We start from the raw sequence: 288358 nt of genomic DNA on the forward strand, positions 1-288358 counted from the left end.
GCCTAGAGGCTAATGCGTGTTCCTGCCCCTCCTGGGGCTCGTCTCCCGGGCTGAGGCTTGCTTGGGTCTCAGTGCGAATTTTCTCTGCCCTGGGTCGTCTGTCCCTCCAGATAGCCTCCACCACGGTGGGAAGAATCCCCCTTTGCCACTTTTCCAGCCTGTGGTGTTATGAGACCACCCGCCCCCTTCTGCTGTTCCCACTGATCCAGGATTAATCTGGGGAAGAATTTTATGGTTCCCTCACGGTCATCGGGGGGGAGGGGAGAGCACTTACTGATCACTCCGGCATCCCAGCTCCTGGATGTTCAAGTAGTGACCCACTGAAGTCCCGTCTTTAGGCTGAAGATTTCAAAGGTTGTTGCGCTGATATCGTTGGCTCGGCCTGGCTTATCTCCTGCTCCGCTGGTCTCGCCCGCCACTCTCGGGCCCCTCGGGTCGCCTCCGCCCTGCCACGCCGACCGCGCTGCGCTGTGCGCCGGGGTCTTACCCCCGCGGAACAGATCCCTCCCGTGGACCTTCCAGTCCAGCCTGGGCTCTGAATCTGTTAAAGTACGTCTCCCACTGGATTCTACACCTCCAAAGTCTGGTCAGACTCTCCCCCCAGAGATATCCAAAGGAGTTTTTCCAGGAGCTTAGGTGAGTCGTTGATTTCACTCCACCATCTTGGCTCCGCCTCCATACTGAATTCTTAAATAGCTTTTCCTTTTTCTTTCAGGAGAGATCCAAAAATTGTTTCCAATCCACCCTTTTAGCCTTATTTCTCATTATTTCTCCATTTTTTGGATTTTATTTATTTATTTATAGTTTTCAACATTCATTTCCATAAAATTTTGGGTTTTAAATTTTCTCCCTATATCTCTCCTTCTCCCACCCCAAAATGTCATGCATTCTGCTTTTCTATTCCTCCAATCTGCCCTCCCTTCTATCACACCCCTCCCTTCCCTTATCCCCATCTTCTCTCTTTTCTTGCAGGGCAAGATAGATTTCTATACCCCATTACCTGTATTTCTTATTTCGCAGTTGTATGCAAAAATAATTCTCAACATTTGTTCCTAAAACTTTGAGTTCCAGCTTCTCTTCCTTCTTCACTCCACACCCATCCCCTCTAAGAAGGCAATCAATTTACTACAGGCTATATATGTGTGGTTTTGCAAAAGATTTCCATAATAGCCAGTTGTGTAAGACTATATTTCCCTACATCCTATCCTGCCCCCCATTTATTCTACTCTCTCTTTTGACCTTGTCCCTCCCCAAAAGTGATTACTTCTAATTACTCCCTCTTCCCATTTGCCCTCCCTTCTATTGTACCTCCACACTCCACTTATCCCCTTCTTCCCTACTTTCTTATATTGCAAGATAAATTTTCATACCAAATTGAATGAGCATGTTATTCCCTCCTTAAGCCAAATGTGATGAGAGTAAGCTTCATTATTTCTCTCTCACCTCCCCCCTTTTCTCCTCCATTGAAAAAGCTTTTTCTTGGGGGCGGAGCCAAGATGGCGGAGTGAAAGAAACGACTCACCTAAGCTCCTGGACAAACTCCTCTGGATATCTCTGAAAGGAGAATCTGACCAGACTTTGGAGGTGTAGAATCCAGTGGGTGACAGACTTTGACAGACTCGGAGCCCAGGTTGGACTGGAAGGTCCACGGGAAGGATCTGTTCTGCAGGGGTAAGCCCATAGCGCACAGCGCAGCATGGTCAGCGCAGCAGGGTGGAAGGGACCTTAGAAGCCCGAGAGTGGAGGCAAAACCAGTGGAGCAGGAGACAAGCCAAACAGAGCCGGTGAGAGCCGCTGAGTGCCAGATATCAGCGCAGCAGCTCTTGAAACCTTCAGCATGAAGACTAAACTTCGGTAAGTCACCTATGTGAACTTCCGGGAGCCAGGATGGCGGAGTGATCAGTAAATGCTCTCTCCTCCCCCCTGCTGACCATGAAAGAACCATAAAATTCTTCCCCAGATAAATCCTGGATCAGCGGTAACAGCAGAAGGGGGCAAATAGTCTCATAACACCAGAAGCTAGAAAAATAGCAAAGGGGGATTCTTCCTACTGTGGCGGAGGCAATCTGGAAGGACAGATGACCCAGGGCAGAGAAAATTCACACTGAGACCCAGGCAAGCCTCAGAGCCGGGAGACAAGCCCCAGGAGGGGTGGGAACACGCATTAACTTCTAGGCATGCCCCAACCCTCCAGGGGAAAAGGGAAGACAATAGGGAAGCTGGGATCACGACCCCCTGACCTTGCCTTTGCCTCAGGTCAGCTGAGGAGATCTCCTGTGACCAGACCACCCCTTCCACACACCTAACAAGCTAACCCCAGGGTTGATCTGGGAAACAAAAAACAAAAACCTGCTTTTAGCTTCTACACACATCAGCTCAACACAAAGTTCTGTACCTTCTGACTGAAAGAACCAGAAGCTACAACACTCAGCCAACATCATGAATAGGAAAAAGCAGATGAAAAGTGAAAAAACCATAGAATCTTTCTGTGGGGATAAGGACCAAAACACAAACACCAAAGAGGTTAGAGCTGAGACTGTACTTCCATCTGAAACCTCAGATAGGACTATGAATTTCTCACAAGCACAACTAGATTACCTGGAACAGCTGAAGAAAGAAATAGAAGAAAAACTGGCCAATGATTTTAAAATTATAAAAAAAGAATTCACTGATGAGAACATCACTTTGAAAAGGAAAATTGAACAAATGGAAAAGGAAGTTCAAAAATTAACTGGAGAAAATAATTCCCTAAAAGGAAGAGTTAATCAAACGGAAAAGGAAACCCAAAACCTAATTGGGAAAATTGATCAAATGGAAAAGGAAACACAAAACCTAACTGGGAAAATTGGTCGAATGGAAAAAGAAGTACAAAAATTAAATGGAGAAAATAGTTCCTTAAAGGGAAAAATTGGTCAGATGGAAAAGGAGATGCAAAAGTTAACTGAAGAAAACACTATGATGAAGATTAGAATTGGGCAAGTAGAAACTAATGACTCAATGAGGCAACAAGAATCAGTCAAACAAAATCTAAAGAATGAAAAGATAGAAGAAAATGTAAAATATTTAATTGAAAAAAAAACTGACCTGGAAAATAGATCCAGGAGAGAAAATTTAAGAATTATTGACCTGCCAGAAACCTATGATGAAGAAAAGAGTCTGGAAAATATCTTCCAGGAAATCATCAAGGAAAACTGCCCAGAAGTACTAGACTCAGAGGGAAAAATAGTCATTGAAAGAATCCGCTGTTCCCCTCCCGAAAGAGATCCCAAACTCAAAACCTCAAGAAATATCGTTGCCAAATTCCAGAGCCATCAGGTGAAGTAGAAAATACTACAAGCAGCCAGAAAGAAACAATTCAAATATCAAAGTCACACAGTCAGGATCACACAAGACCTTGCAGCTTCTACATTAAAAGATCGAAAGAATTGGAACCCAATATTCCGTAAGGCAAAGGAGTTGGTACTTCAACCAAGGATCAACTACCCAGCAAAGTTCAGCATAACATTTCAGGCAAGGAGAAAGTCATTCAATGAAATAAGGGATTTCCAGAGCTTCCTGACCAAAACGCCAGAACTCAATAGACAATTTGATCTTCAAATGCAGATCTCCAGAGAATCATAAAAAGGCAAACAGGGGGGAAAAAAACAAAAACAAAAACTTGCTACTCAATTAGGGTAAACTGTTTACCTCCCTATAAGGGAAGATGATGCCTGTTAATCTTGAGAACTGTGCAGCTATTATGATAAAAGGGATATATGTAGAGGGAACGGGTATAAAGTAAATGATGTCATGTCAAAAATATGATTTAAGTATGAGAAGGGATTGCAATAGGAGGTGTGAAAAGGGGGAAGCAGAAAATGGCAAATTACATCACAGGAAGAAGTACAAAACTATAGTAGAGGGAAGGAGGGGAGGGAGATGAGCACTGTTTGAGAGGTACTCTCATCTGATTTGTTTAAAGGAGGGAACAATAATCTTAAGTAGATAATCCTAAGTAGCTCTATAGGCAGTAGGAGGGGAAGGGGGAAGAAAGGGGAGGGTGGCTAAAAGGGAGGGAAGAAGCAATAAGAGTAAAGGGGAGTAAAAGGGAAGGGGGCTAAAAGAAGGAGGGGAAGGCTGCAGGAGGAGGGGGAGAAAAGTGCATACTATTGAGGAGGGGAAGGGAGACGGGAGAGCTTAAAGCACAAATGGTGGGAAAGAGGATGGAGGGAAATACACAGATTGTAATCATAACTGTGAATGTGAATGGGATGAACTCTCCCATAAAACGGAGACGGATAGCAGAATGGATTAAAAGCCATAATCCCACAATATGCTGCTTACAAGAAACACATTTGAAACAGGGGAATACACATAGGATAAAGGTGAAAGGATGGAGAAGAATATATTGTGCTTCAGCTCATGTAAGAAAGGCAGGAGTAGCAATCCTAATCTAGACAAAGCAAAAACAGAAATAGATCTAATCAAAAGGGATAAGGATGGAAACTATATCCTGCTAAAAGGCACCATAGACAATGAAGCAATATCATTACTAAACATGTATGCTCCAAGTGGTATAGCATCCAGATTCTTAGAGGAGAGGTTGGGGGAGTTGAAGGAAGAAATTGATAGCAAAACTATACTAGTGGGGGACCTCAACCTCCCCCTCTCTGAACTCGATAAATCCAACCTCAAAATAAACAAGAAAGAGGTTAAGGAGGTAAATAAAACTCTGGATAAGGTAGATATGATAGATCTTTGGAGAAAATTAAATGGGAAGAGAAAGGAATATACCTTTTTCTCAGCGGTACATGGAACATTTACAAAAATTGACCATGTACTAGGACATAAAAATCTCACAATCCAGTGCAGAAAGGTAGGGATAATCAATGCATCCTTTTCAGATCATAATGCATTAAAAATTACATGTAATAAAAGGCCATGGAAAGAGAAACCAAAATTCAATTGGAAACTAAATAATCTAATTCTAAAGAAGGGTTGGGTTAAAGAAGAAATCAAAGAAACAATCAACAATTTCATTTAAGAGAATGACAATAGTGAGACAACATACCAAAACTTATGGGATACTGCAAAAGCAGTTATTAGGGGAAGGTTTATATCTTTGAATGCTTACATAAATAAAATAGAGAAAGAGGAGATCAATGACTTAGGCTTGCAGTTGAAAAAGCTAGAAAAAGAACAAATTGAAAATCCCCAAGTAAATACCAAATTAGAAATACTGAAAACCAAAGGAGAGTTTAATAAAATTGAAATAAAGAAAACTATTGAATTAATAAATAAAACCAATAGTTGGTTTTATGAAAAAACTAATAAAATTGATAAACCTTTGGTCAATCTGATTAAAAAAAAGAAAGAAGAAAATCAAATTACTAATATTAAAAATGAAAGGGGTGAACTCACCTCCAATGAGGAGGAAATTAAAACAATAATTAGAAATTACTTTGCCCAACTTTATGCCCACAAATTCGATAATCTAAATGAGATGGATGAATATTTTAAAAATTACAAATTGCCCAGATTAACAGAAGAGGAAGTTGAATACTTCAACAACCCCATCTCAGAAAAAGAAATTGAACAAGCCATCAATGAACTCCCTAGGAAAAAATCTTCAGGGCCAGATGGATTCACAAGTGAATTCTATCAAACATTTAAAGAACAGTTAATTCCAATACTACATACACTATGTTTGAAAATTGGCGAAGAAGGAGTCCTCCAAATTCTTTCTATGATACAAATATGGTTTTGATACCCAAACCAGGAAGAGACAAAACAGAGAAAGAAAATTATAGACCAATTTCCCTAATGAATATAGATGCAAAAATTTTAAATAAGATTTTAGCAAAACGAATACAGCATCTAATCACGAGATTAATACATTATGATCAGGTAGGATTCATACCAGGACTACAGGGCTGGTTCAATATTAGGAAAACTATTAGCATTATCGATCACATCAACAACAAAGCTAACAAAAACCACATGATTATCTCAGTAGATGCAGAAAAAGCTTTTGACAAAATACAACACCCATTCCTACTAAAAACACTGGAGAATGTAGGAATAAAGGGAACTTTCCATAAAATAATAAGCAGTATCTATCTAAAACCTTCAGCAAGCATTATATGCAATGGGGATAAGCTAGATGCATTCCCAGTAAGATCAGGGGTGAAACAAGGTTGTCCATTATCACCACTATTATTCAATATGGTACTAGAAATGTTAGCTGTAGCAATTAGACAAGATAAAGATATTGAAGGAACAAGAATAGCCAAAGAAGAAACTAAGTTATCACTCTTTGCAGATGATATGATGATTTACCTAGAGAATCCCAGATATTCAAGTAAAAAATTACTTGAATTAATAAACAACTTTGGCAAACTTGCAGGTTACAAAATAAACCCACAGAAATCTTCTGCGTTCCTATATATTAGCAACAAAGTCCCACAGCAAGAGACAGAAAGAGAAATCCCATTTAAAGCTAGGGTAGACAGTATAAAATACCTAGGCGTCTACCTGCTAAAACAAACCCAGGGATTATATGAACACAATTACAAGACACTTTTTGCACAAATAAAGTCAGATTTAAGTAAGTGGAAAAACATTACTTGCTCATGGGTAGGCCGTGCTAATATAATAAAAATGACAATTCTACCTAAATTAATTTACTTATTTAGTGCCATACCAATTAAACTATCAGACAATTATTTTCTAGAGCTGGATAAAATAATATCAAAATTCATTTGGAAAAACAAAAGGTCCAGAATATCAAAGGGACTAATGAAAAAAAATGCTTGGGAAGGTGGCCTAGCGCCACCAGACCTCAAACTGTACTATAAAGCAGCAATTATCAAAACCACTTGGTATTGGCTAAGAAACAGAGAGGTAGACAAGTGGAATAGGCTTGGCACTCAAGATGCAGTAGGCAAAGAATATAGCAACCTTCTGTTTGATAAACCCAAGGACCCCAGCTTCTGGGATAAGAACTCATTGTTTGACAAAAATTGCTGGGAAAACTGGATAACAGTGTGGCGGAAATTAGGCATAGACCCATACCTGACACCGTACACAAGAATAAAATCCAAATGGGTACAGGATTTAGGTATAAAGACTGATACCATGAATAAACTGGAGAAGCAAGGAATAGTGTATTTATCAGATCTATGGAGAAGGAAAGAATTTTTTACTAAAGAAGAGATAGAAAGCATTATGAAATGCAAAATGGATAACTTTGATTACATTAAACTGACAAGTTTTTGCACAACCAACCCAAATGCAACCAAAATCCGGAGGGATGTAGTAAATTGGGAAAGAATTTTTACAGCTAAGCTTGGGGATAAAGGCCTCATTTCTAGAATATATAGAGAACTGAATCAAATGTATAATCATAGAAGTCATTCCCCAATTGATAAATGGTCAAAGGATATGAACAGGTAATTTTCAGAGGAAGAAATTAAAGCTATCTATAATCATATGAAAAAATACTCTAAATCGCTATTGATTAGAGAGATGCAAATCAAAACACCTCTGAGGTACCACATCACACCTATAAGATTGGTAAACATGACAGAACAAGAAAATGATAAATGCTGGAGAGGATGTGGGAGAGTTGGAACACTAATTCATTGTTGGTGGAGCTGCGAGCGCATCCAACCATTCTGGAGAGCAATTTGGAACTATGCCCAAAGGGCTACAAAAATGTGCATACCCTTTGACCCAGCAATATCGCTACTAGGACTATATCCCCAAGAGATCATAAAAATGGGAAAGGGTCCCACATGTACAAAAATATTTACAGCAGCACTCTATGTAGTTGCCAAAAACTGGAAGTCAAGGGGATGTCCATCAATTGGGGAATGGCTGAATACATTATGGTATATGAATGTAATGGAGTACTATTGTGCCATAAGAAATGATGAACAAGAAGACTTCAGAGAGGCCTGGAAGGACTTATATGACCTGATGCTGAGTGAAAGGAGCAGAACCAGGAGAACTTGTGCACAGCAACGACCACAGTGTGCGAGAGTTTTTTCTGGTAGACTTGGAATTTTGTAATAACACAAGAACTTCTTATAAAAAAAATAAAAATCACAATGGTGGTTCTCCAGGCAAAATGCCTTCCACACTCAGAGAAAGAAATATGGAAGTCATTCACAAAATGTAGCAGATTATATTTGTGTATGTGTATGTGTTTGCGTATCAGGTTTTGATTTGTTATATGATTTCTTTCATTTATTTTAGACTGACTACATAGCATGACTATAGTGAAAATATACTCAATAGGAAAGTATATGTAGAATCTATACAGAATTGTATGCAGTCGTGGGGAGGGAGGGGGGTGGTGGGTGGTAGGTGGGGAGGATAAAATCTCAATTGTATGGCAGTGATTGTTAAACATTAAAAAAATAAAAGCAAAAAAAAAGAAAAAGAAAAAGCTCTTTCTTGCCTCGTTTATGAAATAATTTGCTGCATTTCATTTCCCTCTTTCTCCTCCCAATATATTTCCCTCTTACCTCTTAATTTTATTTTATAGATATCATCTCTTCTTATTCAACTCGCTCTGTGCTCTCTGTGTCTGTCTTTCTTTCTGTCTGTCTCTGTCTCTGTCTCTGACTCTGTCTCTGTCTCTGTCCCTCTCTGTCTCTCTCTGTCTCTGTCTCTGTCTCTGTCTCTGTCTCTCCATATATATATATATATATATATATATATATATCTGTATATATGCACACATGCGTGTGTGTGTGTGTGTGTGTATGTAATCCCTCTACCTACCCAAATCCTGAGAAAAGTTTCAAGAGTTACAAATATTATCTTTCCATGTAAGAATGTAAACAGCTCAAGTTTATAAAGTTCCTTAAGTTTTCTCTTTTAGGTTTACCTTTTCATGCTTCTCTTGATTCTTCTGTTTGAAAGTCAAATTTTCTATTCAGCACAAACACAAAATCATTAAATTACTTTAGAATACTAAAGGCCTTTAGTCATATGTGGCAAACTAATCAATAATTTTGAAGTTTTAAATTCAATTTCATACTTTTCACACAGACCAAATCAGATCTAAGTAAGTGGAAAATCATCAGGTGCTCATGGGTGGGCCAAGCTAATATAATAAAAATGACAATTTTATCTAACTTAATTTACTTATTCAGTGCCCTCCCAACCAAACTACTACCTAATTATTTTCTAGAGCTAGAGAAAATAATACCAAAATCCATCTGGAAAAACAAAACGTCCAGAATATCAAGGGAAGTAATGAAAAGCAATGCTAGGGAAGGGGGCTTAGCCCTGCCAGATCTCAAATTATATTAAAAATCAGCAATCATAACAACCACTTGGTTCTGGCTAAGAAACAGAAGAGTAGACCAGTGGAATATATTAGGTACCCCATACACAGTAATCAATGAATATAGCAATCTACTGTTAGATAAACTGAACAACCCTAGCTTCTGGGATAAGACCTCATTTTTTGAAAAAAATTGCTAGGAAAACTGGATAGCAGCATAGTGAAAACTGGGCATAGATCAATGCCTAATGCTGTACACAAGAGTAAAGCCCAAAACAATGCAGATCTAGGTATAAAGACTGATACTATAAACAAATTAGGGGAGCAAGGAATAGTTTATTTGTCAGATTTATGGAGAATGAGAAATTTTTGACCAAACAAGAGATGGAGAGCATTATGAAGTAGAAAATGGATAATTTTGAGGACATTAAATTAAAAAGGTTTTACACAAGCAAACCCAATGCAACCAAGATTAGGAGGGAAGCAGAAAACTGGGAAAGAATTTTTGCAAGTAGTGTCTGTGATAAATGCCTCATTTCTAAAATATATAGAGGACTGAATCAAATGTGCTGGAATATAAGTCATTCCCCAACTAATAAATGATCATTGGATATGAATAGTTAGTTTTCAGAGGAAGAAATTAAAGTTATTTATATTCATATTAAATGTTCTAAATCATTATTGATTAGAGAGATGCAAATCAAAACATCTCTGAGGTACCACATCACACCTGTCAGATTGACTAACATAACCAAATAGGAAGATGAAAAATGTTGGAGAAGATGTGAGAGAGTTGGAACACTAATTCATTTTCTGTGGAGCTGTGAACTGATCCAACCATTGTGGAAAGCAATTTGGAATTATGACCAAAGTGTTACAAAAATGTTCATAACCAATGACACAGAAATATTCCTTCTAGAACTGCATCCTAAAGAGATCATAAAAATGGGAAAGTATCCTACATGTACAAAAATCTTTATAGAAGCTCTCTTTGTAGGGCCAAAAACTGGAAATCAATAGGATGTCCATCAGTTGGGAATTGGCTGAACAAGGTGTGATTTATGAATATAATGAACTCCTATTGTGCTATAAGAAATGATGAACAGGGACCCTTCAGAGAGGCCTGGAAGGACTTATATGAGCTGATGCTGATTGAAAGGAGCAGAACTAGGAGAACTTTGTGCACACCAACAACCACAGCGTGAGAGGAATTTTTCTGGTAGACTTAACCTTTCACAGCAATGGAAGGACCCGAAAAATTCTCAATGGACTCTTAAGGCACAATGCCTTCCACATTCAGAGACAGAAGTAGGAATTGAATTGCAGGATGAAGCAGACCAGTTTCTCTTGTGCTATGTTTTGTTTTGTTTTCTTGGTTCCACCCATTGATTTTAATTCTTTACAACATGACTAAGGTGAAAATGTATTTAATAAGAATGTATGTGTAGAACCTATATAAGACTGCATGCTGTCTCAGGGAGGGAGGTAGAAGGGAGGGGATAAATTTCTAAGATATATGGAAGTGATTGCAGAAAACTGAAAACAAATTAATTAATTAAAAACTTAAAAATTAATTAAATTTCAAAAAACAACTTAATATTTTTATGAAAAATAAAATTTTAAATGTAAATTCTGAGGTTTGAAATGTAAGGTTTCACAGGGCAAAAAGAACTTATTAATATTGCTTCTTTCCTACTCCTCTATCTCACTGCCTATCTCTTTCCCCCTTTTTCACCTTTAGATTTTAGTTTTTATCTTATATCTCCAACTGTCTCATTGTATGGAGTTTAATTTTTTTTTTAATATGTATATGGGTATTAATAAAGAGATAGGGAGAAAAAAATTGTAATAATAGTAGCTCATATCTTCATGATACTTTGCTTTTTTATCAGGTAATACTTGTCCAGAAACCCATTGTTATGGGATTTTCTCCACATTGGTAGAAATAAAGGCCTACTCCTGGATAAAGGGCTGAGTTGGTGAAAGGACAAAAATCTCCAGCCTTCATGAATTCTTTTCTGGTATTCTTCATGAAGAATGTTGCTGCTCACCATTGTTTTGGCATTTCGGGCTTCCATTTTGAGATGGAACCAAGAAATGGTCAACCTCATTTGAAGTTGCTGAAGGAATAACATCTGACTTGAATATCACATGGATTTGGTGCCAGATAAGTCCCAAAAAGGAGACTGGAGCTCTCTTTCTCCTCTCATCAAATCTACACCTCAGAAAGGACAGGTCCTACTTTACCAACAAGAAGAAGATTGTTCTCTAACAATGGGCTTTGGGGTGAGGGTTACAATAACAAAAGGCAAGAATACATAGAGGGTAGAAGAGTAGGCTCTGTGGTCAAGAATACATAAATTGAAGTTCTAGTTCAAATTTATAATTAGTGTCACCATCCCCCCACACACACAGGATGCAGAACTGCCTTCTCATCTCCACCTCTTAGGATCAGTATTTTCTCTCAAAGCTCATTACAAACACTACCTGCTACATGAAATCTTTCCTGATCATTACAACTGCTACTGCTGGCATAATCACCTTGAATGTATTTTATACGGATGAGTTTCTATTTATACCTATATATGTTAGCTTTGTGTATTGAATGTATATTTCTTGAGAACATAATATCAATCTCTCTGTCTCTGTCTGTCTCTCTGTCTATCTCTGTCTATCTCTGTCTCTGTCTCTGTCTCTGTCTGTCTGTCTCTCTGTCTCTCCCTTGGTCTCTCTTCAGCAACATACGTAACAAAGAGTAGGTCCTTAAGAAATATTTGTTGATTGCATGGAAACTCCAGGTAGGCAACCAACTTATTTATCCTCTCAAGTCTATGAAATCTGCCTGAGGCATAAGTCCAAAGCAGAACTTGAGCCTAAGATCTTTTGGCTCCAGCCCTGACCCCTCTATCCATTGTATCAGGCTTAATCACAGAGAATAATACTACTTCAATTTCAATAAAGTGTGAGTCATTCAAAACTTAATTAATTGCACCTTTCAGAGAAAGTATGAAACAAGATATTCATTTGGATGTCTTCTTAATTTACTTATTGAATAGCTTGACCCTTGACAAATCTATTACCATCAATTATTGCAATAGTTTTGTTTGCAGATAGGAAAAGCCTCTAGAAAAACTGCTTGGTGCTGAACAAAGGTTTGTCTCCAGAAAGGTAAGAATAATTCACACAGAATATGACTAATTGCTTGAATATGGACAGTCATACCCACTAAAACATAGTAATGAGGCTTGAGATAAGCTGACAAAAATCTAGCTTTTCGAGCAAGATTGGAAGATCCTCTAATGTGACCAGCTTTATCTCTGAATCAGTGATATGGAGAGTCAAAAATGCTTAGCAAAAGAGAACAATAAACCAGAGTGAGTTTCTCTGACCATAAGACTTTATATTACAATTCTCTCAGTTTTGGTTGAATGGGATTTGTGTTGAAAGTTAAGTTCAGTTCAGGAATCAAATGACAGTTGGAAATGCAAGAGATGATCACTTTCTCTGTGTTGTTCTGACAGGCACAGACTGATGTAAAGTACTGGTAAAGTGAACCAAAAGTTACATTTAAAAATACTTTACATCCAAGTTAAGCATCACTAGAAGTTGTACTTAAAATGTCTCTGTGTGGGCAATTGCTACTCTATTAGTTTTGTTTACTACATAGACTTCATGTTACTCATTGTTGATTAGAGAAAACCAAGACTGGTTACAACTTCAAGAGAAGTGTGTGTGTATATGCTCACACATGTAGATTAACACTGTACTAACTGTCAGTAATACATGTGTTAAAACCTAGCCTCTGAAATTTACTAATTATATTATCCACAGTGAGTAAATTCACTTCAAAAATTACTGAGCCACTATGGCAAGCCAAAAACTCGATTAGGTACTGATGCTAAAAAAAATGAAAATAATATTTACACTCAAGGAATTTATATTATGGTGGAAGTTGTGGAGAACACACTCTTTGTGCCTTAAAGAATTTCCTAAAGCTGATCTACTTAATAAACAGATTGCTCTCTGTTCCTCTATGTTGTTGGAAGGAGTACACAAGATCATAAATTTATAGCTAAAAAAGACTTTAGAAGTCAGCAAATTCAATTCTATCATTTTATAAATGAAGAAATTGAAACCTAGAGAAACAAAGCACAAACACAAATTTGAGGGTGGAATAATGACACCATTAGTATGTAAATACACATATAAGCATATGCAGAGATAGATTGATAGAGATATATAAATGATAGAGAGATATAGATAGACAGATAAATGATACATGTAAAAGAGATAGTTGAACAAATCAGAAAATCATTTAAGCTGCTCATATAATAAGTGTGCTCATCACCCCTGTGTTATATTGTTATCTTCATCTTCTCAAGAGAAGAAGATGCCTGTTATGGTAAATTTGTAAGCAGTCTGTAATTTTTTGCTGTTTTTGTTTTGCTAAAAGTGCCTCTGATTGAATAGTGTGACTAAAGATCTTTCCAACCCATTGATGGGCCTGCCCACTGTGGGAAGCTTGATTAAGGGAGTTGTTTTGTAGGAGGGCCTCAAGTGCTTTTTGTTTGTTTGTTTGTGTGTTTGTTTTTCTGTTGAGACACTGAGTAAGAGGGCAATGCTCTCTGGCTCTAAAAAGTGTATAAATACTCTGAAGGTGAGGTTTTATTTTGGGGCTTAGTTTTTGTAAGAAAGTTTGAGTACCAGAAGAGGATTCTGGGAAGCCACTTAAAGAGCCCCACCAGTTTTGAAAAGCCAGATGTCACTTGCCTCTTTGGCAACTATGGTCACAGAATTGGACTTGATTGCTGAGTTATGGTCAGTCAGAGGAAGCCATAGCTGTTGTCCTTTGGATTTCTCTGTATTGTCTTTTTAGTTCAGGGTGCTGATTCCCATGAACTAGGTGAATGATATCTGTGCTTGGTTAAAGGAGTGATACATGTGATTGAGTAAAGTGACAATTGCTTTCCTTTCATGAATTCAGATCTAATAACCTGTGATATCAGGCCTCCCTCTGTATGTTGGGGTGCTTACTGTTACATAGTTATGACAAAAATAACGCAACATAAGAAGATATGGAGAGAGTTGGACTTACATTGTTAAGAGAATGCATGCATGAAGTCAGTGCTCTATTTTGTTGTTGTGTCCGTCCTCTGCTGCTGAAGAAGAACGTGCCATCAGAGAAAGGATGATAAGGTTTGCACTTGACTTTGTTTTGAGTGATGGAAGGCTATGCAAGGTCACCAGTCTCACTTCACCTCCAGATCCACCTGGATCCAGTGACTAAATATTCATCAGGATGACTGGAGATGGCCCAGAATGCAATGGGATACCTTGACCCCTTTAGGCCAATGCCTATTCAGTACTCATTTATGGTGATGTAATGCCCATTAAGTGAATAGGCCTATTTTAGAAGTCCTTAGGGGGATGGTCCCTTTAATGAGACAAAGAAAAATAATTAAATCAAGCTGGGAGGGAAACAGCAATAGTTACTATTGATAATCACTCTTAAGCTAGAAGGGTCTAGAAAATACTCCTTAAGTGGAGCCTGTGCTGGTGTCTAGTGTGGCACAATGTATGGGTTTCAGAGTACAGTAGGTTTTAAGGGAAAGGAAGGGAAGAAAAGGGAGGGGAAGGGAAGGGAAGGAAAAATGGAAGGATCTAGCCATTATACTCCAAGTTAACTGAGCATCTTCTGGTCATCCAAATTTACTTTCCTTTGAATAGAAGAAGGAAGGCAGGGGGAGATAGATAGGAGAGGGGGAGATGAGTTACCTAGCTAGCCAGGTCCCCATTCAGGCAGCGGGGTCTACTCACAGGTTGTTGTGTTCATCCTGAATAGTCCTTGGCCTAAAGGGGCCAAGGTCTCCCATTGCATCCTGGGTCATATCCAGTCATTGTGATGAATATATGGTCACTGGATGCAGATGGCTCAGGAGGAGAAACTGAAAGCGTAGCCCTCCCTCTCAAAACAAAGTAAAGTGCAAGTCTTGTCATAATTTCTCTGAAGGCATGGCCTTCTTTGGGAATGAAGGACGAAAACAACAACCTGTGAGCAGACCCAGCTGCCTGAATGCGGACCCAGCTAGCTAGATAACTCAGCTTCTCCTCATCTCTGTCTCCCCCTGTCCTCCTTCTCCTATCCAAAGGAAGGTAAATTTGGATGATCAGAGGATGCCCAATTAACTTGGGCTTTACTGACTCTATTTTAGTCCTCATTGCAATGCTCTATTTTTTCCAGGCCTCAGTTTTCCTCAGTGTCTAAGCTGAAATGTGCTATAAAATGAGCTGCTCACACCTGTTATGCTTTTAAGATAAACTTCCCTTTTTTAACTAATTCCTATATCCAAAGCAGCTCATCAGGTGTATATCCACTTCTGACAGTACTGGAATGTAAAAGGGGCTGTTATTTTCCATTTTTCTATATTGCTTCAAGACATGAGGGTGTTTTTTTTTTCATTTTAACATGAAAATTTCCAGCAGAAAGTTATGCATAATGTATTATGCAAAAGCTGAAGAAATCTTCAGTGATTTCAAGCAACAAAGGTCACTTATTCTTCTGAGATCCTAGTGACCTTTAAGTTAATTTTCTATTTTATGGATTTTTATAAATTATTTAGTAGACTGGATCATGTGTATGTACAGCAGACCACAGAATTTTCAGTTTTTATTAAATTAACTTTTATGAATCGTTGGATAGGCATCAACTTAAGCAATCATTTTGTTTGCAGTGTATATTTATGCTGTAAGTAGTAGAGCGGGAAAGCGTTCTTTTATACCATATGAATAAAAAATTATTCTAACAGATGTCCTATAAAACAAATAATTTAAAAGCATATAAAATGGTGTTCTGTGAAATTTGAAGTTTCTGTCAAGGAAAGAAAGGAATTTTAATTTCTCAGTGGTAAATGTGAACTCAGATTAAATCAAGGATTAAGCATGTACATGGGGATAGTTTATTTATCACATCCCTTGTTATTATTACTATTTTTGCTGCTAATAACTCGACCTCAAATCAATGCTCTGCAGCGTATTAAGCATCTAAATATTTTAAGTTGTGTCAAGCACAAAGGATACTAGGAAAAGGCAAAAGACAATGCTCTAAAGTAACTCATAGTCCAAGGGAAATTAAATATCTACTATATTAGAATTATAGTCCTAAATTTCATGGTTTAATGACTACCCTCTGGAAAATTTGGTAGTAAAGGCATTGGACTTCCCTCTGTCTTCATACATATTTAATGAAGCCCAGTTGATTTAAAAACAGAATTTCTTGATTTTAAAATATAGGTGTGTATGTATGTGCATGTATACACATATGTATATACATACACATATATACACACACATATATATTCACACATATACATTCATATAGATATAGAAATATGATTAATGCTTGAGAGGTAGAAATGACCTTATGTATCAGTAAGCACCCAGACATACACAGGGGGGCCTGCTATCACAGATTCCTTGATTTGCTTCTCTAAAAGCAAACTTTTTTGACTGTAAAATTTTAAATCTTTAATGTCTTTGCTTTTGCTTCCAACATTAATACAGGTATATTTCTGTATATCTGTAAATCAGTACATGTTGGAGATCATGGGGGAGGGGAATTTGGGTGTCCGAAATCATGAAGGGCCCTGCTGGGAAGGAGTCACTTTGGGGCTTGGCATGAGGTAGGACTATCCGTCCCTGACTGACAGATTGCTGTGCGGGGAGGGAGAGCAGGTGTTTGTCAGGCAGTCACTGCCTTCCCAGAAATTTGGGGTTTGGGGGAAAGGATGTGGGGAAGAATGAAATCCACTGATGTCCTCCCCTACCACACATGACTGATGAATTATTGTTATTGTCCTGGCAGAGGGAAGGGAAACAGAAGAGGATGGAGTTTGAATTGCCCAGCCCCTCCTAAGTGTCGGGGGCAGCCCCCGTGTTAGCAGCAGTTTGGGGTCACCACTATGGACTTTGTGGGGAGAAAGCCTGGGGTCGTTCTGTCCCTGTCCTATACTGGAATTGGAGTGGATGTCGGAGGAGACCATGGGCTCTGGATCCAGAGGGGCAAGCCAACAGGTGGGGAATCCTCCAGCATGCTGACCCTGTTGAGTTGTCACTCTTCAGTAGTGACTCCAAGCTCCCGTGGGTTCCCTGGGCCTGTGTGCCTGGTGGTGTTCATCTTGCCCAAAGGGGCTCTCCGGGGATGTCAGTCGGGCTGGTTGGTCAGTTCCTCAACTTTCGAAGGCGCTCCAAGTATTGGCTATAGACTTCATTTCACTGTGCCCGGCACCCTCCACCCAAAGTGGCTCCACAGCTTTCGGGCAGAGCTCAAATAGCTCCAGTCAGTGTGAGAAGTCAGTCACCTCGTCCTCAGTGCCATGGATTAGAAGCACAGGCTATGTGATCTTAGAAACCTTCTTAATGTTGGGGAAGGCGTCAAAGCAATAGGTCTTCTTAGTATCAGGGAAGGCGATTCTCATTCGCGAGGTGAGGGGGAAATGCAGCAGCACACTCATAGCGCGAGGCCAGGTCCACGGTGGGCACCGCCCTGATGCTCTGCCTGTACCAGATGATGTTCTCTGACTTGATGCCATACCTGGTCAGACTCGATGTCAGCACAGAGGTTCTTTCCGAGAGTTTTCCTGAGTTCACCCCTACCCTCAATTAGTCATAAGAGAAGATGTTACAGTTGATAGGGGTGCCCTGGGTAATGTAGAAGCTGCTTAGCTGGCCGAGGTCCACAGCATTGCCATGGGAGAACAGAACTGTGAACCTGGCCCCAGCACACAATGGATGTCCATACAGGAAATGCAGGAAAACTCCAGTTGCTCTTGGTAAAGACGACTTCAGTGGTGTCCAGATCACGCTGTGTAAACTGGACGTGGTCTTGCTCCATCGAGTGCAATTTCCAGAGCGGCATCCTTGGGTGGAGCCCCTCCACTGAACCTGGCTCAGGCTTGACCACAGGGGAGTAGTTATGCTCTGAAGACAGGAAGACCAATTTGGCTGAGATTCAGCCAGGATAGAGTGGGCAGCAGAAGAGGCAGCAGAGTTCACTGATGGATAGGCCGTTCATGGCGAAGGGGGAGTCACGTTTTTGTGAGGAAGGACCCCACATCCAAGGCTGCGGTGCCTAAAGTTCTGGGGATACGTCTCCAAAGCAGAATTTGCTTTTATTTATTTTTTTTTTTTCAAAAACACAAGTGGGAAAGAGCACGCTGTGCTTCCCCTCAGGCTCCACCCTGTACAAAGTACCTGATAAGACAGCTGGACAGGGAACCATTGTGGTCCGAGCTCAGTCATAAGGGGCACCCAGGCCATTCTCTGTGGTACCCCATGACTCTGCGCTCCATGCCAGGCCTGGCCCAGATCCTGTCCTGGCCTGTTCTGCTGGGCTTCCTCAGTGCTCCTGCAGATGTGGAGGTGAGAAGGAGAGACTGTTCCCCTGCCTGCCCTCCCTACCCACCGCCTGGCCTCCCCACAAGAAATGAAGAAAGGCAACTTTTGAGGGGTTAACAATCACTTTAATCAAGCACTTCTATCAGTCAGTTAGTTCAGGGGAAAAAATCAGCACCCTGAACTTAAATACTCTCAGAGTATTTATATACTTTTCAGAACCAGAGAGAATGACCCTCTGACCCAGCGCCTCAAGAGAAAAAAAAAAAAAAAAAAAAGCAAAACTTACTTGGGACCTTCCTACAAAACAACTCCTCTAATCAAGTTTCCCTCAATGGCATGTCCACCAATGTGTGGGGAAGGTCTTCTTTAATCAGAGTATTCCATGAGGCACTTTTAGTAAAACAAAAACAGCAAAACATTCTACTTTGCTTGGCTTGAGACACCCAGTTCAACTTGTTGATTTTACAAGTGAGGTAAATTGTCTACAGAGGTGATATTGCTTGCCCAAGATCACTCTGGAAGAGTTGGAATGTGAACTCAGGTCTAGTGTTCCTTCCAAATACTGCATTCTTTTCTTCCACCAAGAAGTATCATCAACATGCAAAATCAGTGTTTCTATCTAGAACTATGAACAATCCCTAATGTTTCTGGAAAAAATGAATACAAGAATGAATAAATTAGAAGAAATTTTTGATCATTTGAAAAAAAAAGCATTCATCCCCATCTAGCTACTTCTGGGGAATTTGCTTCCTAATACATACAGGGGAGACTATAGCTGAATGATATTGTATCATCCCTACAAAATCATCTTTAAAAACTAACAAAATGACAAATGAATTCACTTAAGATATGACAAAAATATTTTTCCAACATGATGATTAAGTCCTACTGTAGTGCTTTATCATGATGTGGATCAATGTCTCTTTGATCTCAAAGGCTACATGTCAGAAGAACATAAACTTTGGCAGAACCTACCAAATTGGTTTTTAGGTATGGTACTGGATTTAAATAATAATAACTGTAAGAGATGCAATTTGTAAATTTGTTTAAAAGTTTGTAATACATTTTGGTAAATATTATCTCATTTTATCCCTATAACAATGCCCGAAGGCAGATATTATTATCATCACCATTTTACCACTGTGGGAAATGAGGCAAATATATTGATAAATAATTTGCCCAGCATTTATCACAGCAAATAAATAATTGAGGTGACTCAATGACTCAACATCCAGGTTTGTATCCACTGTGCTATCAGGCTACTCATAGGCTAGACAAGTAGGACGACTCTGTGTATGTTTGTTTGTTTTTTGTGGGGCTTATAGGAAAGTATTTTAGCCTATTTGTTCGTTAACTGACATTCAAATACAGTCTCATTTTTTCACTATTTCACTATTTCAGTGAAAAAGAAAGGAAGGAAACAGAGAAATTACAGCTAGTATGAAAGAGATCCTTTGAAGTTCTGGGTTGCTTCTGCTTTAAGTCCTTTACCTGTCTTTTCTTCCAAAAGAGGACAGATACATTTTGGAACCCTAGAGCAAAGTAGACCTAAATAACGAAAGTGACAGCAAAGAAAAGACATTAAATTTCCAAGATGAATATCAGATAAACACAAGGGAGAGTGAAAAAGACCTTCCTAAATTTAGTGCACAGCACCTATTTTGAATTTACTTTGTCACCTACTGCTCACAGAAAACCACATAGAAATATTGAGCTCTGATACTCCTTGGTACTTATTACATGTCTTTCCAGGGACAGTATAAATTGATGAAGAGATTCTAGATTCAGGAAGATCTAAATTCAAATCTTGTCCTTGAATTTGACTAGCTGTGTCACCATGAGTAGGCTACTTAATCTCTCTAATCTTTAATTTTTGCATCTGTAAAAAAATGATTATACCAACTGGATTACTCACCTCATAAAGTATTGAGAAAATGCATGCAAAGATTTTTGTAAACTTGAAAGAATGGTTTAAATGTCACACTCCTTGCTTTTTTTTTTTTTGCTTGTCTTTTATTTTGTTTTGAGAATCAGCCTGACAAAGGACAATGGTTTACAATATGAAGACAAGTCACTGTGATTTTTTTTCTCCTCTTCCATGGTCACCCTTGATGACCACCTAATATAAAACAAAGTGGTTGAAGTCTCTATGTATGGGAGAAATGCTGAAGCTCTTGAAATCATAGATTCTCAAATGATGAGATTTAAGATTAAATAACTATAAGGCATTTAAGTAGAACTGCAAATTTATTTACATGGAAACTCTTTTCATTTATATAGATTATGATCAATCTAAACCTTTTCATCCATTATAATTCATGTGCATAGCTAGAAATTGTCCTTAGACATTTAACCTAATACACCATACTGCTTCTTCCATTTCATTTAATATTTTATGAATATCAGTGTTACACTTGGATTTATCCTTTCTTTGCTGTACAGGTTTCACATCTGATTTTCAGTTCAATTCAAAGGAAAAAACTGAGCTCATACTCTTTGAAAGACTTTGTGCTTGATATTGGGGGCCAAAGTATAAACAATAAAACCACTTTCACCCTTGAGTAACTTTTCTTCCTCCTGAGAAGTAGCATCATCAGAGATAAAGTAACCAAGGGTATGTAGGAAATAAAAGAAAACTTGGTGTAGTGCATATGCCTACAGCACCCGAAACTGAAGTGATTAAGGATGGACTTTGAGAGGAGCAAAACTGATTGGGCATCCTTAAATCTGGCACCAATATGATAACGTCTCAAAAATTGGAGAATAGGATGATTCAGGTTACCTAAAGAGGGATTAAATGACTGAAGCTGGAAATGAAACAGGTCAAAGTTTTTTGGTGATTAGTAGTGGGATAAGGCGTATAAGGGGTAACTGTTCAATGTTTGGATGAGATAAGGAGACCCAGAAATTACCATCATCATCAATCATCATCATCATCATCATCATCATGAATTTAAAGAGGGAGAAATTATTAACAACTACTAGATTAAAAAAAAAAAAGCTTTGTGGAAAAAGCACCATCTGAGCTGTGCTATGAGGGGAGAAAGAAATCCTCGATGTAATTGAGGAGAAAGCAGGTGTATGTTGGTAAATGTTTAACCACCAATTCTACAGGGGGTGAAATTTACTTTTATATAATTTTAAGTGCAATCTGCATTATTAACATTTCTTTTGTTGCTTTTTAAATTTGGTAATACCAATAAAACCCTAAATGAAGTCCTAATTTTGCATCATGTTAAAAACAATTCTGAGGTATAAAAGTTGATACTGCAAATGTGTCAGTTCTCATGAGTATTTTCCTCTATACCACTGGGACAAAATATATTGTGGGTCTGGAATACATGTTGTATAAAGCCACGGAGGCTGGAGACAAGAAGGCATCACAGAGAATAAGCAGGCCAGCTTGACTAAAATGGAGTTAGCATTAAGATGGATAAAATCAAATGACTGAAAAAATAAATTGGAAATCTATTTTGGAAGCCTTTAAGAATCAGACTAAAGATTTTGTATTATGTCCTTGAAATAATAAGGAATAATTGAATATTTTGAATAAAAGAGTGACAAATTAATATTTTCATAACATTATATGTTTGTTCATCATATATGTTCTTGATGATGTCTCCTGTACCTGTACTTATGCAAAAGACATTATTATCCTAAAGGTAGCTTTCAATTATCATGGGTCCTTTAATTATGACTAGTGGAGAGAGAGATTCATTAAAGCATAGGTTCTTAACCTAAAGTCTACAGAAGCCATAGCACTCCTTGAACTTGGATGGGAAAAATGCATATCTATTTCCACTAAACATTAGTTTCTATTTTTAATCAAATTTGATATTTTTAATTCACTTGAAAACTTAATTCTGATAAGTGATCCATAGGTTTCACCAAGCTGCCAAACAGTTCCATGATGAATAAAAGCAAATAAAACATTTTATAATATTTTTGGAGGGTTAAGTGTTGCTGAGTTCGATCATTTCTCACATGAGGCAAGTTTAATTTTTTGGTCATTTATAATACTTGTAAGATTAAATGTAATTGTTCTATAAATCAAAACAGTCACGTAATAATCAAAACAGTAATATAATTGGCTTCAAATAAATTCTATTGATGATTATGAATGTACTTTCTAAGGATCTTACCTCTATTAAATGAAGATAGAGTATCCTCTTTTCATTTCACAAAGTAGAGAAATCAGGACAAAAATTCATGGTACACATCACATTTAAAATTTTCAGTCTTTTCTTGTGAATTTGTGTATTTTGAATGTGTAATAACACTTTTACAATGTGACCCACAAAATCATCATTATAAAGTAAAGCTCTTAACTTTAAATTACAAACAAAAGAAAATAGAAGCATACTGAGGGCGTGACATTATATGTGTATATAAAGAATGAAATATGAATTATGTCATGTGGAAGAGAGCATAAAATTTCAATGAATATATGGAAATATACCCTCGCGCGTGCGTGAGTGCGTGTGTGTGTGTGTGTGTGTGTGTGTGTGTGTGTGTGTAGGCAGAGAGAGAAATAAAAATAAAGAGAGTATTACAGGAATATAAAGGCAATATTATTTGAAAATAGGGAAAAACATGGGCATGAGGACATTTTTACTTTTCCTGTTAAAATACTTAGATTTGTTTAGACCTCCAATAATATTGCAGGTCTAAATTATTATTTTTAGTAGTTTAAACAGATAATTTTGAGGGGGGTCTTTCAATGTGCTTGATTTTCCATAGGAAATATTGTACCCACAAAATCTCAAGTTTTAATCTATCTTGATTCTTAATGAATTATGCCTTTCCTTCAAATGTGTCCCATCAATTTCAGTGTCATATATCTAAAGAAAAATCAATATCTCCAGTCATTGCATTGATCTGATCACTTCCTACTTCCTCAACAAAATATTTAAACAAAGATCTAAAAATTATATCACATAGTGAATAACTCATTTTGCCATTATTTCCATCTTCAAGGACAGATCAGTCAGGTGTCCAATATAGGAGAGTTTATGTGTATTCTACCTGAGAAATATTTTTCACATCAAGAGTTATATGTCATATCTCTCTCAAATATCCTTTGCTCCAAGGTTCAATCTGTCTTCTATTTCCTCACTGAAAAATGAATTACGACCTTGATTATTCTCCTTATCATGGTCTTCTTGCCAGGACTTTAAGATTTTTTTATTGGAGTATTATGCTTATTCTTCAGTTAAACTAGAATATTTTTGCCACAGGAAATCACTATCTCTACTTCTTTTTTCATGTCATCCTTTATACTTCAAATGCTATACTCCCCTACCACTAACTTTTGCCAACAGAATTTTTACTTATTCATTAAAACCCAGTTCAAATGTCACATTTTCCATGAAGTCATTCCAAATTCCATCATTTCGATTTTCTGCCTTGGATCTTATATATAATTTTATTTGAAGCCATTTAATAAAACCATTATCTGATATAATTTTATAGTACTTTAAATTGATAATTTTTATAGAAGAAGACAACACTCAAATGGTCAGATTCAAAGAGATCCTAATGGATTAATGGTGACATATTAGGAAGTACTCAGTGGAATGCCCCAGGGACCTGTATTTGATTATGCTGAACAGCATTTTGAACGGAGTATAGTGTATGTAGGTATCGGTGACATGGTGATTATATTTTCAGATGACAAAAAGGAGTTACGAAGAATAGCTAGCACACTGAAACAAAAAACAAGAATATAGATAGGTATAGATGAAGACATACAGCTATAGATATATTGATATCATGGGATGATTGAAAATTTTGCTAAATCTAAGGAGGCAAAATACAATAGAGACAGATGGCTCCTTTCTGGGTACCAAAAAAGACTGAAAAATGTACAAGATGGAGGTGGCATTTGGACAGATTCTCTAGAAAAAATCTGGAGATAGGCAGTTGATGGGCTAAAATTTTAATAGAACCCAACAATATAGCAGGTGGCCATATTAAAAAAATAAAGTAGTGCAATTTTGGCGTACATTAAGACAGTCACAACTTCTAAGAAAAAGATAATATCTCTTTACATTGTACAAAGCAGATAAAATCTGAATAATGGCAAATAATTTTAGGTACCATGTTTTAGAAAGGACATTGATAAGTTTGAAAATATCAATTTCATCTCTACTGGGACTACTTTCACTCTTTTTATTTTTTATAGTCAGTAATTTGCTTTTCTTATTTATTTCTTTTAATCAAATTAACCAATCATTTATCTATATTATTGCATTTCATTTTTTTATACAATAGCTCTTAGTTTTATTTATTAGTTCAGTGGTTTATTTTGCTTTCAATTTTAATAATACACTCCTTCATTTTTCAGGTTTTCATTTCAGTATTTAATAGGAGACTTCTAAACTATTCTTTTCCTAGTTGTTTTTTCTTTAGTTGCATACTCGTTTCATTAATTCACTCTTTCTCTCATTGCTGTATGCATTTAGAGATATAAACCATTCCTTAGTTACTACTTTGGCTGCACTCACAAATTTTTTATGTTGTCTCATTTGTCATTCTCTTCAGTGAGATCATTGATCATTTCTATGGTTTCTTCTTTGACACCCTCATTATAATGATTAGATTATTTACTTGCCAATTATTTTTTCATCTGTGTTTCTGATGCTTTATTGAATATACTTTTTATTGCATTATAGTCTGAAAAGGATGTGATTGCTATTTCTATTTTCATGGAATTGGTTGTGAGTGTTTTATACCATAAATACATAACTAATTTTTGTAAAGATTCCATGGACAGTTGAGAAAAAGTCATGATGTTTTCAATTACTATTTATTTTTTCCCAAAAGGTCTACAATGCATTCTATTTATGTCCTTTTTGTCTTTCTTATTTATTTTCTTGTTAGAGTTGTTTAGTTTTGAGTAGGGAAGATTGAGGTTTCTCAGTAGTATCATTTTTACTCTACATTTTTTTAAATTCTTTGACTTTTGCTTTAAGCATATAGATGCTATGCCATTGGTACATATATGTAGAATATTTTTATTACTTCATTGTTTGTGTTGCTTTTTAAAAAGATGCAGTTTCCCTGCTAATATCTTTTAATTAGGTTAATTTTTGTTTTTTATTTTCGGAGGTCATGATAGCTACCCCGCAACTTTTTTTTTTTTTTAACTTCAGCAAAATTGTAAATCTCTTCCAGCCTCCTATTTTAACTGTGGGTGTCTTTCTGTTTCAAGTGTACTTTTTCTCAACAACATGTTATTGTATTCCACGTTATAATCAATTCTGCTATCTGCCTCTGTTTCATGGGTGAATTCATCCCATTCACACTCAAAATTATTATTACTATTTTCTTCCATGCTATTTTCCCCTGTTAATCCTTCTCATTCTCTATCCTGTTCCTCCTATGAAGTCTGTTTTCTTCTAATCACTGCCTTTCTTTTCCCACTCTCTTTGCTCTTACCCCCTTCCCTTCCTCCTTCACTGATTAGTAAGTTTTCGTTCTTCTCTACTCAGTTGAATATGTATATGTGTGTATTTTTCTCTCTTGTAACCAACCATTTCCTGCCCTCTCCCTTTTCCTCTCCACTTTAGAAGCTCTTCCTTGAGCATCTTTATGTGAGATGATATTTTTCCACTGCAGCTTTTGTAAAAACTTTGTGTTCTAATTTTGTTTGTTGATCTTCCCTGAACCATAGTAGATTTTTTAGGTCAAGTTATTTTTCTATTATGTTTTATTTTTCTAGTCTATTTCACATCTTTGAACTTATGCGAAATTTTTATATTTATACTGTCAAAGCAGTATTTAGGGAGAAAATTATATCTCTAACTGCACACAGCAATAAGAGAAAAAGTTAATGAATTGGGCATGCAACTAAAAAAAGTAGAAAAATGTAAGTAAGTCTCCAATTAAATGATAAAATTGAAATCCTAACAGAGTAGAAATTACCAAAATAAAAGTAAAATGGGTCATTAAAATAATAAAAGTGAAGTTGATTTATTTAAAATAATAAGATAGACAATCCAGTGATTAATTAAAAGAAAGAGAGCCAAATTACCAGTGTACAAAGTTCACTCTTCCAGTGTGCAGGGCAGGGAGGCAAGGAGAACTGATACAAGTTTCAGGCTCCCTTGTGCTCCTGTTTTAAAAGATTTTTCTGAGAGGTTGGGAGTTATGGTTGCTTTAAAGGTAGTGTGATTTGTTTAGATATGTAGTCACTGCTTCCTTGGTTTGCACTCTGTTTCTTACCCAAGAAGGACCCTGATCCCTTCTGATTACAACTGATAATGGTGTTGCATCCACATGAGCTCTAGATGGATGGATAGATGGATTTTCATTAATAACATTATATTTATTTACAATTACAGTAATTAGCATATTAATTGTTTTTACTAATTAATATTCTTGGCTTAATCTAAACCCTTATTGATCTGATAAACTGATTGATTGATCTGTGTACCTGTTTACTGTGCTGCATCATAGTCTTCAACCTAACCAAGAATGGATTTCTAGGTAAGACTCCGTATCCTAGGCTAGGGTCTCCAGTCTCTTTACCCTGTCTATCTGTGTCTCCTTGACAAGTGATACAGTGATGTCTTCTTTGTGTTTATCATAGTGGCAAAGGGATTTTAGTCACCTTTGGCAAAAGAGCAGTACCTAATTCAGTATGACCTAAATTATGACAAAAAGATACCTCCTAATGTACCACCAGTGGATAGGAAATGCCCAATCTTGCCTGATGCCCAAATGGTGTAACAACCTCCTTATAAATGAACCATTCTAGTTGGGAAAGTGGGAAATAAGAGTTCAACTATAAACTGAAAATTTTATATGAATTAAAATGTCATTCCCCTGTGATTGGTCCTTCTTTTGAAACAAAATTAATGAGATTGAGAGATGAAATGGCTACTTTTATATGGCTAAATACTTTTGTTCTTCATTCTACTGATTAGTGTTTTTATTATTATTCAAAAACTTGGGAATGAAAGAAACATATCTATCTTTCCATTGACCTGACAAATTATCAAAAATTTCTGCCATTATGGGTTTTTTTTTTTGTTGTTGTAAGGTACATCCTCATTATATCATTCAAGTGTTAAAATCTTAACTAGAGATCAAATTTATCAGAATATATTATGTGGATTGATTTGTTGCAAGTGTCTTTATGAAGAAATTTAAAGCATATCTTATCCGGTCTCCCATCTGTTAACTTCCAGTTCTTTTCCTCTACTTCTCTGGTTCTCTTGAGTCAGTTTCACTTTTAATCTCAATCCCAAATAAGGGAGAAGAGATGAAGCAGTGCAGTGGGATGTTATACCACTATCCTGAAATATACAGGCAACATTTGGGGAAGATATTTAATGAGAAACAAACTGTATGATAAATGGCAAGGTTGTTCTATGTGCTGTAAATCTTTTGCCACATGTAAGGCTATATTCTCAGAGATTACAGTATTGATATACTCTTAAAAAAGAATAATAATTCCCTTGTAAGTTACAATGAAATTTCCAGGCTATTTTTCTCAGCCAAATACCCACACTCTCACTATAGTTGTCTTGTAACTGGCAGCATATTTAATCTGTGGGTATCTGGAATAGAAACTTAAGAAATATAATGGTTAATCCCTTAAATTTCAGTATGTTGGGAATACTTGAGAGTTCCTATTTCATAGTATCTTGATTGGAATCATCATTTTTAATCTTCTATTATCCATTCCTTAGCAAATCTTTTCTAACCTCCTTTTATTGCCAAAATGTTCAAAGGTCTTCAATAGACAAACAACTTCCTAATTTAGCTATCCTTTTTCTTAAGAGTTATTTCTACTCCCTCCTTTCATTAAGTTCTCATAATTTCAAAAGTAAAATTTCATAATAAAATGGGATGAAGAACCTTAAATTCTATGCATTCATGTATGGTGCATGACTCATATATAGAACTAAGAACCAAGTGTTTTTAGGAAGAATACTTTATTAATCAGAATATTCCATTATTGACCATAACAGTTAAGACAGCATGCCCAAAGATACAAAAAGAGAATCATATAATTACCCAATGAAATCCATTTTCATTGAATAAGAAAAGGTATCTTGTTGATTATACTGTTAACTTGCCATTATATTATATTGGAAGGCAAATTTATTCACAGAAAATTAACCATAGTTGATGTTTGTATGGGGAAACCTTTCAGTAACATGATGACTTTTTGATCACCCAGTGTTTGATAGGCAGCATAGCACAAAAGATAGGAGCTATAGAAAGACTGGGATTTGAATCCCATCTCAGACACTTTACAGATGGATGAACTATGATAAGTCATTTAATACCTTAGACATAATTTCTGTATCTTTAGTAATAGAGGTTAGACCTGAAATTTAACTAGTATAGGGAATTATTAGGTAAGGAATCTCCATCTACAAATGTTAGTTGACACTTTTTCTGCAATTTATAGAGTTAACAGGTGCTGACAGGTTGCAAAGAAAAATAAACATCAAGTACTCATTATGACATTGGACTAAATTATGGGAGTACAGTTAGAAGCCAAAGGAAAGACAGTCTTTGCTCTCAAGGAGTTTAACTCTAAATGGGATGAAAAAGTATGTAAAAGGAAACTAGAAAGAAAGGAATGATAGTGGAGAAAGAAGACTGGAGAGTCAGGAGCTGGGTGGAGTACATTACCCTGTAACATATTTAGCCTAGACACTTTCTTAAAATGAGGTTAAGGGGAAAATGAAGAAGGAATTTTATGGGTAGAGTTTCAAGGAAGGCAACAGAACAAGAAGAATCTTCCAGGGAGACAAGGTTGTTAAACTGTGTTAGAGAAAGATTTTTAGACAGTCAATAATGGAGCTTGGAATGAAGGAGTTATTATTTTTTACAGGGTCACATAGCCAGTACAGCAATAGCTCATTTTATTGCACTTTGCTTTATTGGACTTCACAGTTTTTATTTGTTGTTGTTATTTTAACAAATCGAATGTTTATGATAACCTTGAATCACGCAAGTCTATCAATATCACAAACTACACCCATATAAGAAGGCAACTTAATCAATGAATGTGTATGTTCTGACTTCTCTACTGACATGCCTTACCTGTCTCTTTCCCTCTCCTCAGACTGTTCTATTCCTTGAGATAGAATAATAATGAAATTAGGTCAATTAATATCCCTACAATGGACTGTAAGTGCTCAAATGAAAGGGAGAGTTCCACTTTTCTCACTTTAAATCAAAAGTTAGAAATAATAAGCTTAATGAGGAAGGTGTGTCGAAAGCTAAGAAAGATCAAAACGTGGACCTGATCAGTCAGCAGCAGTCAACATGGAGGCAAGACCCACACCAGCAAAAAAAAAAAAGAAAAAGAAAAAAGAAAAGATTATGACTTGCTAAAGATTCAGATGATAGCAAATATTTTTATTCTTGAAAAATATTTTTAATTACAGTATGTACAATTTTTATACTTAATACTACTATACACTTAAATAGACTACAGTATAGTGGAAACATAACCACTACATGCACTGGAAAAGCAAAAAAATCATTTGACTCACTTTACTGTGGGGTTCTAGAACTGAACCCTAAAATATTTTTGAGGTGTGTGTGTATATACTAGAGACATACTTGAACTCAGGCCCTCCTGACTTTGAGAATAGCTCTCTGTTTCTTACAATAGAAGTTTTAACTTGTGGCCTCCCCATGTGACCCATCAAAATACTCATAATACTCTGCTTCATACTAGAACCAGATTACAATGAAATTGGGAAATGTTTAGCAAAATACATTAAACTATGATACAATACCGATAATTTTCATTTGTGGTATGCTGTTAGAAGGGATCTGTCTAGTTTGACATCACTGCCCTATTCCATGCTGCCTTTACATTTATACAACAGAAATAATAATAGCACCTACTTCATATGTTTTTGTGAAGTTCAAATGTGGCAAAATTCTATATAAGCATCAGATATTAAAAAGAAACCAATGGAAGACAGTGAACTGGGTTCTAAGTTGTTTGCCTAAATAAACATTTCATTCCATTATTGCCTTGCTTCAGCTATTTAAGCACATATGCTTTAAAACTGTGATTTTCAATTTTGTACAGAAGTAAACATAAATAGAGTTTTAGTCAAATTGTTGTTTCATGTATTTGTCTATGGAAACATGAATGTAATTCTTGAACTGCTCCTTCATTCTCTAGTTGTTGAGAAAGACCAAATAGTTTCAAGAGTCTTTTGAGATTTTCATCCATAACATTCTGACTGTGGCATATAACCAGATTAAAATATTTAATTGTCATCCAAATTACATGTGAAAAGTGAAGACCAAAGGTTTATATGAGATATTATCATCACTGGACAAGGTTTTAGGAAAGTAGTTCAGATTCTCCTAAATAGCATAGTTGCTCAATCAATGTACTTTGGCCCTAATGCCTGCAAAAGAAAAAAAAAAAGCAAGTAGATTAAAAATCACTATTGTCTCCATCCTCTTAATTATTTTAGGCAATTTCAGTGGAAACATGCAAGGTTGGTTCAAAAGAACAATCACCTGGACCCAGAATTGAAGAGGAACATGAAATTCTGAAATCTTTTTAATAAAATTGCCACAATCACCAAAAAATATAGTTGAGGACTCAAAGGGCAATGGAAAGGTAAAAAATTGGTGTGAGTGGCTGCAAACCATTACAAAGGAAATTCTATATAAAAGAAGCAGCATAAAAATGTCATCAGAGATGTATAATTGGAAAAAAAGAGATGATTAAGTGTTAAGGAAAATCAATGGGTTTCCCATTTGCTTCATTGATACGCAGATAATGACAAGAAATCTTGATCTATCTTAAATGCAGGGCAGCAGAGAACTTGATCTAAAGAACGTTCTCAGTCTCTTGTGAGTTACATTAAATCTCATGTGCCTAAAGGCCTTGTTTCCTTGGACTTAGACTGGTATTTGAATATTGGTGCTGTGTATAATATACCCATTGTGTATATCTCATCTTATCCTATAAGGAGAAACAATTCTTGAATCAAGCAAAAAATTAGTTCAGTTCACTCCAAAGTTTACTGATTAACATTTTATTCTGTTTTATCCACTCTTGTCTCTTAACTAAAGATCAGACTTTCTCTGTGTCAGAAGAGATCAGAGTCTAAACTTACAAGGAGGTATGGTCAAGTTGGCTGAGTTAAGGCATAAAATCACCTGAGTTTTCCCCCAAATCTATCCAATTACTTTTGAAAAGAGCTTTAAACAAATTCTAGAACAGCAGAACCTACAAGAAGATGGGGTGAAACAAATTTCCAGCTCAGGGTAACTTAGAAGGTCAGAAGGAGAGATCTATTGCACTGGGGTGAGAAAGGAGAACAGTACAGTGCAATTCATGCCAGCACAGACCAGGTACTAGCAAACCCAAAACAGGCCTAAGGGCAATTGAAACACTTCCAGCAGTGACAGTTTCCAGACTTCTTAGCCAACAGACACCAAAAAGAATATAAAAGGTGAACAGGAAAGGTCCATTACCCTTGGGTGAGAGTGGAGCACACTCCAGCACAGGTTCTGTCAGCACAGGCCCAGTCACAGCAAACCAGGAGCATGCCTTTGGAGTGACTGAATTAGCAGCAGCAGCACCTGTCTTCAGACTTCTTAAACCACAGACCATAAACAGGGTTGAACTGATCAGATGGAGATTATAGGGGTCTTTTTGCTAGCACTCAAGCAGGACTCTGTTGCTTTACCCATACTTGGATCAATGTTATGGGTGGCAGTTCCAGGATGAGGAGGAGAACTAGCACAGTAGACTTTGTGGCAACATCTGTGACCATCTTCACAGTTCCAGGGCAGAAAATGAAACTTTGGTCACTTACAAACCATAACACAGGCCAGAAAGAATAGTAAATAACTCTCCTTAGATCATACCATATTGGAAGAACTGAAAAACTTATAGGTCCCTAGAAATATCTTTGAAAGTATCTGCACAAAACCACTGAAGCTTTGAACAGTGTGTATTCCACCCTGAAAGCAGAGCCCTACTTTAACAGATTTATAAGTCAATCAATAAGCTAGGAAAATGATCAAACAATAGAAAAAAAAATTCTTACTATAAAGAGTAATGTTGGTGACAAAGACCAAAACATAGTCAGAAAATAAAAAGTCAAACTTTCTCCATCCAAAACATCCAAGAAAAAATATCAATTGATCTGAGGGCATGGAAGAGCTCAAAAATAGTTTTGAAAATCAAGTAAGAAAAGCAGGGAAAAATTAGGAAGAGAAATGAGAGTGATCCAAGAGAATCATGAAAAATGATTCAACAGCTTGCTAAAGGAGACCCACAATATGCTGAAGAAAACATCATAAAAATGGACTACACCAAATGACAAAAGAGGTTCAAAAAGCCAAGGATTAGAAAAGTGTCTTGAAAAGCAGAATTGAACAAATGGAAAATAAGGTCCAAAAGCTCAATGAAGAAAATAATTCCTTAAAAATTAGAATGGGGGCAAATGGAAACAAACGACTTTATGAGAAATCAATAAATTATAAAACAAAATCAAAAGAATGAAACAATACAAGACAATGTGAAATGTCTCATTAAAAAAAAAAATGACCTGGCAAATAGATGCAAGAGAGATCATTTAAAAATTATTGGACCACGTGAAAGCCATGATAAAAAAGTAATATATACATCATTTTTAAAGAAATTTTAAAGGAAAACTGCCCTAATATTTTAAAAAGCAGGAGAATATAGAAAATAGAAATTGAAAGAAACCACATATAACTTTTAAAAAGAAATACTAGAACGGAAACTGCCAGGAGTAGGGTAGCCAAATTCCAGAGCTCTAAGGTCAAGGAGAAAATATTGCAAGCAGCCACAAAGAAACAATTCAAGTATGATGGAGCCATCATCAAGATAACACAAGATTTAGCAGTTCCTACATTAAAAGAGCAGAGGACTTGGAATATGACATTCCAGAAGGGCAAAGGAGCTAGAATTAGAACCAAGAGTCTCCTATCCAATAAAACTGAGTGCAATCCTTCAGAGGGAAAATGGATATTCAATGTAATACAGGATTTTAAACATTCTTGATGAAAAGACCAGAACGGAATAGAAAATTGGCTTTCAAATACAAAACTCAAGAGAAGCATAAAAAGATAAACAGAAAAGGAAGTCCCAAAGAACTTCAGTTAAACTATTCACATACTATGTGGGAAGATGCCACTGGTAATTCATAAGAATGTTTTATTTTTCCTCATTATTAGGGCAGTCAGGAGTATATATAGTCAGAGGGCACAGTTGTGAATTGAATATTAAGGAATAATATCTAAAAAAATTAAATGAAGGAATGAGAAAGAGGAATGTCCTGGCAGGAAGAGAAAGGAAGAAGTAGAATGGAATAAATGTTTTCACTTGAAAGAGACAAGAGAAAGTTTTACAGTGGAGGGGACGTGGGGGGAGGTGAAGGGAAATGAGTGAACCATTTTCTCCTCAGAATTGGCTCAAAGAGGGAATAACATTTACACACTCAATTGGATATAGATATATATCTTACTCTGCAAAAAAGCAAGAGGGGAAGGGGATGAGAGAAGAGAGGACAGATTTGGGAAGGGGTAATCAGAAGCAAAATATTTTTGGGGAGGGACATGGCAAAAGGAGAGAGAAAAGAATAAATGGTAGTGAGGGAAATATGACTGAGGGAAATATAGTTAACAATAGTAACTGTGAAAAATAATTTGAAGCAAGCTTCTCTGACAAAGACCTCATTTCTCAAAAGTAGAGTTTTAAGTCAAATTTGCAAAATAAGAACCATTCCCCAATTTATATGCTATCAAAATATACAGACAATTTTCAGTTGAAGTAATCAATGCCATCTAAAACATTATGAAAAATCTAAGTCACTGTTGATTGGAGAAAGACAAATTAAAACAATTGTGAGGTACTACATTATACCCATTGGACTGGCTATTAAGATAGAAAAAGTAAGTGACAAATGTTGGAGGTGATATGGGAAAAATGAGATAGTAATGCTCTGTGGGTAGAGTTGTAAACTGATACAGTCACTCTGGAGCATAATTCAGAATTATTCCAGATGGGCTATAAAACCATGCATACCCTTTAACTTAGCAATGTCACTATTAGCTCAGTGTCCCAAACGAGATTAAAAAAAAGGAAAATGACTCATGTACAAAAAAATTTTATTGCAACTCTTTTCTCGTGACAAAGAATAGTAATTTGAGGAAATGTCCGTTAATTGAGAAATGACTGAACAAATTTTGTTTTGTGAATGGGGTTGGGCTATAAGAAATGATGAGCAGCATGCTCTCAGGAAAACCTGATTAAATGAGTTAATGAAAAGTGAAATGTACTGCTTGCAAAGTTTTAGCAATAATGTGTGATGATCAGCTGTGAGTAATTTAGTTATTCTCAGCAATACAATGACATAAGATAACTGAAAAACTTATATTGAAAAATGCTATCCATCTACAGAGATGGAAATCCATCTCAGGATGGATGGAGATCCATTTTGTATCCATATACAAAACTGATTGTATCTGAATACAAATTTAAACACACTTTTATTTGCTTTCTTTATTTTTCTTGAAGGTTTCTTTTGGGGATCTAAGTCTCTTTCACAAAATGACTATTATGGAAATGTTTTTCATAACTATCTGTGCATAGCCTATATAATATTTCTTGCCTTCTCCATAAGGAGGAGTGGGGAGAAAGAAAAAGAGAGAACTTGGAACTCAAAGTTTTAAAACTGATTGTTAAAATTGCTTTTTACATGTAACCTGGGGAAAATAAAATATTAAGTTAAACAAACAAACAAACAAAAATAAAACAAAAATGCAGCAGACCAGAAAGGAAAATAGGCAAAATTCCTCTTTTCCTACCCCCATTCCTTTTAGTGCCATTATTTAAGAAACTGAGCTCATTCCATCTATCTTTATCTCTCAGTCAAACTCTACTTATATATTGGCCTCCAGATCCTTACCCTTTCTTTCTTTCTTTCTTAAAGACTTAGGTACTTGACTTGAAATTTTTATCTCCATTAAAATCCCTGAATTAAAATTTGAGATATTCAAATCCCTGTTGAAAATCCTATTCTCTGTGATCATCAAGCCTCTAAACTCTTGTGATCTCCACTATCACACACTGGAATATTCATATTGTAATTTAATCGCAATTATTCTGCCTCCTTGATTAAACTCTTTGAAATTCCTTTCTCTAACAACAAGCACAGGCATAACCTTCTATCCTATAGTTATTGCTTCTGTTTCACCTATCCTAAGCCTAGCATTCATCCTGAATACAGTGTCCAGCCCCTCTAATCCTCCCTATTTTCCTAGTTAATTATTTCTATTCTGGTTTCATGATCCCTCCATTGTAGCCTGGACAGGAAACACAAACACAGTGTGGTGTGGTGGTTAGGTCATTGGGCTTAGAATGAGCAAGATCTCTATTCCAAACCTCCTTCATCAACACACTTGATATCTGGACATGGTTTATATCAGTACACTTTCAGTTCATAAATTTTAATATAAAAATGTTAGGTTAGATTCTCTTTTCATCTTTATAGCTTTCATTTCATGATCCTTTGATGATATTGAACATGTCACTTAATTACACTAATTTTCAATATTCTGATTTGTAGAAATAAATATTGATATATAGTATATGTTCTTCCCAGCGTCCCTGTGAAGGACAAATTAAATAATGTATGTAGAGTATTGTATGAACTACTGTTTATCATGCTGGGTCTCTTCATTGATATTCTTAGTATAGAATCCCTCTCTATTGATGAAAAAAGCTAGCTATTACTTAGCAATTTAGAGCATTGAATTTTATGAAGTAAAGTAAATTAGAACATGGAGATAGCTAGGTGGTGCTGTGGATAGAGTGCTAGACCCAGAGAAAGACTCATTTTCCTGAGTTCACATTGGGCTTCAGACACTTACTGCAAGTCACTTAATTCTGTTTGCCTCAGTTCCTCAAGTGTTAAATGAGGTGAAGAAGGAAAAAAAAAACAAAACTCCAGTATCTTTTATTATTTGTTTCTTTTTCTCAAACCCCAAAGGGATTACAAAGATTCAAACATGACTGAAAAAAAAAATTAAAAAAAGAGAGTATTAGTCTGTATCACCGAGTTGATAAGTTCCACTGAATTCAATTAAAAAATTTTTTTAAAAGCTTCATATATGTGTCAGATTTGAGAATACAAAGGAAAGCAGAACTAATTATCCCTTTTGATTCAATTAGGATTGGGTACCATAGTTCACAGGTACATAAGAAGGTAGATCCAAAATAGACACAGAGCATCAACTTCTGAGAAAATTATGAAAATCTTATTATAGGATATAAAATATGAGTGTTTGGCCATGGCTATATAGCTAACAAGTGTAAATGGCAGGATTTAAGTCAAGTTCTTCCTGACACAAACATTAGATCTCTGTTATGCTACTATCTATCCTCTCATAGCTAGTATAGACAATCAAATATCACTGCTTACACAAGCATGATGATTAATAAATATTTGTTGAATGTAATTGAAATGTTTCTTCTGTGCTTGCTTTCAACAACTAGGTTAACCAGACTTCTATGCCACATACAAAACAAATATATATTATATATATATATATATATACGAATATGAATGACAAGAGCTAAAAATCTTTTCTGTTTTATGGATAAATGTTCATTTAAATAATGATGAAACTCAAAGGGTAAGAATTTGGGTAAAATCATCTCATTTAATAATGAAAATACTGCAGTACTTAGGAATTGGTACATGAAAGAGAACTCAAATATAAAAGCACAGGTAGATGAGTCTTTAAAAATTTAAGATAGGATCAATAAAAATGTACCTTCATTAATAAAATATGCAAAAAAGTGGTAAATTATGCATCTTGATTTTTAACTTATGCAAATTGATCTTCAACAGGAATAGTCAATTTGAATAGAAAAAATATGTACATAAATGAATGGGGCCATAGCAAACTAAGCAAAATGATGACTGCATTGTGTACTTGTCACCAAGGTAAATGAAATATTAATTAGCAAATGGTCCTGCTGTTTCAGTAAAGGACCAGTAATAAGGTAGGATGGGAACTATGCCTGCTCTCATACTCCTACTTTGTGAGAGTTTATGTACTATATAGTTACCATTATCACTTAATTGTGAAATTAAGTGGCCAGCTGCACATAGAACTGTGCCAAATGGTGCCCAGATGCAATTTAATGGACATTGCCACTATCTTGGAGGAGCCTGGGGCATGACTGTACCTGCACACATCCAAACTCATGAGTGAAAAATCTGAGTGATGAATCTCTTGCATTAGGATCTGGTCAGATTGCATCTGCATAAATTGGTATTTGCATGTTCTTGGTTTTACCTAACTCAAGCCAGTCCCATGGCAGTTTAGGTGTTATGTCTGACTGAAATGAGATACTTGTGGATCATTTCAGAATTAAGAGAAGGAGATTTACTTAGCCATATCAGGAAAGTATATTTCACAAAGATGTGCATTGAAAATATTGCTTTACAATTCGTCTTAACAAAGATTTGCCTAATTTACTGATTGTGTTCCTTGAACCACGTATCAGGGGCAGACTATAGTTCCCCATGTCTTTTTTAGTACCCAGTCAATTAGGAAGATATTTCAAAAACCTAAGACTTTAGTCCAATGACTCAATCACATTCCAATTCATTTTTAATGGAAAAAATATTCTAACTTGAACTGAAGTGGAAATAAGGTATTGTTCCTGCCACTTGGCATATGGAAATGAGCACGAGAATCTCCATCACTTTCATGTGCATATTCAGTTCCCTGAGTGAATGAAGACAGCAACAACAGGTAATTTCCAAAATAATGAGGGAGATATATACACCACATTCCTGAACTGGAGAGGCCAAACTTTGGGCAATGGAGTAATGATTTCCTAGCCTGGAGGGGTCATAAGTTTCCTGGAGCAGTGAGCAGCCTAGAGGAAGTTGAGGGATAGGAAGCTGCCATATTACATTCCTTTTTCCAACATAAATGACAATACGCTTAGAGCATTTGAAAATGTGACCAGTTCATTAGAATTGTACTCTCTAGGGTACAGTTTGAATGTTTGATAGTTTGGTTTGATATACTGCCTCAATTTCATTGACATGCAACAATGAAGTCAGCACAATGGCTCTATAGATCTTCAGTGGGGTTGGCAGTCTACTACCTCTTCTCTTCATACTTTCCTTTGCAGCCTCCCAAAAACTGAGATAGGAAAATAGCCATATGGTTTCAATGCCAAAAGTACATGTACTGAAAGAAAAATTTCACAGAGTACTCACACAAAGCAGGTGCTCACATGATGGTCAGAATGGGCTATTCAAGGAAACTCTCAAGGTCTTTCTGAAGAACTTTGGAATTGATAGTGTGACGCAGGAGATACTAGCAAAGGACTGTTCAGCCTGGCATGCTCACATAAAAGATGATGTGCCTGTGACTGAAGCAAAATTGAAGTAGCTCAAAAGAAACAAATGATGTGCAAATTAAGAGACATCTCTGCTCTAAATGTTGATACAGAGCATCTGTGTCCTATATGTTATAGAACTTTCAAAGCTCAAATTGGTCTGACCAGCCACAGTCAGACATAGCGTACTTTGATTCCAACACAGTAATGTCACTTTGGTCCTCTTCGAAAATGAAGGACAATAAGCAAAAGATGATCTATTTAATAACAAAAGCAATAGCCCCTAGGCCATGTGTAACTAAAAGACAAAAAGAGTTAACTGATTAGAAATAGCAATTAGAGACTACAAAGGAACTAATACATCAGTAGTACATAAGCCCACTGAGTGCTTCCAAATGAGAATAGGACTGACACCATCCTGTTCAGGCCCCTAATTCTGAATATTGGGTTAACATCTCCAAATTTGGACTAGAAAGCAGCAGGAAAAGGATAATATTAGAAATAATATCAGAGATCCTCAGTCATGATGGTTTCAGGACATCACAGAAAAAAAGGAGGGAAAGAAAGGAAGAAAGGAAAAAAGGAAGGAAGCAAAGAAGAAAAAACACAACAAAAAGACAAAAGAAAGAATGAAAGGAAGGAAGGAAGCAAGGAAGGAAGGAAAGATGAAAGAAAGAAAGAAAGAAAGAAAGAAAGAAAGAAAGAAAGAAAGAAAGAAAGAAAGAAAGAAAGAAAGAAAGAAAGAAAGAAAGAAAGAAAGAGAAAGAAAGAAAGAAAGAAAGAAAGAAAGAGGAAGGAAGGAAGGAAGGAAGGAAGGAAGGAAGGAAGGAAGGAAGGAAGGAAGGAAGGAAGGAAGGAAGGAAGAAAGAAAGGAGGGAAGGAAGGAAAGAGGAAGGGAAGGGAGGAAAGAAAGAAGGAAAGGAGGAAGGAAAGAAGGAAAGAAGGAAGGGAGGGAGGAAGTGAAAGCAAAGAAAGAAAGGGAGAAAGAAGGAACAGGGAGAAAAGGAGGGAAAAAACATAGGATGTAAGAAAGGAAGGAAGGAGGAAGGATAGATGGAAAAAGGAAGAAAAAAGTAATTAATAAATGAGTTAGTGATGAAACTGAGACCAAAGTTCCATCCAATTATCCCATGTTGTATTGATGAAAAGAAATAAGAAGGAAATGTCAGCTTTAAAATAGACAGATTTTATTTAAAGTGTATCAAAATAACAACATAATTTAATGAAAAAATACACCTGGGAAAATAGCACACGTCTATGTGACAATCTCAGAACTCATATACTCTCTGAACAAAGTTCAATGACACTGAGAAAGTTGAGACATGAATGAATATGAATAAACATGGAAGAATTTTGTCCTGGTGTTTACACAATTTTAAGGGCATTTAGGAATTCATTTCCAAACTTATCTCTAAGAGAGAAAGATTGTAAAGGAATGGAGAAGATCATGGATCAAGGAAAACTACTCATGATTCTACCATCCATTTGCTTGATTGTTTGTCTTTCTTTAAAACCACCTTTAAAACTCCTTCCGCCATCAAATCCAATCTAATCAGTAAGCTGGCATGCCTGCCAAAAGGAGTGAATGACAGGCTCAGGATGATGCGATTGCCACTCACAGGAAAACGTCATGCCACCATCATCAGTGCCTATGTTCCCACCATGACAAACCCTGATGAAGTTAAAGATAAATTTTATGAAGACCTCGAGACCCTTATCATCAATGTGCCAAAAAAGGACAAGCTCATAATTCTGGATGACTTTAATGCTAGAGTAGACTCAGACTACCAGACTTGGCAGGGAGTCCTAGGGAGGAATGGAGTTGGAAATAGCAACAGCAATGGTTACTTACTACTGAACACTTGTGCATCACATGACCTTCTCATCACCAACACTGTTTTTCTTTTACCTAAACACAATAAAACTTCATAGATGCACCCTCGCAGCAAACACTGGCATGTAATAAATTTTATGATTGTAAGGAGAAGACACAGATAAGACGTGAGAGTGACAAAGCAATGTGTGGTGCAGAGTTCTGAAATGATCATACACTTGTCCTTTTTAAGCTAAATATTCACATTCATCAAAAGCGCCAACCCCAAGGCAAAATGAATACCAGAAGAATTAATGTCAACAGATTAGAGCTCTTCTCTGAGCATGAACAGTTTGTTGCTGACTTGGAGGGAAAGTTGAGCCAACAGATAATTGACAACAATGGAGCAGAAAAGGAGTGGGCAGCTCTCAGAGACTTGGTGTACAACACTGCATTTGCTCATCTGGGTCAGAATACTAGCAAATACTAAGACTGGTTTGATGAAAAGGATGAGGACATTCAGAAGCTGCTAAATGAAAAATGAGAACTCCTCAGGATTTACCAGCAGGATAGTTCATCCACCTCTAAGAAGGCAGCATTTAATCCAAAATAAAGTACAAGCAAAGCTTAGAGAGATGCAGGATTCCTGGCTCAGTAAGAAGGCAGTGCCATGCCAGGAAACTGAATCTTTTCCATTTGAACTGTCTTAGGAAGATTCGGAGGAGCACCTGGCAGGATAAGGTACCAGGCACTGAAGTCCTTGCTCAAGCTGAACTGCCAAGTATTCAAACTATGCTTCAGAGAGGGCGACTCCAATGGGCTGGCCACATTGTTCGAATGCAAAGTGTACACTTGCCAGAAGAACTATTTTACGGAGAACTTTCATGGGGCAGGTGATCACATGGTGATCAGAAGAAGCGGTACAAAGACACTCTCAAGGTCTCTCTCAAGAACTTTGGATTTGACTATGCAACATGGGAGACACTGGCACAGGACTGCTCAGCATGGAGTGCCCACATAAGAAAAGGTGCTGTGCTCTTTGAGCAAAGCACAATTGAGACAGAACAAAGTAAACACAGGATGCACAAATTTGAGATATTCACCCCAAATATTCACATGGACTATCTGTGCCCAACCTATGGTAGAACATTCCAAGCTCATATTGGTCTGATCAGCCATAGTCAGACTCACTGAAATTTCACTTTTCCATGGTGATTTCATTTTTGTTCTCTTCAAAGAAGAAGGACAACAACCAACCAACCAACCAACCAACCAAAACTTTTTCACACCAAGGGTTTCTTAATTGAAAACACAGCAATGAAACAGACAGTCTTTCATTGACTTTCCATTCAGAATACTATCTTGACAGTGACACAATATACTAAGAAAGATAGATAATATATCACTGCATTTATTGATCTATTTTCATTTTTTAAAAATGACTAGGGAGAATGAAATGTAGCCTTGAAGGCTTTCAACAACATATTTCCAACAAATACATTAGAGTCATATAAAACTCTCAAAGATTCATCTATAAAAATAGCTGTGTTCTGGGATTTCAATCACTGGTCTGGCATCAAGCAAACCCTAAAACTAGAAGACATGGACTTAAACATGTTGCAAATGACAGGGAAAATGTTCTAGGCAAAGAGGAACCTTCTCTCAATAATCTCCAACAGTCTATTACCTCTACAATCATAACTAAACTTTCATTTGGCATTTGAACTCTTAACAACCTTTCTATCTTTCCAGTCTCTTAACACATCACTATTCTCCATGCATTACAATATGAAGGCATTCGACTCTATTTTCTGTTCCTAATACATTCATTCACTATCTTCTTCCTTTTAATCTCCCATTCCCAGAATATTCTCCCTCCTAACCTCTAATTTTTATAACATGTGGTTTAAGTCTCAGATTAAGTGCCATCTTCTTCAGAAAGACTTTCCCAGTACCCCTGCTACTAATATATTTTCCTGGAGCCTTTGCCAACTTTCCATCTACTCTGTATTTATCTTGGATATGTCAATTACAGCTAATCTTCATTCAATCTCAGTGCATCCCAGAATACTTAAAGGAAGCTTCAGTTACACATAAAACTCTTTAGATAGATAGATAGATAGATAGATACATAGATAGATAGATAGATACATAGATAGATAGATAGATAGATAGATATAGAGATATACATATACATTATGCATATTAATGTGTGTGTATATATATACGTATATGTATTTATGCATAATATGACAACCATTCATACAGGGAAAAATAGTGCTTTTTAATGTATACTGTGCACATGCAACTAGTGATGCAGCCTATATAAACAATTCTTCAACAGAAATCTTGTAGTTGCTATATCTTTTTTGAGAAGTAAGAGAGCAAGATACAGCACTTGAAAACCTTTCTATTTCTTTGACCCCACAAAGCTCACTGGTACCAAAGCCCATTCTCCACTTTAACAATGGCATCCTCTTATAGAGATTTTACACATGCACACACACTCATACACACATATATGTATGTATGTGTTTATATGTTTATGTGTTTATATGCGTATATGTGTGTATGCATATCTTTATATAAATATAAAATCCCATATATTCAGAATTGATATTTAAATCATCCCCAAAGGGTTTCTTACCAATGTTAACTTCTATAGAGAGTGTTACGAAAAACATTTTTGAGGATATGTGATCGCAAAAAGGAATAAACTTATTAAGTATCAAGAATGAGAAGCACGAAGACAAAAGTACATCAGTACTACCAAAGATTTAAGAGAATTACAGCATACATATATAGACAAACCAAAACTATCTATTTATTCATCTCTCTATCATCTATCTATCATTACAGTACAAAATCCACATGAGAAAAAACTGCCAATATTCTGATATGTAGTATTGGCAGGATCCATGCAAAGTATGAAGTGTAGATAATTTCTGGTATGGAAACTCCTTACATAAATTCAGATTGACTTGTCTTTAACCTAATCTTCGAAATTTGTCTTCATCTCTTAAATGTTAAATAAATTGCCCATTGGATAGCAACTAAGTGGCTATAATTATACAGAACTTTAAAATCTGTGATGCAATTTAATGTGTTGTTTCCATGTCTTTCTTAAAACAACCTGGTAAGATATGTGCTACTATTATTCTCATTTTACAGTTGAGGAAAAAGCACAGAGTTTAAGTGACTTGGTTACTGTCACACAGCTTGTAAGTGTCTGAAACAAAATTAATACTTTGCTCTTCCTGACTCTAATTACAACAATTGATATATACTGCTCCATATAGTTACTACATAGGCAGAAATTAAAGTCAAATCTCCCTTACTCCAAGATTAGCCATCTATGTATTCTGCCATACTGCCTCTTTGACTCTAGGGAATTTCAATGTAGTTCATTTTTCCCTTAAATCTTGGAGCAAGATTAAAATCCTATCCATAAATTTGCCAAATGAGAAATTATTTAATATTTAATAAATAGACTCTTAAAGGCAACTGAAGCTTTTGAAACAGAGGAAAGGACCAAATTAGCTTTAACTATGTGATGTTTAAAGTGATTACTTTTCCAACTAAGTCATCCTCTAGTATTATATAAGTGGTCTTCTAAATATCACAACTTTGCATGGTTGAACTGTTCTTTTTAAACTTGACTTTTTGGTACATATGAAATGTTTGGGATCAGAAAAAATTATATGCTTCACATCACTAGGAGACAGACTTCATGACATTTGCAAAGTCATTCCATAGGTAACAGAACTTGAGAAATATTGTGTCATTTTAAAATGTTCTGAATCTCAAACATGAAAAAAAAAAACTTTTCACTTTATCCATTTGTGATATTTACATTAGAGGTCAAACCTAATGATATCTTTGGGTAGAAGCTGTAGATAACTGAAAATTAATTGGGTAGAGTGAGCACAATTTAAAGATTACATTTGCCATTACAGTTTGGGATTTATACTTATAGGCTGTTGAAATTTTCCACTCACCCTCCTTTGGCCCCAAAGTGTGTGTTGGAACACTTAAATTGAAAATCAGATTTACCTGTATAGACATGGGAAAGTTAAGCTTACTTAAATTATTAAATATAAACTGAAAGTGACGGCATAATATTTTTCCCAAAAGCACACATAAAATATCCTGTTGTTACTTTTGAAGAATATTCTTTTCCTCAGCTCACTATTCCTTAAGCTAAGGTACAGTCACTCCTGTAGAGGAACAGTGTTATGAGCTGATTTGGTTGGTGGCTGTCTAATATGTGTTGTGATTGTGTTTGGTCCTTCATACTCTAAGAAGACGGTGACATCAGGAAGATGATTACATGACTTACCGTTGACTTTGAAATGAGTGAGGGGAGGTCATCTGGATCCAGTGGGCTGATATCTATCAGGATTACTGACAATGACCCAGGATGTCTTGCCCCTTTTAAGCTATTTTCAAGTTCTCACTTTGAGTGATAAAACACGCATTCAATGAATAGGGATGACTTCTTTAACAAAAGTAAACAAAACAAAACAAAACAAAAAACAAAAACAACAACAAAAAAATAAAGCCAGGAGGGGAAGACCCTTGTGGTTGCTGGCCAAGGGCAAAATAGTTATTATTTACCTTCACTCTAAGCCAGGAGGGCCCCCAAAATAACTATTAAGTAGTGCTTGGGCAGTTGTCCAATCCATGAGATGTAGAGTGATTTGGGTTTAAGACTTGGTCTTTGAGAAAGAAATCTAGCCAGTAAAACTCAAGTTAACTAGATAGGTTTCAACCATCAAAATTTCCTTTCCTTTGTACAGAACACCCTCTAGTAATTTGAAGATCACTAGGTAGATCTCCTCCTCTAAAAATAATAACGATAATAATTATATTAACATTTAGCATCATCTCTGTCGTGCTCTATCTATCTATAAATTCATTCCTTTCAATCATTTTTTGTGTATTAAGCAGTGCTGTGGGTTCAATCGTTTTGAGTTTCTTTTAACAGTGTGTGACTGGAATTTGCACCATCTTGTGCCATACTTCTTTCTGGTACGTGGTTAGCTTGGAGCAACTTTGCAGAAATTAAGTACTCCCATTTAAAGCCTTTCTTATTCATTGCATAACTTTCCTGATCCTAATACAACTATTTCAGGCCTTGAATTATTTTCTGTGTTTAGGAATCCCCTATTAAAATGCAAATATTGCTGAGGAAAGATGGATCTTAAAGTCACTTAGCTGAGACAAAGTCAAGTAAGAGGGAAGTAGAAGGCCCAAGACAACATGATAAGCATATTGGGGCTGCAGCACATGAAAGGGATATGTAAGTGTTCCCTAATGAAAATTTTACCAACTTCTCAATTTTGCATAAGGCTGCTCCTATACTTGGAATGAATGATATAATAAACTTCTGCCAGAAAATATCACAAAAATTGGAAGATATCACAAAAATCACAAAAAGTGATATATAAAATATATCACAAAATATATAAACACCTAGTTCTTCCTCCGCTTAGCAAATTAGATGTAAAAATGAAAAATTATTGAAGGTGATTGATTTGGGATTTTTTTGTCTGACCATGATCATTTTCTTTCAGATACTCACTTGTCACTGAAAAAGGCAAAGAGAGGAAGAGTATAGACTGAATTATCCCCAAAAAGAATAATCAGCTTTTCAGTAACTGAAAATCAAAACCAAACAATATTAGAGTATTAGAGTTTTAAATTGAGCATCTCAAAAAAACAAAATGTTATTAAATTCAACTTAATCAACTTTAATTCAATTATCTTCCATTATCCCTTACTATGTACCAGGCACCATGAGAGATTCTGGGTATACAAAGTCAAAACTAAAGTAATCAAATCATATTTTCAAGGACCTTACATTTTATTATGTGATAACAAACATTGAAAATGAATGATTGAGATATTTTTTTGCAAGACAGAAAAGATGTTATAGTGGGTAAAATGTTGAGTCCTGGAGTCAGGAACATGTTAATCTTACCTCTAACTTTTTTGTGTCATCATTAGCTTATCATTAAACATTTCTGAGTTTCTGGTAACTTCACCAACACTTAGTTATTAGGTTCAGATTGATTATAAACTAGGCTGGTGGAGGGAATTGCATTGTTAATGAAATTATTTATCCGTTGGTATGTTAGCTACCATGTACAATAGAAAAATAGGCAAATTTTGAGCAATTTCATTTAGCAGATAATGTTTATCCTTCTGTGTCCTAAAATGATTCATCTGATACTTTTATAATTGCTTATGCTTTAATTTGCTTCATTACCCTGACACCTTAGCTCCCTCTATCTTTGCAAAACTCAGTCAGACCTCCTAGCAATGACACTAGCTTTTCAGCTTTGTCATTCTTTCTTGTTTTGGGATACTACCCAAACTGTCCATGAAGCTTTTCGAACTGGCCCTCAATAATGATTTGAAGACTCTGCTCAGTGGAGGCTTACTTCCCCCTCTAGGTTTCCCCAACAGGTAGTTTATAGCTAAGGACTCTTGGTTTCTCATTATCTTTGACTAAGCTTCTGACCATTTCCTTTCTAAGTCAGATAAAGATGCAAATGAAATAAAAACAAATCATCACCAATACATAAAGTTTGGTACATGAACAATCAGAGCAAGTTAAAATCTACTCGGCAGGCATATTATTAGCAAAAATGCTATATGAAAAAATGTATTTAATAAGGTCTGGTATGTTAGATACAGTTTTTTCTTGTTAGGGTTACTAACATTCATTCAAGTTGAAAAAATTTCCAGCACGACAAAATTTTCACATAACCATCACATTATTTTCCCCCTTTCTGTTAAGTAGGTCATAAAAGAATATGAGAGAATTAAAAGTAAAGCAATGCATTAAAAATCAATGTCTCTTCTAAAAAGGTGGATTTTGCTTGTGTTTCATTTTGTTCCTGAATCATTCAAAAAGACAGCTTTCAATGCAATGTGGAAAATAGATGGGGTTTTAGTTATAGGGCCACAACTAATTTATAAACAGACTGTACTTTCTTTCTGTATGAGCCTAATCAAGATTCTATTTATTTTTTTCAGTTTTCCCAGCATCTCTCCTTACCCTTACATCTTCCATGGAACTGCTAAAATAATATTCCTATCAGATTGGTCATAGGAATTTAGATTTAGAACTGGTGAACTATTCAAACATTCTCATTTAGCAGACGTGCAAAGTCAAGCTCAGAGCCCTTTTTCCTCTGTACTTGAGCTTAAAAGGCTAGTAAATGAGAGCCTCAAGTTGAACACAGGTCCGTTGGCTCTTAAGTCAGTTTCCTTTGTGCTTAGCTTTAGCCATTTCTCAATCCAAGTTGAGACCTTTAGAGGCTCATTACTGTTTCTAAATAAAGCACAGTTTCCTCAGTGTAACATTTTTATCAGTTGCCTCCTATCTTTGGACTAGTTATAGGAACCCTAGGCAAGTGACTTTCACCAGTTTTCCTCAGTTTCCTCATGTGTAAAGTAAACTGAAGAAGAAAATGGTGAATCACTCCAGTTGTTTTGTCAAGAAAACCCCAAAGTAGGTCATGAAGAGTCACATATAAATGAAAATGACAAACAACAAATATAGGGACCATTCTGAGACAGTAACTAAAACTTAAGCAATAAATGAAACCAAGAAATAAAATTAGGCACTGAAAGCAACTCAAACTAAGCAGCAAAGTCTTCTTCTGATGTGAGAGAAAAAAAGGAAACCCTAATGAACAGCCTTTCATCTCTCATATATTTGCTTCAATTGAGTAAAATAATAGGGTCATGGAACTTGAGGGTAGTGCATTACTACATCTGGGTGAGCTTTTTCTCTTCAGTTGTCAACTCACACTAGTAATTACTTTCAGTATCCAAAAGAACAGGAGATCTGCCATGGGATTTTGCTTCATCTCCTATCCTCATTTGCTATTTGGGCCTAATTCCTCATCTATCTAATTTTGATCTTTGCTGCATGTCTTTTCTTCCTCCTATGCCTCTTAATCATAACTTTTGACTCTGAGTTGAGTCCCTAAGTGGCCCCCTGTCATCTAGAGCATTTTGATCTAAGATGTGGCAGGAAGTCCAGTGCCAGTGTGACAATTTGGGAGTACAAAAGTAAACCCAAGGAAAAAACAACTCCACTGATTGTTACTGCCCTTCCTAATGTGAATGACAATATGGCTTTCAACCACTCTCAAAGCTGTAAATCTAAACTCTGTGATCCAAGTCTTGAATCCTAGAAAATTGTAAAATGTGTTGATAGTTTGAAACTAAATGTAGCAGTTGTTTGATGACAAGGATGACCTTCATAAACCTCACAATGAAATTTAATGTGTGTGTGTGTGTGTGTGTGTGTGCGCCATTCTAATGAGAGACAGTCACAGGGACTTTGTAGTCAGTGGACCTGCATTCAAATCTTGGCCCTGCTACTTTGATAAGTCACTTAACCTATTCAGTTATAAAATGAACAGATTGGACTAACTGACCTCAAATGTCCCTAATAACACTAAATCTATTTTCAAATATGCATTTCCATAATGATCAGTATGGCATTTCATTTTTGCACTTAATCCAAAAGTCTTTGCAGCTTAATAGGCCTTTTGGTAATTTCTAATTGCTAGCATGAAAAAAAAATTTTTTGTTTTGTCATTTGGTTTGTTTGTTGAAGGGGGTGAGGGTTTTTGGATCTGTGATGTCATTGACAAAGGAAGGTAATTCAGAGGCCCAAAACATCCTCCCTCAGTGCAGGTCAATATTTCATCTAATACTTAGAGTTTTAAAATAGTTTAGGGAATAATAGGTTAATTGACATGACTGTGGTGGCACAAATATCATTTATGAGAAAAATAAGTCAAATTCCTGTCTTTTTTTTCAATATGCCACTCTTCTTTTCCCCAATATGTATAGGAAGTCAACTGCCACATCTTAATTTGGGAAAGATTTAAGGTTCTGGAACATTTGGTTCAACACGTAAGAAATAAGAAATATGATAATGATTCATATTTAAAAATAGGGAAATTAAATTTTATGTAATAACTAGAATTTTGTAAAGAACCTTAATTTACATATATTATCTCATTTGATTCTCTCAAGAGCCCAAAGAGGTAGGTACAAGATCTAAAATAAAAACAATAATCCCTTGCCCATAAGGAGTTTACATCCAATAGCAAACAGACAAGTATATTCATACTGATTTGAAGAGGGATCAAGTTTTTACAAAATGCACCATATATTAATGAAGGGTCTACTCTATCAAGAGCCATTCACTTGAGACACATAAACTTTTTTTGTTGTTTTTTTATTTGTTTTTTCTTTTTATATTTTATAATTCCACAGAAATATCATGCTTCTTTGTAATCTCATGTATTTTATTTTATAACTTTAAAAGTTTTATTTTGAGGAGGGACTGGGACACAAAACAAGTTAAGACCCTGATATTATATAACATTTCTTGTTCATACGTCAACCTCTTAGATACTATATCATAAGATCCTGACACTTTACCTATTTTCTGTGACCCTGAAACTTGGAAAAATCTGTTAAGAACTTTTGAAGAATTGTCAGGATGTCTAACATTGGTTAGTACTATTGGTTTTCAAATCTTAATTTTCAATGATAGAAATTTAATTGAGAGCAGTGTGACATAGTAGGGGGAAAAAGCAAAGCAAAATATTTGCTTTGGATTAAGAGGACTAGGGCTAAAAACACTAGATTAAAAATTATCTGTGTGACTTCATACATTTAAATCTCCACGACAGGCTTCATTTTCCTCATCTGTAAAATGTAATAATTGGACTAGAGGGCCTCTGAGGTCCCAACTAGATTTAGACCTATAATTTATCTATTGTCCTAGGAACAAGGCTTCCTTCCACTCTTTGTGTTATCTTTTTATATGGGATGAAGGTGGAACCGTCTGTATGCATCTGGTGTGCTAGGCAGGCATAGGTGAATCATTCCACTGTTGGTCTCCTTGACTACACTAGTCTTGTGTAATGGTAATTTAGATGGAAAGATCTTTCCCATTAATTAATAGGTCCATGTGATCTGCTTAAATCACCTGGAAGCCTAAGTCACATGTAGTGGGAGGAACTTGTTGAAGAGGTAGAACAGGAAGGGTGGAGCAGAACCTGGAGGAAGTGAGTGGTGGGGTCATGTCAGAGGGGATAGAAGTCAGGCCAACTGACACAGCTCCACCTGACATATTGTGACAGCTGATAGTGAGAAGACCCTAGCTGAGGGAGAGGATGTTTGAGAGAATGGTTTTGAACTCTGCTGTGATCATGATTATTAACTTCTTGGTCACCATGATGGATTTTGCTTTCTGGTTCTGGGATTTGGCTTTCTGGTTTTTAAATAAAAGATTTTCTTTTGCCTTCTACATGGAGAGTCTTTTATATTTTGCAATTTAGCACTACGCTGGCATATTCATAGTCAGCACCAGTGCTGTGAATATTGTTTTGGCAATACACTTTGTCATTCCATACTAGTCATTTGTGCCCCTTCATATGATATTCATATCACAGTGTTGACTTATGTGAGGAACTGTCTTTCCTCAGGCTATATACCAAATGGTATTAATAGAGGTTTCTTTCTATGATACAAGTAAATATCTATTTAAACCCACATTTGCATTGTTCAAGTAATATCATCTGAAAGGGATTCCCAAAGACCCACTGTTCCTGAAAGGAGCTCAAAGTGAGTTATACTCTTTTATTTTTAACTGTGCAGGACAGAGGGAAGACAAATCAAAAGACAAGGGAGCAAAAAGAGAAGGAAAGGAAGGAGAGAGAGAGAGAGACAGAGAGAGAGGAGGTAGGGTAGAAAAGAGGGAGGGAGAATTTTACAGGCTAGGTACCTTGTAATTTGAATTACATTAAAATAAATCTAAATACCAGGCAACAAAGTCACCAGAATTTATAATCATGGGATGTGTTAGATTGGGGAATGGGTCCAAAGCCAGTACAGATTGTGTTTCCCTTATCTGTTTGTTTATGTGTGTGTGTGTGTGTGTGTGTGTGTGTGTGTGTGTGTGTGTGTGTGTGTATAATGTTAATGCTAGCCCAGAAAGGGGAGGGTGTAAGGAGAAGGGAGTGACCAGGAGATGGGGAGATATAAAAAGGGACTGAGGATTTCTTTGTTGCTATACATGTCTATTAATCCAAAAATTATTGATTTGGAGATTATAAAAGATTATAAATATACATATATCATCTAAATATGTGGGAAAGGACTGCTTTTCCATTTTTCTTCCCAAAGTGTTCTTTGTCTACAGACAATAGCTTGCAAGCTCCTCTGCTTACCAAAAAGGGTGATTATCTACTTGCGGATAGAGAATAGGCACTCATGTCTATTTATGACAAGAAGTGGGTAATGTTCTGTCTAAAATGTTGATGAAATTAAAAATTGTTAAAAAAAAATGTTGCCTTAATACCAGATGTGGTTTATCATTCAATCTTACCAGAATCACTGCTCCTGCATAAGGGAAAATGATAAATGCATTTAGTTAAACAACAACTCTGAATTTTAGAAAATGGATATGTTTATTGTTCTTCTTGAATCCTTATTCTAACCTTACATAACTCTCCCCCTTTGAATGGGATACTAGATTAAATCTGCAGTGATCCTTAGATCTGCTTGCAGCCACACTCTGAATGGGCTGCCCCACCTTCCTGCAAAATTCATAGGTGAATTTTTGGCATCTTAACTTCCTTGTTTCACATTATTTTCACCCTTCTCTCTCAATGATACATTCTCAGACCCTTAGTATTCATATTCTCTCTCTCTCTGTCTCTCTCTGTGTCTCCCTGTCTCTACCTCTCCTTGTCTCTTTTCTTTTCTTTCCTCTCCTGCTTCCCCTCCCGCATCTCTCTTTGTCTATCTATTATTTGTCACAATGGAACTTCCTATCAAGAAATTGAAGTGCATTTCATGTTGATAGAGATGATTAATCCCATCTGAAGTGTTGACACATTTAGGGCTAGATGCCTTTAGGCAGATAGAGAAAACTCTAAAGATAATGAATAAAAATAAAAGGAAACATAGCAAGATTAAAGTTGAGAACCACTGACGTGGGGTGTGTGAGTGTCAGGGTACTCCAAGTAACCTGGAAATCACACAAAATATGCAGTGTAGAGTAGGGTAGAGTGCTGGATCTGGAATTAGGAAGATCTGAGTTCAAACACAGACTCTTAAACACTTCCCAGCTCTGTGACCCTGCCCAAGTCATTTAACTATGTCTGTCTCAGTTTTGTCTAATGGGAAAAAAAAATAGAAAAGAATAATAGTAGTACCTATCTCCCAGGGAGATGGACAGGTAATATAATATTTATGAAACATTTTGCAAACTGTAAAGTGCTGTATTAATACTATTATCATTACTCCTCCAACTTGTTCTCCAACTTAGCTTGTTTCCTGAATTCCCAATAAAATATTGTAAAATGGTCATTCAGAATATCATATTCCCTAATAATATAAATTTCATAATATCATTTAGAATGAAATTTAGAAAAATCTAACATCACTGTGCATATAAAAAGATGTAACATAAATATTTATTGAATGAAAACTTTATATATGTATGTATTTATATATATATGTATATATACACACATACCCATATCTATTACTTTTTCAATATTATAACATAATGACAATGTTAAATTTCAATAAATAAATCATATTTCTATGAAAAGGTTTTTTTTATATACAAAATGCATTAATGATTAACATTACTTTCCCATTACATGTGCCTTATATATGTGTATATATATATATATATGCTTATATGCATTTCATTTTTTAATTTAGTCCAAATTATACTGTTATTTTTTCCTTTCTTTAATTTTGTACTTATGTGGAATTATATGTGTATGAAGTAGATGAAGGCTGATATTGTCTTAGATTTATAATACAGGTCATAGGAAATGTGGGTAGATTTTTCACCAGTTGCTACTGAGGTTGTGTTTCAGCAGGCAACCTGGAAAATGGTTTCCTAAATACTTACTTGCTACTCAATGATGTTATAGACTCAAGATGACATTTAATTGATGCTTAGTGTTTATTAAATAGCTGTGTGTTTCATTGAAGAACTTGGCTAATCTGTTTCTTCATCTCAGCTAAAAGATAAATCAAAAGGCATTTAATAATAATTAACACAATCTCCCTCCCCCCCCCACTCCCCCACATAATATTACTTCAAGAAAAATGCTTTTAAAAATGCAAGGGGACATGTTAATGTGAGTCACAGAGAGGCAATGTGACCTAGTGGAAAGAGAGCTAACCTCAGAGCTAGGAACACATAGTTTCTAGTCCTACTTCTTTAATTTACTGCTTATCTTGCACTGAGCAAGTCACCTAAGTGTTCAACGATCTAGACAAATTTCCAAAACTCTAAGTCATAGAGAAGACTATGTCGGGAAAGTCACTTAAACTCTGTGTGCTTCAAGTTTCTCAGCTATAGAATGGACATAATAGCAGCACCTACCTTACTGATTTGTTGTGAGGTCCAAAAGAAATAACATATGCAAAGATTTTGATTAGCTTTATTGTTATTATTATTTCTAGAGATACCCCATCTAACTTCTTAATCAGTTTTAGTTCGTCTGGATATGAGCCCTAGAGAACATCAAATTAAGCCTAAGGTCACTGGGGCCAGAGCCAATCCTGCTAGAAATGAAGCAATGCTTATTTCCTTCTACATCTGTTGGGCTCATCTTATGAATAGAATGAATGATGACAATATACCCAAACGTCTGCTACATGAAGCACAAAAGTGGGGAAATTAAAATTGGGGATCATAGAAGAAGCACTTCAAACATTCACTGAAGTGATGGGATATAAACAGAGATGAGGGTAAACCACATCAGCTGAGAGACCAGCTGGGCTTTCAACAATAAGGAATAGAAATATTTTTTGTAAAGTCAAATTGTGGAGCAACTCTAAGTTTAATAGACAGAATTGTAAATGGTATAAGAGTTTTCAGCTACCAGCTACATATGCTTAGCCAAAGCATGCTCTCCCTGATTAACAACCCTCAAGTTCAGATACTTGTTACTATTCATTTAACCAAATATACTATTCTTTTGACTAGTCTTCCTACTTCTAGCCTTACCCTTGTTTTGCTGTCCCTGACTGATTAAATTTGTTTTCTAATACATTGGTAAGATCAGGAAGAGTGAAAGAAAGAAAGAAAGAAAGAAAGAAAGAAAGAAAGAAAGAAAGAAAGAAAGAAAGAAAGAAAGAAAGAAAGAAAGAAAGAAGAAGGAAGGAAGGAAGGAAGGAAGGAAGGAAGGAAGGAAGGAAGGAAGGAAGGAAGGAAGGAAGGAAGGAAGGAAGGAAGAGAGAGGAAGAAGGAAAGAAAGAAAAAGTTTCTGTCTCTCCAATACCTATAAAATTCAGAATTACTTAGCTTGTTATTGTTCATAGAACAATAAACTTATGATTGAAAGGGACCTAAAATTAGTCTAGTCCAATCTCCTTATTTTATAGATGCCAGGGGAAATAAAGTGGTTTGCCAAAGGGCACACTGGTAGCAATTGCAGTGCCAGACAACAAACTCAGGTGCTCTGATTCCAAATCCATCTAATTCCTACCACATAAGACCACTTCCCTTGTCTTCCTTGAACTAATTTTATAGCCTTATCTCACCCTTTACATCTGGACATATTGAAAATTTGTATATTAAATCTAGTGTTTACAAACACTTCTCACTCTTTCACTTTTACCCACAGAGTTCTCCTTTTCTACATTGCTTTCTAACCTTACAACCTTGATGAATTTACAAGGTTTCTTTACAAATATAACTTTCTTCTTGAATAATTTCATGATTTTTCAGGAATAAATGGCCTTATCCTCAGCAATATGTTAATACTTTGTGTGTAGAAACTTTAAGTGCTTTTCAGACTAATATGAATTAGATTTTTTAAATAATTGTGCTATTTTGTCAGATAGGTGGTTAAAACTGGTTGAATGCAGGGTCTCTGATTTATTTTTGCACTTAACATAATGCCCAGTTTAAAAAAAAAAGCAATGACTATTTGTTAGATTGAATTGATAGATTACCCTGACCTTTTCACCCCCTATGTCCTACAACAGATTAAATGCATATTAACATCAATAGAATCATTTTGCAGAATGATGGTTGCATGACCAATTTACAAAATATTGACTGAGTTCCTTTTTTGAATATCTATTCCTTATCTTCTTGACTGAATAGACTGTTAAGTAATTTTTAAATGTATAAAGCAAACTAAAAGGAGAAGAGAAGGAGGCTATATTGCCCTTAAGAAAATGCACAGCTCTTTTAGTGACCACATGTCAAATAAAGACTCTCTTTTTTAAAGGTATTTTTCCTCCAGTAATGTCATGTTGAGTAATGGAAAATTACAGTTACTTAAGAACTAAAGCTGAAGATTACCCAAAGGGCAATGATAAAGCACATTGTGACTGTGAACAGCCTGAAACATGTTAACATATACATTTTTTCAGAACCTGTATGAAGGATGTCACAGAATAAATATATCACCAATGGTAAAGACATATGGAAAGATCAAGGGACATTTTTTTTTCTTTCTTTGAACCAGTACATTGGCAGTTTTTGATTGGAAAGGCTTGAATGGTATTCATTCTGAATCACTGAAGGAGTACCTATGTTGATGAAATAATTGATGCATGAGAATATTGCATCATTTTGGAGATGGAATTAAAAATATTTTTAAAATAGCATATATTAGAATAGGTCCTTATAGCCTTGGCAAAGTAAAATTGCTACAATTGAATAATGATCCTTGATTACAACTAATTATAATTGAAAAACCACAATGAAGGAAGAAGTCATATTCATGTTGACTCTAGGGAGTGACCCAAGAAGGAAACTATAAATAAAATCATGTTGGTGAATGCAATTAGGGAAATTGAATTTGTCTATTAATTATCCACTTTTAACCACATCTTGTGTAAGCGTTCAAGAAATACCAAGAATTTGTGAAGGAGTGTGCTGTATAGAGAAGAGTTTTCCTTCAAACTACAGAAGGGAAACTGTCACATAAACTTCCAAGGTAATCAAAATGTATTTTTAGAGTACAGCAGTATATGTGTGATTCATTAACAATGATCACAGCCCCAGGACTTATTACCAGATTGACCTTCTATAACTCACTTCACCTATCTTACCCTCAGGTTACTCATCTATAAAATAAAATGGTTGAAATAGATACTAACTAAAGACTTTATTTTGAAATGAGTTTGATAGATACAAAATGAAGTGCTTTGATCTGACCATTGCCTCTATCAAAAGCTTTTTTAGTGCTTTATTAGCTTGAATCTTAATTACTTTAAATCAGAACAGACATTAGGATAATTTAATCTGCTCTTATTTTGTATTTATGCAAAATATACGGAAAAATGAAATAGAGTTGTAGAATTGCATTATTATGTTGGGTGCAACATTCAAAATCACCACAAAGGAAAAAAAGAAAGCATAACCACACATTATGTGTGTATCTTTGGAAATTATGTACTACTTTTTGTTCAACTTGCCATTACCTAATTTAAATGATATTGTTTTTAGTTTCTTGAATACTATGCCCATTAAACTTCATGAAATAATTGTTAATTTCCTTACTTGCTAGTTTCTCATAATGCTGAATAACTACAATTGATTAAAGAACTGTAACCCATGATCAACCAGTACAGGTACACACATGAACATGCACACTCATGCATATGCACACAATTATTTCAATAAAATGCCATAATCAAAGACTGACAAAGGATCAATGATTTTGTTAGATTAGAAAATTCAATGCAACAAAAGCTGAAATCATCAGTAATTTTAGGTCTTTTAATTTATAAAGGAAAGATAGAATTTTTTTTTGATTCACTGAACATTTAATTAGATACTTACCTATTTGACAATGTCTAGAAATATCCAAATTGTTGCTAATTTTTAACGATGGAAACTACTTTAACCTAAAAAAAGTGAAGATACTCTGATTACAGTTTCTCTGTTATGTACATGTTATCTACTTTAATAAAGTGAAATAAATCTCTCCTTTGATAAATAAAAACCCCAGTAAAGAAAAGTAAGCCCAAAGAAAAGAAGATGCACCCAATATAACGCAGAAGATTTTGTTGTTGTTGTTGGCAGATTAAAGATAAATAATTTTAAATGGACTAATTTTAAAATACTTTGGAATATTACAACTGTTAATAAAATTTCCCTTTCAAGCTAGTATCAAGGCATCAAAAACTCGGAGCCCTCCTGACCTTTTCCCGAAGTGTGAATTAGCATCCTATTGGCAATATTCAGATGGCAAGAGATGTGTAAGTTTCTTCTGATGAAGACAATGTCAGAAAGTGCTTCCCTACTGAGAATCTTCTTCACTTGTGAAATAGTGTTTTGGAACAGGGCTTTTCGTAAAGGGCATGACAAAGCTAGGGAATGTGGGGGAAATACATACATACATACATACATACATACATACATACATACATACATATATATATATACGTACATATATATATGTACGTATATATATATAATCTACAAGTATTTTCTTTTGGAACATCTCTACATTTTCACATTACTTTTTGTGTAATGTAGTTTTTAATGTTCACATTTATTTTAAATAGGTTATTTCATAGGCAGATCAGATATGAGTCTCTGATAACAAGATTGTTCTCAATTCAGTCTGCTCCCCTTCCTCCAGTTTTTTGTTCCAAACAATGTCTGTCTTCATTAAATCTCAGTGGGATCAGGGAATGACAATATTTATACAAAACAGTACATTCTTGCTTTCAGGACATTAAAATATGAAATGGTGATCATGTCACTTTATAAAGTAATATTGCAGTCCAATTAGAGCATGAAGCCAATTAGTGCACAAACATACACACACACAGGCATGCGCACACACACACACACACACAGACCAGTCAATAAACAAATTTTTACTAAATAAACTATGTGGAAGGCACGCCTAGAAAAAGAAAGAAAAAGGTCTTTGTCTCAAGGAACTGACAATCTATTTGGACATTATTGGAAGTATATGAGGAATTTTCTTTTTTTACAGTTTTTTTTTCTTTTTTTCTGCGTTTTTGGTTGTTACTCTGTAACATTTCTAAGAAATGTAATAGTTTTGTTTACACACACGTGTGTGTTTGCATATACATACATACCTACCTATATACATGCATACCTCACATATATGTATGTGTGTATATATGTATATGTACACACACACACACTGTGTGTGTATGTATGTATCTATTTTCCATTGCTTTGGAGACAGAAATGTGTTCAAATCCCAGTTCTTCTACCTAGAACTTAGGTGATCTTAGGCACATAATACTTCAAGAGCTGGAAGGTACATTGGTAACTAAGTAGTCCAACATTCTCAAGAATTTGCATATATGTGAGTGAGGTCAAGGTTCTTAGTTAGGGTAACATATGCAAAAATCATCAGAGGCAACATTTGAACCCAAGCAATTTTTATCATGTAACATGATGTATCTGTCTCTAGACTTCATTTTCCTCAAAAACGAAATGAGAAGATCAGATTGCATGTCTTTGTTCTCTAGATATCATCAACTCATTATTTTTAATATTTAACTTCTACCTGAAAGTCTCCGCTCTTCTGAACCCCGCTTTAATCTAGACTGGATGGTACCACCATTGTTCTAGTCTCCCAGGCTCACAATCTTGCAGTCATTCTTACATCCTCACTTTCTCCCCATATTTAACACTTTACAAGTCTGACCATTTCTCGCTCCATAGCATGCCCTTTTCTCTCTTCTGACATTGTACCTGTTTTGGTATAGTCCTTCATCACTTCATGCCCAGAATCTTTCTAAGGTCTTCTGCTAAGGCCCTGTTTCATCTCTTCCCTCTCTAATCCATCTTCTACTTAGCTGTCAAATTGATCTTGCTAAAGTTCAGGGTTGATTTATAATTCCCCAATCTATTCAATACACTCCTGTAACTCCCTTTAACTCACAAGAATCTAAAATAAAATTGTCCAATTGACTTCCAAAGACTTAAACAACTTGCCCTCCCCTTGTAATCTTCATACCCTTTACTCCATGAATATTGTAATCCAGGGACATTGGTCTCCTTACTGTTGTTTTTGAACTTGGAGATCCTTCCTTTGATAGATTTTTCACTGGCTGTTTCCATGATCTGGAATTTTTTCTCCTTTTCTCCACTTTCTAGATGTTTTTTTATTTCCTTCACATTTTAGATAAAGTCTCACCTTCTGTAAGAAGCCTTGCCTAATCATTAAACTTCACATACCTGTCTGAGATCCACCCCAATGCATCCTGTAAAAACAAATGCTATTTAACTGATTGTCTGGCCTTTAAGATCTGTTTGGCCTCTAAATCATAAGTTCCTTAGTGTTGTTTTCTGAGGTGTTATTTTTCTGATTTTCAACTTCTAATGTTTTATTCAAAACTGAAAGTAGAATTTCATGGAAAAAAATAATTTAGGTAAGATAAAGGGATATAGTTTGATAGAGAACTTGAAAACTTTAAGCAATTAAATCCATTCATGTGTCCTGAGGTTTAAAAAAATAACTTTCCTTTATTTTTTCATAAAATTAAAATAACATGGACAAAGATGAAATAAAATGGAGGCAACTAGGTGGTACAGGGGATAGAGCATTAGGCCTGGAGTCAGGAAGACATGAGTTCCAGCTTGACCACAAATGCTACTTGTGGAATCATGAGCAAAATACTTAATCTTTTCCCTTCACTTTCTTCATTTATAAAGTGAGTACAATAGCAATTTCAACAGGATTATTGTGAGGATCAAAATGAGAAAAAAATTGAAAAGCCCTTAGCACTATGCCTGACACATAGTTACAACTATATAAATGTTGACTATTATTAGTAGCATTATTAGAATTAGGATAGACAACATTTTATTTGACTTCTTATTTATTAAATATGGGATATATGTAAATAGCTAAATAAAACACTACAGCTACAAGGACATTAGAATTCCTCTAGTTCAGCTTCATTTAGAACAAAAAGAAAACTGAGATCCATACAAGATAAGTTTTTCACCATGTTCACTTAGTAAATAATGAAGTCAGAGCCAGGACTTGAACCCGAAGGCTCTGACTCAGATGGCAAACCCACTCAATATTCTTTGTATGTCTATTACATGGAAATATATACATATTTGTGTTGTTATATAAAAATATGTATGTTTATGTATTTATGCATACATATGTTGTAACACATATTACATATATGCATGTGTATATATGTGTGCATGTGTGAATATGGTTTGCCATTTTTTCTTGAGCTTATTTTACAGATGAGAAAACTGAGACAAATAGCATTAAATGAATTGACCAAGGTAACACAGCTAGCAATTTCTGAGGCCAGATTTAAATTCCTGATTGCAGACCAGGCTTTCTATCCACAATACAAGATAGTTGCATCGTGTGTATATGTTTGTGTGTGTGTGTGTATGTCTGTGATCACAAAATATAATAAAATCTTGTTCTAAGTGTTCAGGCAGGTAGTTGAAGTCTAGAGCTATCAAATATAAGCACTTTTGTTTGTTTTAAATATTTGTTTTGCTTTCATTGGGATTTCTCTTCCTTTGTAACCTAGAGCAGAATTGAGATTTCATTCTTCTAAAAACTCTTCCTTAAACTATCTTCTTTATAAAAGATTGGAGAGAGTTTTTTCAGGTCATGAAAATAGTATGGAGTTAAGGGACACTGCTTAAATACCAGTAATATCCATTTTCATCATGCATAACTAGATCACACTACTAAAAAGATATGAAGTGTCACATAGTACTTACTTCTTCATAACATGGTAGAATAATCTAGAAAAGCAGTGCATTGACTAGAAAAATAACAGCTTCCCCCCTTTTCCTAATTGCAGTTTGGTGACCTTTATGCTAATTTGATTATCTTTTTGAAGGGGGACCATATGATAATCTTCTGTAAATTATTTTCCTCTATTTCCACATTGTGCCTTTGTCCAGCTTCAAATTAAATTAGAAAATGGTTAATTATTCATGAGAATGAATAGTTTTTACACTTTTCTTCACAGGCATCTGAAAGCAAAATATCCATATAAACTTGAAAAAAGAACACTGGGAAAAAATCAGAAAAAATATAGAAATTTAGCTTAGAATGAATTCCACTTTAAAATTTATTTTCTGTCAAGACATTAAATCAAGAAATATGCAATGTTTACAGGTTTTTTCTTCTCCATGTAATATTTTGAGAAAGATAGGTTCTTCAGTAATTTGGGTTCTCTCAAATTACTTTAATTTAAGAGTAGTTAGGGGGAGGAGCCAAGATGGCGGAGTGAAAGCAATGACTCACCTAAGCTCCTGGACAAACTCCTCTGGATATCTCTGAAAGGAGAATCTGACCAAACTTTGGAGGTGTGGAATCCAGTGGGTGACAGACTTTGACAGATTCAGAGCCCAGGTTAGACTGGAAGGTCCACGGGAAGGATCTGTTCCACGGGGGTGAACCCCCAGCACACAGCGCAGCGCGGTCAGCGCAGCAGGGCGGAAGGGACCTGAGAAGCCCGAGAGTGACGGGCGAAACCAACGGAGCAGGAGACAAGCCAAACAGAGCCGGTGAGAGCCGCTGAGCACCAGATATCAGCGCAGCAGCCCTTGAAACCTTCAGCCTGAAGACTAAACTTCGGTAAGTCACCTATGTAAACTTCAGGGAGCCAGGATGGCAGAGTGATCAGTAAATGCTCTCTCCTCCCCCCTGATGACTGTGAAAGAACCATAAAATATTTCCCCAGAAAAATCCTGGATCAGCAGGAATAGCAGAAGGGGGCAAGTAGTCTCATAACACCAGAGGCTAGGAAAATAGCAAAGGGGGATTCTTCCTACTGTGTTAGAGGCAATCCAGAAGGACAGAGGACCCAGGACAGAGAAAATTCACACTGAGACCCAGGCAAGCCTCAGCGCCGGGAGATGAGCACCAGGAGGGGTGGGAACACGCATTAGCATCTAGGCGTGCCTCAGCCCAACAGGGGAAAAGGGAAGACAATAGGGAAGCTGGGATCACCATCCCCTGACCTTGCCTTTACCTCAGGTCAGCTGAGGAGATCTCCTGTGACCAGACCACCCCTTCCACACACCTAACAAGCTAACTCCAGGACTGATCTGGGAAACAAAAAACAAAAACCTGCTTTTAGCTTCTACACACATCAGCTCAACACAAAGTTCTGTACCTTCTGACTGAAAGAACCAGAAGCTACAACACTCAGCCAACATCATGAATAGGAAAAAGCAGATGAAAAGTGAAAAAACCATAAAATCTTTCTATGGGGATAAGGACCAAAACACAAACACCAAAGAGGTTAGAGCTGAGACTGTACTTCCATCTGAAACTTCAGAAGGGACTATGAATTTCTCGCAAGCACAACTAGATTACCTGGAACAGCTGAAGAAGGAAATAGAAGAAAAACTGGCCAATGATTTTAAAACTATAAAAAAGGAATTCAATGATGAGAACATCACTTTGAAAAGGAAAATTGAACAAATGGAAAAGGAAGTTCAAAAATTAACTGGAGAAAATAATTCCCTAAAAGGAAGAGTTAATCAAATGGAAAAGGAAACCCAAAACCTAATTGGGAAAATTGATCAAATGGAAAAGGAAACACAAAACCTAACTGGGAAAATCGATCGAATGGAAAAAGAAGTACAAAAATTAAATGGAGAAAATAGCTCCTTAAAGGGAAAAATTGGTCAGATGGAAAAGGAGATGGAAAAGCTAACTGAAGAAAACACTACGATGAAGATTAGAATTGGGCAAGTAGAAACTAATGACTCAATGAGGCAACAAGAATCAGTCAAACAAAATCTAAAGAATGAAAAGATAGAAGAAAATGTAAAATATTTAATTGGAAAAACAACTGACCTGGAAAATAGATCCAGGAGAGAAAATTTAAGAATTATTGGCCTGCCAGAAACCCATGATGAAGAAAAGAGTCTGGACAATATCTTCCAGGAAATCATTAAGGAAAACCGCCCAGAAGTACTAGACTCAGAGGGCAAAATAGTCATCGAAAGAATCCACTGTTCCCTTCCCGAAAGAGATCCCAAACTCAAAACCCCAAGAAATATCGTTGCCAAATTCCAGAGCTTTCAAGTGAAGTAGAAAATACTACAAGCAGCCAGAAAGAAACAATTAAAATATCAACGACATACAGTCAGAATCACACAGGACCTTGCAGCTTCTACATTAAAAGATCGAAAGAATTGGAACCCAATATTCCATAAGGCAAAGGAGTTGGGACTTCAACCAAGGATCAACTACCCAGCAAAGTTCAGCATAACATTTCAGGGAAGGAGAAAGTCATTCAACGAAATAAGGGATTTCCAGAGCTTCCTGACCAAAACGCCAAAACTCAATAGACAATTTGATCTTCAAATGCAGATCTCCAGAGAATCATAAAAAGGTAAACAGGGGGGAAAAAACAAAAACAAAAACTTGCTACTCAATTAGGGTAAATTGTTTACCTCCCTATAAGGGAAAATGATGCCTGTTTATCTTGAGAACTGTGCAGCTATTATGATAAAAGGGATATATGTAGAGGGAACGGGTATAAAGTAAATGATGTCATGTCAAAAATATGATATAAGTATGAGAAGGGATTGCAATAGGAGGTATGAAAAGGGGGAAGCAGAAAATGGAAAATTACATCACAGGAAGAAGTACAAAACTATAGTAGAGGGAAGGAGTGGAAGGAGATGAGCATTGTTTGAGAGGTACTCTCATCTGATTTGTTTAAAGGAGGGAACAATAATCTTAAGTAGATAATCCTAAGTAGCTCTATAGGCAGTAGGAGAGGAAGGGGGAAGAAAGGGGAGGTTGGCTAAAAGGGAGGGAAGAAGAAATAAGAGTAAAGGGGAGTAAAAGGGAGGGGGGCTAAAAGAAAGAGGGGAAGGCTGCAGGAGGAGGGGGAGAAAAGTGAATACTATTGAGGAGGGGAAGGGAGAAGGGAGAGCTAAAAGTACAAATGGTGGGAAAGAGGATGGAGGGAAATACACAGATTGTAATCATAACTGTGAATGTGAATAGAATGAACTCTCCCATAAAACGGAGACGGATAGCAGACTGGATTAAAAGCCATAATCCTACAATATGCTTCTTACAAGAAACACATTTGAAACGGGGGAATACACATAGGATAAAGGTCAAAGGATGGAGCAGAATATATTGTGCTTCAGCTCATGTAAGAAAGGCAGGAGTAGCAATCCTAATCTCAGACAAAGCAACAGCAGAAATAGATCTAATCAAAAGGGATAAGGATGGAAAATATATCCTGCTAAAAGGCACCATAGACAATGAAGCAATATCATTACTAAACAGGTATGCTCCAAGTGGTATAGCATCCAAATTCTTAGAGGAGAGGGTGGGGGAGTTGAAGGAAGAAATTGATAGCAAACTATACTAGTGGGGGACCTCAACCTCCCCCTCTCTGAACTCAATAAATCTAACCTCAAAATAAACAAGAAAGAGGTTAAGGATGTAAATAAAACTCTGGATAAGGTAGATATGATAGATCTTTGGAGAAAATTAAATGGGAATAGAAAGGAATATACCTTTTTCTCAGTGGTACATGGAACATTTACAAAAATTGACCATGTACTAGGACATAAAAATCTCACAATCCAGTGCAGAAAGGTAGAGATAATGAATGCATCCTTTTCAGATCATAATGCATTAAAAATTACATGTAATAAAAGGCCATGGAAAGAGAAACCAAAAATCAATTGGAAACTAAATAATCTAATTCTAAAGAAGGGTTGGATTAAAGAAGAAATCATAGAAACAATCAACAATTTCATTCAAGAGAATGACAATAGTAAGACAAAATACCAAATCTTATGGGATACTGCAAAAGCAGTTATCAGGGGAAGTTTTATATCTTTGAATGCTTACATAAATAAAATAGAGAAAGAGGAGATCAATGACTTAGGCTTGCAGTTGAAAAAGCTAGAAAAAGAACAAATTGAAAATCCCCAAGTAAATACCAAATTAGAAATAATGAAAACCAAAGGAGAGATTAATAAAATTGAAATTAAGAAAAATATTGAATTAATAAATAAAACCAATAGTTGGTTTTATGAAAAAACTAATAAAATTGATAAACCTTTGGTCAATCTGATTTAAAAAAAGAAAGAAGAAAATCAAATTACTAATATTAAAAATGAAAAGGGTGAACTCACCTCCAATGAGGAGGAAATTAAAACAATAATTATAAACTATTTTGCCCAACTTTATGCCCACAAATTCCATAATCTAAACGAGATGGATGAATATTTTAAAAAATACAAATTGCCCAGATTAACAGAAGAGGAATTTGAATACTTAAACAACCCCATCTCAGAAAAAGAAGTTGAACAAGCCATCAATGAACTCCCTAGGAAAAAATCTCCAGGGCCAGATGGATTCACAAGTGAATTCTATCAAACATTTAAAGAACAGTTCATTCCAATACTATATAGACCATTTTTGAAAATTGGGGAAGAAGGAGTCCTCCCAAATTCTTTCTATGATACAAATACGGTTTTGATATCCAAACCAGGAAGAGACAAAACAGAGAAAGAAAATTATAGACCAATTTCCCTAATGAATATAGATACAAAAATTTTAAATAAGATTCTAGCAAAACGAATACAGCATCTTATCACGAGATTAATACATTATGATCAGGTAGGATTCATACCAGGACTACAGGGCTGGTTCAATATTAGGAAAACTATTAGCATTATCGATCACATCAACAACAAAGCTAACAAAAACCCCATGATTATCTCAATAGATGTAGAAAAAGCTTTTGACAAAATACAACACCCATTCCTACTAAAAACAATGGAGAACGTAGGAATAAAGGGAACTTTCCACAAAATAATAAGCAGTATCTATCTAAAACCTTCAGTAAGCATTATATGCAATGGGGATAAGCTAAATGCATTCCCAATAAGATCAGGGGTGAAACAAGGATGTCCATTATCACCACTATTATTCAATATGGTACTAGAAATGTTAGCTGTAGCAATTAAACAAGATAAAGATATTGAATCAATAAGAATAGCCAAAGAAGAAACTAAGTTATCACTCTTTGCAGATGATATGATGATTTGCTTAGAGAATCCCAGAGATTCAAGTAAAAAATTACTTGAAATAATAAACAACTTTGGCAAAGTTGCAGGTTACAAAATAAACCCACAGAAATCTTCTGCATTCCTATATATTAGCAACAAAGTCCCACAGCAAGAGATAGAAAGAGAAATCCCATTTAAAGCTAGAGTAGACAGTCTAAGATACTTAGGAGTTTACCTGCCAAAACAAACCCAGGGATTACATGAACACAATTACAAGACACTTTTTGCACAAATAAAGTCAGATTTAAGTAAGTGGAAAAACATTAGTTGCTCATGGGTAGGCCATGCTAATATAATAAAAATGACAATGACCTTAATTAATATACTTATTTAGTGCCATAGCAATTAAACTATCAGACAATTATTTTCTAGAGCTGGATAAAATAATATCAAAATTCATTTGGAAAAACAAAAGGTACAGAATATCAAAGGGACTAATGAAAAGAAATGCTTGGGAAGGTGGCCTAGCGCTACCAGACCTCAAACTGTACTATAAAGCAGCAATTATCAAAACCACTTGGTATTGGCTAAGAAACAGAGAGGTAGACAAGTGGAATAGACTTGGCACTCAATATGCAGTAGGCAAGGAATATAGCAACCTTCTGTTTGATAAACCCAAGGACCCCAGCTTCTGGGATAAGAACTCATTGTTTGAAAAAAAATTGCTGGGAAAACTGGATAACAGTGTGGCGGAAATTAGGCATAGACCCATACCTGACACCGTACACAAGAATAAAGTCCAAATGGGTACAGGATTTAGGTATAAAGATTGATACCATGAATAAACTGGAGAAGCAAGGAATAGTGTATTTATCAGATCTATGGAGAAGGGAAGAATTTTTTACTAAAGGACAGATAGAATGCATTATGAAATGCAAAATGGATAACTTTGATTACATTAAACTGAGAAGTTTTTGCACAACCAACTCCAATGCAACCAAAATCCGGAGGGATGTAGTAAATTGGGAAAGAATTTTTACAGCTAAGCTCGGGGATAAAGGCCTCATTTCTAGAATATATAGAGAACTGACCCAAATGTATAATCATACAAGTCATTCCCCAATTGATAAATGGTCAAAGGATATGAACAGGCAATTTTCAGAGGAAGAGGTTAAGGCTATCTATAATCATATGAAAAAATGCTCTAAATCACTATTGATTAGAGAGATGCAAATCAAAACAACTCTGAGGTACCACATCACACCTATAAGATTGGCAAACATGACAGAACAAGAAAATGATAAATGCTGGAGAGGATGTGGGAGAGTTGGAACACTAATTCATTGTTGGTGGAGCTGCGAGCGCATCCAACCATTCTGGAGAGCAATTTGGAACTATGCCCAAAGGGCTACAAAAATGTGCATACCCTTTGACCCAGCAATATCGCTACTAGGACTATATCCCCAAGAGATCATACAAATGGGAAAGGGTCCCACATGTACAAAAATATTTATAGCAGCACTCTATGTAGTTGCCAAAAACTGGAAGTCAAGGGGATGTCCATCAATTGGGGAATGGCTGAATAAATTATGGTATATGAATGTAATGGAGTACTATTGTGCCATAAGAAATGATGAACAAGAAGACTTCAGAGAGGCCTGGAAGGACTTATATGACCTAATGCTGAGTGAAAGGAGCAGAACCAGGAGGACTTTGTGCACAGCAACGACCACAGTGTGCGAGAGTTTTTTCTGGTAGACTTGGAATTTTGTAATAACACAAGAACTTCTTATAAAAAAAATAAAAATCCCAACGGTGGTTCTCAAAGCAAAATGCCTTCCACACTCAGAGAAAGAAATATGGAAGTCATTCGCAAAATGTAGCAGATCATATCTGTGTATGTGTATGTGTTTGTGTATCAGGTTTTGATTTGTTACATGATTTCTTTCATTTATTTTAGTCTGACTACATAGCATGACTCTAGTGAAAATATACTCAATAGGAAAGTATATGTAGAACCAATACAGAATTGTATGCAGTCGTGGGGAGGGAGGGGTTAGTGGGGAGTAGGTGTGGGGGGGATAAAATCTCAATTGTATGGCAGTGATAGTTAAACATTAAAAAATAATAATAAAAAAAGAAGTTAATATGAAAAAAAAGAGTAGTTAGCATGTAGGTTTGTGGTTGGGTGAGTTAGGTGATACTGTTGGATAAGTCCCACCTTTGGGTGTGGACACACATGGATAGGGATATAAAGAAAAAGAATCAAGAGAAAATGGGACCGTGGAAAAGATACAATGTGATCTCAATATCTAGAGCTATTAAATATCTGAGACAGGATTTAGACTCAAATACTTCCTGACTCCATGTATAGCACTTTTATTTCCTTTGGTTACAAATCATTTAAAAATATGGTTCCACAATAATTTGTACTTCTTTCAAACGTGAACGCAAACAAAATTATTATTAAAATGTGCTGGAATATAATATTGATCCCTGAAAACTTGCAGTTAATGTTTTAATTGATGTTGGCTTACTAAACACTTATAATATTCAAATTCCATGTAATGAAATCTCTTAAAATAAAGACATCTAATCGAAGAAATCAAATCCATATAGAAATAAAAATTTTTCATTTAATTTTCATGTCTTACAGAAGGAACATTGAATTGTATAGATAGCATAGAACTTGGACTTAAGAAAAACATCATTGAAATCTAGTCTCACCAAGTATATCTCTCTGGGAATGTTGTTACAACTGTTTGAAATTCAATTTCTTTATCTATAAAATGAGGGTGTTGTACTTGATCACATATAATATTCCTTGCAGCCCTACATCTATGATCATTAGTGAATTGTCCTGAAAGTGTTTTCAGTGAGTCTATGGATGAGTCTACACCCAATATTTTTCATCCGAATAAAACAAACCAGAAAGCAATTCATTTACCTATTGAGCAATAGTGGGTGAGGGCTATCTCGTAGGATGATTCTAAATTGAATTACTTTGAATATAAATATGAGAAGTGAGAAAGAAAAGCAAGAGCAGCAATAAAATGATGACAATAATTGTCATTTTTTGTGAAAATACATCTTGCAAAGCTTCTCAGCTCAAATCACAGGAAGTCCAATAGCTTTTTGCATGCATTCTTTCAATGATGCTTCATGAATAAGAGTCATGGAATAGCATAATCTTATGAAAATTAATGTGGTAGAGGACTGAAAACACAGTTAAGTTAGGTTTGGTTGACTATATAGGACAATAATTGAAAGGTGTCATCAAACAAATGTAGGACTAGAATAATTGATCAGTGGTGTCGCAAGAGTAAGAGTTGACTTTTGGACAAGTCACAATCTTCATCAGATGTCACTCAATAGAAAGAGATCTATACGAAAACCTATGGGATATTAAATAGAGTCTAAGTGAGTTGTTTCCATTTAAAGTTGAATAAGTCTGTTTTACATTTCAATTTAGGAAAAAATGACAAAAAAGAAAGATACTGTATATTTATATATCCACACAAATGCGCTTTTCATTACCTAACTCCTAGAAATCAAATTCCTTTCTAAGAAGACATCGACTTGATCAAAGTGACTGAAATGGATTGCATGAAAACAGTATTTAAGTTTCCAGTTTCTATCTGTCATTGAGGAAAATAAGTTCTTGATTAAAAAAACATAATAAGACATTGTATAACTATGTATTTTTAGAAAAAAAAAACTGTCTATAAATTGTAGTTCAAAGTCCTTATGCTTTTAGGAAGGGGAAAATAGGGAGAAATTTTACACTAAATAAAATCAACTTGGAAATGCCTGGCTAAAGAGGAATTTTAGCCACAAATAATCCATATTTCATATAAACCATGAAGCTGACTTTTTATCTGACCTCAATATATTTTTTTTTCTGAGTGCTCAGAACATTTTGAAGGCATCATCTAAATTGTCCTCCAAATTTATTGGAATAGAGAGCAATTGGTGATGTTCTGATTTCACAGATATGAAAGTGGCAAAGTGAGACTGAGTTTGTCTCTCTTGTGTATCTAGAAAACTACACTGAAATACTCCCAATTTGTTCATTTAGGTGTCATTCAGAATTGATATTACAAATTTATAGAAATTATTGCTGTGGACAATATGAGTTAATCCATTATGTTTTGGCCTATTCATAGAATCAAAATGAATTAATGTCTGAAGACATTTTCAAGTCAATGGTAAAAGAGATAGAAAGCTCTAGTTGTTGTTTTTTTGTCTTTTCACATGTCCATATAATCATACTCTTTGAGGTGTTTTCCTTTTCCATAAACAGTATTCATTAATTCTCTTGCCCAGTTATAAGATCAGTATTCAAGAAACAGACTTGTATTTTGTGTTAAGGAAAGCATAAACCATAACCATTTTGTCAACTGCATGTCTGCTAGCGACATCTCCTATGTCTTTGGAGTGTAGTCTTTCAGATACTAAGAGTTGGAAAGGGTCTTTGCTATTTTCTAGCCCAAATATCTGGTTTTATAGATCAGAAAAAATGAACCCCCAATTGTTAACTGATTTACAAGTAGTAGAGCCAAAATTTGAATGAAAATATTTTATTTCCAAATTATTATTTGTTCTATGGCACCCTGCCTCCATATAATTAATTTGAATAATGGAATATATTAAAGAAATAAGTAGATTGACTAAAAGATTAAAACCCTTGCAAAGTTATTGCTATATAAAAATCATTTCATATATCATTAATATGGGTATAATATACTTCTATGTACCATATTACCCATCCATGACTAATCAATAATTGTCATCCATTTTCTTTTATAAGATCATGAAAGTAGGTGGAACCAATTTTTAAGAAATGAATATAGCATATGTCTATGCATCAATTAGCTAAAAAGCCTAAACTCTACTATATTTCTTATGACAATTTTATTTTGCTCAGTAACTTTCAGTTATGCTTGATTCTGCACCACCCCACTTGGGGTTTTCTTTGAAAAATTACTGGAGTGGTTTGCCATTTCCTCTTCCAGCTCATTTTACAGATAGGGAAACTGAGGTAAACAACGTTAAGTATCTTGCCCAGGTCACACAGCTAATAAGTGTCTGAGGCAGGATTTGAACTCAGATATTCTTGAATCCAGGTCTTGAAATATTTCCACTGTGCCACTCCCCTGTCACTACAAATTTTATACTTTTCCTATAATAGCATGGTCATAAAATATTGTCACCTGCTCATACCTATTATGTCCCTCTCGATTTTATTTTTATCGCCATTTTCAATTCTTTTAAAAAATATTGCACCACCAAAAGTGAGACATTGCTAAAATATTTGCTTTTTGCTTAAAAAATAGGCATTTGTTTCAAGTATAAGTGTTTCATTAAAAGAAATTTTTGACATTCTAAAGGCAATTCAGATCATTCTCTTTGATCAATTTTGGGCCTAGTTTGCTATCACTTTTCAGTGGTGGTCCAAGATAAATACATACACATAGATGTATGTTGTATACTAATAATGTAGTTGAATATCACAATCTGGGCATTAGGTGTTAATTGGTTTGGTTTCTTCTATGTGGATAATCAATCCATTTTTTTTTTGTCCCTTACAAATAGAGATTCTGGGGCATGAAGTAATCACCTGTGTGCTAACTACAAAAAGTAATGTGGACAACTATATCACCTAAAAAATCCCTCAAACTTTGATTCTGTGTTGGGTCTCTTCTAGGACAATGGACTATCATTTTGAGAAAATCTACATATGTCTAATTAATGTTAAACATCTCAGAATAGAAAAGCGTTGTTTCATTTAAATTTTGGTAAAACACTAATAAGTCACTTATATTGATCATCTCAGTGAAGAAAAAGATAATGAACATATGCTAGGGATGGAATATAGTGATGTGTATCTAGCATAAGATGAATAATGAGGTCCAGGATCTTTTAAATCTGAACCACATTTTGTGACTACAAACTGGATAATTGGAATTCTTTACTATCCAAATTCCCAATTCTAATTGGTAGAAGAAGGTAATAATAGAAGGGGGTAATAGAATGGAGGACAGATTGGGAAGGTGGTAGTCAGAAGCAAAACACTTTTGAAGAGAGACAAGGTGAAAGAGAGAAAATAAAATAAATGGGGAGGTAGAAATAGGGCAGAAATAATTGAATTTATTAATCATAACTGTGGAAAAATTGTGAAGCAAGTTTCTCTGATAAAGGCCTCATTTCAAAAATATATAGAAAATTGAGTCCAATTTATAAAAAAAAAATATCATTCCCCAAGTGATAAATGATCAACAGATATGATGAGTTATCAGACAAAGTAGTCAAAGGTGTATGAGAACACCATATGAGAAGGTGTTCTAAACAGCTATTGATTGGAGGAATGTGAATTGAAACAATTCTGAGGAACTACCTCATGCCTTTGCAACTGGCTAATAGGACCCCTAGGGAAAATGACAAATGGTTGAAAGGAAGTGGGAAAATGCATTGTTGATGGAGTAGTGAACTGATTAAACATTCTTTAGAGCAATTTGGAACTATCCCCAAAGGGATATGAAGCCCTTTGACCTAGTAGTTCCACTACGAGATCTGTATACTAAAAGTTATTTTAAAAAATATAGGGAAAGCAATCTATAAGTACAGTAATACTTAGAGCAGCCCTTTTACGGTGGCAGGGGGAAATTGGGAGGATGCCTACGAATTGGGGAATGATTGAACAAATTGTGCTATGTGATTGTGATGGAATACTATCGGGTTATAAGAAATGATGAGCAGGATGCTCTCAGGAAAACCTGAAAAGACTTACATTAGCTGACACACAGAGAAATACATTGTGTACAATGTAACAAAAATATTGTAAAATCATCAACTTAGCACTGCTTAGCTATTATCAGCAATGGAATGGTCCAAGACAACTCTGAAGGACACATCATGAAAAATATAACCCAACTTCAAAGAAGTGATAGTGTCTGAATATGAACTGAGGTATACTTCTTGTTTTAACTTTTTTGTTTTTCTTGAATTTCTTTTTTGGTATGCTTGCTTGCACAATATGACTAATATGGAAATACATTTTGCATGACTACACATGTTTAACCCATATCAATTTGCTTGCCTTCTCAATGAGGGTGGTAGGGAGCGAGAAAAAGTGAGAAATTATAACTCTATATTTTAAAATGAATTTTAAGAATTAACTTTACATGGAATTCAGGGAAAGTAAAATACTAAATAAATTATACACATATGTATGTATGTATGTATGTATGTTTGTATGTATATACATGAATTCCCAATTCTCTTTAGAGAGGTTTCCAGCTGTAAAGCTTTTAGGTGATTGCTAGTAAATCAAGTCAGCAGTTTGTTTTCAAGAAACTGGCAGATGTTGTCATACAATTTTAATGAAGTAGGCCAGTTTGTATTTTTGAAATATTTTCTCTTTCATGTAGACTCTTCAAAAGAGGATTCCTCCATTTTATTATTCAAGTATTTATTAAGTATTCACTATATGTCAGGCGCTGTGAAAGCAATTGATATAAAGACACAAAGGAATAGTGTTATCAAGGAGCTTACATTCTTAGCAAAGCTCTTGTAGTTGTCTACAAGAGAGATAATGTGTATCTGCTTTTTAGTTCCCCTATAAAAGGAAATCTTTGGTGCATATCCAGTCAAACTCTCTTAGTGACTTGTCTAAGATAGGCAATCTGGGCTTGCTCCAAAGAAAACTCCATTTTTAAACATTTGAAGAAAATATTCCACTGTACAAACTAAATTGTTACTGTTAAATGGAACCATGCATAGGAAAAACGCCCTTGTACACTTGTGGAACACCATCAGTGAGTGGCCAGTGCTATTGGCAGAGAGCAGAGAATATATCTCCAAATCTCCTTGAGGATTCTGGAGAACTGTTGGGGAGGAACTAAAATGCAAAATACCTCTCCTATAGGCAGTAGGGGCTAGGTTTGGTAGTGTAACATTAAAAATTTATATACTACCTAGATGAGTGGGACTTAATTAACCTTCCCCTGTATGTTTTACACAACCTGAGTCTCTTCAGCATACAACTACAGTACCAAGTCCCAAATCTCTCTCAGCATCAAGTTCCAGATCCCACAGCTTCTTAGGTTTTCCTTGTTTGCTGGCTGTTCACAACATACACCTGGTGTGCTGACTCCATTTTCCACGTCTTGAATTCCTGGGTCAAGTGGGGTCACTTTGACACCTAAAACTGAGGACAAATTACACAGAACAGAAAGGAAGGAAGGAAGGAAGGAAGGAAGGAAGGAAGGAAGGAAGGAAGGAAGGAAGGAAGGAAGGAAGGAAGGAAGGGAGAAACAGAGAGGAAGGAAGGAAGGAAAGAAGGAAAGAAAAAAAGGAAAGTTAACTTCATACAAAAGAGGTTGGAGAAAGGCTTAATCCAAGCATACCTAAAATTAAGTTTTTGAAGGCTGTGTTTAAAAGGGAACCACTAATAACCACATTCTCTTCTCAGCTAGCTGTCATGATTAAAGTTCATCCTTGCCTTATATGTGATTATAAGGCACCTGCAGACTGGGAGGTACACATATTGCTCTGGCTCTGTACTCCAATCTGGTAAATTAAGGATGTCGCATCTAAAGATGTTAAAATGAGTACTAGTCAATGAAATAGCTTGGAAGCAGCTGCCAAATATTCTTTTTTGAACAAATGTGATTCATTGGTTTTTTTTTTTTTCTTCTTTCAGATTCCCTATTATTTTGCCCCCTACCATCAACAGAAGGAATTATCTTTTCCTTGTTTTTCACTAAACATCTCTGAAATACAATTGGAAAATTCAGCTGTGAAAACCTGTCCAAAGTGTTCTAGGTCAATTTTACCTCTTGGAAAAAAAGCATAAATGATATCTTTGAATAAATTCTCTAGAACTTAGGAAAAAGAACAGCTAAGTATAGTATGTTCATGGCCCTCTTTCTATATTATTAATATATTTGCTCCATTTGAAATAAATGCCATTTAATGGTATTTTTTTCCAATTACATGTAAAGATAGTTTTCAACTTTCACTTTTATAAGATTTTGATTTCCAAGTTTTCTCCTTTTCTTGCCCTCTCACTCTCCAAGACAGCAGGCAATCTTGTATAGGCTATATATGTACACTCATGTTAAACATGTGAAATAAATTTTAACATTTATAACTTTATGCATTCAGTGAGTCACAATTTTCCTCTTCAGGAAGCAATAGTGTTTCATTTTCCCCTTTAGACTACTATTGTGAGTGAGCAATGAACAATACAACTTAACTCTAAAAAAGGTAAATAACAAGTACTAAAGAAATATCAATAAATGATGTCCTGTATTAAATTAATTAGCTTTGCATGTTACATCACGGATATTTATCATTGCATATTTCCTTTCTGTCATAGAGTCTGTATGAGATTTCTTAATTCAAGAGAGAAGGGAGGAAAGAAGGAAGAGAAAAAAAAGAAGAGAAAATAAGTGAGAAAAAAGGTTAACTTCATACAAAAGTAGGAAAGTTGTGAAGGAGCCTGGAAAGAAGGATTTAAGTTTGTGCAAAGTTGCCAGAATGTCAGAAGGATTTCTGTATCAAAATGAATTTTCTTTTTCTCCCTATTTATTTTGTTTTAAGTTCATATTTAACTTTTTCATTCAGATAAATTTCATTATTTCCCAGTGTCTCCATGGAAAATAGGGAAGCCAGAGGCAATTTTCCAGATAGAGTAGTCTAAAGGAAAATAAATGAATTAATTCAACTGTTATTTTTGGGATAGTAGAAATAACAGAAGTTTTTAAGGTGGTATTGGGAGAAAAATGGAATCTTAGATGTTTGCTCCAAAAAGGCTCATGTGTTAATTTAATCTAAATAATTTTATCCTCTATATTGCAAGATGCCATACTGACTACAGTTTGAGCTGATGTTTGCAAAAAGAATTTTATTATTGTTAATTTCTTTTTAAAAATGATTTAATTAATTAGTATATTTTGGTTTTATGTTGCCTTCATTTCACCTTATGAATTTCCTACTCCCAGCATGACCTCCATGATAAAAAAAAAAATAAAGTTCAGTAAATCAAATGTGTAAACCAAGACCAAAAATATAAGTAGTTTTCTACGCCCATTCACCATCTTTTACCTCTCTAAAGAAAGGAGGGAGTTGCATTCTCACATTTTTGCATCAGTGTTACACAGTATTTGAAGTTGATTTTTGTGGCTTCCATTATTGCTGCTTACTTCATTCTGCACCCAATACACGATAATGAAGGTATTTCTTTTTTTCAAGCAATCTTTATGTAAGTTTTATAATGTAGCCAACAATGAAAAAATATTAAGGTAAATTCAGATCAATTTAATACACATTTATTTTAACACCTGCTCTGTTTAGAACACTGAGGCAAGGTGAAGTGAGGGGGTCATAAAAAAGTAAATAAGATGTACCTGTCCTAAAATAACTTTAAATCTAATAAAAAAGGATAAGAAATCATAACATCTATACAAGTAACAAATCAAATTAAAATATTAAATGAACAAGTACATAAGGTAATTAATCAAGTGCCATGCAAGATTCAACTTGGTAGCAGAAGGTGATCATCAACTAGATTTTCAGCAGACAACTTAATCACATCTGTGCTTCCTATAGTTTAATACAGCCTACGTAATATGGATTGCATTAAGCCTAATCCTGTAGGGTAATGAATAACTTAGAGATCTCTCACATACTCTATTGAAATTCACATAATTTTTGAGAAAACTCAATCAAGATCCTTAATATAGAGGTGGAGTCCTTGCAAAGAGTTTACAGGATACCATGAATACTAGTCACCCAGGATAAAAAGTCATCAATAGACTGCAATCATCCTGATTAGAAAGGGTACCCATTTTGATGATATCACAGATTCACCTGAGTGTCAAGACACTGACATTAGGGAGAAATTGTATAGATGAGAAGATCTTTTCAGAAACTACTAATAATCTAATTAGAAAATAGCAAAGTGATTTACAGTTATAGGAATAAAAACTACATAAATTCAAAACATATTAGACAATTCCATCCATCAATGATGAAAATCTTCCTGGTGAAATGTTATAGCCCTCATTTGTTAGAAGAAAATTTTATTTTCCGCAAGCATAACTCAGGAAGTAAATTTCCAGTATTTACATAATGTTTTAAGTTTTACGAAATCTCATATATCTTAACAGTGTGAAGTAGGTGATATTAATATCACCATTTTACAGGTGAGTAAATTGAAGTGATCAGAGCTTAGGGTACTTGTTCAGTATCAAACAGCTAGTGAAAATTGAGGCCTTCCTTACTCCAGGTTCAGAGCTCCATCATCTGAAAGACCTAGGTGCCCTTTTTTGTTGGGGATGAAAGAGAGTTTAGATTCTTCTTTGGTTTAATTTTCCTGGAAAAAAAAGTTATCGCCTAATAGAATAGATAGATTAGATATATAGATAGATAATTAGAGGTGTATATGTGTGTATATATATATATATAATGTAAATATATAGCTATAGATAGATCTATCTGTATCTCTGTATATATGTGTGTGTATATATATAAAATGTAAATATATATCTATAGATAGATCTATCTGTATCTGTGTATATATGTGTGTGTACATATATATATACATATACATATATATATATATATATATATATATATATATAGAGAGAGAGAGAGAGAGAGAGAGAGAGAGAGAGAGAGAGAGAGAGAGATGCAGAGAGAGAGAAACAGAGACAGAGAAAGAGAGAGGGAAGGATGCTTTTGGTGTAACTTAGGAAATGAGGACTGAGTAAAAGTCTTAGAGTGAACAGTTTTACCTCAGTTTTAGAAAGGATCTTAGGAAGCATCTAATCTTTGTGAGTTGCCTTTCAAACATTGGTAGTGCTGATTTTTATTCCTCCTCTTTTCATTTGGTTCATATTTTCATAATATCACATGCGTATGAAAAGTATTACGCCTCAATCCACTTTTAATGACATAAATACTTTTGAAAGTACAGATAATATAATTAAAGCCATGTGGGTGTGTTTTTATTCCTTCATTACATAACCCTTGGCCCCTTTGATTTTAATCAGTATTGTTTGATTTTAACGTAGGGCATTTTCTATATTAACAAAAAAAACCCAACAAGACTGCAGTACATGTTCTATACAACACAGGTCTTCCCTTATACTCAGAAGAAGACAATCATGCTTGAAATGAAATGATCTTCTTGATGAACACACACACACACACACACACATACACACACAAAAACATATTCATAGACGTGAGTGTTTGTGTGTGTGTGTGTGTGTTGGACTGAAGACAACAGGAAAAGTTCATTGCAGATGAGACTAAAATAAAATTAATGTGTGAATATTTGTTGGTTGAAACATTAAAAGGGAAGAATGAAATTGAAGAAAATGGGTGGAAATTATTCATTTTGCATATAAATGACATAATTACCCCTTCAGTTGCCCAGGTAGAAGTCGATAACCCTAATTAAAATAATTTTATGATCTTTTAGAACTCATTAAGAAGCTTTTAGATTTAAAAAATCACATCATTTCTTCTGTGTGATTGTTCCTTGAACTTGATTTGTAATGGATGCTAAGATAACATTGTGTAAAACAGACATATATGTGCAGATGCATAGATGCATATACGAATATATGATCTATTTTCTATTCCAAATTTAGATAAAATATTATTACAAAATAAAACTTTAAATCTGAAAACGATATTGTATTATGAGAAAAGGGATTTGAAAGCTTCTAGGAGTGAATTTCATTGTTTTTTTCTGATTGCAGTTAAAAATTCTAAATGGGTATGTTTAACCTGAACTTCTGCTACCTTCAGAAGATATAATTAAGATAGTATACTGCAGTAGTATTAGTTACTGAATATGAAATTATCCCCAAAACATCAATAAACTTAAACTAAAGATTTTATTAAGTAGATTTAATCTTAATACAGAAGATGATTTACAAACCTTTAATAAGCTATATAAATGCTACCTATTCTTATTGGTAAGCCAAAATTAGTTATTCATGTAAGCATATATTTTGATGAGGAAGTTCAGTGTACACATTTTCCAATGCTAGTTATAGTATCTAATGTTACAGAGAACTCAGGGATAATGAGATTTAAGAAAATAATTGGGGGCAGAGCCAAGATGGCAGAGTAAGAGCAACTATTCACCTAAGCTCTCAGACAAAGTCCATCAGATATCTCTGAAAAGATAATCTGATCAAATTTTGCCGGTGCAAAATCCAATAGGAGACAGACTATGGCAGTTTCACAGTCCAAGGAAGAATGGAAGATCAATAGCATACAGTGCACAGCACAGCATGTCCTTGCAGGCTGAGGCAGGGCAGAGCAGGAAAGCCCAAGGGTGGTCTGAGGAAGTGGCAGCACTGCAAGATAGCAGCTCAGAGTGATAGTCGAGCAAGTGAGAGCCACAAAAAGAGGCCTAGGTATTTGTAGCAGCTGCATGGAGATTTTCAGCCAACAGAATAAATGTCTGTTAGTCACCTACTTGAATTTCCTGGAGCCAAAATGGTGGAGTGATCAGTAAATGCTCTCTCCCCCTCCCCTTGTTGATCTCAAAAGAACCATAAAATATTTCCCCCAAAAAATCCTGAATCAGTGAGATCAGCAGAAGGGGCAAACAGTCTCACAGCATGTGAGGCTAGGAAAATTGCTGAGGAGGATTCTTCTTATTGTGGCTGAGGAACAGAGGCTGAGGAACAGAGATGTTCCAGACAGCCAGGGCTGGAGTCTTGCACCAGGACCCAAGTGTGACTCAGTGCTCCAGGGGAAATGGGAAAATAGCCTGGATCAATAAGCACCTAGCATGCCTCTGCTCTAGTTCAGCTGAGGAGATCTCCCTGAACAGACCACCCCTCCCCAACAGTTAACAAGCTATCTCCAGGGCTAATCTAGGGAAATATAAACAGATTTCACGTGCCTTTGCTTTCTGACACCAGCCAGTTCAGCTCCAAGTTTTTAGAGCCTCGCTGATTGAACCAGAGGCCATAACACACAAAACCTCACCATCGTGAGCAAGAAGCAAAAGAGGAAGGAAAAGACCATAGAATCTTTCTATGGGGGCAAAGACCAAAACAAGAATACCAAAGAGGTCATCATTAAGGCTTTACTCCCATCTGATACTTTAGAAGGGAATATGACCTACACATATACACACACACACACACACACACACACACACACACACACAGCACTCCTGGAACAGCTGAAGAAGGAAATAGAGGAAAAAATGGCCAGTGATTTTAAAAGTAAGAAAAAAGATTATTTCACTGAAGAGAATAGCTCTCTAAAAAAGAAAATTAAACAAATGGAAAAGGAAGCACAAAACCTAACTGGGAAAATTGGACAAATGGAAGAGGAAGCACAAAAACTAACTGGGAAAATTGGACAAATGGAAGAGGAAGCACAAAAACTAACTGGAGAAAATAATTCTTTAAAAGGAATAATGGGACAGATGGAAAAGGAAATGAAAACGTTTAGTGAAGAAAACAATTTGATGAATTTTAGATTTGGACAAGTAGAAGGTAATGACGTTTTAAGACATGAAGAATTGGTAAAACAAAATATAAAGGATGAAAAGATAGAAGAAAATGTAAAATATCAAATTGAAAAAACAACTGACCTGGAAAATAGATCCAGGAGAGAAAATTTAAGAATTATTGGCCTACTAGAAAACCATGATGAAAAAAGAGTCTGGACAATATCTTCCAAGAAATTGTCAAGGAAAACTCTGCAGAAGTGCTAGATACAGAGGACAAAATAGTCATCAAAAGAATCCACCTTTCACCTCCCGAAAGGGAGCCCAAACTAAAAACACCAAGAAATATTGTGCCAAATTCCAGAACTATCAAGTGAAGGGGAAAATACTACAGGCAGCTAGAAAGAAACCATTCAAATATCTAGGAGCTACAGTCAGGATCACACAGGACCTTTCAGCTTCTGCATTAAAAGACTGAAGGAATTGAAATATGACATTTCACAAGGCAAAATATTTGGGACTACAACCAAGTTGTACCAAGCAAAGTTCAGCATGATATTTCAGGCAAGGAGATGGACATTCAAAGAAATAAAGGTTCTCTAGACCTTCCTGATAAAAAGGCCAGAACTCAAAAGAAAATTCGATCTTCAAATGCAGGTCTCAGGAGAGGAATAAAAAGGTAAACAGAGGGAAAGAAAACTTATTACTCAATTCGGGCAAACTGTTTACCTCCATATAATGGAAGATGACACTCATTAATCTAGAGAATTACATATCTGACATGAAACATAGAAGGGATTTTCACAGATAGAGGGAATGGGAATAGAGTAAATTATGTGATGATAAAAATGTGATATAAACATATGAAGGGATTGTAACAGGAGAAGTGAAAAGGAGGAAGCAGAAAATGATAAATTACATCACAAAAAGAAGTACAAAATTATATTATAGTAGAGGGAAAGAGGGGAGGGAGATGAGCATTGTTTGAAAGGTACTCTCATCTGATTTGGTTGAAGGTTGGAAGAACAAACTTAATTACATATTTAAATCTAAGTAGCTCTACAGGCAGTAGGAGGGGAAGGGGAAAAGAAAGGGGAGGGGAGGCTAAAAGGCAGGGAAGAAGTAGTAAAGGTAAAGGACAGTAAAAGGGAGGGGTGCTGAAAGAAGGAATGGAAGGCTGCAGGAGGCAGTGGTAAAAAAAATTAAAACTATTGTGGCAGGGAAGGGAGAGGGGAGAACTAAAAGCACAAACAGTGGGAAAGAGGATGGAGGGAAAGACACTAATAGTAATTATAACTGTGAATGTGAATGGGATGAATTCTCCCATAAAACAGAGATGGAGAACAGAACAGATTAAAATCCACAGTCCAAGAATATGTTGTTTGCAGGGGAGGAGCCAAGATGGCGGAGTAGAAAGATACACATATGCTAGCTCCAAACTCACAGCCCATAAAATACCTATAAAGAACTCCCAACAAGTTTGGGAGCAGCAGGAGCCACACAACAATGGAGCAGAGGAGATTTCTGTTCCAGAGAGACCTGAAAAACTGGGCCAAAATGTCCCTCACACAAGGCCCGGAGAAGAGCCCAGCCCTGGTTTGGCTGCACTGCACAGAGAAGAGCAGATCCAAGCAGACTTCAGGGTCAGAATCTCCAGTGGCCCAGCAGCTCCCTCCACCCACAGGCAGCAAAGGTCAGTGAGAGAGCCTTTTCAGTTCTCGGAGAGGGGAGTGGGGTGGCCCCATAACTCAGGTCCCCTCGGGAAGCACCAGTTGAGGCAGCAGTGGACAGGGGCTCCCAGAGCAGGCAGGAGCTGGGATCCATTGTTGAAGGTCTCTGCATATATCCCCTGAGGGAACTGAGCCCATTTGTGGCGGCCCTGCCCACACCCTAGCACCTGAACTAAATCTCACACTGAAGAGCAGCGCCTCCCCCACCAAAGGCCCCTGACGCTGGGAAGCAGCATTTGAATCTAAGCCCCCAATTACTAGCTGGGCCGATCTGGACATGAGGTGGGTGTGGAGAGGAAACTCAGAAATCAAGTCACTAGCTGGGAAAATGCCCAGAAAAGGGGAAAAAAAATAAGACCATAGAAGGCTACTTTCTTGGTGAACATATATCTCCTCCCTTCATTTCTGATGATGAAGAGCAATGCTTACCATCAGGGAAATACATAGAAATCAAGGCTTCTGTATCCCAAACATCCAGACTAAATATTCTGTAGGCTCAGGCCATGGAAGAGATCAAAAAGGATTTTAAAAATCAAGTTAGAGAGGTGGAGGAAAAACTGGGAAGAGAAATGAGAGAGATGAAAGTAAAACATGAAAAGCAGGTCCTTGCTAAAGGACACGCAGAAACATGCTGAAGAAAATAACACCTTGAAAAATAGGATAACTCAATTGGCAAAGGAGGTTCAAAAAGCCAATGAGGAGAAGAATGCTTTCAAAAGCAGAATTAACCAAATGGAAAAGGAGGTTCAAAAGCTCACTGAAGAAAGCAGTTCTTTCAATATTAGAATGGAACACATGGAGGCTAATGACTTTATGAGAAACCAAGAAATCACAAAACAAAACCAAAAAAATGAAAAAATGGAAGATAATGTGAAATATCTCATTGGAAAAACAAATGACCTGGAAAATAGATCCAGGAGAGAAAATTTAAAAATGATGGGACTGCCTGAAAGCCATGATCAAAAACAGAGCCTAGACATCATCTTTCATGAAATTATCAAGGAAAACTACCCTGATATTCTAGAACCAGAGGGCAAAATAAGTTTTTAAGGAATCCACAGATCATCGCCTGAAAGAGATCCAAAAAGAGAAACTCCTAGGAACATTTTGGCCAAATTCCAGAGTTCCCTGGCCAAGGAGAAAATATTGCAAGCAGCTAGAAAGAAACAATTCAAGTATTTTGGAAATGCGATCAGGATAACACAATATCTAGCAGCTTCTACATTAAGGGATCAAAGGGCATGGAATGGGATATTCCAGAAGTAAAAGGAACTAGGACCAAAACCAAGAATCACCTACCAGCAAAACTGAGTATAATGCTTCAGGGGAAAATTGGTCTTTCAATGAAATAGAGGACTTTCAAGCAATCTTGAAGAATAGACCAGAGCTGAAAAGAAAATTTGACTTTCAAACATAAGAATGAAGAGTAGCATGAAAAGGTAAACAACAAAAAGAAATCGTAAGGGACTTACTAAAGTTGAACTGTTTACATTCCTACATGGAAAGACAATATTTGTAACTCTTGAAACTTTTCAGTATCTGGGTAGTTGGTGGGATTACACACACACACACACACACACACACACACACACACACACAGAGCACAGAGTGAATTGAATAGGATGGGATAATATCTTAAAAAAATGAAATTAAGTGGTGAGAGAGAAATAAATTGGGAGGAGAAAGGGAGAAATGGAATGGGGCAAATTATCTCTCATAAAAGAAGCAAGCAAAAGACTTCGTAGTGGAGGGAGAAAGAGGGGAGATGAGACAAAAATATGAAGTTTACTCTCATCACATTCCACTAAAGGAAGGAATAAAATGCACACTCATTTTGGTATGAAAACCTATCTTACAATACAGGAAAGTGGGGGAGAAAGGGATAAACAGGGTGCGGGGGGGGAAGACAGAAGGGAGGGCAATGGGAGGAGGGAGCAATTTGAAGTCAACACTGTTGGGGAGGGACAGGATCAAAAGACAGAATAGAAGCAATGGGGACAGGATAGGATGGAGGGAAATATAGTTAGTCTTACACAACACGACTATTATGGAAGTCATTTGCAAAACTACACAGATATGGCCTATATTGAATTGCTTGCCTTCTCAATGGGGATGGGTGGGGAGGGAGGGAGGAAGAGAAGTTGGAACTCAAAGTTTTAGGAACAGCTGTTGAGTATTGTTCTTGCCACTAGGAGATAAGAAATACAGGTAAAGGGGTACAGAAAGTTACTTGGCCCTACAGGACAAAAGAGAAGAAGGGGACAAGGGCAGAGAGGGATGATAGAAGAGAGAGCAGATTGGTGATAGGGGCAATTAGAATGCTTGGTGTTTTGGGGTGGTGGGAGGGGACAAGGGGGGAGAAAATTTGGAACCCAAAATTTCGTGAAAATGAATGTTAAAAGTTAAATAAATAAATTTTTAAAAAACGAATATGTTGTTTACAAGAAAGACATTTGAAATGAGAGATACACACAGGGTAAATGTAAAAGGCTGGAGCAGAATATATTGTGCTTCAGGTGATGTAAGAAAAGCAGAGGTCACAATCCTCATCTCAGACAAAGCAAAAGCAGAACTAGATCTAATCAATAGATATAAGCAAGGGAACCATGCCCTGCTAAAAGGCACCATAGACAATGAAACAATATCTTTACGAAACATAAACACTCCAAGTGGTATAGCATTCAAATACTCAGAGGAGAAGTTGGGGGAGTTGAAGGAAGAAATTGACAGTGAAATTATACTAATGGGGTACCTCAACCTCCCCCTCTTTGAATCTGAAAAATCTAATCTTAATATAAACAAGAAAGAAGTTACAGAGGTGAATAAAATTCTGGATGAGGTAGATATGATACGTATTTGGAGAAAACTGAATGGGGATAGAAAGGAATATACTTTTTTTCTCAGCAGTACATGGCACATATACAAAAACTGACCATATACCAGGACATAAAAACCTCACAATCCATTGCAGAAATATATAGATAGTCAATCCATCCTCCTCAGATCATAATGCAATAAAAATCATATGTAATAAAAGGATGTGGAAATATAGACTAAAAATTAATTGGAAACTAAATAACCCAATCGTAAAGAAGGAATGGGTTAAACAACACATCATAGAAACAATCAACAACTTCATTCAAGAGAATGACAATAATGAGACAACCTATCAAATCTTATGGTATACTGCAAAAGTAGTTCTTAGGGAAACGTTCATATCTTTGAATGCCTACATGAATAAACTAGAGAAAAAGGAGATAAATTAATTGGGTATGCAGCCAAAAAAGCTCACAAAAGTACAAATTGAAAATTCCCAGGTAAATACCAAATTAGAAATACTGAAAACGAAAGGAAACATTAAGAAAATTGAAATTAAGAAAACCATTGAATTAATAAAGAAAAGTAAAAGTTGGGTTTATGAAAAAAACTAATAAAATTGATAAAGCTTTGGTCAATTTGATTAAAGAAAATAAAGAAGAAAGACAAATTACCAACATTAAAAATGAAAGGGGTGAACTCACCTCCGATGAGGAGGAAATTAAAACAATAATTAGAAATTACTTTCCAAAACTTTATGCCCATAAATTCAACAATCTAAATGAGGATGATTATTCAAAAATACATATAAATTGCCCAGAATAACAGAAGAGAAATTTGAATACTTAAAGAACCCTATATCAGAAAAAGAAATTGAACAAGCCATCAGTGAACTCCCCTGGAAAAAATGTCCAGGGCCCAATGGATTTACAAGTGAATTCTATCAAACATTTAAAAAACAGTTAATTCCAATACTATATAGACTATTTCAGAAAATTGGTGGAGTCCTGGCAAATATTTTTTATGATACAAATATGGTTTTGATACTTAAACCAGAGAGAGACAAAACAGAGGAAGAAAATTATAGAACAATTTCTCTAAGTAATATAGATGCAAAAATTTTAATTAAGATTTTAGTAAAAAGAATACAGCAACTTGTCGAGAATAATACATTATGTTCAAGTAGAATTCAGACCAGGAATCCAGGGCTGGTTCAATATTAGGAAAACTATTAGCAGTATCGATCATATTAACAACAAAACTAACAGAAACCACATGATTATCTCAATAGATGCATAAAAAGTTGGGTTTTTGTTGTTTTTTTAATACAAAATACAACACCCATTCCTATTAAAAAGACTGTAGAACATAGGAATAAAGGAAACTTTCCATAACATAATAAGCAGTATCTATCTAAAACCATCAGTAAGCATTATATGCAATGGAGATAACCTAGACATATTTCCAATAAGATCAGGGATGAAACAAGGATGTCCGTCATGACCACTGTTATTCAATATGGTACTAGAAATGCTAGCTGTAGCAATTGCAGAAGATAAATAAACTGAAGAAATTGGAATAGGCAAACAATAAACTAAATTATGATTCTTTGCAAATGATATGATGATATACTTAGAGAATCCCAGAGATTCAAGTAAAAAACTACTTGAAATAATAAACAACTTTGGCAAAGTTGCAGGTTACAAAATAAACCCACACAAATCTTCTGCATTTCTGTATATTAGTAAGGAAACCAAACAGCAAGAGATAGAAAATGAAATCCCATTTAAATCCAGGGTAGATACTATAAAATATTTGGGAGTCTACCTGCCAAAACAAATTCAGGGATTTTATGAACACAATTACAAGACACTTTTCACACAAATAAAGTCAGATATAAATAAGTGGAAAAACATCATTTGGTCATGGGTAGGCCAAGTCAATACAATAAAAATGACAATTATACCTATATTAATTTATTTATTTAGTGCCATACTATTTGATAAATGTTTTTTAGAGCTAGAAAAAATAATATCAACATTCATGTGAATGAACAAATGGTCCAGAATATCAAGTGAACTAAGGAATAGAAATTCTAGGAAAGGTGGTCTAGCAGTGCCAGATCTCAAATTGTATTATAAAGCAGTAATTATCAAAACTGCTTGGTACTGGCTAAGAAACAGAAGGGTAGACAAGTGGAATACACCAGGTTCTCAAGACAGAGTAGTCAATGAATATAGCAATGTATTGTTTGATAAATGAAAGGACCCCAGCTTCTAGGATAAAAACTCACTGTTTGGAAAAAAATTTCTGGGAAAACTGAATAAATGTGTGACAGAAATTAGGCATAGACCAATGCCTGACACCATACACAAGAACAAAGTCCAAATGGTACATGATTTAAGTATAAAGGTTGATAATATAAACAAATTAGCGGAGCAAAGAATAGATCATTTATCAGATTTAAGGAGAAGTGAAGAATTTTTGACTAAAAAAGCGATAGAAAGCATTATGAAGTGCAAAATGGATAATTTTGATTACATTAAATTGAAAAATTATTTTTTTTTGTTTTTTTGTTTTTTTTGGAAAAGAAACCCTATGCAACCAAGATTAGGAAGGAAGCAGAAAACTGGGAAAGAATTTTTGCAACTAGTGTCTGTGATAAAGGCCTCATTTCTAAAATATATAGAGAATTGATTCAAATGTACAGGAATACAAGTCATTCCCCCATTGATAAGTCGTCAAAGGATATGAACAGGCAGTTTTCAGAGGAAGAAATTAAAGCTATAATCATATGAAAAAATCCTCTAAATCGTCATTAATTAGACAGATGCAAATCAAAACAACTCTGAGACAACACATCACACCTATCAGATTGGATAACGTGACAGAACAATTAGACAACAAATGTTGGGGATGTGGGAGCATTGTAACACTAATTCATTGTTTGTGGAGCTGTGAACTGATCCAAACATTCTGGAGAGCAATTTGGAACTGTGCCCAAAGGGCTTCAAAAATGTGCATACCCTTTGACTTGGCAATACCTCTCCTAGGACTCTATCCCCAAGAGATCATAAAAATGGGAAAGGGTCCCACATGTACAAAAGTATTTATAGCAGCCCTCTTTGTGGTGGTCAAAAACTGGAAATCAAGAAGATGCCCATCAATTGGGCAATTGCTGAATAAATTATATTATATGAATGTAATGGATACTATCGCACTATAAGAAATGATGAACAAGAAGACTTTGGAGGGGCTAGGAAAGACTTACATGATCTGATGCTGATCAAAAAGAGTAGAACTGGGAGAACTTTGTGCAAAACAACAAACCCAGTGTGTTACTTTTTTCTGGTAGACTTGGAACTTCTTTGAAATGTAAGGACTTAAAAAAATTCCCAATAGTCTTTTAAGGTAAAATGTCTTCCATATCCAGAGAAAGACCTTTGAAATTCAATTGCAGGTTATAGCAGATCATTTTCTTTTGTATTACATTTTGGTTTGTTGTATGATTTCTCCCATTCATTTCACTTCTTATACACAATCTGACTGCAGTGAAATTATATTTAATCAGAATGTATATATAGAACCTATGTAAAATTATATGCCATCCCGGAGAGGGAGGGGGGACATAGAAGGGAGGGAGGGGAAGAATAATCTAGATATATGGTAATGATTGTAGAACAGTGAAACAAATAAAATTAATATAAAAATATTTAAATCACACACAAAAAAAGAAAATAATTAGGTTATTATGAATTCAGTGAAAACGTTTACTGTACTACAGGGCCAAAAAAGGAAAACAATTTATAAGGGATTGAAAGACTGGATGAGGAGAAATTTTAGAAGTTTGGTTGAAAAAAGAGAAGTTGAGATGGTAGGTTTTTTTTTAGCTTACAGGGACAAATATGTCTAGAAAAAAGTTATTTTCCTTTTTAATTGATGATAAAAATGCAATGAGAAAGGACAGTATTATTTTGTAGACAGATTAGAAGTAGCCCAAGGAATGGGAAAATTTAAAGCCAGAGGAGTATAAGGTGTCTTTTTTTTTTTTTATAGGAGAGAATGTCCTGAAGGAGGTGAGAAGCCAAATCAGTTTAAAAACATATTAGAATGGATAGATCTTTCTTTGAGATTAAGATAGGGAAGAAGGAATAGAATATTTCAGAAGATGAACATCCTTGTATAGATGAAGAAAGGTGAAAGATTTATATTTGATTATTTAGATTATTTGCCAAAAAAGACTAATAGAAATCCTTCTATTATGATAATAATTTTTATGATGGGGTTGCAGGTTTCCAGGACAACAAGAAAGACTAGAAATAGGTATACTGAGGAATGTTGACAAGTCACCTTAGGAAAAATTTTAAAAAAATAAAAGATTGCCAGATGAATAGGTTTATCTATATGTGTCAACACTGCCTCAAGAGAGGTTCAGAATTTAAAATCTTGGAGGCAATACAGTTACAAACAAGTAGAACGTTCAAATTATGTTACTCCAATACATGAGTAGAGTAGAAAAGACTTTCAAGTCCCTAGATTTCTAAAGGCCAAGAAATGTTGAGGACAAGACAGTTGGTAGCTGTGCAATTTATTTATTTGATTAATTTATAAATTTACTTAATTTATCAAGGATGTTGACTGGACTCATCCATTTGTGGCTGGATTGTTATGAATACTTCTAAAAGAATATTCATCTTGATAAGATTATAGAGCTGATTGAGCTCTTAACAGTTAGGAATCAAAATCAAGAGTATGGGAGAAGAATCTGGGAAGATGGTGAGTTAGGTCAGAGAATTCTAAGCTCTCCAGATATCCCCCACAAGCAAGACAAAATAGTCTCTCAGGGTGAACAAAGAGCCCTAAAAATAAACAAGACTTGGGGCAGAGTAACGTTTTTCCTAGGATAATCAGAAGATCTGAAGAAAAATCTCAGGACCCAGGTTTGGTTCCCATGTAAACACCTCTAGGCTAGGTGCACAGTAACAACAAGCAGCATTGGAAGATGGCCTCTACCTCAGCCATAGGAACTTTCACCTTCTAGAAAGTGTGGGGAACTAGGAGTCTGAACCCAGGAAGATTGAAGGAAATTGCTGATAAAGAACATCATCTTCAATTATGCTACTGAGGTGAAGTCCTGGGCTTCAAGGACCTAGCATATACCCAGTGGGTGCAGAAGCAGTAAAGGCATGGATGTCACTGACTGCGGGAACTTGCAGATGGGGAGAATTCTATGTTTCAGCTTCAAGAATCTGAGGCTAAAGGCACCATCTCCCACCCCTCATAACTAGAAATGAATAGAAAAAAAGCTACTACAAAAAAAAAAATGATCAGGCAAAGGAGAAAGAATCCAAGCACAGAAAGTTATTATATGAATAGAAAATACTAGAATTGATCTTCAGAGGTAGATACCAAAGCAGAAATAAAGTCTCTCTTTCCCTAAATAATAATATCAAATGGTCACCTGCCCAAAAAGAATTCGTAAAAGAACCTAAAAGAGACTTTAAAATTCAAATGGGAGATTGAGGAAAAATTTTAAAAATAAGAACAATGCATGATAAAACAAGCAATTATTGAAAAACGTCAACCAACTTGATAAGGAGATCCAGAATCTTAAGGGATAAAAAGAAAACAATCCCTTGAAAATTAGAATTGGAGAAGGGGAAGGAAGAGAAGTTGTAAGAGACCAAGAAGTAATAAAGGAAAATGAAAAGAATAAAATAAAAGTAAATAAAGGAGAGAATATGAAACATAAGAGAAACAACTGATCTGGAGGACATAAGAGAAATCATAAGAATAATTATACTACTTAAAAGTTATGTTAAAAAAGAGCCTTGATGGAATAATATAAGAAATCATTAAAGAAAATTGTCCTGAAACATTAGAACAAGAGGGGAAAACAAAAATAGAAAAAAAAAATCCACCAATTGCCACAAAAAGAGATTATATGAGGAAAACCTACAGGAATATAATAGTCAAATTCCCCAAACCCCCAGGTCAATGATAAAATATTATGAACAATAAAAATGAAAAGAAAAAAACAATGTAAGTAGAGTGGCACCAAAATTATAATCAGATGAGAGCTTGCAGGGACTACATTAAAAGCCTTCAGGTCTTAGAACACTACATATTGAACAGCAAAAGAACTGGGGTAGTAGCTAAAAATATCATACCTGGCAAGATTGAGCATAATCCTGAAATTAAAAAGCGGGGCATTTAGTGAGTTGTCAGACTTTCAGGATTTGTTAAAAAAAAATAAGAACTGAGGTTAATGGAAGATTTGACATGTAAGATGCAAGTGAAATATAAGGTAAATAGCAAAGACCAATTACGAAGGATTCAATAAGAACAGACTGCTTACCTTTTATACAAGAAAATGCAAAAGATATGTTCAAGATACTTATCAGTATTTAGGTAGTATTTAAGAAATATTGGGATATACCTGAGTATGATATGATTCTAAAAGCTAAAACCATTAAGGAACAGGCAAATAAAGTGAGCATTTCATATAAATGTGGTCCAAGAGGAAGAGCTGACAGAAGCATTGGATGAGGGAGTAGGACTGGTAGCTTTGCAACCATTCTTTCATTGACAATGGATTTAAGAAGGTTGAAGGGTATAAAAGTCTTCTAAATTCACAAAGAAATAAAAAACAAAACTAATGTGATAAGGGAGGGATTTGTGTAAGGGAGGGTGAGTCATTAGGATAAGGTTGTGTAATTGAAAAGTACATGGATTGGTTGACTGTTGTCCTTCATCTTCAAAGAGGACCAAAAAGACATCACCATGATACAGTGAAATTTCAGCATGTCTGACTGTGGCTGATTAGACCAGTACAAGCTCGGATTACTCTATCACAGGTTGAGCACAGATAGTTCATGTGAATATTCGGGGTGCATACCCCAAATTTGCATATCCTATGTTTACATTGGGCTATCTCAATTCTGCTTTGCTCAAAGAGCACAGCACCCTTTATGATGTGGGCACATCATGATGAATGCTCCTGAGCCAGTGTCTCCCACATTGCAAAGTCAAATCTAAAGTTCTTGAAAGAGACCTTAAGAGTGTTCTTGTATTGCTTCTTCTCACCACCATGTGATCACCTGCCCCATGTGAGTTATTGTCTTTTTGACAGGCATATATTTTGCATTCAAGAAATGTGCACTCTCTGAAGTATGGTTTGAATGTCTAGCAGTTCAGCTATAGTAAGGACTTCAGTGTCTGATACCTTATCCTGCCAGGTAATCCTCAGAATTTTCCTAAGACAGTTCAAATGGAAGTAATTCAGTTTCTTGGCATGGCACTAGTAGACTGTTCATTTTTCACAAGCATATAACAATGACATCAGAACAACTGCTCTGTAGACCTTCAGTTTGGTAGTCTTTCTAATACCTCTTCTCTCCCAAACTTTTTTTCTGAGCCTCTGAAACACTAAGCTAGCTCTGGGAATGCATACATGAACCTCATTGTCAATGTGTACATACCTGGAAAGTACACTAGCAAGGTAAGTGAACTTTTCCACAGATTTCAAAATTTCTTCATTTGTTGTAACTGAAAATTCCATGTATGGACGGTGTGCTAGTGACTGATGGAGCACCTGTGTTTTCTTGATGTTAATTATTAGGCCAAAATTAGCACAGGTAGCAGAGAATTTATCCATACTTTCTTGCATCTCAGCTTCAGAGGCTGCATTGAGTGCACAATCATCTGTAAACAGAAAATCATGCACTGACACTCCCTCCTTTGGTCTTGGCTTGTAACCTTTTCAAATTGAAGAACTTATCATCAGTATTGTAGCTAACCTTCATGCCATGTTCATCCACTTTGAAAGTATTTGATGATTTCCGGTTCTGGGAGCTAAGGTGGCAGAGTGATTGACAATTGCTCTCTCCCTCCCTTTGTTGACCATGATGAACCCATAGAATATCTCCCTGGGAATAAACCTGGAACCGTGGGAGCAGCTGAAGGGGTAAACAGACTCTTAGCACATGAGGCTAAGAAGACCACTAAGGAAGGTCCCACTTGTTGTGACTGAAGGGGACCAATGCAGAATCAGAGCTATTCCAGAGAGCTCCACCTCAACAAACCTGGAGACGATGCTGAGCCCCAGGGTAATGAAGCCAGCAACTGCTAGCACCAGAAACCCAGGCCTACCTCAGCACCTCAGGAGAATTGGGAAGACACTAGCGCAGATGGGATCACCAACCACTGAGCTTGCCTATGCTCTAGTTCAGCGGAGGAGACCTCAAGTTTTAGGCACAAGAACTGGGGGACAGAACACCTTGTGCCCCAGATGCAGAGATCTATTTTAAAAGGCAGGAAAAGGGTGGCTAACATGAGTAAGAAGCAAAGCAGAAAAGAAAAGACCATAGAATATTTGTAGGGGGACAAGGACCAAAACACCAATAACAAGGAGTTCAGCACTGAGACTCTACTCCCATCTGAAACTTCAGAAGGGAACATGAACTGGTCTAAAGCATAAAGAGCCTTCTTGTAAGAGCTCAGGAAGGATTTAAAAAAAAAAAAAACATGGAATTGGATTACAGATAGAATCAGACCATGTTCTTGTTTATTATGTTTTGTTTTGTTTTATGGTTTCTCCCATTCATTTTTATTCTTCTATGGAACATGGATTTAATAGGATTGCATGTGCAGAAACTATGTAAGATTTTACACCATCTCAGGGAGCTAATGGGGAGATAGGGTGGAGTGAAGGGGAGGGAGTGGAAAAAAATCTAATATATATGTGGAAGTGATTGTTGAACATTGAAAACAAAATAATTCAATTAAAATAAAGAGCATGTGACCACAAGGTTGAAACATCATGAGCACAGGAGCAAGCACACAGCCCTGTTTCACTCCACTGATGACTGGGAAGGCGCAAGAACATTTTGCACTATCCAGAACCCGGGCAAACATGCCATCATGAAATTGACATACAATATTGATGAATTTCTACAGGCAACCAAATTTTGACATAATTTTTCATAAGCCTTCATGACTAACAGTGTCAAAAGCCTTGATCAGACCTACAAACGTTGTGTACAGATCTCTGTTCTGCTCCTGGCATTTCTACTGGAGCTGTTGGGCAGGAAATATCAAATTGACTATTCCTTGGTCCTTTCTGAAACCACACTGTCTCTCAGGCATATGACCATCTTCCAGGTGAAAGCTCAGCCTATGAAGGAGGACTCTAGCAAGAATTATCCCAGTAATGACTAAGAGAGGGACCCTCCTGTGATGGCCCCATGACAGTCTATTCCCTGTACCTTTATAGAGATAGACAATGGAGGTATCCTTGAACTCCCTAGGGATAACTTCCTCTTGCCATATAACCTGGAAAATTTCAGGCAGCTTTTGTATGAGTGATGCTTCCCCTTACCTTGTAAATCTTAGCTGAAATAGAACCAGGTATTTTGCCACATGAAAGGAGGCTAATGGTCCTTAAAACCTCTTCTTCAGTTGGAAGTTCAGCTAAGGAGGGATTGACTTCAACCTGAGCACTGATTGATGATGGTCTGTTGAGAACACTATGGAAGTGTTCAGCCCATCTCTGTCGGATCGTATCCTTATAACTAATCAACGTGGCTCTATCAGCACTGTGAAGTTATGATCCACCATAGGTTTTTGGTCCATATATATTTTTCAGGGAATCATAAAAGCACTTTGGATTGTTACTATCAGCATAAAACTGAATTTCATCAGCCTTCTTACTGAGCCAAGAATCCTGCATCTCTCTAAGCTTTTCTTTTACTTTGCTTTTGATGGAATTAAATGCTGCTTTTTAGAGATAGATTAAACATCCTGCTGGAATCCTGTGGAGTTCTTGTTTTTCATTTAGCAGCTTCTGACTGTCCCCATCATTTTTATCAAATCAGTCTTGGTGTTTGTGAGTGTTCTGACCCAGATGAGCAAATGCAGTGTTGTACACCAAATCTCTGAAAGCTGTCCACTCCTTTTTCTGTTCCACTGTTGCCAACTGTGTGTTGGCTCAAGTTTCCCTCCAAGTTGGCCACAAACTGTTCATGCTCAGAGAGGAGCTCTAATTTGTTAAAGTTAATTCTTCTTGTAGTCATTTTGCCTTGGGGGCAGGGATTTTGATGAGTGCAAATATTTAGCTTGGAAAGGATAACTCTATAATCAGTCCAGAACTCTGCACCATACATTGCATTTGTCACTCTCACATCTTGTCTGTCTCTTCTCCTTACAATCACATAGTCAATGTTTGCTGGGAAGGTACATGCATGAAGTTTTATTGCATTTAGGTAAACAGAAGACAGTGTTGGTGATGAGGTCATGCGATTTGATAAATGACCATTGCTGTTGCTGTTTCCAACTCCATTCCTCCCTAAGACTCCCTGCCAAGTCTTGTAGTTTGAGCCTACTGTAGCATTAAAGTCACCATAAATTATAAGCTTGTTCTCTTTTGGCACATTGATGATAAGGGTCTCTAAGTCTTCATAAAATTTCTCTTTGACTTCATCAAGGTTTTTCATGGTGGAAGCATAGGCAATGATGATGGTGGTATAGCATTTTCCTGTGAATGGAAATCGCCTCATCATGAGCCTGTCATTAGCTCCTTTTGGCAGGCATGTCAGCTGGCTGATTAAATTAATTTCGATTGCAAAACCCACAACAGCTTCATGGTGCTCCCCTTCACTGCGCCCATTCTAGAAAAATGCTTATCCAGCTCCAGCTTCAGTAAACTGGCTTTCATTTGCCAACATTGTTTCACTCAGGGCTACCATTTGGATGCGATGCCTGTTGAGTTCTTTTGCAAAAAGAGCAGTTGTCTTTCAGGTCTACTGGATTTTGTGTTGCCTATTAGTGCGTGCTCATTCTTTGTGCCGATGGTTAGTGGAATCATTTTTGCAGATGTTTTTGCACATTTTGTACATTTTTTTGTGTGCTTCAACTGCATATTTGGATTCCCCACCTGCTGGTAATCAGATCTGGTTTGGGTAAGCAGACAATGTTTAGGGCATCTTTTCTAACTCTCTTTCCAACCCCCTTTCCTTACATCAGATGGTGAGCAGTGCTATTTTAAAAAGGTTACTCAGACATCCAGGGAGCTACTGAGTCCCCCTGCTGTGTTTAGTGAGAAATGACCCCACGGTCTGGGCCTCTTGTGTACAAGATTATGACTACAACTCCCAGTCTATCCACACCTGCTGCTTCATCACTTGTCTGTTGCCACGGGACTTTGAGACATAATAGTAAAATGGTATAGGTGATGTCTTTTGATTCTTGTGTAAATTGCATTTAAGCGAGGCAGAGTTGCATGAAGTCGTCAGCCTCACTCTCTCCTCCAGAGTCATCATAGTCCAGTGGCAGGACAGAGTCAAGACAAGTGGGGATAGCTCAGGATGCAATAGATGACCTTGGCGACTTGGGTGTCTAACCAAGTTCTAAGTGCTCTATATTGCCTGATTTATCTGCCTTCATGGCCCTTGGAACAAATTGTTCTCATCTTCCCATTCCATCAGAGGAAGTCTCCATATGCTTGGGGTAGACACCTCCCTAACTCATCAATGAGTTTGAAATCCCTTGGTTACCCTCAACCTGGTTTGAACCATCTGCTGAAAGGGTTTACCTGGGCGTGGTCACTGCACATGCTGCAGTTTCTTGGAGACACAGGTGAGATTTGGGTGGAACAGATGTACACCAAAGGTAGAAAGAGCCCTGAAAAGGGCTCAGCAGGTATCACATTAAGGGTACTGGTCCTCCCTGAACACACCCTTACACCCAGGTATATAGATTAATAGGAATGGGAAGATAAAGAAGTGATTTTTGGAGAGGGGTAGATTAAGTAATAGGAGGGGAAGGTAAATAGAAGTAGAGTAGTCAGGAGTGAAAGAAAATAAGAGATACACACAAACATAAAGTAAAGATCAGGAGTAGAATGTGTTAGGGAAAAAAGTAGGGATGGTAAGCATGATCTCAAAGTTAAAGTTAAAATAAGTTTAATCATGAGAAAAAGTTGGAAAATACACTGTATGTCAGTCATATTTTCAATATTGTTTTAGATTATGTAAAATAATTACACAACATAAGGATGGAATATTGCTGTGCTGTAGGGAATGATTGATGGATTTAGAAAAAAATGTCGGAAGACTCAAACTTAGGAAGGAAGAGGTTTTTCATCTTCAAAGAACCAAGATAAATTAGTATGGTCTTACAACTATGGTCTTACATAAATGGATATGAATGGACATGTCTATATATGAGTATAATGATAGATATGCAAGCATATGTATCTGCATGAGTGTGCATATGTAACATATGCATCTATATATCTTTGCATGTATATGTGTATATGTACATATATTTGGATGTCTATGTGTATGTGTATTAGTATGCATATATGTATACATGTATATCCATATAATATATAGGGGGTGTGTGTTTGATAGATACACACACACATAAACAAGGGGTGCTGTGAGTGCCAAAATATCTGTTATTAAATATTGCATCTAACAGATTATAAAGATCACATTTAGAAAGTTCTAGGTTCCTCCTTTACAGTTATTTTCTTTATTTGCACTTTGTGCTACACCTCCTCTCTTAAAGTATCAAGTCTTCTATCTTTGTATGCCAATCATCCCTCACCCTGTTTTATGCATCACTTGACTAATCATCAGAGGGTTGTTTAAAAATTTGTGTTACATAATTCAAGGTATCTTCCATGAATTTTATGTGCTTATATTGAGACAGAAATCATGCTGGAGTTGAAACTTTGATGTGGCATTTTGTTCTAAAAATTAAATATTTTATATAGATAAGAAAGACTAAACAAAAGGAGATATAGCATTATTTTTCACCTTTCAGTAAGTGGTTTTATTTTTAAAAGGTGATCTACTGTAAAATACAGCTAAAGAAATTCTGCTTGTTCTTTTCTGATAACCTCAACCAGAATGCCCATGGTACAGGTTTTCACTATTCTCATACTATTTTTTGCAAAAAAAATGGGATATTAGGCAGATGGGTTCATAGCTAATATTCAGTCTCTTATAACAATTATTTCCAAGGTTCTTTTTATGCTTTGGTACACTTTACCCTTTAATTTCCAAAGAACATGCTGCCTCTTATAGTATTCATGTGTACTTAGTCTAGTCTAAGTACTTTTACCTTTTTCGTTGCTTCTGTGTCATTGCCATTTTCAAGGCAGTGATGGTCCATACAAATCAACAAAAAATAAATGACCTATCTTACTAATGATTAACTAATGATCCCCTTAATGGCAGTATAACCTATGGCTTAGTCCTCCACGCTCTGGGTGAGTATACGGACCAGCTTCATACTTAGAGTTACATCATAAGTTTTAACTCTGGTCTATATTGTCCCCAACCAGTCATCTTTAGGAAAAGTCCATTTTGTTCCTCTGTAGATACTCTATAAAGAGATGCTCAACTTTCATAGATTGTTTAATAATTCATTTCAGGCACAAAAGCACCATTGTCTCATGACACTGAAAATTCAAAGAACACAGAATGAATTTATAGCAGGTTTTTATGTCTTCGTGTTCAGAATTTAACTGATTTTCCATCTCTTTGACCAAACACAGAATCTCCTTCTAAAAGTCTATGTATTAATTCCTAATTTCTCTCTCTAGAAATACTGATACTGGGATCTTACTCTCTCTCTCTCTCTAAAAGACTTGTACTGTCTAAAAAGGACCCTCCTTTTTAGAATGGTAACTCACTGAAATCACAAAATGAGGGCTGCTAAACAGCAATCCTATAGTGAGCACTGGTCAGGAACTTTCTCATCTCACTTGAAGGCTGAATTCTCTGATACAGGGTCCAGAAATTTCTTTTTTTGGAACATGTAGGTGAAAGTTCATGTAATTTTCATGGGACTCTCGCTCAAGGCAGATTTCATCAACTCTTGAGGAAAGGAACTTCCAATACCCAATCCCATGCCCTAATTTCCACTATTGTACACTAATTTTTCCACTGTTGTACAAAGAGTCATATCTTTTTAGTCAATCAATTGATTCCCAATCTATAAGATATACTGAACATTCTATCCTCACACACATCAATGTTTAGCTTATGAAACTGATCAGAGAAGTTTACTGAGGAAGCTATTAACATATATAAGACATGCCTAGTTAGTCAAATTGACATCAAATGATGAAATATACCAGTAAAAAACCAACTGATCAAAGACACTTAAAGACACAAGAGACCTTCACAGCCCTCCCTCACTCAAAACAAAGTCAAGTGCAAGTCATGTCATCATTTCTGTGATGTCATGGTCTTCTTCAGCAACAAAGGACGAACATAGAAAAATTGATTATAATTTACCTGATATCCAATCTCTAGTTGATGAATTTCGAAGAGGAGGAATCTAGTATCTGCTTCATTTACTTTTTCTTTCTTTATTCCGTTGACGTCAAGCTCAAATATGTCTTATTGAAACTTTCGCCTATTGTTTTCATTTCTGCATTTTCATGAGATCAAATAAAGCAAGAGAAATTCTTCCACACAGCACTATAACCAGTTGAAAACAACCAATATGCTACTCTGAATCATATCTTTTACAAGCTTAATATCCCTAATTTCTTTTGACAATCATCATTTGGAATGAACTTCAAACCTTGAACTCTGGAGCATGTGACTCTATTGAACTCAATGTTTCTCCATTCTCTATCCACTCTGAGATTTTTTTGCCTCTGGTCCCTTTTGGGTCTCAATCTACTACTCAGTTATCATTCATATCAACATTTCCTTACTGTTGATAAACCTTTTGTTGTCATTGAGGGTTCCCTTCCTTCTCTACCTTCCCTTTTAACAGTGTCCACTCCACAACCAGGATTGTGGCCATCTAGAAAGTTTCAGTGAAATCGGAATCATCAATCCTATCACTTTCAATAGGTTGGAAGGACACACGACCTTACTATCTGTCATATCACCATGCTCCTATGAAAGATTTTAGAGGAAGAAAATGAATTTTCCTTATGTTTTGTAGTTTATTTTCTTCTTCTATTTTTGCCTTAGGCCATGTACCTTTCTTATCCAGTTATCTTAATTAATTCTCTTCATTATCAATATTATTTCCATTTCTTCAGTGATTTCTCACTTCACTTGTGTGTCTCTGGACTCTCAAATCAATTTTTTCTCATTTGTTATATCTTACATTAATAAACTGAAGGTTTGCATTTTTGTGAATCTAATGATCCCAAAGACTTTGAAGTTCCAGAAACTGAAAATAAGAGTCAACACTAAGTAATCCCAAATGGTAATATGAAAAGTTCTGTGTTTAAGATTTTTAAACTAAATTTAAATGATATTTTATCAATTCAAGATCTGATGCTTACATGCTAGATTATTGTACACATTTATGGTGTAAATTAAGAAGTAATATGAATTAAGGAATAGAAATCAGCCTTGAAATGTGGAAGACCCAGATTGAACTATACTCAATCATATTAACAATGTAGTCATTGTTTTTTCAACATCTCAGGCAACTTCAGAAGTCTCTAATTTATGGAGTAACTGCTGATTTACATGGGTGGAGGAAGTTTCAACTCCAGTAGCTTCCAACAGTCATAAAAATTAAAATGTCTCACTTTAGATATTTATAATTGCCTCTTTGTTAATAGAATGTAATTTTAATAGTATGTAAAGAGTCAGTACAAAAATTTTTAAAAGAGTCCTAGTTTTATAGCCAGAATTCTTCAGTTCACATTCCAGCTCTGTCATGTACTCCTACTTCCCATTTCTAGGCTTAAGTTTCATAATTACTAGAATGAGGAAGTTCAAGTTATTTTCCCTTTAAGATGTCTTTCAACTCTAAGTCCTCTGATTTATATTTTATATTCAGCAAAGCAGTTAGATACAGTTTCTCCTCACTAGTCATTTCCAGCTATGGGACAGTCTGCTTTAACTGCCAAGACACAAAAATGTTAATGAATCAAATTTCATTTCTTTCAGATGTTAACAAAGAAAAATAACTAGCTAATACATGCACAGGATAATTCCTCACTGTTACATATTGCTTTAAGACTGAAAAATAATTTTGGGCATGCATTATCTTATTTTATCCTCCAAACTACCTTGTGAGGTAAGTGCCATTATTAGTCCAATTTTGCCGTTGAGAAGAGTAAAGCTCAGATGAATTAAGAAAATTAAGCTAGTTAACCTAAGTGTTAAGTCTCTGAGTTGGAATTCAAATAAAGATCCTGTTTTGTTGCTGAGACCAGAACATTATCCATAATTCAAAATCTCTCTCTCTCTCTCTCTCTCTCTCTCTCTCTCTCTCTCTCTCCTCTTCTCTCCTTCTTCTTCTTCACAGTGAGGTACTTATGGTGGTACACCTGTTCTTCTAAATCATGCACATGGTTTCTACTCAGTTACTAATACTTTGTACACGTGCTTATAACCTATAAGATTAATTCACTTGTGAAGGTATTTAAATAATCCCCAAGAAATACAGTACATAATGTAAAATATTACTGAGAAACAGGAAGATAAGTGAATCAATATATACATTGTTTCTGAATAAAGAGCAAAACAAGGGGACACCTTATTTTCTCATATGTTGTTATTGTGAATTTCTATCCCTGGCCTCCACTGCCCTACATGTATTTGATTCTTTACTGACTTTTAAACTCTTTTTGATCAAGGACTAGCAGAGCTTAACACATACTAAGCACTTCAATGTTTTCATGCATTCATTTATTCATATATACACATGCATATATAAATATTATGTGTATATCATGTATAGACACAGATAGATAGATACAGATATGTGTATACAATGTATGCATCAGTATATATTAGGAAATAACAATTTTTATCTTCCTTCTTCTATTTTCTCAATCAATTTAGAACAGATTCTCTCCTGGGGTTATTTTCTAAAACTTAATTTTCCTTTGTAAAATTTGGCTGAGAAATAAAGGACAAACTATACTGTTATACAGGAAGCATGTTATCAGCTGTATGACACCTCAGAGCTTATGAAGAGAAAGATTAAAATTGCCAAGCTATAAAAACATTGAACTCAGTATGGATTTAGAACCCTTGACATCCATGGAAGCTGCAGGTGCTAATTGGGGGCAATACATAAGCCTAATTAAAAATGTAGAAATCTGGATTTTGCTATTCCAGAAATAAAATGAGCTTATCATAGTGGAATGAATGATTTAAGTGACTTAATTTCTCAATATTTATTACACATACTACAATTTTCAAGACTGTCTACTAAATCATGAAGGGATTGTAAACAAGTTCCTTTATTTGATGAAATCAGCATGCTCGTTATAAGTGTGATCTAACAGTCAATCTATGTTGAATGAACTGGAGATAGTGTAGGACTGTGCAGAGACAATAAAGCATAAAACAAGAGCATAGATATAGTGTTAAAATGAATGTTAGAAGATGTAATTCAACAGCTTTAATTTACTGATTAAGAAACTGAGGCTAAACGAAGATAAATATTTTGTCTAAGGTCACATGAGCAGTACTCAACACTTATTTTAAACCCACATCCCTCACTTCAAATCCAATATACTTTCTACTGCAATACCATGGATTGTGTGATAAGGCAGAAGACATTTAATAAATGACTGATCATAAAATTCTACTTTGAAATGAGCACTAAATTTCAATGTGTTTTCTTATGGCTAAAGAAATAATGAAAATGAGACCTTTTAAAACAGTGCTTATACACAGGGAAGATTAGCTAGCTAGCTGGCTAGACCTATAGATAGATGATAGATAGATATCTCAATACCAATATTATTAACTATTGAGATGTCTATGTGTCTATAACAATTGAGATTCAGATATCTATATTTCTGTCTATTGATCAATCTACTCAATCTACTTGAGATAGATGGTGGAGGAATGTTTCCTCTGTTATGATTGGTGATATGAGGGAAGAAATATATAACAAAATCAGTATTTTAGAAGTGTGTAATCCCTATATGGGAAGATAATACTTTTTAATCTTGAGAACTGTACCTTTGTTTAGATTTAGAAACATTTAGAAATTAGTATTTAGAAAGAGTATACATTTATAGAGAGTATTAGTTGACTAGTGTGGGTATTAGTTGACTTGGACGTGATAATAAAAGAAAATAATTAAGGGATAAAAAAAAGAATTGTACTGGGAAGAGTAAAGGGAGAGACAGAACGAGGCAAACTATATCACACGAAGAGCCACAAAGACTTATTGCAGTAGAGGAAAAAAAAGAAGGGTGACAAGCATTGAATGAACATTTCTAGCATTAAATTTGACTCAGGGGGAATAACATGCTTTGGGTATAGAAATCTATCTTACCCTACAGGAAGTAGGAGGGAAAGCAGGAAAGGAAAAGAGAGAGATTGGATAGAAGAGAGGGCAGAAGGGAGGGAAGAAATAGTAGAAGAAGAAACATAAGGAGGGGTTAATAGAAGAGAGGGCAGATTGAGGGAGAGGGTAGTCAGAATCAAAACACTAGTGAAGAGTGAAAGGGAAAAGGGAGAGAGAAAATCATAAACAAAGTGGGAAATAGGATTGAGAGAAAGACACAGTAATCATGACTGTGAATGTAAATGGAGTGAACTCTCCCACAAAATGTGGAGAGTAGAATTGATTAAAACCATAATCCTACAATATTTTGCTTGCCAGAAATCCATTTGAAGCAGAGAGATAAACACAGAGTAAAGATAAAAGGTTTGAATAGATTTTTCATGTGAAGTAAAAAAAAAGAAACAAAAGTTAGCAATCCAGATCTGATATAAAGTAAAAGCAAAAATGCGTTTAATTAAAAGACATAAGGAAGGAAACTGCATTCTGTTAAAAGGTACCATAGACAATGAAGTAATTAATATCTTTGCTAAACATATATCTACCAAGTTGTATAGCATCAAAATTCTTAGAGGAGATGCTAATGAAGTTACAGGAAGAAATAAGAAAGAGACAGCAAAACAACCTCAGTGGTGAAAGACCTCAATCTACTTATCTCCGAAATACATAAATCAAACCACAAAATAAACATGAAAAATTTAAGGAAGTGAATAGAATTTTAGAAATTGCAGATATGGCAGACTTCTAGAGAAAACTGAATGTGGATAGAAAGAAATATTCCTTTTTTTTTTCTCAGAGGTATAGGACACATACACCAAAACTGACCATGTGATAGAACATAAAAACCTCAAAATCCAATAAAGAATGGCAACAAATGTTAAATGCATCCTTTTTAGATTATGATGCAATAAAAAGTACATGCAATAAAGGGCCATGGAAGGATAGAAGAAAACTTAATTAGAAACTAAATAATCAAATCCTAAAGAATAAGTGGGTCAAACAACAACTCAGAGAAACAGTAAATTACTTCATCCAAGAGAATGACAATGATGAGGAAACATAGCAAAACTTGTGGGTTTCAACCGAAGAAGTTCTTAGGGGAAATTTTAAAACTCTACATGCTAACATGAATGAAAGAGAGAAAGAGGAAATCAATGGATTGGGCATGCTATTTAGAAACCTGGAAAAAGAACAAATTAAAAATTCCCAATTAAATACCAAATTAGTAATTTTGAAAATAAAAGTAGGGATTAAAAATTGAAATAAAGAAAATTGTTGAAGTAATAAATAAAACTAGAATCTGGTTCTATTTTACAAAAGCAATCAGACATAAACCTTTGGTTAATTTGACTTAAAAAGAAGAAAGTCTGATTACCAGCATAAAAAATGAAAAGGGTGAATTTAAGTCCAATGAAGAGGAAATTAAAACAATAATAAGGAGAAATTTTGCCCGACTGTATGGCAAAAAATCTAGCAATGTTAGTGAAATGGATGAATCCTTCCTAAAATATAAATTGCACAGATGAACAGAAGAGGAAATAAAATACTTAAGCCCATGTAAGAAAAAGGAATTGAACAATCCATTAATGAGCTCCCTGAGAAAAAATTTTGTGGGCCAGATGAATTACACATGAATTCTAACAAATATTTAAGGAACACTTAATTCCAAAATTATAAACTATTGGGATATATAGGTGAAGAAAGAGTCCTGCCAAATTATTTTTATGACACAAATATGGTGCTCATGTCTAAATTGGGAAGAGCCAAAAGACAGAAAGAAAATTATAGACCAATTTCTCTAATGAATATAGATGGGAAAAAATTAAGTAAAATATTAGCCAAGAGATTATAGCAACTTTCATGGATAACATAATGTGACCAGATGGTATTTGCATGAGGAATGCAAGGCTGGTTCAATATTATAAAAATCAATAACAACATTAACAGAAATCATATGGTTATCTCAACAGATGCAGAAAAAAGCTTGTCACAAATTACAGCATCCATCTTTCTAAAAAAAATCATTAGCAAATACCACAATAAATTAAGTTTTCCTTAAAATAATAAGTAGCATCTATGCAAAACATTTGGCAGACATTTTATATAAAGGGGATAAACTAGAAACATTTCTAATAAGCTTAGAGGGAATGTAAGGTTGTCCATTATCATCACTCTGATTTAGTATTTATTAGAAATGTTAGATTAATCAATAAGAGAAGAGAAAGAAAATAAAGAAATTTAATAGGCAATGAAGAAATAAAGCTATCACTTTTGACAGATGATAAAGATGGTATACTTAGAGAAACCTGAGGAATCAATTTAAAAAAACTACTTGAAATAATTAACCACTTTAACAAAGTTGCAGGATATAAAGTAAACCTACATAAATCATTAAAATTTCTTTATTTTGCCAACAAACCTCAAGAGGAAGAGATAGAGAAATGTCTTTTAAAGTTATTGGATATATTATAAAATATTTGGAAGTCTACCTGCCAAGATAAACACAGGAACTATATGAAAATAATTATAAAACCCTTTCACACAAGTAAAGTCTAGTTTAAATAATTGGAAAAATATCCATTGCTCATGAACAAGCCAAGCTACTATACCAAAAATGAAAATTCTATCCAAACTAATTTGCTGATTCAGTGACACAATCAAATGAAAAAAAATATTTTGTAGTGCTAGAAAACATAATAACAAAATTCATCTGCAATAGCAAAAGGTGAATAATACCAAGGGAAATAATGAAAAAAAATGCAAGGCAAGGTGGCCTAGCAGTATCAGATCTAAAATTGTATTATAAAGCAATAACCATCAAAATTACTTGATCCTGGCTAAGAAATAAAGTGGTGGATCAGTGGAATAGGTTAGGTACACAAGTCACAGTAGTCAATGCCTATAGTAATCTACTATTTGAGAAACCCAAAGAATCCAACTTAAGGAACAAAAATTTTTGGGAAAATGGAAAAAATAGTATGGCAAAAACTAAGCATAAATCAACATCTTACACTATATCCCAAGATAAGGTAAAAATGGGTACATGATTTAGACCAGACCTGCATGAGCTATGGCCTGTGGTCCACTTATGGCCCTTGGGCCACTTGCAGCATGCCACAGGATTTCTTACACATTCAAAGGATGTTTTCCTCTACGTTTTTCATGGACCATTCCAAATCCTTTGGTGTCCTGCAAGGGTCACAGGTTATACAGGCCTGGTTTAGAAATAAAAAGTGAGACTGTAAACAAATTAGATGAGCAAGGAATAGTTTGCCTGTCAGAACTATAGAGAATGGAAGAATTTATGACTAAACAAGGTACAGAGAACATTATGAAATGCAAAATGGATAATTTTGATTACATTAAATTAAGTGGGTTTTGCACAAACAAAACCAAAACACTCAAGATTAGAAAGGAAACAGAGAGCTGACAAACAATTTTTACCAGCAGGGTCTCTGATACAGGTGTGTTTTCTGATATATATGGAGAACTGAGTCAAATTTATAAGAATGCAAGTTATTCTCCAATTGATAAGTGGTCAAAGGACATGGACAGGCAGTTTTCAAATGAAGGACTTAAAGCTATCGAAAGTTATGGGGAAAATCCTCTGAATCACTCTTGATTAGAGAAATGTAAATCAAAAAACTTTGAGGTACCACATCACACCTATCAGGTTGGTTAACATGACAAAACAGGACTGTGACATATATTCTAGAAGATGTGGGAAAATCGAAACACTAATGAATTGTTGCTGGAGTTGTGAATTGATCCAACCATTCTAGTGAGCAATTTGAAACCAGGGCCAAACATCACTCAAACTGTACATCTCCTTGATGTAGCAATAGCACTACTAGGTCTGTATCCCAAAGAGACCATAAAAAAGGGAAACAGACACACATGTACAAAATATTTATAGCATCTCTTTCTGTGGTGCCAAAGAATTGGAAACTGAAAGGATATCCATCAGTTGGGGAATGGCTGTATAAGTTATGGTATGTCAATGCAATGGAATACTCTTATTCTATAAGAAATATTAGCAGGCAGATTTCAGAGGAAAAATCACCTAGAAAGACTTATATGAACTGATGCTGAGTGAAGTGAGAAAAACCAGAAGAACGTTATACACAGCTACAGGAACATTGAGAAATGGCCAAAGTTGATAAACTTGGCTCTTCTCAACAATGCAATGATCTAAGACAATTTCAAAAGACTCATAATGGAAAATGTTATCCTCACCCAGAGAAAGAACTACAGAGATTGAATGTAGATAGAAGCATACTTTTTCTCTCTGTGTTTGCTTTTTCTTTCTTGTGGTTTTTCCCTTTTTTTCTGATTTTTCTTTCACAACGTGACTAATGTGGAAATCAGTTTAATATGATTATATATGTATACCCTATATCAGATTACATGCCATATTGGGAAAGGGTGGGGGAATTTAGAACTCAAAATCTTATTAAAGTGAATATTGAAAACTAAAACTAAATTATTAAAATAACCTTTTTAAAGTGTCCAAGTAATTCCACTTTTCTATTTCACATATTTCATATAAATTGCATTCTCTCATAAATATATATATATACGTATATGTATATATACATATACATATACATATATATGCAGATATTACAAACTTGTTCTTGAATATCCATGTCAATAGACAGCTTAGTTATGGGATTGTACAAATAGCTCATATGATAGAAAATGTATCAAAATTACTTAAGATTTTAGCCCCTGTTAGGCTAAGTGCAACTGAGTTTACCTAGTGTCTCTATGTTGCTGCCCTCAGATGGTTGAATTATACTCATCCAGGGATTTGACAAAAAAAAAAAAAAATAATCACTGCCAGCTAAAAATCTAAATCTGTGGGATGAAAAATAATTACAACAGTTGTCTTGAGACATTGGAATGAGTGGAGAAATGTGTAATTTCAAAGTAGGATCCAGTCTCAAATTAGACTCTTACTAATTTCATCATTCTCACCATGTCACTTGACTTTTGGGCCTCATTTTCCTCATTTGCAAAATGGACTTACTAATTGCACTTCCCTCACAAAGATATTATGAGGACCAAATGTGATATCATGTAGACAGCATTTTTAAAATTTAGAGGTAAATGTAAACACAGTTTTGTCATAATTCGTATTATTATCACTATTATTATTATTATTTAATAAAAATAATATTGATTATTCCATAGCAGGCACCTCTTAGTTTTATCCTTTTCCAGTATTTCAATGGTGATGGATATTTCCTTTGTGATATAGATAACCTGAAACTAGAATCCATTCAACATTTACCATATGCCTACTTTTTGCTTGATGGTGAGGCATTAATTAAATTAATTAATTAAAAAAGAAATACAAAAGAATGAAAACATAGAAGAAAATATGAAATATCTCATTAGAAAAACAACTTTCATAGAAAATAGTTTGAGGAGAAATAATTTAAGAATTATTAAAATACCTGAAAGCTGTAATAAAAAAAATCTAGACATAAGGTTTTTCTTTCTTTTTTAAAATTAAATTATTTTATTTGTTTTCAATGTTCAACAATCATTTCCATATACCTTATATTTTTCCCCTTCCTCCACCTCATTCCCCCCTTCCTTCCCACTCCCTCCCAGAGATGGTGTGCAATCTTATGTAAGTTCTCCACATACATTCCTATTAAATACATGTTGCATAGAAGAATTCAAATGAATGGAAGAAACCATTAAACAAAACAAAACAAATCATAATACAAAAGAAAATGGTCTGTTTCTAACTGCGATCCAGTACCATAGTTCTTTCTCTGGATGTGGAAGGTTTTTTGGCTCAACAGTCCATTGGAAATTTTTTAAGTCCTTGCATTGCATTGAAGTACAAAATTTAAGAGAAAAATTCGTCCCACACTGTCGTTGTTGCTGTGTACTGAGTTCTCCTGGTTCTGCTCCTTTCACTAAGCATCAGTTCATATAAGTCTTTCGAGGTCTCTCTGAAGTCTTCCTGTTCATTCTTTCCCATAGTACAATAGCATTCCGTTATATTCATATATCATAACTTATTCAGCTATTCCCCAACTGATGGGCATCCCCTTGATTTCCAGTTTCTGGCCACCACAAAGAGAGCTACTACAAATATTTTTGTATATGTTGGACCCTTTCCCATTTCTATAATCTGTCTGGGATAGAGTCCCAGAAGCGATATTGCTCAGTCAAATGGTATGCACATTTTTGCAGCCCTTTGGGCATACTTCCAAATTGTTCTCCAGAATGGTTTGATCAGCTCACAACTCCATCAACAATGAATTAGTGCTCCAACTCTCCCACATCCTCTCCAGCGTTTATCATCTTCCTGATTTGTCGTATTAGCCAATCTGATAGATGAGATGTGGTACCTCAGAGTTTTTTTGATTTGCATCTCTCAAATCAATAGTGATTTAGAACATTTTTTCATATGATTATAGACAGCTATAATTTCTTCCTCTGAAAACTCCCTGTTCATATCCTTGGACCATTTATCAATTGGGGAATGACTTATATTCTTCTACATTTGACTCAGTTCTCTATATATTTTAGAAATAAGGCCTTTATCACAGACGCTAGTTGCAATAATTCTCTCCCAGTATTCTGCTTCCCTCCTAAATTTGGTTGCATTAGGTTTGTTTGTGCAATGTAATGTAATGAAAATTATCCATTTTTCACTTGGTAGCGTTCTCTAACTCTTGTCTGGTCATAAATTTCTCCATTCTCCGTAAGTCTGACAAATATGCTATTCCTTGCTCCCTTAATTTGTTTTAAGTATCAATCTCTATACCTAGATCATATATTCATTTGAATTTTTTTCTTGTGTATGGTGTCAGTCATTGGTCTATGCCCAGTTTCCACCACACTATTATCCAGTTTTCCAGGCAATTTTTCTCAAACAGTGAGTTATTATTCCAGAAGCTGGGGTCCTTGAGCTTATCAAAGAGTAGATTGCTATATTCATTGACTACAGTGTCTTGAACTCCTAACCAATTCCACAGCCAGTACCAAGTGGTTTTGATGATTGCTACTTTGTTATACAATTTGAGATCTGGTAGTGTTAGGTCAACTTCCCATTTTTTTTTTTCATCAGTTCCCTTGATACTCTGGATCTTCCATATGAATTTTGATATTATTTTTTTCTATCTCTAGAAAAGTATTATCTGGTAGTTTGACTGGTGTGGCATGGAATAAGTACATTAATTTAGGTAGATTTGTTACTTTTATTATATTAACTTGACTTACCCATGAGCAACTGATATATTTCCACTTACTTAGATCTGACTTTATTTGTGTGAAAAGTGTTTTGCAATTGTCTTCATATAGTCCCTGGATTTGCTTTGGCAGTTAGACCCCCAGATATTTTATAGTGTCTGTCATTGCTTTGAAGGGGATTTCTCTTTATATCTCTACTGTCTGGATTTCTTAGTAATATAGAGAAATTCAAATGATTATTGGGGTTTATTCTGCAACCTTTAACTTTGCTAAAGTTGTTTATTGTTTTAAGTAGATTTTTTACTTGATTTTCTGAGATTCTCTAAGTATATCATCATATCATCTGCAAAGAATGATAACTTAGTTTCTTTGCCAATTATAATTTCTTCAATTTTTTTCTCTTTCTATTGCTCAGCTAGCATTCTTAATACCATGCTGAATAACAGTGGTGATAATGGACATCTTTGTTTCTACCCTGATCTTATTGGAAATGTATCTAGCTTATCCCCATCGCGTATTGTGATTGCTGATGGTTTTAGGCAGATACTTATTATTGTATGGAAAGTTCCATTTATTCCTACTCTTTCCAGTATTTTCAATAGGATTGGGTGTTGTATTTTGTCAAAAGCTTTTTCTGCTTCTACTGAGAAAATCGTGTAGTTTCTTTTAATTTTGTTGTGGATATGATCACTAATGCTAATAGTTTTCCTAATACTGAACTAGCCCTGCATTCCTGGTATAAATCCTACCTAAAACATAATGTATTATTCTCATGATAATTTGCTGTATTCCTTTTGCTAATATCTTATTTAAAATTTTGCATCTATATTCGTTAGAGGAATTGGTCTATAATTTTCTCTCTCCGTTTTGACTCTTCCTGGTATGGGTATCAGAAACATATTTGCTTGATGAAAAGAATTTGTAGGACTCCTTCTTCCACAATTTTTCCAAATAGGCTATGTACTATTAATGGCTCTTTAAATATTTCACAGAATTCATTTGTAAATCCATCGAGCTCTGGGAATTTTTTTCCTAGGGAGTTCAACGACAGCACATCCAATTTCCTTCTCTGAGATGGTATTATTTAAGTATTCAACTTCCTCTTATGTTAATCTGGGCAATATATATTTAATAAAATAATTATCATAATCATCCTTCTCATGTAGAATGTCACGTTTATGGGCATACTATTGGGCAAAGTAATTTCTAATTATTATTTTAATTTTCTCGTCATTGGAAGTTAGTTCACCCTTTTTCATTTTTTTAAAATTTATTTATTTAAATTTTAACATTCATTTTCACAAAATTTTGGGTTCCAAATTTTCTCCCCATTTCTCTCCAACCCCCCTCCCCAAAATGCCGAGCATTCTAATTGCTCCTATCACCAATCTTCCCTCTCTTCTAACATCCCTCGCTTCCCTTGTCCCCATCTTCTCTTTTGTCTTGAAGGCCAGATAACATTCTATACCCCATTACCTGTATTTCTTATTTCCTAGTAGTAAGAACAATACTAGACAGTTGTTCCTAAAACTTTGACTTTCAACTTCTCTTCATCCCTCCCTCCCCACCCATTCCCTTTGAGAAGCAAGCAATTCAATATAGGCCATACCTGTGTGGTTTTGCAAATGACTTCCATAATAGTCATGTTGTGTAAGACTAACTATATTTCCCTCCATCCTATCCTGCCCCCCATTGCTTCTATTCTCTCTTTGGATCCTGTCCCTCCCCAAGAGTGTTGACCTCAAATTGCTCCCTCCTCCCACTGTCCTGCCCTCCATCATCCCCCCCCAACCCTCCTATTTCATTCTCCCCCACTTTCCTGTATTGTAAGATAGGTTTTCATACAAAAATGAGTCTGCATTTTATTCCTTCCTTTAGTGGAATGTGATGACAGTAAGCTTCATGTTTTTCTCTCACCTCCCCTCTTTTTCCCTCCACTGAAAAGTCTTTTGCTTGCCTCTTTTATGAGAGATAATTTGCCCCATTCCATTTCTCCCTTTCTCCTCCCAATTTATTTCTCTCTCACCACTTAATTTCATTTCTTTAAGATGTGATCCCATCCTATTCAGCTCACTCTGTGGTGTGTGTGTGTGTGTGTGTGTGTGTGTGTGTGTGTGTGTGTGTGTGTGTGTGTAATCCCACCCAGTACCCATATACTGAAAAGTTTCAAGAGTTACAAATATTGTCCTTCCATGTAGGAATGTAAACAGTTCAACTTTAGTAAGTCCCTTATGACTTCTCTTTGCTGTTCACCTTTACATGATTCTCTTCATTCTTGTGTTTGAAGGTCAATTTTCTTTTCAGCTCTTGTCTTTTCATCAAGAATGCTTGAAAGTCCTCTATTTCATTGAAAGACCAATTTTTCCCCTGAAGTATTATACTCAGTTTTGCTGGGTAGGTGATTCTTGGTTTTAGTCCTAGTTCCTTTGACTTCTGGAATATCCTATTCCATGCCCTTCAATCCCTTAATGTAGAGGCTGCTAGATCTTGTGTTATCCTGATTGTATTTCCACAATACTTGAATTGTTTCTTTCTAGCTGCTTGAATTATTTTCTCCTTGACCTGGGGACTCTGGAATTTAGCCACAATGTTCCTAGGAGTGTCTCTTTTTGGATCTCTTTCAGGAGGTGATCGTTGGATTCTTTCTATATTTATTTTGCCCCCTGGTTCTAGAATCTCAGGGCAGTTTTCCTTGATAATTTCATGAAAGATGATGTCTAGGGTCTTTTTTTGATCAAGGCTTTCAGGTAGTCCCATAATTTTTAAATTGTCTCTCCTGGATGTATTCTCCAGGTCAGTTGTTTTTCCAATGAGATATTTCACATTATCTTCCATTTTTTCATTCTTTTGGTTTTGTTTTGTGATCTCTTGGTTTCTCATAAAGTAATTAGCCTCCATGTGTTCCATTCTAATTTTGAAAGAACTATTTTCTTCAGTGAGCTTTTGAACCTCCTTTTCCATTTGGCTAATTCTGCTTTTTAAACATTCTTCTCCTCATTGGCTTTTTGATCCTCTTTTGCCAGTTGAGTTAGCCTATTTTTCAAAGAGTTATTTTCTTCAGCATTTTTTTTTTGGGTCTCCTTTAGCAGGGTGCTGACCTGCTGTTCATGCTTTACCTGCATGTCTCTCATTTCTCTTCCCATCTTTTCCTCCACCTCTCTAACTTGATTTTCAAAATCCTTTTTGAGCTCTCCCATGGCCTGAGCCCATTGAGTGGGCTGGGATACAGAAGCCTTGACTTCTGTGTCTTTTCCTGATGGTAAGCATTGTTCTTCCTCATCAGAAAGGAAGGGAGGAAATGCCTGTTCACCAAGAAAGTAACCGTCTATAGCCTTATTTCTTTTCCCTTTTCTGGGCATTTTCCCAGCCAGTGATTTGACTTCTGAATATTCTCTTCACACCCACTTTGCCTCTGGATCCTCCCAGCCAGTGCTTGGGGTCTGAGATTCAAATGCTGCTTCCCAGCCTCAGGGCTTTGGGCGGGGGCAGGGCTGCTAGTCAGTGTGAGATTAAGTTCAGCTGCTCAGGTGGGGGCAGGGCCCCCTCAAGGGCTCAGTTTCCTCAGGGCGTTTATGCAGAGATCTTCAACAATGGATCTGGGCTCCTGCCTGCTTGGGAAGCCCAGTCTGCTCCCGCCTCTGCTGTTGCCTCCCAAGGGTCCCTGAGTTATGGGGGCACCCCACTCCCCTCTCGACCCGCCAAAGAGACCCTCTCACTGACCCCCATCACCTGTGTGTGAAGGGACCCACAGGGCCGCTGGAAATTCCGTCCCCGAAGCCCGCCTGGATCTGCTCCTCTCAGTGCTGCGCTGCCACGGCAGGGCTGGGCTCTGCCCTGCTTCCACAGTGTGATGGACCTTTTGTGAGAGGTTTGCAGGGCTCTCTGGAACAGAAATCTCCTCAGCTCCACTGTTCTGTGGCCTCTGCTGCTCCAGAATTCGCCGGGAGTTCTTTTTTACAGATGATCTACGGGCTGTGGGTTCGGAGCTATGTGTATGTGCGTCTTTATACTCTGCCATCTTGGCTCCGCCCCTCTAACTTGATTTTCGAAATCCTTTTTGAGCTCTTCCATGGCCTGAGCCCACTGAATATTTATCTTGGGTGTTTGGGATACAGAAGCCTTGACTTTTGGGTAAGCATTGTTCTTCCTCATCAGAAAGAATGGGAGGAGATACCTGTTCACCAAGAAAGTAGCCTTCTATGATCTTACTTTTTTTTCCCTTTTTTGGGCATTTTCTCAACCACTTACTTGACTTTTGGGTCCTTTGTCAAGAATAGGGTATACTGTGGGAATCTGTGAGATCTCAGTTCCTCCAAGGCGGCACGATCCAGCGTGTACTCGTCTGGATGCAGAGAGGGATTTTTGTGCCCAGAATCTTAACAGATACCTCTACACAGCCACTTGGCCTCCAGTTCCCAAGTCAGCCCTGGGGACTGAAATTTCAGATAAGCTGGATAGGCAGGGCCGCCATTCAGTGTGAGACAAAAACCAGCTCTCCCAGGGCCTCCACCCAGGGCTGAGGTAAGACTCAGCTTTTCAATGTCTCCAGGGGTTTTTACGATCAAACAATGGAGCTTCTCACATGGGCTGCTGTGCACCCTCTGTGGCCACTGCCTGCTCCTGGAGCTATATGAAAGCCCTTCTCCCTTTCTGGCCTGCTGATTAAACCCTGTCTCTGACCTTTGTTGCCTGTGGGCTGAGGAATCTGAGGCCCTGCTGCTGGGACTGGAGATTCCACCCCCAAAGTGCCCTCCTCCCAGAGCCTCATTGCGCTTCACCAGTGCTCAGCCAAGGCCAGGCTGGGCTGCATGCTCAGCTCCGTGTCCGGTGCAACTGATGTTTCCATGGGCCTTTCAGGTCTCCGTGGGCTGGAAATCTCCTCCACTCTGTAGTTCTCCACTTCTGCCTCTCCTGAATTTGTTGAGAGTTCCTCTCTATAGGTATTTTATGGGCTGTGGGGAGGACCCTGCATAAGTGTGTCTTTCTAGTCCGCCATCTTGGCTCCGCCTGACCCTTTTCATTTTTGATATTGGTTTTCTTCTTTCTTTTTTTAAATCAGATTTATCAAAGGTATATCAATTTTACAGTTTTTTAAAAGAAAACTAATTCTTACTTTTATTTATTAGTTCAATGGTTTTCTTAATTTCAATTTTATTAATCTCTTCTTTGCTTTTCAGTATTTCTAATTTCCTATTTACTTGGGGATTTTCAATTTATTCTTTTTCTAACTTTTTCTTCTACATGCTCAATTCATTGAATTCCTTTTTCTCTATTTTATTCATATAGTCATTCAAAGATTTAAAGTTTCCCTAAAAAACTGTTTTTGGAGTATCCCATGAGATTTACTATGATTCTGTTATCTTCGTATTATATTGACATCATTACAACAGTGTCTTTCCTAGTAATTTGCCTCCAAGTACTATTAATTCTAATCCTTCTAGAACTAGAATGGTGATTAATTTTCCTAAAATATCATTTCTATCATGTAACTTTCTGTCTAACAATTTTATATTTTGTCCAATTATTTATTGAATCTTAAAATGACTCCATTCACCTTTTAAAGTTTCTCTTATGTTACAGTAAAACTGATATTACAAAATTCGCCTGTATCTGAAATTCTGGGTTCTATTCCCTTGTATTTGCATAATAATTCCCTCCATCCATTTCTGAGATGGATTACTCTCTTTTCTCAGATTCCTCTTACAGTACTCAGTACTGTAAGTACTTCAAGTACTGAGTACTTGAAGCCTCAGATCAAGTAACTCCTCTTGTTCTTGACCCCTTCTTCTCTCCTCAGTTCCTAGTGTTCTTTCATTTCCATATTACCTTTTTTGTAAGATCATAAGTTCATTAATTTAAAACTATAAGAGACCTAAGGAGATAGATTTTAGATTCATTTTATACATGAGGAAACTGAGTTTCAAAGAATTTAAATGACTAGTCTGTAGTCACATAGCTAGTAGGTGCCTGAGGAAGAATTTAAACCCAGGTCTTCCAACTTCATAGCCATCACTATAAGTATAAAAGAATGTGTTTATTTTGCAATTATAAGTCATTTTGTTCGGATCTGTTCTAATAGTGATCTTTTCATTGTATCAGCTTATGAAAATCCTTATTTTATTCTATAAGTTAAAAAGAACATTTAGAAAAAATAGTGACTCTCCCTTTTAGTAGAAAGCAATTATATTGAGGGCAAGGATTGTTTCATTTTGGACTTTGTATGAAAACAATATGATTGTGTCTAATAGTTAGAAAGCATTAAATAAATGCTTGCTGAATGAATGAATGAATGAATGACCAAGTTCAGGTTTTCAAAGTTATCCTTAATTTAATTAAACTTTATCAAAAACTGATATTCTGGTGTTCATGTACTTTTAAGTATACAAGACAAGCCACCTTGATTATTTTCAGGTATTACTCCACTCATAAGCTTTTCCTACAAATGTTCTCTAATATACCTCCCACCTATTCCAATCCTAACATACTTGAGGGCCAAACTCAGGTATCCTTTCCAGAAAAAAAAGGAAGCAAACAAACTTTTCCAAGAATTCTGACCCTTTCTAAATTCTGCTATATTACTGATTTTCATTTTCTCTTTATTTTTTTTAAATTTTTCATTTTCAGTATTTGTTCAGAGTAAGCCTCTGTAATTTTGCAAGTTAGTCATCATATTAGAATGTAGCTTCTCACTTCTATCTCAATATCACTTGCTTTCTGCAGGAAACAGCTTTTCTTTTCTCAATGGATAAGTATTAATAATCATTCCCTCTTGGAATTATTTTACATTACTTATTCTATTTTACATATAGTAAAATGTATGCTTCCTGAGTGCAGGGATGGCTTCACTCTTGTTTTTGTATTCTCAGTATCCAGCACAGTTCTTTGGACATGGTTACTGCTTCAGTAGAATGCACACTGGATATAATTGACCACTCAAGTTAGCACTTCGTTATATTCAGCATTAAGTATTATTTTACATGCTTTATCTTTCTCCCCCACAACTCCTCTCCATACTTGAAATTAGATCCCTTGATGGGGAAAGTATAGCTTATCATTCTTTTCTTTTCTTTGCAACTTTTAATTTAATGTTGGGTACATAACAAAGACCCTAAAGATCAACAAATAAATAGACTGGATTGATTAAAACTTTCTGCCTTTTGTGAATTTACAGTGTGGTCATTTGCGGGAACAGTCCATTTTTTTAGCTTTCTGTGGCAAAATAACCTAGAAGAATGCATAAACAGTTGATGTCTGTCTCATCAGAACCTATTAATAGTTAGTATTCAACACAAGTTGTATTTATATTTAATATTGATAAATATTTCAGGCCTGAAGAGTACTGAAGCCATTAAAACAATCCCACAGTTTTTATTGCTTTTACAATGTAATATATTTTATGATTACCAACAGCAATGCTTTCTCTACAGAACAATATATCATCCACCCAGTATTAAATTAATTTATATTCTATATTATCACATAGCATCTTTATTTTAATATGCAATAGGAAGTGCATTGCTTTTGGGTGTAACTTTTAGGAGCCATGAAACTTAATTCTAATAATAAAGATCCAATAAAAAAGTCGGTTTTCATCTCCTGAGGCTTTTAAAATGCAATAGCTAAAAATAGGGGGTGGTGAGATAACTGATATGCTATGCTGCTACCTAACAGGATTGATTTGGAGCACTTATCATGTGGAAATGTTCATTTAACATTACTTCTATTCTCTCTGTCTGACCACTGGCCGTTTTCCAAAAATATCTCCAATGCATCTCTCTCCTTCCTCCTCCAGATATGTCAGCCTTTTCCTTTCATTGCTTTGCAGTAAAGGCATAGTTATTGTGTGACCTTGAGCTATGAGGAGCCATGTCTACACTAGGGAAAAGAAAGAGGCAGGTGCTCTCATGACTTTTTATTCTTCATCTTCTTTGTTTTCCTTTTTGTTAAGGGGGGATGAGGAAGAGGCAATGTCCGGTCTTTGATTTCCTCATCAATTTAGTGATCTCCTGGTATGGAAACTCATCAAACATAGGAGATACTTTTAATAAAAAGTTTGTTGACTTGATTTCACCTATTGAGCATGGTGAGCACTGATTAGTTCATAAGGAGCAATGAAAGGGCAACATATTGTTCATGGTGACACAATATATCACAATAGTAGAATTTTACCGACTCCATAGACAGCTGCCAATTCTGCCATATTGTCCCTCTATGAAAATTATATTATCTTAGATTGCCTTTGGAAATCCAGGGAAGCTTTTGAATTAAAAATAAATTTGTGGTAGTCCCCTCCCACTTCTAACAAATATGAAAATTTTATATGAGAGAGAATTTTCCCACCTGACATTATTTTCCTATTAAATGTAAGAGTTCTACATGCATATTGTTTCACAGTCAGTCCTGTCTTTATACTACTGATGAAAAGCAAGTTTCCTTCTTCTCTTGCGTCAGAATTCTCTGACAAAAAAGAGGATGCAGGTCAATCAAAGAACGTTCATAGTCATTCATAGTTAATAGTATTAAAGCCCCCTTTCATTTAAGCAAATATTGAGACAGGAAATGCTGTAATGATTACATATACTTCTTTATTCTTGTGTTTGTCCTTCGTTGCTGAAGAAGATCATGTCATCAGAGAAATGATGACATAACTTGCACTTGACTTTGTTTTGAGTGAGGGAGGGCTGTGCAGGTCACCAGCCTCACTTCTCCTCCAAAGTCATCTGGATCCAGTGATCAGATATTCATCAAGATGACTAAAAGATGACCCAGAATGCACTGGGAGACCTTGGACCCTTTAGATCAAGGTCTTTGCAGGGCTCACTTAGGGTGAAGTATCGCCCATTTATCGAATAGGCCTGTTTAAGAAGTAGCCAGGGCATGGCCCCTTTAATGAGGACAAGAAAAGGAAAGACATCAGGTTGGTAGGAAAACAGCATCAGTTACTACCGATAATCACTCTAAAGCTAGGAGGGTCCAGAAGTGCCTTTAGGCAGGGGCCCATTGGCATCCCAGCTTCAGAGTGCAGTAGGTTTAAGGTATTGGGAAAGGAAAAGACAGGACATGAAAGGAAAAGAGAGGAGCTGAGAGGAGCCGACAGGAGAGGAAAGGAAAAGAAACTAGTCAGTAAAACCCAAGTCAACTGGACATCTTTTCATCCAAATTTACCTTACTTTGGAGAGGAGAAGGAAAGGGGGGGGGGGAAGGAGACAGGAAAGAAGGAGTTGAGTTACCCAGGTAGTGTGGTCCCCATTCAACCAGCTGCATCTACTCACAGGAGTTTGCTCATCCTTTGTTGCTGAAGAAGAGCATGCCATTAGAGAAATTATGACATGACTTGCACTTGACTTTGTTTTGAGAGAGGAAGGGCTGTGCAGGTCACCAGAGTCTTCTGAATGCATTGAACAGATATTCATTAGGATAAACTGTCTTATCCTGTCCTATCCTAGTAATCTCTTTACTCTAGAAATTTATGGAAGGAAGGGAAGGGAGGGAGGGAAGGAAGAAAGAAGGAAGGAAAATGAGGGAGGCAGAAAGGGAGTGAAAGAAGAGAGGAGGGAGGTAAGAAGAAAAGGAGGGGAAAGGAGGGAAGGAAGGAAGACATAAAGGAAGGGAGGGATGAAAAGAAGGGAAAGAAAAAGAAAAACAGGAGGGAAGATAAAAAGTAAAAGAAGAAAGGGAATGGAAGGGAAAGAGAGGAGGGTGAGGAGGAGGAAGAAAGAAAGATAGGGAAGAAATAAGATATGGAAAGAGGATGGAAGGGGAAGAAAGGGAAGGAAGGAAGGAAAGGAAGGAGGAACTAAAAATCATAGCAACTACATCTGAAACTTTGGTTTCTGTACAACATTTTGAATCCTAGAAATAAAAAAATATTTTGTGTTATCTCCGTATCTATAACGTGTATTTCATAATATCTCTATATCTGCAATAACAAATATAAATATTTTATCATTGAAACTATTCTCCCTCCTTTAATCAAGAGTTATTTTAATATATATTTTTTAAAAATACAATAATAAATATCTCTCTGTAGTTTTTTATTTGGCCATTTAGAATGCTGTATAAATACACTTTGTTTCTATTAAAATCTTTTGGATATTTATAGAATGCCTTTTGGATTGTCCTTCTAATTTCAGCAATTTAAAGTCTTCAGAATAGTTGTAGGGGTATAAAGTTAATTATTCTAAGGTTTCAAGGTAATCCATGGGATTATGTGACAACAATTTTGTTCTTGAGTTCCTGAAAATAATTTTATCTTTAATAGCCAGCTATAGTACACAATTATAATCTGTTAAAAGCAAAAGCATTTATTTAAGTGATGTAGTGAGGAGAATAGTTACAAAATGTTTCACTTATGAAACTGGGGCATGTTGTCATACAAATTCACACTGTGTCAGGCCTCAAATGAATTGGTTGTGAGCAACATACATGAGGAACATGTGGTCATGACAACTCAAGATACTTAGAGTACAGCTTCCCACTTTTAGTCCTCTCCTCATGGATTCATGATGCTGCCCCCACCCCATTCAGTAACTCTGCTGGGTGAGCTATTCAGTTGCACTCTCTGAAGCTTCTCTCCATCACTTAACTATACATGGCCAGGGCCATTCTCTTGAATTCATAGGTTTCTCTCTTCTCAGCTGCCAGAAGTCTTTCTCCTTAAAGCTGCTTCCTGCCTCTCTGTGTCTGTGTCCCTGGAGAGTGACTTTTTCTGATACCTCCTTTAAAATGTTTGACACTCCAAAATGTTCCCTGATATATACCATGTCTCTTGCAAGATAGTTCCTTTGCTAGACACCATGGCTGATGGGAGGGAGAGGGAACTTTACACTACTGCCACCTACTAAATGCAAGGAGGACATCTCCACAAGATTATTCCCTGCCTTGAACACAACCTCTTGAACTATCTACCAGTCTCCATGGATTAATAATATTAGCTTTTTAAAGTGGTATGGGCAGTTTTCTTCCGATCAATTGCCATGACCTTGCAATTCAATCAAGAATACCTTTACACTTAATAAAGAAATGACCTGTGGTAGACAGGTTTTGCATTTCGTTAGCATATTAATAATATCTGGTTATCTCAGATATCTGCTTCTTGCTTTCTGTGACTGTATCTACTATCTGACTTGAAGAAACCCAGTCATCTTCTCCTTAATATACATTAATGAAAATAATACGTCCAATATCACTCAAAGACAATCTCTGTGATTTTTCAAACAATCAAAGGTCAATTCATTAAAAATTTGCAATACACCTCCTATATACTAGGCAGCGTCCTCTATGTAACTGCAAAGAGAAAAACAGGAGGGCCCCCACCTTCAAGAAACATGTTGTGTTGAACAGCAAGAACCATATACAGTATAATTTTGAGTTGGATACATGTCTATTCTTTTTCACAGGCTCTGAGTTGGAAATGGATGTAGTATGAGTTCCACCCCAACAAACATTCACAGAAAACATTTTTTTTTATTTTCAGATAATGATTACTATTAGTGCATCATATTAAATCATGAAAGACAAATTTCCATGTATATGTTTTTACATGTTATATATCTCTAGCATTATGAGAGCTGTACACAAGTTTCCTTCTAAAATTCTGTGCATGAGATTATTTGCATAAGATTGTTTGGTGAACTGGACATTTTCCTAAGCATCAGAAAATCTGGATTCATATTCCAGCTGTGACACTGAGTAACCTCTGTCAAGCCTCTTAAACTCTTTGGATCTCTATTTCTCCAACATAAGAATGAAGATAACAGTAACTGAATTTTGTGCTTTATAGCATTGCTCTGAATAAAATATTTCACAAAAAAAATTCCCCAAATTTTTCACAAAAATTAAACACAAAAAAATTTCTATGTAAATGTTAGTTTTGAATACGAATAGAGGCAATGGGAAGTAGTGGAGGTTTGGGTTTGCAGTCAAGAATATATAGTCCCAAGCTCTGCCTCTAATACATATTGCTTTATAAGTAAGGGCAAGGCACTTGATTACTAAGTACCCCTATCAACTCAACTTCCTTAAATTATGAATACAGGACTGCGCTTCAGGAAAATGACTGGCAGCTGGGTACGATATAAACTGAGATAGGGATACAAAGCAGGGAGACCAACAAGAAGTCAATTTTAATAGTCTAAGTGTGAGGTGATGAAGATCTGAACCAGTGTGATAACTATGAAAAGAATGAGTATCAGATGTCATTAAGACAAAAAGGAAGAGGTCTAACACTGGATATGTGAAATGAATGTGAAGAGTCAAGGATGACACTGAGGTTTCCATTCCAGGGCTGAATCACAGGAAAAATGGGGGCCTTGACGGTGATTAAGAACTTAGTAAAAATATTTTATTTTTGTAAGAAAGAGGATGACTTTAGTTTTAAAATACAGGCATGGAAAATCTACAGGCATTTTATTTAAAATTAATTTCTGTTGAGTTTTCTTTTTTAATAAATTTGTTGATTTACTTTTAGTCTTCAGTATTCACTTCTTCAATATTCTGAGTTCGAAAAAGTTCCCCCTCTCCCCACTCCTCCCACCTCAGGATGGTGTGCATTCTTATTACCCCTTCCCCCAATCTGCATTCTCTCCTGTCTCCTCCCCACTTTCTGTTATTCTCTTCCCCTTCTATTTTTCTATAGGATAGATTTCTATACCCATTGCCTGTCTACAAGTTGCATGTAAAAACAATTTTTAACATTCTTATTTTTTAACTTTGAGTTCCACATTCTCTCACTTCTTCTGTCCCCATCCACCCTTAATGAGAAGACAAGCAATCATTTATAGGTTATACATGTGTAGTTATGAAAAACACTTTCATAATAGTCATGTTGTAAAAGATTAACTATATTTCCCACCATCCCGTCCCCCCATTTATTCTATTCTCTCTTTTGACCCTATCCGTCCTTAAAAGTGTTGGCTTCTGATTACTCCTCCCCACATCTGCCTTCTTTGCTATTACCCCTTTCTCCCCTCCCCTTAATTTCTTGTAGGATAAGAGATTTCTATACCCAACTGGGTATACATGTTACTCGCTCCTTAAGTCAGATCCAATGAGAGCAAGTTTCACTTGTGCTCTCTCCCCTCCCCCTGTCTTCTCAGCTCCAAAAGCTTTCTCTTGCCTTTTTCATGGCAGATAATATATCCCATTCTACCTCTCCCTTTCTCCTTCTCTCTGTGCATTGTTTATAGTCTCTCTCTCTCTCTCTCTCTCTCTCTCTCTCTCTCTCTGTATATATATATATATATATATATATATATATATATATATATATATATATATATATATATATATATGTATGTATATATATATATATGTGTGTGTGTGTGTGTGTGTGTGTGTGTGTATGTATGTATGTATATGTATATTCTTACTAAATACCCTAAGAATGACAAAGGTCTCATGAGTTACAAATACCATCTTTTCACATAGTAATATAAATAATTCAATTTTCAGAAGTCCTTATGATTTCTCTTTCCTGTTTACCTGCTTCTCTTGAGTCTTATATTTGAAAGTCATTTTTTTCTATTTAACTCTCTTTTGTGAGTCTCCTTTAGCAAGCTGTTTACTTATTTTTCCTGATTTCCTTGCATATCTGTTTAGCTTTAGAAATCATATGCACATCCACAAAATATGCTTCTTCAGGTCTATCCATATTATAACTCAGGTGTACTCTCTCTGCTTTTATTTATTTCTTTAAATTCTCTTTCTTGGAGAGTTTCTTTCTATGTGAGAGAATTGTTATAATTTTGTGAACCAAACTGACTCTGTCTTGTAACCCTGACTCCATTTTGATACCTATTTCATTTTCCTGTAAATTCTATCTGCTCAGTAATCATAAAGATTAAATGACATGTAGTTTCACATCTGGAAAAATCAACTTGCTCACGTTGATTCCAACTCCCAAAACTCACTTATCCTCTTTCGAATTTAGAAAACTTGTAAACTTTTCTCCAATTAGAGACGAGAGCATGTAATCTCAGACCTTCCATATTTCCTGTTGATTGTTTTCCTTTTAAGCATATATCTCATATTCCCCCTATATTCAGAGTTCAGTGCCAAGTTGAGGAGATCTTGTCCCAATATGTTATGGAATTGAAGGGTATTGTTTGATTAATTGATATGCCCAGAAGCTTGACCAGTTGTTACCTCAGCTATTTCAGATTTCACCCATCACATATGTCAATAACTCACAATTCAGAATCCTACCCCTTTTATTAAATATTTGTTTCATATTTCTAATTACCTACTGCACATTTCTGCCTGAATCTTTATCCTACTCAACTCAGATTTAACCTCTCATTTTTTTTCACCTTCAAAAACAGATCTTCCTCCCAAGAACATACTGACCTTTTTTACTGCTACATCATCTGTACAATCCCACAAATCTGATATCACATCTTCATGTTTGACTCACCTCAAATTCAGCCACTAAATCTGATTGATTTTTCCTTTTAATTGTACAATTCCAGTTTCAATAGTCTATCACAGAAAATGTCTTTGTTTATTGTTTCTCTAAGAAAAATTATTGGAGGGTCAGAATTTAAATACCTTTCTGGTGAAAGTTAATTGTCATAGTGAGAGAGACTGAAGCCCAAAAAATAATAAGAGAACTTCTTTCCTCAGAGACTGAAGGAAGCATAGTGAAAAGGTGTCTGAAGCAACACTTTAAGTCACCTGTCATTAACTGTTATTCTATACAGGAATATTATTTTAAAAATTCCTGAAAGACTTGAATTACCTTTTGAGGCAATTGTGTTTTCAGAATTGAGAAGGACTTAGTGGCAATATTAATAGTCTGTAAGCTCCTTTGAGTAGAATTTTTTCTTTCTCTTATTCCTTCCTTCCTTCCTTCCCTCCCTTACTCCCTCCCTACTCTCCTGCCCTCCCTTCCCCTCTCCTCTCCTTTCCTTTCCTCTCCTCTTCTCTCATCTTTTCTCTTCACCTTGCCTTGCCTTGCCTTGCTTTGCTTTGCCTTCCCTTGCCTTTCCATTTCCTCCTTCTCCCTTCTCCCTGTCTCTCTCTGTCTGCCTGTCTGGGCACATAATATATCCCATTCTACCTCTCCCTTTCTCCTTCTCTCTGTGCATTTTTTATAGTCTCTCTCTCTCTCTCTCTCTCTCTCTCTCTCTCTCTCTCTCTCTCTCTCTCTCTCTCTCTCTCAGAATCTGTTTCAAAGAGTGCAATGCTGACACAATATATGCTTTTTGATTAACTGAGATTATTTTGCCACGGCCCTTTCTCTTGATGACTCTGGGTATACAATTTACTTGTGGAAATACATTGAAAATAATGATTTATATCTTTGATTCATTATTTACTAATGTAATACATTGGAAATCCAATACTGGTGGAGGGGGTAAAATTTTATGAAAACGGCCTTTAATTTATACATGCACTGGGAAGAGCATGTGGAGCTAATTGATGTATAATGAGAGAGATTTCGCATTTCTATTAATTTATGTAGAAATATCAGAGCATACCTCTTGATTGCTTTAGAACCCAAGATGAGAATTAACTAAGCAATGACACAATTAGTATGCTCAAGAGATAAGTTACGAAGTGATTTTTTCCTTCTGAATCCATATGACACCCGTATTAGGTATCCTTCCCATCAACATCTTTTTTTAAAATTTTTATTCTTAACACAGTTTATAACAGATAAAGCAATTCAAACTTTTGTTCAGGTGATATTTCTTTTTAAACCATTTACAATATGGACCACAAGAGAATTTTTTTTAAACATTAACCAACTGATACACAAATAATGTTTATTTTGCTAACTTCGCAAGCTCTTGACCTAATTGTCTCCATAGCATTGCTAAGAATTAAACGATCCTAACTTATTTTGTTGGTCTAAAGTTCTATGCCTAACAGCTTAATTTTAGACTTTACCTCAGATGTTCCCCTACCAATAATCTATAATTGAATAGATCTGGTATTAAGCTTACAAACCTTTTGAGTATAGGAAATTGCCACCAAGAGTAGGGACATTGCAGGGATACAATATCTCCCCAACTTCATGTCAGTTCCAGGCAGAATCAGATTATGCACTTACATTCAGTCAGGCTTAAAGTCTGCCAGGTGTCAGTGCGGAAATTGAGTCAGGAGAATCCTACCTCAGCCCATGCTGAACAGCTGCTCTCTCACTCTTCCCATGAGTTCACCTTATGCAGTTCATACCAGCATCTCACTGGCTTGGTGGCATCATGGATTGGAGTATCAGATCACCTTTCTTGCTACCCATATCTGGAGTTAGACTCAGAAGAACAGTCACTGAATAGTTCCATAGCATCTCAAAATGGCAAGTCCCAATAACCACGTTTCAAATATGATTATAATTTCATTTTGGCTAAAGAACATCTTTTGAGGCAAGTCTTAAGTGGCTTACATGGCTTTCTATTCATGTTCTAGTTCCTGATTAGGTAGCAATCATAAAATCAAATTTACCATTAAAACCTTAACTTTTCCATCAATGCCAAATTTTACCCAAGGTTACCTTCCTCTAGGGAATTTAGACTGAAATTCTTTTCCCCAAACTAAAGAGGTCATTGATTTATTCTCAGTAATTAATTCAGTCAATTGTTTAAATAATAATTGCTTTTACCTCACTTTGTAACATGTCCAATTTTTCTCCCCATCACTCTCCTCCCCTGGCTTCCTAATACCTTCCATTCTGGTTATTCCTTCCCTCAATGTACCCTCCCTTCTATAACAACCCACCCTTCCCTTATCCTCATCTTCTCTCTTTTCTTGTAGGGCAAGACAAATTTCTATACCCCATTCCCTGTAGTTCCTATTAAAAATTCTCAGCCTTTGTTTCTAACACTTCTCTCCTTCCCCCACTCCTTCCCCAGCCCCACTGAGAAGGGAAGCAATTCAATACATACTAAATATGTGTTGTTTTGAAAAAGACTTCCCTAATAATCATGTTGTGTAATACTAATTGTATTGCCCTCTGTCCTACTCTTTCCCCCCTTATTTTATTCCCTACAATTGACCTTGTCCCTTCTCGAAAGTGTTTATTTCTAATGACTTCAATCTCCCATTTGCCCTCCCTTCTAACATTCCCCTCACTCCATTTGTCGCCTCCTCTCCTACTTTCCTGTGGTGTGATATTTATTCATATGAAATTTAGTGAGCATGTTACTTCCTCCTTCAGCCACATGTGGAGACAGAAGCTTTATTTTTCCCCTCTCCCCTTCTCCCTTATCTCCTCCATTGAATAAGATTTTTCTTCTCTTTTTTATGAGTTATAGCCAGCCCCATTTCATTATGCCCTTTCTCTTCCCGGAATTTTCCTCCTTCACTCCTTAATTTTTATTTTATTTTATTTTTATTTTTGCATGTGGATATCATCTCTTCTGATATAACACACCTTGTACTCTCTATCTATGTGTATGTGTGTGTGTGTATGTAAAATCTCTCCATCTACCCAAATATTGAGAAAAGATTCAAGAGTTAAAAATATTTTCTTTCCATGTAGTAATGTAAACAGTTCAGCGTTAGAGAGGATTTTATGATTTTTCTTTCCTATTTACCTTTACATGCTTCTCTTGATTCTTGTCTTGAGAAGTGAAATTTTTAAATACAAATCTGGTCTTTTCCTCAACATGAATGATTGAAAGTCGTCTATATCATTGAACGACCATTTTTTCCCTTGAAGTATTATACTCAGATTTGTTGGGTAGGTGATCCTTAGTTTCAGTCCCAGTTCCTTTGACCTCTGAAATATCCCATTCCAAGACCTTGATCCCTTAATGTTGAAGCTGCCAGATCCTGGGTTAACCTGATCGTATTTCCACAGTACTCAAATTGCTCATTTCTAGCTACTTGCAGTATTTTCTCCTTGATCTTGGAACTCTGAAATTTAGCCACAGTATTTCTAGGAGTTTCTCTGTTCGAGTCTCTTTCAGGAGGTGATCAGTGAATTCTTTCAATATTTATTTTGCCCTCTGATTCTATAACATCAGGGCAGTTTTCCTTGATAACTGCATGGAAGTTAATGTCTAGGCTCTTTTGTTGATCATGGCTTTCAGGTAGTCCAATAATTTTTAAATATTTTCTCCTGGATCTATTTTTCAGGTCAGTTGTTTTTCCAATGAGGTGTTTCACATTATCTACTATTTTTTTTTTCAAATTTTTGGTTTTGTTTACTAACTGCTTGGTTTAACTCAAAGTCATTCATTTCCCTGAACTCAATTCTCTCTTTCAACGAATTATTTTGTTCAGTAAGCTTTTGAACCTTCTCCTCCATTTTGCTAATTCTGCTTTTTAAGACCTCCTTCTCCTCCTTGGCTTTTTGGACTTCTTTTTCCAATTGAGTTAACCTTTTTTAAAGCTGTTATTTTCCTCAGCGTTTTTTGGTTTTCCTTTAATAAACTGCTAACTTGTTTTTTAAGGTCTTCTGTTGTCTGAGTCTAATTTGGAGGCAGAGGCCTTGACTTCCTCTGACAGTATGCCTTGTTCTTCCTCATCTGAAAGAATTGGAGGAGACACCTGTTCCCCAAGAAAGTAACCGTCTATGGTCTTATTTTTCTTCCCTTTTTTGGACATTTTCCCAGCCAGTTACTTGACTTCTGAGTTTCTTCTCCACAAGCACTTGGCCTCCAGTTCTGCCAAGCCAGCACTTGGGGGCTGAAATTCAAATGAGCTGCTCCCAAAGCTCAGGGGTTTTTTCCCAGGGCAGGGATGTTATTCAGTGTGAGGTAAAGATCAGCTGCTCAGGAAGGGGCAGAGCCTCCACGTAGGGCTCAATTCCCTCAGGGAGTTTAGGATGAGACCTTCAGCAATCGATGGGGGCTACTGCCTGCTTTGAAAGCCCCATCTGCTGTTGCCTCTACTGCTGCCTCTTGAGGGGGCTTGAGTTATGGGAACACTCTGCTCCCCTCTCAGCCAGCCGAAAAGACCCTCTCACTGACCTTTAGAGCCTGTGGGTTGAGGGATCTGTGCTGCTGCTGCTGGAGATTCTGTCCCTGAAGCCTGCTCAGATCTACTCCTTTTCGTGCTGTGTGGCCAAGGCAGGGCTGGCCTCTGCTCTCTGTCCAGTGCATGACAGACCTTTCCTCTAGGTTTTTCTGGTCTCTCTGGAATAGAAATCTCCTCTGCTCCTTTGTTCTGTGGCTTCTGTGGCTTCTGCTGCTCTAGAATTTGTTGAGAGTTCTGCCTTACAGGTATTTTATGGGCTGTGGGGTAAGAGCTAGCATGTACGTTTCTTTCTGCTCCTCTATCTTGGCTCCTCTCCGCTATTAACATCTTTTACAAATCTTTCTCCAGCCATTCTTTTATCCTTGTTTTGAACCTTTCTTCCCTCTAACCAAACACCCTACTTAGTGATGACATATTTATTCTCTTTTGATATTCATCTTAAGTTTGCCTTCATTATGAACCTAAATGACAGGCATAATATAAAATATTTCCATTGTTTCAAGGAAACTGGCTCAAATGAGTCTGGAAAAAAAGATGAATTAATTCAAATGTTCAGGTCAGTAATTAAATAACCTGCTCAAATCCCAATCATTTCCAATTGAGTTTCAGTTGTCTACTGGGAAAAGTGGTGACTGAATATAAAAGTTTCATATATATTTCAAGACCCTTATCCCTTTTGGAATACCATTCAGTGTAGTGATTGTTTAGTATCCACGTTTCTATAAAATGAAGTTTATTTTGTAGTAATCAATAACCAAGAGCAATGCTAAAATGAGGATTATTTAGTTAACTACTTCTTCCAGATTATCTGCAAACTGGTTTTGCCATCTTCTTTTTTCTCCATTGCTTTTTTTAAATCGTACATTCCTCTAAATTTCTTATTTCAAATTACATATGGTGAAAGAATGCTGAAAGGAGATTGTGAGGTATTGATCAAGTAATGATAGTGAAAGAGAGAATCTTATATGTTTCATGTATGAATCATTTCCTTATTTTTTCTTTGCAATTCTTTTGACATATGACTTTTGTCCTATAAAGTTCCTTTGAAGTAAAAGTCAAAGTGTTGAGCAAAAGCAAATATCTTTTGTTTTTTAAATTATGTGATGGAGGATTCCCTGAAGCACATTTTCTTCATGTAATTCCTATTGTTCAACATTAAATTTCGTGAGTTACTTATAAATGAGGCTGATCAATATCATTGAAAGTCTCACAAATAATAATACCATTCATGTGGGAATAGATCTATTAATTTGTCAGCATGATTATTTTCCTTTTTAATGTAAATAGCAAAAAGAACCTCTAAGAATCAAGGGCTTTTAAGATTTCATTATCTTAGTCATTCTCTTAGTGTTTTTATTGGATATCTGAAATTAAACTTACAAAGTCATTGGGTAATTTAGATGTTTCTTATTATTCACCTGAAAAGCAATTACCTACTAAATAGCAGTGGTCTGGTGCATGAAAGTAAAGTCAAGTTTTCAACTGGAAATTCCAGATTCTTATTCATATTCTAACATGAAGCCACCTATTTGTTCCTCAATAATTCATAACTCTTCTGTGGGTACTCAAACAACTTCCTAGAACTTTTGGGATGCATCATAGATGGGCTGCTATCTGAACCATAGAATGAGTTTCTACACAAGAAATTTCACCTGCTGCTGAAATCACCACCATTAGTTCAAACAAAATAACTAAACTTAACAATTAGACTCATCTGGAAGATAGTGATATTACATCTTTGCTCTGACCTAATTAATAAAGAAATCAGTTTGCTATTAGTATAGATATTTGCTGAATCAATCAGATTAATTAGTTTTATTTTATGTGTGGAATTTTTAGCACATATTTATAATAAGCACTAGACTCACCCTGGGAATTCAATGACCATGCTATGGAACCAAAAGATTAATAATACAGAAAAAGAAGGAATGATAATTTCCAAATGTCTGCTTCTTATATTGTTTGAACAATATAGAATATCCTTAGAGCAGTGGGGCAGGATGCTTTCAAGAGGAAATATATTCACCAGAAGAGTCCTCCAAAGTCAGGAGACTAATGGCCTCTGGAATTTTCATAACTATTTGGCATTAGTTGGTACTTACTCCATGATTTTTACTTAATTTCTCTATATATAAATTAAAAAATCACTATAATCCTGGGACCTATTTTCTTTCTTTTTTTTTTAATTTTGTAATGTTTAACAATCACTGCCATACAATTGTGATTTTATCCCCCCACTCCCCCCCTCCCTCCCCACCACTGCATACAATTCTGTATAGATTCTACATATACTTTCCTATTGAGTATATTTTCACTATAGTCATGCTATGTAGTCAGACTGACATAAATGAAAGAAATCGTATAACAAATCAGAACATGATACACAAACACATAAACATACACAAACATGATCTGCTACAATATGTGAGTGACTTCCATATTTCTCTCTCTAAGTGTGGCAGGCATTTTACCTTGAGATCCTCCATTGGGATTTTTTTTTTTTTTGGTAAGAAGTTCTTGTGTTATTACAAAAATCTAAGTCTACCAGAAAAAACTCTCACACACTGTGGTTGTTGCTGTGCATAAAGTTCTCCTGGTTCTGCTCCTTTCACTCAACATCAGGTCATATAAGTCCTTCCAGGCCTCTCTGAAGTCTTCTTGTTCATCATTTCTTATGGCACAATAGTACTCCATTACATTCATATACTATAATTTATTCAGCCATTCCCCAATTGATGGACATCCCCTTGACTTCCAGATTTTGGCAACTACATAGAGTGCTGCTATAAATATTTTTGTACATGTGGGACCCTTTCCCATTTGTATCATCTCTTGGGGATATAGTCCTAGTAGCAATATTGCTGGGTCAAAGGGTATGCACATTTTTGTAGCCCTTTGGGCATAGTTCCAAATTGCTCTGCAGAATGGTTGGATGCGCTCGCAGTTCCACCAACAATGAATTAGTGTTCCAACTTTCCCACATCCTCTCCAGCATTTATCATTTTCTTGTTCTGTCATGTTTGCCAATCTTATAGGTGTGATGTGGTACCTCAGAGGTGTTTTGATTTGCATCTCTCTAACCAATAGTGATTTAGAGCATTTTTTCATATGATTATAGATAGCCTTAACCTCTTCCTCTGAAAATTGCCTGTTCATATCCTTTGACCATTTATCAATTGGGGAATGACTTGTATGATTATACATTTGGATCAGTTCTCTATATATTCTAGAAATGAGGCCTTTATCCCCAAGCTTAGCTGTAAAAATTCTTTCCCAATTTACTACATCCCTCCGGATTTTGGTTGCATTGGAGTTGGTTGTGCAAAAACGTCTCAGTTTAATGTAATCAAAGTTATCCATTTTGCATTTCATAATGCATTCTATCTGTCCTTTAGTAAAGAATTCTTCCCTTCTCCATAGATCTGATAAATACACTATTCCTTGCTTCTCCAGTTTATTCATGGTATCAATCTTTATACCTAAATCCTGTACCCATTTGGACTTTATTCTTGTGTACGGTGTCAGGTATGGGTCTATGCCTAATTTCCGCCACACTGTTATCCAGTTTTCCCAGCAATTTTTTTTCAAACAATGAGTTCTTATCCCAGAAGCTGGGGTCCTTGGGTTTATCAAACAGAAGGTTGCTATATTCCTTGCCTACTGCATATTGAGTGCCAAGTCTATTCCACTTGTCTACCTCTCTGTTTCTTAGCCAATACCAAGTGGTTTTGATAATTGCTGCTTTATAGTACAGTTTGAGGTCTGGTAGTGCTAGGCCACCTTCCCAAGCATTTCTTTTCATTAGTCCCTTTGATATTCTGGACCTTTTGTTTTTCCAAATGAATTTTGATATTATTTTATCCAGCTCTAGAAAGTAATTGTCTGATAGTTTAATTGGTATGGCACTAAATAAGTATATTAATTTGGGTAGAATTATCATTTTTATTATATTAGCACTGCCTATCCATGAGCAACTAATGTTTTTCCACTTACTTAAATCTGACTTTATTTGTGCAAAAAGTGTCTTGTAATTGTGTTCATATAATCCCTGGATTTGTTTTGGCAGGTAGGGACCTATTTTCTTAAAAGGGTATAAAATTAGTCTATACCTCTATTAATGCTCAAATTACTAGGTGGTACAATGGATAGTGATCATAGACTTGCCAGAAGGAAGAATTGAAATTAAATTCAGCCTTGTCATATGTTAGCTCTGTGACTCTTGACAAGTCACTTAACCTCTTCCTGCCTCAGTTTCCTCATATGTCAAATGGGCAGTGTAAAACATCAAACTCTCAGTGTAGTTATGATAATCAAGTGAGATAATATTTGTATAGTACTTTACCAATCTTAAATTGCTATATAAATTCTAGGGATTATTACTATTTTCATTGTTGTTATTATTTTTACTACTACTATTATTGCTATTCCCATTGCCAGTACTATAATTGTGACTATAAATATGACAACATCTATGAATATCAGGTGCCATTCATATATTTTTTTTCCGGAATTTTTCTTTAGGAGAAATAAAGAGAGAGTTAGGAATACACATATACAGTACATATATAATACATGTAAACATATACACAGAGAGAGAAAGAAGGAAGGAAGGAAGGAAGGAAGGAAGGAAGGAAGGAAGGAAGGAAGGAAGGAAGGAAGGAAGGAAGGAAGGAAGGAAGGAAAAACCTGGAAATTTCAGGACTTTTCAAGCATACTGTCAGGATGGCTTTTTGAAATCTAAAGAGTGTACTGAACTAGACAATTTCTGTATGATTATTTTTCAAAAGATATTCTTAGACAGTTGCTTTAAAGCAAATCAAAAGGATATTCATTTAGCAAAAAGTCAAAGGAATACGAAATCCAACATCTGTCAGGGACTTTGAAAAATTCTGTTTAAATACTATTTAACACAGCATAGGGAGATGGCAATCTCTCTCTCAATGAGGATATTTCACAGTCTTTGATGTTCCAAGTCAGGGTTAACTTTAGGGATATATTTCCCCTGTTGACATACATTGTTTAGTAGATGATCTTAAAGAATTTTTATAAGGTATTAAAAAAAATATCACCAGCTGGCCAATTATTTGGCAAAGAGTCTCTCTCCAAATTTCACTAACCCTTAGGGTTAGTTAGTTTAGGGTTAGGGTTAGTCAGGTTAGTCAGACATTAGTTGCTAGGTCCAAAATAAAATCCTGGATTGATTGATTGGACTGAACAAAACCAGTGATCTGCAGCCATAGCCTCCGTATCCCAGATCACCAGCATATCATGACAAGGAGTATATAATGAACATACATTATCAAAACATATTAGTCTTTATTCCTCATGGTTAGTTCAGAAATGAGAGGATCTAGTTTATTATTCCTTCTCTGATGTGTACTGTCTGAGAATGGGCAAATAACAAGAGAAAAAAAAATAGGCATGTCTAGTGCATACGATGTTCCAAGAATGGTTGTGTGTTTTTTATTTCTTTTTGTCAAACTTTATGCCATTTGATCCTCATAGCAACTCTATGAGGCAATTAAATCTGAGGAAATTGAAGCAAATAAATTTAGGTGACTTCTGTAGGGTTGCCCTGCTGGTAAGAATCTGAGGCCAGATGTGAACTCTGATCTCCTTGACTTTAGGCCCAACACTCTATCCATGGCATCCCCAACAGTCTCTTTTATAAGACCTCAGGGTCTCAGCTTCCTTACATATAAGAATATGGGCATTAGACCAGATGGCCTCTGGAGTCCCTTCCACCTTCTTTTTTAGAATACTCTGGTGCATTTTATTATCTTTGCATTCTCTCAAACAGCTGGATCACATTTCTTGTATGGAAGCACTTTTTTGATTCTTCTGTAGTCTCAATAGCACAGACACTTTTATTCTTTTCAACCTTTGATTACTTAGTTGCCTATTAAATGATTTTAATTCTATGAGTAGCTCTTCTTTGCTCCCTTTTTGATTTTTCTGTCTCATTCTTTATTATTCATTCACTCAGCAGACATTTTGAGTAGCACCTGCTGTGTATCTAAGAATCTAATTTGACCAAATGAGAATTATAAAAGGACATGACCCATAAAAAGTCAACAGCTATTCTCACATTTAGTACAAATGCAGCTTTCTTACTCATCTCTTGGCTATATCAAAGTTTTTTCTAGTAGGAATTTTTAGTTCAATTTTTTTTTAATTTTTCTTCTGTTAGGCATTTCTCTACTTCCTTATCCATTTCCCCAACCAATTCTTTGGTGCTTTGAGTAGAGTTGCCTTATCATTTGTGCAGTTAAAAAATAGAACCTAAATAGCTATCTCCTGATCATTTTACTTTCCTGATCCTTGGGTTTAATTCTGATTATATTCCTGGAAGATTTGCTTTGAATGGTGCATTAGCCAATGCCTGTTAGATTTATATTTTGCCAAAATAACCAAAAAAGAGGAAAAGAGTTAAAAGAGTGAATACTGCTAAAAGACATTACGGTCTTAACTCTTGTTTTCATAAATAGAACCTGACAAATCCTATAAAAGCAAATGAATTATTACTCAGACATCCACTTATGTCTTCAGAATGAATTTTGACAGGTCATGTGAACAAATGCCTCTCAGGTTCTTCACTAGAGGAATAGAAATAATTATTTTGTATTTCTTAAAGCAATTTTTGAAACCAGAATGACAATTTTTAAAGATTTTATCAAAGTATAAAATTTTATATATTTGCTATTGTTGTTAGAAAGTTTTAAAATAGTGAGCCCCATTATTTGGAGGAGACTTCAAATGGGGCTCCTTACAAAAAAATATCTGTTTATTTTTTCAATAAACAGTTCAAGTTAAATATGGAAGGTATGTGGTAAAAATGTTGTTACTACTAACTTACCTGGAGGAAAAGCTACTTGACATCTGTCAGTCTTTTGTGTGTTTCATGTAACATGGAACACAGGCCAAAGATAATACTTGGTGATAATTGTGGTTCTGATTTCAGTAGCATAGCTAAGGATTACCAAATGCATGTGATTACTCAGTCTAAAACAGAGGAGTCATTTAATCTCACTTTTGGTGATGAGTTACATATGTTTATTTTTCCTTTTTTAATTCTGTGAAAGAACCAAAAGCTCATTCTCACATATCTAACTGCTCTGTAACAACCCCTTGAATTCATGGTAATTCTTTGCTCGAGTCAAATAGTCATGTGTTCCTGGGAAGCCATGATCTCCGGTATGAACTTGCTAATTGTTTTTAGAAGGTACTCTTGAAAGAGAAGGCATTATTTTTTGAAAGGGTTTTGTGTGTGTGTGGGGGGGGGAGAGAGTTGGCAGGGAGATAGGGTTGAGATGGATAAAGTGAGAGGAGAATATTTGACTCATCAAAGGGAAAATAAGTTCTGTATATTCCAAGATTAAAGGAAGAAATATGCTTGTGCTCTCTGTATTCGTTGTGCTCAGATTAAAACAAAGCCTTTGGCACAGAAGATGTTTATTCAGTTGTCTAGCAATGAGAAGTGTCTATAAGATCTGCTTCATAATTTGAGCTCCAGATTTAATAATTATATGACAAAGGATGAGTCAATTAGCACTCTTGATCCTCAGTTTTATCACACATAAAAAGAATTAGACAAATAATTGATTTACAACCTGTAGGTCATGTATCATGCTGGGAGGTTAAATTAGGATACCAAGTTATTGAAAGTGATCAATGAATCTATATACATATCAAGAGCTGTGGTTTGAAATTAATTGATCTCCAACTTTCATATGTTACTATTTGCTAAATGTATGCATATATTGCTGTAATAAATGAAATATAGCCTAATTGTTTAAAAAAAACTTACAAGGGTAATGTTTTGGGCTACTGTACATTTTCTACATCATTGAATACTAATTCTGCAACCACTATCATATGAATATATACATTGTCAAAACGTTAAAAATCAGTCTGTATAGAAACACAGAAGGTCAGAATTGAAAGACACCTCAGGGACCTTCCAGGTGTCTGTAGCTGAACAAGAATCTCTTCTACAAAATATTTAACAAATAGTCGCTCTACCTTTGCTTGAAGTTCTCTACTTAGAAATATCTCCTAAGCTCCCCAAAATTTTGGAAATATTTTACTTTTAGTATTTTGCAGCTCAAAATTCTATTGTCTTATTAACCTATATGATTCCATGATCTATAGGGTATATGCTTCATAATGCAACAACCAGTTAAATGTACAGAAGTTCCATATTTGTCTTCCTGCTAGAAGAGAAAGGTAAAAGAAAATCTGCACTCCAATTTATTAGAGAGATATTCTGGCAGAATGAAAAAAAAAACAAAAACAATCCAGCAAGGAAGTGGAGGGTGAGGTAACAAAGGATATAAAAGTCAGTGTTTCAAAAAGCTGGCAAGCAGGAAAATCTAACATAAAAGTTGAGGGGAGATAAGAAACTTAGATTATAACAATATAATGGGTATTCATGGTGGACATGTGGTGAAAGAGAACCTTCTGAAAAACTAACAATTTATTCTCAGTATCACAGATATACAGAAGTACATGGCATTCTGTTACCATCCCCAAGAGGAAGAGACGTATGACTGTATACCTAACTCTCTGTGGAAGGGCACAGACTAAGATGTGGGATGAGAGGAACTATATTGGCATTGCATGTTTTATTAGTTATTCTATATTTCTATATATCTCAGAAGTAAAGAAATTAGCTTATTGAATTCTTGGATCAAAACAACAGTGCCCAGGTCTTACGATTCAAAGAAGAAATAATATATTCTAAATAAATCTGGTGATAAACTCTAAAAATTTTGATGCCCAGAATAGAAAACTTATGAACGAGAACATGTGTGTTTATAAATGTGAATGCATGTAGGGATTTATATATACACACATATATGTACATGAAATTATCTATATATGTGAGTGTATATATGCAGATACATGCATAGGATATATGCATGTGTGTTGTGCATGTGTGTTTACACATATGTACCACATGTACATGTATTGTGTACACCTACATATGCATGCATATATGCACATATAAGCATGCATGTATATGTGTATAGACATCATTTATGTGCATGTATATGTGTATGGGTACATGTGTAGGTAGATGTATGTATGTGTATGTGCATGTATGCATATATCTATACATATACACATTTTCATATATACATACATGCATATATGCACAAGGACTCTGTATATACATATATGCATATAAACATATACTTTGCATACAACATATGGATATGTGCATATACTATGAATATATACATATGCATGTGCATACATACAAATGTGGGTGTATATGTGTGAATATATATTTATATATATATACACACATATGTACTTCAATTCATGTAAGCATACATACATAGAAACACACTTTATGTTGTTTTAAAAGTATTTTGAAGACCTCTTGTTGCAGTGCAAGGAACACTGGATTAGAAGCAAAGGAATTCTCAGTGAGGAAGAGTCAAGATGGTAGTATTTGACCAGTACTAGTTAGAGACCTTGGAGGAAAGCACAACAACAGAAGCAGAAGCATCTTTGAGAACTCTCAAGCCTGAAGAGTTGTCATGAAGAGATTACAGGGGATCCTTGGATGGCACAGTGCGCAGGTGCTGCCAAATAATAACCTTACTTCCTATAAGCAGTTCTGGTTTGCAGTTCCATGGCAGAGAGGAAAGCTTGTTATTCATTACTAGGAAGCAGGGGCCCTGGAAATATTTTCAGGAACAAAAGGAATGCTAGTGGCACTTGTGGCTGCAAGAGAGTACGGTATTTGATCACATATGTAGGATGTAATGGCAATTTAATTGGGAAAATATTTCCCATTCATCAATAGGCCCATGAGACCTGCTTAAATCACATGGAAGCCTGTCACATGTGGTGGTAGCACCTTGCTGAACAGATGGCACAGTAAGGGTGAAGCAGAATTGGGAGGAAACTAATCAGGTTAGTCAGAGATGGGAAGGACCCAGGCAAGCAGATAGTTAGGCTCATGAGCTTTTGTTAGTGGGAAGGACATAGCTGGGGGCAAGGCAGGGAGGCTTGGAAATGCCTTTTTCCTGTCCAGTGATAATATGTATTGACTTCTTGGCTACTACGACTGATTTGGATTTGGCTTTCTGGTACCTGGAGATTTTCTTTTTCTTCTGCCTTCTATTTGGAAAGTCTGTTACACTTAGTGAGTGAGAATTATGCCAGCATATTCATAGTCACCACCAGTGCTGTGAATACTGCCTTGATGATACACAGGGCCAAAGGGGGTGCTAATACTGCAGTGGCAAAGGAACAGGGGACATGATCACAGTTCCAGGGCCAAGAGGAGCACTACAATTTACTGCTGCAGGGGAGTAGAGGCTCTTACTGGGTAAAGACCAGAACACAAACTAGAAAAGCAGTGACCACCATTCTCTCAGGATCACACTACTATTGAAGCATCAAAACCTTGAAGAACTCCAAAACTAGCTCTAAATACAACAGTATACACACACACACACACACACACACACACACACACAGACTACAGATTGGCAGACCCCCAGATAAATAAAGAATAATTTTAACATAAACTTCAAAGTCAAGAAATAGACTTAGGAAATGAGAAATAATTTTAAAAGGTGCTGATATTTAAAAACTAATATGGTGCTAAGGAAGGACAAGACAAACTTAGAGGGGGGAAAATAACAGTGCTAAATGAAGCTAAACAAAAATCATGTTCCTGGATGAATAAAAGAAAGGAATTGGAGTAGCAGAGAAAAAAATATAAAATAAATGAGAATAATGCAAGAAAATTACGTTAAAATATTAATAGTTTGATAAGAGAGGCACAAGAAATGTTGAAGAAAATAACTTTTAAAAAATCAGCCTTGTAGTAAAACAAGAGTAAAAATTCTCTGAAGAAAAGAACTTCTTAAAAAGCAGAATTCACTAAAAGAAAAAAAAATGTGTTACAAAAGCTCACTGAAGAAAATCATTCCTTAAAAATAAGAAACAAGCAAGTGGAATTCACTATGTCCATGAGACACCAAGAAACTATAAAGCGAAGTCAAAAGAAAAAAACAATTTAAAAACCTGAAATATCTGTCTGAAAAAGCAACTGACAAAGAAAATAAATTGATCACAGATAATTTAATTATTACTGAACTACCTGAAAGCCAAGATAAAAACAAAAATGCCCAGAAATTATATTTAGAGAAAATTTAAAGGGAACCTATCCCAATATCTCAGATTTAAAGGATAAAATAGAAATTTAAGTGAAAAACTATTCACTTCCTGAAAGAGATCCCAAAAGGAAACTCCCAGGAATAGTATAACCAAATCCCCCAGCTCCTAATTAAAAGAGAAAATAATACAAGCATCCAAATAGAAATAACAAAAACATCTTAGAGTCACAGTAAGTATCATAAAAAGCTTGACAGCTTCCACATTAAAAACTTGGAGGTTTTGGAATAAAATTTTCTGGAGGGCAAAGGAGCTAGGATGACAGGCAAGAATATCCTACCCAGGAAAACTGATTATAACAGTGTAGGAAGAAAATGGATATTTAATTAAATAAAGTACTTCCATACATTTCTGATTAAAAGACCAGAGTGGCGTTGAAATTTGGTGTTCAAACACAAGACTCCAGAGAAACATAAAAAGGTAAAGATTAAAGAGTACTCATAAGGGACTCAATAGAATTAAAATATTTATATTTTTAAATGGGTAGATGATAACTCCTCAGAACTTTATCATTACTGGGACCATTGGAAGTATTCTACCTAGACAAAGGGAATAGGTATGACTCCACTATGTTCAGAAGATCACCAAAATAAGATTGTTGATGGAAGATTAATGTAAAGGGAAAGGAAATCAGGCAAGCTTTCTCACTTAAAAGAGGCATGTAAGGAAGGGCATTTATAGTGGACAGTGAAATGGAAGGGTGGCAGGCAATGCTTTAATCTCACTCTCTTCTGAATTGTTTCAAAGAGAGAATATTATTCACTCAACTGGGTATAGAAATATAACTTATGCAAAAGTGAGATGACAGAAGGGGATAAAGGATATGGGGAGGGCGAATAATAAAAGGGAGCTTAGATTAAGAGAAGTGGTGGTCAGAAGGAAGACGAACTTTTGAAGAGGTACAAGATAAAAAGAGATAAAGAAGGATAGATGAAACTGGGATGAATGGAAAGGCAATTAGTGATGCTAACTGTGAATGGGAATGGAATGAGTTAACTCATAGAATGGAAGTGATAGCACAATGAATTAGAAAATAGAATCCAAAAATATGTTGTGTGCAAGCAACACACTTTAGACAGAAGGACATACTCATTCTGCTCACTTTCTTAGAAATGAGTTCATATCAGTCTTACCATTTTTTAAAAGCATTCTGTTCATCTTGTTTTTTTTGTTTTTTTTTTTAATATCACAATACTATTCCAACAAAATCACGTACCAATCGTATAGCTTGCTCAGTTATTACTCTCGTTGGGCATTCCCTGAAACTCCAATTTGCTACCACAAGAAGAAGTGCTACAAATTATATTGCACTTATCAATCCTTTTCTTTGTATTTTAAACTCTTTGGTGTACAGAGTTAATACATGTTATTGGTGACTTCAAAGGGTATGCACAGCTTCCTAATTCTTAGGGAATAATTCCAAACAGCTCTCTAGAATGGTTAGATCAATTCACAATTCCAGCAAGAGTTGCATTAATGTCCTAATTTTTCCACATCCCCTCCAACATTTGCCATTTTCTTTTTCTTTCATATTAGCCAACTGAATAGATATGGGGTGGGAGCTCAGAGGATTTTTTTACTTTTAATTTGCATTTCTCTAATTAATAGTGATTTGAAGCATTATATTTTTACATGTGACTACAGAAAGCTTTGATTTCATCTTCTGAAAATAGCCTGTTAATTGTTTTTGACCATTTGTCAATCAAGGAATGACTCATATTGTTTTAAATTTAACACGATTTTCCATACATTTGTAAAATGAGATCTTTATCAGCAAAATCTGCTCTATTTTTTTCTTGCGGTTTCCCATTTTCCTTCTAATTTTGCTTCCATTTGTTTTGCTTGGGAAAAAATAATCAAGATGATTGATTCTACATGCCCTAATGCATTCTATCTTCTGCTTGGTGATAAATTCTTCCCATATCCATAGCTTTGACAGGAAAAACTTTCCATGCACCCTAATTGTCTTGTGACTTCACCTTCTATACCTAAATCATGAGGTTATCTTTTAATATATAAGTTCCAAATCTTCCTTGAACCTGACTAGCTCCATCATATTTGAATTGTTTCTTTTTGACTTATTGTAATATTTTTTCTTTGACTTGTGAACTATGAAATCTGTCTATAATATTTCTGGGACTTTTTATTTGAGGACCTCTTTCAGGAGGTTATCAGTAGATTCTTTTAATTTTAATTTTATACTTTAGTTCTAGGATATCATGACAGTTTTTTTTTAATATGTTGTCCAAGCAATTTTTTTTAAATCATAGATTTTTAGGTAGTCCAATAATTCTTAAATAATCTTGTTTTGATGTATATTATAGCACAGTTGCTTTTCTTATGAGATATTTCACATTTTCTTTTATTTTCATTATTTTAAATTATATTTTACTATTTCTTAATGTCTTATGGAGTTATTGGATTCCACTTATCCAATTAAAATTTTTATGTATTTGTTTTCTTCAGTAAGCTTTGTGAATCTTTTCCCACTTAGTTTTTGAAAGATTTATTCTCTTTAATGGATTTTTCAGCCTCTTTTACTATTTAGTCAATTCTTTTTATTAAGGTGATATTTTCTTTATATCTGTTGACTCTCTTTTTATACTTTCCTGGCATTATTATGATTACTTTTCCCAGTTTTTCACTCCAACTCTCTTGTTTCATTTTTGAAATCCATTTTGATCTTTTCCTGGAATTACTGTGTTCAATTCACCTTTTTTTTTGAGGCCTTGCTTATAACTCTTTTGACATCATTGTCGTCTTCTCAGTTATTTCTTGATCTTCCTTGCCACCATAGCTACTTTTTTAATAGTCAGGTTTTTTTTATTGTACGCTCAATTTTTTTCAGCCTATTTCTGAAATTTTAACTTTAATTTAGGTTCTGTTCAAGTGTCCCAAGCTTCAAGTTTTTCATGCTATTGATTTCAAAACTAGAACTGTGAACTATAAATTTTCAGTGCTTCCAAGGGGGTATGAATTAAGGAGAGGTATTATCATTACTCTTGCCTATACTCTGGTTCTTATTCAGGAAGTGGCCTTGCTCCTCTGTATCCACAGGTGGTAGCACTTTTCTTGACCCTGGAACTGTTACCAGGTCCACTATTCTGCTGTATTCACAACTACTCATGTTCCTTTCTTCATTGCAAATGAGACCAAGATTCCTACTTCTTTGTGTGCAACCACAAACACTCTTCTCTTTCCTAGAACTATCACCAGGGCCTTTTTTCACCTGCAGCCACCAGCACTAGTACTCCCCTTTGTCCTAGGACTGTGATCTGGAACTGCATATGAAAAATGGAATAGGAAGCTAAATCCAGAGCTAGTAAAGGGCATCCTGTAATCTCTTTCTGACCCATTGTCCAACCTTCTGAGAATTTGTGGACTGAGAAATCCTGAAGCTGATGCTGCTGCTTCTAAGGCCTACTACTGGCATTACCATAGCATGGCTTGTGCTCCAGGCTCAACCTCCACCTCAGAGTTATTAACCTTCTTGCAGACATTCTAAATTGCCTTGGGCTGCAAAATAGATTCACAGTGATCTTTTTTGGACTATTCCACTTCAGATTTATTTGAGACATAATTTTAAAGTTTTTTGCATGGTAATTTTGTGAGTATTCGTGTGAGATTGCTCTTCTGCTTCACCATCTTGGCTTTACTGCCTGTTATGTACTATTAGACTGCTTTTGTGAAGCATCTGTGTATCCTTGGTTTATGTTCCAGAAATTTAAGTCATGTAGTTTTTAAAATTTTATTAAATTTATTTCCCCTTGATTATGATGCAGAGTAAAGACCCACAATGGAATTGCTTTGGGTTACCAAGTAGCAATTAGTGCTCTCTAATCAGAGTTTATATTTCATTTGAATAATGACCTATGGAAAGATGATAACATCGAACAGTGCATATGATAGTCTCCTTGTACTTTTCTCAAAATAAGTTAGATGGGGATATGTTGTAATCTGAAAGAATTTCTATTATGAATAGCCCTAGGAAATGGAAAGGAAAAAGGGAACAGAAAAGACAAGAAGAATTCTTTTTCATTAAAAAGTCTGCTTTTTTGGCAATATAGCAAAAAGTTCACCAGATTTAGAGTCAAAAGTGTTGAGTTTAAATCTTTGCTGTCTACAAACAAGGTGACCTTATGCAAGTCATTTCCCACTTTTAGACTCACCTAACCTTTCCATCCCAAAATTCTATGTCTTTGACAATATTATACATTTTATATAGACAGAAAAATTCTGCCACTTTGATAATGTGACCTCATACACTTATTAGTTATGTGATGCTGGAGAAGTCACTCAATCCCTTCCTGAAACTGGAAAAGAAAATGACAAACTACTCCAATTTTTTTTGCTAAGAAAACCACATGAGTAGTTGTTCCACAGGATCATGAGTATTGGACGCAATTCAAAAGCATATATTAAAAATTTTATAGGTCACTTTTATTGGTGTTCACTTCATCTATTTAAAGAATTTCAGTTTCAGGGTCCTGATCTGTGAGCATCAGGGTATAAGAGGAGACAGTGGTCAAGGTGACAGTTTGCCCACTGAGTAAATTTGCTATTTTTTCACTGGCATCTAAGGACCTGGCTCACCATATAATATTACAACCTTATCCTGTGTCCCCTTATGGATGTCACATAACCTGAAAGAGAAGATTTTCTTTCAACCTTCCTCAACCTCCTTGACAGCTGGGTTACTACTCATCTTTCAAAGTGTAACTTGTTTGTCACATTCTCTTACAACTCTTCTTCATCCTCCATCTCTGGTTTACATCCTGGATTTTGAATCAGAGCTAACTATTTCTTGCAGATTTCTTCTGTGACTTATTTATACTTATGCATGTGGGTTTAAAATAATTACTATATATTTAGTATTTTAAAATTTTTCAAATTTTCACATACATTATTTTGTTTCTGCCTTATAATCACTGCATGCACAAGTATTATTATTCCAGTTTTATAGATGAGGACATTGAAACTCCAGGAAATTTTTGGACTTGACCCTAGTAATATAACTAAGAAGATGTAGGAATTGTTTGAAACAAACTGACTCCATCTTATAAAACTGACTTCATTTTGATATATAGGTTTCATTTTCCAGGTCTCTCCCTCCAATAGTGGGATTTGATTGATATTCTGTTTCACATTTGGGAAAGTCTCAAAACTTGCTTTTCCTCTCCCAGCTTAGAAAGTTCTTACCCTTTCCTCTAATAAGAAATCATATTGCCTTATCTTTTATCCTTGTTTATATCGTGCTTATTGTTTTTTATAAGTGTACACATTTATACAATATATTTGTTTTGGGTCCAGTATGCATGTGTGTGGTCGGGAAGTTTGGTCTCAATTTGTCATGCAACTACATCCTTAGCCAATGAATCAATATGCTCAGAAAATTGAGTCTTTTTTTCCAGTTATTGCAGATTTATGCTTGTCAGTTTTTGATCAAGTCAAGAAAGGGTCTTGAACCCCAGGATGATCTCTTAGAACAGTTCCCTAGAGTGTCCTTTGGTAGATTTTTGACCACGGTACTTCTTCATGAAAGTCTTCTATAGAGGTCTCAATCTCAAGTTTTTCTAAGCTAAGGCAACGCCCTCTCAATATTGCTGGAGAACTAGATATATCCAAGGAATCCCTGTAAGGGAATAAATTAAGGGAAGCCTCAGCATAATAGAAGTCTTTGTAGGGAAATAAATTCTGGTAAGCCTCTACATTGTCAGGGATTCTCTGGAGGAAATTATTAGTTCTGGTAGTAAGTATACTCACTGGAAACCACGGAGAGGGGAATGTCTTGGGACCAGGGTAAGAGTATGCTATATTAAATTGCATGAAAACTAGTTTTAATATTGTTTAAAACAGCAGGAGACTCAGTTGACAACTTATTTTGCTCTCAGTTTGTCACTTTTGATTATTGTACATCAAAGAAATTAAGATTGGTTTAAATATTTATAAAAACTCAAACATGTCTCAAATTTGATCTGACTTCCAATTACTGCCAATATGTTTTGAAATGGCATTTAGTAAATTCTATGTGTCTGTCTTATCAAGTTCTCTGAAATCTTGTCTTGTGACATATCTATTTTTGTTTATATGTTTGACTGTCCTGGAAGTTTTCTAAGGACAAAATGCAGCCAGATACAAAGACTGCTATTAAAAGTTCCACAAAAAAGTATAGAATGCTGGGTAGGATTAATGCACTTTCATATTTGAAATAATTCTTCCAGCTTTCTGTAATCTGATGCCAAACTCTGTCCCAGTAGGGTACTTTTTCTTTGTCATTTCAGTCCTGGAAAGGTTTGACTTAAAGAGATAAAGTCTGACAACCTAAGAAAGGAAAACTTTTCCTAGTTTTATAAATTTATGATGTAATAAACTAATTAGAGACCAAATTTGTAATTGGGATGTAATATCTTTGCTTTAAATTTCCAAATTATGTTAACTCTTAAAAACAGCTTAGTGGATTTTAAAATTTAAACTTCTCTCCCCTTTCCAGAGGGAAGGATTTGGAGGTATGAAAGAGGTTTGGGAAGAATTGATTCTATTGAGATAATCAGATTTGAGACAAATGATGAATAAGAAACTTATCCCCTTTCTTTTTGTGCTATTTGATAAGATACTTATATTAGTTAAGCAAAAGCTTAAGTAATGCTCAAATAGTTTAGTGAGTCTTGGGGCATCATTCTGTGGAATTTGTATGTGACTATGGAAGTTACAGGCAAAACAACACTTAGACCTCTTATCACTCTTTCCTTGGATGGTGAGAAATCTATTGTTCTGCTTCAAAGAAGGAAGGTGATTTAACTGATTAGAGGAAGGGAAAAAAAATTAATTTAAAAGTAATTCCAATGTAAAAAATAAGAAAAGGTAATGTGAGGTGTTAGAATTTGCAGCTTCTATTTTCCAGTACTTAAGAATGCTTTATTCAGAATCTTGTATCATTTCTATACTTCATAATGCTTCTTAAGAATTCTGCTATGACCAGGTGAACTGTAAAGGCACAGGGGGAGAGTGAGTGCTCTTTTTTCCTTCTTCTTGGAGGTGGATGTTGTATTAGAAGACTGCTATAATTCCTTCTCAACAGTAGAATTCTATTATTCTGTGATTCTCTATTTAACATACACATGATATTCCAAGACCATACTGCAAACATGTGCTATGTGTAGGATTTGAGCTCAGATTATTCTGAATCTCTGTTCAGCAGACTGCTCTGTGCCAAGCTGATGCTTGGTTTCATCAAATACTAATTTTAAAGTCACTCTTTTAGCCTCATTTACATTAAGTTTACCCTATCCAAATATTGTGCCTTCCCCAATATGCAGCACAGTGTTCTGCATCCAGTAGTTGTTTAATAAATATTTAAATAAAATTAAGTTGAGTTGAATTAAAATAAATGCCCTACACCCCTCATTCTACTAAATTTCCATGACCTTAAGTGCCTTGTTCTCATCTGTCAAGGAGGAAATCAATATGATAAATTAAGTCACACTGAAATGTGAAGACTACTTTAATGTACTAAGTTTCTCCAAGCATTTATATTTTAAAATAATGTTTTTACAGTCTACTAACAACACGTTGGTTCTGGAGAATGAATTGATGATTGAGTGAATTAGTCATTTATCCACTATTCTTCCAAACCTGATTTTTCTTCAAAAAAATCTGAGAAGATATCAGAGAGAAGGTGAACTATAAATGATCAAAGGCTCGAATGAATGTGGCAATTGTGATGAAATAATCTTCGTGAATCAATATGTGTCTGAAAATTTTTGAGAAATCTGAGCTTTCATTCCTCTAAAAATCTCTTCTTGAAAAAATAGAAGATTAAGAGAAACTAGTTTAAATCATAATAAAAGATAACTAAAGTACTTTGGTATAGGTACAGGTGTGCTAGATTTGGAGGAAGAAGAACCATGTTAGAATTCTGACCCTAAAACTTACCATTGACTGTAGTACTACTTGCAGTCTCTAGCATCAGTATTTCACTCATTGGACCAACCTAAATGTATGATGCTAAAATTCTATGATTTATGATCTCACTCTCTCTTTCAATAACTCTTATTAACAACAACAAAACATCAATAATAACAACAACAATAACAGCATTTTTATAGCTCTTTAACATTTACAAAGAATTTTACAAAGGCAATTTTTTTTATCCATATAGCAAGCCTGAGATATGAGTTCTTATCCCCATTTTATAAATGAGGGAACAGAGACAGAATGTAAGTCAGTGAACTAGCATTACACACCTAGTGAGTATATGATATTGAATTTGAATTTAGATATTTTTGCCCAATGTTTTATTTACTGCACCTTCTTTCTGTCTTTACTTAAATGTTTCCTTTCAGTTGAAGTTAATCATAAGTACTATTCTAAGTGAGTGTTGATAATAGTTTCATTTGGTTTAATTTAACAAATATCTCATAGATGCATGCACTATACTGTGAAAACAAAACAAGCAAATAAAAAAATCAGCCCCTGATTTACATAATTCCATAACATTACATAATTCCACAAGAAGAACAGAGTCACTAAAAAGGACAGTGACTTCTTCCAAGTTTAGAAGTCAAATGAAATCTAGGTGTTTGTATTCACCTAGTTCTGCATTCCAGTGATTAGAAAGCACCTTCTCCTTATTTACTGTTCAGTAATCTTAGGCCAATAACACCAATCTATGAAACCAGCCAGCAAATATAACAACAAAAGAAACATAAACAGACTGACATTATAGCATAAAACAGATAAAAACCCCTTATTAACATTTTTATATCACTCTCAACTGAAATAAACAGACCACACTCAATTTTAACATCTGGATCCCAGCAGTTCTTCTTGGAGTAATAACGTTTTCTCTTTTCTTTTGTTCCTTCCTTAACAAATGCTGGCCATTTTTTATCAACTATTCATCATGGAACAGCTGTTACTTTAGAACACGGTGTATTCATGTCAGAAGTGTGACTGATGCTCACTTCTGTTTATTTCTCCATGAAAAAGCTTTGCATTAGGTGCAGTTCAGAAAGACAAATGATCTTAGATGTTTTGAAAAGGTGTCATAGCGCTGGGTGTAAGGGCCTATCTTCTTAGTGTTTTCTTATTGTCTTCAGAAACAGACAAAAAAGTTCAATGCCACAGCAAAGAGGTTTCCATTCAATAATTTCACACCCTTAGCCACTGTCTTTACTTTAAAAATATTTTTTCATCATATCATAACAGCATAGGAGGCATGGATATAAGTATTAATTATTAAGCATAAGCAGAACAATTATTTGCTAAGGAAATCAATGTGATTTTGTTGGTTACAAATATACCTCCACCAGACACCTAGAAAATCATTATTTAGGTATCACTTATGTCAATAGGTTGTGATGTCTCTGTGTTTTCTTAGTTTGTATGATTCTATGCCATGCCTTTTCTAAAGCCCCACCCCCCCAAAAAAAACCCAACAGCAACAAAGGACCATTTAATATACAAAACTTCAATGCAGATTTCCTTGATTGCAAAGTTTGTTTCTTTCATTCTGTCATGTTGATTATGCATGTTTAATACATTCATGAACACATACTTTTGTACATGCATTCACATATATGTTTGTATTTATGTATTATTTATTCATATGAAATCCCATTTCTAACACTGAATAATTGACTTGTTCTTTCTACTCAACACAACTCTAAAGTGTTATGTTTCAGAGGAGATTCCAATATGTCCTGCTAGAATAGCAAAGAGTTGTATACCTACTCTTTCTTTTTGTCAATTAAATCACAGGTACAGTTTCAAAGGTTTTTAAAAAAATATATTTCATTTTTCCAGTACCATGCAAAAAACAATTTTTAACATTTGTTTTATAAACATGAGTTCCAAATTTTCTCCTTCACTCCCCATCTCCCCTCATTGAGAAGGCAATCAATTAGATATCGGTTATGCATATGCAGTAATGCAAAATATTTCCACATTAGCCATATTGTAAAAGAAAAGAAAGACAAAAAGCCCCTCAAGAATAATAAAGTTAAAAAAGTATGTTTCAATGTAAATTCAGATACCATCAGGTCCTTCCCTTTGGAAACATCATAAATCCTTCAGAGTTGTCCTGGATCATTGTTTTGATAAGAATAGCTAGTCATTCATAGGTTGTCATACTAAAAATGTCACTGTTACTTTGTACACAGTACATTTCACTTTGCATCAGCCAGTGAAGTCTTTCCAGGTTTTTCTTAGAGCATTGTGCTCATCATTTCTTATAGTACAATAGTGTTTCATCATGTCATTCCCCATTTCATAGGTGTCCCCTCAATTTCCAATTATTTGTCACTAGAAAATAACTATTATAAATATTTTTTGTAAACATAAGTACTTTTCTTTTTTTTTTTATCTCTTTTGGGATAAAAACCTAGTAGTGGTATTGCTAGGTCAAAGGGAATGAATGGTTTTATAGACCTTTGGACATAATTCCAAATTGCTCTAAAGAATGGTTAAATCAGTTCAAAACTCTACCAACATCACATTAAAGGTTCATTTCTCCCATATTCCATTAAATATTTGCTATATTCTTCTTCTCTCCTATTAGTCAATCCAATAGGTGTGAGGACGTACCTCAGAATTATTTTGATTTGCATTTATCCAGTCAATAGTGAGCTAGAACATTTTTTTTTTCATATGGCTATATGTATCTTTGATTACTTCAACTGAAAACTGTTCATATCTGTTGATCATTTATCAGTTGGAGAATGACTCTTATTTTTTAAAATTTGTCTCAGTACTCTATATGTTTGAAAAATAAGGCCTGTTCAGAGAACCTTCATTTGTTTTCTCACTATTACTCTTGCTAAATGTATTGATAGTAAGCTCACTAGTAAATTCAATAGTAAACCTATTCTCTCCTTTCACCCTGTCCCACCTCAAAAGTGTCTTGCTTCTGACTATCCCTTCCCTAGTCTGCCTTCTTTTCTATCGTCCCCCTTCTCTTATTCCCTTCTCTTCTTATTTTCCTGCAAGATAAGATAGATTTCTCTACCCAATTGCATAAGGATGATATTCCCTCTTTCAGTAAGTTCTGATGACAGTGAGGTTCACTCATTCCCTCTCATCTCTCCCATAGTCTTCTCTAGTGCAAAAAGGTTTTTCATGCTTCTTTTATGTGAGATAATTTATCCCATTCTATCTCTCTTTTTCTCTTTTCCCCAATGCATTCTTGTCTCACTCCTTAAATTTATTTTTAGATATTGTCCTTTCATATTCAACTCATACCTATGCCTAGTATCTATATCTATATCTGCATCTATCTATCTCTCTATCTCTCTATCTATCTATCTATCTATCTATCTATCTATCTATCTGTCTATCTATATTTCCCATTCCTATTTATCTTTTCATTCTTCTCTTGAGTCTTGTATTTGTAAGTCAAATTTTTCTATTCAGCTCTGATGTTTTCATCAAGGATATTTGAAAGTCCTACATCTTGAGAGGCAGAGCCAAGATGGACCTGATGTACCTCTCCCCACTACAACCCATAAAATACCTGTAAAAAATCACTCTAAACAAATTCTAGAGCAGCAGAGGCCACAAAATGGTAGAGTGAAAAAGATTTCCAGATCAAGACAGCTTGGAAGGCCAAAAGGAAAGGTCTATTGAACCAGGTTCAGAGAGGAGTATAGCCCATGGAGTGCTGCCCAGTCTTGGCCCTGCTATGGCAGGGACAGGACCAGAGGAAGATTCAACATGCAGAATCATGATCAGCACCTGTTTTTCCCAGATATCTCAACCTGCAAATGCCAAAGACAGCTTCAAAGGTCAGCAAGAAAGTCCTTTCACCTGGATGAGAAGGGAGCGTGATCTGCCCCCAGGGTGGAGGCAGCCACTGCAGCACAACATCTATTTTTGGAGCCTTCAACCTAAAGAACATGGGGTAATTAAGCACCTGATCTGGGTCTCAACCCATAGTGACTGTGTGGGGTGAAGAGGAGCACTGAGGTGGTAGAACTGGTAGAGGCTCTGGAGAGGGAATTCTACTCAGAGATCCTGGGCAGAAAAGGTTGTGGTTACAGCACACAGTGCAGCACATCCAGCACAGTGGAGGGAGGGTCCTGAGAAACCTGTGACAGCAGCAGGCAAAACAAGGGTAGCCTCAGCCCTAAGTGAGAGACCAGCAGAGCTGAGCCACTGACAGCCATTGAGTACCAGATATCAGGAACAGCAGCTCCTGAGACTTTCAGCTGGAGGATTGAACGTCTGTAAGTCACATACTTGAACTTCCAGGAGCCAGGATGGTGGAGTGATCAGTAAATGCTCTCTCCTACCCCCCTGATGACCTTGAAAGAACCATAACATATTCCCCTAGAAAAATCCGAGATTAGTAGGAACAGCAGAGGGGCAAATAATCTCATAACACCTGAGGATAGGAAAATAGCTAGAGGATATTCTTCTTACTGTTACAGAGGTAAATTGGAAGGAAAGGGGACTCAGGGCAGAGGAAACTCGCACTAGGACCCAGGCAAGCCTTAGGGCCAGGAGAGGAATCCTAGGAAGGGTAGAAGGTCTCACTAGGATCTAGTTGTGACTCAGCACTCCAGGGGAAAAGGGGAGAAAATAGGGCAGCTGAGATCACCATACCTTGAGCTTGCCTTTGCCTCAGTTCAGCTGAGGAGATCTCCCATGACCAGACCATCTGTCCCCCACACTTAACAAGGTAAGCCCAGGGCTGATCAGGGAAACAAAACAAAAACCTGCTCTTAGCTTTTTCACACAAGCCAGCTCCACAACAAGTTCTGCAGCTTCTAACTGAAAGAACCAGAAGTCACAACACACAATCACCATCATGAACAAGAAAAAGGAAAAGAATGGCACAAAAAACCCCCAGCAACAACAACAACAAAACAACACCACAGAATCTTTCTATGGGGATAAAGACCAAAACACAAATACCAAAGAGGTCAGTGGTGGGACTGTGCTTCCATGTGAAACTTCAGAAGAGACTATGAACTGCTCATATGAACAAACAGCTCTCCTGAAACGACTGAAGAAGGAAATAGAAGAAAAACCGGCCAATGATTTTTAAAGTATAAAAAAAGAATTCACTGATAAGAACATCTCTTTGAAAAGGAAAATTGAACAAACGGAAAAGGAAGTACAAAAATTAACTGAAGAAAATAATTCCTTAAAAGGAAAAATTGCACAGATAGAAAAAGGAATGCAAAAGTTAACTGAAGAAAACAATTTGATAAAGATTAGGATTGGGCAAGTAGAAACTAATGAATCTATGACACAGGAAAAATCAGTCAAACAAAATCTAAAGAATGAAAAGATAAAAGAAAATATAAAACATTTCATTGGAAAAACAGCTGACCTGGAAAATAGATCGAGGGGAGAAAATTTAAGAATTATTGGCCTGCCAGAAAGGCACGATGAAAAAAAGAATCTGGACAACATCTTCCAAGAAATCATCAAGGAAACTGCCCAAAAGCACTAGATCCAGAGGGCAAAATAGTCATGGAAAGAATCTACCTTTCACCTCCCAAAAGGGATCCCAAACTCAAAACCCCAAGAAATATCATTGTCAAATTCCAGAACTATCAAGTAAAGGAGAAATTACTAAAGGCAGCCAGAAAAAAAGCCATTCAAATATCAAGGAGCTACAGTCGGGATCACACAGAACCTTGCAGCTTCTACATTAAAAGATCAAAAGAATTGGAACCCAATATTCTGTATGGCAAAGAAGTTGGGAGTACAACTAAGGATCAACTACCCAGCAAAGTTCAGCATAACATTTTGGGCAAAGAGATGGTCATTTAATAAAATAATGGATTACCAGACCTTCCTGACAAAACGCTAGAACTTAATAGAAAATTTGATCTTCAAATGCAGGTCTCAAGAGATGGATAAAAAGGTAAACATGGGGGAAAAAAACAGCTTGGTATTCAATTTGTGCAAATTGTTTACCTCCCTATAAGGGAAGATGATACCTGTTAATCTTGAGAATTGTGCATCTATTATGAAATATAAAAGGTATACATACATACATACATACATACATACATACATACATACATACATATATATATATATATATATATATATATATATATATATATATATATATATATATATATATATATATATAGAGAGAGAGAGAGAGAGAGAGAGAGAGAGAGAGAGAGAGAATGTGTATAAAGTAAATGATGTCATGTTAAAAATATGATTTAAGTATGTGAAGGGATTGCAACAGGAGGTGTGAAAAGCAGGAAGCAGAAGATGACAAATTACATCACAGGAAGAAGTACAAAATTATAGTAGAGGGAAAGAGGGGAGGGAGATGAGCATTGTCTGAGATGTACTCTCATCTGATTTGGTTCAAGGAGGGAACAATAAACTTAAGTATATAATCCTAACTAGCTCTATAGGCAGTGGGAGGGGAAGGGGGAAGAAAGGGGAGGGAAGCTAAAAGCGAGGGAGGAAGCAGACAGGGTAAAGGGGAGTAAAAGGGAAGGGGGCTAAAAAAAGGAAGGAAAGGCTGGAGGAGGTGGTGGTGAGAAGTGAAAACTATTGAGGAGGGGAACAGACAGGAGAGCTAAAAGCACAAATGGTGGGAAAGAAGATGGAGGGAAATACACAGACTGTAATGATAACTGTGGATGTGGATGGAATGAACTTTCCAGTAGAACAGAGATGGATACCAAAATGAATTAAAAACCATAATCCAACAATAAGTTGTTTACAAGAAACACATTTAAAATGGGGGGATACACACTGGATAAAAGTCAAAGGTGGGAGCTGAATATATCGTGCTTCAGCTCATGTAAGAAAAGCAGAAGTAGCAATCCTAATCTCAGACAAAGCAGAAGCAGGAATAGATCTAATCAAAAGAGATAAGGATGGAAACTATATCCTGCTAAAAGGCACATAGACAATGAAGCAATATCATTACTAAACATGTATGCTCCAAGTGGTATAGCATCAAATTCTTAGAGAGGTTGGGGGAGTTGAAGGAAGAAACTGACAGCAAAACTATACTAGTGGGGGACTTCAACCTCCCCCTCTTTGAACTTGATAAATTTAACCTCAAAATGAACAAGAAAGAGGTTAAAGAGGTAAATAATACTTTGGATAAGGTAGATATGATAGATCTCTGGAGAAAATTGAATGGGAATAAAAAGGATTCTTCCTTTTGCTCAGTGGTCCATGACACATTCACAAAAATTAACCGTGTATTTGAACATAAAAACCTCAAAATCCAGTGCAGAAAGGCAGAGATAATCAATGCATCCTTCTCAGATTATAATGCAATAAAAATTATATGTAATAAAAGGGCATGGAAAGATGAATCAAAAATCAATTGGAAAGTAAATAATCTAATCCTAAAGAAGGAGTGGGTTAAAGAAGAAATCACAGAAACTATCAACAACTTCATTCAAGAGAATGCCAATAATGAGACAACCTACCGAATCTTATGGGATACTCCAAAAGGAATTCTTAAGAGAAGTTTTATGTCTTTGAACGATAAAATCTTAAGGACTAGATGGATTTACAAGTGAATTCTATCAAACACTTAAAGAACAATTAATTCCAATACTATATAGAGTATTTTTGAAAATTGGGGAAGGATTTCTCCAAAATTCTAGCTATGATACAAATATGGCTTTGATACCTAAACCCAGAAAAGACAAAACAGAGAAAGAAAATTATAGACCAATTTCTCTAATGAATATAGATGCAAAAATTTTAAATAATATTTTAGCAAAATGAATATAGCATCTTATCATGAGAATAATACATTATGATCAGGTAGGATTCATACCCGGAATGCAGGGCTGGCTTGATATTAGGAAAACTATTAGCATTATAGATCATAACAACAAAAAAACTAAAAAAAAACCCACATGATTATCTCAATAGATGCAGAAGAAGCGATTCAATAAACTACAACACCCATTCCTGTTAAAAACACTGGAGAACATAGGAATAAAGGAACTTTCCATAAAATAATAAGCAATATCTACCTAAAACCTTCAGCAAACATTACATGCAATGGAGATAAGGTATGCTTTTCCAATAAAATCAGGGGTGAAAGAAGGATGTCCATCATTACCACTGTTACAGTATGGTACTACAAATTTAGTTGTAGCAATTAGACAAGATAAAGAAACTGAAGGAATAGGAATAGGCAAAGAAGAAAATAAGTTATCACTCTTTGCACATGATATGATGATATACTTAGAGAATCCCAGAGATTCAAGTAAAATAATAAACTACTTTGGCAAAGTCACAGGTTACAAAATAAACCCACACAGATCTTCTGCATTCCTATATATTAGCAACAAAGTCCAACAGCAAGAGATAGAAAGAGAAATCCCATTTAAAGCTACCATAGACACTATAAAATTCTTGGGAGTTTACCTGCCAAAACAAACCCAGGGACTCCATGAACACAATTACAAGACACTTTTTGCACAAATAAAGTCAGATTTAAGTTAGTGAAAAAGCATTAGTTGCTCATGAGTAGGCTGAGCTAATATAATAAAAATGACAATTCTACCTACATTAATTTACTTATTTAGCGCCATACCAATGAAACTATAAGATCATTGTTTTCTAGAGCTGGATAAAATAATATCAAAATTCATCTGGAAGAACAAAAGGTCCAGAATATCAAAGGGACTAAGGAAAAGAAATACTAGGGAAGGTGGCCTAGTGCTACCAGATCTCAAATTGTATTATAAAGCAGCAGTTATCAAAACCACTTGGTACTGGCTAAGAAACAGATGGGTAGACAAGTAGAAAAACCAGGCACTCAAGACACAACAGGCAAGGAATATAGCAATCTCCTGTTTGATAAACCCAAGGACCCCAGCTTCTGGGATAAGAACTCACTGTCTGATAAAAATTGCTGGGAAAACTGGATAACAGTGTGGTGGAAACTAGGCATAGACCTATGCCTGACACCACATGCAAGAATAAAATCCAAATAGGTACACGATCTAGGTATAAAGATTGATACCATGGATAAAGTGGAGGAGCAAGGAATAGTGTATTTATCAGATTTATGGAAAAGGCAAGAATTTTTAACTGAAGAAGAGATGGAAAGCATTTTGAAATGCAAGATGGATAATTTTGATTATCTTAAACTGAAAAGTTTTTGCACAACAAAACCCAATGCTACCAAAATTCGGAGGGATGTAGTAGATTGGGAAAGAATTTTTACAACTAATGTTGGGGATAAAGGCTTCATTTCTAGAACATATAGAGAACTGAGTCAAATGTACAATAATACAAGTCATTCCCCAATTGATAAATGGTCAAAAGATATGAACAAGCAATTTTCAGAGGAAGAAATTAAAGACATCTATAATCATATGAAAAACTGTTCTAAATCACTTTTCATTAGAGAGATGCAAATTAAAACAACTCTGAGGTACCACATCACATATATTAGATTGGCAAACATGACAGCACAGGAAAATGATAAATATTGGAGAGTATGTGGGAAAGTTGAAACACTAATTCATTGTTGGTGGAGCTGTGAGCTCATCCAACCATTCTGGAGAGTGGTTTGGAACTATACCCAAAGGGCTACAAAAATGTGCATACCCTTTGACCCAGCAGTATAGCTTCTAGGACTGTATCTCCAAGAGATCATAAAAATGGGAAAAGGTTCCACATGTACAAACATACTTGTAACAGCACTCTTTGTAGCTGCCAAACACTGGAAATCAAGGGGATGCCCATCAATTGGGGAATGGCTGAATATATTATGGTATATGAATATAATGGAGTATTATTGAGCCATAAGAAATGATGAACAAGAAGACTTCAGAGCCTTGAAGGGCTTATATGATCTGATGCTGAGCAAAAGGAGCAGAACCAGGAGAACTTTGTGCACAGCAATGATCACAGTGTGTGAGAATTTTTTCTGGCAGACTTGGAATTCTGTAACAACTCAAGAACTTAAAAAAAATAATTCCCAGTGGTCTTGTAAGGCAAAATGCCTTCCACACTCAGAGAAAGAAATGTGAAATTCATTTGCAGAATGTAGCAGATCATTTTTGTGTGTGTGTCTTTATGCTTTGATTTGTTATATGATTTCTTCTATATATTTTAGTTCATCTACACAATATGACTATAATGAAAATGTATTCAATAGCAAAGTATGTTTAGATACTATATAGAATTGTACGCCATCTTGGGGAAGGAGAGGGATAGGGAGGATAAGTAGGAGGGGGGGAAATCTGTGTTTTATGGTAGTGACTGTAGAAGATTAAAAAGAATAAAAGAAAAAAAAAAGGTTGTGGTTGCTCACAGATGAGATGGCAAGTCAGGAGAGGAGTAAACTCTTCTCCCTTCATTGTGCCACCTTGGAGGAACTGAGGAATTACTAGTCCCTAGAGTGTATGCTCCATTTGACAAAGGACTGAAAACTCAAGTAACAGGTTGGGAAAATGTCCCCAAAAGGGAAAAAAATAAGAATGTAGAAGGTTACCTTCTTGGTTAAAAGGTATTTTCTTACATCCTTTCATATGAGGAAAAACAAACCATACCATCAGAGGGAGACAACAAAGTAAAAGCTTCTGCACCCAAAATCTCCAAAAAATATATGCAATGATCTCAGGCCATGGAGTACCTTAAAAATAGATTTTTAAAATCAAGTAAGAGTGGTAGAGCAAAAGGTGGGAAGAGAAATGAGATCAATGCAAGAAAATCATGAAAAGCAAGTCAATAGTTTGCTAAAGTATACCCATATAAATGGTGAAGAAAATAGCGCCTTTAAAAATAGACTAACTTAAATGGCAAAAGACATCCAAAAAGTCAATGAGGAGAAGAATGCTTTAAAAAGTATAATAAGCCAAATGGAAAAGGCGGCTCAAAATCTCATGCAACAAAACAATTATTTAAAAATTAGAATGGAGCATTTGGAAGCTAATGACTTTATGAGAAACCAATAAGTTACAAGAAAAAAACAAAAAAAAAGAAAAGAAAAAGGCGGCCATGTGAAATAGTTCCTTGGAAAAACAGCTGACCTGGAAAATAGATCCAGGATAGATATTCTTAAAATTATGGAACTACCTGAAAGTCATCATTTAAAAAAGAGCCAAGATATTATCTTTCATGAAATTATCAAGGAAAACTGCCCTGATATTCTAGATCCAGAGGATAAAATAAATACTGAAAGAATCCGCTGATCACCTCCTGAAAGTCAGCCGAAAAGAAAAACTCCTAGGAATATTGTAACAAATTTCCAGAATTTCCAGGTGAATGAGAAAATATTGCAAGCAACCAAAAAGAATCAATTCGAGTACTGTGGAAATGAAATCAGGATAACACAAGATCTAGCAGTTTCTACATTAAGAGATCAAAGGGTTTGGAATACAATATTCCAGAAGTCTAAGGAACTAGGATTAAAACCAAGAGTCATCAACCAAGCAAAACTGAATATAATACTTCAGGAGAAAAAATGGTCATTTAATGACATAGAGGACTTTCGAGCATTCTTGATGAAAAGACCAGGGCTGAATAGAAAATCTGACTTTCAAACAAAAGAATCAAGAGAAGCATGAAAAGGTACAAAGGAAAGAGAAATCATAAGGGGCATACTAGCGGTGAACTATTTACATTCCTACATGGAAAGATAACATTCGTAACTCTTGAAACTTTTCTCAGTATTTGGATAGTTGGAGGGATTATATACATACCTATCTATCTGTCTATCTATCTATCTATCTATCTATCTATCTATCTATCTATCTATCTATCTATCTATCTATCTATGTATCTATGTATCTATGTATCTATGTATGTATGTATGTATGTATCTATCTATCTATCTATATATATTATATATATATATATGGAGAGAGAGAGAGAGAGAGAGAGAGAGAGAGAGAGAGAGAGAGAGCCTGTATTGAATTGCTTCCCTTAGTGGGGATGGGTGGGGAGGAAGGGAGTGAGAAAAGTTCGAACTCAAAATCTTAGGAACAAATGTTGAGAATTGCTTTTGCATGCAACTGGGAAATAAGAAATGCAGGTAATGGGGTGTAGAAATGTATCTTGATTTACAAGAAAAGAGAGAAGATGGGGATAAAAGAAAGGAAGAGTGTGATAGAAGGGATGGCTGATTGGGGGAAGGGATAATCAGAAAGTACAGTGTCTTGGGTGGGGGAGGAGAGAGACAGGGAGAAAATTTTAAACTCAATATCTTGTGGAAATTAATGTTGAAAAATAAAAATGCATTTAAATAAAAGAAAAAGAAGTCCTTTATCTTTTTGAAAATTATTTTCCCTCTTAAGGATTATATTCAGTTTTGCTGAGTAGGTGATTCTTGGTTCTAATCCTAGTTCTTTTGCTCTCAGGAATATCATATTGCCAGACCTCTGATCCTTTAATCTAAAAACTGCTAAATCTTGTGTTACCCTGACTGTGGCTCTACCATATTTAATTGTTTCTTTCCACCTGCTTGAAATATTTTCTCCCTGATTTGGGATCTCTGAAATTTTGCTCTAATGGTTCTGGGAGTTTTCATTCTGGAATTTTTTTTTTTCACGACATTAATGGTGAATTTGTTTCATTTCAATTTTACCCTCTGGTTCTAGAATATCAGGGAAATTTTCCTTGATAATTTTTCTACTCTGGCTTTTTGTGAGTTTATTCATTCTATAATGTAATTCGAGTCATTTTTAAAAGCATTTGGAAGTGTTTGGGGGAGAGCTCAGGCAAGTCTCTGCCTTTAGTCTGCCATCTTTTCTCCACCTCTGTAATTTTAATGCTAATTGGGAATTATTATAAACAGGCATATTTCAAATCGCATCATATGTAGAAAGAGGTTTGTTGCAAAAATATAAAATACTGAAATGAGTAAAATTGGAAACAAATCTAATTGACATAATCCAACAAATGAAAATAAGCACTATACTCATGAACTCATTCAGGATAAGATAATTTTGAAATTGAAATGTCTATATATTTTTAAAGTATTTTATTTATACTATTTTAAAAAAGGAAGGGTCAACATTCTGTCCAATTATTTCCCTAAGCCAAATGAACTTTTAAATGCTACACTTAACCAAAAAAGAAAATTACGTTAAAGGTTATCATTATTTTTTATTGATTTGTTAAATAAAAATGAAAATGAATTAAACTGTAAAGAAATTTAAAGAAAAATGCATTTATTTTTATCCAGTATGATTTATTTGGGATTTTTTCCATTTTAATAAAGCATTCAATATGATAATTTATTAATAATAATAAAAATAAACAATTTTCCTTAGATCCAAAGCACTTCTGTTGAGGGTACCCTCAGTTGAAAAAGTGGCCAAGTACTGTTTTGAGAAAATTCTTACACGTTTATCTGAGATTATTCAACAATGAAATATTAGATTACACATATAGGTTGATATAGGTTGTGCCCTCATCCCAGTATTTTGATACTGATTCTATGTTTTCAAGTAGATGTTAACAGTATTTTAGAATAGTATTTATCCAAGAAGGATCAAAACAAGGTGTACACAAACATACATACACACACAAATACACACACACACACACACACACACACACAACATGAAATTCTCCTCTCCAGATCTTTATTTAGCCAGTTCTTTCTTTATTTCCAGAGAGATGTCTGGATTGTGTTTTTTTGGGGGGGGGGGTGAGGAGTGAGAGACAGATTTGCTTCACTTTCTTTTTTCACCTATTTTTTCTTCAGTCACTTCACATTTCTTCTCATTTAATGGCTCTAATTTCTAGTTTCATTATTGCCATTGGCATTTTAATGGTAAATTACTATTTACTTATCTAGACTATTCCAGTGTTTGAGTTGATATAAGGGCAATTTTCTTCTTGAGTCACTTACTTTCTTCCCCTGTAGACAAATCTATCCTCTAGCTCCTTCAGTCAGTCTTCCCACTTAACAATCCCAATGATTCTGATGCACATTTTGGGAGGTAAATATGTTTTTCCCAAAATTAGTCAAAGGAAAAAGGAAGGTAAAAGAAAGACATATTTCAACATTTGCTTTACATATCAATAGATGAAAATAAGGCCATTGCTTGCTTAATCATCAATCTAAAAATCAATTAAATGATATGTGGAGCATTTGCCTAAAATAATAAAAGTATTTGAGGCTATGAAAACATATTGTTAGTACTCCGTGGCACATCGCTTATCTGTTTCAGACACAGGTTAAGATTTTTCTAGCTTTCAGATTCACCCACTATCTATTCAGGCACCCCAAGCTGCTAATTATAAAGTTCAGAAAATTGATATGAGCACTATTTCCATTTTAAAATTAATCCCCAAAAGCATTAATTCTTGGTTGGGACAGATTATGCAAATGACTCAGTAGTCATTTGGCATGGAATTTGGTAAGTTACCAGAGCTGGATATGCAAATGAATGATTTATTTGTTTTTTATGTCCCATGATGTTTGTTATTTTTCCAAATGACTTTGCGTTTCCATTGATTTTAGTTTTCAGAGCACTGGAGATCATTATTTTCTTACTGTTGTTGTTTTTAAATATTGTTCGCTATATAAAATTATAAAATAATCATTTTTTTCTATTAAATCTGTGAATAAGAATAACCATACTCAATATGGATAGATTATAATGACATTTTTCAGTAGAGCTTTTTTCAGTAGAGCTAGCTAATGTCTGCTCATGCTAACATACCCCCAAGTACATTTTCTGAATTAAGTTAGATACTTTTAAACAAAATCCAGCTGGTTTAAATTGATTTAATTATTAAATTTATAGGCAGTATTTTACAACTATTCAAGCTTTACCTTTTCTAGTGAATAACAAATTTTAAATGAAACTAAACATTTTTTCTTCCTGTTCAGCTATATTAATTCATATTGTACTCTACTTCGCATGGAAAAGGGAGGAAAAAAAAGTTCGATAAGATACATCCAGAGTTTTTCAAACATAGAGAGAGAGAGAGAGAGAGAGAGAGAGAGAGAGAGAGAGAGAGAGAGAGAGAGAGAGAGAGAGAGAGCTGATCTTACTAATAGGTAATCTCATTTAGATATCATTGCTGTTAGGGTTCACTTTTGATGTCTTACTTATTTAAATAAACATTGAAAATGGAAAAAAAATCTAATATCAGGAATCTCTTTACCAATGCTTGACAAATAAAGAGTGAAAAAATTTCCCTCATTTAAAGATCTGTCCTTTTTTTTTGAAAGTGAAAAGTTTTTGAAAGTTTTCAAATAAATTTGGTTATTTGAAGTTCTTTCTTTGTCTAAAAGAATGAAATGAATAAGATCAATGATACACAATATACATATACTCCAGTCAGCAGAATATGTTCATGAAATGAAATATTATATAATTAGGAAAGAAGAATTAATAACTCAAAACCCTAGATACTCAGCCAACAGACATATTGTGTTTCAAGTTGTTTCTTTGGTACATATAATTTCTTTTCAGCCAGTTTCTTTGTGATAAATTTCTTTGGCTGTCATTTGATCTTTAAATGACAAATATAGAGACAATTTCTGTGCTTGGATTGATTTCTTCCCAGTTTGATATAATGGGCCAGAGTTGTATTCTGCTGCTACAGCCTAAGAAGTTGTTGGGATTGGAAGCTCAATTCCGTGTGGACGGTCTCGGCCGGGTAAAAGTGGGACTTCTAAATCTTAGAGTCTTACGAGGCCCTCCATGAACAATGGGGATTCGAGAAGGTCAGACTGAGCTAGCTCGGCTAGCTCGGGTATTCCTGCCTCTCCCCGGGAGATACGTGATAGGTGGAGTCTCCCTGCCCTCGAGGTCGTCCCGGATCTGGGCACACTATTGTTATCTAACAGCACGGTATTTAGATGCAAACTATGCTGCTGGAGAGTTAAGTAGGATTGAGGAAGCCTGAAAGCCTCTCTTAGCACGTGTGGAGCCAAGAGGACAGTAGGCTCCGCTTCTCTTCTCTTCTCTCTCCCCTCCCCCTCTCTCCCCGCTTGTACTTCTACTTCCAATCCCTTAAGCTTAGCCTCCTTAGGAAATCTCCCCCTCTTCCTCCTAAGGAAGACCCTCCTGCACTTGTAACTAGACCCTGTAATAAAGCTCAACCCTTGTTCGACTCTGGAACGTCCTTTCTCTCATATGTGCATCTGGTTTTGGCCAACCGAAGACTTCGGAGGTGAGGTAAGAAAGACTCGGGTAGCCCAATACAGGCCTCTAGGCCTGGCAAGAAGTAACACAGACTCACTTCAATGCCAGAGACAACCATCAAATAAAGACAAGTACAGTAATATTGTTTAACACCTTCACAATAACACAACCATATATTAATCCAAAATCATGATACATTTTTCTTTCATTGTAGAAATATTTATTTCTTCTGTGTATAATTTATTCTGTATGTACCATACACCATGCCAGTTGCTATGAGAATACAAAGGCAAATAAAATATATTTTATGCTCTACCATCTAAAAGATGATAAGTTTCATGAGATTTAGAGCTGAAAGATACCCAAGAGATCACCTTCTGCCCCTCCGTGTTTTGTAGATGAGAAAGTGGAAGCTTTAAGGATGAGACTAAGATAAGGTCACATGAATTACAAGTAACAGAAGTATAGTTTGAAGCCTAGTCTTAGAACTATGTCTCATCACTATGCTGAAGAGAACAGAATTTCATAAGTAACTCTAAAAAATGGAACATGTGAAAGAAAAGTCTGAATTGTACTTGAGATAATTACATGACAATGTCAAATATCCCAAGCTGTCTCTTAATATAAAAGGTCTACTTTCTAATACCACATTTATTTCTCAGTGATATTTAACAGTTATGCATCATATAATACCAAAATCACCATAGAATCAATAGTGGAGAGCAAAAAAAAATTTATTTTAAGTTGCAGTAAGTTATAGAAAGTAGTTAAAGTAATGTTAAAAATTGCAAAAAGAGAAGACATGATGCCAGAGGTAAAACCAATATCATAATCCCTGAGGTTATGCAAATTAAGTTAGTTTATTTTTTAAGGTATTGGATCCATCCTCAGCACGTGGTTTACTCATAGGACTAAAGACTCAGACTAGTGTCACTTTCTGGTACCCAAATGCACACACTGCTTAGTCAGTGGAATAGATTAGGTACACAATACACAGAGCTAAATGACCTTGCCTTTAATAAATCTGAAACTCCAAGCATTTAGCAGAAAAGCTAAATATTTAACAAAAATATCTAGGGAAACTGGAAGGAAGCTGGGCAAAACAAAATGACTTAATAGAGACCATCTCACCTCAGATACAAAGACAAAGTCCAAATGAATACATGATTTAGACATAAAGTATGATATAATCAGCAAATTAGGGGAACATGGAAAACTGCTATCTGTCAGGTCCATGGATAAGGGGATAATTTATGAGCAAACAAGAGATAGAAAGCATTACAGAATTAAAGAGAGATAATTTTGATTGCATTCAATTAATAAAAAGTTTTGGATAAAGTAGTCCAATGCAAACAAGATTAGAAGGAAAGTGGGAAACTCTGGGTGTGTGTGGGGGTGTGTATTGGGGGAGGGGGTCAATTACAGTCAATTTGTTTATAAAGGCCTCAGTTCTCAAATATATAGAGAACTGACTTAAATTTGTAAAAATAAAAGTTATTCTCCATTTGAGAAATGGTCAAAGGATATTAAAAGGCACTTCTCTGAAGAAATCAAAGCTATCTATATATTTATGAAAAATGTCATACATAGCTATGATTAGAAAAATGCAAATGAAAACAGCTCTGAAGTAGCACATCACACCTATCTGATTAATTAATATGAGAGAAAAGAAAAGTGATAAATGTTGGAAGGAATATGCAAAAACTGGGATATATTGATTCACTATTGTAAAAGGTATTAACTGATTTAAGTGTTACATAAATCAATTCAGAAGTATGCCCAAAGGACCACATAACTGTGCATACCTTTGATCCAGTCATACCACTACTAGGTCTACCCCCAAGAGATTTGAAAAAAATAGGAAAATGCCTTATATTTAATGCAGCTCTTTTTGTGGTGGCAAGGAATTAGAAATTGAGGGGATGACCATTGACAGGGAAGTGACTGAACAATTTGTGTCATGTGACTGTGATGGAATAATATTGTGTTATAAAAAATGATGAGCAGGATGTTTTCAGGAAAATCTGAAAGACATAGTAATTTATACAAAGTGAAGGGAGGAGAACCAGGAGACAACAATAAATAGCAAAAGCAATATTGTATAGTGATCAATTCTGAATGACTTGGTTATTTTATGATCCAAGACATTAGATTCAAATTATTCGATGATCCAAGACAAATAAAAAGTACTTATAATGAAAAGCACTATCTACTGTCAAAGAAAGAACTGATGGACTTGGAATGAAGATTGATGCATACTCTTCTTACATTCTTTACTTTTTTATTTTTATGTGCATTTTCTTTTGTGATATGGCTAAAACAGAAATATGTTTTGCATGACTTTACATGCATAATATATATCAAATTGTTTACTTTCTCAAAGATGTGGGAGGGGAAGAGGAAGGAAGAGAAATTGGAACTCAAAGTTTAAAAAATAATATTTTATAAAGAATTAAGAAAATAGAATAAAATAAAAATGAACATGTTACCAAAACTGCATTCTAATAAAATATCATTTTATAACATCTCTCTAAAAATATTCAGTTATAATGTCACTAGTGCATTTTTTTAATGTTTTGTAATCATAATGTTTAATTTGTGCTGCTCTTAGAACTTTAATTATGAATCTAAATTGTACTAATATCCATTAGATACTTCTTAATTGAAGGCACATCATATGTCTGATGTGGCAGTACTAATTGGTATAATTACATTCTAATATGCATCAGTTGCCTATTAAAAGAGAAAAGTGAATAAAAAGCAAAGACAGGAAGAAGTCAGTTCTAAAATTGTGCAGCTGGAAAATGATTTTTAGCAAGCATTGGTTGCAAAAAGATAGTCCAAAGGTTTTATTTTTAACATTAACTGGACTTGAAAAGCTCAAGCAATAATGATAGTTCAAAATAGTACTCCCCAAATGCGCCATGAATGCTAATGATTATGGATGACTTTTAGTTGACATAATTCATCCTTTTGGTTAGTAAGAGTTTTCCTCAACATAATTAATGTTGCAATTTGTTTGGTACCTCCATAACGCATTTATCATGTAATATTATATATTATGTCTTGCCAACTAGTAGACACGAAGTTACCTGAGGGCAGAAATGGTGTACTAAATGGACTTTTTTGACATCGATGATCTAGCAGAGACCTATGCACAAGCATGTTTTGATTCTTTCATAAAAGTTTGGGGTGGTGGTGGGAGAGAAATTATAAATTTTGACCCTTTAATTTAACCAAGTCTTGAAAGTATTAAAAAAAAAGACTGCAAAGGTAGAAACATGGATAGATAGATAGATAGATAGATAGATAGATAGATAGATAGATAGACAGACAGATAGAAGATACATAGATAGATAAATAATTTCTCTTTCACAGATAGGATTATATATTCATTCCCCACCTCCTCATCCATCTCATTTTTTAAATCCTATTTTCCCACACTCCTTTTCACTCTTCTTGTGAGACTAAATAAATTACTTAAACTTAAAGCTCACGTTTGGACTGGGTAGGAGTAAATTTCCTGTTTTCTAAAATCACCTGCCTCCTCTGTTTCTTTTTGTATAAATTTCCATTGTGATTATTGGAACACCAAAGAAATTTGTTAACTTAATGGGAGAACAATAGTTAGTCTTCAGAAAACAATATTCCTCCTTTTCCTTTGAGCTTTTAAATCCTCTTAAAACTTTAATCTAGTAGTTATTTTTTGTTTGCTTTTTTCTTGGTAATTCATTTTTGCTCTTTCTTTTCCCTTTCAGTTCAGTTGTGATTTTTAATAATAAGCATTAAACATGAAATAATTCCACTTTTTTTTTTAGTTTGTTGATTATTGTATTTATTTCTCTTTCCTTTTTCTTATTGTATTCTATCTCTCTTTCTCCTCCTACCTCTCCCTCTTCTGCCTTCTTCTTCACTTTAAATAGAAACAGATCTAGTATCTTAAACCCAGTTCACTGAATGATAATCTAGCACCCTTTCCACTATAATACCGCCCTGTCAATTCTATTCAAGTAAAACACATTTATCTTCATTATCATCCCTATCATTATCATCATCAGACTCTGATAGGCACTGGGTCACAAAACCACAGAAAAACACATCTTACATTCAAAATGCTTTCTTTTCTTAAGGGTTATGGTAGGATACAGAATGTTTGCACATAAATATATATGAGAAAATTTGAGGAAGGAGTGAAAAACTAACATGTCCATGTTTCAGGAGTGAAAATGGCTTTTTATCTGAATTTGAAAATAATAAGTCGGTGGATCAGGAGGGAAGATGGCTCCTTATCTGAGTTTTTGAACTCCAATATTCCAGGTGGCTGAGGTAAAGAGAGAGTGGAAACATTTCCAGTATGTAATCTCTTTAAATATATGGAAGCTTGAAACTGAATGCTGAGTTCAAGGGAGCAACCAATAGGTCAGTTTGGTTGAACCATGTATGGTGATTTCAGGAATTATTGGGAAATAAGCATTGAAATGAAATGTTGAGGAGACTTAAATACCAATTTAAGAAACATGCATTTTATGCTAGAGGCTAAAATGTATTTTTTATTAGCTACATTGTGATGTAAGTAAAGATTTTAAAATAGTTATTTTCTCTAGCAAGTTTAAGTATTTTATTCAAGTTCTCTTTTAAAATATTTAATACTAGTAAATGAATATACTTAAATACTTTTCAAAAATAGTGTATAATTAAGGTGAACCAAAGTGAGTAGGTTAACTGAAATATACATTTGTAGATTTGTGTAATAAAATGGATTTTATTAATTCTTTTGATAAAATAATGAGCACTGTTGCTAATACCTTTATCTTCCTGTCATCATATTTCCTTCATTTTATTTTACCAAAGTTCATTTTTTACTGTGAGTAAAAACCCTAAATAGATTTGAGATTATGTAAAAATACGGATTTTTAAAAGTATAGAACATGATGGAAAGAATATTGAACTTGAAACCTAAACACTACTGTTTTCATTTGTAGCTTTGGGTAAATCAATTTACCCAACAGGAATTAGTTTTGCCACCTCTCAAATGAGGAGGCAGTAGTAGAAATCACTTTAAAGTTTCTTCTATCTCTAACATCTTATGACTGTCATCTCAACTCCAATAAGATCAGTTTCCTTTTTAATGTTGTTATTATTATACTTGCTATACTTATGCAAAATTTTAAATTGATAGCTTATTATTGCAAAGTGTTTTTAATCTTAAAAACATTATGAATAAAATCTCTATATTGACATCTTTCTAATTTAAGTTGGCTAAGCCATGAATCAATGGTACTTAAAGTTTCTATTTCCCCCTAACAGTGTCCTTGTCAGCATATACCTTGTTTACGTGGAGTTTCAAAGAATACACAGCTGTGGAGACAAAGGATATTTAAGCTTTCTCTGACTGTATTACTTGTAAACTTTTTTTAGGGACTTGAATATACTAATTAACATCTCATCAAAGTTAAGATCAGTGATGAAAACTCTTAATATAGCATTCAAGTCTTGGACTCAGAACATGTTCTTTGGTTTAGGTGAAGAGCTTTCAAGGTCAACATCACAGTTCTACACATGATGTAAACTTGTAGGAATAAAATATGGTGTGAAGTACATGTTAAGGTGAAAGCTTGACTTCTTTCAAAGTTAACATGCTGAAGTATACAATTTAGCAACTGAGAGTTCAAAAAATTAATATCTGTCCATCACCAGAGAAAGCAATATAGGCATCAAAATATATAGAACAAAGCATATAGACATAATCTTTAGCATATAAAAGTTTGAGTCACTTTAGTCCCTTGGAACGGGGAAATAACCAGTAGTAGTTAGGCCTAAAGGAAACTTACTAGGAATAAGTAGTTTAAAATATAACTTAGGGGGAAAATGGTGGATTTGTTAAACTTGCAGGATTTCTCTTAATTTCATGTGTTTCACAAGACCATAGGAGATTAGAGTTGGAAAATACTTGAACTTTTTTTTTTGGTTCAGAGAATTTAGAAGTGACCTATGTAAAATTATACCAATATGAAGTTCTTCCAGATGATGTGAGGAGAGCCTTTCATAACAAGTTTATTAAGACAATAAGTGCCTCGTGAAAGATTTTAAGTAAAGGGAAATATATTATAATATATGATAATGAATCCACAGAAAGAGCTCGGAAAGGAATTTATTTTGCTGTTTTGCAATTTTTTTCACACTAAGCATCCTATCATTCTTTTATTTTGAGTATTTGTAATTTTTTCTTGCTCTTTTCTTTTTTTTTCTTTTTTGTAGTTGTTTGTAGTTGTTTTGTAGTTGTTTGTCTTCAACTAAACAATATCTCTCTTGTTTTGACTGTTACTATTGTATAATTTTCTGGTCAACACGAAAAATAAATGGTTTCATCACGCACGCTGAATGTTCTAGATGGAATGATTGCTGGTCAGGCTTTCAGAAAGGTCAAAGAAGCTGATGACTTTAAGAGAAATTAACTACTTCCATAAGGTGGAAGACAGGGTGATTGCAAAATAATCCAGTGATCCTATGATATGTCCTATGGGAAGCCAGGCAGTTTGCAATATCTTCTAAGCAATGACTAGAGCTATACATTTGATCTAGAATGTGAACATGAAAAATAGAACAGTTTATATAATTTCCCCCAAAGATGACTTGAAAAGAAACTCTAAGGACAAAATTAAAGGTGGTATTTTCCATGAACATAGCACTGGGACATTTTACAAACATTATCTCTTTGGATCCTTAAAGATAACTTTGTAAGGCAAGTAAAGCTCTTATTACTCTCCTTATCTTATGGATACTATGGCCCAATAATGTCCAATGATTTGCCTGAACTAATGGAGGTAGGGAGCAGCAGAACTAATATTTAAACCCAGGTAGCGCTGGGTACTAAATCTTTAATAACTGTCTCTCTGGGGGAAAATGCTCACACAAAACACTTTTAAGTTCAATCTTCACTATAATTTTCTCCACTATTTCCTTAAGTCTACATTATAAGTTGTTGTAGTTGTTCAGTCATTTCCAACTCTTCATGGCTTTAATAAACAATAATAAACAAAACAACAAATCAAACGTAAATTGTAGCATTTGCAGATTTCACGATGTGAATGCTCACAATGAAAATTTAAAAATTAGCTTTTGCAAGTCAATAGAGTTTGGTTCCATCACAGGTCCAAACTCAGATCCATTTTTCTTTCCACTCTTCCTACTTTTCTTTTCTTCTTCCTACTTCCTCTTTCTACTTCTCCTCCTAGGCTCTTTATATATCATAGCAAAAAGTTCAGAGATTTATTCTCAAGCAAAACAGAAGAACAGGGGCAATTTTATTTGAGGGTCACAGAGAGTCATTGAAATTTTGAAAGACCCATGAAGAGAGTTATTATATAGTATGCATTTTTTCTTCTTAATTTTAACATAAGCTTACTTTGGAGATTTAAGTTATAATCAGAAAGAAACTCATTTATCATAATCTCATTAAAACTCAATCATATATGAAATTTCAGGCAAAAATGTCTGGTTCCAGTCAAAATATAAAAATTATATATATATGTATATATATAATTATTTTTAATAAATTAACTTTGAATGTGACTGTATCCAACAATATATATTCCCAGTCAACCTAGTGACAAGGTTATTTGCACATAGCTCCACTGCTTCTTAGCTAAAAGAGATCAAATCTGTCCATGGGCTCATACTTGAAGTCCTTAAAGTTTATTAAAATCTGCCTCTAACTGACAGATTTTGTTCTCTCTTGGTCTAAGTTTCAATAACACAGGTTCACCTTCAGATCATGGAGTAGCCTTAATCCAGGTTCACTTCCAGATTATATGGAATTAATGAGGTCTATAAATGAAGTTCATAAATAAAAATAGTTACTATGATTTCAAAGTAAAATACTCAGTGTGGAAAACTATTTCACCATCAGAGTTTAAAACTTCTTATGAACAAATAGGCATGCCCTAGGTACTTGCTTGAAGAACCTAGACATTTCATGACTTATTAAAGGTCATACAACTAGAAAACATAACATGTAGGGTATAAAATCTTAACCAAGCACCCAGTTCAACAGACCACACTGTCTCCATGATAACAGAAAGATGAACAAAAACATAATGTATATCACCATTAAATTATCTATTATTGTAAAAATTAGCAGTTAGGTTTTTGGTGGTAGCACATAGATTTAACATATTTTCTACTGTTCAGAATCTATAGTTACATAAGACTTATTATCCAGAATGCAATTAGAATCAGCAAGAAAGGTAATTTCAGAATAATTTTTATAGTTATCATAGATTAGATGCATGAAAGTTCATAAACTTCAACCATAAGAAAGAATCTCAGGTCCTAACTTAGAGCCTCTTTTGTCTTATTTTACACTGAGTTATAAAAATTTTCGTTGTACAGTTTCCTGATCCAAAGAATTTTAGATGCAGCGCATTTAAAAGAAGGTAGATTGATAACAATTATATTATAATATGAACACTATTAAAATATAAAATGACAGCAATGAAAACCACAGTGACTTGATAATAGCAAATGGAAGGGAAAGGGGTGGAGCAGGAGGGGTAGAGCAGGAAGGGTACAACAGGAAGAGGTTGAGCTAGAGAAGAGCTGAGAGGAAATTGGTCAGACTAGCTGGAACTGAGGGGAAAAGATAGAGTAGGTAGCTGGCTAGCCTGAGTGGATGAGTTTGGTTATGTTTTTGTTTAATGGAGCCTGTTTGTGATTTGTTCAAGGTTATTGTTTGTGAGAAGCCTAACAGAGGGAAGGCTTGGGGATGGTATTGGCCTCTTCATTGTTATTGTGTATAGATTTCTTTGTTATTATGATGGATTTGGCTTTCTGGTGTTGGGATTTGGCTTTCTGGTATCTGAATAAATGTTTTGGTTTTGTCTTCCCTGTAGAGAGTCTGTGATATTTCATGATACAGAACTGCACTGGCACATTCATGACTGTGTTAGGTTTTGTGAATATTGCATTGGCACTATCAATGGCAGTAATGATGAGATCAGGAAATATCAGACCTCTATTTGGAGACAGAAAGGCTTTAGAAGAAGAAAGAGATATCCCATGATGGGAGGATTTAACTTATTCCTCCCTAACAAGAGAATGGGTAAAACACAAGCCTCTGTGTAAGCTGGGAGTCAAGGTTACAGAAGGGAGGACACAGAGATTTGGAAAGATATTTGCAGAGTACCAATGGAATCAGGGAAAGAATTAGCATGGTTGTCTAGGAGAGGCTGGGCCTTGTTAACAAGTTATAGTCTTATGTGTAAAAACAGAGACAAGCTGCTGGAAGAGAAAAATCAGATGGAAAGAAAGTTGGCTGGTTTTCTTGAGAAACTTTTCATGCTGCAGCATTCAAACTCTCTTTTAGAGGAGCAAACTCAAAAGTATCAGGTGGTAGAAGAAAAATCTGTGGTAAGTTTAGCTCACAAAGGGAAGCAAAAAAGAAACAATAGGAAGGATGTGTGAGAGGCTTCTCAGGCGGAAACCCAACATTAGAGTCAAAAGGACCACACAGGGTTTGGGGAGGTAATTGATGATTTTACTCAGGAAGAGGTCACAGATATTCACCCAAAGGATGGCTGAATTGTTGGCATGTTGGATGGTGAGAATTAATGAAAAAATAAAGTACCTTGAGAGAAAAGGGTAAATAGCAAATAGATTCAAAGTCAGAACAGAATGACAAGAATTGTTTGCTATTCTATTGAGAGCAGGGGTAGATTTTGGAAGAATAGATGGTGTTTCAGCCATTGAACAATATAAAATGTATCTATCAAAGAGGCTTAACAGTCCTCAATTGATAAATATCAAAAGGATATGAAGAGACAGTTTTCAGAGGAAGAAATTAAAGCTATATATAGTCATATAAAAAATACTCTGAGTCACTATTGATTTGAGATATGCGAATCAAAACAACTCTGAAGTACCACAACATACCTATCAAATTGGCTAACATGACAAAACAGGTAGATAATAAATGTTGGAGATGTGAGAGAGTTAGAACACATTCATTATTAGTAAATCTGTGAGTTGATCCCACTATTCTGGAAAGCAATTTGCAACTATGCGCAAAGGACTATAAAAATGTGCATACTGTTTGACTCATCAATATGGTCTCTAGGGCTGTACCTCAAAGAGATCACGGAAAAGGGAAAAGGACTGACATGGTAGAAATACTTATGTTAACTGATGCTGAGTGAAATGAGCAGAAACAGAAGAATATTATATACAGTAAGAGCCACAGTGTGCAATTACTGCTTCTGATAGATTTAGCTCTTCACAATAATGCAAGGCCCTAAAACATTTCCAAAGGACTCTTGAATCACAACATCATCCACATCCAGAGAAAGAATTAAGGAATCAGAATTCAGAATGAAGCAGACTATTTTCTCTTATGTTTTCTTTTGGTTTCTCTCAGATTTTTGCCCATTCATTTTAATTTGTCTATGCAACATGACTAATGTGAAAATGTGTTTCATAAGAATGTATGTGTAGAGTCCATGTAAGATTGCATGCTGTATTGGGGAGGGATGGAGAGAAAATTTAAAACTTAGGAAGTTATTGTTGAAAATTGGACTCTAGAAGCATGGTTGGCCCTATACCTACACTGCTTCTGGTTGTCATTCCATTGTTTCTTTTGGACTTTTTGTCTGCTCATCTTGCTTGTCAGGTTTGTTTTGTACAGACTTAGTACTCTCCACCATAGTACCTTCCATCTATCAGATGCTTGGTTGCTTAAGTTGAATGTCAGCTCCCGCCCACAACTCTGATGTGTCACCCATTGACCTGGTGTCTACCAAGATCCAGACACCAGCTGAGGAACATACCCCTCAAATGGGATGTCTTAAAGCAGGGACCGTACTACATCCAATCTTAGAAGGAAGTAATTATGGAAGAAGAGACTTTTACCCCTTACCAAAGATTTTGGATCCCATTTATGAGAGGAGGGGATGATGGAGTACTTGTGCTCAAGCCCCAGCCTAGGATATTGTTTTATGGGCTTATTTTGTGTGATCCCTGTTATATTGTTATTAAGTTCTGTTTATACCAATTGCTTAAGATATTATTTTATATGCTTATTTTTCTGTTAGCCCTGTTAAAGTTCTGTTGATATCAGTTACCCCATTAACCTATGTAACTAGAAAGGAAGATCTTGGGGCTGAATATATTGACAATGTATTTTTACTTATTGTTAATGTAATTTTGCTTCTTGATGGGAAGTTCTTTCCCATCTATTAATAGGTTCATGTGACCCACTTAAGTCACATGGAAGCCTGAGCACATGAGTCTGAGTCATATGGAACAGTAAGGGGTGGAGCAGGAAGGACAGAGCAGGAAAAATGGAACAGAAAGAGGGAGAGCTAGAGTGGAGCTGAGAGGAAATTGGTCAGAATAGTTGGAACTAAGGGGAAGAGAGAAAGCAGGCAGCTGACTTGAGTCAGACACTTTGTGATTTTGTTTAAGGGAGCTAGTTCTTGGAAAGTCTAATAGATGTTTTGGTATTGTCTCCCATGTGCAGAGTCTGTTGTATTTCATGATTCAGAATTGTGCTGGCATATTCATGACTGTGGTAGGTACTGTGAATATTGCATTGACACTACCAATGGCAAAGTCTTCCATGTGGAAAGTCTGTTGTATTTCACTATTCAGAATTCATGGCTAAGGTACTGTGGATATTGCATTGGTACTACAGTATATCATTAGAATATTACAGCTTCCCTATCATATATCTCAAAAGAATAATTGACATTCATCATACACAACAAAATTAAAGGTACATTTTTTAGTATGTCTAATTAAGAAGGCAGGCAAATATTCACATTGTTTCAATTTTTTAATATTTTTAAAGATTAAAATGATTGGAAATTTTAATCTTCCGTTGTTTGCACTATTTATGACACTCAAGATGTCATTTAAATAAAGTTTCACAGCATACAAAATACAAAGTGTATTTAATTTGGCACTATAATCAAGAAGATTCTATTTTTAATTATCTTCAGAATTTGCTGATTCATCTTAGTACTTTTTTCCCAGAAATGATAATGAAAAAGTAATTATATTAACCCTTTATTCTAAGAAGTTCAAATTGTTTTACAGTACTAGTTAATTCCCAAAATATCCACATGAGATACTTAACAAGTATTATCACCCTCATTGTTTATCTTTAAAAACAGTGTATCAAGAAGGTTAAATGAAATCCCCAAGTTTATCAAACAAAATCAAAGTGAAATCCTCCAAAATGTAGAAATATGACTTTTTCAATAAAACGGTGGTTGCACTTCTGGGAGTCAAGTAAATCATTATCACACTTCCAAATTGATTTCTGAGTAAAAAACAAAACAGAAAATAGAAACACAGGAATAATCTCGAAACAGCAGATTTAGCAGAAAGAGTAGAGGGAGCAGTCCTGTAGCCTGCCTGGGAAACTTGGAGGATTGGCAAGATCTATCACACTCAGGTAAAAGAGGATAAATTTGACAACAGGAAGCATCCCAGTGAGCCAGCAACAAGTCCCACCTCAGCAAACCAGGGAGAGCCCCAGGACGGTAAACGAGGAAGCACCAAATCACCATGTGCCTTAGCATAACTATGGGAACCATGACGACTACAGCTCAGAATAGCACCATGTTTATCAGCACAGCCCCAGTGAGCAGGTGTGTTTCAAGAGTGGATCTCCATGTGGTTCAACACAGCCCCAGGTGGACATTCATCATCCAACAATGGACATCCACATCTTAGGCGAGTAGGTGTCCCCTAAGGCCTAAACCTCCCCATGTTCCAGCACATCACAGTGGGAGCAGGCATCTTCCAGCAGCCAGACCCTCATATGTTTCAGTGTAGCACTGGGGAAATGCAAAAGGGAAAGGAAAGGAAAGGAAAGGAAAGGAAAGGAAAGGAAAGGAAAGGAAAGGAAAGGAAAGGAAAGGAAAGGAAAGGAAAGGAAAGGAAAGGAAAGGAAAGGAAAGGAAAGGAAAGGAAAGGAAAGGAAAGGAAAGGAAAGGAAAGGAAAGGAAAGGGAAGGGAAGGGAAGGGAAGGGAAGGGAAGGGAAGGGAAGGGAAGGAAAGGAAAGGAAAGGAAAGGAAAGGAAAGGAAAGGAAAGGAAAGGAAAGGAAAGGAAAGGAAAGGAAAGGAAAGGAAAGGAAAGGAAAGGAAAGAACACCTTTCTTCTGTACATGCAAGAAAGCATCACTAGGACCCCACTTCAGCACCAGGCAAGATGCCAGACCCCAACAGCCTCCATCTGCTAGAACCTGACACCCCAGAAAATAAAGCCAGTGACCAGGTCCCTGGCCCCCCGCAGAAGGAATTTGGGACAATACTTTCTGTGTCCCAAAAGCAGACCTAAACTTTAAAAGCCAGGAAGTAGGCAAACAACATGAGCAAAAAGCAAAAATGAACAATAACAATAGATAGTTTCTATGGGGACAGGGAAGATGAAAACACAAACTGAGAAGAGTACAAAATTGTCAATATACCTACTTGTGAAACTTCAAAGGAAAGTAGGAATTGGTCTGAAGCCCGAAAAACCTACTTGGAAGAGTTCAAGAAGGATTTTAAAAGTCAAATAAGAAAAGTAGAAGAAAAATTGGGAAAATAAATGAGAGGTATGCATGAATAAGTTAACAGAATGAGAAAGCATGGACAAAAATTGACTGAATAAAAAAAATCCTTAAAAAATATGGTTGACCAAATGGGAAAATATCCTTTTGAAAATAGTTTAAAAGGTAAATGAAGAAAGGAATTTATTTTTTTTTTATTTAGCTTTTAACATTCATTTTCACAAAATTTTGGGTTACAAATTTTTCCCCTTTTCTCCCCTCCCCCCCCCAAACGCCAAGCATTCTAATTGCCCCTATGACCAATCTGCTCTCTCTTCTATCATCCCTCTCTGCCCTTGTCTCTGTCTTTTCTTTTGTCCTGTAGGGCCAGATAGCTTTCTATACCCCTTTACCTGTATTTCTTATTTCCTAGTGGTAAGAACATTACAGTTGATCCTAACACTTTGAATTCCAACTTCTTTAGCTCCCTCCCTCTCCACCCCTTCCCTTTGGAAGGCAAGCAATTCAATATAGGCCAAATCTGTGTAGTTTTGCAAATGACTTCCATAATAGTTGTGTTGTATAGGACTAACTATATTTCCCTCCATCCTATCCTGTCCCCCATTACTTCTATTCTCTTTTGATCCTATCGCTCCCCATGAGTGTTGACCTCAAATTGCACTCTCCTCCCCATGCCCTCCCTTCTATCATCCCCCCCCACTCTGCTTATCCCCTTATCCTCCACTTTCCTGTATTGTAAGATAGGTTTTCATACCGAAATGAGTAGGCATTTTATTCTTTCCTTTAGTGGAATGTGATGAGAGTAGACTTCATGTTTTTCTCTCACCTCCCCTCTTTATCCCTCGACTAATGAGTCTTTTGCTTGCCTCTTTTATGAGAGATAATTTGCCCCATTCAATTCTCCCTTTCTCCTCCCAATATGTTTCTCTCTCACTGCTTGATTTCATTTTTTTTTAAGATATGATCCCATCCTCTTCAATTCACTCTGTGCACTCTGTCTCTATGTGTGTGTGCATGTGTGCATGTGTGTGTGTGTAATCCCACCCAGTACCCAGATACTGAAATGTTTCAAGAGTTACAAATATTGTCTTTCCATGTAGGAATGTAAACAGTTCAACTTTAGTAAGTCCCTTATGACTTCTCTTTGCTGTTCACCTTTTCATGGTTCTCTTCATTCTTGTGTTTGGAAGTCAAATTTTCTTTTCAGCTCTGGTCTTTTCAACAAGAATGCTTGAAAATCCTCTATTTCATTGAAAGACCAATTTTTCCCCTGAAGTATTATACTCAGTTTTGCTGGGTAGCTGATTCTTGGTTTTAGTCCTAGTTCCTTTGACTTCTGGAATATCCTATTCCATGCCCTTCGATCCCTTAATGTAGAAGCTGCTAGATCTTGTGTTATCCTGATTGTATTTCCACAATACTTGAATTGTTTCTTTCTAGCTGCTTGCAATATTTTCTCCTTGACCTGGGAACTCTGGAATTTGGCCACAATGTTCCTAGGAGTTTCTCTTTTTGGATCTCTTTCAGGCGGTGTTCTGTGGATTCCTTGAATATTTATTTTGCCCTCTGGTTCTAGAATCTCAGGGCAGTTTTCATTGATAATTTCATGAAAGATGATGTCTAGGTTCTTTTTCTGATCATGGCTTTCAGGTAGTCCCATAATTTTTAAATTGTCTCTCCTGGCTCTATTTTCCAGGTCAGTTGTTTTTCCAATGAGATATTTCACATTATCTTCCATTTTTTCATTCTTTTGGTTTTGTTTTGTGATTTCTTGGTTTCTCATAAAGTCATTAGCCTCCATCTGTTCCATTCTAATTTTGAAAGAACTATTTTCTTCAGTGAGCTTTTGAATCTCCTTTTCCATTTGGCTAATTCTGCTTTTGAAAGCATTCTTCTCCTCATTGGCTTTTTGAACCTCTTTTGCCAATTGAGTTAGGCTAGTTTTCAAGGTGTTATTTTCTTCAACATTTTTTTGGGTCTCCTTTAGCAGGGAGCTGATTTGCTGTTCATGCTTTGACTTCATGTCTCTCATTTCTCTTCCCAGCTTTTCCTCCACCTCTCTAACTTGATTTTCAAAATTCTTTTTGAGCTCTTCCATGGCCTGTGCCCATTGAGTGGGCTGGGACACAGAAGCCTTGATTTCTGTGTCTTTGCCTGATGGTAAGCATTGTTCTTCCTCATCAGAAAGGAAGGGAGGAAATGCCTGTTCACCAAGAAAGTAACCTTCTATAGTCTTATTTCTTTTCCCTTTTCTGGGCATTTTCCTAGCCAGTGACTTGACCTCTGAATATTTTCCTCACACCCACCTCACCTCCTGATCCTCCCAGCCAGTGTTTGGGGTCTGAGATTCAAATGCTGCTTCCAGCCTCAGGGCTTTGGGCGGGGGCAGGGCTGCTATTCAGTGTGAGATTAAATTCAGATGCTCAGGTGAGGGCAGGGCTGCCTCTCAGGCTCAGTTCCCTCAGGGAGTTTATGCACAGACCTTCAACAATGGATCCAGGCTCCTGCCTGCTTGGAGAGCCCTGGTCTGCCGCTGCCCCTCAGCTTCTGTCTCCCGAGGGGGCCCGAGCCATGGGGGCACCCCACTCCCCCCTCGACCCGCCAAAGGGACTCTCTCACAGACCCCCGTCACCTGTGGGTGGAGGTACTTGTGCGGCCGCTGGAGATCCCGTCCCTGAAGCCCGCTCGGATCTGTTCCTCTCGGTGCCGTGGCCACGGCAGGGCTGTACTCAGCTCCCAGTCCCGGCGCCCAGTCCGCAGCACGAGGGACCTTTTACGAGAGGTTTGCAGGTCTCTCCGGAACAGAAATCTCCCTCGCTCCAATGTTCTGTGGCCTCTGGGTGCAGAATTCGCCGTGAGTTACTTCTTTGTAGTTGTTCTATGGGTTGTGGGTTCGGAGCTATGTGTATGTGCGTCTTTCTACTACGCCATCTTGGCTCCGCCCCCAAGAAAGGAATTTCTTAAAAATTAGAATTGGGTTAGTGGAAGCTAATGACTCCATGAGACATCAAGAGTCAGTCAAACACAATCAAAAGAATGAAAAGAATAGAAGAAAGGTGCAAAATATCTTATTGGAAAAAACAACTGACTCGGGAAAAAAAGATCATTGAGAGATAATTTAAGAATTATTGAACTACTGGAAAGCCATGAAAAAAAAAAGGAAAGGGCGTGGACAGTATTTTTTTAAAAAATTATGAAGGAAAACTGTCCTGAGTTCCTAAAATGAGAAAGTAAAAATGTTTGAAAGAATCCACCAATCATCTCACAAAAGAGATCCCGAAATGAAAAGGAAAATTGTAGACAAATTCCTGAATGATCAGATCAAGGAGAAAATATTTAAAGCAGCCAGAAAAAACACAATTGAAATATCATGGAACTATGGTCAGCATTTTGCAGGACCTCACAGAAGTTACATAAAAGGATTGGGTGCCCTGTAGTATTTTTTTCCAGTAGGCAAAGGAGCTTGGATAACAACCAAGAATCAACTACCCAAGAAAAATGAGCACATATTTTTAGGGGAGGAAATGGATATTGAATGAAAATTCTGAAGAAAAAAACATTTAAAAATTATCTTCAAATAGAAGACTCAAAAGAAGCATAACAAGATAAACAGGAATTTGTCTTTCAAATCATTCAATAAGGTTAAACTCTTTACATCCCTACATGGGAAGATGATACTTGTAACTCTTAAGATGTATAACTTTATTATGATATTTAGAAGAGGTATACATTGAGAGAGGTTGTGAGTATATGTTGACTTTGATGTGTGATAGAAAAATGAAATAAGGGGTAAAAAAGTATTGTACTGGTAAAAGAGGCGAGAGTAGAAAAGGGTGAAGTAAATTAATAATCACAAAGACCTATTGCAACAGAAGGATAGGAGGGAGGTATGCAATCATTTTTTTAACCTTATTCTCATCGCATTTGGCTCAAAGAAGGAATAACATACATAGTCATTTGGGTATAAAAATTTATCCTACCCTATAGAAAGCAGTAGGAGGACAGGGAAAGAAAAGTGAACTGACAGAAGGGAGGACAGATTGAGTGACATAGTGATCAGAAGCAAAACACTACTGAGGAGGGTCAGGGATAAAGGAGAAAGAAAAGCATAAACAGGGAGGGAAACAGGATGGAGGAAAAGAAACAATAATCATAATTTGAGAATGAATAGGATTAACTCTCAAATAAAATAGAAGCAGATAGCAGAACAGATCAAAAAATTAATTAAGACATAATTATACAATATGTTGTTTAAAAGAAACGTTTGAAGCAGAGAGATACACATAGAGTAAAGGTAAAAGGGTAGAGTAAGATGTGCTTCGTGTGAAGTAAAAAGAAAAAAAAAAGCATGAGTAGAAATCCTCATCTCAGATAAAGCAAATGCAAAAATAGACCTAATTAAGAGAAGTAAGTAAAGGAATTATATGCTGCCAAAAGGTACATTCAGCAATGAAATCATATTATTGTTCAACATCTATTCACCAAATGGTATAGCATCCAGATTCTTAGAGGAGATGTTAAAGGAGTTACAGGAAGAAAGAAAGAGCAAAACCATACTAGTGGGGCACCTCAACCTCACCCTTGTGGAGCTTGATAAATCTAACCTCAAAATAAACAAGAAGCAAGTCAAGGAAGTGAATAAAATTTTAGAAAAGATAGATAATGGTAGACTTCTGGAGAAAATTGAATGGAGGTAGAAAGACCTATTCCTTTGTCTCAGCAGGACATGATACCTATATAAAAAATGATCACGTACTAATGCATAGAAACCTCACAATCCAATGCAGAAAGGCAGAAATGTTGAATGCATCTTTGTTCATATCATGAGGCAATGAAACTGCATGTAATAGAGTGCCATAGAAAGAGAGACTAAAAATTAAGGAAAACTAAGTAAGCTATCCTAAAGAATGAATGGATCAAACAAAAAAAAATCATAGAAACAGTCAACAACTTCATCAAAGACAATTGCAATAATAAGACAACGTCACAACTTAGAGGATTCAGTCAAAGAAGTTCTTATGGTAAATTTTATATCTAAATGCTTACATGAATAAAATAGAGAAAAAGGAGATCAATGAATTGGGAAAGCAACTAAAAAAGTTAGAAAAAGAAGAAATTAAAAGTTCCCAATTTAACACCAAATTAGAAATCATGAAAATCAAATGAGAGATTAATAAAAATTAAGTAAAGAAAACTAGTTAGCAAATAAATAAATCTAGGAGCAAGTTTTATGAAAAATATAATGAAATACATAAATATTTGGCTAATTTGATTTTTTTAACAAAATATGAAAACCAAATTGCCAGCCTCAAAAATGAATAGGGCGAATTCACCACCAATGAAGAAGAAATGCAAATAACAATTAGTAGCAATTTTGCCCAACTGTAGGCCAATAAATTTGACAATATTAGTGAAATGGATGAATATTTACCAAAAAATATAAAATGCTCATATTAATAGAAGAGGAAATGAAATACTTAAATAACCCCATTCAGAAAATGAAATTGAACAAGTCATCAATGAATTCCCTAAGGAAAAGAATTCTCCAGGGGATTTATAAGTGAATTTTATCAAAAATTTGGAGAACAATTAAATTCAGTATTATGTAAACTATTCAGGTACGTAGGTGAAAGAATCGTACTAAATTCTTTGTATGATACAAATATAGCTAAACCAGGAAGAGCCAAAACAGAGAAATAAAATTATAGACCAATTTCCCTAATGAATAGAGATGCAAAATTTTAAAATAAATTATTTGCAAAGTGATTATAGCAACTTATCATGGACATAATACACTATGATCAGGTAGGATTTATATCAGGAATGCAGTGCCGGCTCAGTAGGAAAACTATCATCATAACTGCTATATCAACAAAAAAACTAGCAGATATTATATGATTATCTTAATAGTTGCAGGAAAATATTTTGACAAAATACAGTACCTATTCCTACTTAAAAAAAAATCAGTAGTGAGCATAAGAATAAATGGAGTATTCCTCACAATGATAAGTAGAATCTATCAGCAAAACCATCAGCAACTATTATATGAGGATAAGCTGGAGACATTTTCAATAAAATCAGGGATGAAACAAGAGTGTCCATTGTCACTGCTGTTATTCTTTATTGTACTAGAAATGTTAACTTTAACAATAAGAGAAGAAAGAGAAATTGAAGGAATTAGAATAGGTAATGAAGAACAAAGCTATCACTCTTTGCAGATTATATGATGGAATATTTGGAGCGAGGCTTCTTAAACATTTTCCGCTCATGACCCCTATTCATCTGAGAAATTGTTATGGACCCCTAGTATATAAAATAGGTACACAAACCAAACATTTACTGATATTAAGTCCTGAAGAAACTTATTTTAAAATAATTGTTTGGTATACATACAATTTTACCTTCTACTAAAAGGTAAAGCAAATTTGTGTACTGAGATGGATATGCTTGTTTATTTTTTACATAAAGAATTCAATATTGGCAGAATATTTTATACAACAGGACATAGAGAATCTTCAACTTTTTTTTCAGAGTTGATTGTTATTTAGATTTTATAATTGTTAATGCTGAGAATGCCACTTCACATAAACCCAAGGGAGAAAAGAGCAGAAGTATGTTTGGGGTCATTTCAGATATTGTTGGAAATTCTAATCTCAAGCTAAAATTCATTTAACCAATTTTTTAGAAACTTAAGTTTTAAACCTGTGCCACTTGATAACTCAGCAAATTCTTCTTGAATTTTTAATGGCAGATGGCTGATTTTTTATTTCAATTTAATATGGTTTATGAACACAATTTAGTTTTTTTTAGTATCAAAATTTGAAAAATATAAGGAAATATTTCTGAAACCCTCTCCAGGCACTTCAGATGATCAATTATAATGCTTACAACTAAATTGCTGTGAAGCTTGTTTTCAAAAATAAAATCATCTATAGCTGTAAGCCTTTCTAAAGAACAATTTTCCACCCTATTCTTCCATATGCTAAATATTTAGTAAAACATTAAACATTAATTTTTAATACAAATATGTTAAACATTTTTCCTTTAAGTGGTATATTTCAACTTCTGCAGTTTTTGAAAATATCCAAAAAAGAAAAGTTTTGAAAGTCCTAAATAATTATGAAAAAAATAACAAAATTGATTTCTCTTCGGTAAAAAATATAACTTCATATTTCCATTTCAGTAATCTATTTGAACTTCACCCTCCTGGGAGCCACCTTACCTCTGCATATAGTAAAATACGTTTGTAATCAGAGTTCATGTCTTTCCAAGGCTTTGAAAAAAATGACTTTTAATGAAGTTAATGATTGTTTACAGAATCAGGAAGCATGCCATCTAACTCTGGTGATACGGTTTTGGCTATGAGTGCCCCTCAATGGATATGCAGTGAGTGAGAGTGATATGTTGATTGCCACCAGATTTAACTTATGCGACAAATCCAGTATTCTCACCTCTCACAGCACCATCTGTATGGATTCCAATAGAATTGTTCCACTGTATACCTTCATTTGTGGAAAAATTTATCAATTTTAAGATATTTCTCTTCTCCTTTTATGTGCCTTTCAAAGGATAACAAAACAGTAAGTCCTCAAGTAGTCTTTCTTCATGGATAAATCTTGCACAAAATAACAACTGTGTTATGTTAGAAATATCAATTCTTTCATCAAACTGAATTGCAACCTTTAGGTCACTCTTAAGCCTGGTAATAAGCTGTTGGAATTGGTCATTTCCAATTTCAGAAATTCTTTTGAAAACAGTCTTATCAGAAAGTTTTTTTTTTATTTCACCCCAACCTGTATTGGATTTTTATGTCATCTTGGGGAGGAGGGAGGCAAGGGAAGTAGGGAAATTTAGCACTCAAAATATTTTATAAAATTTTATATATATAAATATATATATATACATTTTATAAAAAAAATGAATGTTCAAAATAAAGAAAAGTCGTTTCCTTTATGCCTCAAAATATTTTAATGGGTCACAATGCTGTATTGTTATTAAGCAATCACAAAATTAAATGAAATGACTGTGGAATATGCAGTAAATACATGGACATTTCAAAACTTCCTCACATCTTAAGTCATTTAATGTCCTTCCTAGTTCATGATGTTTTCTCGAGTGTTTAAAAGTAATAAGCTACACTGTCAGGAGTATTCAAAGCAATACTAAGAATTAACTCTTGTTCTTGTTACTTCATTGTCCTATGAATGCCTCCTCTTCTTTATGAATGCTACTTCCTAGTTGCTCATCTCCCACAGGATTTCCCTAATTTCCTCAATTTACACTTCTTTCCACCAAAAATAGGGTTGAATTGCCAAGGCACATCTTCCAAAGTTATTATTTTCTTGGTGAACCACATGTATACAATCTGAGTAATTGTCACTAGATGGCAGAGGTTCCTTGAAATAAATCTAGTTATTAGTTATCTTTTCAAAGAGAATAATGAAGACTTAATTTGTCATATTAAAAGATTCACATTATTATTTCAATAGACGAGTGAAAAAATCCTTCAGAGTTGACTTGGATCATTGTATTGATGAGAATAGTTAAGTTGTTCACAGTTTATCGCATTAAATATATTGCTGTTTTTCCAGGTTTTTCAGAGTATCGTGCTCATCCTTTCTTATAGTTCAACAGTATTCCATCATAATCACATACCACAACTTGTTCAGCCATTCCCCATTTTATGGGCAATCTATCATTTTCTAATTTTTTACCCCCAGAAAAAAGCTGCTACAAATATTTTTGTAAATATAGGTCTTATTTTCCTTTTATTTAACTCCTTTGGAATACATACCTAGCGGTTACACTGCTAGATGAAAGAGTAGGCATGGTTTTATAACACTTTCGGCACAGTTCCAAATTGTACTACAGAATGATTGAACCAATTCACAACTCCACGAACAGTGCCTTAATGTCTCACTTTTCCCACATCTCCTCCAAAATTTGTCATTTAGAAAATCTGTCCTGTTAGCCAATCTAATAAGTCTAAGATAGTACCTCAGAATTGCTTGAATTTACATTTCTCCAATCAACAGTCAGTTTTTTTTTTTTTTCTCAAATGGCTATAGATACCTTTGATTACTTCATCTGAAAGCTAATCATAAGTTTTGATCATTTATCATTTGGGGAATGTCCCTTATTTTTTTTTTTTTTATAAATTTGACTCAGTTCTCTATACATTTGAGAAATGAGGCCCTTATCAGGGAAACTTGCTGCAATTTTTTTGACACTTACTCTTGATAACCATATTTCCATCCTTTCTAGTCCCCCCATTTATTTCATTATCTCATTCTTTTCACCTTGTCCCTTATCAAAAGTGTTTTGCTTCTGACTACTCCCTGTCGTAGTCTGCCCTCCCTTCTATCACATTCCCACCTTTTTTTTGTATACTTCTCCTTCTTTCCTGTAAGGTAGGCAAGATATATTTCTATATCAAATTGAGTTTGTATATTATTCTCTCTTTGAGTCATTTCTGAGGAAAGTAAGATTCACCCACTCTTTGCTCATCTGCCCCCTGTTCTTCTCTACTGCAGAAGTTTTTTCTTGCCTACTTTATGTACAATAATTTATCTCCTTCTACCTCTTCCTTTCTCTTACCTCCAATACATTCCCCTCACCCATCAGTTTTATTTTTAGATATCATCACCTCATATTCAATTCACACCTGTACCTTCTGTCTATATATGCTCCTTCTAACTAGTAATGAGAATGATCTTATGAGTTATAAAAAGCATCCTGCCACGTAGGAATGTAAACAGTTTAAACTTATTAAGTCCTTTATGATTTTCCTTTCCTATTTGCCTTTTCATGCTTCTCTTGAGTCTCGTATTTAAAAGTCAGATTTTCTGTTCAGCTCTAACCTTTTTATCAAGAATGCTTGAAAGTTTTCTATCTCATTGAATGTATTTTTTTCTGTGACAGATTATTCTAGGTTTTGCTGGGGAGGTGATTCTTTTTTTTGAAATTCTAGCTTCTTTGTCCTCTGGACTACCATATTCCAAACCCTCCTATCCGTTAACGTAGAAGTTGTTAAATATTGTGTTATCCTGACTGTGTTTCCATACTTGAATTGTTTCTACCTGCTTGTAATATTTTCTCCTTGACATAGGAACTTCTGGAATGTAGTAATAATATTCCCAGAAATTTTCATTTGGGATTTCTTTTAGGATATAGTCAGTGAATTCTTTCAATTTGTATTTTACCTTCTGGGTCTGGAACATCAGGAGCCGTTGGCCTGGAGCCAGAAGAACTTGGCACCAGCCCTGCTCTGATTCGCCCTCCTCAATGTCCCCAAGGGCTTCAGGGAGAGCTAGAAGTGGCAGCTTAGCACAGAACTTGGCAAACCTTATTTCATCAAGCTAATGGAATAATAAATGCAGAAGAAGGAAAAGATCATACCATCTGCCCACTTGCAGACCAAGTCTTCACCTGGACACAGCTGTGTGAAATTAGAGATGTCAAAATGGTCATATTGGGACAAGACTCATATCACAGACCCAGTCAAGCTCAGATATTATTCTTAGTGTTCAGAGGCCTGTTCCACCCCCTCCTAGCTTGGAAAATATTTATAAAGAGTTGTCCATAGATATTGAGGATTTTACCCATCTTGATCATGAAGTTTTGTGTGGATGGGCCAGACAGGGTATTCTCCTCTCATAAGAAGAGAAGCTGGGAACAGTTCACAGATGCTGTGGTGTCTTGGCTAAATGAGTATTTGAATGACCTGGTCTTCATGCTCTGGGGAGCCTATGCTCAGAAAAAAGGCCTCTCCATCTACAGAAAGTGCCCCCATGTCCTGCAGCCTGCCCACCCCTCTCCACTCTGTCTATAGAGGGTTCTCAAAGACTAATGGGTTGCTAAAGAAGTCTAACAAGAAGCATATCACTTGGAAAGCACTTTGAGCCAGGGAAGGATTCTGTCCATCTTGGCTAGGAAAAGCTCTTTTTCAGGGTTTGGGGTGGGGGATTTGTAAAAGTCTCAACCTCAAGAAACAGGTGTCAGGCACCTTTGTGTTTAACGAAAAACTAATGCACCTTTCCTCTTATGTGGCCAAAAAGGTTACTTTGCATTTGATTCTCTCTCTGTGCAAGTAGTCTGCCCAGTCTGCTTAGTTCCTCCTAGGGACATGCCATTTTATTAAGATGTTTTTAATTCACTGTGATTCAGAAAGGTAAACGTTATTTTGTGCCACCAAAACTTTCCTTTTAGCTCCTGAGGAGTCAGTAGAAGGAAAATTACATATGGACACTGAAGGGAGTAGGAGAGCAAAGTAGACACATAATTCCAGAGTTGTTTTTTTCTTGTTTGTTTGTTTGTTTGTTTGTTTTTTTAAGTTCCCTGGAGGTGAGGGAATCTAAAGGTAAAGGAAGAAGGAGACTTCTACTGAAAGGGAAGAAGGATGATGTTACCTTTACTGGGAGCATTTACAGAATTCTGAGGGGAGAGGAGAAGAGGTTCTGTGGGAAATTTTTTCATTTTTGTTCTTTTAATATTCCAAATTTGAGATGTTTATTGATAAGCATTTCAAATATCTACCACAAGTTGATCTGGGAAAAGTTATTATTATTTTTCTAGTCCCTTTTTCCATTGAGATGAAGGAATCCACAGGGGCTAAGTTCTTGGGCAGCCCTAGAATGCCAACTCTTTAAAGTAAGGAATACCCTGGTGCCATAGCATTTTGGGAGCCAAGTCTTGACTGGAAGCTTAATCACGATGGAATGTGAGTCTGACATTTTGGGGGTTAGGAGATAGGAATTTCAGGATCCAAGAGAGAAGAGGGTGGTAGAATTTTTTTTCTTTCGAGGGAAAAATTCCTTTATTATAAGCTTGTCTCACAATTGAGACTTTTTCAAAGAAGTGCTGATTCTATGAAACAAGACAAATTTCATGGACTATAAGACCAGTTTTACACGTTTTTAAATGAAAAATTGTGCTGTACTTTATTTTTTATCACTCATGCAAGCTGACTTTAAAGTTTTTGTGTTTTTTTTTGTTGGGTTGTCTGTGTGTGTGTGTGTGTGTGTGTGTGTGTGTGTGTGTGTGTGTGTGTGTGTGTGTAAATCATCATTAGTGGTATTTTTGCTGCTGTTGAAACTGTTGACTGATCTTGGTAATAAAAGCTGACTTACTGGTTTAAAAAAAGATATTTCACACTGTCTTCTTTTTTTCATTTTTTTGGTTTTATTCTATCATTTCTTGATTTCTGATAAAGTCATTAGCTTTCATGTGCTCCATAATAAATTTCCAGGAATTATTTTCTTCAGTGAGGTTTTGGACTTCTTTTTCCATTTGACCAATTTGACTTTTTAAAGCATTCTTGTCCTCGTTGCCTTTTTGGACCTCTTTTGCCATTTGCCCTACACTGTTTTTTTTTTTTGTTTTGTTTTGTTTTGTTTTTTAGGTAATATTTTCTTCCGGAATTTTTTGTGTCTTCTTTACCAAGTTGTTGACTCATTTTTCATTATTTTCTTACATCATTCTTTTTTCATCCCATTTTTTCCTCGACCTCTCTTATTTGATTTTCAAAATCCTTTTTGAGTTCTCCCATCTCCCGAGACCAATTCACATTTTTTCTTAGGGTCTTTGAATGTAGGAATTTTGAGTTTGTTTTCTTCTTCTGAATGTATGTTTTGATCTTCTTTGTCACCATAATAATTTTCAATACTCAGAGTTATTCTGTTGTTTGCTCACTTTCCCAGATTATTAGGTGATTTTTAATTTTTTTGTTAAAATAAAGCTCTGCTTCTAGGGTGGATGGTGCACTGTCACAAGCTTCCAGAGTTTTATGCAGGTGTTTTCAGAGATACTTATGGAACCTGTAAGTTTTAAGTCATTCCAAGGTCATACTGCATAAGGAGAGGTGTTTATTACTCTCCTAGCCTGTGCTCTCATCTTTGAGAAACCATAAGCAATCTTTTTTGCTCTGGAACTGTCAGGATGGCCTCTCCTCTGTTATGGCTGCAAGCTCTGTTATGTTCATATTCCTGTCACCCTGAGAATGCCACCCAGGATGCAGACCTAAGTATGGACTGAGAGTCCGGCCTCAATGTGATCATAAATAATGCTGTAATCTCTTTCTGACTAGTTGTTCAACACCCTTACCATCTGTGGGCTGAGAAAGTGCCAGTGCTACTGCTGATTCATTCACTACTATTGCTTGCTCCTGGTTTGCTGCTGCTGCGGCTATGCAGTGATGGATATTTTGGGCTGACCTTCTAAGTTGTCTTTGGCATCTATTGGCTGAGAATTCTGGGAACAGCCACTAATGCTGGTGAGTCAGCCACCCCCGGCCTGATGAGGCTGCATCTGAGCTGGCATAGCATGCTCTCATCTTTGTTCCTCTCTCACTTTGGTGCAACAGACCTTTCCAGTCAAACTTACCAAGTTGTCCTGGGCTGGAAATTTGTTTTGATATATCTTTTCTGTGGGTTCTGCTACTCCAGGATTTATGAAGAGTCATTTTTAAAAGGTGTTTGGAGGGCTTTAGGGGAGAGCTCAGGAGAATCATTGCTTCTACTCTACCATCTTGGTTCTACCACCTCACAGTACTTCTTAATCTACCCTTATGATATTTGGTATAACTGCAAATGTAGATTTACAGTACATAGCTTACATATATCAATCAGTACAAATAATTGTGAATTTAAGAAATAATAATGATGGTTGACATTTTTTAGTGATTCAAAGTTTGCAAAATTAACTAGATTTGTCTTCTCATTTGATTCTTATAATTATCCTAGAGAAGAAAGTGCCAAAATTATTTCCATTTCATGAATACAGAATCTGAGGTTGTTGGATATTAAGTACTATAAGCAGAGTGACAAAGCTGGCAATCTTCTGAGTTAGGATTTGAACATGAGTCTTCCTTATTCCAGACCAACTTTTTATCCACTATATTAAACTGCAAAGGAAATCACAATGAGGTAAATTGCTGACTTGGAATAATTCTATCTCCTTCATATCTGCACTGACATTTCTCAAACTTAAATGTCAAGACCATCTGGATATTTATTTCCAGGGAAGACAACATTTGGCTGCATGGCAATTATTACAATAATTTCATTTGTTATTTGGCAAGTGAATGGCATCTATGACACAGGTTTTTGATTGGTATTATTAGAAAGGAATGACAGTTGTCCATTCTACATAGTTAGAGTAGCTGAGAGTACAGATGCTTAATCTTTTTTACACAAAATATACTTAATATTCTTGGGGATTTGGAAGAAGAAGATACTATCATTACATAAACTAATATATAGCAATGGAATTTCCCATTAGAATCCAAAGATGTATTAATATGCAATACTGTTGAATAAAAATCAAAACTTAACCAAAAAAAATGTCAATAGTGGTTATTTGACTTTATTCAGTTGACCATTTAAATCAAAGTCTTAGATAATACCACGTAAGAAATGTCATGTTTGTTAAATCTGTGAATGACACCACACTGGGATAACTAAGATTAATAAGTGAGCTCACACGAGCAAGGAAAGGTGAAGAAGGATGAAGTTATGCCGTATCAGACTGGTTAAAAAAAATACTCAGGCTAGAGAAGATTTGGTTTAAAAAAAAATTGCTGTTTATAAGTTTATGAAAGGTTATCTTGAGGGAGAGGGAATGAATTTCTCTTGACCTCAGATACTAGAACTAGGGTAAATGAGTGGAATTTCCTGGGAAGAACATTTTTGTAGCAGTATAAGTAGAAAATTCTTTACAATTATAGGCATCCAAAAATAAATTAATTGCCTCAGAAGGCAATAAGATAGATCTGATTAGAGCCTAGGGGGGAAAAGTCATGGATCATATTCATTTTGACCTAAGAGAATTCTAAGGTCTTTTCTATATCTGAGAAATCATACATCTAATAAGAAACGAATTTCTTCTGACAGATTCATATAGTAACATATATCTAACACGAAATTTAATTGAATGAATATTTACTGAAAATATATGTTCATAGGAAGTTCTATTGGTCACATTTCTATAGAATTTCAGGTTTTTTAATCTATTTGTTTCACAATCGAATGATAGAATTACACAATAATAGTATTGGAAGATGCCTTAGTCCAACTTCCTACCTCAGAGAGAAAATAGATCTATAATAGTAGTTCATAGTATAGGGTCTGAAAAATTGTTTGTTTGTTTGTTTGCCTGTATTTAGTTATTATTTGTTTCATTTTTAATTATATTTATTTTATACATTTAAAATCTGACCATTAAAAACAATAGCAATCACACACACACACACACACACATAAACAAAGTTTTTACAATTCTGATCTAGAAAATCTTTACTAGAAGATTTATCTAATATCCACAACAACTCTTGCAGTAATAATGAGAGTGTTACCCCCAAAAGTAGCATATTCTATTCTTTGGCAATTCTTTTCTAGAAAATGTTACTTGAAACTTTTCACAACACTATTGACCAAAAAGGGGGTGGATGAAGAGTAAATGATAGGAAAATGAGTTGAATTTATAGCTGACTAGCAGTAACCAGATACTAATTTGTCAGTTACACAGAAATGGACCCTGAGATAAAAGAGACAGTGATATAAGACCCCATACAAATTCATAACTAATCTTGATTTTTCTTTGTCACTTTTCTCTTTCTGTGAGTTCATGTATTACTTATTATTCATATAACTTTGATCAAATCACTTTTTTTCTCTTTCTGTCACCTTTCTATTTTTTTTTAATGAGGCCACTATTGGAGTAGAAAGTTCTCATCATTCATAAACTAATTACTGTGACTATCTTCTATTAAATCATTTAAAAATTATAATGGTGCTATTGGTATTAAAATATCTCCTAAACAAATTATAATTAGACTACTTGATTAATACTAAAATGTTTAATTGTTTTGAGGTTCAGTGAGTCCCTTTAAAGAGTAGCTTTAAGCGAAAGGCCTTGTATTTTGTACTTTTGAATCAAAATATGTAGATTAAACACAAATAGTTTTTAATAGCATTAAGTGTAAAGAAGTAGGGGGAAATATTCTATTTAATCATAACACAACAAAAGCACTCTTTTATTAAACTAAATATACCCATATGCCTTTCACTATATACATGGATGTGGGAAAGTCACATATGCTGTCAGATATGGTTGACATTTATCAGTTGGTGCTGCTTAATGATTTTCCTTGTCACAAGCGGGAGTGTGTCTGGGGTATGTCTCTAAAGGGATTTGAAAAAAAAAAAACAACAGAAAGTATCAATAAAAATCCATAAAAAAGTGAATGTATCAATAAAAATTTTAAACAATGAAATGAGATAGGACAAGACAAAACATTTTTGAAGTAATAGGTTAGAATTTTCCTACCATTGGCCCATGACTCTCAAATTATAGTGTGATGTATCAAATTATCTATTTCCACTTGACAAGTCCCACCCTGTATCACTTCTGAGATAGGTTACACATTTAATTTTATGGGTTTCTTCTCCAGAAACTCTAGTTCATCATTGTAGGAAATTATACATGTTCCTTCTTTGACATAAAGCAAACTAAACGCTAATTTTAAACTACACTTGGAGTCTCATTATTCTTTCGTCTATAGCATCCATGCTGGGGGCAAGTTGATCTGAATTTGTAGGAAGATGAGAGCTATGGGTGCTTCTGGAAACAAACCTAGTTGGATCTTCAAGGGAATAAGGAACTGCTATTCTTCATGAACAGATGAGGTTTCAGAAGTTAAAATACTTAAAAAAGAAAGCAAAATCTATGAAGAACAAATTCAGCTGTGCATTACAAGACTCACAAGTATACAAGGAAATGAATTCAATGGCCCTTTTAGATATGAGAAAAAAGTTTGCTGAGTTTTTTCTTTTGTTTGTTTGGAGTTTCTTGTGCTTTATTTTTCTTCTGATCAGAGGAGAAAGTAATTGTTACCAAATTCACAGAGTGCTCTTCTTATCAAAATATCTATTTTAAACATTATAGTTGAAAATAGCATCTAATTATGCTTTCCATAATGATTCTGGCCTGGGAAGGTGCTTCTTGTAGGAGAAAGAACAAGAGCTTCAGTGCAATAGTTTCTAAATAAAACAGTTAATGATGATAACTTTCCCTGCATAATTATTCAATATTTTTCTCCTAAAAGAAAAATGATTAAATGAATTAAACAACAGTTTAAACTCTTAGATCCAGTAGAATTGTACATGACCTCTATGCATATTTTGGTATTTTCAGGGTCAATCACTACATATATTTTGTGTTTTTTTTTCCTTTGGTAGACAACTAATGCACCATTTAACCTCTGAATTCAGGCTTGTTTATAACAAAGAGTTCATCAAAAAATAACACTTAACAAGGAGAACAGGCAAAATGTACAGTACATTATCTTTTGTGTGGATTTGCTGTCTTAAAAGACGATGCAAAGGAATGTGTGATTACAAAAAGGAGTTGATATAGCTACATACATAATATGAGGAAAAATGATAGGCAGCTACTGCATTTTATTGACATTCTTGAGATGTTAGAACTTAAGGAATACCCAGGTAAAATCAAATGCAACTACTATGTCAAATTTAGGTTAGGATATGAACTAGTTCCATGAGTTGAGAAGTAGTCAATGGGATTGGATTTACATTATTAAAACCCACAATGATGGTATCATATATTTACTTGAGTATCATAGACCTGCAGAGTGGATAATAATCACAAGAGTTATAGATAGAGAGATGGATACAAATATAGATATTACAAATTTGTAGTTAATGCTTTGAGGTCAAGGCATTAACTTGAGGTAATGTAATAAAGCTGGATTTGAACCCAGGTCTTCTGTTTTACTATGTTCGTTTTACAATTAATTTATAATTTATTTACTTATTTATTATACTTCCTAAACTCACATATTCAATCAGATTCATCAATGTAGATACTACTTTCAACGACACAGATTGAAATTTATCCACGTCCCCTCACTCTTGATGACTCTTGTCCATGTAACAGGATATATCAGTCATAGATAATCTAACCAGTATAGTATGTATGTCTTCCACAATTACTCTTGAAATTACAAATTGTCCAAGCCATGTAATTATTTGGAATAAAAAAAAACACAATGTTTAATTTGTAACGTAGTCCAATCGTTTCACTATTGATTATACCTCTGAGCAAAAAAAAAAAAATACATACATACATACATATATATATATATATATATATATATATACACACACACATATATATATATATATATCACTTTTGCTATTACTCTGAGCTTCTGAATAAATCTGCTTTCAAAGAAAAGCAAATGTGATTTGGCAAAAAAGAATGAAAAAAATTCTTGGTTTGGAAAAACATAAGCACGATATTGTGTTGACTACATATAAGATAATAATGTCGTAATAATATATTTGTAACTGTAACTCTTTTTCTTGTTTGTTTATTTTTTTCCAAATATTTGCCATCAACATTTCAGGAAAAAAGTGTATTTGTTGTTGTTGTTGTTTTTCATTTTATCCATTCATTCATGCTTTGAATATCTATGGTCATTTTAAAATGAATTTTCTTATTTAATTTATTTTGGACATTTTCTTGGTTCCCAGAATACATATTTTTCAATAACATTTTAATAATTTCATTTGCATTTTTACTTGGCTATTTCCTTGGATTTGAGTAATTGAAAGTTCAATCTATTATCTTTTTAATGGAGAGATACGTACAATGTACATATATGTACAATATGGCAATGAGTTGTTTTTTCCTTTAGTTTTTTGAACTTAAGTCTAAAAAACTTTGATTAAATATCTTAACAGCTGTGCATGTGTGTATTATATATATATGTAAAATGTGGATATTATTTTAAAAGTTTTTACTAGCCACTTTTAAAGTGGAATGCATAGTTTTCTGACCTTATCCATAAAGAAGGCAAATGTAAATCTCTGAGACAGCAAAGGAAAAAAAACTGTCACAAAATATGAAAGTATTTTCTAATAATGAAAAGTCCTAGAGCTTAGGCAGGAGTGGATATGTCACTTCAGTCACTTGTCTTAATCGGAAATATTTACCTTTGAGCTTTGTGCTTGAAAGGATGACAAAGTCTATCTATTTCTGATCCTGGGAGAAAATCCACATTTTTATGTATGTTTCTGTATTTGATTTGCTTTTTATTCACAACAGAGCCAGATTGAAAAATAGTCATTGTGTATGAATGAAATTGTCATTTGATCAAAACATATTTCCTGAGTGACTTCTACGGGGACACTATTAGGTTAGATGCAAGGGACAACAGAAGCAACAACAATTTTCCCAAAGAAGAGCATAATCTCATAAGGAATCCATGGTATAGAAGTGTAGAAAGATTTCTACATGTGTAGTCAAAGGATTCATATCTTTCAGCTCTGACAGTTACTAACTCTTAGAGTTTCATCAAGTTATTTTTCCTCTCAGCCTCAATTTCCACATCTGGAAAACAAAGAATTTTGTAGCAGACCTTAAAGTATTTTCCCCCTAGTTTTATGCCTTATATAAAAGCAAAAGACGATGTTGAAGAAAACTCAGAAGCATAGGATCAGAGATGTAAGCTGAATGAGGCAAGCCCTCCTATGAAATAACATTTTAAAGAGCAGAAAACTAGACCAAGAGAGGGTTAGTGATCAAAGTCGAAATTAGTGTCCAAGATTTGATTTATCAAGTCTACAAAAGTCAAATTCAAAGCACTATCCTACACCAGTTCTCTCATTTTAGAGAAGAGGAATCTGAGAACACAAGAAAGTTACTTTTCCAAGGACACATGAATGGTAAGAAGCATAACTGAGACATGAACTTGCATCTTCCATTTTTAAAAATTTGTTTAGTATTTTATTTTCCTGTTACATGTCAAAACAACTTCTAACATTTGTTTTTAAAACCCTCAGTTCCAAATTCTCTTCCTCCATCTCTCCCCATCCCATGGTCTTACATTTCTAAATACAATATTCTTTCCAATATTCATTAAAGGTTCAGGTTCATTTTTATTATTTTCATATTTCTCTTGGGTTAATCTTATACTAATATATTTTGGGAAAAAACCACCACCAATCATTCAATTATACTGGCAACAGATCCTCTAGTTGCAAGCATCCTGGTTATATTAATAGACCACAAGCACTCAGAACATAGGCATTGTCATTTGACATAGTAATTACTTCAAAAATTTGCACTTATCAAATGTTTGTGAAGTCAAGAATAAAATGCTAATGCAATTTTACGATATGTTAAGAGAGGAATAATGCTTAGGATTACGGATGTACTGTACTAAGGCCTGATCTGACATATCTAACCACATATGTCAGATCTAAACAAACTGCTTCATTTATTGGATCCCTGTTTTAGGATAGAAAGTGATAAAATAAAGAACATCCAGAAAAAAAATAACTGGAATAACCAAAACCTTGAGACTATATTATGTGAGAGTCAGTAGAAGGACCTGGAGTTGGAGTGTCATACACACACATATACATACAAACAAACATACATACACATATGCCCCTATTTGTGTGTGTATATGTCTGTATGTTATATACATGAGCATATTCAGATGTGTTTTGTGCTAAATGTTCTTTGACTTATTTTTCTACTTTAGTCTTATGGAGTAATTGGTTGTGTGAACATGCTATTTAACATGCAGTCTAGTCTTCACATGGTACGTTAAAAAACGAATTTTAGATATAGGGGAGTTAACAACTCACACAATTACACAGCAAGTGCGGTGTAGAACCATAACTAGAAGACTGACCTGAACAGCACAGAATGAGTGTGTCTTAGGAGTTAATAGGTAGGGTTGGACTAGATTAGAAAATATCTACATAACTGCCAAAGGAGTCCATCCTTTACAATGTAAGTAGCAAAGAATTGTTGAAAGATTTTGGTGAAGATATGAATAGATGTGAGATTATTATGTTTTATGTGCTAAATTAAATTACTAGTAAGTGACATAGCAATTTCTAGAGTGTAGGTCTTCTACCTCTCAGATCAGTTCTCTTTATGCTAAGTAGAATACAAAGGAATTTTATAATGTATTTATTAGGATTTCATTAAAATGTAGAGGTTTTTTATGGTTTTGGCTGTGTGTGTGTGAGAGAGAGAGCGAGAGAGCGAGAGAGCGAGAGAGCGAGAGAGAGAGAGAGAGAGAGAGAGAGAGAGAGAGAGAGAGAGAGAGAGAGAGAGAGAGAGAGTGTTGCCATCTTAGTGCCTTTATAAGGGAGCACACACACATTCCCTTCAATTAAAAAAGAAACACTAAAGAAAGAAACCAAATATCTTTTAAGTTCCAAGGGCAAGTATCTGTGTAAAATTAAAAGGTAAGCTTATGAATGACTCTCTTGATTCATTTTCTATGTCACACACACTATATTATGATATTCTTTTCATTTTCGTTCTTTCTGCCTTTAAATCAGTGCTATTTTTTCTTAGTGTAACTACAAAAAATGCCACTTGGAATACATTTTTCCTGGTGTTCTTTTTGTGTGATTCTCTAGGAATCTAATAGATATGCTTTTCTCTAAGGAACATACCAGTTGAGAAATGTCATATACAGGTACTCAGGAAGGGTAATTTACCTAGAAAGTACTCTCTCAAAATGGAACAAGTGGTAAAAATCTCAATGTTCTGCTTAGAAAAAAACATAGGTAATAGATTTAACAGCTTCACCTCTGAGATTAAATACCTAAGTAAGACTCTGCTCTGTAACAATTGGAATGATTTCTATAGAAAGGAGAGGGAAAGAAAAAAATTATCTTCTCCTCAAACATTTCAGTTTATCAAGACTCCAGATCCTCTTCTTAAGACCTAGATTTTATGCATATCTTTATCTTTCTCTATCTCTATCTACTTATATTTATATAATTTTGTAGATATGAATGCTTAATATTAGATGCTGAATATTCCTATTTTTTCCAAGATGATCTCAAATGGAATTTCCTTCCTTTATATGTTTTCAGCAGTCTGTTGAATTTCAATGTCTTTTGTTTTTGCTGGATGGACAATAGGGTATTTTTAGGGGGTCTCGTGCTTATCAATTATAGGGTGATAGAATATTAGGTAAATTCTGTGGGAAAAATTAGAGCTAACAAAAAGTACTTAAAATAGTACAAGAACACATCAATTACTCTACAGTGACTCACTACTTCATGTTACTTAAAGTGTACATGAAGGTTATGATATATGTTTTGTATAATACTCACTATTATGCCCTTTAGAGAAGAATATTTTTGTACTTACTCAATTTGAATTTTATTATTTTGGTATAGAACAACAACTACGGTTTAAAGAATAGAGTTAGGAATTCTTGGAGTCAAGAAGCCATGGGTACAGGAACTGTTTCTGGTAGTCACTATGTGACCTTAAGCAAGGCTCTTAACTTGGAATATTAGGTAACTGTGCAAGGTTGTGAATGGCAGCATATGTTCTGATTTGCTTTGGCAGTGGTAGTTCCCTCTTTAAGAGTTCTTTATGATAATAAAATCACAGATACTTAACCCCAGAAATATGGTTAAGAGTTTTGATTTATTCCAACAATTGCATATCATAGCCTTAAATCCTAAAAGGACATCGTTGTTTTTTGTCATTTTCAGTCATGTCAGATTCTTTGTGACCATATTTGAGTACTTTTGTTCTTTTTATATCTTTCAAGTAAATATCAGTTCATAAATCAAATTCAATGTTTAGTGGGGTGCTACTCAGAGATCCCCTAAGATGGAGGGCATAGAATTAGTAGAAGATGTAACTGTAGATAAAGAGGAGACTATCTAATCTCCTCCAGGTACTAGAAATACTAGTCCTTGTATGGGGGAGACCTGGTGGACAGTCAATGGAGTCAGAGTCTACTGATGTCACAGTAAGAAAATGGAAAAGGTAGGAAGAAGACAGTTTGTGAAGGAATTTTAAACACAAAGAATTTTGCATTTTCCATTGACATGATGATGATAGGTAACACTTATGTAATCCTTTAATATTTACAAAATGCTTTACAAGTATTTAATTTTATGCTTGCAACAACCTGAGGGCATAATTGCTATTATGATCACTATTTTTTACAGATGAGGACTCTAAGGCAGACAGAAGTTAAGTGAGCTGTCCAGGGTCACACAGTGAGTAAATTCTTTGAGACCAGATTTGAACTGAGGTCTGTTCTGACTTTACGTCCAGTGATCTATCTACAGTGCCACCTAATCATATCAAGTACACAGGAGATGGATGGAAATGATGAAGGAGTGTCTTCCAGGCGTGGGGAACATCCACTCAGAATGAACTAAAGCAGAGCACTGGACATCAAGTTTAGGCTAATTTAATGATGGTCTTTCCTTTTTATATGGAATAAACATAAGGGAATATTGTAAAATGAAGATGGAATGTTGAGTTGCAGGGAGAATGTAGAGAATTCAGAAGAGTTAAAGCTATGTGTGACTGATTCCTCTATCAAAGAGAATGATTTTCTTTCTAAAATTTAAATGGAATTCTAGAGTTGGATATGCAAGTAGATGATAAGAAAATAGAGGCATTTTGATATAGCTGAAATCACCCAGTCATAGTGTTAATTTATTTTTTCTCTTGATCCTCTCTGCCACAATCTTCTCTCCTCTAAAATCCTAACTTACATAGGGACTATCTTCTGCTGATTTTCTTGTTCTATCACTTCAAGGATGGAAATCAATCCGTATTTTGTGTATATATAGCTATTATTTGTTATTGATAGATTTTCAAATATGGTATCTTCTTTAAAAATCTCTGAGATTTTCACTTTAGCTCTCCATACTTGTTGGAGGTGAGATAATGTCTATGTAGGAGATTTTATTTCTTGGGTTCAACTTATATAACAAACTAGTCATAAATGTTAACATGAATGAATCTCAGGCCCGTCTTGTTTAGTAAGTAGTTGAAGATATGATCGATTAGGAGTCAGCAGACCTTGATTTAAATCTAGGCTCTGCTATCTAATGCCTATGCAACTTGAGACAATTCATTTAGTCTTTCATGGCCTTACTTTCCTGAACTACAATATGAAGGGATTGGACTTGAGGACGTCAAAGATTTCTTCCACCCATAGAGCTATGATGTTATGATGTAAGTTCCAATGAATAATTATATTTGTGATTATGATTAAGCAATAGATGTGTTATTTAGTGAATTTGAAGAATACAAAATTGCATAGGTAAGAAACGGAAAGATAGAGTGACTTTTTTTCAAAACTCAATAGGCTAGAAAAATAGGACACCTACAGTATTTTGATCTAATAGGAACAAAAAAGCTTTAACAATTACATGATTCAATATAGTAGTAAGGGACACATTTTCTATTGTCATTCCACTTTATAAAAACCAAACAAAAATAAAGCAAATGAAATCATGGGTGTTTTAGTTCACTGCAATTTCAGTTTAAGTTATCTGTTCTGTGTCTGTCAAAGTAGTCTCTTTGGCAACAAAATCATAATAATAAATGGTTTAAGTTGAGTACTTATGCATTTTCTAATTTGTCTTTCTCATCAACCATGTGAAGTATCAAAGATATTATTATTTCTGTATTTTAGAATTAAATGCTGTTTTGCCCAAAATCACATAGTCAATAAAGTGACAGCTATGGGATTTGAATTCACTTTCTTCTGACTCCAAATACAGAGCTACTTACATGTTTCACAAATATTATTTTTAATCTTATTTAGTAATTTATTCTTTCCAATTACATATAAAGACAACTTAACATTCTTTTTTCAAACTCTGAATTCCAAATTCTCTCACTCCCTACTTCCCCCATTGAGAAGACAAGCAATTTGATATAGATTATACATATATACATATATAGTCATGCAAAACATATGTCCATGTATGCATTCTGTGAAAGAAAACATACAAAAAGCACAGAGCAAAAAAAAAAAACAAAACGAAACAAGAAAAATAAAGATAAACTGTTTGTGATCTGAATTTAGGCTCTATCAATTTCTTTTCCTCCCCCTTGAGATGGACAACAATTTTCATCATAAGTCCTACAGAATTATCTCAGATTATTCTACTGCTGAAAATAGCTAAGTTATTCTAGCAGATCATCATACAATACTGCTTTTACTGTGTAAAATATTGTCCTGGTTCTGCTCATTTCACTTTGGATCAGTTCATTTAAGTCTTTCTAAGTATTTTTTTCTGAGAGCATTCTGATCCTTTCGTTTTTTTATTTATATTTACTTTTCAACGTTCAATTCCAAAAAATCCAAAATTTCAAATGTTCTGTTCTTGTATAACCTCTCCTCTCCCTAAGACAGCATGCAATCTGATATAGATTCTATTTATGCATCCCAATTAGACATATTTCCACTTTAGTCATGATGTAAAGAAGAATCAGATATAATGTGCGAAACCAAGAGAAAGAAGAAATAAAACAACAAAGGAAAAGGAGCTGTTCATCATTTCTTAAAGCGCAATAATATTCCATCATAATCATATACAACAATTTTTCAGTCATTCCCCAATTTATGGACATTCCCTCAATTTCCAATTCTTTGCTACCACTAAAAGACTTGCTTTAAATATTTTTTCTATGCATAGATATTGTTCCTTTTTTAGTCTCTTTGGGATACAGATGTAGTAGTGGTATTCCTTGGTCAAATGGTATGCATGGTTTTATAGCCTTTTGGGCATTGTTCCTAATTGTTCTCCAGAATGGTTGAATCAGTATACAGCTTCACCAATAGTACATTAGTGTTTTAATTTTTCCACATCCACTTCAATATTAGTCATTTTCCTTTTTGTCATGTTAGTTAATCTGATAGTTGTGAGGCAATAACTCAGAGTTGTTTCAATTTTCATTTCTATCATCAACAGTTATTTAGATTATTTTTATATGACTATAATAGCTTTCATTACTTTGTCTGAAAACTGACTACTCATATCCTCCACCCACTAACCAACTGAGGAATGACTTATTTTCATAAATTTGGTTAAGTTTTCTATATTTGAGAAAAAAAATATGAAATGAAGCCTTTGTCAGAGAAACTCACTGTATTTTTTTATAGTAATAATTAGCAACTATGCATTTCTTTCCATCCTAATTTCTCCATGTTTATCCTAGTCTCTCTCTCTGTGTCTCTGTCTCTCTGTCTCGCTGTCTCTGTCTTTCTCTCTCTCCCTCTCTCTCTGTCTCTGTCTCTGTCTCTCTCTGTCTCTCTGTCTCTCTCTGTCTCTCTGTCTCTCTCTGTCTCTCTCTCTCTCTCTCTCTCTCTCTCTCTCTCTCTCTCTCTCTCTCTCTCTCTCTCTCTTTCTCTCCAGTTACACTGTCTATTCGCAAAAGTATCTTGCTTCAGATCTTTACCTCTCCCAAACTATGGTCCCTTCTATTAGATCCACCGCTTCTGCTCTTATTTCCTTTTCTTCCTACTTTCTTGTATGGTAAGATAGATTTCTACACCCACATTAGTGTGTATATTATTCCCTCTTTAAGCCAGTTCTGTTGAAAGTGAGGTTCATATTCTCTCCTCCTATTTCACCCATGTTCCACTCCATAGTAAAATCTGGTTCAGGTCTCTTTTATAAAAGGTAATTTGTCCCATTCTACCTCTTCCTTTCTTCTTCTCCCAGTGCATTCTTCTTTCTCATTACTTAATTTCATTTTTTTAGATGTTATAATATCACATTCAACTCACACCTCTTCTTTCTGTTCATATATACTGTTTTTAAGTTCCCTGATAAAGATATTTGTAGAAGTTATTGAAAAAGAGACGTTTTCCCATGTAGGAATATAAACAATTTAACCATATCAAATCCCATTTGATTTCTCTTTCCTATTCACTTTTTGTGCTCTTTTGAATTCTGTACTCGAAAGTCAAATTTTCTATGACACTTTAGTCTTTTCATCAAGAATGTTAGAAAGTCCTTTACTTCATTGAATGTCCATTTTTCCCACTGAAGTTACTAGTTTTGCTGGGTAGGTGTTTCTTGGTTGCAGTCTTAGCTCTGTTACCCTCTAGAATATCATATTCCAAACCTTTCAAGCCTTTAATATAGAAGCTGCTAAATCTTGTGTTATCAACACTATGATTCTGTGGTATTCAAATTGTTTCTTTCTAGCATCTTGTAATATTTGGTCCTTGAACAAGGAACTCTGGAATTTGACTATAGTATTCCCAGGAGTTTTTATTTTGGGATTTATTTCTGGAAGTGATGGGTGGATTCCTTCAATTTATAGCATACCAAGGAAGTTTTCCTTAATAATGCCTTAGAATATGATGTCCACTCTTTTTTTTTTATCATGACTTTCAGGTAATCCAATAACTCATAAATGATCTTTCCTGGATCTGTTTTTCCAGTCAGTTGTTTTTCCAATGAGAGATTTCACAAGTTCTATTTTTTTATTCTTTTGACTTGGATTGTTTCTTTATGTCTCCTAAAGTTATTACCTTACACTTGCCCAATTCAAACTTTAAAGGAAATATTTTCTTCAGTGAGCTTTAGTACCTAATTTTCCATTTGACAAATTCTATTTTTTAAGGAGTGAATGTTTGTATAACTTTTACCATTGGCCTTACTCTGTGTTTTAAAGTGTTATTTCCTCCAATATTTTTTGTCCCTCCTTTAACAGGCTGTGTCTCATTTTTCATGACTTTGTTGTATCACTCTCATTTATTTTCCCCATTTTTTTCTCTGCTTCTCTTACTTGATTTTCAAAATCATTTTTTGAGTTCTTCCATGACCTGAGATCAATTCATATTTTTCTTTGAGGCTTTAGATACAGGAATTTTGACTTTGTTGTCTTCTTCTGAGTCAGTATGTTTGATATTCCTGTCAACATAGTAACTTCATTTGGTCTGAAATGTCTTCTGTTGTTGGATCATTTTACAATCTATTTCTTGACTTTTAACTCTTTGCTAAAATGGGATTCTGCTTCTCAAGTGGGGGGGGGAGTGTCCCAAACTTCAGTTTTTGTTTGTTTCTTGCTTGTGTGTGTGTGTGTGTGTGTGTGTGTGTGTGTGTGTGTGTGTAGCTGTATTCAGAGGTAATTCTGGGTATGTGTAAGTTTTTGATACTTCCAAGGCAGTATGATTTCAGGAGAAGTGAATTTACCACTCTTCTGCATTCTGCCCTCTCTTATGAGCTGAACTAGCACGCTTTTCAACCCTGGACCTCTAACCCAGGTTCTTGCTCTCCTACAGCTGCAAGATCTGCTGTACTAGTTCCCCTCATAGCACTGAGATGAAAACCCAGGACTGTGAGCCATATTCAAGTATAGTCAACACCACAGGGTCTTGCCTCCAGTGCCAGTAAAGGGACCCTATCTCCTTCTGACTCATTCTCTGATTCTCTTACTGGATGTGGTCTGAGAGGTCTGGAAATTGCCATTACTTTCTCTGATTTAATCCCTCTGAGGTATTCTCCTGGTTTTCTGGGACCTGGATCTGTACTAGTGCAGCCTGTTCTGGATAGCACTCTTCTCTCAACCTGGTGGGGCAGACCTTTCCTGATGACCTTAGAAATTCTATTGGGCTGGAAATTTTTTTCACTCTATCTTTTTGTGGATTCTGCTGCTTTAGAATTTGTTTAGAGTTTATTTAAATTTTGTTTAGAGGGATTTTTGGGGAAAGTTCACACAAATCCCTATCTTTACTCTGCCATATTTGACTATGTCTCTCCAGAAACATAGATAAAAACAAATAAATCTCAAGAGCAAGAAATAACTGAAGTTTTGTAATTTGAGAGAGGGATTATTGCTTTAGCAGTTCATGTCAGGAGATATGAGCAACAAGAAGGTATATTTCAGTTAAATATAAGAAGTAATTTTTAAAAATGAGTTGTTCAAGAATTAAATGGACTTTTTTTCTAACTTAGAGAGCTTGTGTCACTGGAAGGTTTGAAGTTGAAATTAGATGACTGTCAGTTTTGTTATTCAGATGATTTCTGTTAGCTCCCAAGTTGGACTAGACAATCTCTAAGGACTATTCTTTGATTTTGTAATTCTTTGTAATCTTATTCTTTGATTTTGTAATTCCTCATTGCCTCTCAATGCTTTAGATTATTGTCAGTATCACTTAAAGGGTGGTCATGATTCAGTCCTTCCAGCATCCTTCTTGGCAGTGATGCTGTCCTTTCATTCAGTAGGGATCAACGGTGAAACTGATGAAAATTCTGAAGAACTTGGATATGACATCTGCTCCATTTTCATAGATTTGTGACCAATATAATGCAGAATATCATCCCTCTTTATAGCTTACAATGTTACTTCTTGGGTTATTTGATGGTCCCTAAAAACACCTGTGCTTTACTTCTTGTCACTTTTGCCCACTTATTTGATAGTTTCCACTAATAATCTTAAATATATTCAAGCAAATATATACAATAAAATTCACTACATCCTATTTGAATTGCTGTGATTTTTGGCGTAGATTCCAGGAAATTATGGGCCTTCTCCACTGTAAACTTTCAATAATGTATGTTACAGAGCTCATCAACAAGAAATATCTTGGTCACTGCTCTCATGATATATAGTTTGGTATGAAGCAAGAGACGATGTGGCTGCTAAATTTTCTTTTATTAAATAATGGATAATTCTGTACATGCCAATCAACAACAGTTATTAAGTGTCTAAAATGTGCCAGGTACTGTTCTAGTTGTTAGCGGTACAAAGGAAAAAAGCAAAATCATTGCTTAAAAGGACCTTATATTCATTCTAATAAATAAACACTAGCTTTTAGAACCTTCTTTGGGTATCAGAAGTCAACAATCTCATTTTAGGTTGACATGGATAAAATTCAATGCAATGCAACACATATTAAGTGTCTGCTTTGTGAAAGAAACTAGACCAGTTGCCGGAAATGAAAAACCAAAGGGAAAAAGAAACAAAATTAAACAAAAAACAATAATCTCTGTTCTTGCTGAACTTGAATTCCATTTTAGCTTGAGGAAGAATTGATGATGCTAGGAGGTTAGTAATTAAAAATGAATAATATCTAAGGATGAAAAAAGAGCAGACATCTGGGTAATCAAACAAAATGTTAAGAATAAAAGATGTTGGCCTGAGTTGAACTTTGAAGTAAGCTAAGCATTCTACAATATAGAGGTGAAGAAATTATACGTCTAGAGGTAGGTGGTGGTGGTGCAGTGGATAAGCTGATGGGCTTGGAGTTGGAAAGACTTGAGTTCAAACACAGCCTCAGATAATTATTAACTATTTGACCTTAAGCAAGCCACTTAACCTGATGTTTGTCTCAATTTTCCCTTAAGTCAAATGAGGACAATAGGAGTACTTATCTTGCACTTATTGTGAGGACCAAATGAAATATTTGCAAAAAATGCTCAACATCCTGTCACATAGAAGGTGCTATATAGATGTCAGTTTCCTTTTCCTTCCCATGTGAGGGTTAGGAATCTGTAGAAAAGCACAGAGATAAGAGATAGAATGTCATCTTTGCAGAACAGAAATCAAGTCGTGTGTGTGTGTGTGTGTGCATGTGTGTGTGTGTGTGTGTGTGTGTGTGTTTCACTGTGAGAAGGAATACTGAGAAATAATATTAGGGTGATGGATTGGAGGCAGATTGTGAAGGACTTTTATTCCAAGCTAAGGATTTTGTGTTTTATTCAAGAACAATCATAAACCACTGAAGCTTCTTGAGCAAAGATTTCACTCTAAAAAGGATTATGTTTGCTTATCTTCTGGAAGATGGTTTGGAGATAGAACAGACTAGAAACTGAGAGTCAAAATAAGATGTTGAAATTGTTCAAAAGGGAGGTGAGATTTAAACGGGTCATTTCCTTGTGAGTGTGGAAATGCCATAGATAAATGAGAGGCTAAGAAAACAGAATTGGGTACATGTGGCACGTAATTGAGTCTGAGAAATGAGGAAAGCTAAATATTTGAAGATGGTTCCAACATTGCTAAATTACATGCCTAAGGATGGGGCTTTCAATCAAAACAGGAAATTTTCAAGATGAGTGAGTTTAGGAGGGAAACAGGAGAAGAGTAAGGCTCGAAATCTATGAAGTGTGTGTGGTTCTGCTTGTGCCTCTTATACAACCTGAAACAATCAATCAAACAATAGTCATTTATTAAATATTGTGTTGGCCAGTGTGTATAAGTACTGAGATTCAAGCACAAATATGAAATGGTCCCAGACCTCAAAACCTTATGTTCTTCAGTATTTCCTCAACTTCACTCTCTATTTAGTCATCTAATTTCATAATCATCACTGAGGCATTCCTAGACACAGTGCTTAATAAATAACATATGTATTTGTTGACTTTGGGGTTTCATAGGATACCCTGGCACTTTCAAGTTTATTGGGAATAGTAAGGGAAGCAATAACAACCTAAGCATGAATACTAAGGATGGGTAAGACAATGAGACATAATTTCAGTCTTCTACTCTACTCTTAAGATAATAGCATTTAAAAAATTTTTATCTATGACAATAGATATGAAGAATATTTAAAAATACTATGGGAAAATAATGCAAGTTATTTTTCTAATGTCATTTTGGAGCAATAAAACTGAAGGAGGGTCATAGGGTAAAAGAATATTTATTTAATCATGTCACTATTCATCTATGCTCATACCAGAAAGGAACCAAAAAATGCATGTGATTTTCACTCACTGCACAAAGCTGGAGATAAAAAGAAGATTTTCAGTAACAGCATTTCATTTTGAGTTTCACCAATCCATTTGGCTTGGGTATAACAAGAAGGCTATTAGCTTTATACTGCACTGCAGAATGCTGATGGTTTCTGACAGCCGTCACTGAGAAACTCAAAGAGACGTGGCTTACCCATTGAGCAACATAAGATTTTATTGAATTTACCAGCAACACAAAAGCTGTTTCTGTCTCCTAGCTTTTTGATGTATTCCCTTTTTTTTTTCTAATCCCCACTCACTGTCTGCTTAAAAAGATAGGAGCATATTCTATTTAGGGTTAGTCAAAGTCAAGTCCCTTGCTTTCCACAAGCAAGAGGACTATATAATTATGTCTTTAGATTGGTTGTGCTTCTAATAACCTTAAAATTAAAAGTGAGTCTGAAACTGTAATATATGAATAAGCACTATTGAAAGAAATTTAATAGTAGGCCTAAAGATTTTCATTTTTATAAATCCTCTTCTTTCTATTTATTTGGATTGTGTTTATCACAGGAATATGTGTTTGTAGGGGTACCTCTTAATCAAGCTGTAAGCAGACAGATCATGAGTTCATCTATCTAAAGCTGGAAGAGACCCTTGAGGCCTTCTATTCCAAATCTCTCATTTTACCAATAAACTCAAAGAAGTTAAGGGATTTGCCTGTGATCACCAAGTCAAAAACTTCAGAGGTGGTGTTTGAACTCATATCTTGGTGGTATCTCTGAACCAAATAATAATATAAGGATTTCATTATATTGTGCTTAATAAAGGCTTATAGATTTAATCCTGGGAAATTCACACAGTTTTGGAATGTGTGCTGTTGAGCTTTAGCAATTTAGAAAGGGAAACAGCTATATACTTGAGTTATTTTGCCTGATTTTTGCCTGTGAGCTTTGGTGGAATTAGACAGCTTACCTACTGCACTTCTTTGAAAATGGGTTCTAGTTACATAGCAAGATTATAGTAAAGGAAAGTATATCTGGAAGAAGAAAGATGTACATTTGATTCATTAGCACTTAGTAAGCTATGAGAGACTTCTAATTTAATCTTGTTCAGTGATACGCAATTCTCTCTTCTCATCTATTTCAGAAGGAGTTTCATATGTGGGCTGCTATTATGAAATATTTCTAGGAGTTATTCTTGAGCAGAGAGGAAAATATAAAAATGCAAACAAGGAAAAGAAGGAAGTAATCTGTAGCAAATGCCAGTTGTTTTACTAACAGAAAGAAAGGAAGGAAATATGGTGCACTTCTAAAGTATATGTAGAGTTTGAATATTTTTTTTAAATGACTGAAGGTTTAGTAACATATCTGTAAAGTTTTAAGAACCTTTGCAACACAATAGCAATGCGTTTCTAGGTATTTAATTCCCCTGTCTCTTATCTGTCTTCTTACTGTGCACAATGTTCTCCTTCAAACACAATTCATTCATCTACCCATTCATGGATTTTTTCATTTAACAAACATTTATAGAGGTTCTATCATGAACCAATTTCAGGGGAGTCAAAGGGAAAGAAGACCTTTCTGACTTGCATTTTCCTGACGTTTGGGAAAACATTCTGCTTTTGTTTCCACTTCAACAACCCACAGAAAATCAACAAAAATCTCTATGATGCCTTATTTTCTTTCCATACTACCCTACCTCACCTTACACACACACACACACACACACACACACACACACACACACACACTCACACATACCCCAGATTTCTTCATGCTTCAAGAGTTTGGGTCTCAATACTTCTCTCATTGCTTAACTGATTTAATTTGATCTGTCTTTGATACTTCACAGTCTTGTTAGGCTGAATTTTGACTAATAATTCTTAAGGGATTTTCAAGTCAAAAATATGTTTAAACAATTGCTCGTTCAAATATTTTATTCAAATATTTTTTTTCTAGTAACCCCTCTTTTCAACATACTTCTTAACTATTCACAAATGACATTGGGTACAAGAAATGATATGAACAATGTAGACCTCTCTCTTAATTGTCATACCCTGTTGGTTCCTTTTGCAAGAACTGGAATATCAATAAAGTAGTGTCCTTCTCACAATATTTTAGTAGGAAATCATGCACATGGTTCATATCAGCTGGCATTTTATTCATAGATAGAAAAGTTTTTCTGCACAATAATCCCCTTTGCTTACTCATAAGAACTATTTTCCATGAGCTTATAGCTCTCTCTTTCCGAGTACCCAAGCAGTGATTCAATCAGGCTGTACAAGAGTAAAGAACCAGAACAAAATCAAAACAAAATCTTAGTGCTAGGAAAAGAGAAGATGAAAGAAAAATGTGATTTTTTTTTTGTTTTATAATTTCGATACAGACAGTGAATTAAAAAAATAAGAGGAACTGATATTTCTCATATACTCTTAACATTTTTTTTAATATTTTATATGCATGCAATCAGATAAAGCAGAATTATGACAGATCAGCATAGTTTTAAGTCCATTTGGCATTTTAAAAATATTACCTGATTCAGTAATAAATGAATGAATAAACCACAGGTTTTTACTGAGTATTAGCACTGTGTTAAGCACTCCACTAAGAGGTAAGAATATAGACATAAAAGGAAGAGAAATTCTATCCAAACAACTTGTATTCTTGGTTGTTTGTGTGTTTGGTTGATTTGATTGTCATCCTTCTTTCTTGAAAAGGACCAAAATTACATCACTATGTTAGATTTAAGGTATAGTGTATCTTATTATAGCTGAAGAGACCAATTCGAGGTCTAAAGACTTCACTGCAGTTCAGGCAGAAATAGTCTACATGAGCATTTGAAGTGAAGATGTCTCTAAATTTGCATATCTCATTTCTTTTGAGCTACTGCAATTCTGTTTCTCTCACAGAGCTCAGCACCTTCTTTGATGTAAGCACACCACTCTGGTAGGTGTAAAAGCAAGCACCCCAACATACACAGGAAGACCTGCTGTACAGATTCTTACATCTGTTTTTCTAAAAAGAAAGCAGCTTTTGAGGGGTTAACAATCACTTTAATTGAGTACATGTATCATTCACTTAGTTCAGGGGAAAAAGTCCGCACCCTAAACTTCAGAAAAAATGCAAACAAACAAAAACAACAATCAACATACAGACAGGGTTTTCAACTGTCTGAGTGTAAACAATACATGTATCACAGACCAACAGACAGATCCAACTGTCTGACCATTACATACATACATAGTTACCAGAGAGAGAAGAACCAGCATCTGGGTTTTCAAAGTTGGGGGCTTTTTAGCAGTTGCCCAAAATTTTGTCTGGGCAAACAAACACTTCCAATGAGTAAGTCCCAAAGTAAAACCTCACCTCATAATATTTATACACTTTTGAGAGGCAGAGGGCATCACAATCCTTGAGAAGCAGTGTCTCATTCGAAAATTAACAAAAGGTACCTGGCTTAGTGATGAGCTAGGAAGATCTAATTAACATTACAGATGGTCCTTTGCTTCTGTCTCCTACATCACACAATCTATTCCACAGTTGTTCAGAGAGACCTTGAGAATGTCCCTGACAATCATGTGAGCACTTGCCTTGTATGATTTCTCTATAAGAAGCTTACATTCTAATTAGAGGATAAAAGCCATATGGGATGTGATAGTCAAAGAAGGATGCTTTAATCTGGGAAATCCAATGATTACTAAATGATGCCATTGGGGAATTGATTAATATTTTCTTTTCAAAAGCAAGGAAAATATTTAATTGATAACAGTTTCACAGTTCAACATGGTGGATGGAAAGAATATAGTTGGGATAGAAAACCACATGAGATGTGAAACATGGTCTGGAGGAAGAGATGAATCTAATTACAGTATCTATGAGAAAATAATCCTGTATTTGTGGTTGTATTTAATTCAAAACTTGACTCTGTTATTTGCTATGATAAAATGAAAATTAGTTGGAACAAAATAAAATAATTAAATTATCTATCATAAACTTCATAAATTTTATACGTATTTAAAACTTTTATTATGCAATACATCTTTCAAAAAATCATGTTTTACATGATTTAGCATCAAACTCACAAGATTTTGACACATATATTTTAATTTTTCCTCATGACATTAAACTTTAATCACATCAGATATAAAGTATACTTTTGAAGAACAGTTAATTTTTCCAAGTATAGTCTTGATTAGATATTGTAGAATTTTAATAGGGTTCAAATCAGGTGAGTTCCCAGAACCCTGAAGTTTATATTATCTCCATCTTTTTATCAGGTTCTTAGTCTGTCATGACATCAGCATGATGCAAGTTGATTTTGAAAAGCTTTAGCTTTATTTGGGAACTTACATAATTATAGAAAAATTCTGCTTTACAATATATGGAAGGTGTGTGTTTGCATGGGTGTGTGTATGTGTGTGTGTGTGTGTGTGTGTGTAAACACTACTGGTCATTAGGGAAGGATCTTTAAAGTATTGACATGTAGTCTCTTCCTCCTTATAATCCAAACACATGGAAACTTCCCGGCCTAGTGAATGCCCATTACGATTCAGATATTGATATTAGTAATGAAGAAAAGCTTCTTATTCAATTGTAGAAGTGAATGGACAAACTAATAAATCAAGAAAAAAAGACATAAATACAAAAGTTGTGATTGATTCATCTTTTAGTGTCTTCTTTAGTCCCTCCATAAGGCTGCATGCTTTATATGTATACTCCTCATTACTAATGAAAGAAATTAAATTAATTTATTTAAATGAATACTTCCAGATTCAAATCTCATGATGAAGGAAAGGCAAAGTGAAGGTTAATCATTCAGAAAACAGTAAAGTTTTTTGAAAATAGGAATCAATATTTACTAAATCCAGAACATGTTTCTAAAGCACAAACCAGTGGTCAGATGTCTGGCCAGTAACTGGGGATTTAAAACAGCATTCTGCAGGTATAAATTCCTACAGTCTATTTAATGTGGTTTTCACTTGCAAACACATACTGACCTAAAGTGCAATTTGTAGCTTCATATTTTGACTATTTATCATCGTTAAACTGCATAGAAGCATGCAATAATTAAAATCATGTTGTCATTTGCCATTGACCTTTGAGCAAAGTTTAATGATATTTTTTAACTTTGATATACTCTCCATAAGGACTTTGAATGTGACCATTACATTTTGCACCTCTAAAACAAAAGTCACCATGTGCAACCAAAAGAACAATGGCTCTTTTGGTAGGGGAATTAGGTTCAAAGAATCTATCTTTGATATTACTACTGAGTGATCTGTAGTAAGTCATTTAATTTTGCTAGATTTCAATATCTTCATATGTAAAATGAGGAGGCAAGGTCGATATTCTCTATGATCCTTTCAAATTCTAAATTTATGATATATGAATCACTGATTTTTTTAAATTTCCTTTATTAGTTTATAAGAAGAATTAAAAAAGAAATAAAATTTCACTGGCCATCCATATCAAATAAGATGGAGGGTGGAGGAAAGATTAAAGGGTTTTATGTATATAATTTTAATTTCATTGTTGTCAACTCAGGATTTAATTTGCACATGGATATTTTAGGCATCTGTAGTGCCAACGTGATATTCACAGCATCTATGGCATCCAAAATATGTCAACACAATTCTGAATCATTAAATACAAAAGACATTCCATGTGGAAGACAGAAACAAAACATTTATTCGGATACCAGATAGCCAAATCCCAACACCAGAAAGTGAAATCCATGACAGTAACAAAAATCTATATATAATAATAATGCAGAAGACAACACTATCCCCACATCTTCCCTCTACTAGGCTTCCCACAAACCAGTTTTCTTAAACAAATCCCGGGGGCAGAGCCAAGATGACGGAGTAGAAAGACACACATACACTAGCTCCGAAACCACAGCCCATAAAATATCTGTAAAAAAGAACTCCCAACAAATTCTGGAGTAGCAGAAGCCAGAAGCCACAGAACAATGGAGTGGAGGAGATTTCTGTTCCAGAGAGCCTGAAAACCTCTTGCAAAAGGTCCTTTGCTCTGCAGACCCAGAGCCAAGCCCAGCCCTGCGTTGGCCGTGGCACCGAGAGGAGCAGATCCCAGAAGGTTTCAGGGACAGAATCTCGAGCAGCCACGCAGGTCCCTCCACCCACAGGTGTTGGGATTGGAAGCTCAATTCCATGTAGACGGTCTCGGGCAGGTAAAAGTGGGACTTCTAAATCTTAGAGTCTTACGAGGCCCTCCATGAACAATGGGGATTCGAGAAGGTCAGACTGAGCTAGCTTGGCTAGCTCGGTATTTCCGCCTCTCCCCGGGAGATACGTGATGGGTGGAGTCTCCCTGCCCTCGAGGTCGTCCCGGATCTGGGCACACTATTGTTATCTAACAGCACGGTATTCAGATGCAAACTGTGTGGCTGAAGGTTAAGTAGGATTGAGGAAGCCTGAAAGCTCTCTTAGCACGTGAGGAGCCAAGAGGACAGTAGGCTCCGCTTCTCTCTTTCCTCTCTCCCCTCCCCCTCTCTCCCCGCTTGTACTTCTACTTCCAATCCCTTAAGATCCTAGCCTCCTTAGGAAATCTCCCCCTCTTCGTCCTAAGGAAGACCCCCCTGCACTTGTAACTGAAACCCTGAAATAAAGCTCAACCCTTGTTCTACTCTGGAACGTCCTTTCTCTCATATGAGCATCCGGTTTTGGCCAACCGAAGACCTCAGAGGTGAGGTAAGAAGACTCGGGTAACCCATACAGGCCTCTAGGCCTGGCACACAGGTGACAAGGGTCAGTGAGAGGGTCTCTTTGGTGGGTTGAGGGGGAGTGGGGTGCCCCCATAACTCAGGCCTGCACGGGAGGCAGCAGCGGAGGCGGCAGCAGACTGAGGCTCCCCAAACAGGCAGGAGCCTGGATTCATTGTTGAAGGTCTCTGCATAAACTGCCTGAGGGAACTCAGCCTGAGAGGAGGGCCTGTGCCCACCTGAGTACCTGAACTTAATCTCACACTAAATAGAAGACCCGCCCCTGCCAAAGCCCGGAGGCTAGGAAGCAGCATTTGAATCTCAGATCCCAAGGGCTGGCTGGGAGGATCTGGAGGTGAAGTGCGTGTGAAGAGAATATTCAGAAGTCAAGTCACTGGCTGGGAAAATGCCCAGAAAAGGAAAAAAAAAAACAAGACTATAGAAGGTTACTTTCTTGGTGAATAGGTATCTCCTCCCTTCCTTTCTGATGAGGAAGAAAAAGGCTTACCATCAGGGAAAGACACAAAAGTCAAGGCTTCTGTATCCCACCCCACTCAATGGGCTCAGGCCATGGAAGAGCTCAAAAAGGATTTTGAAAATCAAGTTAGAGAGATGGAGGCAAAACTGCTAAGAGCAATGAGAAACATGCAAGCAAAGCATGAAAAACAAGTAAACACTCTGCTAAAGGAGACCCAAAAAAATGCTGAAGAAAATAACACCTTGAAAAGCAGGCTAACTCAATTGGCAAAAGAGGTTCAAAAAGCCAATGAGGAGAAGAATGCTTTCAAAAGCAGAATTAGCCAAATGGAAAAGGAGGTTCAAAAGCTCACTGAAGAAAATAGTTCTTTCAAAATTAGAATGGAACACATGGAGGCTAATGACTTTATGAGAAACCAAGAAATCGCAAAACAAACCAAAAGAATAAAAAAAGGGAAGATAATATGAAATATCTCATTGGAAAACCAACTGACCTGGAAAATAGATCCAGGAGAGTCAATTTAAAAATTATGGGATTACCTGAAAGCCTTGATCAAAAAAAGAGCCTAGACATCATCTTTAATGAAATTATTAAGGAAAACTGCCCTGAGATTCTAGAACCAGAGGGCAAAATAAGTATTCAGGGAATCCACAGAACACCGCCTGAAAGAGATCCAAAAAGAGAAACTCCTAGGAATACTGTGGCCAAATTCCAGAGTTCCCAGGTCAAGGAGAAAATATTGCAAGCAGCTAGAAAGAAAGAATTCAAATATTGTGGAAATACAGTCAGGATAACACAAGATCTAGCAGCTTCTACATTAAGGGATCGAAGGGCATGGAATAGGATATTCCAGAAGTCAAAGGAACTAGGACTAAAACCAAGAATCACCTACCCAGCAAAACTGAGTATAGTACTTCAGGGGAAAAATTGGTCTTTCAATGAAATAGAGGACTTTCAAGCATTCTTGATGAAAAGACCAGAGCTGAAAAGAAAATTTGACTTTCAAACACAAGAATGAACAGCAGCATGAAAAGGTAAACAGTAAAGAGAAGTCATAAGGGACTTACTAAAGTTGAACTGTTTACATTCCTACATGGAAAGACAATATTTGTAACTCTTGAAACTATTCAGTATCTGAGTACTGGGTGGGATTACACACACACACGTGCACACGCACACACACATAGAGACAGAGTGCACAGAGTGAATTGAAGAGGATGGGCTCATATCTTAAAAAAATGAAATCAAGCAGTGAGAGAGAAATATATTGGGAGGAGAAAGGGAGAAATGGAATGGGGCAAATTATCTCTCACAAAAGAGGCAAGCAAAAGTCTTATTAGTGGAGGGATAAAGAGGGGAGGTGAGAGAAAAGCATGAAGTTTACTCTCATCACATTCCACTAAAGGAACGAATAAAATGCACACTCATTTTGGTATGAAAACCTATCTTACAATACAGGAAAGTGGAGGGGAAGGGGATAAGAAGGGTAAGGGTGATGATGGAAGGGAGGGCATGGGGAGGAGGGAGCAATTTGAGGTCAACACTCATGGGGAGGGACAGGATCAAAGGAGAGAATAGAAGTAATGGGGGGCATGATAGGATGGAGGGAAATATAGTTAGTTTTATACAACTGACTATTATGGAAGTCATTTGCAAAATTACACAGATTTGGCCTATATTGAATTGCTTGCCTTCCAAAGGGAAGGGGTGGGGAGGGAGGGAGGTAAAGAAGTTGGAACTCAAAGTTTTAGGAACAACTGTCGAGTACTGTTCTTGCCACTAGGAAATAAGAAATACAAGTAAAGGGGTATAGAAAGTTATTTGGCCCTACAGGACAAAAGAGAAGATGGAGACAAGGGCAGAGAGGGATGATAGAAGAGACAGCAGATTGGTGATAGGGGCAATTACAAAGCTCGGTGTTTTGGGGTGGGGGGAAGGGACAAAGGGGGAGAAAATTTGGAACCCGAAATTTTGTGAAAATGAATATTAAAAGTTAAATAAATAAATTAATTAAATAATTAATTAATTAACAAACTAACAAACAAACAAACAAAAAAACAAATCCCAATCAGGTTCCCTTAAACAAAATTACAAGTAAACTTCACACATTAGCCAACTGCCTACTTGCCTGCATCTTTCTTAGCTCTGACTGTTCTCATGACTAACTTCCATTCACCTTTGCTCTAGCTCTGCCTCTTCCTGTTCTACCCATTCAGCAAGTTCTTCTCACCATAGACTCCATGTGACTCTGACTTCCCTTTGACCCAATTTTTAAGTTTCGAATTCTGCCTCTCCTTCTTGCCTTTCTCTAAACCATTAAGAAGGCAAGCAATATGATGTTAATTATACAGGTGAAATCATTTAAAGCATATTTCCATCTTAGCTGTATTGGAAAAGAAATCACAAAAGAATGAGAAAAAAATTAAATGAATGCTTGAATCTACACTTAGAGTTTATCACTTCTTGCTTTGCAAGCAGATGTCATTTTTTTTTCATCCTTAGTCATTTGGAATTTTTTGGGATCATTGTATTGATCACAGTAACAAAGTCACATTCTTCTCCTGGTTGTGTTTACTTCTCTATCCTTCAGTTCACATTGATATTCTAAAGTTTTTCTGAATGCATTCTGGTCATTCTTGCTTATACCACATTCCATCATTATTATATAATACAGCTTATTCAGCCATACCCTACTGTATGGTCATCCCCTCCATTTCTGGAGTTCTTTGTCACTATGGAAAGAGCTGCTATAAGTATTTTTTTTTTTTTTTGTATAACTAGGTTCTTTTTCATTTTCTTGTATCTTTTGGGAAACAGACATAATAATGATATTGCTGGTCTTATGAATAAAAAGTCCAAGAAACATAATATCTGGGTAATTAATAGCAATTACTTACGTCTAGCTAGTAATTAATAAATGCGATCAGTGGCACTTTCAAGAACCAAAAACAAATTTTGGGATGCCCTCATAAATCCTTGGCAAAATGGATGTTCCTGACAAGTGGAAATCAAATGTAATTGTTTAACAAACAATGAGAGAATGAATATTATAATGAAATAGGATTTTTTTAATGAGGGGCTAGAGGAAATGACTGATTGTGTCGCAAGAAGGCATAGGATGCCTTCTTGCCCATTATTTATCTCTACAAAGACCTCCTTAGCAATATAGACAAAGGGATCTACTCCCATCCAAGATACCTATGATCCAGCAGGTCAGCGTCTTCTGGAATAAAGGTTGAGGAGAATATTAACCCAGTCTTATCTGTTGTCAATGTCCTTCACAAGTACTGGATTTTTAATGAGGAAATAGAAAGGGGGGAAAACGCTGGATTCCCTGATATTAAGTGGTTATTAACATAAGAGAAAAATAATAATTTCTCTCACTTGGTAAAGTTATATAGTTCAATAATTCTTTGTGCACAGTTCCAAATTTTCCTCTAGAATTATTGGACCCATTCACAACTTCACCAATCATGCATTACTCTCCCAAATTTTCCACATAATTTCAAACATTTGTCATTTTACTTTTCTGTGATATTAGCAGATTTCATAGGTGATATTTCAGAGTACATCTTTCATTTCACTAATCAAGATGAATAAATTAAAAAATAAACTTTGGTAGTTTTTATTTCTTCAGAGAAAACTGCTTGTTTATGTTGTTTGACCATTTACCAATTGGAGAACTTTAAAAAAATCTTAGTTCCTTATATAATTAGAAATTAGGTCTTTATCACAGAAAAGTGTTGTAAGTTGCCCCATTTTTCTGTTTTCCTTTTAATTGTGGATACATTAATCTTGTTTGTAGAAAATAATATTATTATTTTTCATGAAATCAAAATTAATATTTATTTTCCACTGTCCTGTCTCTTGCTCATTTTAAGGCTCCTTTAAATTCATATGTCTGACTGCTGTATTTGACTGTGTTTGCCTATTTTAGTTATATCATACTTTATGTGTAAATTATACATTGATTTGATATTGTCATTGTAGACAGTGTGAGATACTGTTCCATACCTAGTTTCTTCAATATTCCCTTTTTTAGATTTTCAGTATTTTTTGTTAAATAATGAGTTGTCATTCCCAAAACTTGAATCTTTAATTTTAATGAACAGTAGATTAACATCGTCATTTTACTAATATAAAATGAGTAGCTAATCTATTTTATTGATCCACTACTATTTTGAGACTGGTTATTTTGACAATTACAATTTTATAATGTAGTTTAAAATCAGGTACTATTAGGATGCCTTCTTGCCCATTTTTAAATTTATGTTCAGTGTTCCATAATCACTACCATACAACCTAGATTTTTTCTATTCCCCCCACCTCTCCCTCGCCACACATCTCCCCACCTTCCACGATACAGCATACAATTTTATATAGCTTCTACACATTCATTCATAATAAATACATTTTAACCAGTCATGTTGTATAGAAGAATTAAGATGAATGGGAGAAATCGTGTAACAAACCAAAACTTAACACAAATGAAAATGATATGCTATAATCTGCAATTGAATTGCATAGTTCTTTCTGTGAATGTGGAAGGCATTTTGCCTTAAAAGACCATTAGGAATTTGACAAATTCTTGCACTGCAATGAAGTTCTAAGGTTACCAGAATATATTCTCTCACACTGTGATTGCTGCTACATACAAAATTCTCTTGGTTCTGCTCCTTTTGCTCACCATCAGATCATATAAGTCTTTCCAGGTCTCTCTGAAGTCTTCCTGTTACTCATTTCTTATGGTGCAATAGTACTCCATTACATTCATATGCCATAATTTATTCAGCCATTCCCCAGTTGATGGGCATCCCCTTGATTTCCAGTTTTTGACCACAACAAAGAGTGTTGCTGGAAATATTTTTGTATATGTGGGACCTTTTCCCATTTTTATGATCTCTTGGGGAAACAGTCCTAGAAGTGCTATTCCTGGGTCAAAGGGTATGGACATTTTTGTAACCCTTTGGGCATAGTTCCAAATTGCCCTCCAGTATGGTTGGATCAGCTCACAGCTCCACCAACAATGAATTAGTGTTCCAAATCTCCCACATCCTCTCCAACATTTATCATCTTCTTGTTCTGTGATGTTTGTCAATTTGATAAGTGTGATGTGTTATGTCAGAGTTGTTTTGATTTGCATCCCTGTAATCAATAGTGACTTAGAGGATTTTTTCATGTGACTATAGATAGCTTTTATTTCTTCCTCTGAAAATTACCTGTTCATATTCCTTGATTATTTATCAATTGGGAAATGGCTTCTATATTTGACTCCTTTCTCTATATATTTTAGAAACAAGGCCTTTATCAAAGACACTAGTTGTAAAAATTCTTTCCCAGTTTTCTCTTTCCATCCTAATCTTGGTTGCATTGGATTTAGTTGTGCAAAAACTTTTCAGTTCAATATAATGAAAATTATCCATTTTGCACTTCATAATGCTTTCTATCTCTTTTTTAGTCAAAAATTTTTACCTTCTCCATAAATCTGATAAATACACTATTCCTTGCTCCACTAATTTGTTTATAGTATCTCTCTTTATACCTAGATCATGTATCCATTTGGACTTTATTCTTGCGTATGGTGTCAGGCATTGATCTATGCTTAGGTTCTGCCACAATTTTATCCAGTTTTCCCAGCATTTTTTTTTTCTTCAAACAGTGAGTTCTTATCCAGAAGCTGGGGTCCTTGGGTCTATCAAACAGTGGATTGCTATATTCATTGCCTATTATGTCTTGAGTACCTAGGTTATTCCACTTGTCTACCCTTTTGTTTCTTAGCCAGTACCAAGTGGTATTGATATTGCTGCTTTATAATGCAATTTGAGATCTGGCAGAGTTAGGCCACCTTCCTTTGCATTTCTTTTCATTGGTTCCCTTGATATGCTGAACCATTTCTTCTTCCAGATGAATTTTGATATTATTTTTCCAGCTCTAGAAAATAATTATCTGGTAGTTTGAGTGGTATGGAACTAAAGAAGTAAATTAATTTAGGTAGAATTGTCATTATTATTATATTGCTTCGGCCTACCCATAAGCAACTGATATTGTTCCACTTACTTAGACCTGACTTTATTTGTGCAAAAAGTGTCTTGAAATTGTGTTCATATAGTCCCTGGATTTGTTTTGGCAGGTAGAGTCCTAAATACTTTATAGTGTCTACCCTAGCTTTAAATGGGATTTCTCTTTCTATCTCTTGATGTTGCACTTTGTTGCTAATATATAGGAATGCAGAAGATCTGCGTGGGTTTATTTTGTAACCTGCGACTTTGCCAGAGTTGTTTATTGTTTCAAGTAGTTTTCATTTGAATCTCTGGGATTCTCTAAGTATATCACCATATCATCTGTAAAGAGTGTATTCTTCTTTGTGTGTTCTAATTCCTTCAGTTTCCTTATATTCTCTCATTGCAATAGCTAATATTTCTAGTACCATATTGAATAATAGTGATAATAATAGACATCCTTGTTTCACCCCTGATCTTATTGGAAATGCATCTTGCTTATCTCCATTGCATGTAATGCTTGCTGAAGAATTCAGATAGATACTGCTTATTATTTTATGGAAAGTTCCTTTTATTCCTATATTCTCCATTGTTTTTAATAGGAATGGTTGTATTTTGTCAAAACGCTTTTTCTGCATCTATTGAGATAATCATGTGCTTTTTGTTAAGTGTTTGTTGATATGATCAATAATGCCAATAGTTTTCCTAATATTGAATCAGCCCTGCATTCCTGGTATGAATCCTAACTGATCATAATTCATAATCCTCATGATAAGTTGCTGTATTCTTTTTGCTAAAACCTTATTTACAATTTTTGTATCTATATTCATTAGACAAATTGGTCTATAATTTTCTTTCTTTGTTTTGTTTTTTTTTTCATTTAGGTATCAAAAGCATATTTGTATCATAAAAAGAATTTGGGAAGACTCCTTCTTCCCCAGTTTTCCCAAATAGTTTATATAGTATTGGAATTAACTGTTCTTTAAATGTTTGATAGAATTCACTTGTAAATCCATCCTGCCATGGAGATTTTTTCGTAGGGAGTTCATTGATGGCTTGTTCAATTTCTTTTTCTGACATGGGGTTGTTAAAGTATTCATCTTCCTCTTCTGTTAATATGGGCAATTTATACTTTTTAAAATAATCATCTATCTCTTTACATTGTCAAACTCATGAGTATAAAGCTGGGCAAAGCAATTTCTAATTATTGTTTTAATTTCCTCTTTATTGCAGGCAAGTCCATCCCTTTCATTTTTGATACTGGTAATTTTTTTTCTACTTTCTTTTTTTTAAATCAAATTGAACAAAAAATTGTCAATTTTATTGAATTTTTTCACAAAACCAACTCTTGGTTTCATTTATTAGTTCAACAGTTTTTTTTTTTTTTAATTTCAATTTTATTAATCTGTCCTTTGGATTTCAGTATTTATAATTTGGTATTTATTGGGGATTTTTAATTTGTTCTTTTGTGAGCTTTTTTCAGCTGCATACCCAATTTATTCATATCCTCCTTCTCTATTTTATTCATGCAGGCATTCAAAGATATAAAGCTTCCCCCTAAGAACTGATTTTACAGTATCCCATAAAATTTGGCAGGTTGTCTCATTATTGTCATTCTCTTGAAGGAAATTGTTGATTGTTTCTATGATTTGCTATTTAATCCATTTCTTATTTAGGATTAGATTATTTTGTTTCCCATTAATTTTTGGTCTATCTTTCTATGGCTTTTTTATTTATTTATTTATTTATTTATTTATTTATTTATTTATTTATTTGTTTGTTTGTTTGTTTGTTTGTTTGTTTGTTTGTTTATTTATTCATTCATTCATTCATTCATTCATTCATTTATTTATTTATTTATTCATTCATTTATATATTTATTTATTTATTTATTTATTTATTTATTTATTTATTTATTTATTGCATTATCATCTGAGAAGGATGTGTTGACTATCTCTGCCTTTCTGCACTGGATTGTGAGGTTTTTATGCCTTAGTACATGGTCAGTTTTTGTATATATGCCATGTACTGCCGAGAAAAAGATATGTTCCTTTCTTTCCCCATTCAGTTTTCTCTAGAGATCTATCATAACTATCATATCCAGAGTTTATTCACAACCTTAGCTTCTTTCTTGTTTATATTAAGGTTAGATTTCTCAAGTTCAGAGAGGGAGAAGTTGAGGTCACCCACTAGTATACCACTTGGAGCATATATGTTTAGTAATGATATTGCTTCATTTTCTGTGGCACCTTTTAGCAGGATATAGTTTCCTTCCTTATCTCTTTTGATTAGATCTATTTCTGCTTTCCTATGTCTGAGATTAGGATTGCTACCCCTGCTTTTCTTACATCAGCTGAAGTATAATATATTCTTCACCAACCTTTTACCTTTACCCTGTGTGTATCCCCCCTTTTCAAATGTTTCTTGTAAACAATATATTGTTGGATTATGACTTTTAATACTTTCTGCTATCTGTCTCCTTTTTATGGGAGAATTCATCCCATTCACATTCACAGTTATAATTACTATCTGTCTTTCCCTCCTTCCTCTTTCCCATTGTTTGGAACAGCTCTGGTCCTCTGCCATAGCCAGAGAAATCCTCCTTAGTGATTTTCCTAGCCTCATGTGCTATGAGACTGTTTGCCCCTTCTGCTGATCCCACTGATCCACAATTTTCCTGAGAAAATATTTTTTGGTTCTTTCAAGGTCTATAAGGGGTGAGGGAGAGAGCATTAACTGATCACTCTGCCATTTTGGCTCACAGAAGTTCAAGTAGGTGACTTACAGACGTTTAATCTGTGGACTGAAAGTTTCAGGTGCAGCTGCTGCAGAGATTCCTGGGGCTCCATCAGAGGCTCTCACTTGCTTGGCTTTTCCGGACTTCCCTTGTCCATTTTTGAATTGATCCCTGTGATAGTCTTGATCTTTTGTTCTTTCATTTAAATTTAGTTATTTTTTTTATCTCTATAAAATAACTAGTTGGTATTTTTATTAGTATGGAACTGTATACATAAACTTGGGAATAATTGTCATGTTATAAAGTATTGGACTGACCTACTTATTTACATTTGTTTTTAGATCTAACTTCATTTATGTGAAAAGTCCTGTTTTGTTTTTTTGTAATTGTGTTCATATAGTCTGAGAGTTTGTCACTTGTCAGGTAAACACCCATGTATTTTCTATTGTGTGCAGTTATTTCAAATGGAATTTCTCTACTTATATCTTCCTACCAGCACTGGTTGGTTATATATAGAAAAGCTAATGCTCTGTAAATCACATAAGTCATTGACATTTCTGTGCATTACCAACAACGTCCAATAATAAGAGATAGAAAGAGAAATTTTATTTAAAGTTATAGTAGACATTATAAAATATTTTGGAGTCTATCTGCCAAGACAAACTCAGGAATAATATGTACACAATTACAAAATAGTTTTCACACAACTAAAGTCAGATCTAAATAATTGGAAAGAATCAGTGTCTCATGTGTAGGCTGAGCTAACATAATAAAAGTGACAATTCTACTTAAACTAACTTTCTTATTCAGTGTCCTAACAACTAAATTACAAAAAAAAGAATAACTTATAGCACTAGAAAATAATATTAACAAAATTCATATGGAAGAAAAAAGATACAGAATATCAAGGTAATCAAGGGAAAGAAATGTAAAAAGAAGTGGCTTAGCTATAACAGATCTTAAAATTTATTATAAAGTAGCAATCATCAAAACTAATTGACTAACTTAGAAATAGAGTGGTGGGATCAGGGGAATAGGTTAGGTGTGATACTCAATGATTATAATAACCTGCAGTTTGATAAACCTACAGACTCCAGCTTTTGGGATAAGAATTCACTATTTACCAAAATTGCTGGGAAAACTGGAAATTTGTATGACAGAAACTAGGCATAGATGAAACCCCTTACACACCATACCAAAATGAAAACAAAATGGGTACAGGATTTAGTTACAGAGGCTGATGCCATATCCCTTAAGTACTCTTTTGGGTGGATATCACAAATTTTGGCATGTTTACTCATTGTTGTCATTCTCTTTAGTGAGAATACTCTTTTTATGATTCATTCTGTGACTCATTCATTCTTCATCATTAGATTATTTAATTTCAAATGAATTTTTCTTCTATGCTTCCAAAATCACTTCTTGAATTAATTTTTTATTGTATTATGGGCTTAAAAGTTTTAATTTGATACCGCTGTTTTTCTCAATGTGGTTGTGAGCTTTTTTTATACCCTGCCACATGGTCAATTTTTTTGTGAAGTTTCCTCTAACAACTGAAAAAATGTATACTCCTTTCTGTTCCCATTCAGTTTTCTCCAGAGGTCTTCCACATATAAGTTTTCTAAAGTTCTATTACTCTCCACTTATTTCTCATGCATATTTTGGTTAAATTTATTTAGATGTCAGAGTGGAAATTTAGCTCCCCCACCAGTGTGATTTTACTATCTGTTCCCTCCTATATCTTATTTAACTAATTCTTTAAGAATTTCAGTGCTATGCCATTTATTGTGCATATACATATATATGTGTGTGTGTGTGTATTCATTATTGTTACTACTTTTTTGTCTATAGAATATTTTAAAAGGATGTAGTTTCCCTGTTCATCTCATTTAATTAGGTCTATTTTTGCTTTTTCTTTGTTTGAGATCATGATTGCTACTCCTACCTTTTTTACTTCAACAAAAGCATAATAGACTATACTTGAGCCCCTTATTTTAATTTAGTATGTTTCTCTATTTTAACTGTGTTTCATGTAAACAATATAGTGTTGAATTTTGGTTAATAATCCATTTTGCCATTTGATTCTGATTTCTGAGTGAATTCATCCTGTTTACATTTACCATTTTAATTAGTAACTTCATTTCCATCTATTCCATTTTCTTCAATTTGTCCTTCCATTTCTCTCTTTTTAGCCTGTCCCTTCTCTGAAGTGTGAAAGATTTTTATTACGAACTGCATATACATATGTATGTCATTCCCTCGTTGGACCAAATTAGATGAAATTGAGGTTCAAACCTAGTCCATCCAATCCCACCATTCTCCTCATTCTTCTTTAAAAGCTCCTCCTTTTTCTCCTCTCGGTTTCCTTGTTCTATTTCTTTCCAATTTACATGTTTCTTTGAAGTTTTCCTTGTAGTTGTTTTGTCTTCATTATCTTTTTCGTTTTTGTCTTGATCTTCCCTGTAACTATGGTATATTTTTGGGATCATGTTCCTTTTTTTGTTGTTTGCTCATTTTTCCAGCCTACTTCTTGATTTAAAACTACTCTGCTAAAGTTGGGCTTGTTCCTGGCATCAGGAGGCAGAAAGGGAACTGTCTCAAACTCTAGGTTCTTTTTCAAACTACTCTTTTCAGAGTTTGATCTATGGGTTTGGAAGTTTTCAGTGCTTCCAGTGTAGTGTGATATGAGGAGATGTAGGATCACTGCTCTCTTGCTCTGTGCTCTGGTACTTATCCAGGAAAAAAAAAAAAAAAGCAAAAACAAAAATAAAAACAAAAAACAAAACAACAACAACAGCAACAACTGATTCTTTAGGATGGCAATAAATATCGCTCCTCAGTGTCCCTGATGCCTTGCGACCAAATTCAATATCCCTTCTTGAGCCCCAATCTCCCTTGACCACTTCCATGCCCTAAAATTGTGACACTGAACTGGTTATAGGCAATATAATAACTAAACAGCATTGACTTCGGCATCCAGTGCTACGACAGGTGTCCCCTAAAATCTCTTTATGATCAATTGTTAGGTACCTCTACTATCTGTAGCTTGAGAGCTCCCAAGGTCACTGCTGCTTTTATCACCAGCACTAAGTCCCACCAATGATGTTCCCATTCATGCTTGTTTTGGATGACCTTCTGGGGCAGCTAGGTGGTGCAGTGGATAGAGCACCAGTGCAGAAGTCAGAGGGACCTAAGTTCAAATCTCACCCCAGACATTTGATACTCACTGGTTGTGTGACCTTGAGCAAGTCTCTTAACCCCAATTGCCTCATCCTGAGGCATTTCCAGTCATACTGACAAATATCTGGTCACTGGATTCAGATGTCTCTGGAGGAAAAGTGAGGCTGGTGACCTGCACAGACCTCCCTCACTCAAAAAAAAAAAAACACAAAGTCAAGAGCACAAGTGCAAGTCATGTCATTATTTCTCTCAATGGCATGGTCTTCTTTGGCAATGAAGGACAAACACACAGATGACCTTCTACCCACATGTCACAGATGTCTCTTCTGGACTCTTAACTTGAGTTGGACTAGAAAAGACATTTCCCTCCCAGACTTTTTTTTTACTCTACCATTGTTTTGAGGCAATACTTTTAAGTTATTTAGGTAGAAATTTATGTATTTCTATCATTTGTATCTCTAACACAACACAGTGCCTGAAACATAGTAGAAACTAAATAAGTTATTTTAATAGGATTTTCTTACCTATGATTGTAAATAACCATATTTTCATTTTCTATGTCACAGGGTTGTTCTCAGGATATGTGCTGAATAAACCATGAATTGCTTTATAAAATAGGATGATCATCATGATAATAAAGATGATAGTAACAATATTTAAATTCTACTAAACAGAGTCTGAAGACTCATTGATATAGATTGCTTTTCTCATTAATGGAGATTAATGCCCTCTACCTGAAGAGTGGGGCCAAGTTAAAGACCTCAAAAAAGAAAAAGTCAAATCTCTCTTCAACGTGCTTCAAGCCCTTTCAGTTTCTTTGCACTCTACTGTTGCTTTGGTCTCTGAAATAATTGAATTTCTTTGCTTTTGTTGCTATATGTGATTATTATGGTACTGGTATTTAGTTGAAAGAGAATCAAGCCTCGGAAATAACATTCAGATATTAAACTTAATCCAAAAAACTATATCCTGGAGACTGATGTACTTAAGGGAACAAATAGATATAATTATTGCTCCATACTCTTTCTCTTTGAGAACAAGATGGGTGAGCTTCTGCGCCAATGTTATGTTTCCCCTTTTGGCAAGAATTAACTCTTCATGGGATAAAAATGGGACAGAAGCAGCAATGCAATGACCCAAAACAACTCCAAAAGACTCATGATAGAAAATGTCATCCACATCCAGAGAAAAAAATATGGAAACTGAATGTAGATCAAAGCATACTACTTGCTCTCTTTTTTTGTTACTTTAGTTTTGTCTTTTCTTTTTCATGGCTCCTCCCATTCATTCTAATTCTTATATACAACATGACCAATGTGAAAATGCATTTAATAAAAATATATGTGTAGAGCCTATATAAGATTTCATGCCATCTTGGAAAGGAGGACTGAAGGGAGACAGAAAAAATTTTTAATTTATAAAAAAAGAAAGAAATGGAGTCATGAAATGAAAGGTTGCATGGGAAGAACAGTAAGACAGTATGAAACAAATGTGAAGTGAATATGTTAGAGGAAATAATGTGACTTCAGTGTAGGAAGACTAGTTTCAAGGAAATTCTGAAGGTTTTTATGGATGAATATGAGTTGGTATTTTATCTTATACTCAATAGAGACCTACTGAAATTTCTTAACCAGAGGAGTGATGTGTCTATGCTTTTGCTTTTGAAATTCCTTTGTGTCACCCATGTGAAGGATGGATAAGAGAGATGAAAGAATAAGAATAACAAAGATAATTAGATGGATTTTGAAATACACTATATGAGAAATTATAGCTTATCATTCTAGGGTATAGGTAGTGGAAGTAAACAGACATATGAAAGAGATATTTTGGAAGTGGAAGAAACAAGTTAACAACCACAATTTAGTGAACAGAAAGTTAAACTCAGAGCCAAAAAGATCTCCATTCAAACCTTACTTAAGACACATATTAGATGTGTGACTATAGGTAAGTCATTAAAATTTTAAATCTCATAGGAAATTTCAGAGAATAATCAAATCAGAGTAAAAAAAAAAACACTTTTTTTTCATCTGGAAGCTTTCAATACCAAATGAACCATGACTCCAAATTCTTTTCCTATCTTAGAATTGACAAGTCTTGGTAATATTAGACAGGGAGCAGAGTCAAGATTGACTCTCATTGAGAAAAAAAAATTGTGCTTTTGAGTCATAAGATGATCTATGGTCTAATACTGAAGCCAAAATTATTTTTTGATTATTTTACTAGAATCTAACTTATGCCTCTCTGATTTTGATATTGGTTCTTGAATTTTGAATATATTCATTTTTAATGAAATGATTCCAAGGTGTTCTTTAAAATTTTTCTTTCATTTCCTGTAATCATAAAACAACATTTTGATGAAACTTGATCGGATGATACCAGTTCTACAAATAAGAGCTTTATATTCCCACTTAGTATATTCACTTATAAAGTCAGGTGATTATGTGAGACAACCTTGAATATTACACACCTGGGAAACATGACATAGGATAGTATTGTTAACAGATAAAAGAAAGTTAGATAATGGAATGGATTTGGGTTGAAAAATGACATTTTCTATTTTTGGAAAAGAATGGTAAACATACAGGACATTCAATTAGTAAGACCCGTTAGGCAGTTGGCAATGCTGCAAATTCAAAACAACCATTCAACTTTCTAGCTGCATGAACAATGGTTCCTGATAATCAGTTTATTGATATTGAGTGTAACAGGCTTGGTGGCATGTGTCCATTATCACTTTTACTAGGAAAGTCTGTTTCCTCCATTATTTGAGTTCAGGAGTTCTGAGCTGCAGTGGAGTAAAGCACTCAGCTGTCATAATGAGTAAGGCACCAATATGGTTGAGCCCACATGAATAGGAGAATACTAAGTTCACTAAGTAAGAACACACTGAATTAAGCTAGAAATGAAACAGATGGAAGCTACCATCAGGATCAGTAGTAGTTTTGGTCCTATGAGTAGCTTATACACTCCCAGACTAAATAAAATAGGAAGATCTAGTCTCAATACACATTTTTATTGGAGTATACCAATGTGTGTGTGTATATGTGTGTGTGTGTGTATTTTAAGAGCATTTTAGAATTGTTTCATGCAGATAAGTATACTCAAAAGAGAAGGACTGATGTCATAATTTGAGAAAGGGTTATAAGGTATATTCTGGTAAGAGTTCAGAAAGAAGATAAGTTTGAACAGTGTTTTACCATGGCCAGTTTAAAAATTCAAAATGACTTATTCCTCTCAAAATAGCTATATCTGTTTTCCTGCTTAAAGAACTGAGCTATGCTTGATTGACCTTCTGATGGTCTGGCTTTCTATTACCTTTACAAAGACAAGTTCAGTTCCTTAAGGATTACTTTGAAAAGGCTGTCATTACTAAGAATGGATCATTTAATTAAGCTGCAGTTGTTTCTTCTAGTAAAATTAATCAGGGTTGATATATTGCTTTTATGAGGTGTAATTAGCAGGCAAATAGGTGACTGCTCAGCAGAGCTGCTGTAATTCAAGTGTGCATGGCCTTATAGAATTTAGGGACAGAGTTTGTTTATTATTAATTATACCTCATGTCATCTACCTCATTTAGTCTATAGCTAATGCGGCACAGGAGTAATTTATGTGGGCTGATAATTGTTTCCGTTTAATCATTGGACACAAGAGAGATCAAAGGGGCTTGGGGTAGAACCCAGGGAAATTCACTGGGGTAGAAGGAAGGATACAAACAAATCAATTCATTTAAGAGTTGTACTTGGCCTATGAATTCAGAGGTCTGTTCATTATTGTTGTTATTATTTTCTTTGTGGAGTGAGTTTATTAGATTAAGAAAGGAACTAATCTTGTCATTGTTTTTACTTTTCTGAATGGCATGATTGATGTTTGAAGTCTTTCCTTCATCTTTCTGCTTTTAATTATTTTAATTGTTATCAAGTGAAAAATCCACATAGAATGTGTTAATAAGTCTACCTTATGAATTTTTTTGTAGGACAAAAATTGGATGTTTTGGATCTCAAGTAATTTTCCAGTACCTTAGAAAAAAATTTGAGTTTTGGAAATACAGCAAAAGTATTTTTAGCATTTCTTTTTGTTCTGACAAATTCGATTTCATGTAAGTTTGGCTGATGGTTAATAGGAATCCCTGCTTACTTTTCATATAGCAAGTCATGTCTGTAGGTTGGATTCTTCCTGAGGATGAATCATAAAGTCTTCCATTGAATTGAAATGGGAGTGATATTTATCTTTCTGGTGCTAGAATTCCAAACCTGATCCTGGTATTAGGTTTAAAAATATTCTGGGAGGTCCTTCAAAGCCCATAATTGACGAAGTAGTTTCTTTTCCAGGTGGGCAGATTGCCTTGGAGGTTCAAAGCATCACCAGGATTGCCACAATAGGTCAGTTACGATTAATCAGCTCAGTTTGTGACCATTACTCCTCCAAGTTCCCATGTGATATAAGAGAATATGATAAATCATTAATTTGTCTTGCTGATAAGGTCACTTTTTAGAAGTTTCAAAAAGAACAAGCTAATGCCTATTTTTATGTTACTTCTGGTTAACACATTTACAGAATAAATAGTCCTATTGAACAATTTTGACCATGTTTCTTTCTTGCTCAAGATGCTACAAAGAAATCACTTATCTTTAGGACATGATTAAACTCCATTTTGTCTTAAAGAGACCATCACAGTCTCACACTAGCCTCTATATCTGATATAATTCTCTTTCTTTTTCTTCATGATCTGGTTTAAATGGACTCTAAATTTTTCCTATGAGTAACATTTATTCTCTCATAAAATGTTTTTTGAATGTTCTCTCCCAGCGTTAAATTTTCCTCCCTCCATTCTTCTACCTCTTAGAATCCCTCCTTTAAGGCTCACCCCAATTACCAATATGTATACAAAAATCATCTTGATAGCCCCAAGTTAGATACCTCATACTTGATATTAATAGTACTTAAATTATACAAGTTTTATAATTACTTTTTTGCATTCAATTTTTTTTATTTTTTTCAATTAGTTAATTTACTTTTAGTTTGCATCACTTCCACAAGATTTCAAGTTAAAAATTTTGTGCCCATCTCTCCCCACCTCCACCCCAAGACAGTGTGCATTCTGATTACTCCTTCCTCCAATTTACCCGCCTTTCTATCACATCCTTCCCTTCTCTTATCTCTATGCCCTCTGTTTTCTTGTAGGGCAAGATAGATTTCTATACAACATTATATGTCTTGTTTCCTAGTTGCACATAAAAACAATTTTTTAAATTCATTTTTATAACTTTGAGTTCCAATTTCTCTCCTTTCCTCCCTCTCCACCCACCCCCACTGAGCAGGCAAGCAATTTGATACAGATTATCCTTGTATAGTTATACAAAATACTTCCATAAAAATATTTCCATAACAGTAATGTTGTGAAAGATTAACTATATTTTCCCCCATCCTATCCTGCCCCCCTTTATTCTATTCTCTCTTTTGAGCCTGTCCCTCCTTAAAAATGATTACCCTGAATTACTCTCTCCTTTCATTTTTCCTACTATCTATCCATACCCAACCTATAATATTAATAGAGAGTTAAAGGTCTTCCCCACCCATTGATGGGCCTGTTCATTAAGAAAAGCTTGATTAGGGGAGGCTCACACTTTTTGGTAATTTCTAATGAGGCACTGGTTTTTAAGGGTTGTGATGCACTCTGACTCTGGAAAATCTATGATTACTCTCAAGCAAGGTTTTCTTTTGGGGCATACTCATTGGAAGCCTTTGATTGCCCAGAAGAGACTCTGGGAAGCCACTAAAAATCCCCTCAGCTTTGAAAAATCCAGGTGTTCATGCTTCTCTCTCCAGTAACTATGTATATATGGTCAGCTAGTTGGATTTGTCTGTTGATCTGTGTTGTATGTATCACTTACACACAGATAGTTGGAATCCCTGTCTGTTGCTTGATCTTTGTTTCTCCGTTTGTATTTTCTCTGAAGTTCAGGGTGAAGAATTTTTCCCCTGAATTAAGTGAATTATATATGTGCTTGATTAAAGTTGAGCCCTGAAAAGTTGCTATCCTTTTAGAAAAGTAGATCCAAACACCTGCACAGCAGGCTCTGTTGTGTATGCCAGGGTTCTTGCTGATACATCACCTTCTGCTTATCCCCTTCCCCCTGCTTTCCTGAAGGGTAAGCCAGATTTTCATACCATATTGAGTGTGCATGGTATACCCTCCCTAAAACAAATCTGATGACAGAAAGATTCGGTATTTCCATCTAATCCCCCTTCTTCCACTCTATTGAAAATTTTTTTTTTCCTCTTTTATGTGAAAGATAATTTCCTCCATGCTATTTCTCCCTTTCTCCTCCTCCTAATATATTTCTCTCTCACCCCATAAGTCTTGCTTTTTATTTTTTAAGATATCATGTCTTCATATTCAACTCATCCTGTGCCCTCTGTCTATATGTATAGAATTCCTCCAACTACTGTAACACTGAGAAAAGTCTCAAGAATTGTAAATATTATCTTTCCATCTATGAATGTAAACATCTCAACTTTAGTAAGAATCTATGATTTCTCTCTCCTGCTTACCTTTTAATTCTTCTCTTGATTTTGTATTTGAAAGTAAACTTTTCCTATTCAGCTCTGTAATTTTCATTAGTAATGCTTGAAAGTCCTCTGTTTCATTGAATGACCATATTTTCCCAGATGTATTATACTCAGTTTTGCTGAGTAGGTGATTCTTGGTTCTAATCCTTGCTCCTTTGACCTGCAGAATATCATATTCTAAGCCCTCTTATCTCCTAATGTAGAAGCTGCTAGATCTTGTCTTATCTTGATTGTGTTTCCACAATACTCGAATTGTTTCTTTCTGACTACTTGCAACATTTTCTCCTTGACCTGGGAGCTCTGGAATTTGGCTACAAAATTTCTAAGAGTTTTCCTTTTGGTATCTCTTTCAGGAGGCATTTGGTATATTCTTTCAACATCTATTTTATCCTCTGGTTCTAGAATATCAGGGCAATGTTCCTTGATAATTTCTTTTTTTTTTTTTATTATTTTATTTTATTTTTTTTAATGTTTAACAATCACTGCCATACAATTGCAATTTTATCCCTCCCCACCCACCCCCCACTACCTCCCTCCCTCCCCACGACTGCATACAATTCTGTATAGATTCTACATATACTTTCCTATTGAGTATATTTTCACTATAGTCATGCTATGTAGTCAGACTAAGATAAATGAAAGAATCCGTATAACAAATCAGAACATGATACACAAACAGATACACATACACAAACATGATCTGCTACATTATGTGAGTGACTTCCATATTTCTCTCTCTGAGTGTGGAAGGCATTTTGCCTTGAGGTCAACCATTGGGATTTTTTTTTTCAGAAGTTCTTGTGTTATTACAAAAATCTAAGTCTACCAGAAAAAACTCTCACACACTGTGGTTGTTGCTGTGCATAAAGTTCTCCTGGTTCTGCTCCTTTCACTCAGCATCAGGTCATATAAGTCCTTCCAGGCCTCTCTGAAGTCTTCTTGTTCATCATTTCTTATGGCACAATAGTACTCCATTACATTCATATATCATAATTTATTCAGCCATTCCCCAATTGATGGACATCCCCTTGACTTCCAGTTTTTGGCAACTACATAGAGTGCTGCTATAAATATTTTTGTACATGTGGGACCCTTTCCCATTTTTATGATCTCTTGGGGATACAGTCCTAGTAGCGATATTGCTAGGTCAAAGGGTATGCACATTTTTGTAGCCCTTTGGGCATAGTTCCAAATTGCTCTCCAGAATGGTTGGATGCGCTCACAGCTCCACCAACAATGAATTAGTGTTCCAACTCTCCCACATCCTCTCCAGCATTTATCATTTTCTTGTTCTGTCATGTTTGCCAATCTTATAGGTGTGATGTGGTACCTCAGAGTTGTTTTGATTTGCATCTCTCTAACCAATAGTGATTTAGAGCATTTTTTCATATGATTATAGATAGCTTTAATTTCTTCCTCTGAAAATTGCCTGTTCATATCCTTTGACCATTTATCAATTGGGGAATGACTTGTATGATTATACATTTGGGTCAGTTCTCTATATATTCTAGAAATGAGGCCTTTATCCCCGAGCTTAGCTGTAAAAATTTTTTCCCAATTTACTACATCCCTCCGGATTTTGGTTGCATTGGATTTGGTTGTGCACAAACTTCTCAGTTTAATGTACTCAAAGTTATCCATTTTGCATTTCATAATGCATTCTATCTCTCCTTTAGTAAAGAATTCTTCCCTTCTCCATAGATCTGATAAATACATTATTCCTTGCTTCTCCAGTTTATTCATGGTATCAATCTTTATACCTAAATCATGTACCCATTTGGACTTTATTCTTGTGTACGGTGTCAGGTATGGGTCTATGCCTAATTTCTGCCACACTGTTATCCAGTTTTCCCAGCAATTTTTGTCAAACAATGAGTTCTTATCCCAGAAGCTAGGGTCCTTGGGTTTATCAAACAGAAGGTTGCTATATTCCTTGCCTACTGCATCTTGAGTGCCAAGTCTATTCCACTTGTCTACCTCTCTGTTTCTTAGCCAATACCAAGTGGTTTGATAATTGCTGCTTTATAGTACAGTTTGAGGTCTGGTAGCGCTAGGCCACCTTCCCAAGCATTTCTTTTCATTAGTCCCTTTGATATTCTGGACCTTTTGTTTTTCCAAATGAATTTTGATATTATTTTATCCAGCTCTAGAAAGAAATTGTCTGATAGTTTAATTGGTATGGCACTAAATAAGTATATTAATTTGGGTAGAATTGTCATTTTTAATATATTAGCACGGCCTACCCATGAGCAACTAATGTTTTTCCACTTACTTAAATCTGACTTTATTTGTGCAAAAAGTGTCTTGTAATTGTGTTCATATAGTCCCTGGGTTTGTTTTGGCAGGTAGACTCCTAAGTATTTTATACTGTCTACCCTAACTTTAAATGGGATTTCTCTTTCTATCTCTTGCTGTTGGACTTTGTTGCTAATATATAGGAATGCAGAAGATTTGTGTGGGTTTATTTTGTACCCTGCAACTTTGCCAAAGTTGTTTATTAATTCAAGTAATTTCTTACTTGAATCTCTGGGATTCTCTAGGTAAATCATCATATCATCTGCAAAGAGTGATAACTTAGTTTCTTCTTTGGCTATTCTAATTCCTTGAATATCTTTATCTTGTCTAATTGCTACAGCTAACATTTCTAGTATCATATTGAATAATAGTGGTGATAATGGACAACCTTGTTTCACCCCTGGTCTTATTGGGAATGCATCTAGCTTATCCCCATTGCATATAATGCTTGCTGAAGGTTTTAGATAGATACTGCTTATTATTTTATGGAAAGTTCCCTTTATTCCTACATTCTCCAGTGTTTTTAGTAGGAATGGGTGTTGTATTTTGTCAAAAGCTTTTTCTGCATCTATTGAGATAATCATGTGGTTTTTGTTAGCTTTGTTGTTGATGTGATCGATAATGCTAATAGTTTTCCTAATATTGAACCAGCCCTGTAGTCCTGGTATGAATCCTACCTGATCATAATGTATTAATCTCGTGATAAGATGCTGTATTCGTTTTGCTAAAATCTTATTTAAAATTTTTGCATCTATATTCATTAGGGAAATTGGTCTATAATTTTCTTTCTCTATTTTGTCTCTTCCTGGTTTGGGTATCAAAACCATATTTGTATCATAGAAAGAATTTGGGAGGACTCCTTCTTCCCCAATTTTCAAGAATAGTGTATGTAGTATTGGAATGAACTGTTCTTTAAATGTTTGATAGAATTCACTTGTGAATCCATCTAGCCCTGGAGATTTTTTCCTAGGGAGTTCATTGATGGCTTGTTCAATTTCTTTTTCTGAGATGGGGTTGTTTAAGTATTCAACTTCCTCTTCTGTTAATCTGGGCAATTTGTATTTTTTAAAATATTCATCCATATCGTTTAGATTGTCGAATCTGTGGGCATATAGTTGGGCAAAGTAGTTTCTAATTATTGTTTTAATTTCCTCCTCATTGGAGGTGAGTTCACCCCTTTCATTTTTAATGTTAGTAATTTGGTTTTCTTCTTTCTTTTTTTTGATCAGATTAACCAAAGGTTTATCAATTTTATTAGTTTTTTCATAAAACCAACTATTGGTTTTATTTATTAATTCAATAGTTTTCTTTATTTCAATTTTATTAATTTCTCCTTTGGTTTTCAGTATTTCTAATTTGGTATTTACTTGGGGATTTTCAATTTGTTCTTTTTCTAGCTTTTTCAACTGCAAGCCTAAGTCATTGATCTCCTCTTTCTCTATTTTATTTATGTAAGCATTCAGAGATATAAAACTTCCCCTAATAACTGCTTTTGCAGTGTCCCATAAGTTTTGGTATGTTGTCTCACTATTGTCATTCTCTTGAATGAAGTTGTTGATTGTTTCTATGATTTCTTCTTTAACCCAATCCCTCTTTAGAATTAGATTATTTAGTTTCCAATTGATTTTTGGTTTCTCTTTCCATGGCCTTTTATTACATGTAATTTTTAATGCATTATGATCTGAAAAGGATGCATTGATTATCTCTACCTTTCTGCACTGGATTGTGAGATTTTTATGTCCTAGTACATGGTCAATTTTTGTAAATGTTCCATGTACCGCTGAGAAAAAGGTATATTCCTTTCTTTTCCCATTTAATTTTCTCCAAAGATCTATCATATCTACCTTATCCAGAGTTTTATTTACCGCCTTAACCTCTTTCTTGTTTATTTTGAGGTTGGATTTATCGAGTTCAGAGAGGGGGAGGTTGAGGTCCCCCACTAGTATAGTTTTGCTATCAATTTCTTCCTTCAACTCCCCCAACCTCTCCTCTAGGAATCTGGATGCTATGCCACTTGGAGCATACATGTTTAGTAATGATATTGCTTCATTTTCTATGGTGCCTTTTAGCAGGATATAGTTTCCATCCTTATCCCTTTTGATTAGATCTATTTCTGCTTTTGCTTTGTCTGAGATTAGGATTGCTACTCCTGCCTTTCTTACATGAGCTGAGGCACAATATATTCTGCTCCATCCTTTGACCTTTATTCTATGTGTATTCCCCCATTTCAAATGTGTTTCTTGTAAGCAGCATATTGTTGGATTATGGCTTTTAATCCATTCTGCTATCCGTCTCCGTTTTATGGGAGAGTTCATTCCATTCACATTCACAGTTATGATTACCATCTGTGTATTTCCCTACACCCTCTTTCCCACCATTTGTGCTTTTAACTCTCCCGTCTCCCTTCCCCTCCTCAATAGTATTCACTTTTCTCCCCCTCCTCCTGCAACCTTTCCCTCCTTCTTTTGATCCCCCTCCCTTTTAGTCCCCTTTACTCTTATTGCTTCTTTCCTCCCTTTTAGCCACCCTCCCCTTTCTTCCCCCTTCCCCTCCTACTACCTATAGAGCTAGTTAGGATTATCTACTTAAGATTATTGTTCCCTCCTTTGAACAAATCAGATGAGAGTACCTCTCAAACAATGCTCATCTCCCTCCCCTCCTTCCCTCTACTATAGTTTTGTACTTCTTCCTGTGATATAATTTGCCATTTTCTGCTTCCCCCTTTCCACACCTCCTATTACATTCCCTTCTCATACTTAAATCATATTTTTGACATGACATCATTTACTTTATGCCTGTTCCCTCTACATATATCCCTTTTATCATAATAGCTGCACAGTTCTCAAGATTAACAGGTATCATCTTCCCTTATAGGGAGGTAAACAGATTGCCCTAATTGAGTTGCAAGTTTTTGTTTTTGTTTTTTCCCCTCTGTTTACCTTTTTATGATTCTCTGGAGACCTGCATTTGAAGATCAAATTGTTTATTGAGTTCTGGTGTTTTGGTCAGGAAGCTCTGGAAATCCCTTATTTCGTTGAATGACTTTCTCCTTGCCTGAAATGTTATGCTGAACTTTGCTGGGTAGTTGATCCTTGCTTGAAGTCCCAACTTCTTTGCCTTATGGAATATTGGGTTCCAATTCTTTCGATCTTTTAATGTAGAAGCTGCAAGGTCCTGTGTGATCCTGACTGTGTGACCTTGATATTTGAATTGTTTCTTTCTGGCTGCTTGTAGTATTTTCTCCTTCACTTGATAGCTCTGGAATTTGGCAACGATATTTCTTTGGGTTTTGAGTTTGGGATCCCTTTCTGGTGGGGAACGGTGGATTCTTTCGATGACTATTTTGCCCTCTGAGTCTAGTACTTCTGGGCAGTTTTCCTTGATGATTTCCTGGAAGATATTGTCCAGACTCTTTTCTTCATCATGGGTTTCTGGCAGGCCAATAATTCTTAGATTTTCTCTCCTGGATCTATTTTCCAGGTCAGTTGTTTTTCCAATTAAATATTTTACATTTTCTTCTATCTTTTCATTCTTTAGATTTTGTTTGACTGATTCTTGTTGCCTCATTGAGTCATTAGTTTCTACTTGCCCAATTCTAATCTTGATCGTATTGTTTTCTTCAGTTAGCTTTCGCATCTCCTTTTCCATCTGACCAATTTTTCCCTTTAAGGAGCTATTTTCTCCATTTAATTTTTGTACTTCTATTTCCATTCGACCAATTTTCCCAGTTAGGTTTTGGGTTTCCTTTTCCATCTGATCAATTTTCCCTATTAGGTTTTGAGTTTCCTTTTCCGTTTGATTAACTCTTCCTTTTAGGGAATTATTCTCTCCAGTTAATTTTTGAACTTCCTTTTCCATTTCTTCAATTTTTTTTTCAGAGTGATGTTCTCATCAGTGAATTCTTTTTTTATAGTTTTAAAATCATTGGCCAATTTTTCTTTTATATCCTTCTTCAGACGTTCCAGGTAATCTAGCTGTGCTTGTGAGAAATTCATAGTCCCATCTGAGGTTTCAGATGGAAGTACAGTCTCAGCTCTGACCTCTTTGGTGTTTGTGTTTTGGTCCTTATCCCCACAGAAAGATTCTATGGTTTTTTCACTTTTCGTCTGCTTTTTCCGATTCATGATGTTGGCTGAGTGTTGTAGCTTTTGGTTCTTTCAGTCAGAAGATACAGATCTTTTAAGTTGAGTTGATGTTTGTCTAGGCTAAAAGCAGGCTTTTGTTGTTGTTGTTGTTGTTGTTGTTGTTGTTGTTGTTTCCCAGATCAACCCTGGGTTTAGCTTGATAGGTGTGTGGGAGGGGTGGTCTGGTCTCAGGATATCTCTTCAGCTGACCTGAGGCAAAGGCAAGGTCAGGGGATGGTGATCCCAGCTTCCCTATTGTCTTCCCTTTTCCCCTGGAGGGCTGGGGCACGCCTAGAGGCTAATGCGTGTTCCCGCCCCTCCTGGGGCTCGTCTCCCGGGCTGAGGCTTGTCTGGGTCTCAGTGCGAATTTTCTCTGCCCTGGGTCGTCTGTCCCTCCAGATAGCCTCCACCACCATAGGAAGAATGCCCCTTTGCCACCTCTCCAGCCTCTGGTGTTATGAGACCACCCGCCCCCTTCTGCTGTTCCCACTGATCCAGGATTAATCTGGGGAAGAATTTTATGGTTCCCTCACGGTCATCGGCGGGGAGGGGAGAGCACTTACTGATCACTCCGGCATCCCAGCTCCTGGATGTTCAAGTAGTGACTCACTGAAGTCCCGTCTTTAGGCTGAAGATTTCAAGGGCTGCTGCGCTGATATCGTTGGCTCGGCCTGGCTTATCTCCTGCTCCGCTGGTCTCACCCGCCACTCTCGGGCCCCTCGGGTCCCCTCCGCCCTGCCGCGCCGACCACGCTGCGCTGTGCGCCGGGGTCTTACCCCCGCGGAACAGATCCCTCCCGTGGACCCTCCAGTCCAGCCTGGGCTCCGAATCCGTCAAAGTCTGTCTCCCACTGGATTCTACACCTCCAAAGTCTGGTCAGACTCTCCCCCCAGAGATATCCAGAGGAGTTTTTCCAGGAGCTTAGGTGAGTCGTTGCTTTCACTCCGCCATCTTGGCTCCGCCCCTCAATAATTTCTTGAAAGATAATATCTAGGCTCTTTTTTTTGTCATGCCTGTCAGGTAGTCCAATAACTTTTCAACTGTCTCTTCTGGATCTTTTTTCTAGATCAGTTGTTTTGTCAATAAGATATTTCACATAGTTTGCTATTTTTTCATTCCTTTGGTTTTACTTCATAATTCCTTGATTTTTCATAATGTCATTCTCTTTCATCTACTCCATTCTAATTTTTAAGGAATTATTTTCTTCAGTCAGTTTTTGGACTTCTTTTTCCATTCAGTCAGTTCTGCTTTTTAAGGCATTCTTCTCCTCATTAGCTTTTAGGACCTCTTTTGTCATTTAATTTAGTCTCTTTTTAAGATATTATTTCCCTCAGAATTTTTTGAGTCCTGTTTAGCAAACAGTTTATTCATTTTTTCTTGATTTTCTTGCATCACTCTCCTTTCTCTTCACATTTTTCCCTTTACTTGTCTTTCTTGGTTTTCAAAATCCTTTTTGAGATTTTCCATGGCCTGAGACAACTCCATATGTTTCTTGGAGAGTTTGAGTATAGGGCCTTTGACTTTGTTGTCTTCTTCAGTTTGTATATTTTGGTCTTCCTTGGCACCAAAGTAAGATTCTATAGTCTGATTCTTTATCTGCTTTTTGCTCATTTTCCTAGTCAATTACTTGACTTTTGAACTATTTGTCAAGGTAGTTCTCTGCAACCAGTGGAAGTGAGGGAGGTGTTCTGTCAGCTGCTCAATCCACCCATAGTCTGTGGGCCTAGAGATCCAGAAGCAGCTGCTGCTACCCCTGCTCCTGAGGCTGCATGGGTTCCTCCACACCCTCTGCCATCCTGGACTGGCTGTCCAGGGCCTGGACCACTGTACTCTCTCATGCAGGTCTCATAGTTTTTTTCATTGAACTTCCAATTTGTTCTTGGTGTTTTGGGGTGGTGAAGTCTGGAAACCACCACAGATACCAGGTATTCAGCGGCCCCCCCACCCCCGCCCCCCGCAAGGTGTGCTCAGATCCTGTCTATATCACACTGGACTGTGTTCTGCTCCCAGTGTGGTGCAACAGATGTTTCCCATCAACCTTCCAGGCTGTCTTGGGCTGAAGATTTGCTGCACTCCATCATTCTGTGGGTTCTGCAGCTCCAGAATTTGTTTAGAGTCATTTTTATGAGTGTTTGGCTCTATATACACGACGAACTCTAGCAAGCCTCTCCTCTGCTCCCCCCAAATTGCTTGTTTGTTCTTTTTAAACATAATAGAAACTACCTTTGTTAGGAGAAGCTTGTTTTTTTGGTTTTCTTTTTATTTCATTAGTGCTTATCAGTAATACTCAATACTTAATAAATATTTTTGTGAATGTTAAATGTATTAAATGGAAAAATGAAAGACAAACTTAAGGAATTTCACTTCAATTTATTTGAATTTTCCCCACTGATGGATGAGACTCTGTTTTGTTTCTCATTGTCATAGAGAGAATTGCTTACAGATATTGTGATATGAATGAGAACTTCCCATTCTCTTCATCCTCTTTCGGTTATAACTCCGAAAAGGAGTATCCACAGTCAACAGTATGAACAATTTAATAAGGTAAATTTTTTGACTGATTGTAGAATTTCTTTATCCATAAGTATATGAATTAATTCATAGTTCCTATTCCAGTTCCTATTCCAATAATTATCATGATCTCTGACACAACTGTCTTTAATTTTGAAAAAGCTATATAATTGGTTGATTTTTTGAGTTTTGCTGGACTTCCAATCAAGGGAAAAACAAGCATTTTTAAAATATTTTTTTCCTCTAGTCAAGCACTATGCTAAAGCACCAAAAATAAATAAATAAATAAAATACATAAAGAGAACATAAGGCAATACTCTGTCCATTTAATAAGTTACATTCTTTTAAGGAAATAGTATGTTGGTAAACTCACACACATAATATAAATAAAAAGTGATTTGCATCCAGAGGCACTAAACAGAAGCAAAAATCAAGGATGTCTCATTGAGTAGGTAGCATTTGAGCTAAGTTTGTTAGAAGCTATGGATGCTAAGAGGGAAAGGTGATGAGGGAATCTATTCTATGAATAGGTAACAGGTTGTTCAAAGCATAAAGCAGAAAATGGAATATCATGTGTGAAGAATATCAAGAAAGAGAGTAGAGTTTTAATGTAAAGTGTGGGAAAGGGAGTAATAATCTTGGAAGAACAGTATTTTTCCAGGTAGTGAAGTGCTTTACATTTCAAATAGAAGAGTTTTTTATGGGGTCTTAGAGGTAATGCTTACTCACTGAAGTTTATTGAGCAGAAGGGAGACATGGTTAGATCTGAGCTTTAGGAATACTGTACTAGTTTGGGAACATGAATTCGAAAATTGTGAGAGAAGGTGGCCATGCCTAATCAGTAAAGTTTTAGGGGGTTAGGATTTTCCAGGCACTAGTGCATAAGTGCTAGTGATTAAAAAAGACAAAAAAAGCACAATCAAGCTGCATTCAAGGAGCGTGAACTCTACCAAACAAAACAGATGAAAATACATAGGTGCATAAAAATACAAAGTAGTTGCAAAGTAAATTCATGCAGGAAAATGTTAGCAGATGAAAGCTGTCACATGAGAAATTCAACCAATAAATAACATGAGGCAGTTACAATGAACATAATATCATTTGCTAATACAGCATGTGATTTATTACTAAAGGACAGGTCAATGTGCCTCTATTTGTGATAAAGAAACCCAGTGAGAGTTAAGTCTATTATAGCAAGATATGTCTTCTTTTAATTGTCCTGAAAGGATACTATTCAGGACCTCTTCTGGCAACTGCAATTGGTAAACATTTTAATAAAGAGGTAAGCTAAGAGTATCCAGAACCTGCCCATTTGGGGAGGAGGGAAGACAGTGGGCTGGTGCTCAGATGTGACCTCTTTGACTCCTAAGGAATGTGAGTTGTTAGCAATCTTAACATGAAAAACATAAGGCATTTCAGTTAGGTTTTTACTGATTTGCTCTCCTTTTGGTAGACCAGGTCATCCCAAACTTTAATGAAGAGAGTAAGAGCAAAGCTTATTTTCCCTGTGGGAGAGTCTAACTCAAACTGGGCCCTATTTAAAGAATAAACAAAATGCTAGATCCCATTTGATTGGGTCTGCCTTAACTGGTTAAGGATAAGATGTCTTGAGGGTTTGGGACTGTCTGGTCTTTTCAGGAATAGGATTTTGACAAAAAAAGGAGGAAACATTATGGCTCCCAAATTAATACTTGGTCATTAGTGTAATATTGTAATATGTATTTCTTTCAGGGGACTAGGAGAGACTTTCTGCAGAATACAGCATCTCATTGGAGTCTACAAGGAAATTAAGATTCCAAAAGAAAGAAAAGAGAGTAAGCATGCCAGGAAGTCTAGTTTCCTTTGATTAACTCAAAATAATAAAAGTTTCAATTAAAGCATAAGAACAACAATAAATGGAGAAGGAAAAGAAAGTAAAGAAATCCTCACAACTGTCTTATTTGGAATCAGGAAGAAGACTTAATTTTAAAGCATGTCTCAACGTTTGCTACCTGAGAAGGTCATTTGATTTTCCTTGTCTACAAAATAAAGATCATAAAAATAGGATTAGTCTCTTTTGGCTGTTGTAAATATTAAATGAGGAATGTACACATACATATTGAGCAGAATGTTGATATAGTTAGATCTGAGATATAGAGATAGAGATATACATACACATACATACATGTGCATACATACATGTGTATATGTGTATATATGTATGTGTTCACATATGGTGTATAAGTGTGTGTATCTTTTATATGCATGCATATGAACATGTAATTATGCATGTGTCTACATATACCTATATATACATATATACCTGTATATGTATAATGTATGTTACATATAATTTTCAAAGTCCTAATTATTTATTTTTTTATATAACATAAATTTCATACTTCTATAATATTTATTTTGAGTCACTTCTTTCATAGGTGTGTGTGACATAAATGTGTGTCTGTGTGTCTATGTGTTTGTGTGTGTTTAATTTTTTTAAAATAATGAACTGTTCTCAATTAATAAATATAAGATAATTCTCTACATAGTTAAAATGCTATGACTATTTACACAAGTCCAGATGATATATTATCCAAAAATCATTCATCTTTCATTTTAGGATATATTTTATCATTTATATTCTAATATTTCATGTAAAATTTTCATTTTTCCTGTCTTATTTCAACTGTGCAATTCTCATATTCTCTATGCAATGATGAATCTTGGAAATATATGTAAATGCCAATTAAAAATTATCAATTTGCAAATTACTAGAATAGGTAGGAAATGTCTTGGTTGAAAAGGTCTTTCTTCTATTTCAGCACTTAATGTACCAGAGGGAAAAGATCGTGTTTATGTCAATAAGACTTAATTAGCAGAGTTTTTGGAAAAAGTCAATCCAAACTTGCAACCAAGATTTGACAGCATATAACTGAGCTGAATACAGATTTCAATCCTTATACAATCTTATAAATATGATCTATATAAACGCATAATGTAAGAGCTGCTATGGAATTTAAGTATCACCTACCCATAGGCTCATAGTTTTAGAAATAAAAATGAACTTAGTGGTCATTGAAACAAACTGCTCTTTTACAAGTATGGAAACTGCGACACAGAGTCAGGAAGTGACTTTCGCAGGGTAACATATGTAGTGCAAGGCGAAGTTAGGAATCAAATTCAGATTTCATCTCTGATTCAGAAATTCTCTGACTCCAAATCCAACACCCTCTACTCTATCATGCTTCTACTCCTGACATCCTCATTTTAAATAAGAAAAAAAATAAGTTAAGATTGTTTAAGTGATTTCTGTAAAATCCCACAGTAAGGTGATAATATATCTGAATCTGTGAACTAATATTAAAATTATGTTACATTATTGCATATTACATAAGTAATATTGCATTATTTCAATTGTATTATATACTTCAATGAATACACAACCTTAATCAGTATGGATATACTTACCATCAGTGCAGATGCCAACCCAGACATGTCCTATCATTTCTTACAAATTTTGGCCATGACATTCCAGAAATTATACGTGGTGGATACTAAATGTATTTTTAGTTGACTCTCTCACAAGGAGCCTAATTACTCAGTGCGCTAACAGTCTTCTATGTGTATTACTACTATAAGACTCAGTGATGATCTCACTTCATATTGTCTCTGTCTGGCATTTCTCATCATGGAAGAGTCTCCCATTCAGTTTAACTGTAAAATGTGGGTTTTGATTCATTATGAATTGATATTAAGAAAAATTCTGCAAAGAACAGTAGGAGATATATTAAAATATGAAAAGTCACAGAGATATGCAGAATTAAAATGGCAAAGTTAAAGTAGGACTCATCTGCGCTCTCTGACATTCACTTTCTAACAGATTTTAAAATGTCTCAAAATGAATTCAATACCAACAGACCCAACAAAAGGACAATGTGAAACAATTTTGTAGCTCAAGGCAGTTTAGAACATAGAGATGAAAAGTCTGTCTCACTGGAGTGAGAGGGCATTGTAGCCCAGTGCATGTAGCACTACTAAAAGTCATCTGGACCCCAGCTAGACAGCACCAAGTTTGGGGGTAAGTAAATCAGGGTGACAACTTCCATTACTTTTAGCTGATAGACAGTAAAAGGGCTAGATCAGAAGGAAATTACTGGAGAATTCTTTGCTAGTACTGGGTATATGACTATGTAAAAACAAACACTCCAACATACACAGGAGGGCCTTCTATTACAGGTCATTTGATCTGCTTTTCTAAAAGAAAAGCAACTTCTGAGAGCTCAACAATCACTTTAATCAAGCGCATGTATCATTCACTTACTTCATGGGAAAAAATCAGCATCCTGAACTTCAGAGAAAATACAGGGAAATCAAAATCAAGAGACACAGCTTCCAACTGTCTGAAATAAGCAGTACATATATCATAAATCAACAGACAATTCCAACTGTCTGACCATTGTATACATACATAGATACCAGAGACATCTGGGTTCTTAAAGTTGGAGAGTTCCTTAGTAGCTAACCAGAGTTCCATCTGGCCAAACACTTCCAAAGAGTGAGGCCTAAAGTAAATTCTCACCTCACAGTATTTATACATTTGTTAGAGTCAGAAGGCATCACATCCCTTGAAAATCAGTGCCTTATCAACAAAAGGTGTGGGCCTTCCTATAATTCTTCCCTAATCAAACTCCCCTTAAGGGTTAGGCTTATTAATGGGTGGGAAGGATCTTCCCATCAAGAAGCAAAATTATATTAATAATAAGCAAAAATGCATTATCAATACAATCTGCTGAAATGCTTATATAGGGATGAGGGTGAAAGAGCTGAGTCACATTCCCAGGGAAAAGAAGAGCACTAGCATACCAGAGCTCCAAGGTATAGGAACCCTAGTCACAGTTTCAGGACAGAAAAAATTTTGTGACTCACAGATCAAAGACAAGGACAAGAGATTATCTCATTTGATCTTCACAACAATCCTGTCAAATAGGTGTCATTCTCATCGCCAGGTTAGAAATGAGGAAACTGAAACTGAAACAACTGACTTTCTTGTCATTGATAGAAAAGAAGAAAGTGAGGCTGGTGACCTAGCACAGTTGTCCCTCACTCAAATGAAAGTCCGCTGCAAGTCATGTCATCGTACTGATTTCATGGTCTTCTTCCAGAATGAAGGACGAACACAACCTGTGAGTAAGTAGCAGCTCCTCTGCTCTCCTCTCCAATCCTCTAATTTCCTCTCTTCTCCTCTCCTCTGGAGTTCTACCTAGGGGAAGGCACACTGCATGACCGAAAGTTGTCTTTTTTTCCTTTGGGTTTACTGGTTACATTTCTTGCTCAAAGATCAAGCCTTAAACCCAACTCACTCTGGAGCTCATAGATAACAAGTCCCCACCCACCTAGCACAGAGTGAATATAATAATTATATACTAATTGTTTCTCTTTTACCCAGGAACCCTGAGGGTCTTCCCCTCCCAGTTTAATTATTTTTATTAAAGGAGCCATCCCTTCGGTAACTTAAAAAGCTTATTCATTGAATGGGTTATCTCACTCAAAGTGAGAATGTGATAAGACCTTGGCCTGCAAGGGCCAGGATCTCACACTGTATCCTCAGCCATCTCCAGTCATCCTGATGAATATCAGGTCACTGGACCCAGATGGCTCATGAGAAGAAAGTGAGATTGGTGACTTTGCACAACCCTCCCTCACTCAAATAAAGTCAGCTGCAAGTCATATCATCATCTTGATGTCATGGTGCTCTTCGAGAATGAAGGACAAACACAGCAATGATTAGACAGTTTTATTTCATACACTCTACAATCTAGCCAAAATGAATTTTAAGTAATTTCTCATAGATGGAGACAATATTGATATTGTTCTGATTATGCTTTTTTCATGAAGTAACACTCTCTATGTATATTTTATTCTTCATATTTGCCAATATTATTTTTGCATTCATAGAATAAATATTTAACCATTCCTCAAGTTTGATGCATGACTTCCACTAAATAACATACTATATTCTACTAGATACCTACTAGATACCAACTCCGTCCCAAATTTATTGAATTAGAGGTCCCTGCTCCTTCCAGGGTCACATTTTTATTTCTTTGTAATAGCAAGCTCATGATCTAAACCAAAAACAAGAAGTCAATATTGTATATTAGAGAATCTTGTAAGAAAAAGCAATGTTAATATTATGTTTAACAAACAGTGACTACTTAGTGTCATGTATATCCAAGAACTTTCAATTTTAAAATATTTATTTAAAGTATGTAAAAGACATTTATTTGAATAACTGTTAAATAAGCTAACAAACATTTTTGGCCATGGTTATTTTGAGTATTCTTTACAGAGAATTAATTATTTTTCAATAACTTAAAGGAGAAAGAAAATAAGATTCATGTGGTTTTGTGTTGTTAACAATTCAAAATAATGCAAGAAAACAAGAGAAACCATTTCTAAAACAGCTTTTTTCATTCAGTGAGCAAGTGGATAGAGTACTAATTACTATAACTAAGGGACAGCATTATTAGTATATACATTACTTATAGAAATCAGTGTGTGAATCTCTTTTTTTAACACAGCTTTAACAACGGATACATAACTACAATCTTGTAAATAACCATAGTACTGACCTCACAAATACCACCAGGTATCCTGGGGCATTATCTAATAATAACCTTGTGACTTCTCCATTCCTTTACCTCTCTGTACTTTGCCCTTCTTGTAGAAGCTGCTGAAATATAACTTCCTCTCATCTCACACCTGCACACACTGTTGATGAGAAAATTTACCAAATGGCACATCTCAGAAAGATTTTCAGGAAGAAACTAAAGGCTCATTTGTAACTAATTCTTTGCAGACTAACTTCATAAAGAAAGAGCCACACACTCTGTAATCAATGAGTAAAGGTGAATCCTGTGGAAATGTCAATACTAATATAAATGTGAAAGTTCATTAAGTTTGGAGGACTTCTAAGCAACCTATTGGGGAAGTAAAATAGGATTGTTTTCTTCCATATTTTGTGCCAGAAAAGGTGCAAGAAATTTTTTTGAGACCAAAGACTAGCTTTTCTCAAGAATAGCCAAAGAAATCTAATGTTTTGAATAAGATTAAGTTGTCTTGCTCTGTTTAGACTTACCTCATGATACCTGCCAAATTTTATCTCCAAATAATTTCATGATTTTTGTTAGGTTTATTCACATGGGCTTCTTTCCCTCCTTTACTGCCTAAGCAGGGAAAACTCAGTAGTGGACCTAAAAATGACCATAATAAATACCAGCTACGGAGTGTGTTTAGTCATGGGTTATGTTCTTCTGCTTGGTACGCACATGAAATCAGTGCATTGCCATTGGAGTCTGTTACTATGTATCTTCAATAGAGGACTAATGGTAACCTCAATATATATACTCATTTGTTTACTGTAAATTAAAGATGATATTATGCCCTAAGTATGGATTTTAAGTATTTCAGATATTCTTTTTTAAAATTTCTTTATAACGTACAAAAATGATTCTCCCTTCTATAGCATTTCCTCTCTTGAATTTTTTAAATGTATTGGGAAACAAAATAAATTATCTTACTTGCCATAACTAAAAGAACATGATCCTCATTTTATACCCTGAATCCATCATTTTAAAGTAAAAATTAATAAATTGTGGAATATGAATCTAATGAAACATTAGTATGCCACTAGAATTGATAAAAGGGACAGGATAATTTGATGTTTGTGTACTGATGCAGAATATAGAGAATTGAAACAGGTAACAAGGTATAAAAACACAAAAACCTTGAAAAGATAAGCAACTTTGAAATTCCTTAACACTGAAGAATTCAGTGTATAACCTTTATTTCACAGCAGCCATGATGAACTATATTATCTTTATTTTTTTATTCTCTTTAATTTTTCATTCTCCTAAAAAGAAGCCTGAACATACCTTCAACTTGTGATGATAGAGATGTGACTTTTCTGAAAATACTAGTGAATAATATAATTAGCAACACAATCATAATCACAGCTGACATGTATATGGTATTTCAATGTTCTCACAGCTGGTTTATGACATCGCCCTTTATGCATAAATGTTTATTCATTTTGATCTTCTCTTGGTATGTGTTAGTCTATATCTAATTGAGTTGAATAGGAAGGAATGATGTCTAAAGAAATGCAATAAAGGGGTAACATAGGAATGTATTTGAAAAAGAAAGGGAGAAATGGAATGGGGCAAATAATCTCTCATAAAAGAGGCAAGAAAAAGCTTTCTCAATGAAGGGGAAAAGAGGAGAGGTGAGAGGGAAAAAGTGAAGCTTACTCTCATCACATTTGACTTAAGGAGGGAATGACATGCACATTAAATTTGGTATGAACATCTATCCTACACTACAGGAAAGTAGGGGAGAAAGGGAGAAGTGAGGTGGAGAGGGATGATAGAAGGGAGGGCAAATGGGAGGAGAGAGTAATTAGAAATGAATAGTTTTGGGGAGGGAGAAAGTTATGAGAGAATAGAATAAATGGGGGAGAGATAGGATGGAGGGAAATAGTTAGCCTTTCACAACATGACTATTATGGAAGTCTTTTGCAAAACTACACATATAAAGCCTTGATTTGCTTACCTTTTCAGTGGGGATTGGTGGGGAGGGAGGAAGGGAGAGAAGGCGGAATTCAAAATATTTGAAGGAATGTTGAGAATTGTTTTTGAGTGCAACTGGGAAATTAGAAATACAAGTAATGGGGTATAGAAATCTATCTTGTTCTACAGAAAAAGAGAGAAGATGGGGACAAGGGAAGGGAGGGGTGTGATAGAAAGGAGAGCAGATGGGGGAAGGGGTAATCAGAATGCATGGTGTTTTGGGGTTGGGGGAGGGGAGAGATGGGAAGAAAATGTGGAACTCAAAAATCTTATGGAAATGAATGTTGAAAACTAAAAATAAATGAACAAAAAAAAGAAAAAATAGTGGAAGGGAATACTAAATATAATTTAGCGGTTAGTGAAAATAAAAATGAATGTTCCCCCCCAAAATAAAAAAGTTTCATTTATCTCTATGCAGTCTAATGTCACATTTTGTCAAAAGATTTATTTTCAGTTTTTATTAATATTAAATGATTTTGCTGTATTTCATATGATATGATCCATTTTGCTTATAGTTTTTCTAACATTGAATCAGTGTTTCATTAGTGGTATAAATCCAACCTGGACATAGTAAATTACGTTTGTGATATATTGTTATAATCTCCTTGATGATATTTTATTTAAAATTTTTTGCATCAAGATTCATTAGTCAAATTGTTTTATATATTTCTTTCTTGTTTTTTGCACTCCATCAATTAGGTATCAAAAACATGCTTGTGTTAAAGAAGGAATTCAAAAGGACTTTTTCTTTACTTACTTTTTTCAATTATATTACATAATGATAAATTAATTAATTTATAAAATTTTTCAGAATTTGCTTGTAAATTCATTTAGCCCTCTAGATTTTTCATAGGGAGTTCAATTATGATTTATTCAATTTTTTTTCTTTTTTAATCGAATTATTTTATTTCTTTGCAGTGTTTCACAATCACTTCCATATATCTTAGATTTTTTTTTTACTCCCTCTCTTTTATTCTTCTCTCTTTCCCCAGACCCTCCCTGAGATCGCATACAATCTTATATAGGTTCTACACATATATTCCTATTGAATGCAAGTTACACAGAAGAATTAAAAAGAATGGGAGGAAACCATAAAACAAAACATAACTTAATACAGAGGACAATTCTCTGTTTCTGTCTGCAATCCAATTTCAAAGTTCTGTTGGGATCTATTAGTATTATATAGAAATTCAGATGATTTATGTCTGTTTATTTTGCAAATTGCAACTTTGCCAAAGTTGTTTATTATTTCAAGTATTTTTTAATTGATTCTCTGGGATTCTCTAAGTATATCATTATGTCATCTGGAAAGAGTGACACCTTAGTTTCTTCTTTGCCTATTTCAATTCCTTCATTTTTTTTTTCTTCTTTTATTGCTACAGCTACCATTTCTAAAACCGTACTGAATAATAGTGGGGATAATGAATATCCTTGTTACATCCCTGACCTTCTTGGAAATGCTTCTAGCTTATCTCCATTGCATATAATGTTTGCTGATGGTTTTAGATAGACACTGCTTATTGTTTTATGCAAAGTTCCATTTATACATATGCTTTCCAGACCTTTCGATAGGAATGGGTGCTGTATTTTGTCAAAAGATTTTTCTGCATCTAGTGAGATAATCATGTAGTTTCTGTAAGTTTTGTTGTTGATATGATCAATAATGCTAATAGTTTTTTTTAATATTGAACCAGTCCTGCATTCCTGGTATAAATCCTATGTGATCATAATGTATTATTCTCATGATAAGTTACTGTATCCTTTTTGCTAAAATCTTATTTAAAATTTTTGCATCTCTATTCATTAGAGAAATTGACCTATAATTTTCTTTCTCTGTTTTGACTTTTCCTGATTTAGGTATCAGATCATATTTGCATCATAAAAAGAATTTGGTAGGACTCCTTCTTCAGCAATTTTCTCCAATAATCTACACAGAATTGCAATTAACTGTTTGCTAAATGTTTGATAGAAAAACTTGTAAATTCATCTGGTCCTGGATAATTTTTCCTATGGAGTTCATTTATGGCTTGTTCAATTACCTTTTCTGAGATAGGGTCATTTAGGTACTCAACTTCATCTCCTATTAATTGGAGAAATTTATATTTTTTTAAAATAATCATCAATCTCATTTATATTGTCAATTTTATGGGCATACAGTTGGGCAAAGTAATTTCTAATTATTGTTTTAATTTCCTCCTCATTGGAGATTAGTTCAATCTTTTTATTTTTGATATGGTAATTTGGTTTCTTCTTTCCTTTTGGTAATCAAATTGACCAAAGATTTATCAATTTTATTGCTTTTCCCATAAAACTCATTTAGTTTTATTTATTAGTAGAGTTGTTTTCTTAATTTCAGTTTTATTAATATCTCCTTTACGTTTCAATATTTCTAATTTATTATTTACTTGGGGATATTCAATGTGTTCTTTTTCGAGCTTTTTCAGCTTCATGCCCAATTCATTGATCTTCTCTTTGTCTATTTTATTCATGTAGGCAATCAAAGATAGAAAACTTCCCCTAACAACTGCTTTTGCAGTATCCCGTAAGATTTGATAAGTTGTCTCCTTATTGTCATTCTCTTGAATGAAGTCGTTGATTGATTCTATGATTTGTTGTTTAACCCATTCCTTCTTTAGGATTAGATTGTCAAGTTTCCGATTAGCTTTTGGTTTATATTTTCATGGTCTTTTATTACATATAAGTTTTATTGCATTATGATCTGAGAAAACTGCATTGACTATCTCTGCCTTTCTGCACTGGATTGTGAGCTTTTTGTGGCCTAATATATGGTCAATTTTTATATATGTCCCATGTACCTCTGAGAAAAAATGGCTTTGTTGGCGGGGCGGAGCCAAGATGGCGTAGTAGAAAGACGCACATACACATAGCTCCGAACCGACAACCCATAGAACAACTACAAAGAAGTAACTCACGGCGAATTCTGCACCCAGAGGCCACAGAACATTGGAGCGAGGGAGATTTCTGTTCCGGAGAGACCTGCAAACCTCTCGTAAAAGGTCCTTCGTGCTGCGGACTGGGCGCCGGGACTGGGAGCTGAGTACAGCCCTGCCGTGGCCGCGGCACCGAGAGGAACAGATCCGAGCGGGCTTCAGGGACGGGATCTCCAGCGGCCGCACAAGTACCTCCAACCACAGGTGACGGGGGTCTGTGAGAGAGTCCCTTTGGTGGGTCGAGGGGGGAGTGGGGTGCCCCCATGGCTCGGGCCCCCTCGGGAGACAGAAGCTGAGGGGCAGCGGCAGACCAGGGCTCTCCAAGCAGGCAGGAGCCTGGATCCATTGTTGAAGGTCTGTGCATAAACTCCCTGAGGGAACTGAGCCTGAGAGGCAGCCCTGCCCTCACCTGAGCATCTGAATTTAATCTCACACTGAATAGCAGCCCTGCCCCCGCCCAAAGCCCTGAGGCTGGAAGCAGCATTTGAATCTCAGACCCCAAACACTGGCTGGGAGGATCAGGAGGTGAGGTGGGTGTGAGGAAAATATTCAGAGGTCAAGTCACTGGCTGGGAAAATGCCCAGAAAAGGGAAAAGAAATAAGACTATAGAAGGTTACTTTCTTGGTGAACAGGCATTTCCTCCCTTCCTTTCTGATGAGGAAGAGCAATGCTTACCATCAGGCAAAGACACAGAAATCAAGGCTTCTGTGTCCCAGCCCACTCAATGGGCACAGGCCATGGAAGAGCTCAAAAAGAATTTTGAAAATCAAGTTAGAGAGGTGGAGGAAAAGCTGGGAAGAGAAATGAGAGACATGAAGTCAAAGCATGAACAGCAAATCAGCTCCCTGCTAAAGGAGACCCAAAAAAATGTTGAAGAAAATAACACCTTGAAAACTAGCCTAACTCAATTGGCAAAAGAGGTTCAAAAAGCCAATGAGGAGAAGAATGCTTTCAAAAGCAGAATTAGCCAAATGGAAAAGGAGATTCAAAAGCTCACTGAAGAAAATAGTTCTTTCAAAATTAGAATGGAACAGATGGAGGCTAATGACTTTATGAGAAACCAAGAAATCACAAAACAAAACCAAAAGAATGAAAAAATGGAAGATAATGTGAAATATCTCATTGGAAAAACAACTGACCTGGAAAATAGAGCCAGGAGAGACAATTTAAAAATTGTGGGCCTACCTGAAAGCCATGATCAGAAAAAGAGCCTAGACATCATCTTTCATGAAATTATCAATGAAAACTGCCCTGAGATTCTAGAACCAGAGGGCAAAATAAATATTCAAGGAATCCACAGAACACCGCCTGAAAGAGATCCAAAAAGAGAAACTCCTAGGAACATTGTGGCCAAATTCCAGAGTTCCCAGGTCAAGGAGAAAATATTGCAAGCAGCTAGAAAGAAACAATTCAAGTATTGTGGAAATACAATCAGGATAACACAAGATCTAGCAGCTTCTACATTAAGGGATCGAAGGGCATGGAATAGGATATTCCAGAAGTCAAAGGAACTAGGACTAAAACCAAGAATCACCTACCCAGCAAAACTGAGTATAATACTTCAGGGGAAAAATTGGTCTTTCAATGAAATAGAGGATTTTCAAGCATTCTTGATGAAAAGACCAGAGCTGAAAAGAAAATTTGACTTCCAAACACAAGAATGAAGAGAACCATGAAAAGGTGAACAGCAAAGAGAAGTCATAAGGGACTTACTAAAGCTGAACTGTTTACATTCCTACATGGAAAGACAATATTTGTAACTCTTGAAACATTTCAGTATCTGGGTACTGGGTGGGATTACACACACACACATGCACACACGCACACACACATAGAGACAGAGTGCACAGAGTGAATTGAAGAGGATGGGATCATATCTTAAAAAAAAATGAAATCAAGCAGTGAGAGAGAAACATATTGGGAGGAGAAAGGGAGAATTGAATGGGGCAAATTATCTCTCATAAAAGAGGCAAGCAAAAGACTCATTAGTGGAGGGATAAAGAGAGGAGGTGAGAGAAAAACATGAAGTCTACTCTCATCACATTCCACTAAAGGAAAGAATAAAATGCCTACTCATTTTGGTATGAAAACCTATCTTACAATACAGGAAAGTGGAGGATAAGGGGATAAGCAGAGTGGGGGGGGATGATAGAAGGGAGGGCATGGGGAGGAGAGTGCAATTTGAGGTCAACACTCATGGGGAGGGATAGGATCAAAAGAGAATAGAAGTAATGGGGGACAGGATAGGATGGAGGGAAATATAGTTAGTCCTATACAACACAACTATTATGGAAGTCATTTGCAAAACTACACAGATTTGGCCTATATTGAATTGCTTGCCTTCCAAAGGGAAGGGGTGGAGAGGGAGGGAGCTAAAGAAGTTGGAACTCAAAGTGTTAGGATCAGCTGTAATGTTCTTACCACTAGGAAATAAGAAATACAGGTAAAGGGGTATAGAAAGCTATCTGGCCCTACAGGACAAAAGAGAAGACAGAGACAAGGGCAGAGAGGGATGATAGAAGAGAGAGCAGATTGGTCATAGGGGCAATTAGAATGCTTGGCGTTTGGGGGGGGAGGGGAGAAAAGGGGAAAAATTTGAAACCCAAAATTTTGTGAAAATGAATGTTAAAAGCTAAATAAAAAAAAAGAAAAAGAAAAGAAATTCAGAATACAAAAAAAAAAAAAAAATTGCTTTGTTGTCCATCGCACATTTTAGCAGGTTGTAGTTCCCCTCCTTATCTTTTTTGATTAGATCTAATTCAGCTTTTGCTTTGTCTGAGATGAGGATTGGTACCCCCCTTTTTTTTTTCAATATCATCTGAAGCACAAAATATTCTGCTCCAACCTTTTGCATTTACCCTATGTGTATGACATCATTTCAAACGTATTTCTTGTAAACAACATATTGTTGGATAATGGTTTTTAATTCATTTTATTTTCCATCTCCGATTTATAGAAAAGTTCATCCCATTTAAATTCAGTTATGACGATTATTTGTGTCTTTCCCTCCATCACCTTTCCTCTTTTTCATGCTTTTAGTTCTCCCTTCTCCCTTCCCCTCCAAAATAGTTTTAATTTTTAACCACCACCTCCCTCAGTCTTCTCTCTCTTCTTTCAGCCTCCCTCTCTTTTAATCCCCTTTCCTCTTACAACTTCTTCCCTCTCTTTTAGCCTCCCCTCCCTTTGCTTTCTCCCATCCACTCCAACTGCCTATAGAGTTACTTTTATTTCCATACTTAACTGAGTTTGTTGCACCCTCCATGAATCCAATCAGATGAGAGTGCTTCTCAAAGAATGCTCATCTCCCTCTCGTCTTTCTCTCTACTGTAATATATTTCCCTCCATGAAATATATTTTTGTGTCTCATTCTGTGATGGAATTTATTTTTTTCTGCCTCCTTCTTTTCACATCTACCATTACAATTCTTTCACACTCTGAAATAACATTTGTTATCATCACATCATTTAATTTGTACCCACTTCCTCTTTCTCTGTATATCCCTTTTATATTTCATAATAAATATAAAATTTTCAAGATGAAGAGGTATCATCTTATCATCGTCGCATATAGAGATGAAAACAGTTTGCCCATATTGTGTTACAAGTTTTTTTTTTTTTCTTTTTACCTTTTTATGCCTCTCTTGAGACCTGTGTTTCAAGATTGAATTTTCTACTGAGTTCTGGTTTTTTCATCAGGAAGGCCTAGAAAACCATTGTTCCATTGAATGTCCATCTTCTTGCCTGAAATATTATGCCCAAATTTGATAGGTAAGTAATTCTTGTTTGTAGTCCTGCCTCATTTGCCTTATGGAAACATTGTATTCCAATTCCTTTGGTCTTTTAACATAGAAGTTGCAAGGTCCTGTGTGATCCTAATTGTAGCTCCTCGATAATTGAATTATTTCATTCTGGCTGCCTGTAGTATTTTCGCATACACTTGATAGTTCTGGAATTTGGCAATGATATTCCTTGGTGTTTTAAGTTTGGGGTCCCTTTCAGGAGGTGAATGGTGGAGTGTTTCAATGACTATTTTGCCCTCTGAATCTAGGACATCTGGACAATTTTCTTGATGATTTCTTGGATGATATTGTCCAGGCTCTTTTTTTTTTTTAACCATGGCATTCTGGTAGACCAATAATCTTTAGATTTTTCTCTCCTGGATCTGTCTTCCAGGTCAGTTGCTTTTCCAATTAGATATTTTACATTTTCTTCTGTGTCTTCATTATGTAGATTCTGTTTGACTGATTCTTGATGTCTCATAGATTCATTAGCTTCTACTTGCCCAATTCTATTTTTTATCAAATTATTTTCTTCAATTAACTTTTTCATTTCCTTTTCCATCTGTCAAATTTTTCCTTTCAAGGAGTTATTTTCTCCAGCTAGTTTTGTACTTCCTTTTCCATTTGTCCTATTGTCCTTTTAAATTCCACTGTGATTTCTTTTTTCATATTTTTAAAGTCATTGGTCAGTTTCTCTTCTATTTCTCTAATTTGAGTTTTAAAATCCTTCCTAAGCTCTTCCAAGAAGGCTCTTTGTTCTTCAGACCAGTTCATATTCTCTTCTGAAGTTTCAGATGATAGTGCACACTCAATGCTTACCTCTTTGGTATTTGTGTTTTGGTCCTTGTCCACACACAAAGATTCTATGTTCTTATTCTTTCTGCTTTGCCTCTTACTCATGGTAATAAACCTTTTCCTGACTTTTAAAGTAGATCTCTGCATCCAGGGCACAGTTGTCCCACAGTTCTTGTCCCTAAAACTTGAGGTTTTGTTTACTGCGGCCTCTGGCTCTTTCAGCTAGAAGCTAAAATGCTGCAGCTTACCTGGTCCTGAGCTGTCTGGTGTTAGAAAGCAGAGGCCAGATGAGGTCTTTTTGGGTTTCTCTGCAGTTACCCTGGAGCTATCTGGTTAAGTGTGAGGGAGGGGTGGTCTGGTCACAGGAAGTGTCCTCTGCTGGGGTAGAGCTTAAGCAAGCTCGGCAGTTGGTGGTGTTGTCTGTACTAGTGTCTTTCCAATTCCCCTGGGGTGCTTTTGGCCCTTCTTTTCCAACTCTGATTTTTTAAGGCATTCTTTTCCTCCTTGGTTTTTTGAATCTCTTTTGCCATTTGAGTTAGTCTATTTTTTAAGGTATTGTTATCTTCAATATTTTGGTGGTTTTAATTTAGCAAAGTGTTAATTCTTCCTTTTCTCGTGATTTTCTTGCATCACTCTTATTTCACTTTCCAATTTTTCCTCTCTTTCTCTTTCTTGATTTTCAAAATCCTTTTTGAGCTCCTCTATGACCTGAGACTAATTCATATTTTTGTTGGAGGCTTTCCACGTAGAAACTTTGACTTGCTGTCTTCTTCTGTTTGTATATTTTTTTCTTCTTTGTTACCAAAGTAAGATTCTATAGTCTGATTCTTTCTCTACTTTTTGCTCATTTCCCCAGTCATTTACTTGAATTTTGAGCTCTTTGTCAAAGTAGTTCTCTGCCTCTAGTGGGGGTAGTGGGTTTACTTTTAGCTGCTCAGTACCCTACAATCTGGAGCCTAGAGCTCCAGAAACAGCCACTGCCTGTGCCCCTGCAAACTCCTCCATGCCCTCTGCTGCCCTGAGGCTAGGGCTGAACCACTCTACCCTCCCACACAGGTAAGACAGGTTCTTTTCCCACTGATCTTCCAATTTGTCTTCAGTGTTTTGTGGTTGTGAACTCTGGAAGCTGCCGCAGGTGTCAGAGACTCAATCTCTCTGAGGTCTGCTCAGGTCCAATCTGTCCTGGGGTGACCCATGTTTTTCTACTTCCTGCTCCCAACCTGGCATGGTAGACACTTCTCATTGACCTACCTGGCTGTCTTGGGTTGGAGATTTGCTTCATTAAGACATTTTGTGGGTTCTGCAGCTCCAGAATTTGTTTAGAGTCATTTTTTACAGTTATTTGGTTCAGTTTGTTGGGAAGAGCTCTAGCAAGTCTCTGCTTCTGCTCCACTATCTTGGTTTTGCCCCATCTTTGACACATTATTTTGAAGTTTTTTAGAGGGGAATCCTCGGAGATCTCAAATAGAATATTCCCTCAATTATAACATTTTTTCTCCATCCCATTTTCTTGTGTTTTAAGAAAAAAATACAGGTTGGAAAAAATATCATTTGATTAGTTATAAAGACTTGAATATGAATCCCAATTCTGATACTATCTATATAAGCTTACAAAAATGACTAAAATTCCTAAACCTTAGTTTTCTTATCTGTGTAATTTTGGGGAAGATATAAATAGTACATACTCCCGAGTATGAATATGATAAAATATGATCATATAGAATGTAAGATTTCTGAGGGCAAACCCAACAAAGAGTTTTACATCAAGTAAATATTTAAAAAATACTCACTGCATTAAATTCAATATATGTACAACAGTTTGCAAAAGTTAAATTCAAATATAGAACAAATATCATTATATGATTATTGAATCTTACTTTTTTGCTCAATAGTTTTCCATTTGTCCCAGCTTTCCTGGTTACATAATGATTTCCTTCCCCAGTAGTTTATGCTCCTGGGCTTATCAAAAGTCAGACTGCTTGTTTACCTGATTTCTTCCACTGATCTATTTTTACATTTTTATCTAGTTCCATATTGTTTCTATATGTATCAACTTACAATTTAATTTGAGATCCTATAATTCCAACCCCACTTCCTTGCTATGGCATTGCTTTATTTTTTTTAAATTTCATTTTAATATTCATCATTCTTTGTCCTTTCAAAAATATTTTTTCTTATTCTATAAAATATTTCCTTGACAATTTTGTGAAAATATCAATTGACAAGTGCACCTAAATAGAGTTTTCATGACTAATTCATAAAGAAGACTTAACCATGTCCTTCAAATTGTCTCAAGTTCTTTGATTCTTTATTTCTTTCTATAGAAATTGCTTTGTAATTATATGTCTATTACTATTGATAGTATTTATTTATGTATGGTGTTATTGAGTTCTATGAAGCCTCCATTTCAGAAAACATTGCAAATTCTCTTACAAGATTCTTTTTCATATAATATTTACCATGGACTTTTTGCCACTAGAACTAAATCTTATTTCTGCTTCCATATTGTGGTTCTCACTGTTCTGGTAAATGAATGAATGAATACAAGGATGTGTGAGAGCTGTACATAATTATCTTAACCCCAGATCCCTGGACATTACTCTGTTTTCTTTACTCAGCCATAGGTTTTTGGGAACACTTATTTTTCTTGAAAACTTCCAATCCATGCCTCTTTTCCTGCTCAGCATAGACTCAAATTCCTTGAATCTATTCTTATTGATCTAATCTTATTTATATATTCTTCACTCAGCTTAGGTAAGTGAGATTCAAAATTTTCCTGAAACATCCTATTCTAATCACTCTTAAAAAAAAAAAAAAGCGACCATCATCTGGATTCCAGGGTACCCTTTCAGGAAATACTAAGTCATTCTCTCTTACCCTGCCCTCACCTCATCTCTCATTTTCAATATTCAATCTGATTCTTCTTTGCTGGATTTCAAAATCTTTTCCACATTGCCTAAAATCTTTATCTTTATGCCCATTTCCTAAAATCACAGATTAGAACAGTCTTCATCCTACATTATTTTAACATTGAATAATCATTTTGCTTTTATTAATTCTATACTTGTCTAACTTGAGTTTTATTTATATGCTGAGTTTCTTTGTCAAAGACCTCATTGATCACACCTACCAGACTGGCTAACAGGACAAAACAGAAAAATAATAAATGTTGGAGAATATGTGGGAGAGTTGGAACACTACTTCATTTTTGGTGGAACTGTGAGTTGATTCAACCATTCTGGAGAGAAGTTTTGGACTATGTCCAAAGGGCTACAAAATGTGCTTACCTTTGACCTATCAATAACTTTTCTAGGGCTGTATCCCAAAGAGATCATAAAAATGGTAAAAGGACCTATATGTGCAAAAATCTTTATAGCACCTCTCCATGTGGTGGCCAAGAATTGGAAATTAAGGAGATGCCCATCAATTGGGTCATGGCTGAACAAGTTGTGGTGTATGAAGGTAACAGAATATTATTGTGCTATAACAAATGATGAACAGGTAGACTTCCGAAAAACCTGGAAAGGCTTTTATGAACTGATACTGAGGAAAATGAGCAGAATTAGGAGAACATTATATATAGTAAAAGTCACAATAAGTGAGGATTGTTTTTGATAGACTTAGCCCTTCACAGTGTAAAACATTTCCAAAGGACTCTTGATGAAAAATGCCATCTATTTCCAGAGAAAGAATTATAGAGTCAGATCACAGAACCCATATAAGATTGCATGCTGTCTTGGGGAGGGGGAGGAGAAAGAGAAAATTTAAAATTTATGGAAGTGATTGTTCAAAATCGAAAGCATATAAATTAATAGTGTAAGACCTCACTGATGTTGCATCTCTGATACTTCTCTGTCTCCCTGATTTTCTTTTCCTCCAGTGTTTCTCCATCTGTCTCTTTCTCTTTCTTTCTGTCCCCATCAAAGTATAAATGTTCTTAACTTTGGCGTTTGTAAACTTGTACGTGTCTTTTATGTATGTACATAAATTTATACACATACATAACTGTACCACAAAATGATTTTATGCATTTAAAATATTGTTCAGAGGACAGGTCCACAGGCTTCTTAAGAAAACAAAAGAGGTCTATGACACCAAAAAACATTAACAATCTCTGTTTTAGAGGCGTGTAACTATGTTGAAGATTTTTATTGTTTCATGAAGAAATATGCTCATCTTTTCACTATGTTTTATTTTAGTAGTCACAGCAAATATATCTTTTTTCTAGCTCCTTTACTTTTCATGTCCTCAATAAATAACTCATCCTGGTGTTCCCTCATACATAAACTGTCTCCTTCTACTTGCTTATAAAATCCTTTAATATTGTATCATTGGATTTTCACAATTATGTTTATAAGTTAACCTTGGAGTTCTTCACTCATGTAATTTTAGGGAATCTTTTCATGTATACCTTGCCCTCTAGTGCCAATACATTAAAGAACTTTCTTTTGTGATTTTCTAAAATGTGATATATAGGCTCTTTGTTTTTGTGATGTTCTTCAGTAGACAGTAATTCCAATATTGCCTTGGCTAGCTATGCAAGGTGGAGATCATTTGCTTTGGGTCATAGAGATCTCAAATGCTGCTGTTTGTGGATTTCAATCTACTATTTATTGTCTTGTATTTGAATTTTTGAGCTTCCTACTGGCCATTCTATTTTTAAAGTCCTATGTTTTAGACATACTTTCTGTTGTCTTGTATATGTCTTGTATCTCATCTTCAGAGACTGCATTGAATGCAGTCATCTGCAATAAAATCATCATCCACAAATACTCCTTCCACTTTAGTCTTGGCTTGTAGCTTTTTCATATTGAAGAATTTACCATCAATGCAGGAGCTGACCTTGATCCTGTGTTCATCCTCTTTAAAGGCATTTAACAACATAGCAGAAAAAATCATGCTAAAATGTATGGAAGTAAGCACACAGCCTTGTTTTACTCCAGTGGTGACTGGGAAGGCACAAGAGCATCATCCATTATCCAGAAAGCCATTGTGAAATTGCATACAAAGTGGATGAACTTTTTCAGGTAACCAAATTTTCACATAATTTTCCATAAGCCATCACGACTGACTAATATCAAAGGCCTTGGTCAGATCTACAAGTGTTCTGTACAGATCTCTGTTCTGCTCCTGGCATTTCTTCTTTAGTTGTTTGACAGCAAAGACTGTATTGACTGTTCCTCAGCCTTTTCTGAAGCTACAGGTATTTCATCAGTCAGCATCACATCATCAGTATATGGAACTATCAGCTACAGCAAAAGGAAAAGTTTTGAATTTTGTGGAAAAATTCACTTACCTTGGCATTACACTTCCCAGGTATGTATGCATTGATAATCAGGTTGACAGATAGACTGCCAGAGCTAATTCAATGTTTTGGAGTCTGAGAGAAAGTGTGGGAGAGAAGATGTAATAGACTGACTATCAAACTGAAGGCCTAGAGAGCCATCGTGCTGACCTCATTGTTGAATGCCTTTATAACCTGAATAATATGACAATGCCATGCCAGGAAACTGAATCACTTCGATTTGAATTGTCTTAGGAAGATTCTGAAGATCACCTGGCAGGAAAAAACATCAGACACTAAGGTCTTTCCTCAAACTAAAGTGCCAAGCATTCAAACTCTACTATAGACAGTGCAACTCTGATGGGTGTAAAGTTAATGAGATTTAAGGATCTTCTCCACCCATTAATAGGCCTCAGGTGGAGCCCACTAAGGGAAATTTGATTAGAGGGGCTTATTTTGTAGGAAGGCCTACACCCTTTTGTTAATCAGTGTCAGATGAGACTGGGTAGCTGTTAAGGAGTCCCTGGCTTTGAAAACCTAGATGTCAGTGCTTGTTTTTCTCTCTGGCAGCTATGTATGTATGAAATGGACAGATAGTAGGATCTATCTGTTGATTTGTGATGTATATATTACTTATGGTCAGACAGTTAAAAATTCTCTCTGTTAGTCTTTATGTCTCTGATGGTATATGGGAATAAAGAAGATTATTGAACTCTCAAAAGTTGCTTTCCTTTTAGAAAAGAATATCTAAGAACCTGTGCTAACAGGCCATCTTGGATGTGTCAGGGTACTTGCTGATACAATGGACTGGCCATGTTGTTTGACTGCCAAATGTACACTGGCCAAAAACGGTTATCTTATGGAGAATTCATATAGGGCAGGTGCTTACATGATAGTCATTAAAAGTGATACAAAGATATTTTAAAGAGCTATCTTAAGAACTTTAAAATTAATTGAGTGACATGGGAAACACTGTCAGAGGAACAAACTGCATGGCATGGTTTCATCAGAGAAGGTTCTATGCTTTATAAGCAAAGCAGAATTGAAGCCTCTCAAAAGAAACACAGATGAGAAAATTCAGAGAATTCACCCCAGCTGTTCACATGGACTCTTTGTTCCTGACCTTTGGTAGACCATTCTCAGTTCATTTTGGTCTGATCATCCACAGTCAGACACACTGTGATTTGACTCTAATATAGTAATGTAATTTGGGTCCTCTTGAAAATGAAGGACAGCAACGAAACATATGTAAGTAATTATTTCATTTCTCTTTTTGAATTTGTTTTATTGTCTTTATTACTACACAGTTTTTTGTGATTATTAGATTTTGTTTTATTTCTGTGGATTAATAATGACATGCATTCTTTTGTTCTACTGCTCCTTTCTTGTAAACATTTCTTTTCAATCTTTTGGTCCAAATTGTTCATTTGTTCTGTTGGGCTCCTTTAAAAAATTAAAATAAATACATTTATTAAGTCTTTTTGGATTTTTGTAGAATTTTGTGCTTTCTCATTTTGAAAATGATGTCCTGTTCCTTCTTTTTTTGTTCTTTTCCATTCTTTAGTATATTTCTTACTACTTTTAAGTGATGAAGAGGATCTGAATCTAAGTAGCCTCTCCTGTAAGAAGTCTATAGACTGATAAAGAAAGAAAGAAAATACACGGAGAGAAGGTAAATGGTCAATGCATCAAGCTTCTAAATTAAACAATAATGGGATCAAGCATACAGAGTGGCGATTTTTCTCAAAGGAACAATAATCAGTTCATGCTCAGAGTTTGTCACAAAGGATTTAAAGAGAACCATCAAGAATAGTGGACTTCTTCTTATATAACTGATATAGTTTGTTGCCATATATTTTATTATTTCTATTTAGTCTAAATATTCTTTCAAAGCCAGAATTTTGTCTCATATGATTTTAATTTCTAGGCTCAGTGCTATGCCATATTGCCCATAGTGGTTATGCAATAAATATCAATTCATTGATTTTGAGTGCATAACTAGATTATGTACATATATGTGTGCATGTATATGTATATACATATATGTGTGTATATGTACATGTGTATGTATGTAACTTATTTTAATAGTGAAAATCCATGAAACATTTTATTCCACTTTGGTTTCTATCTCTACGATGTCATTACTGTGATGATACTGATTGATGTAATGTTGCAGGAACAATGGAGCAAATAAAAGGAAAGTTAATACTGAATGCTGCATTCTGAAATTATTTTCAGTAGTAAATTTTGAACTGTCCTTATCCCTTTGAAATGAGGCTCAATATTTTATGGTTTTGTTTGTTAGGGAAATAGAAGAACCAAAAATACAGTGTTTTCCAAGTATTATATGAAAAATATTTATAATGTTAATGCTAAAATAATATTTTACAATAACTATATACATACATACATACATACATATATGTGTGTGTGTGCTTTATACACAAATACACACACAATACCAGAGCTTAATAGAAAAAAATTAAAAATTGAAGGATCTAAAAGAAGATAAAATACTTTTGTAGATAAAATGTTTTCATTGAATATTATTTTTCTCCTAAACTCCCATTTTTAAAAAAACTTCAGTGCTTTACAACTAAAGTGATCAAAAATACCTTCTCTCAAGTCTTATTCTTATGTTATCCATCATCTACTTACTCAGAGTCAACTGATTGTCTGTGATGTCATAATAAAATTCTAATTGATCAATGCATCATCAGATAATAACATTTATTCATTTATCTGTCAAACACCAATTTTGGGATCTAATATGCTCAGGATTATAGAATGGAAAGGATATTTTTCTTAGAGTCAAAGGCCCTGGATTCAAGTATTGTCTTGTGTTCTTACTAGGGATATGAACTTGGGCATGTCTCTTAGCCTCTTTTGGCCTCAGTTTACTCTTCTTTACAGCTAGAGAGTTGGATTAGATTAACTCAAAGATCCATTACAGCTTTAAGTCCATGATCTTAATGAATGAACTAGGTAACCTTGTAGGTTGCAGGTATTTTTTGTTTAAATTCAATACAGTCTAGAAAGACCCCTTGATAGATAGAAACTTGGCTTCCTCACAAGAGGGAGCAGTTTCTGAGAGAGACAGGATTGTGACTCAGCACATAACAATTATTTATTCATTATAGTAGAAGTAGTTACAGTAGCTGCATTTGATTTATATAAATCTAGAATCACACACTTCTTTATGAGATTCTATGGTTGTAAATTCCATATTCTGTTCGTCATGTTTTCATTTTTAATTTATTACATTTCCCCAAAGGCTTTACTTTAACTAGTTTGCTTGTTGTAAACTCAGCAGTGATAGTCTTTAAATAAACAGAAGCACCGAGCATAATTTTCTACTAACACTGTTTATAAAATGGATAGTAATAAAGCCCCAAAGCTATTCTGATGATGAATTAATTATATGACTAGAAAAAACTATGTTGACATGTAGGAAACTCTGGTGTGTAACCTTATATAATAGTGCCCACTTAATAAATCTGTCTAGATGTTTTTGGACTGCAATAGAAGTGGGAATTTTATTTACAAGGTATATTTCAAATCAATGTAATACTGCAGATAAAACAGTAATTTCTTATTTTACTTGTTTATTTCTTCACTTACATTATTGAGATCTATCTTTATTATGCAAACATGAGGCATTTTATTGCAAAATGAAAGCACTGATTTGAGTAAAAAGAACATGTCTCTCTATGCTACTTGAATATTAAAATATTATGATCTTCTGAGTTCCTTTTCTTTGAAATTTAAAATTCCTGCAACATAACTAGTTTTTTTTCTTCACTGAGTAACAGAGATTACTTTCTTTTAAATCTCAAGTGAAATTGAAATTCTATTTTGCAATATCTGAAATGTTTCTAAACATTTCCTCTATAATTAATGGCTCAGCTTCTACCATGATAAGGCAAGCCTCAGAATGTATTACTCTAATTCATACGATAATAAAGTTAGAGCAGAAAGCAATCTTAGAAGACCTCAAGTCTTGCCTCCTTATTTTACTGATGAAGGAATTGAGGCACAGAGGAGGCAAGCCCAGAGACACATAGCTAGTGTATTGGGCATAATTTTCAACAGAATCTTCATAAGTCTAAATCTACTACCCTATCTCATACACTGCTCTGCCTCTAAATATATGATTCACTGGCATAGAGGGTAATCAAGGGCAATCACCAAAAGCATTAGTATTCAAATAAGGTATTGTGTTCTTAAGGAAAAAAACTGTATGTACACACTTGGAAGTATGGATGTGTACTTAAAGAGAAACATGCAATGCATGTATATGTTATACATTTATATATAAACACATACTACATATATTTGCTTGTATATATCCATATCTTTTCTTGCCTATTCAAAATGTAATTAATTACGGTAACAGAAGAAAGCAGATTTTTTTTAAATTCCCATATCATCTGGGATCCCTATGTGATAACTAACTCTACCAATGCAGAATGACAGTTTTCTATAAGTTATAACATTCACAGTTGCTTGATGTACATAGAACTTAAATGACTATGGTGCTAGTATATATCAAAGCTGAAATTTCATCTCAGGGCTTTCTTACTCAAAGGCCTAGTATGGTAGGAGTTCTTACTTTTGTTATTTTTATTGAAAATGAAGTTGTTGTCATTATGCAATGCTTTGGCAGTCTGGTGAAGCCTATTGGTAACTTCTAAGGAAATTCTAATTTTCAGTGAGAAGTTAGTGAAAATGAAGATGCGATTTTCCTTCTCATTCATATTCATGTACAAACATGCAAGATGACACATTAGCATTCAGATCTGAATATCTGATGTTAAGCTCAAAGTGATCATTTTAGATATACCAGTCATATTTTATCGGACCTTATTTAGCATCTATGAGTCAATATGGCATATATATATATTATATATTATATATATTATTGCCAGGCCTAGAGGCCTGTGTGGGCTACCCGAGTCTTCTTACCTCACCTCCGAGGTCTTCGGCTGGCCACGCCGGATGCACATATGAGAGAAAGGACGTTCCAGAGTCGAACAAGGGTTGAGCTTTATTTCAGGGTCTAGTTACAAGTGCAGGGAGCTCTTCCTTAGGAGGAAGAGGGGGAGATTTCCTAAGGAGGCTAAGATCTTAAGGGATTGGAAGTAGAAGTACAAGCAGGGAGAGAGGGGGAGGGGAGAGAGGAAAGAATAGAAGTGGAACCTACTGTCCTCTTGGCTCCTCACGTGCTAAGAGAGCTTTCAGGCTTTCTCAATCCTACTTAACTCTCCAGCAGCATAGTTTGCATCTAAATACCGTGCTGTTAGATAACAATAGTGTGCCCAGATCCGGGATGACCTCGAGGGCAGGGAGACTCCACCCATCACATATCTCCTGGGGAGAGGCGGAAATACCCGAGCTAGCCGAGCTAGCTCAGTCTGACCTTCTCGAATCCCCGCTGTTCATGGAGGGCCTCATAAGACTCTAAGATTTAGAAGTCCCACTTTTACCCGCCCGAGACCGTCCACAGGAATTTGAGCTTCCAATCCCAACATCTCCCCTTCTTTGTTATGCATGGAGCGCACCTGGCTCTAGAGCAAACAGTGGCTGGAGGCTGAGTGGATTAGGAAGGCCTTTAGCATACGAGTACCCTACAACAAGACTTCATTCACACAGAAATCTGCAGCTAGCACAACTGACAAAGGGAGGCATCAAATAAAACAAAGATGAAACTAAATGGCTGAGTTACAACAGGGGAAGTGCAATCAACTAATCCCAAAGCATATTTTAAGAGGAGCAGCTGGTGTAGGCGCCTTACATGTCACCACTCCCCTTAATCTTGCAAATGGATCTATACAGGTGGAAAATTGGTCACCTCCTCCCCACCCAAGTGTCTGAGTTTGTGATATCAAAGTCCTCCTTCAGCCGGTGGAAACAGATGCCTAGATGGGAAGCTGTCAGCAGCAGTGTCTGCGGTTGTGATGAGTGCTGCCTCCTCTCTGGGCAGCAAGGTTAAAGCTGTACCCTACATCTTCTCCATTCTCTATAGCCTTTCTTATTCCTTTTTCCAAACTGGACTGTGGCCCTGGACTGTCTGACCAATGGAGCAGGTTATAAGGAGGCGCGGAGGGAAGGCACGGCGTATTCTCCCCTGCCTCGCCTTTTCCATCCTCTAGATGGAGCTCCGAGTCTATTTTTTCTTTACGCTCCTTAACTTTCCGCTTAACTTTCTGCTTGCCTGGACTCTCCATCCCTCCCGTGTTCTCCCCTCCCCTCTCTCCGCTTCCACTCTCATTCCAATCCCGCCCTGGCCTCTCTGGCCCTTCCAGCAGGCTCTTAATTACACCAAATATCAGGAAATCTAAATCCTCCAGCTCCCCAGGGTATTGTTGCTCATGAGCAGTCATTTGCTCTCCGACTGCTCCCCATTTTTCTCTTGATATTCCTGCCTGCTTGAGCCAAGGAGAAACTTTCCAAATCCTTTTACAAAATTCTCGGAGGTCATCTAACTCTATTGTGACCCCCGCCTTCCTGCATTCCCTGTGAAGTTTCTCAGCCCAGACCTCCTGTTCCTCTGGCTTTATTACTGGCAATAGATTCCCCATCTCTGCCCTTTTCCCATGGGTGTGGGAAGCTTCTCTCACTCTTTCTCTCCTTCCGAATCTAGGATTCGGGACTCACTTCTTTCACAGCCCCTTCCGGGTGTTCCCAAAGCACCCAGGATTATCTGTGCTCCCAGTCCCTGTTTGGGCGCCAACTGCCAGGCCTAGAGGCCTGTGTGGGCTACCCGAGTCTTCTTACCTCACCTCCGAGGTCTTCGGCTGGCCACGCCGGATGCACATATGAGAGAAAGGACGTTCCAGAGTCGAACAAGGGTTGAGCTTTATTTCAGGGTCTAGTTACAAGTGCAGGGAGCTCTTCCTTAGGAGGAAGAGGGGGAGATTTCCTAAGGAGGCTAAGATCTTAAGGGATTGGAAGTAGAAGTACAAGCGGGGAGAGAGGGGGAGGGGAGAGAGGAAAGAATAGAAGTGGAACCTACTGTCCTCTTGGCTCCTCACGTGCTAAGAGAGCTTTCAGGCTTCCTCAATCCTACTTAACTCTCCAGCAGCATAGTTTGCATCTAAATACCGTGTTGTTAGATAACAATAGTGTGCCCAGATCCGGGACGACCTTGAGGGCAGGGAGACTCCACCCATCACATATCTCCCGGGGAGAGGCGGAAATACCCGAGCTAGCCGAGCTAGCTCAGTCTGACCTTCTCGAATCCCCGCTGTTTATGGAGGGCCTCGTAAGACTCTAAGATTTAGAAGTCCCACTTTTACCTGCCCAAGACCGTCCACAGGAATTTGAGCTTCCAATCCCAACATATTATGATGATTTGGAGTTTGAATTTTGAAGATTGATATCTTTTCAAACTATACCTTCCAGGTCACTGTTCAGATACCTTATTTTTGCTATCCCAGAAAATAAGACAAGTCGCAAATTTTGAAAAATAATAAAATTTTTTAAATACTTCTTAAAAAATTAGAATATGGAACCTAACTTGGGAAATAAAGTGAAATATGTAATGTAAAATATGAAATTTTTTGGAAAATTTCTATTAAAATATAGTAAAATTAAGAAGTATCAGCATTGCATATTCAAAGACATGTAAAGAGAACTGATGTTGAATATATACTTTTTCATCTGTTGGTAAAGTATTAAACTGAAGACCTCACTGTTAAAGGCCATAGTAAAATCATGGACTGTCCTGATACTATCATTCTAGCAAGGTAGGATTGTATTATCCATCTTTAAGATATTACAGATTCTACCTCCAGATAAAATAACATTTATTATTTATTTTTACATGCTTTCACACATACTCTGCTTATTTTTTTCTTATTTAATCCCATTATTCACTAAAATAATGCAAAAATGTTAATTTTATTTTAAAAGTTCTATGTTATCATTTGACACAGTGACCTCCTAGGATTGGAAATCCCTCCATCAAGAATAATTTGACAAATTTTTTGTAACTTCTCATCTTAAAAAAAATTCTGAGATGCAGTAGAACTTAAGTGACTCACTCATAGTCTCACTGGAGATACTACAAAGGAACTTGTCAGGGTTTACTGTAAAGTAATTTCCTCCTTAAAACTTTTGGTGTTATTGGTGAATAAAAGTCGCAGGCTATCAGAATGTACAATCTAGTTCTCCAGGTGCATGAATTATGCACAGTACTCCAATACACAGGGACTGAAAGATAGAAGAGATTGGGTTCCAGAGTAGGGAACACTGATATAGGAAGAGATGCCAAGGGATCACTAACTAGTTCAGGGTGCTGGAATATGTGCCATCTATTAGCTCGGTCGCTGACTATAGAATTCTGTGATAGATTCCTGGCAGACTCAGGAGAGATCATTCACTGAAATGCAGCAAAGAGAGTCAGTCCAAATCTGGGTGTAGGTGAGCAGTACTGGATCCTGTATATGTACTAAGTGAGGAAAAACTTCATAAACAAATAGTAGCTCTATGGCTCTGATCCCAGGAGTAAAGGAGGGACTCAGGTCAATCCCCCAGCCCAGAATGAAGCCTATAGTGGAATAACAAGGGCAGGAATGCAAGAATAAAATGGAATCTATGGTCCAGTCACTGCAAATTTGGTTAGGCTCCTAGAGAGCTAACAGTGACTAAATCCAGCAGCAGTCTACTGAAATTTCCCAAGAGGGACTAACTGATAGACCCAAATCTGGGGAAGGAACTTGTAGAGCTCAGAACAAAAAGGTAGTGGGCAGTCTTTGCCCATGAACATATCACTTTGATAATGCTGAAAGCTTGCAGGCCCTTTTCCTGAACTGTGAAAAGAGCAAAGGAATCAAAGAATTTAGAAACGTAGTTAAGATATACGCCCAGATGTATGTAGAACCCAGTCTTAACATAAAACTCAACATGAATATGGAGGATGGAAGCATGAGAAAAAACAAACAAATACGAAAGTATCAACACCTCAAATTATAGTAACATAGAAACTCAAAATATAAACCTGGAAGAGAATGAAGCAAAAAATTAATTTAAATTAAAAATTAAAAAAATAAAAACCATCTCCAAAACTCCCAAGAAAAAGGACATTTGAATACAAATTCAACCAAAATTCCTGGAAAAGTTAATGTATTTAGCAAATGTCACAAAATAATTTCAAAAATCAAGGTAGAGTTGTAGAAAGAAAATAAGAAGAGATAATGAAAGAAAGCTATGAATTAGCTACTTAAAACAAAAGGGACAAAACTTAGCCATGAAAACAACTCCCTACATATTAAATTAACCAAATAATAGCTAATGCTTACAAGAGACATGAAATATTAAAGGTAAAAGGCTGAAAAAAGTAGACGATACCTCAGAGCAAAACTGACTGACCTGGAAAACAGAAGGAGGAAAAAATAATTTAAGAATCATAAAACTACCTGAAATATATTAGGTAAAAAAGAAAAAGAATCTAGACATCATATTTCAAGAAATTTTAATAAACTGTCCAGATTTCTTAGCACCCACCAGTGGACAAAATAGAAATTGAAAGGATAAACCAGTCAACTCCTGAAAACAAAATCCTAAATTTCTACAATATAGCCAAAATTCATAACTGCAAGATCAAAGAAAAAAATACCACAATTATTAAGAATGATGTTAAGGACTGAGGAGCCACTTTTAAAAGAAATGGGGAGTTTGGAATATGATAATCCATTTTTTTAATGTAGTTGATGAATGGCAAGAAAAATAACATACTTTCATTCATCCATCCTATGTTGACTTCTGCAGAAATGCTTGTGAATGTAGACTGTAAACTTTTTAAAATAAATAACTGCTCTATTTGTGTTTCCTGATCCTAAAGCAGTACTAGGTACTTAATAAATGTTTGTTGATTGATTTTTTTGTTATTGAGTGATCTTTACAAATTATCTGGTTTATAGTAGCTGGGAGAGACCTAACTGAAATATGTTATTCCATTCACAAGCTTTGCAAAATGCAACTGGGAAAAGCAGTAGAAGTATCAATCTCAAATCAACTTTTTAAGACAAATTCAAAAGAAGAATTGAGAGAAAGGCCCAAGGACGCAGGGCAGTTCAACAGATGGTGGCAGAAGGGGGAACTTACTAAGGTATAACTGCTGAGCAGTTGAATGCCAACTGCTGTTAGTGTCTTGTACAGTTCAATAACCTTGGGAAAAACCCAAGTTCCCTGCCCTATTTATAACTCCACAAGTCAACAAGAATGAAATAAATATGCTCCCAATTTCTTTGAAAGGAAAGTTTGTTTTCAAATTTACCTGATATACTTGTTCATGATCACCTTGAAACGGTAGGGGTTCCTATTAGTTGCTAACAATAACAATGATAAAAATAAAACTTTTGTCCTACCATTGTGCTTTTCAGTGGACAGCATTTCAATGGTTCTTTATTTCATAAATAATATCTTTTCATTGTGAGTGTGGCACACTAGTGTTGCAGCTGCTGTTGATCAAGTGTTAATCATTTGAAAGTATAAAATCTGAAGAACTAGCTGTCTCAAAAAACATGGGAAGAAAATAATTATTAAGCAGGAAACTAAATGGTGAGAATTGGAATAAACTGTTCTAATGACCAAGTAAAGTTTTTAACTCCTAAACGTTGTTTTGGGGAACTCCTATCAGTTTCTGTGTTCCCTCAATTAAATTCAATTGAATTAAACAAACTTTTATAAAGTGCCTGCAAGTAACTGTGCTAGATATGGGTGCCTAATAAAGAAGCAGGATCTCTCTTCTGAGTGATTAAAGTCTACTTGATTTTCTCTGATCTATAAAAAAAGAAATGTGGTATTTCAAATACCTAACTAACAGGATAGTTACTGTAAGGCATGTCCATTATAATAAGCTGTTCAGTACCATATCAAGTGGGTTTTCATTATTTTTATGCAGCGTCTTTTGCAAATGAAAAAAAAACAAAAGCAATAGAAAGTGACTACGTGGAAGGGAAGCCATGATGGTAGAAAAGAGTTCTGAAATGTCAGATTTGATATGGTCAAAAGACATTTGGGCTTAAGAGTCAGTGGATATAGTTTGAAATTTTGAGGCTATTGCTTTCTACCTAAGTGACCTTGGGCAAGTCTCATAACTTTTATGTCCCTTAATTTCCTCATCTATTAAAAAAAGGGAAAAGTGTTGGACCAAATTGCTTCTGCTATTTGACTGATCTCTCTATTTGTGTATAATGCTTTCAATTTTTGAAAATTTCATACCACATTTGGCAAATACGGTAATATGTTTTTCACTTCAAAAAATATTTACTTCATTTTTTAAAACTGTTGTTTTGGGGGAGAGAGTAGCAGGGAAAGTTGAAAAAATGCTTTTTAATTAAAAAAATCAAAATCTAAGAAAAGGGCCACATAAATTTACCAGTTTTTTTTCAAGTTCAAACTAGTGTTCTCAATATTGAAAATTATCTCCTCCATCTTCCCTTTGCTCAAATGTAACATTACTGTAGGGAAAACAGTAACTAAGGTTCTTTTTTCCCTTCACTTAGGAGATATAAGTAAGGTTTGTGTCATCTAGCAAAATTATCATTTCTTTCTATAAAAGAAAGACTATATAAACTAAGACAAATGCCAAATACTGCAAATGTAGGTGATACTGCTTTGTGTTTGTTTTTGATTTTCCTTTGGATTGTGTCTAACATTGTGAATATCACCAGATAGCTGAGTTATGGGGACCCAAGAAGTTCTTTTTGCTGTAGCAAAAGTTTACCCTTTTTCTCTGACTATTATTAGAATTCCTCTAATCTTACTCCTTAGCTTTTTTCCAGACTTAACTGTGTTTCTTGTATTTGTATGTGTAAAGGTAGGCTTGCATAATTTAATTAATGATACCTCATTTAAAGAAAGTGATACAGTGCTCATTCAGTCTCAAATATAGGCCTTTGAACTAAATGTAAAAAGGCTTTGAAAATCATTTGATGAAGTGAAATAACTCCAAAGAGAAAGATCATTCTAATTTGTTGAGGGATTTCATGATATCCTCTAGGTCTTTTATAAAAATAACAAGACAGGTAGAATATGAAAATTCTAGAAACTGGAGTGTGAATTCTAGCTAAATTTTCTAAGAATGATTTATGTATGGAGATAGACTTCACTTTCTGCTGTGGGTCAATTCCCTTTGGCCCTTTTAGAAACTTTTGGACTTCCTACTGGTGTCCTTTAACAGCATTCCTCAGAGTAGCTAACAGCAGTGTCTTCAGTCTGACTGAAGGAAAGATGCATTATTGTGTAGAAGAATCCTATATGCAACCTAAATCAATAAGTCTAGATAACCACACTCTTCAGTCATACCCCTAATACTTGGATGGCGAGATACAGGCAAGTTCTGTGACAGGGATCAGCATATTCTAGAGCTTAGATGGGAAATATAGATCTCTAGAAACCTCAAAAGTAGCTTGTTTGGAGAGAACTCCTTTATTCAGTAAAAAAAAAATTAAGTAGGGATGTAGTATCGTATGCTAAAGTTGGCTAGATTATAATGCTGCTGTATTGAGTTATGAAGAATATGTTTTTGCCTTAGGGGAGAATGTAAGGTGTAACATTTGAGGGGATAGAACATGTTGTCCCATCTGGTGACCAATTTCCTCTGATATTTGGGAGAATCAAGGAAGATAACTTAGACATGTTTCAATAATAGACTTTTCCCAGCTGTCAACATACCAAATAAGCTAACTTCTCTCTTTCATAAAAAGTGATTTTACTTGAAATCTCAGTGCTATGTCATGAGCCAAATGAACTCAAAAATATCCTCTAATTATTAGTTACTCAGCAAAGATGTATGATGACTTTTAACAAGATTTGTCTACTTAAAAAATATTTTAATGCTAAATTTATTTTTATTAAATTGAAAGTGGTTTTGCCTTTATGTTTTATTCATAAGCTTCCCCTTTACTTTTTTGGTTTAAATAAAGAACTATGATTATCTGTAAAAACTGATTGCTCAAAGTAATTAATCATTTTCCTTATGAAATTTCCTGGGCAAATTAAGGATCTTATAATTAAAGGGTTTTCTCTGGTGTAAATGGAACATACTGAGAAACTAGCTAGAGAAATAACTGCATTTCATGTGACTATGAAATATTTTCCTGTATTTTGGTGCTATTTTTTTACTTTTCCAAGACACATAAATAGCCCTCACATCCTGTTTTAATAAAGTTTAGAGTAGAGAAATGCCTGCCACATCACCAGTAAGGATTGAAGGGAAACTCAGTCAGGGCAAAAGGCATAGAAAATGTTGAAAAATGATCACTAAAACTCCAATCACATTTTAGAATGGCCCAAGAAATTCCCTTCCTTTTGTCTCCCAACTCCCAAATCGTAAATGGAGTTATATTCCTTCATTTCAGTTTTTCACTGATTTTAAAAGAATTGTTCTCCCCTGAACATTACAATTATGTTGGGCTGGATTCCACAGCCTATATTCAGATGAAACCCCTACTGCCTTTGGAAATTCTATTGACTGCAGTGAGAATTGTGTGTACTCATCCTCACAAAGAAAAGAGTTTTGTTGGATTATTTTATTAAGCTTCTTTAGCAATTGCACATTCAGAGTGCCAGAAATGGGATATTTGAACTTAAGTTCCAGTTAGAAAAAAATACCTCAGGATTGTGCCATACCTTGAAATGAGCAACAGTGCATTCGGAAAACTATTCAAGACAAAATGCTATTGAAAATATTCAGAAGTTGTCTCCACTGATGCAGAGAGCATGCTTCATACATGACTGCTCATGCTTCCTTGAAGTTTACTGGAGCAGGCTTTGCCCAACATACACCAGGCCTTCCTTGATTTCTCATGACATTATGAGTGTGCTGGGGATAAACTCTGGCTGTCTAGCTCTCATCACTGGCCTTTGCCACATGACTAGCCTATCTTCTCTTCCTCTTATATAATTAATTAATCAAATCTAGAGAAGTAAAAAAAGCATTAAGTAAGCACCTATTATATTCAGGATACTGTGCTACAGATGCAAAGAAAGACAAAAGCAGTCTCTCTCCTTAAAGGAGATCATGATCTGTGTGTTTTGTTTTTATTTAAAATTTTGGAGGATATACTTTTGATTTCTTGCTTTATGATCCAAAATAATACAGATTATAAATGTTTAATTGTACAACAACTAAATATGATAAGTGATTTTAACATATTGGAGATTTCTTTCCTTAATTAATTAATTTATTTTTTAGTTCTCAACATTCATTTCCACAACATTTTGGGTAGCAAATTTTCTCCTCATCTCTCCCCTCCCCTCATCCCAAAATATCATGCATTCTGATTACCCTTTCCTCCAATCTACCCACCCTTCTATCACACCCCTCCCTTCTCCTATCCACAACTTCTCTCTTTTCCTGTAGGTCAAGATATATTTCTATACCACATCACTTGTATTTCTTATTTCCTAGTTACATGCAAAAACAATTCTGAACATTCGAGCCTAAAACCTTGACTTCCAACTTCTCTCCCTTCCTCCCTGCCCAAACATCAACACTGAGAAAGCAAGCAATTCAATAAAGGCTATATATTTGTAGTTTTGCTAAAGACTTCCATAATAGTTATCTTGTGAAAGACTAGATATATTTCCCTCCATCCTATCTTGCCCCCCATTTATTCAATTCTCTCTTTTGACCTTATCCCTCCCCAAAAATGTTTACTTCTAATCCCTCCATCCTCTTATTTGCCCTCCCTTCTATCAGTCCCCCCACACTCCATTTATTCTCTTCTCCCCTACTTTCCTGTAGTGTAAGACAGATTTTCAAACCAAATTGAGTGTGCCTGTTATTCCCTCCTTAAACCAAATGTGATGAGAGTGAGCTTCAGTTTTTTCCCTTTCACCTCCCCCTTTTCACTTCCATTGAAAATGTTTTTCTGTGCCTCTTTTATGAGAGATAATTTGACCCATTTCATTTCTCCCTTTTTCTTCCCATTAAATTTCTCTGTCACCCTTCAATTTTATTTTTTCAGACATCATTCCATCCTATTCAACTCACTCTGTACCCTCTGTCTATCTATATATGTGTGCATTGTGTTGTGTGTGTGTGTATGTGTGTGTGAGTGTATGTGTGTAATCCCTCCAATTACCCAAATACTGAGAAAAGTTTCGAAAGTAACGAATGTTATCTTGCCATGTAGGAATGTAAAGAGTTCAACTTCAGTAAGTACCTTATGATTACTCTTTTCTATTTACTTTTTCATGCTTCTCTTGATTCTTGTGTTTGAAAGTCACATTTTCTATTCACTTCCATTCTTTTCATCAAGAATGATTGAAAGTTCTCTATTTCACTGAATGACCATTTTTCTTCCTTTGAAATATTATACTCAGTTTTGCTGGGTATATGATTCTTGATTTTAATCCTAGTTCCTCTGACTTCTGAAATATCATATTCCAAGCCCTCTGATCCCTTAACATAGAAGCTACCAGATTCTGTGTTATCCTGATTGCATATCCACAGTACTCAAATTGTTTCTTTCTGGCTTCTTGCAATATTTTCTCCTTGACCTGGGAACCCTGGAATTTGGCTCCAATACTCCTAGGAGTTTTTCGTTTCAGATCTCTTTCAAGAAGTGATCAGTGAGTTCTTTATTTTTTCATTCTTTTGGTTTTGTTTTGCAATTTCTGGGTTTCTCTTAAAGTCATTAGTTTCCATATGCTCCACTCTAATTTTTAAAGAACTATTTTGTTCAGTGAGCTTGTGGACCCCCTTTTTCATTTGGCTAATTCTGCTTTCTAAAGCATTCTTCTCCTCATTGGCTTCTTGGGTCTCTTTTAACATTTGAGTTAGTCTTTTTCTAAAGGTATTAATTCTTTCAGCACTTTTTTGGGTCTCCTTCAGCAAGCTGTTCACTCCTTTTCATGATTTTCTTGCATCTCGCTCATTTCTCTTCCCAATTTGTCCTCCACCTTTTTTACTTGATTTTCAAAATTCTTTTTTAGCTCTTCCATGGCCTGAGCCCATTGCATATTTATTTTGGAAGTTTTGGATGCAGAAGCCTTGACTTTTAGGTCTTCTTCTGATGATAGGCATTATTCTTCCTTATCTGAAAGGATGGAAGAATATATCTGCTCACCAAGAAAGTAACCTATTTTCTTATTCTTTTTTTTTCTCTTTTGTGGACATTTTCTCAGTCAGTTACTTGACATTTGAGTTCTTTGTCAAGAAGAGGGTGTACTTTGGGAATCTGTAAGTTCTCAGTTCCTCCAAAGTGGTATAATCAAGGGAGAGGAGTTTCCTTCTCTCTTGACCTTTACTCTGGTCTGGGAACAACTACAAACACTCTTTTCTGCCCAGAATTTGTAGGTAGAATTCCCTCTTTACAACTAACTGCCTCCACCTCCACCATTCCAGGCAGCACTTCTCCTCACCTCAGGGCAGCCACTCAGGACTGAGATCCAGATCAACAGCTCAATTCCCCTAGGGGCTTTTGGCCACAATTCCAACAATGGAAGTTGCTGCTGCTGCCTGGGGCATGGGCTAGACTACTGTTTTCCCTTCTCACACAAGTGAAAGAGCTTTCTCACTGACCTTTGAAGCTGCCTTTGGTGTTGGTGGTTGGTGGTGGTTGGTGGTGAGAATTGCTACTGGTGCCAGTGGTGCCTTGAAGCCAGCCCCCGTCCTGTCCCTGCTGATCAGCCAAGGCTGGGATGTGCTCTGCTACATGCTTGGGGTGATAAACGTTTCCTGTCGATCTTCCAGGCTGCCTTGTGCTGGAAATATCTTTCACTCTGTTGTTTTGTGGCTTCTGCTGCTCTAGAATTTGTTTAGAGTCATTTTTTACAGGTATATTATAGGCTGTGGGTGGAGAATTTCTGGAGGTGAGTCCTTCAACTCCACCATCCCATATTAGAGATTTTTAAAGAAACTTTCTATTAAAAAAAATGAAAAAAACTGATTATGTTATACACATTATAAAAATCATGCAAAGACAGTCTTCAGAAACACATATGTGCAACATCAAAACAAAACCTCGGTACATGCATAAATATATAGCAGAAAAACAAATTGTATATGTGTGTCTACACACATCTATGTTTTAGTTGTATTTCAGTCATGTCTGACACTTCATCAACCCTTTGGGGGTTCTTTTGGCAAAGATACTGAAGTGTTTTGTTCATTTCCTTCTCCAGATCACTTTACAGGGGAGGAAACTGAGGCAACCAGGAGTAAGTGATTTTCTCAGATTCACACAGCCATTAAGTGTCAGAGACCAGTTTTGAACGGTGGCAATTTTTAGAGTAAAAGCACTAGCATTAGCAAGGGATGAAAAAGACTCACTGCAGAAAAATGAAATTTAGGAGAAATTTTAAAGAAAGCAGTTAATTAAGAAAGGGATGAGGAGAGACAGCCTTTCAGTGATAGGGGACAGCAAGTGAAAATGTACTGAGACATGATATGGGCTGTCTTCTGTAAAGAGCAGCCAGCATAACAAATGTCTGTGATGGCATCTTTTACCCCATTCTTCAGGGTTCCCCATTGACTAGATTTTGCAAACAAGCACATCACAATCCTAATTTGCCTCTCCATTTCACTTTGTGTAATATTCATATTAATTCTTTGGAAAATATTTGATTCCATTGGTCATATCAGTACTTGGTCCTTTCTTCAACCTCCTCATTTCTCAAAGGGGTTGACCCATGCCACAGCCATGTTTCTAACCTGTCCAACTTCTTTTCTCAAGGTTGAATCCTGGGAATTAAATAACCACACTCTATTAGTGCAATTAATTCAAATGTTTTAGGGTAGGGATCCTCAGATACACATTCCTCTTCTCTATTATCTCTTTGACTATATGGTAGACAAATTTCAATTCAATTATAGCAGCTCAGAGATCTTAGATATCATTTTTTAAAATATTCAAACATATTAATATTCAAACAATTTAAATTCTGTGTGTTTCCAGCTGCACTCTGGCTTCTTTGTATTTAGAGAAAGTAGCAGAGTATAGGAAATGTTGTTCCTGAATATAATTGGAAGGAGAAGCTGGGGAAAAAATAGACCTTCTGGAATATACTTTCTGTCCTTGAAGAATTGAGTGGAATGAGTATCTTGAGTCCTACTCCTCTACTCTGAGATGCCTGCTGAAACCCAATGAGGCACATTTATCTTCCCCTTTGCTGTCACACCTCAACTCTTCTTTCACTTTATTTCTTCTTTTGCCTATTATAGCTGTTTTGATGATTGTTTCGAGCTCAGGTGCTTAAAATCTGGGCAGACCTAGGATGTTGTATCCTTACTTATTCCTCTGTCTTGTCTCACTTATAATTCGTGTCTTTTTAATTTTTTGTTTTGGTGGGGGTGCCTGAAGTTTCCCTTACAACTTAAAGCTCCCATTATTGTATTTCACTGTCAGGGCTCTAAGAGAATATTTTTCACTTTGAACCATAGATCCCAGAATTCCAATTAGTTTTCAAACCCCTCTTTTATATGTCTTGCTCTTACTGTGTAGCAATACCAGTTAGAGTTAAAAAGATCAGCTTTCATGGGAAACCTAGGTTCAATTCAAATGTTTTGAAATTTATCAAGGGTAGCTAGGTAGTACAATGGATAGAGAGTCAGGCCTGAAACCAGTAAAACTCATCTTTCTGAATTCAAATCTGGCCTCAAATGCTACCTAGCTGTGCAGCCCTGGGCAAGTCACTCATCCCATTTTGCTTCAGTTTCCTCATCTGCAAATTGAGCTGTAGAAGGAAATGACAAACCCACTCCAGTGTCTTTACCAAGAAAATCTCAATTGGGGTCATAAAGAATAGAATATGACTGAAAAATAAATGAAAAAGATCTAATTATCCTCCTGTTCAACACTGGGACTACCCTGTTATCCATTCTCCCTATATGTTCCACATGCATAGATACTGATATGTAAAATATATAAGTTATCTATCAGAAGGCATGTCAATCAATCAACAAACATTTATTAAACACTTACTATATGCAATACCATCAAGTTCAGGAATTTCACTTTACTGATGACACAACCATGGCAGAGAGAGATTAAATGATTATCCAAAATGAACAAGTACAAGACAGGATTTAATCCCAGTTCTTCTTGACTCCAAATTTATAATAAAGCTAAACTGGAAAAATATTCAATACTAAATAAACAAGTAGTGTGTTTGTCATTCATTTTCAAAGAGGAACAATGACATCAAAATATTGGTGTTGGGATATGATGTGTTCAGCTCTGACAAATCAGATTAATCAGATGAGTTAGGATGGTATTACCACAGATCAGGCACAAGTGGTCCATTAGAATATTAGTGTGAAGACATTCTGGATTTGCACAGCACACTTTTCCTTTTTGCTTCTATAATTCTGCTTTGCTCAAGGAATATAGGCACACCATGCTGAATGACCCTGTGCCATACTCAGTTATCTCTCATAGTCAATATTAAAACTCTTCATATATACCTTGAAAGTATCCTTATAATCCATCTTCTGATCAACACATGAGTGCTTACCTTGTGTGAGTTCAAAATTTTGATGACCAAAAGCTACCTACTTAGCTTGGAGTTTACTGGCTAGATTTCTTTAAGCCTTAAACTCCAATTCATTCTGGATCTCATGGACTGGACAATAAGTTTCTGCCAAACACTATTTAATGATTATTTGGGAGGCCCTCTTGGCTCAGAGTGAATGTAAATAGCAACTCTTTTCTTTTGGCCAGAAAACCTGAAGGTTCCCCCCCCCCAAAGTGGGGCTTTTTGGTTTGTTTTATTTTTATTAATGGGGCCATCCTTCAACTCATCTTTTCAAGATGTCTATTCACTGAATGGGCATAGCTGTACTCAAGGTGAAAACTTGAAATGACCTTAACTTAAAAGTGCCAAGGTTTCCCACATCCTGGGCTATCTCTAGTCATTCTGATAGATATCTGGCCACTGGACCCAGATGGTTCTGGAGAAAAAAGTGATCCTGGTGATTTTACACAGCCCTCCCTCACCCAAATCAAAGTCAATTGCAAGTCATGTGGTCATCTCTCTGATGCAATGGTTCTCTTCGAAGGAGAAAGCATAACCTATGAACAACACATGAGTGCTTACCTCGTGTAAGTTATCTGTAAATTAGTCTTTTAGGTTAAACAAGTATTTGGTATTTGAATATGTGTCTATCTCATCAGATTTGTGATCTCTGCAATAGAAGGTAAATGCTTGACAACTGAGCACTAGAGAGGACCTCATTGTGCAGTACCATATCTTGTCATATAATGTACAGGAGCTTTCTGAAACAATTTAAGTGGAAACAGTTCGGTTTCATGTCCATAGATTGTCCAGGTTTCATAGGCATGCAACTGTGTAGTCAACATGATGGCTCTATAGACCGTCACTTTAGTATGTAGCCTGATAAGTCTCCTCTCCCACACTTTCTTATGGAGCCTCCCAAATACTGAGCTAGTTCTGGCAATCGATTTATCAACATCATCATCTATGTGGACAGCCCTGGAGATTATATTGCTTTTCCATAGTATTCAAAATTTCTCCATTTACTGTTAACCAATGATTTGATGTATGGATGGTATGGTACTGGGTGTTGGAGGGGAAAAAAAAACAGCTCTTTTCTTGGTGTAGATTGTTTGGCCAAAATTGTCACAGGAAGCAGAAAATTGGCATATATTCTATTGTATCTTGGATGCTGAGGCTGTATGGAATGAACAACCATCTGCGAACAAAAAGTCATATATCAGTTTCCCCTCTACTTTGATCTTGGCTTGTAAACTTTTCAAGTTAAATAGTTTATTATCAGTGTAGAAACAGATCTTGATATCTTTTTCATTCTCAGTGAAGATGTTCAGAAACATCATGGAAAACATCATGCAAAAGAGCTTGGGATGGGGCAGCTAAGTGGCACATTGCCTAGAGTACCAGCCCTGGATTCTGGAGGACCTGAATTCAAATATAGCCTGACACACTTACTAGCTGTATGACCATGGGCAAGTCACTAAACCCCAATTGCCTTGCCTTTCCCCCTCCAAAAAAATAAAATAAAATAAAGAAAATGGGAGCAAGCATACAACCTTTCTATACTCCATTGTTTTATGGGATTTTCAGAAAAGATCAGTGCCTATAGTGAAAGGGCATCCTATCCCCTTCACTTCTGACCACCCACCTTTGGTATATATATGTCACCTACCTGTTACATGTGACTAAAATAGATAAAGTATGCATAGTTGCTATACCCAGATAAAGCTTTCTTTAGAGATGGGCCAACGTAGGCTGAAGATAACCAACTGGCCTCATACCCATTGGTGAGTTAGGGCTATGCCTACCCAAGAATGTGAAGACTTCTCCAAGTAGAACTGGCAAATAAGAACAAAATATTTAAGTGCCTACTAAATGCCAGTCACCATGCTTAGTGCTGGGAATGTAAATAAGAAAAAAAAAGATTTCCTGCCCTTAAAGAGTTTCCATCTCAACAAAGGAAGACAATAGATGGAAGGAAAGCAAAAAGGAGTTGGGCAAGCCCTCTATAAACTAAAGCTTAATGAGGACTTTAAAGTTCTACTCTCCAGTCCTTCATTCAGAA

At 35.5% G+C, this 288358-nt stretch overlaps 2 pseudogenes; one reads left to right on the top strand and one right to left on the bottom strand.

The window, feature by feature from the left end:
• Window positions 1–17494: 17494 nt before the first annotated feature.
• Window positions 17495–18347, bottom strand: LOC140512124 (alpha/beta hydrolase domain-containing protein 17A pseudogene; annotated as a pseudogene).
• Window positions 18348–18607: 260 nt separating this feature from the next.
• Window positions 18608–190184, top strand: LOC140512125 (uracil-DNA glycosylase pseudogene; annotated as a pseudogene).
• The last annotated feature ends 98174 nt before the right edge of the window (window positions 190185–288358 follow it).

Source organism: Notamacropus eugenii, chromosome 6 (assembly GCF_028372415.1).
Source record: "Notamacropus eugenii isolate mMacEug1 chromosome 6, mMacEug1.pri_v2, whole genome shotgun sequence".
Lineage (NCBI taxonomy): Eukaryota > Metazoa > Chordata > Mammalia > Diprotodontia > Macropodidae > Notamacropus > Notamacropus eugenii.